Source organism: Bos grunniens, chromosome X, assembly GCF_055505025.1.
Source record: "Bos grunniens cultivar Pamir isolate PY7600 chromosome X, Bosgru_T2T1.0, whole genome shotgun sequence".
Taxonomy (NCBI): domain Eukaryota; kingdom Metazoa; phylum Chordata; class Mammalia; order Artiodactyla; family Bovidae; genus Bos; species Bos grunniens.
The window spans coordinates 85,309,566-85,538,044 of NC_141194.1; the positions used below are offsets into that span (position 1 = coordinate 85,309,566).

The 228,479-nt window shown below is 39.9% G+C and overlaps 1 protein-coding gene and 2 long non-coding RNA genes across 6 annotated transcripts; 2 read left to right on the plus strand and 1 right to left on the minus strand.

Annotated features, from left to right (window-relative positions):
* Positions 1 to 20,942: 20,942 nt before the first annotated feature.
* Positions 20,943 to 24,376, plus strand: LOC147340805 (uncharacterized). The gene is made up of 3 exons (XR_015158438.1): positions 20,943 to 21,493; positions 21,822 to 21,971; positions 23,930 to 24,376. It is a non-coding gene; the product is annotated as an uncharacterized LOC147340805 (long non-coding RNA).
* A 33,991-nt stretch (positions 24,377 to 58,367) lies between these two features.
* Positions 58,368 to 111,965, minus strand: LOC147340806 (uncharacterized). The gene is made up of 2 exons (XR_015158451.1): positions 111,704 to 111,965; positions 58,368 to 58,546 (listed from the first exon to the last, which is right to left on the minus strand). It is a non-coding gene; the product is annotated as an uncharacterized LOC147340806 (long non-coding RNA).
* Positions 111,966 to 112,070: 105 nt separating this feature from the next.
* On the plus strand, positions 112,071 to 226,675 carry AMMECR1 (AMMECR nuclear protein 1). 4 transcript variants are annotated; one of them, XR_015158440.1, is made up of 8 exons: positions 112,081 to 112,610; positions 169,668 to 169,778; positions 204,466 to 204,580; positions 218,030 to 218,120; positions 219,518 to 219,614; positions 222,280 to 222,559; positions 223,910 to 224,024; positions 224,422 to 226,675. XR_015158440.1 is itself a non-coding variant. In XM_086386589.1 (6 exons), exons 1-6 carry the CDS (start codon positions 112,138 to 112,140, stop codon positions 222,392 to 222,394), a joined length of 1,002 nt encoding a protein of 333 aa, XP_086242715.1. In that variant the 5' UTR covers positions 112,081 to 112,137; the 3' UTR covers positions 222,395 to 226,675. The 4 variants fall into 4 exon arrangements, 2 of the variants coding, with proteins under 2 accessions (XP_086242716.1, XP_086242715.1); XR_015158439.1 differs by having other exon boundaries at positions 222,280 to 224,024; XM_086386589.1 differs by having other exon boundaries at positions 222,280 to 226,675.
* The last annotated feature ends 1,804 nt before the right edge of the window (positions 226,676 to 228,479 follow it).

The following is a 228,479-nucleotide window of genomic DNA, read 5'->3' on the forward strand; positions in this document are numbered from 1 at the left end:
TGCTGCTTTTTCTGGTGTGCATATCTTGACTCTCCAACCATACAGGGTCCCTCAGCACACATTGGAGCAACCACGTTGCTTTCTTCAGTCTTCTTCTCTGCTCTCAGCCCAGGAGTATATACACAGTGAGAGTCTCCTGTGCTTTTGCTCATTGGTTACATGATAGTATCATTTGAAAAGCCTTTTGGGTAGAGGAGCTGCTCTTAATTGAAAAACAAGAACTTCAACTTGACAAAATTTGAACACCCTCAAGGGTATTCAGTTTCCTTCCCACTGCTCCCCTATACCCAGGGTACGCTGCCCACGAACTGGATGAACCTGCAGCCTTCATGATCAAAATGCCCCACAGTTCATCTCTTTGTTCATAATATCCCTCTGACCATGAGGCGCTCTCTCCCAATCCTACCTTTCAAAACCCCAACTCACCCTTCAAGGTCAAATCTAAATGCCATCCCTGCCTCGTCCCTGAGCCCCCATGACAGCCTGTGTCTACCTCTTTCAGGCTATAGGTTGGCAGACTGGAAATAACCTAGGTTCAAAGCCCAACTCCATCACTTCCCTAAGAACCTATTTTCTCTTATGGAAAAGGGGTTAACAACCCGCCTCAATGGGATATTGGAAGGTGCCAATAAAATAATATCTGCAGCCCAGTCAGTACACGATTTGGTCAAGGGAGCTCAGTGAGAGCTACGCGTCATCATCTTCATCATCTCTGGGAAGCAGAGTGAAATCATGGTTAAGAGTGTGTGAGCTTCGGAACCAGATTCATCTAAGTTCCAGGCCCGGTTCCATCACTTTCTAACTGTGTGACCTTTGGCCAGTCACTTCCTTTCTGAGGCCCAGTTTCCTTATGTGTACAACAAAGTAAGCACAGTTTCTCTGCCCATCACAGAACCTGTTGGGGAGGTTCAAAGATGTGCTGTATGCAGGTAAACCCCTCAGTACAGGACCCATCACATAAACATGGCTCATTCAGGTCTGTGCTCTGCTACAACCTAGAAAATTCCTTTAAGGGCACAGATAATATTTGACTTATCTTTGCATCTCTCCCTGCCTAGCCTAGCCCAGAACCTCTGCAGCTGGCAGGCCCACAATAAATCATTGTTGAATTGAATTGAAAACCCAAACCAGATGTGCCTCCTCCCCTGTCAAATGAAGCTTTCAAGCTGGTGGGTTGGGCTTGCTGCCTCTTCGACTCCCCCTCCCTTCAAGCCGAGCTGCCGCCATTGTCTCGAAGGGCTCTGGGGACTGAATCAGGGTGGCTGGGTGGGAAGTGGGACGAGCCTGGCAGAACAAGTCAGGTAGGGAAGAGCCCACTGTCTGCTCTCTGAGCAAACTGCCTTGGAAAGATGCTCTCCTGAAGTCTCTGCTGAATGAGAAGAGATGGCTTGGACTCCTGAGGGGACACCTCAAAAGTCCCTCACCCATCCAGGGTCTAACAGTTGAGGAAACCCCCTTCTTCCCCTGAGACACTGAAAAATTGACAGAAGTGAAGGTGTCAGGAAAAAGTTTCCTTCCCCTTTCGCAGAGATGGTGAAACTGAGGTTCAAAGAGGTTAGCTTCTGAAATCACAAGAGTGGGCTTCAAAGCAGAGTTTAACTGGTGTCACAGAAAAACTCTAACCATTTCGCAACCTTGCCACTAGGTGAGTCTTGCTCCAAAAGGACAGAGGTATGTATTTATCCCTCCCACCTCAAGATCCCTGGGAAGAAAACACAGCTTTACTGAGGAAAAATACTGCAAAAAAATGAATAAATACAAATCTTCTTTCAAACTACAAGAGGCCCATATCTTCAGTGTTTCTGAGCCAAAGCTTTGTAGACAGGGCCCAGGGAATAGCATGCTGCCCAGCACAGGGTCAAAGTGAAACCAGAACATGGCTGCCCACACTGTATCTCTGACCCTAGGCAAGTGATTTAACCTCCCAGTGTTTCTGTTTTCTCATCTATCTCAAGGTGCCAGTAATAGTACCTCCTCACAGAGCTGTCAACAAAAGTCAAATGAGCTAATCTTTGTAAGTTGTGTTAGTTGCTCAGTCATGTCCAATTCTTTGTGACCCTATGGACTGTAGCCCACCAGGGTCCTCTGTCCATGAGATTCTCTAGGCAGGAATACCGGAGTGGGTTGCTATTTCCTTCTCCAGGGGATCTTTCTGACACAGGGGTCAAACCCTGCATTGCAGGCATTTCAGGCAGATTCTTTACCATCTGAGCCACCAAGGAAACCCAATCTTTGTAAAGCACTTGCCATGTGCCCTGTATATGGAAACACCATACAACTATTTGTTAAATAAAAATGAATGGGTATCTCTGTATCTCTGTAGCAAGATCAGCCCAGAGGGAGGGTGTTCAAGTGTTAGAGCCTACCTGTGGAACTAGCTGAACCCAGCTTCCAAGCCCAGTCTCATGACTGACTCTCTTTGAACCTCAGTTTCATCACCTCTAACGTGGGGATACTAATAGTCCCCACCCCAAAGGCTGCTTCTACTTTTAAATGAGATAGTACCAAAGTCCTGAACACCCGGCATGACCCAGAAGAGTGAGTTAGCACCCAACAAAGGTAGAGTGCTCATCATCTGAATCTTGGAGAGTGCTACTTCCTAATTATTTTTTTGCCTCTTCTGGGTTAACACACAATATGTAGTTTTGGAAATCCTGCCGCAGTAAAGGAACAATTTCATCATTTTGCCAATGAAACCCCTAAACATTTTCTTTCAAGAGCCAGAAAAGGGAAACATTTTTGGTCATTTCCAAACCACAAACATGGGCGATTTGTTTCCCCATTCAGTAAACCTCACCCAAAGTTGCAGAAGTCACCTTGCAGGACAAAAAAAATAATTGAAGGAATGAGTATTTTACTGCAAACAAACACCATCTTTGTTTGCTGCCCAGCTTTGGGAGGAAAAATACCTTAACCCAGAAGCTTGGAAAATTCTTGAAAGTTCTCATTTTATTCCAACAAATCCAACCAATCTGGCAAGACCCCTGGCCATGTGAACCGGAATCAGAATGAATCAAAACTCACCGAAAGCACCACTAAAGAACATTTTGAAAACAGGAGGGAAAAAAAAAAAAAAAAGCATCCATCAACTCACCACTCTAACACAACTCTTAATTTTGGAAAGTTCTCTTCCAGTCTTTATCCACGTGCAGACATATTTTTACAGCACTGTAGTCATAGGGAAAAACTGCAGTAGCTTCAGCCAAGAACCAGATACCACACAGCTCATGTCACTAAACTTTCCAAGTGAGGGCTTTTGCCTCCCTCATGCACTCCATTCATTCTGTCAGTCAGCCATTCGACAAACCTGGATTGAACCAGGCTCTGGTGCTACGCCCTGGGGATCGCGAGACCGAGATGACTAAATCACAGTCCCCGCCCTCAAGCAGCTCCCAGTTTAGCGGGAGAAACAGACCAGACAGCAGGAAATTAGAGTGCACCGTGATCAATGCATAAATGCTGTGAACTGCACAGAAGAGAAGCATTAAAGGTGGGCAGGAAGGGGAGGGGGAGTGGGGATGGGAGAGATCAGACAGAGCATATGCAAAGACATGAAGTTAGGAGAAAACAAAGTGTCATCAGGTAGCCAAAAATAGTACAGAATGACTGGCTCCTAGGCAGATGGCAGTGGACACAGGAAAGGAAAGGGGTGGGGGGGCAACTCATTAAGAGTCAAGGTTTCGGTTTCATTGTGAAAACCGTGGGGAAAGCTTGGGAAAGATTGAATTTAAACACAGTAGTAGCACAGTCGGATACACAACTGAGGAAGAATGTCCCAGCAACAGAATGGAGGCTAGATGGAAGGATATGAGCTAAGGAAGAACAGGGGGACAGGTTAGCAGGCTATCAGAGTCATCGATCAAGATAAGGAGGGTCTAAATGACTGAGATGGCTTCTCCACTTACACTTCTGAGTCACCTTAGTAGGTGACTTAACCTCTCTGTGCCTTAGGCTCTATTGTAAAGCAAGGATAAAAAATAGTATCTCCCTTGTGGAGCTGCTGGGAGGACTAGATGAGATACTGCATGCAAAGCACCTGGCGCAGTGCCTGGCACCCAGAAGACACTCAAGACATGTTTCTTCCCCTTCCCCTCATTCCCTTGTCTTCCACCTCACCCTTCCTTAAAGGCTGGCACGGTATGGAGCATGAAAGTGGCTGAAACAGGATTCTAACCCAGATCAGTCTGACTCCAAAGGGCAGTGGAGAAAGTTTGAAAGTGCCGTTGTCAGGACAGTTACTTAGAAGGATTGTTTAGCCAAGTCGAGGGCCCAGCTGAGGTTGGAAACTATGAGTTTTGAGTGGGACTAATCAACAAAGTGATGGGATTTTCTCCAGCAGTGCTCCTCCATCTGGGTGTAAGCACAGAGGAGGAGGCTGTCAGTTAAATTTATCCAGGCTTGGGTTTTTGCCTAGTGGATGTGTCAGAAAGACACAGGGCAAGGGAGTTCAGGATATAGGCAAGATCCTGAAGTCTACATTCCAGGAGTTAGGCAAACAGAGTTGGCTTCAAATCTCATCTCTGTCCTGAACTAGCTGGGGGACTTTGGGAAAGTCACTCAACCTCTCTGAGCCCCAGTCACCTCATTAAAAAAAAATAATAATAACAACAGTCTCTGTCTCATAAAGTTACTGTGAGAATTACATGAGGTTATTGAAATGATGTAAGATGCCTAGTATGTGCCTGCCACATACATATTCAATTATTATTTTTAACATCATCATCATTTTCAAGGATGGAGAGAGGAGGAAGAAAAGCTAGAAGGGCTAATGGGGTGGGGGAGTGAAGTGACTCAAGAACCTGGAGATCCTCTTGAGGCAAAGGATGAGCTTTGAGGTCGGTGGGCAGGAGATGGATGGTGGGGGCTCTGAGATGGAGCAATTCTGACGGATGATGAAGGATGAAACATGGTATGGCTATAATGGAGGTGTGTCCTGCACATGGATCATGGATGTCAACTCACCCAGGATGATGTCAGGACTTGGGGTGGAGAAGAAGACAGTGAGCCAGATGTCGAACTCTTCCTTGAAGGGGTGAGGGGGATGGGTGGCTAAAAAAGAAGAGTCGATGAGGAGAGGAGAAAAAAGAAGAGGGTGCTGTAGCCAGATGGCTTCAGAAGGAGGAGTTCTTGGCAGAAGCGGAGGAGTAACGATCTGGACGCAAACAGGGGAAGCCAGAGCACAGACCCCACCTCCCAGCCCTAGGGTGTCTGTGGTAGAGGAGTGTGAGAAGTGTCCACCAGAGGGCGCTGCAGGCAAAGCCGTGAGCCCCTCCGTGGAGACTCAGGTTTCAGCACTTGCAGGCGCAGAGGTAGAGAACAGTGTTCTGCGGAGCTTATTTGGAGTGAAGAGGGAATTGTTTCCCGTGGGGGCGGGGTGGGGGGGGGGGGCTTTCCAGAGGGTACAGAGAAGAGTAGGAAAGGGCAGTGGTAGTGAGATGGAGGAGTCAGTGGTTGCGGGGAACGGGAGTGCAGAGCAGTATGGGGACGGTGTGGGAGAGGACAAATGATGGGCAGGGAGACTCACGTTTGGGCTGTAGCCAAGGAAGGGGGGATGTGAGGCTTGGTGGGATTAACTGTCCTCAGACTTCCAAATGAAGCTCTTTTCCCTTTACATCTTTTGTTTATTATAAAAGTAACACATGCTTGTTTCAGGCAATTCTAATCATTACTGAAGTGAAAATCCACCTCCCCATTCCTTTCCCCAGAGGTAACCACTGTTAACAATCTGTCTATCCTTCCAGATTTTTTCCTATGAATAACAAATAATATCCTTAACGAAAATCAGATCCTATTATACTGATTTTCCTGCAACTTGCTTTTATCACAATATTATATTGGAGACATCAATCATATATAAATTATATCTGTATATAAAGATCTAGCTATGGATATCAATATATAAAGATCTCACTTGTCCTTATTTATGGCTACATTGTCACTGTCATCATTACAGTAGTAGTAGGGATAATGCTATGCTATGCTATGCTAAGTCGCTTCAGTCATGTCCGACTCTGTGTGACCGCATAGACGGTAGCCCACCAGGCTCCCCATCCCTGGGATTCTCCAGGCAAGAACACTGGAGTGGGTTGCCATTTCCTTCTCCAATGCATGAAAGTGAAAAGTGAAAGTGAAGTCGCTCAGTCGTGTCTGACTCTTAGGGACCCCATGGATTGCAGCCTAACAGGCTCCTCCGTCCATGGGATTTTCCAAGCAAGAGTAGGGATAATAATAGGTAGTAGTTATTGAATGCTCTGTGCCAGGTACTAAATATTTCATAAGCCATCATAGGGGTTGTCTCATTTACTCTTCACAATGTTATGAAGGAGGTAATGTTTTTATTATTATCATTTCCATGCTATAGATGAGACCATTGAGGCACAGAGAAGTTTAGGAACTTGGGCAAGGTCACACAGCTCACAAGGGCTAGAGGAGGAAGTCAGACCTAGGTCATCTGACCACAGAGCCCAAATTCTTAATCATTAGCATAATGAAGCTTGGTCTGCCACTATTTGGACATGCTATAAATTATTTACAAATGATAAATTATGACACCAGCCCTCCACAGACATCATTTGGGTTATTTCCAAATTTTCACTATTTACAAATAATGTTTAAATGAAGATCCTATTCATGGAGTATTTCAAACGGCTAAACTCCTAAAAGAACTCTTGCTGGGTCAAATAATATTTCAAGCCGCTCCCCAGGAATTGTGCTAATTTAGATGTACACCAAGAATGAATACATGTGCCCATTTCACCATAGCCCCACAAACGCTGGATTTTAGCAAGCTTTTAAATTTCTGCCAATCTGAAAGGTGAGAAACACTTCAGCTCTCTCAACACTTCTGTGATTTGCATTATTATTACTTAATTATTACTGAGGTTGGGAACCTTTTCATAGGGCATAAACCATTTGTGTTTCCTCTGGGATTCCCTGTTCATTATTCTTTGACTATTTTTTTAGTGGACTGTTCATCATGTTCTCATTGATCTATAGAAGCTCCCTCCTTCAATCTGTCAATGAGTATTTATTGAGCACCTTCTGTGTGCCAGATACTAGAACTAGGAATACAGCGGTGAATAAGCAAAGCTTCCAGCTTTCATGAAGCAAACACATAGGTAGAGGAAACAGATAACAAGCAAATCATTAAATAATGTAATTGCAGGTCATGGTGAGTGATGTAAAGAAGAGCACACATCCTATAACGGAGCTCTTGAAACATTATGAATAATAAACCTCTGTCTGCCTTTGACTTTATCCTGGTTTGTCCTTTGTCTTTCAACTTTGCATGAGATATCTTTTGCCATAGCAAAGCTGTTCATTTTTTTTTTTCCAGGCAAACCTGTCATTCTTTTTCTTTATAGCTCCTAGGGATTTTTTGTTACTTTCCAAAGACTTCCCACCTCCATTTTTTTTTTAATTTTCCTATGCTTTCTTCCAATCTTTCAATGGTGTCTCTTTTGAAAATCGACAGCTTTGACTAAGATGCGATCTATTTAGAAATAAAGAGGGAGGCAGAAATTCAGCTTGATTTTTTTTCCAGTGGCAGGCCACTTGTCACAGTAAATGGCCCCATGGGTTAAACTGTGTGTCCTCTTCCCCAGGAGGGTCCAGCGAGGTCCACAGAAAGGAATAGCCTTGCTCAGGGTCACATAGCAAATTAGCAGTGCCAGAATCGAGCAGGACTGTGAGGTCCGAAGGGTGGCTGACTCCCATGGCAGCAATGTGGGATAGAGCTCACCACAGCTCCATCTATCACTGCACTGGATCCACCCTCCCTGACCGGGGCCGGGACTCACTGTCTGCTGCCAAGGGCGCTTTCCCTTTCTAGTAAGCCCCCTGCCCCCTGGCTCAGAGATAGGCATGCAGCAGCGGTCCGAAGTGGCTCTGCGACTTATCAACAGGCAAACACCTGCTGATCTGTACTAGCTACCTGACATAAGGCAGTTTGGGCTGCAGAGGACAGATAGATTTGCCACTTTAAGAATCAAAATAGAAAGTGTCTGTTCTAAATAAAGAAATCTGGCTTTGTTTCCATTCGGCGGCTGACAGAGCAGCTGCTGTCCTGGAGCCTTCTGAGGGGGCTGCCTCAAATTGGGCCAAAGCTGGTGGTTTGGAGACTTCTGGGATTTGTTCTGAGGCCCTGGCTAGAACAGCTCTAGAATCTAAAAGGTCATCTTCCAAGGACAAGGAGCACATCTCCATGGCACTTGGCCTAATATTCCATTTCACGGGTTGTCTCCTATACAGGGTTTGCCTTCTCCGTCCACATTTCCTGGGGCTGTGCACGTGGTCTCACCACGAGCAGGCAGGCATGCAGGAAGGGGTCTCCAGGGAAACAGACATGTGAAGTGGGAGTTATGTCATTCTGGCTACATGAGGCAACATTTTTCGTTTAAATCATATTTTCCCTCAGTTCCCAGGAGCTTTTTGGTCAAAGTGTTTGAACAAAATAGGTGGATAATTGTCACCATTATTTCGCTCGGCTTTCCGTGGATAGACACAGCCAAACACATTAGCACATTCTTATCATCCTACTAACCTTGATGGGTATTTTGTTGCTTCTCTCCAAAACTCAGCAGTGAATTTACTGCTTGCGATAATGCAAGGCAACCTGGTGGCCTCGGATCTGTCCCCCAGCTATAGGCAGGGTGGGCAGCTGGCCTCTACAGTGAGATTTAAAGCGGTTCTTCCCATGCCAAGGATCACTCCAACCCGTCACACTGACTCCAGATATTCCCACCGCCAACACAGTGGAAAGAGACCCGATTTTTAGCTCCAACTCTGCCACGACTTGCTGTGTGACCTAGGGTAAATCACTGCCCCTCTCTGAGACTCGGGTACTTTCCAGCAAAATGAGATCAGTCTGAGTGGACTCCCTCACCAAGCTCCTCATCAGAATCACCAGTGATACTTACTGATGTGCAAATTTCAAGCCCTAACTCAGACATCCTGAGTCAGATTATCTCAGTTTTAGGGGTCACTATATCTGTATGTCAACAGAACTCCCGGTGATGCCACTGTACCGGCAGGTTTCTGATCCAGTGAATCAGATGACCCCAAGGCCACTTCAACCTCTGACGCTAGCTGGTTTGATACCTCCCTCAGCATTTCTGTATTTTTTTATCTCTAAGAGGGATGCTCCCTTCGCCTCCCCAACCCCATGCAGAGTCAGGGATACTTGCTCATCAAGAGCCCTGAAGCATTCCACCACCCACTGGTTAGACTTTGAGCACAGAAGCCAAGAGGAAAAGGTACACACCTTATTGTTGGAGAAGGGGACTAGGAAAGAGAAAAGCAACAGTAGCAACAACAGGAAAATGGGGAACTAGATCTGTGTGAAGTTCAAGGCAGCCTGACACCCCTACCGAGGACACAGATGTATTTTAGGGACCTCACTTGAGGCTCCCATACCCTGGAGTCCTCTCCACCTCAGCCCAGGTCACACAGTGCAGAGAGGTACAGCCATGCTAGGGAATAGCCTTCTTTAATTGGTGAGGTCTTATGGCTTTTGAGGTTGGTACCAAAAGTAAGAGCGTAAACACTTCTCTCTCCACCACTGGTACCATCTGAGCCAAGTCCCTGGACCCAAGCATGATTCAGGCCCAGAGACCTGTAAGAAGCACTGGGCCTTGCATGCACCACAACTGCTGAGCCTGTGTTCTCGAGCCCAGGAGCCAAAACTACTGAAGCCCATACGCCTAGAGCCTGTGTTCAGCAACAAGAGAAGCCACTGCAGTGAGAAGCCAGCACACCACGACTAGAGAGTAGCCCCCAGTCTCCACAACTAGAGAAAAGCTCATATAGCAATGAAGACGCAGCACAGCCAAAACCAAATAAATAGATAAAATGGAAAGACGCACTGCTCGTCGACATCAGGACACTAGCTTTGGGGAAAGCTCTGAATTAGAGTCCTCCTTTCATAGCGGACACCTGCCCTCTTTCAGTGATCAAGAGCCCCCATCTACTGCCACTGTTATCCCCCAACTCTGCTGCCCTAGATCCCTGACTCTCTGGCTCTAGGTTTGAGTCCACATTTATTACTCATTCTTCAGTTGCCCATTATTTACTAAGCACCTACTCTGACCTGGCACTAGGTTAATTAGGCCAAATCGAAGCAAAACAGACATGGTCTTGGCCCCCGGGAAGCCAAGAGGCTAGCACAGTAAATATCAATCTTATCAGAATCGAAACTTCTCTTTTTATCATAAATGTATCTTGTTGTACCCCTTTGTGGTCTGTTCACTCACTTCAGTCGTGTTGACTCTTTACAACCCCATGGACCGTAGCCCATGAGGCTCCTCTGTCCATGGGATTTTCCTAGCAAGAATACTGGAGTGGGTTGCCATGCCCTCCTCCAGGGGATTTTCCCAACCCAGGGATCGAACCCGTGTCTCCTGTGTTGCAGGCAGGAACCTGCTGAGACACTGGGGAAGCCCGTCATACCCTTTTATTATCCTGAAATTAAAATCATAGCTATAATAACCTGCATACACACATAAGTTCCAAAAGATCAAGAAGTGTCCTTCCACACAAAGAAGAAATGAAAATAATCCATAATCAACGACAATGTATTTAAATATGTAAATACTTACATAGGATGACAGTGAAAGACTAAATGAAGTAGGCAGAGACTTGCGCCTTCATCGAGAAGCCCCACGAAATGCAACAGCTACAGGCACAAACTGATAAGGGATGTTGCACAGACGACTCTAATTCCAAAAGCAACATCACTACTGTTACCACGTGATTTTTGAAATGGTGAACGACTGTGGATAAACCTCTGGGAGGAGAAAACAAAGTTCCATCTTCCCTCTATTTACACAAGATTCATTAAAACTGTGTGTGGAGGCAGGAAGCCAAACTTTTTGTACATATATGTAAAATATTTACAGTACACGTTCTGATCATTATAAGAAGAATTTCCACCTCCACGGAAGTCCAACAGGACATTTGAAAATCATATAGGATGTTGGACTAGTCTTCATTTTGCAAGACTGTCCTGGGTAAAGAATCCGTCTGTCCAGACAGGAGATGCAAGAGACACAGGTTCAATCCCTGGGTCATTGGGAAGATATCTGGAGAAGGGCATAGCAACCCACTCCAGTATTCTTGCTGGAGAATCCAATGGACAGAGGAGCCTGGCGGGCCACAGTCCATGGGGTTGCAAAGAGTCAGACACGACTGAGCACACACACAGCACAGCATCTGGGCAGTCCAGGACGTGAGGCATCTCCATTTCTTGTCCACTAAATGACCTCACACATTTCCCCAAAGTCCCCCTAGGGGGCAGTATTGGCTCAGTTTCGCGTCATCAGGCTAAGTGTCTCCGTTTCCATAGAACTAGAGCTTTGTCTGATTCTCCCCAAATCCTCATCCCCTTCACCCTTGCACCCAAGGAATGGAGTCCAATCCTTGCTACCACTGTCTGACGGGACTCATAAGCTTCAAGCCCTCTTGATCAGTTCAGCTAGTTTGCTTCCACCGGAGGCGACTGCTTGTCTGGATTACAACCTGTTGCTCCCACTCCTTTCAGGTGCCCCCGCTGAACTCTGCACCCGCAGCAGAGCCTCCTTTGCCATGCCAAGAGTGCCACTACTTGCAGATGGCCGCCCTTCAGCTCTGCAGCTCAGCCCTGCCCCCACTCCCTCAGCTCCCAGTTCCCCTCCATCCCCACTCTGGGCGACTTGAGAAGCTTCACTTAGACTCTCTGAGCGGCAGTTTGTTCATTTGGAAAAACGGCGATAATAATAGTACCTACCTCCACAGTGTCCTTGAGAGATGAAATGAAATGAATGCTTATAAGATGTTTAGTAGCCTGCCTGGCACACAGCAATCCACCCGAAAATGATAGTTTTTGTTCCTATTCTGGGAATCACATGGAGTGCACTGCACACTGGCTTCTGCTGACTCTACTTCTCCCATTCTGCATGTTTCCACTTTATCTTCCAGACCAAGTTAGAAGTTTATATGAGGCTGAGCAGGATGGGTCTGCATCTGGCTTGAAGTTCCATTTGCTGAGAAGTAATAAGCTGGGAAAATCTTCAGCGCTCTTTTCACCCAGGCCAAAAGAATGCTTTTTAAGTATTTTTTTTTTTCCTATCCTGTTTCATCTCACAAACACTATCTGAGAAGGAGTCATTGAGCAGACCAGAACTGGGGAGCGGGATTAATTAGGAACTATCGTTAAAATACGGCACCCACTTTCTTGTCTGAATCAGTGTCTGGCGAAGTTGGCTGCATGGTTAATCACCTAAGCTGTGTCTGCACGGTGCCAGAGGTTTTGGAGGAAAAGGGAAAAACACAATCAATCATCCATGTGTCAAATAGTACATTCAGCTCCTGTACATAGATGATACTAAAAAGTCATCTCAGTACAAGCAGTTAGATCAGGGCAACAGACATCTTGAAGGTTCTAACTGTTTGCTTAGCATTAACAAAGGATCTTGAAGAACCCAGAAACCACTGAAGGGAATGTCCAGACATTTGTTTATTGATCAATATTTATTGAGCACGTACTATGTGTGTGGCACTGTGCAGGCTATAGAAAGCAGAGGAATCAGTCTAGAACCTTCCCTTCGTGGTTGCTATCCAATAGGAGAGTTGTGGCAGGATGGGGAGAACCAGTTCCTGATAAAGCAATAGAAAGCCCGTCAGCTAGGTCTTTCAGAGTAGGTGAACATCCTTCAGTTGCTGTAATCATTGTTGTTTAGTTGCTAAGTTGTGTCTGACTCTTTTCCGACTCCAGAGACTGTAGCCCACCAGACCATGGGATTTCCCAAAAAAGAATACTGGAATGGGTTGCCATTTCCTTCTCCAAGGGATCTTCCTGACCCAGGGATCGAACCCATGTCTCCTGCTTGGCAGGCAGATTCTTTACCACTGAGTCACCTGGGAAGCCAGTTGCTGTAAATTACATTCTCACAAAATCAAGCAACCCAAATATTCTGCTATTTGGTGGTGGGGGTGGGGGGTGGAGACAGTTGAGCTTATTGAGATGGCTATTTGGCTTTACAAGTGAAGTGAAAGTGAAAGTGAAATCGCTCAGTCATGTCTGACTCTTTGCAACCCCATGGACAGTAGCCTACCAGGCTCCACAGTCCATGGATTTTCCAGGCAAGAATACTGGAGTGGGCTGCCATTTCCTTCTCCAGGGGATCTTCCCAACCCAGGAATCGAACCCCAGTCTCCTGCATTGCAGACAGACGCTTTACCGTCTGAGCCAGACTTAGACTGAATGCTTCAGGACTAGATCTTGTGTCCAGCAGATCTGGGTTTAAGTTCTGGCTGTGCCACTTTACAAGCTGTGTGACCTTGCCCAAGTTGCCTAACCTCTCTGAGCCAGTTTCCCCCTGTGGAAATTGAAGGTAATGACAGTATCATCTTTGAAGGATTGATTATTGTGAGGATTAGAAGAGATATCTTACATAAAGCACTCGGCATCAAGCCTCCATCATAGTCAATGTTCCTGAAAAAGGCAGCTTACTATAATCATTAAAAGAGAGAGAATGGCTATCACATGCATTTGTCCAAGATATCTCGAAACTCTGGATAAAATTCTAGCCACTGGCATTAGCAGTGAAGGCAGGTTCTCCTCTCCTCCCTGGAGCTCTAGTATTCTCAGGGATGAGCCAGCCAGGTCTGGTAATATCTTGAGGAGGTAGAAAAAGCATTCCCATGACAGCTCCTCCCCTCCCCTCCCCCCGCCACCTCTCCCCACACCCCAGGCTAATCTGGCTTTTAAGGTGCCACCTACTGGCCCAGAAGGATCTCCCTTCCCCCGCTGAGGCCCCTGTCGGAGAGCCCTTGGTCATCCAATTTCAATATTCCTCTCTACAATCTCCCTTTGCAACTTGGCATCCTACATCTTCCCTGAGGTATAACAACATGAGAATGGATAGACACATTGTAATGTGACCTTTTAAAAAAGAATGACCTGTATGTAAAAATCCATCAGCGCCTCCTAAAAAATGCAAAACCCCACAAAAGGCTCTGACTCATGGTTGGGAGCAGCAACGGGCACACCTGAATAGATTTTTCTAATTTGACTGGCAAAAAATTTCTCTCTGAATCTCCCCTCATAGTATGTAGTTTCTACCACCATCCCCCCCAAAAAACCCACTTTGCATTATTAGGAGAGATCATAATGGCTGTTCCAACAGAATGTGGATGACAGAATCTGCTTCTGAAAATGCTACCATGTGTAGTATTTTGTTGTTTCCTGCTTATTAATACAATACATTTTGCCTCTGAGTCAAATGTTTTTCCTTCTGCCAAGAAAAATCGTGAGTTACAGGAAATCTAACAGGCTTAATTAGTGAGGAGTTTAACTTAAGCCAGTGGTTTTGCAATCACCCCAGCCCAAGTCAGGCTCACTCCCTGCATTTAGTGGGAAATAAGTGGTAGGAAATGGCCTTCAGCAACCTTGTTAGAGAAAAGGCACTGTACCAGCAAGGCTGGTTCTCCCAAGGTAAAAAATGGCAGGTTGAGGTCACTGTAATTATCAACAGTGCTTTTTGCATGCAGGTTCCTATTACATATGTCACCTGTTACTTTCAACTTTCTGTAATTACAGTTTCTTCTGGTGAGATTGCGCTGCTTTCCCTGCTTTTTACCAACCAGCACACTTGGGAGAAAATCATTCATGGCCCCTTGAGTTTGCCCTGTAAGTGTATTTTAAAAGGCAAAGCTTCTTAGACCAGCCAAATGAAACTGATTGGAAATGTTCACCATAGAAACGGGAGACCTATTACATATAATGGCCGAGCTCTTTGCAGCCAAGTCCTAAGTGCTAGGCCACAATTTCAGAATGAAAGAACCTGTAAAGGCTTTGGAAGATAGCCGTGAAGATGATTAAGGGATTGGAAAAGAGGATCTAGGGGAAAAGGTGAAAGGAATTAGGATTAGAAGGACGATTTAGTCCCAAGAGAAAAAAAAAAAATGAAGGCGTTAACCAGCTGTTTCTTCCTTGCTATCAATGGCATGCAGTACATGAATGGCAGCATGAGATACTTTAGGTTAGATGTAAGAAAGAACTTCCCAACAATGCATCTCCTTCAACACTAAAGGCCATTTATTCTTAAGTCCTAAAAGCACATGTTGGACCATGTGCTGGGTCCTGGAGAAGTTCACAGGCCAATGTTGTTGTTGTTGTTTAGGGACATTAAATAGATCATTACAAGACAGTGGGGTGCGTTCTATAATAGAAGGAATTTGGAATGCTTTGAATTTTAAGAAAGCCAGAGGGGACCTATAGCAGAATATTATATGTCACTTCCAGTGGGGTCTGAGACAGCATCCAGCAATCAAGTACATTGATATTTCAGGAGCAAAAACACATGAATATTCACACAGGGTGTGATAGAAAAAGACTATAAATAGCCTCATACCAGCGCAGGTTTGGCTGCCAAATGGATTTACCTTAAACTTACAAAAGGCCCTCAGTTTTCAGAGCTTTGGGGCTTGGGAAGGATGGATATGGGAATGTGTATCTGTGTGCACCGAGTCGGGTCTAGCAGCAGGACTTGGGAAAAACAGGACTTTTGACTGCAGGCAGAGAATGTGTCTCTAACGTGCTCTGTGGCCTCAGGACTGTGGACATGTTTTCGAGGAACTTGACTCTGTGTGTGTGTGTTTGTGTGGGCATGTGCATGCATGCATGTGTGCGTGCATGTGTGTGTGTGTGTGTGTGTGCGTGAAGCAGTGGGAAAACCTCATTATCCCTCAGGTCAAGCCCACATTCAGGGCCTATATATAAAGTAGCCCCTGGTAAGGCATCCCAAATGGTCAGCCAATGGTGTTTGTTATGGTTATGATGATTTCAAATATTTGGCCCCTTGGTCCCTACGGTCAAGGCCACAAAATTTCAGAATCGGCATCCTTCAGTGGGGTCCACAGGGTGTGGTAGAACCACTGAAGGGGGTTGAGGGGACATCTTTGACCTTCCTTTTTAAGCTGTGTTCATACCTGCTGTGGTAGATGGCGGTGCACGTCAAGAGACAAAGTGAAAAGCCTACAGGGAGGAGCACTGGAGCTCCTTCTTCTGTGGGGTGAGGAACACCTAGTTACCCTCTACCAGCCAAGCACCCTCACTTAGGGGGTAACCTCCCTTGAGGGGGAACACCCAGTGAACCCTGCCACACCCTCAGAAGTTGTTTCCTTTCCAAAGGAAAGGGGGCAGTCCTTCAGCTAAGTCTCCTCTTAGCAGTCAGAAAAAGGAGACCCCCACCCTTCAGGGGGCATTTTCTACTACGACCCACCTATCCACAGGTGTCACTTACACGTAGAGATGAAAGACACCAAGACTCTCTTTCTGTCTTTAGATACCCCCAAAGTAGGACCTCCTCCCTGGTCCTCCTCTCTGCCCTCCAGGAATTCAAGCCCACATCATTTCAGGATGAGCTCAGCCTCCAACCACTCCCTCTGAGGCCTGGCTTCCCAACCTTGGTGATTCCAAAGTTCACATCTGTTGCAATACACAGGGCCCACCCTAGGCAAAACTGTGCCGGAGACACAGCCTTCTATCAGCTGATTCCCCACACCCCCACGCCCCACCCCTGCCTGCCTGGCTTTCCTCTTCCCTGGGGAGTCAGCTCCCTCTAACCTTTTCCTCCCCTCCCCCTGACAGGAAAGGCTCTGATCAAAAAATCTGCACTCACATACACAAAGCAACCCTACCTGGCCCAGCCATCCCCCCCAGACCACCCAGGGCAGTTGGACTCAAAGGGATCGTCCACTGATGGTAGAGAGAGTGGCATTACTCACAGGCCAGAAGGAAGTCCCTGGGTCCGAGGGGGGAGGCCTTCTCAACACCCATCAGATAACGACGTGGGGCCATCAAGTCAGCCTTCACCATTTGAATGTAAGATGGACTGTGGTGACACTCCTCGCAGGAATGAACTCTGCTTTCTGAATTCAAATCAGCTCGTGCACTCAAGACAGCAGGAGAGAATATCCAGAAACGGGATCAGCCCCAGGAACTCTGACGGCTAGTTGTTCCAAAGGTTGAGGATGCCAGAGGGAGCCACTGGGAAAGGAAGGGAAGAGTTTCCAAAAGGATACCTGTTGGTGAGGCAAGGAAAGAAGCAACGGGGGAAGGGAAACCTAGATGGCAGGGGCGGGGGTGGGGGAGCCAGTAGAAACAGATTTCAGGAAAGATTTCACATTTTTCAAGTGATTATTTTGTACTACAGGCTTCCCTGGTGGCTCAGTGGTAAAGAACTGCCTACAGTACAGTAGGTGTGGGTTCGATCCCTGGGTCAGGAAGATCCCCTGGAGAAGGAAATGGCAACCCACTCCAGTATTCTTGCCTGTAGCATCCCATGGACAGAGGAGCCTGGCGGGCTACAGAGGTCGCCCATAGGGTCACAAAGAGTCAGACAAAACTGAGCGACTAAACAACAACAACAACATTTTGTACTACACACAGTTGCTGTGTTGTCTCATGTCATCCTCACAACCTCCCCAGGAGATGAGAAGTATTATGAGATCCATGTGACAAAAGGGGAATGGGAGGCTCAATGAGGTTATTTGTGACCAATGACACAATTCATCCTGGAATGGTGAAGCCAGATTGAAACACCTGTTGGTCTGACTCCAGAGCTCTCAGCCCTCCGAGGTAGGCACCAAGCACCTTGAGAATGTGGGAGGGGCCCCCACATGTCTGTTGAAAGAGATGCCCAGAGCAACCTGTACCCCCACTCCCCATAAGCAGAGCCCGCCCGCCCCCCGCCCCCCCCCCCCCACAGCTTACAGAAGGGCCGCTTGCTCCTGGGTTAAAGATTGCATTAACATGTAAACATGTGCTCTGGAAAAGTTTAGCACAGCCCAGAAGTCAAAGTCTCAGAGGAGTTGCAAAGGACAAAGCTCCCAATGGGATGGGCTACCTGGTAGGCCCCATAGTAGTGGCTGCAGGGGTGGGTAACACTGTGGCACAGAGTCCCTGAGACACCTTACAAGCCTGAAGACATCAAAGACAAGCTTGACTTATGTCACCATCACTGTATTACCCAGAAGAGGCCCCACCCTCCATACACAAAAAGGAGAGAAGGCACTGGAGACCAACAGCCTAGGTTCAAATCATGGCTTTGCAACTTCCCAGCAACATGACCCTGGGCAAGTCACTACTCTGAATTTACATTTCCTCATCATGAAGGACTGCGAAGTGTGGCATGCTGTAGTCCATGGGGTCGCAAAGAGTGGGACATGACTTAGTGACTGAACAACAACATTTGTGAAGTACAGATGGACATTAAAAACATCTCTTTCAGACATGAGATCGTGCATGTAAAATGTTCAGCACAATGCCTGGTACTTAATAGAAACTGCTGCTGCTGCTGCTAAGTCACTTCTGCTGCTGCTGCTGCTAAGTTACTTCAGTCGTGTCCGACTCTGTGCAACCCCATAGACCGCAGCCCACCAGGCTCCCCCGTCCCTGGGATTCTCCAGGCAAGAACACTGGAGTGGGTTGCCATTTCCTTCTCCAATGCATGAAAGTGAAAAGGGAAAGTGAAGTCGCTCAGTCATGTCCGACTCTCAGCGACCCCATGGACTGCAGCCCACCAGGATCCTCTGTCCATGGGATTATCCAGGCAAGAGTACTGGAGTGGGGTGCCATTCGCTTCAGTCGTGTCCAACTCTGTGTGACCCCATAGACGGCAGCCCACCAGGCTCCCCCATCCCTGGGATTCTCCAGGCAAGAACACTGGAGTGGGGTGCCATTGCCTTCTCCAATGCATGAAAGTGAAAGTGAAGTCACTCAGTCATGTCTGACTCTTCGAGAACCCATGGACTGCAGCCTACCAGGCTCCTCCGCCCATGGGATTTTCCAGGCAAGAGTATTGGAGTGGGGTGCCATTGCCTTCTCCGAGTAGAAACTCATTAAGTATCAAATCCATCTGGCCAGTTCTTACCACCTCTTGGCAGAAAAGGGAGACCCAATTTGAAAGCCCTGGAAATAGCTTCTGAAGATAATTGGGACTTTCATTAATTCATTCAACATGCAAGCCCTGAACCTCTCCTTCTATCCTGGAGAGTCAGACATGAAAAAATAAATAAATAAATAACAGTCCTTGTTCTCAAGGGACTCATATTCTAGTGGGCAAAGCTGCAACATACTCCAGCCACTTAATGGAACACATTATAAAAGTGGTAGATCCAAGAGGGCGGGGAAGACTCCTGAGGGTACTGAGAAACCTTCCCAAAGAAGAAAGCTGAGGTAGAACTTGAAGGACAAGTAGAAGTTGTCAGGCAGACAGAAAAAGAAAGTATATTCCAAGGGAAGAGAATAGCATATGTTGAGTAACAGAACAGGGCAGGTTTAGATGGAGCTGGAACAGGGAGGATCAGTGAGAAATTACCCTGGAGGAGGAGTCAGATGGGGTAGAGGACTCTTGAGTGACACCTCTGAGCCAAGAGAGATGACATTCAAGATTTATAACAACCAGTGTGGCATGGGCATGAAACATTTTGAAAAGACCCCGGAGCCATAAAAAATAAGGTCACGATGGGGTCTTTAGGAAGGGACTCCTCATATTTAGAATAATTTTGGCCACTGAAGTGACTGTAGGTGGATAATTGATGTATTTGCTATTACAGAGACTTCCATGCTATTTGAAAATTTAGCCTGACATTGACAGTAATATATGGCATACAAGATACATATACATTGGCACATAATACTGTTTCACAGAAGCGTTTTTCTAACGTGTATCCATATCTATAGAGAAGAAATTCTCCACTATCCTGCTAAAACTTGGGTGTATAGTATTGTCATAGCTGCCCTAAGTGTGTAGGCCACAGCCACACGTCATCTATCCCTAATCACTGTTGAGTTGCTGTAACATCGTCAGTTGAATTGAATGTATTCCCTTTGAAATTTGATCCCTGTCAATTTCTTTAAAATGTCTTAGCGAATCACTTGAATGAATCCACCTTTTCCCCCTCTCCTATTCATTGCCTTTGCTATATAATCTCAGATAGTCAGGGTAGAGAAGGAACGTTTTTTAAATTCTCTTTGGACTCCATAGAGCTCCCTCTTTGTTAATTATCTTCTGAACCCCCTGACTCATCCATGGTCATCCCACACTATCATCTGATGCTAGCATGGATATTATTGTCTGACCTGTTGTTTTTCTAAGCCTCCCGAGAGAATCAGTAATACAGTCTCGCCACACAATGAGGTTATATTAATCATTTATTTGCAAGGGAACCAGGTCACCTTTCACGTCAGCTCTCCTAACATGTCAATTTTTAACACATCTAACATGAAACAGCCCAAACAAATCAGTTCCATCTAGCTAAGGGCCTGCAAGCAAATGTTCTTAGAAAATTAGTAAGAACAAAAATGATGGGGTTTTTTTTTAGTGTAGTTTAATGCTAACCAAGTCAATGTGACCAGGGTCATCTCCACCTGCTGTAGGTTGTGAGGGCAAATGCAACCTTGTGTCTGTAGGAAGTCGGAACCCAGGTTTTACACTTTTGGAGCCAGACTGGTCTCTGTTTAAATTTCAGCTTTAGTACTTGCTTGCTGTGGGCCTTAGGCAAGTTTTTTTAACTTCCCCAAGTCTAGGTACATTGGAGATAAATATACCGCCCTCACTGGAGAAGGAAACGGCTTCTCCAGTACTCTTCTCCAGTACTCTTGCCTAGAGAATTCCATGGACAGAGGAGCCTGGTGGGCTGCTGTCCATGGGGTCACACAGAGTCGGACACAACTGAAGCGACTTAGCATTCATGCATGCATTGGAGAAGGAAATGGCAACCCACTCCAGTATTCTTGCCTGGAGAATCCCAGAAACAGAGGAGCCTGGTGGGTTGCTGTCTATGGAGTTGCCCAGAGTCGGACACGACTGAAATGACTTAGCAGCAGCAGCAGCAGCAGCATACCGCCCTCACAGGGTTGTTGTGAGGATTGAAGGTAAGGAATGGAAATTGGAAGGTGCTTTGTGCCTGGCAATGAGCAGACACTCATCAAGTGGTAGTTATTATTATTGTTACTGCGGGTCCATTGTAAAGCAGAAAGAACCCAAGAGTCTGAGTCGGGAGCCTAGGTTATGTTCTGAGCTGCACTACTAATGAGGCAAAGACACTGTCTCATCTCTTGACCTCAGACACTCTGTAAAATGAGGAGATTTGCTGAAGGGTGGCTAGTACATCACATGACTTCCTCCAGTCTTCTAATCAACATTCAAGACAGGCATCAATAATCAATCACAGCACTTGTTCCTGAGGAGCAAACAGAATCATTCTCAATGCCGGATCCCAAATAGCCTCTACTGCTCAATTAAATTTGGCAACTGAAATGAAGTTTATTTGCCTTCCCTGTATTAAACAGCCTCAGACATACGTTTTAGTGCTACCATTCTGTGGCTCTGTGGAAGAAGTGCTTTCTGATAAAGTTTGCAAGTCAACTCCAAGGTGAAGTGAAGGGCTCCGGGATCAGAGAGTGACTTCCCACCTAATGAGATGGAAACAAATAATTCAACCCAAAGAGGTAAGGCAATAAGAGCGACCTGGATTTATGTCTGTTTCTTCTGCTGTGTCCTTGCTCTGTGACCTTGGACAAATCACTTAACCTCTCTGAGCCCCCGTTTTCTCATTTGTAAAAACAGACCTGAGATGGTTATGTAAGGTGTTAACATCGGGGGAAACTGAGTTATCCTTGCAACTGTTGTGTAAATCTAGAATTATTCCAAAGTTTAAATTTTTCTTATTTAAAAAAAATAGGCAGAAGGGCAATTACCTTGGGAGACTGTGAAGATAAAATGAGATAAAGAGGTGTGGAAAGCATGTAGTTCGGTGCTTTTCTTTTGCCCCCCCAGGCATCTCCCTTCACCTACACCTTCAAACTCGCTGAACACCTGGAGAATCAGGAGGTATGTTTTCTGGACTGCGATGCCAGCAGGTTCACCAGCCTGACAGCACTGTAATTCAGAGCCTTGCTGCCAAGCCAAAACCCTCCCAGCAAGAAGGTTGGTTTTACATGGTCCTAGGATCTAATAAATGTGTCACACGTTGCCAGAAAGCAAAGTGACCTATCTTTGTTGGACTCTGAGTGTGTGTGGGGCGGAGGAGGGCAGAAGGGTGCGTGCAGGGGGAGGCGAAATAAGAGAACCAGCTAGAATCTGGATAAGACTTGCAGGTCAAGGAAGCTAGTCAAGGAAGCAGGTTCAAGCTCCACTCCCACCCTCCAACTTACAACCCACTTTCTTGTTGGCTTTGGGTAAAAGCACTTTTTCCAGATAGACCCTGTTAGATCCAAATACGTTGGAGGTGGGGGGCGGAAGGAGGAGTATATAACCAATCAGTAGTTTCTTGCTGCTCCCAGGCCTGTTTGCCCACAATCCATCCCTTCCTCTTCCCTTCTCTGCTGACATTGTAGCAGGAGAGGACAGAGAGGGGAGGGGGATGAGTGGACCCCTGAAGGCTGTTTCCCAGGTTCTGGTGGGTTTGGCCAATGGAAGGCACTGGTAGGACTTGGAAAACAGAAGGGAGAACAAAGCTGGGCTATTTCTCTCCTTCCCTCTCTGCCTCATGTGATGTCCCCCACAGTGACTGTGTCTCTCTTGTGGCTCCAGTTTCCACCGAGCAACCTAGCTCCCTCACTTCTGGTGTAGGAGCTTCTTGCTGTGGCTGATCTCTGGGTAGCCTCATTGTCCTTGGCTTGGCACTGAAGCTCTCTCATCAGCTGGGTAACCAATTCCCTGCACTGAATTCCTTCTCCCTTAAATACTCAGTGATTCATTCCTGTTGTCCCAGTTGGACCAGACTGATCAACCCTCTACCGGCCCAGAGCCAGGATTCTTGCTCTGCACTAGTCAATTTTCATTTTGGAATGCAATGCTCTGAGAGACTTATCTGGGAAATCTGGGTGGGAGATTAAGGGGAGTGGAAGAGGTTTGAGGAATTAGAAATGGAGGTCAAGCTCAGGAGAGCCTGGTGACCTAAGTAAAGTCTGAAAAAAGAAGGGAGCAAGAACAGAAAAGCAGCGGAGCTAGTTTTACTGCTTCTCGAATTTGCACTGTCTTGACCTGTGGTGCTCTGAGCCCTCTGCTTTGGCAGAAAGCAAGTCAAAGCCTAGAAAGAGAAGAAAGATGAGCACCCCGCCCTCCTCTGAATCAGCTCTAGAACAGGGAAAGAAGAGGAGAGAAGTTCCAGGTTGTGGCAGGCCTGGCTGTAGGCGGCGGACACATTCCAATCAGATGAAGTAGAACAGCCCTAGGAGCCCCACGGAGCCCCTCAATCAGGCAGTCCTGAACAGTCATGATCAAACTGTTCCAGACGAAGGACTTGCTTGATGCTGAGTGGCAGGATTTCAACAGAAACAATGCAGGACTGTCCCTAGGACTGAGGTCCCTTTGCTTCATCTCATTGCAAACTGTGTTTGGGGCTGTATAGACCCAGCTGCTGTGCTTGAGTCTCATTCATCAGCTACTAACTGACTGCGTGACCTTGGAGAAAACAGACAGAGGGCAGTTAGGCCCCCTGCTTACCTAAGAGGACACATTGTGAGTACCCAATACACATCAAACTGTAATTCCAGCTTCAAGGAGGAACAGAGCAGATGCCTGAGAAATGCTTCCTGCTGGAGGCTGGGAAAGCAGAATGGAGAAGCTAGCCTGTAGTGCTCAAGAGCATGGTTTTAAAGTTGTTGTTAGTTTGGTTAGGGGCAATGGTAATACTGTCACTGGATATGAAAATATCCCTAATTTTTTTAGATGTGTCATGAAGTATGTAGAGGTAAATGATATAACACCTGGGATTTCCTTCCAAATATTAAGGCAAGGCCTTAAAGAAAAGAGAAAAAGAAAAAGATAAATAAAGCTAACGTGAAAATAATCTTGATAGCTATTGAATCTGGTAATGAGTACACAGGGATTTTACACTATTCTAATTTTTTTTTCTTTCTCCAATTTTTTTTAAATTAAAGTAGCTTCCCAGGTGACTCAGCAATAAAGAATCCACCTACAGTGCAGGAGACGAAGGTTCAATCCCTGGGTTGGGATGATCCCCTGAAGAAGGAAATGGCAATCCACTCCAGTAAATTCTTGCATGGGAAATCCCATGAACAGAGGAGCCTGGCAGGCTACAGTCCATGGTGTTGCAAAAGAGTCCGACACGACTGAGTGACTAAACAACAATAACAAAGAGTAATTTACAATGTTGTGTTAGTTTCAAGAGTACAGCAAAATGATCAGTTACATGTACATACATACATTCTTTTACAGATTCTCTTCCATTATAGGGTAAGATACTGAATATAGTTCCCTATGCTATTGCAGCAGGTCCTTGTTGTTTACCTATTTTATATATAGTAGTATTATACTATTCTACTTCTGTCTGTATGAAAATTTTCATAATAAATTTTTAAAGCATGTGTTTTAGAGTCAGACCTGAGTTTGACCCCAGTTATTTAAGCAATAAATGTGTAATGGAGTAATACTGGCTACCAGGCCCTGTGTTTTGACTCAACAGTGGTAGGTACAAGAGGCACAAAACAGACCAGGTCAGGGGTCCCAAACAGAGGAAAGGCTTTCAATATTAGATGGCCAGAAAAAAGTGACAAATGTCCACCTCATCTATCTAGGTTCTTTCTAAATTGCCTCTGATGTCTCTGATGCCTCTGATGCCACTTTCTGCTTGAAAGGCCAGAGTGCTTTCCGATGAATTCTTCCATGATCCCTAAAAGGGCACTGAAGCTCTCTTTTGTGACCTGTGCTGCTGTAGCCAATGGCTAGGGAGGACCACTGCAAGCTGGGGTGGGCTCCCTTTCCAGTGCCCTGAGCAACTCACAAAGTCCCACCCAATCCTAACTCCAAGGAGATTCTGAGCTTCCATGGGACACTCTGAAGTCTCAAGTAAATTGCCCTTTCCCCCCCTTGCCTGTCCCTCTCCCTCACACTTGTCCAGGATTGTGTCATTGAAATCACATGAGCAATGAGGCATTTCAAAAGTTAGACAGACCTGTATTTGAATCCAGACTCCACAAACTGACTACCAATGTGACCTTTGAGCACGTCACCTCAATGCTCTGAGCTTCCATTGCCTCTTCTGTAAAATCATGACAAAATGGCACTTCCCTCACAGGGTCACGTGAGGGTTAGTGAAGAAAGTGCTTACATGGTTCCAGGTTCAAGGTAAGCTCTCCCAAACCCAGGCACTGCTCTTGCTGAGGGACAGGAGAATAAAGAGTTTATTCTCTGCCTGGGTAGGAGGTGCGGAGAAGGAACAGGAGTTGAAGTACCTCTGAGTCATAGCCTCATCATCCAGAGCTCAGGGCTCCCCTTGAGCATGGGCCCTGAGGCAAAACACCCCGTGCACGTTTTCACCAGGGAGAATCCAGGGGCCCCCGGTGAGGTGGAAACACTTTGGCCTGAGGGGCACTAGGATTTTACAGGACACTCAAGAAAGAAACCCAGTTCTGAGCTCACACCAGAGGTTTCAGGCTAATTCCAATAAAGCACCCCTGAAGCAACCCAACACATTCTCTGCCTGACCACATACTTTGCCCAGATCCCAGTAGTTATCTAGAAGTTGCACCTGACTGGAGCAGGCTCTTTGGTCCTGAACTGTTCCAGATCCAGAAACCCCAGCCAATAACTCAGCATCTGGGACTATGAGCCTGGGATAGTGGGCCCCCGCCAGCTGAATGAATCACAGGCAGGCCCCAGCTGCTCAGCATATGCTGACTGGACATACTGAGGGATGGCCCGCTCTCCCTGAAGGCCAAGCAAAATGTCCCAGAGGCAACCTTGACCTACAGTTTGCAGATTCCACTTTCCATGTGAAGGGATACAAGCTCGGAGAGCTTAAGTGTATCACCCACTGTGGTCCAACTCACATGCAAGAGCTAGCCTGCAGGTGTCCCCATCCTCCCACCAGCATTCTTGCCCTTGACTCCCACTGTCTCCAAGGGTAGCTTTGTGGTAAACCCCTCTCAGGCCAAGGTAGGCCATTGGCTGGATGAGCAGAGAACAGGGATGATTCCTAGAAGAGGAATCCCCCTTTTCAAGAGCCATGTGACTTGGCCCTGGTTTGTTTGTATTGATTATTATTATTATTTTAGCCACCACAGAGAAGGCAATGGCACTCCACTTCAGTACTCTTGCCTGGAAAATCCCATGGACGGAGGAGCCTGGTGCGCTCCAGTCCATGGGGTCACTAAGAGTCGGACACGACTGAGCGACTTCACTTTCATGCATCGGAGAAGGAAATGGCAACCCACTCCAGTGTTCTTGCCTGGAGAATCCCAGGGACAGAGGAGCCTGGTGGGCTGCCATCTGTGGGGTCGCACAGAGTCAGACACGACTGAAGCAACTTAGCAGTAGCAGCAGCCACCATGCATCTTGTGGGATCTTAGTTCCCCGACCAGAAATCAAATCCTGGCTCTCAGCAGTGAAAGCAGAGAGTCAGAACCACTGGACCACCTGAGAATTCCCTGTATGTTTGTTTTAAATAAACACATGTTTAAAGTTTGGTTTAAGTCATTCATGAGGAAATCAGAAAGACATCACAATTGGTGCAAAGGAGAACTCAACACACATTTATAGTCAGGGAAGGAATGCTAAAATGAATTTACAAATGAAAGTAAAACAGGAAAAGCTGGTCAATATTCATGGCAATAATCAATTGTATTCCATGAGACACTGGACCTACACAATCCCCAAAGCCTCCAGAATTGCACTGAGAGGATATCCAGTCATTTCCTTTGCACATTTCAAAATCTTCTACCATTTTCTATATACCTGGAAACTGTAGAGATGCTGGAGTAGGGTGGGTCTTGACCTGGCTGGTGCTTTTAATGAGGCAGAGGAAATTTTTGAAGTGTGGGTGTAGGGATCATCATTGGAAGACCACGGGCTCTGGGAATCAGGGAGGGAGGGGCTTGAAGCCTGGTTTCTGTTCTGCCTTGGGGCAGGGGGCCTTTATCTCACTTAGCTTCAGCCTCCTCACCTGCAAGATGGAAATAAAGACTGGTAGTATCTGCCTCATCTAGTTGTGGTACTTGAGGATGTAAATAAAACACTTACTACAAAGTCATTGGTCATGAGAGCCAACAGTGAACGTGGGCCTGCTCTAGATCAGTTTAGTTCAGTTCAGTCACTCAGTCATGTCTGAATATTTGCGACCCCATGAACCACAGCACGCCAGGCCTCCCTGTCCATCACCAACTCCTGGAGTTTACCCAAACTCATGTCCATCGAGTCAGTGATACCATCCAACCATTTCATCCTCTGTTGTCCCCTTCTCCTGCCTTCAATCTTGCCCAGCATCAGGGTCTCTTCAGATGAGTCAGCTCTTTGCAGCAGGTGGCCAAAGTATTGGCGTTTCAGCTTCAGCATCAATCCTTTCAATGAACACTCAGGACTGATTTCCTTTAGGGATGGACTGATTGGATCTCCTTGAAGTCCAAGGGATTCTCAAGAGTCTTCTCCAACACCACAGTTCAAAAGCATCAATTCTTCGGTGCTCAGCTTTCTTTATAGTCCAACTCTCGCATCCATACATGACTACTGGAAAAACCACAGCCTTAACTAGATGGACCTTTGTTGGCAAAGTAATGTCCCTGCTTTCTAATATGCTGTCTAGGTTGGTCATAACTTTCCTTCCAAGGAGTAAGCGTCTTTTAATTTCATGGCTGCAGTCACTATCTGCAGTGATTTTGGAGCCCAAAAAATAAAGTCAGCCACTGTTTCCCCATCTATTTGCCATGAAGTGATGGGACCGGATGCCATGATCTTCGTTTTCTGAATGTTGAGCTTTAAGCCAACTTTTTCATTCTCCTCTTTCACTTTCATCAAGAGACTCTTTAGTTCTTCACTTTCTGCCATAAGGGTGGTGTCATCTGCATATCTGAGGTTATTGATATTTCTTCCAGAAATCTAGATCAGGCACTGTATCAAGCACTGGGATAAGCAGTTTACATGCCTTTATTCATTTATTCCTCACCACAACTATGAAGTATGTACTGTTTTAGCCCTTTTTATTGGCAAGGAAGTAAGGTTCAAGGAAGTTAACCGGCCCAAGATGATCCAGCTAGTAAGTGATGGTACCACTGTTTGAACCCAGGCAGTGGACTTCAGGCCAAGCTTTTAGGCTCTCTACTGTCTCCCTGTTTCCATGGGAGATGTGGTCTCTTGTCAGAGGCAGGCCCAAAAATTAGAGGGGCAATGTGCAAATAGCACAAATGTGGTCTTAATCCAGGAAGCAAGTTTCCTGCGAACACAGGCCCCCGTAAAGAAGCTGCAGAAGGTAGACCAAGGCCTGGGCTCTCCAAGGCACGCATAACCCCCACCCCAGCTCACACACACACTCAGGTACACACATCACATCACATCTTTTTGACTGTTCCTCCTCATTGCTTCCCAGCCTCTTTAATTTCATGGAAAACAAAGGAGACTATATTTTTAAGGTGCCAGGGTTCTCAGGCCCCTCCTAGTCTCTCTGAGGGTCACAGAAATCAAGAGCTTGGTACATCAATCAGGTCGCTTTGCTGTAACTCACAGATACCTTCTGTCTACTCCAAGCAAAATGATCTGATTATATATTTCCAATCAAACGCAGATTAAAACATTTGTAGGAAGCTGAACACTTAAATCTTCCACTACAATTTCAGGTTTTAGACCCCATTTCCTTCCACTCACGTTCAGAGTTAGTAGACGAATAACTGCCTGATATTTAATGTGATGCTGTACATTTTTAGACATGTTATTTTAAATGAATAAACAATATGAATTCATTTGTCATTCTTTCCTACTAGTATGGATCATAATAAACTCATCTATGATTCACAAGAATGTAAAAACATACTCCCATGGGAACTTCATCTTAATTCAGCATTATTGGTCTTTCTAAGTGAAACATTATCTGTCGCTCTTCTGAACAGAGAGTTCATTGATAATTGTTCATCAGAGGAGAAGCATAATATTTTCCATATTTTTTTTCAGTCTCTGACAAAATCACGGGTAAAAATTGGCTGGGTATGCATGATGTCAACAGATATGGATGAATAAAAATGGAGGAGGTGATATTGTTCAATGACTAGTCTGTTTGGTCCATATACTACTTGCCAACATCTGGGTGTTTGGCCTGAAAGGGTTCAGAGTATTTTCTTTCCATTCACATGTTATGGCTTTGTGTATATAGATGGCTTCTCACTAAACAACTTGGATGCCTCTGTTACGAAAGAATATATGGAAACAATGAGAAGTTGAAAAAGGAAGGGGTAGGACAAAGGAGAAGATGTGGCAGAAGACATTCCTAAAATGGTTCTGCCACTGCCATGGAGTTGGAGCCCAAGCTGCCATAATGATGTAGGAAAATGTGGCTACTATAACACAAAACAGCAAAGGTGGAGGAGAAATCATCAGTATTACACCACTTATCAGAAAAATACTGAGTCTAAGTCAGCACTGATTAACCCATGTTTGCCATAGACTGGGAGGGTGCCCCTGAACATGGTGGTTAGGGGAAACAATGACTTGCCCATGAATTCAGCAGACCAGGGCCCATGAGGCCGTCACATGGACACTTAATACACTATTCAATTGTAGCTCTGAATTGAGTTAGTGGACATTCACAGCCTCAGTGTGAATGTGTGGAAAACCAAACAACGTGATTTCATTCTACAAAAACAAACCCAGAAAAGCCCGGCAGAAACAGTGAAAAGTAGCCCAGAAGAGCAAAGCTTTCAGCACACATTTTAGAACTGCAGATCAATAGAAAGTAACTTAAGATTATAGAAGGCAAGAGGCGAAGGGAAAGAGCTTCATGGGGATTCTCTGCACTTCCCACTTGAGAGTGAACCAATCTTCTTTTGAAGTTGAGACTACTCAGAATAACTCAGTTCCAGTTGACAAATGTGGAGAGAAGAGAGTGGCGGCCATCTGCTGTTCATGACTGAGGCTGGCTCAAGAGTAAATAACTTTCAACAGCCATGGGAAAGAAAGGCCCATAAAAAGGATTTATAAGAGAGACTTATGAAGCTTCTATCTTGAATAAAGATCAAAATCTAAATGAAAAGCCAAGTTCACCTTCTTGTCTTGACTGATAAGGTAGTTTGACTGCTAGGTTAGAGGGACCAATTTAGTCCATACAGCTCAACCTCTCCAGCATCTAGACAATGATCCAAGAACTCAACAGAGACATTTCTATTGTGCTGTATGGTAGCCTCTACTACTTCTTTTCAGCCCTGTGCTTTGGGGGGTCTATAGCAGTAGGGAATCTCCTGAGACATTTTGGCCATATTCAGTTCACCCAATTGCAAGATAAACAGGAGATTTAATTTCAAGAGAAAATATATGTAAGCTACTTCTGAGTTGTTACTTCTCAAATATTTTATTTATTTATTTACTTGAGGTTGGGATTGCTTTTGGGGTGAGTGCGGCAGGCCCACCGTGGTGGAGTTAGTGTTCTGCCCTTGGAGGCAACCGAAGCTGGGCGCCTCCACCCGCCACCTACCTGGGTTAGTAGAACATGCTTAGTTGGAGGGTGAAGGTGAGGCAGAGCCACCAGGGCCCCGGGTGATGGAACAGGAACAGGTGGCACTGGCTGGGTTGCCTCGGTCAGCACAGACCACCCAGGCAGTGAGGGGAACAGGGGTTGAGGCTCCTGGGAGAGGCAGGCAGGCAGCACCCCAGGGGAGACCCACAGGCCTGGGGAGGTGGGCACCGGGCCCACGGTGGGCAGAGGCCTGTAGGAGCTCAGCCGTACCTGGCTGGCATGCCTGAGAGCTGAGCAGTGACGAGCCTTTCACCAGGAGGGTCTGTCTCCCATCCAAGGGACTTTATAGTGAGCTGAGGCTGGAAGGCTGAAGCCAGAGGCCTGGGGTCTGAGGGGCCTGGCCTGGGCCAGCTGGGTCTGCTAGGGAATCTCATCATCTTCTCATGGGGAATGGGCTTTCTGAGCAGCCTAGGAGAGGCGGCTGCCGCCCCCGCACGGCCAGCAGAGCCAGTGGATCCATCCCGGAGACCGGAGAAGCTCTGGTCCTGATGGCCCTGCTGCTGGGGGCCACACCTGCTGCCCGCGCAGGTCGGACTGGGGTTGGGGGTTGGGTGGGGCTGGTCTACGGGGCTGGGGGAACTTCGTGCAGGCGGAATCCCCTGGGGAGATGGGAGGGCTGAGTTGGGGGCCCATCTCTGGATGAGTGGCAGGTAAAGAGGAGTAGGGAGACCTGGGGGATGAGGTGGTCAGTATTTCAAATACTTTAGTTAAAAGGAGTGCTGATGTTTTTTGTCATTCTTCTATGCAATCAAATAGGTCATCTTATATTAGAATATATATTGTATGCTATTAAATAGTATTTGCACTTTGAAATAAAAATGCAACAGAAAACTTATAAACATTCTATTTTTAACCTGAACTGACTCTTTTTTTTTTTTTAATTTTCACAGAGATGTATAAGGGACCCCATTTTGGATATTTATGTACCTTGTAGAAATTCAGCAAATATTAATTGAATCTTGTGGGCTTTCCAGGTGGTGCTAGTGGTAAAGAATCTCCCTGCCAATGCAGGAGGTGCAAGAAAAGCCAGTTCCATCCCTGGGTCAGGAAGATCCCCTGGAGAAGGAAATGGCAACCCACTCCAGTATCCTTGCCTGGATAAGCCCGTGGACAGTGGAGCCTCTTGGGCTACAGTCCACGGGGTCTCAAAGAGTCGGACATGACTGAGCACACAGCACACATTGGTTGAATCTTAAATCCCATCATTTTCTTTTCAAATGATTGTTTAATGTGGGCACGTGATTTTTATATATATATATCAATGTAAAAATGCAGTATCCTGCCACATCCAACTTGCAGTGTTTCTCCATTGGGTTAAGTTTGTGTTTTGTTCAAGTGGAAAAAAAACACAACAAAGAATGATTAATTGGGGGACAGACACACTTCCAATGCTCTATGGTAAACAAACAAGCTGACTCAGTGTCCTTGGTGAAACAAAACTTTCCCTAAGAGCCAGGAATCAAATAAACACAGGATGTGCCTACATTTCTCAGCCTGTTCATTCCAGTTGGAATCATGGCCTGCAATGGCCTGTCTTTTCCTTCCTTCCTATCAAACTCTCAGCATAAGGTTTCTTACCCTTCTGGCTTTGAAGATTGAATATTCTTCAGGGCATGTTGAATTCCAGATAAAAAGAAAAAAAATGTGTGTGCATGTGTGTGTGTGTGAATGTCTGTTCTGGCTGGGGCCACTGGCTTCCCCCATTTGCAAGAGAATGATAAATTTCAGTCACACCCATCATCGTGGGAACAAGTCAACTTGTGGCAGAGTGAAGTGGCAGAAACAGGACAAAATCCCAGACATTTTGACTCCCACTCCAATGCTGTGTTCATTGTTACAAGCAGCCTCATTCGTTGATAAGATGTTTTGGCATTTGGATGTAAACCAATGAATGTTTCTCAAGCCATATTCTCCAGGAAAAAAAAAAAAACAGGTATTAGTAAAGGATCCTTAGTTTGTAAAGTTTGAGAGATCCAGCATATTCTATCTTCCCTTGGAGATCTTTGCTTAGCATTTGAAAGGCTCTGAGAGGACTTGGTGTAAAGAACCCTGTTCAATTTTATTTTACACAAAAATTTCCAGCCTTATTTAACTATGGATCTTTTTTATCCCATTGAATGCCTATTAACATCTTGTAGGGCTCCATAGTGTGTAATTTGAAAAACACTTGTAAAATAAATCAGGAACGTGTAAATGAAATTGTACTTACTATGTTTGGACACTGCTTAAGAAAGTATTGCTGGTACTGGAAGCCAGCCATTCTGATTTCCTGGCCAGTTCACATTCTCCCCACTGCATCTATCACATGCTTTACCCATGGTCTTTTTTTTCCTTCTGGTTTCTTTTACTCGGATTTTTCTAGTTAGCTGCTCTCTTGAGACAACTACCTTGTTAATCTAAGGCAATGGTTCTTAAAATGTGGGCCCTGGGTCAGTGGCATCACCATCACCTGGGAACTTGTCAGAAATGCATATTTGGGGGCCTCACTTACTTCAGAACTATTGAGTCAGAAATTCTGGGGCAGGCTCAATGATCTGTGTTTTAACAAGCCCTCCAGGGGATTCTGAGACCCACTGATCTTCTAAGGCAAGGCTATAAACCATTTCCCTATATCTGCTATCATTTCATTTTTTCTCTTGTCACTCAGAAAACAGCCAAGACAAAATAAGGTACATGCCAGGGACATGTGCCTACATAAAATCTCCTCCCTACCCCTCCCTCTGATAAAAAAAAAAGTAGTTCCTTTGACAAACAAATTACTCATTCCTTCCTTCAATATTGAATATATTCAGTTTAGGATGAAAAGTTTTAAGTGAAATATAAAAAGATTACCCTGAGCAGCCTATCCATGGCAAGCAGCTTGCCCCACCAAGTCATAGCAAAGCTGAAACTTCTTAAAGGTAACAGACATATTTGTCTCTAAACAGTAAGCACATTTTAACACACCCAAGTTTTGAAGGGAGGTTACACAGTGAATTCTTCACAATCCTATTGATCAGTAAACTGACAAATATCTTGTTGTTGTTTCTCAAAGTTGCATCCGACTCTTTGCGATGCCATGGCTCCTCTGTCCATGGGATTTCCCAGGCAAGAATACTGGATTGGGTTGTCATTTCCTTCTCCAGGGGATCTTCCCGACCCAGGGATCAAACCCGTGTCTCTAGTGTCTCCTGCATTGGCAGGAGGATTCTTTACCACTGAACCACGGTGGCACTAGTGGTAAAGAACACACCTGCCAATGCTGGAGACACAAGAGACAAATATCTACTGAGCACCTATTAAATGGGCTTCCCTGGTGGCTCAGATGGCAAAGAATCCACCTGCAATGCAGGAGACCTGGGTTCAATCCCTAGGTTGGGAAGATCCCCCAGAGAAGGGCATGGCAACCCACTCCAGTATTCTTGCCTGGAGAATCCCTATGGACAGAGGAGCCTGGTGGGCTACAGTCCATGGAGTTGCAAAGAATTGGACACGACTGAGTGACTAAGAACAATGTGAAGCACCTGCTCCATGCTCTCATAGAACATAATGTGGGCCCCTTGCACTCTGCGATGTCACAGTGTAGTTTAAGAGAAACATTTATCATATTAAAAACTGTCCAACAGAACAAAGTAGTGATCAGAAAGTCCCAGAAGACTGCAACTAAGCAATAGGCATATAGACTGGAAAAAAATATGTTGTTGAAAGAACATTGAAAACAGCTATGAGCCGAACATCCAAAGAGCAGAAAATGTGGGTTATAGTTCTCTCTCTTTCACTTAATATTTCTGTGATCTTGGGCAAGTCTCAACCTCTATGGGTTTTAATTGACACTCTGTAAATTAAGGGTAATGGTACCATACATGCCCAAAGGCAGGGAACAAAAAGCAGATGCACTCTTAAGGTAGCTTTCAGTCTAAGTCCTCTGAATCTAGGAGATCTCAAACTAAAAAGTCCACAGGTGCACATGGGAGTGAAATTAACCATGTTCCTAGAGCATACATGCTCCGACCGAGGGTTGCCAAGTCTTCCAATTTTTCCAAACAAAGAGAAATCCATATTTTATGTGAAACTTGCCCATTACAACTTTTTGCAGCTAATTGTACAGTTTTTTTTTTTTTTAAACTGGACCAAACAAAATGTATCTGTGAGCCAGATGCAGCTTGTTATATTGCTAATTGGTAACCTCAGGACTATACAGAGGCCATGTAAGTCTTCATAGGGAAGATGAAATTGCGGAGAATTTTGCTGAGGTTGAAATTAAGTGATGGTATCAGTTTAATCATTAAGATGCCTCCCTTCAAACAGAGTCAATATTTTTTTTTCTCCCCAAGTCTTTGTTTAGTATTACACAGCCATGGCTGCAGTTAATTATAGAGCGCTTACATCCCTCCTCCTTGAAGCTTTCCCTGACCACTGCAGCCCCAAGTGCTCTCACTCCCTCCCCTTTGAGTTCCCATAGCAATTATTTTCCATGCAATTCATTTGGCAATTAATCACACCGTGCCTTGTGGCATCTTTTCTATTGTGGTCTTGAACTGCTATTTAAACATGTTATAATTATTTAAGTTTCCACAAGTTTGCATCTCCTCTTCCCTCTAAGTTAGTAAGCTCTTTGAGGATAGAGTCCAGATTTTATTCCTTACAGTGCCTAGAACAGAGTAGAAGCTTAATATGCTTTGAATTTAATTTCAAAGGAGCACAGTAGGGAAGGGTAAGGTACTTAAGGGCATCTCTCAGCTGGCTTTTAGATCTCATCTTCCCCTCTGCAGTCTGAGCTCTTTATCATATGTGAACTTGTAAATGTCTATTTAATAACAATAGCTTCAAGAAAGTGAAAAGATATCATGCTTTTCATTTTCTTGAGAGGAAATATATGCAAACCTACATATAACAAAGGACTTGTATATAAAGAACTATTAAAGCTCAATAAGGGGGGAGGTGATATATGTATAATTATGGCTGAATTGTGTGGTTGTATAGCAGAAACCAACACAACATTGCAAAGCAATTTTCCTCCAATTAAAGAATAAATTTTTAAAAATAGATAAAAAATCAGAAGACAACTTAATCTTAAATGTGCAAAGGAGTTGAATAGACATTTCTCCAAAGAAGATGTAAGAATGACAAATGGAAACTAAAACTTTGATGGTGAGTACCCTGTAGTGTATACAGAAGTGAAAGTATAATATTGTACACGTAAAACTTAAATGACTTTGTAAGCCAACAAAAAGTATATTTTTAAAAAGAATGGCCAATAAGCAACTGAAGAGATAATATGATTAGCCATCAGGGAACTGAAAATCAAATCACAATGAGATACCACTTCATACCTTTTAGGATGGCTTTAATAGATAGACAGCTAATAACAAGTGGTGATGAAGATGTGGAGAAATTGGAAGTCTCATTCCCACCTCTAGCTGGAATGTAAAATGGTATAGCTGCTATGGGATACAGTTTGGCAATTCCTCATACCATATGACCCAGCAATTCCACTCCTAGGGATACAGTGAAGAGAACTGAAAACATAGCATCACACAAAAACTTGTAAATGAAAGTTGATAGCAGCATTATTCATAATAACAAAAAGAGTGGAAAACAACCCAAATGTCAATCGAATGATGAATGGATAAATAAAATATGGTATATCCATACAATGAAATATTATTTGGCAAAAAAACAATGAAGTACTGATACATGCTATAACCTAGATGAACCTCAAAAATATGCTAAGTGAAATAATTTAGCCACAAAAAATCACCTATTATATGAGCCCATTTATATAAAATGTCCAGAAGAGGCAAAGCTACAGAAAGTAAACTAGCGATTGCTTGAGGCTGAGGAAGGGAATCAGGGATGAGAATGACTGCTAATGGGTACAGGGTTCTTTTTGGGGTGATGAAAAGGTTACAAAGTTAGATTGTGATAATGGTTACACAGCTTTGTAACTATATGAAAATCACAGAACTGTACACTTTCAGTGGGTGAATTAATGGTTTTATAGTGAATTTTTGTCTCAAAGTTGTTAAAATTATGATAATAGCTGATATTTATATAGCACCTATTGTGTGACACTCTTCTAAGTGTCCTAGATGTACTAACCCATTTAATCCTCACAAGACCCTAGGAGGAAGGTATTTTCATTGTCCCTATTTGACAGATGGGGAACTGGAGTTACACAAACATTAAGTGATTAGCCTGAGCTCTCACACTAAGTGGTGGAGGTGGGTCTCTGATTCAGGCCATCTCAGTCTAGATAGAGTGTCACATTCTTCAATGCAGTGCTATATTGGACCCAAATAGTCAATGCTTGTTATCTCTCCATTTATTCTGCTGGAGCCATGATGAAGAGAGTCTGCACAGGCATGGGCTACACTGGAAGAGAGTGGAGGGAAAGTTAATTAGCAAATAAAAGGGAAAAGCCTACGCAAGCCTAAGAAAGCACAAGTGGAGTGGATTTATAGACTGGCTCTGCTGTGGTTTTTAACTCTTTCTTCTGCCCATCATAGGAAGAGTACGTAACCTGTACATAGCACGGGAGAGACTGTGTCCAATGAGGGACAGAAGGAGTGTTTTAGGGTAATCTTATAGAAAGGACTTTACTGTGAATCAGTTGGCCATGTCTGTTGCTGTCTGGGAGATGGTGCCCCAGTTCAGTGACCCAGGAAGCAGAATGGATGACTCACATTTTCCTCTTGATTCCTACGAGGATATGGAATAATCCTATCTGGAAGATAGCTAGGTCTGTTTATCAAGCACAAGTATTTATTAAGCCAAATGCAGGGGAACTCTGCTCAATGTTATATAGCAGCCTGCATGAGAGAGGCATTTGGGAGAGAATGGATATATGTATATGTATGGCTGAGTCCCTTTGCTATTCACCTGAAACTATCATAGTGTTAATTGCCTGTGCTCCAGTATAAAATAAAAAGTTTTAAAAAAAATAAATGCAAGGAAATACAAAGTTGATAATAACAACCATTTAGTGAATGTTTACCATGTACTATGCTGACTTATTGAATCCTTAAAGCATCCCTATGCAGTAGGTGAGCTTCCTTGGTGGCTCAGTAGTGAAGAATCCGCCTGCCAATGCAGGAGATGTGGTTCGATCCCTGGGCGAGGAAGATCCCCTGCAGAAGGAAACGGCAACCCACTCTAGTATTTTTGCCTGGGAAATCCCATGGACAGAGCCTGGTAGGCTACTGTCCATAGGGTCACAAAGAATCAGACATAACTTGGTGACTAAACAACAGTAACAATGGGGTAGGTACACTTATTATCATCCTCATTTTACAGATGAGGAAACTGAGGCTCAGGGAGATTGAGATCATACAATAACTAAGAACAGAGTCAAGATTCTAATGCTTTTCCCACTACAACATACTGCCTTCAACAAATATTTAATGAGCTTATACTTACACGAGGTACTATGTGGGAGAAGGTAATACAAGTCTTCTCTCCTCAAAATACTTATAAACTGGTTGAGTGTCAAGATATAAACACATAAAAGGTTTTAAATGCTATGAGAATAATAGAATAATAATTAAAATATACTGTGTATACAAGTATGCTATATATATAGGAATAATACAACATTACAAGAGATGATGATGTCAACTGGGGCTTCCCAGGTGGTGCTAGTGGTAAAGAACCCTCCTGCCAATGCAGGAGACACAAGAGATGTGGGTTTGATCCCTTGGAGGAGAGGGCATGGCAACCCACTCCAGTATTCTTGCCTGGAGAATCCCATGGACAGAGGAGCCTGGTGGGTTACAGTCCATAAGGCTGCAAAGAGTCAGATGAGACTGAAGCAATGTAGCACACACACTCACACATGATGTCAACTACCAACATTTACAATTTGACAGGTTCTGTTCTCAGGGCTTTATAAGTATTATCTCCTTTATTCCAGTTTATAGGCGAGGAAACTGAGACAAAAGGAGGTGAAATAATTGGCCCAACATCACATAGCATCATATGTAGCACCATCAGGACTCAAAGCCAGGCAGTATGCCTCCAGAGCCTAGCCTTCTACTCATTACATTGCATTTCCATGATAAGTATGGTGCTATAATAAGAGTTGGAAAAAATGCTATGGGAACCCAAAGGAGAAGGTCATGAATTCTATCTGGGGCAGTCGGGAGAGGTTTCCCACAGGATGAAATAGTTGTGCAGGGTCTTAAAGGAGGGAAGGAATTTACTGGTGAGATAAGAGGAGTAAGGGTGTTCTGGGCAGAGGGAACAACATGTGCATGAACTTCTGTTGAAGGCCTAGTTTATCTGAGGAATGTTGAAAAGTTCAGCATGACTAGTATCTAGAATATGTCAGGATTATGAAAGGGTGGGAGCAGCAGCGAAAGTGGAAGATGAGACTGGAGGAGTGAGCTAAGTAATCAGAGTGGGAGGGGCCTTGTGCACAGTAGAATTGATACCAAAAAATGAGCTCCAATATGATGTCTACTGGGAGATTCTCCCCCTTTTGAATTCACCCCTGATTTTTTGAAGAGTCCTTTCCTTTCTCTAAGCTTGGGAAATGAGTTTTTCTAAGCAAGGATAAGAATTCTTGGGGGCAGGAAGGTTGGAAGAGTATACTCTCTGGAAAGGACATGGGCCCTGGTGGGAAAGAGACTGTAACAAGGATATCTGCCTCAGATTCATTTGAGAGAGACAGACAGATACCCTTCTCCAACCTACCATTAAGTTGAGTGCAAGCAGAAGTTACTCAATGCACACTCACCCTATACACACATACTAGAAAGAAAGATGGTCTGATATCTGGAGGGAAAAGCTACTAGATGGCTTGTTTTAAGAGTTTCTCACCCCAGACATAGTTCCTTAGTTGTCCCTTCATCTATTAGTCTGGGGGAATCCTTTGGTTCTTTACCAAGTCATTGTGCGAAACTGAGGGAATTCTGCTATGTCCCATAGGCAATGGTCCACCACAGAAAGTTGATAAGCAGGGAAGTATTAGAAAGCTCACTCTTGAGACAGATTGAAGCCTGAACTAGAGGGAGGAAGAGACTAATGGCCCAGATCAGAGAGGATATGGAATTTAATTAACACAGTGGCCCTGTGAGCGGGAGTCAGGAGAAGGGCTTTGAGTCAGGACAGCCTTCTGAGGTAGACATATAACATCTTGGTGACCAAATGAATATAGAGGAGCGAGGACTCTAGGAGACAGCTGACTAATTTGACAAACTAATTACCAGCAGGACATTTGTTTATGACACTTATCTACTTTCAATATGGCTGTCTAATGCCAGTGAGCTTGCGTTGGTTGTCTGAGTGGGCTGACATACCAAACTAGCTACAGGTTATATCCTTCCTTCTTATTTCTTTTCTATTTTTCTCATTTAGTCTAGCGCGCAACTCCATGGTTCTCCCTTGCCTTCTTTGTAGTTTCTTTTCTGCTCTTTTAAGAAAAGGAATCAGAAAGTCTAAAAGTGCCATTTCTGCCACCCTCATCCCTGTCTCCCAGACCCCGGTGGCCTTTGTTTCTTGTTGTCGATGGTGGTGTTTTGGTTGCTGTTTATTTCTTTTATGATTGGTACACTGCTTACTCACTCTGTTCCATAAAGTTCGTCATGACCCACTGTGCTCTTTCTTCCCAGACTTGTGTGTAATTATCTTGTGTTTGCATGTGGTTCGTTTCTTCTGTCTCTGTTTTTTCCACATAGCCTTCTGAATTTTTGCTACAGTATTTAAAAACAAAGAGAGAATTCTAACCAAAGCACAGGTATGGAATACATAATTCTTAGCAAAGAATTTTTCTAAAAAAAATACTATCAACAGCATAGAGGAGGCGTGAATTCAGACCTGAATCAGATTAATCTTCCTAAAGGACCTCTCTGATTATACTATTGTCTGACTCCAAAATCTGTCATTGCTTCATAAGGTTGGTGGAAAGAAGTTCAAATTTCTAAAGCTTGTATGTTCTGTCCCCAACATAATTTGACGACCTCAACTCTTACTACTCTTGTACATGCAGCTACACTTTCCCATGTTTGTTTCAATACTTCTAGTCATATTATTCATTCTAGCTTTCTTACTTTGCCCCATTCTCGTCTTTTGAAACATCAACTGCTATCGACTGCTCCTTTGTGCCTGGAAGCTGATGATGGTAAGGAATCAACCTGGCTTTCCAACTCAGATTTACTACTTTCTGATTGCATGATCTTGGTGCCTTCTTTTCTTTTTTCCCCTTGGCCAGATGGCATGTGGGATCTTAGTTTCCTGACCAGCGATCGAACCCACACCCCTTCCATTGGAATCATGGCGTCTAAATCACTGGATCACCAGGGAAGTCCTGATTGCATGATCGTGGGCCAGTCATTTTCCATCACTGAGAAAAAAGTCTTCATCAGTAAGTGGATGATAATAATCTATTCTCAAACTTACAGTGAGGAATATATTATATATGTTTACCAACATCTACCACAATATCTATCATATAGTAGATGCTCAATAAATTATCAAATGGCTATGTTTCATGGGCTTCACAGACCACCCAAAGCCATCCATGCATTTTGCATTAGAAATTCTTGAATTTTAATTCATCAATATCAGACAGTCTATTTAAAAGAAGAATAGTACGTCAAGAGTGTGTCTGTATGTGCCCATGTTCAAACATGTGCACATGCATGTGTGTGACAGAGACAGTATATATGTGTTGTGGGGCAGCGGGGTGGGGTTATTTACTTCAACAATTACATTTCAGAGGGAGTTGAGGAAACAAGACTTATTTTCAAAATAAGTCAATCGGATGTCAGGGAAGTTGGGTCACTCAAAGGGAGGCCCAGAGTGGACCCAAAGGAGCAAAAGAGGACTATGCAGAAAGCCGTGGTGGGCTACAGTGTTCTCTAGTTCTCAAGTCACAAGTTATCACTAAGAGAAAGTGAAGAATCTCTTGAAAGAAAGGCGGTAACCTGACAGAAGACTTCCATGACTTATAATTTAAAAGAACAGCTGAAAGCAGATCCTCTTTTTGGCTTTGTCTTTCAACTGAGAATTAACATCAGATGAAAATCAGAATCTCACTAAACCATTTACTAAGAAAGTAGACCATGGAAAGTGTCTCCCTGAAAGCTATCAGAGAAATGGAAAGCAATCAAGAATCAACACTAGAGAACAATTCAAAGGTGCAGTGAAAAGTGGATGGGGGTGGTGTGATACAGAGTACTGTGAAAGAGCAGTCCTATTGTTAAGAGAAAACCAGTGAGGGGCTCAAAATGTCATCTGAGTGGTGAGCAAAGTGACAGGAACAGAAAGCCAGAGTGAGCAGGGGATGCGAAGAAGCTGTGCTTGCTCTTAAGAAAAGTGATGCTCTGGCAGATTGGCAGAGCCAGCCGTGGGAGGCACCCAGCCACCGAGCCAGTGTCTCTAAGGACCACTCCAATGTGTCTTCCTGGAGAACAATTCACAGAAGGGAACTGGACAGGCTCCAGGGCACACCCAACTGGCAGCTGACGGGCAGTTGTGGACATAATCATCTCCACCCTGGGGTCTTCACAAGCAGTTATTGATGGAAATGAAATTGTTCCAATCAGTACTACTATTCAATTCAATAAATTTAGCATAATATTGAGCCACCTGCTATGTATTCTGTGCTGTGCTGACTCAGACAGAACCATCCATTCATTTATTGAGCACCTACTGTGGACCAGGCACGGTTGTGAGCTCTGGCAATATAGCAGTGACCAAAACAGACAAAAATCCCTGCCTTCCTGGAGGTTACATACTAGTGAGATCCAAAGAAGAATAAAGCAAGCTAACTGCTACTTACCATCTATTATGTATCAGGTGCTTTACATCCATTATCACATTTAATCCATATAGCAACCTATGAGAAAGTTTATTATCACCATACAGAAGACAAAACTGAGGTTAAAATAGATTAAAAACCAGACTAAGATAACACAGCTAGGCAGTGAGAGAACTGATGCTGGAAACCATCCATGTCTGTCTTATTCCAAAGTGCATGGATTTCTCCTCTAACTTTCTGACCTTCCATAGATCCTCAGGGTGAGTTTCAACACCCTCAAGATTTAACTTTTAGAGACTGCTTTCCAACAGCCATTCAAAAATGCCAGGATTACTCAAGGTTCAGTGGATCAGAATCAGATCTTGCGGATATAGACATGAAAACACATCACCTTTGCCCTGAACCCTTTCACTCAGTAGGTGAAGAGGCAGTCTGGGAAAGTGCTTAAGAGCCCAGGTGCTGAGGAAAGACTTAGTGACCTCAAGTCTCAGTTCTGCCTCTGCCTGTGTAACCTTGGGGAAGTTGTTTAACTTCTCTATGCCTTGGTTTTCCCACCTGCAAAATGGGGATAATAAAACCTACCTCACGTTGGGGGAGGACTGCAAGGATCAGGAAGATAATAATAGCAAACACTTATATACTGCTTATTATGTGTCAGGCACTATTCTAACCACTTCATATATGTTAGCTCTTTAATGACAACAAACAGTTCTCAAAGGTCAGGAACTCCTGGAGATCTGTGAGGTCAAAACTATTTTCATAAAAATACTCAGTCGCATGTTACTTTTGGCATTCTCATCTTCTCACAAGTGTACAGTGGAGTTTTCCAGAGACTATATGATGTGTAATATGATCTGTTGATTGAATACAAAAGCAGATATGAGAATCCAGCTAGCTTCTATTGATCCAAGTGTTTAAAAGATTTGTAAAATGAAAAATAATGCTATTTTCTCACTGAATTTGTTTTGTTTTTGAAAATGTAGTCATTTCTCATTAAAAAGATTTGTATATTAACATAAGCAATGGGTTTACTACTTTTTTAACATACTGATAAACAATTTTTCAAAATTTCTCAGTTTCAATTTCTAATGAGGTAAATATTGACAAATATAAGCCAAATAAACACTCTTTGAGGTCCTCAATAATTGTTAACCATCTAGAGGTCCTGCAGCCAAAAAATTTAAGAACCTGTAATATATATAAGAAGGGCTCAATAAAGGACAGAAATGGCAGGGACCTAACAGAAGCAGAAGATATTAAGAAGAGGTGGCAAGAATACACAGAAGAACTGTACAAAAAAGATCTTCATGACCCAGATAATCACGATGGTGTGATCACTCCATCTAGAGCCAGACATCCTGGAATGTGAAGTCAAGTGGGCCTTAGAAAGCATCACTACAAACAAAACTAGTGGAGGTGATGGAATTCCAGTTGAGCTATTCCAAATCCTGAAAGATGATGCTGTGAAAGTGCTGCACTCAATATGCCAGCAAATATGGAAAACTCAGCAGTGGCCACAGGACTGGAAAAGGTCAGTTTTCATTCCAATCCCAAAGAAAGGCAATGCCAAAGAATGCTCAAACTACCGCACAATTGCAATCATCTCACACGCTAGTAAAGTAATGCTCAAAATTCTCCAAGCCAGGCTTCAGCAGTACATGAACCATGAACTTCCAGATGTTCAAGCTGGTTTTAGAAAAGGCAGAGGAAGCAGAGATCAAATTGCCAACATCCGCTGGATCATGGAAAAAGCAAGAGAGTTCCAGAAAAACATCTATTTCTGCTTTATTGACTATGCCAAAGCCTTTGACTGTGTGGATCACAATAAACTGTGGAAAATTCTGAAAGAGATGGGAATACCAGACCACCTGACCTGCCTCTTGAGAAACCTATATGCAGGTCAGGAAGCAACAGTTAGAACTGGACATGGAACAACAGACTGGTTCCAAATAGGAAAAGGAGTACGTCAAGGCTGTATATTGTCACCCTGCTTATTTAACTTATATGCAGAGTACATCATGAGAAACGCTGGGCTGGAAGAAGCACAAGCTGGAATCAAGATTGCCAGGAGAAATATCAATAACCTCAGATATGCAGATGACACCACCCTTACAGCAGAAAGTGAAGAAGAACTAAAGAGTCTCTTGATGAAAGTGAAAGAGGAGAGTGAAAAAGTTGGCTTAAAGCTCAACATTCAGAAAACGAAGATCATGGCATCCAGTCCCATCACTTCATGGCAAATAGATGGGGAAACAGTGGAAACAGTGGCTGACTTTATTTTTTGGAGCTCCAAAGTCACTGCAGATAGTGACTGCAGCCATGAAATTAAAAGATGCTTACTCCTTGGAAGGAAAGTTATGACCAACCTAGACAGCATATTAGAAAGCAGAGACATTACTTTGCCAACAAAAGTCCATCTAGTCAAAGCTATGGTTTTTCCAGTGGTCGGGTACGGATGTGAGAGTTGGACTATAAAGAAAGCTGAACACAAAAGAATTGATGCTTTTGAACTGTGGTGTTGGAGAAGACTCTTGAGAGTTCCTTGGTCTGTAAGGAGATCCAGCCAGTCCATCCTAAAGAAGATCAGTCCTGGGTGTTCATTGGAAGGACTGATGTTGAAGCTGAAACTCCAATATTTTGGCCACCTGATGCGAAGAGCTGACTCATTTGAAAAGACCCTGATGCTGGGAGGGATTGAGGGCAGGAGGAGAAGGGGACGACAGAGGATGAGATGGTTGGACGGCATCACCAACTCAATGGACATGGGTTTGGGTGGACTCTGGGAGTTGGTGATGGACAGGGAGGCCTGGCTGCTGTGGTTCATGGCATTGCAAAGAGTTGGACATGACTGAGCAACTGAACTGAACTGAATATATATACTGGACTTCCCAGGTGGCACAGTGGTAAAGAATCCACCTGCCGATACAGGAGACGTTGGTTCAATCCCTAGTTTGGGAAGATTCCCTGGAGGATGAAAAGGCAACCCATTCCAATATTCTTGCCTGGGAAATCCCATGGACAAAGGAGCCTAGTGGGCTATAGTCCATGGAGTTGCAAAGTGTTGGACACAACTTAGCAACTGAACAACAACAATATATATAATACCTAAAATATAATGCCTACAGTATCTGTCACATAGTAAGCACTCAAAACGCTAAGTAATTATTTTAATACCTACAACCATAATAGGCATCATATGATGAGTGTCTTAAAAGAAATTCTAAATGCTGTAGAAGTCCACAGAAAAGAAAGTTCACATCCAGCTGAAGGATCCTGGAAAGGCTTCATAAAGTAGGAGACATTTGACATGGACACTAAAGAATGAATAAGATTGTGAATAGAGAATTTGGTGGAGGGGAGTTAATTCCAGGTGGGAGAAACACTGAAGTGGGAGAGCAGAGGGTGTGCTCTGGAAACAAGAAGTGGTCAGGTTTGGCTGAAACCAAAGCTGTGTGCAAAAGAGGAAAGGCAGAGAAGGCTGGAAAGGAAGATCGGTGAGCACATATTCTGTGGAGAGCCTTGAGTGCCAGGATGAGGAGTTTGCACATTACCCAGCAGGTAAAGGGGTGGCCACTAAAGGTCATTAGCCAAAGGCTGAGGCTTATAGAGATGACTGGCAGCTATGCTTAGGATTATTTGAAAAGGATGAAGCTGGACCTGGAGGACCTGGTTAGAAGGCTACCACCACCGTCCAGGAGAAAGGGAAAAAGAACTGAGCTAAGGTAGTCCAGGGAATGGGAGGCAGGGAAGGGATGTGAAAGAGTAGGGCCATCAGTTAAATAAACATTCAGTGAACTTCCACAATCTACTCTGTTTCTCTCTCCAACATTAAGGACTTCCCCCATTACCCAAAGGTAAGTCATAATGGACATATTTCATATTTATGGCCACCGAACTGTGCCACACCATGGCAGAAGAAACTGAACAGGATAAGTATGTCAGATTTCAAAATGAATGTCCACAAGGAAACCAGGCTCCTAAACTAAAGGACAAAAATGGAGAGATACTAGAGGTGAGGGTAGATATTAAAATCCAGACTCCCTGTACAAATCAAAATTGATGATGATATATGACTTATGTAATCTAGTGGAAAGGGAAGTTATCCAATGAGCCCAAGGCCAAATGAAAAGAATTTTTTTCAAACAGAAGCAAAAGAAATGTTCCACCTGTCCTGAGTAAGAAAATACTCTGCAGCACATGGACATAGAGGGGTGGGGATTAGTATATAATAGTTCCAGCCTTTTGCCCAGTTGATTAATGGTTTGCTTTTGGGTGTTGTTTAAAAGAAAAACAAAAAAGAAGCCAAGCTATTCAGTGACTTACTGCAATGTTCCCTTAGTTTTCATTCCGTTCTTTCTGTACCACGTAAGGCTCAATGAAGTTCCTAGAAATCTCTGGGCATTTGTGCTCTGCTATGCTGGCTATTTCACAGAATTATGAAGAAGTAGACAGAGGTCTTACAGGCAAATAGAGAGGTATTAAGGTTCTTCCTCTCCCAAGTGGTTAACACATATAGTTTGCCTGGCAGGAGTGAATTTTATTCTTTCTGATCCTGTAAAAAGTCGGCGTAGGTGAAACATTCTCCTGGCAGGATTTCAAGATTGGATTTAAATAGCTGTCTTCTGTAATGGAATATCTTCAGAGTGAGGGAAAACCTTGAGAGTGTTATTTCCCTTGAAGGTTCATTAATACTGTCCACTAGCAGCTCTGTTCTACATTCACCCACAGCCCACTGCCAGTATCGGGTTGTGATTAGGAAGACCCAAGTGGGAAGGAGTTTCTGTGTCCTGAGGTGGGATCTGAAAGACTTATCTACTGAGCTCAACGAGAAGCTCAAGAAGTGCTCAAGGAGAAGCAAATGACCAAATGTCATACCTCCTTCAGTAACAGAAAGAAATAATGACTAATATTCATTGAGGACTTATCAAGTGCCAGATGCACTTGACTTGAATCATCTCAATGGAATCTCACCACAACCCAGCAAGGAAGGCACTATGGTCATATTGTAGGTGAGAGAACAGTGTCAGAGTTTTAAGTGACTGTCGAAAAGCATACACTAGCTAGGAAGAGGCAGAGCGAGAATTTGAACCCACATCTGATCCTTTCTATGATGCTTCACCACCACTAAAAGAGGTTTGTTTGTTTTCAATTGAAGTATTGTTGATGTATACTATTATCTTAGTTTCAGGTGTACTACACAGTGATTTGATATTTGCATTCATTATGAAATGATCACCACAATAAGTATAGTAGCCATCTGTCTCTGTACCAAGTTACTGCAATATTATTGCCCATTACCTTATGCTGTATGTTACGTCCCCAGGGCTTATTTATTTTGTGACTCCAGGTTTGTGCCTCTTAATCCCCTTAAAGGGTTTCTTTTTTGGTTTCTCCTGAATGTTCGTGCTTCCTGACAGGGCAGACCATGTTTTTTGGTACTCCAGATGATTACAGCACCATGGATCTCTGCATTGCCCTGTAGAATTCTCCCTCATCTGAAGGCCTTTGAGGTATCATGTCAGCCAACCACCTCAGGAAGCTCCCCTAATCCATTTGGGAAAATAGAATCTCAGATTAAGGTCATCTTTTCCAGTGCCTCAGCTCCTGTCGACTCTTCTCTCTAACATCCCTGTCTAGAGGCTCTCACTCGTGCTTGAAGATTTCCAGTCAGAGCTTGCTTCATGGGCATATGGCTATTTCATTTTGTGCTGGGCCCAGCAAATTAGGTGCTAATTCTGCTTCCAATGAAGAGAAACTCATTAGCTCAGGAGGCAGTCCATTCCATCACTGGACTCCTCTGTCTCCTAGCGAGGACATCCTTATGGTATGAAGAAATCTGTTTACTCTCAGCTTCTTCCCACTGGCTTCAGAGACAGACAGACTAACTCTTCAGCCTCCTCATTATGGCTCTAAGCAAGTCATTTCACCTCTCTAAACCTCAGTTTCCTCATCTCTAAAATGGGGAGGGGGTAAAGGGATGGATGAAATAGGTGAAACGGACTAAGGGGTACAAACTACCAGTTATAAAGAAATAAGTCACAGGGACACAATGTACAACACACAACATATTCTATTATAATGTAATAACTGTCAACAATATTATAATAGCTTTGTATGGTATGTAATCTATAAAAATATCAAATCACTATGTTGTACGCTTGAAACTAATACAATGTTGTAAGTCAACTGTACTTCAATAAAATGTATAGGATGGAAATATTATCATTAGAACTTTTGTACCAACCTAATACCTTCTTTGCAGGGGTTTTTTTTTTTAAGGACCGATAGGACATAGCACATTGTACGTAGTCAAAGAATGTTAACTGTAATTAACACCATTATTACCCCTACCATGAACACATTGAGTGCAAAGGACAGAACACGGTACAGAACACAGATCCTGATGTGCTCTTTACCTAAATTGAGAAAATCACTTGAAGTGTCTTGCATTTTTGCTATTCTTCTTACTTTCCATGCTAAGAAAACTTGATATCCTTAGCCCACCATTCATTTTACCTTTAATGTACTCTAACCAGTCTTCTAATTTAATTTTAAAAAATAAACTTCTCAGTAGTAGCTATAGTATTTTACCATAGGATTGTTTAGTGTTTTAATTTCATGTAGTAACTTCCCATCCCTGATCTCATCTGAATTTTACAATAACTCCATGAAGCAGGCAGGGCAGGCATTAGTTCATTCATTCATTCCTTTGTTCATTCATTCATTCCTTTGTTCATTCATTCATCTATTCAACCACTATCTAGTGAGGCTCTACTATCTGCCAGGCCCTATACTAGGGGTTAGGGTGAATAAAGCAGAACTGGTTACAACTCTCTAGACTCCCGAGTCTAGAACTTATATTCCAGTAGATTTGCAGATGAGGAAACGAACCTCAATGTTTAAATAATCTGCATGTGATGAGCAGGAGGTAGAGCCAGCACTAGAATAAGAATTTCTAATAATGCTTATTCTTATAGATATGCCACTCTTCACTTCTGTCTCTTGCTCTCCTGCATCCAGCTATAAAGCATGTTGTTTGCTATTAAGACTGTTCTTTCTAAACACCAGTTTCAGCCTTGCTGATAGTTTGGTTAACATAGTTTCCACTAGTCTGTTGGTTCAACATCAAGTCACCCCAGTGTCTCTGACCTGTTTCATGAGCTTGACTACTTGTCTGGATAACCTGTTAGCAATGATTTCACCCAGTCTCCTTACTCCTTCCACGATGAGTTCATGTTTCTTTGGCTGGCCAGATAATATAATTTCCTTTCTAAAACGCTGAAGTGGCTCCCAATTGATATCAAGTCCAAACGTACCACCTGGCTTTCCAGGCCCTCCATAATCTATTCCCACCTTGCCTTTGAACTCTCTTTACTCCCCTCACTTTCACACATTCACCCCAAGCTCATTTCCTAGCCTATGGCTTATTCATGCACCTCATCACTCCTGTTAGCTCCATCCCACAAACCTGGAAGCTCTCTTGTATCCCTTCTATCTAAAATAAATCCTACTTATGGAACTTCTCTGCTGGTCCAGTGGCTAACACTCTGTGCTCCCAATGCAGGAGTCCTGGGTTTGCTCCGTGGTCAGACAGCTAGATCCCAAATGCTGCAACTAAAAAAGCCCACATGCTGCAACTAAGACCTGGCACAGCCAAATAAATAAATAATTAAAAATAAAATAAATCCTGCTTAGCTGAAGTCTTACTTCCTATAAGAAGCCTGCTTTAATGGCTCCAGCTCTCGATGATCTCACCAGCAACCAAATAGTTCTACATCCGAGTTTTAAAAATTAATTGCCTAAGTACATGCTAGAGAAGGACGCATTTGACAGCCCTTCATTTGAAAAAGTCCTGGGGGTTTTAATTGGCCTCCTGCTCAATATGAATCAATAGTAGTGATGCAGTTGCAAATGTATAAATAGATGGATAGCTGGGAGATACAATCTCAGGCTATTTTAAAGGAAATATCATGCCTAGATTGAGAGAAATAATGCCTCCACTGGCTCATTAATTCACTCACTCATTCATTTCAAACACATCCATCTCTTTTCAAAGTGCTTATCCTCTGTTCCAGAAATTCCACCTTTAAGAATTTATCCCACAGAAATACCATGCAGTAGTATTTGTCTCTAGTAAGTTTTGAGATTTTCCTTTTATCCTTGATGTCCTGAAGTTCCATCATGATGCATCTAGAAGTTATCCATTTGTCTTCATTTATTCTGTTTAGGATTAGGTACAGGATTTTAACCTGAGGACTCGTGTCTTATGAATTCTGAGAAATTCACAGCCATTTCTCTTCAAACATTACTTTTTCCTGTTTTTTTCTCTTCTGGAATTTCTGCTATATGTATGTGGAGCTTCTTATTCTATCTATCATCTGTATCTTCTAATTTCTCTTTCATGTTTAGCATTTTTATAGTGTTGTTCTATATTTTATGAATATCTCAGCTTTATTTATTTCACTAATTCTTCCCTCATCCATGCCTTATTTGTAGCTTAACCTGTCAGTTGAATTTGTAATGTTTAAATGGGATGAGAACTAATGTCTTCCAATGATCATCCCATATTTTCTATAGTCTTCATTTCTAGAACTTTTCTTTCATAAGTGTTAGTCGCTCAGTCGTGTCTAACTCTTTGCCACCACATGGATGGTAACCTGCCAGGCTCCTCTATCCATGGAATTCTCCAGGCAAGGATACTGGAGTGGGTAGCCATTTCCTTCTCCAGGGGATCTTCCCGCCCCAGGGATCGAATCCAGGTCTCCTACATCGTGGGCAGATTCTTTACTGTCTGAGCCACCAAGGAATCCCATATATATATATATATATATATATATATATATATATATGAAATATATATATTCCATCCATTCTTTGATGGAATACACACACACACACACACACACACACACATATATACATATAGTCTTCCTAACTCAGGGATCTGACCCAGGTCTCCCACATTGCAAGCAGATTCTTTACCATCTGAGCCACCAGGAAGTCCATATATAACATATACCATATTATATATGATGTACATATATATATATATATATATGTATTCTGGAGTTTTTTCCTCTTTAAACCTTTAAATATACAATATTTTGAAGTATTTTTGGATTGCTGTATTGTCCATAATTCCTTGGACTGAATTCTCCCATTTCTTGTGTATACTGACTAAATTTTATTGTAACGGGCTTCTTCATGTGCTTTATAATTTTCTATGTGAGCTTATCTTCTACAGGAGTTACATTCTGTGAGGATTTTACTCTGAGTTAAAGAGGTGGCCCTGTGGGCAGTTTTTAATTTGCCCCTACCAGAGTTCTATGGCATTCCCAGTTCTGGAAAAGTTTTTATGTAAAGGTCTCAGCTCAGGATTTCTGAAATACATGGGCATTATGAATTTGGGTCTCATACCAGTGTGTAGCTCAGGTTTAAACATTTTAAACTTCTTAGAGATGAGTTTATTTTCACCCCTGTCCTACGGAAGATGGCCTACATCTTATTTGTAGTGACGTAGTATAGTATAATCGGAGAAGGCAATGGCACCCCACTCCAGCACTCTTGCCTGGAAAATCCCATGGATGGAAGAGCCTGGCGGACTGCAGTCCATGGGGTCGCTAAGAGTCGGACAAGGCTCAGCGACTTCACCTTCACTTTTCACTTTCATGCTTTGGAGAAGGAAATTGCAACCCACTCCAGTGTTCTTGCCTGGATAATCCCAGGGACGGGGGAGCCTCGTGGGCCACCGTCTATGGGGTCGCACAGAGTCGGACATGACTGAAGCGACGATACTGGAATCAGGATACCTGGGTCTGAATCTTATACCTACTACTTCCTAGCAGTGTAACCTTAAGCAATTTATTAATACTTAAACATTTTCTCCCTTATTTGTAAAATGGGGGTTATAACAGTACCTCCCTTAATGGGGTTTTGTGAAGATTAAAGAAATTAACACATGCAAAATATATAGAACAGTACCTGGCACATTGTGTGTACTGATCAAGATTTGTTATTATTGTGCATCTGCCTAATTGACGAAGGTGGTTTCAATTCATAAATGAGGCAGGTCTCCACTGCTCCTTGTTTTGTGCAGGAAGCACAGGTCTAAGTCAATTCCAAGCCCTTTGGAGGACCCCAAACCTCAGTCTCCAAGGTGCTTATCTGGTTCCATTATCCCTGTGAGTTGTGACACTTCAATTTGTGTTCTTTGCTAGGGTTTTGAGTTCTACTTTTGTTTCTGGTATCTGGAAGTTTTCCTTTCTTGCTTCTTGAGTTCAGCTATATATTTTGTGGTTAAATTTTATGCAGTGTGTCCCTGTGTTTTGAGAATCATTGCTTCTAATATGGACCAATATTAGATAACTAACTGTCCAATAATAGGGGATTTGTTAAATAAATTATGATAAATTTTTCAAATGGAATACAATTCAGCTATAAAAATAATGAAGTAGGTCTGCATACCTATATGAGCTGACATAGAATACAGACTGTTGCATTGTTAAGTGAAAAAAAGCAAGAAACAGAGATGGGTGTCTATATTGTGTATATATAAATATGTACATTTTTGTACACAGAAAAGGTACTGGGAGGATGCCCACCACAGACCATTACTATGACTAATTCTAGCATGCATATGAGGGATAGACTTTTACTTCACTCTTTTCCCTTTAGTTATAATTTAAAAAATAATAGGTAGGCATTTCTTCTAAAAATACATAATTTGAATAAAGAGAAAAACAAACACTCCCTCTCCAACTTCATCCCCTTTCTCTCCAAAAGAAAAGATAACCAGCATGTACCAAGTATGCGCTTGGCCAGGAGCTGAGACAATAATGATGAATAAGCTTCATTCCCTGCCATAAGAAGCTCAAGATCTAATGGGAGAGACATGCATAAATAATCAGAGTGCTGTAAGAAATGTTCTCAAGGAGCTGGGGAAATATCTAACTTTCTCAGAAGGAAGGACACTCAGGGAAGCCTCACAGGGGAGCTGGGACCTGAACAAAGTGGAGTTCACCGAATAGACACCAGGGCATGGTGGCAGTCAAGGGTCTAGTAGGAAACAAACAGCATACTGAAACAGGATACATGAGGGGAGTTTAATGATGGGACTGTTTACAACCATGTGAGCAGAGTTAAGGGAAATCAAGAAAGGATGGTGAGACAGCCCAGGGAGCCTTTACCATCTTTATACCTGAAAGGCCAAGAGGAAGGAACAGTTATCAGAACCCAGAAAGAGTAGCTGTAGCTATAAAAGATGGCTACCAAAAAAAGTCTGTGGCCTATGTTAGATTCTTTTAGAAGGACTCAACCAAACTGCTACCACTCCACAGAGAGGGGGATAGGAGAATAAATATTCAGATTTTAATCTGCTTCTGGTCTCCCTTGGGTTTATTTATTTATTTTTTTTTGCCATGCCTTGTATCCTGTGGGGTCTTAGTTCCTTGACCAGGGATCAAACCCATGCCCCTTGCAGTGGAAATGCGGAGTCTTAACCACTGGACTGCCAGGAAATTCCTTCCAATCCCTTGTTAATGATTCCCATTGGCCATATCCGTGAGAATTCAGAGAAGAAACTCAGTTAATACAGTCCACAAAGGTCAGCCTCTAGAGGTACAGGGAAAGAGTGGAAAAGGGTGAAAAGTGGATCCACTGAGGGTATCCGGAAACTCTCTATATGTTCCTCTCAATTTTTCTGTGAGCCTAGAACTTCTCTAAAAAATAAAAACTATTTTTAAAAAGTGGATCTGGAGAGACAAATAGGGACTATTCCGAATAGGCGTTTTATGCAGAGAGCGCCATATGGGTAAAGGAATAAGAGCAAGAGATCACAAGGGGTATTTGAGAAGCAGAGCATAGTTTTGTGTGACTAAATAGTTGGGCTTATGGGGGAGGACAAAGGTGAGGTCATGGAGTGAGGAAAATGTGAAAGGAGTGTTGCCAAACTGTATGAGTTCCAAATAGATTTGCAAACTGTCAGCTCACGGGACAAAATGGACCTGTAAATATATTTTGTCTCGAGTTTGAATGTGAATATCTTTAGACAACTACATGGACTCCACAGGTCCCACTACTTGCCATTGTCTCACAACTGGTCTACCTCAGTTTTTAAAAAGTATCTACTTTCCACTGAGGACATGTGGAGGAGAACATCCATATCAGGGCTTGTCCCGGGGAGAGCAAAGCAGGTGGGTTTGGAAACCATGACAAATTAAGAGTTTTTGCCTTGCAGAAGAGATGATTTAGAAGGACATAATGACTTTCTCCAAGCCAACCAAAAGCTAGCACAGAGAAGAGGGAGTAGACTTATTTTGTCTTATACTTTCACTCACTTGGCAAACATGTGTAGCCTGTCCCATTCGTATCAGGCTCCAAATAGCTGAACTAGGCTTAATGGGTATACGTTTCAGGAAGGCAGATTCAGACTCGGGATAGTGATTATTGGGGCTTCCCTGGTGGCTCAGATGATAAAGAATCTGCCTGTAATGCAGGAGACCTAGGTTGGATCCCTGGGTTGGGAAGATCCCCTGGAGAAGGGAATGGCTACCCACGCCAGTATTCTTGCCTGGAGAATCCCACGGACAGAGGTGGGCTACAGCCCATGGATTGCAAAGAGTCAGACATGACTGAGCAACTAACACATAGTGATTGATTATTAACCATTTTGGGTCTCAGGCCCCTTTTAATCTGATAAAAGGTATGGGTCTTCTCCATTGAAATATATACATTCTTTTTTGTTTCACAGATACTTATTGAGCATCTATCATGTGCCAGGCACTGGGGTAGGTACTGGGGATAGAGCTGCTGCTGCTGCTGCTAAGTCGCTTCAGTCGTGTCCAACTCTGTGTGACCCCATAGACGGCAGCCCACCAGGGTCCCCCGTCCCTGGGATTCTCCAGGCAAGAACACTGGAGTGGGTTGTCATTTCCTTCTCCCATGCATTAAAGTAAAAAGTGAAAGTGAAGTCGCTGAGTCTTGTCCGACTCTTCGCGACCCCATGGACTGCAGCCCACCAGGCTCCTCCGCCCATGGGATTTTCCAGGCAAGAGTACTGGAGTGGGTTGCCATTGCCTTCTCTGGGGGATAGAGCAGTGACAAATAAAATCCCTGTATTCCTGAAGTTTACATTCTAGTGGTGGAGAGAGATAATGAACAAGCAAGCAAATATTAATATATCAGAAAATAAGTGCTGTGGAGAAAAATAGAGCAATGGGAAGTGATAGAAAAACATGCAGAAAATGGCAATTTTTAAATGAGATAGTCGAGGAAATGTCACTGGTAGTATCATTTGCACAGAGGCCTGAGGGAAGCAAGTGAGTAAGCCTCTGTGGGAAAAGAACATTCCAGTTAGAGGGAACAGCAAAGGCCCTCTGGGAGTTATCTTGGCATGTCTGAGAAATAGCAAGCAGGCCATATGGCTGAAGCTGAGTAATCAAGGGAGAGAATGGTAGGGCTGAGTTCAGAGAGGTAACAGGGAAGAAGCCAGTTCCTGTAGAATCTTCTAAGTGATTCTAAAGAGTTTGCTTTTACCTCGAACAATATAAAAAGCCATGGGCAGGCTTCAAGCAGATGCATGACCTGATCTGATTTACACATTTAATGGATTTGGGGCTTCCACAGTGGCTCAAACAGTAAAGAATTTGCCTGCAGTGCAGGAGACCCAGGTTCAATCCCTGGGTCGGGAAGATCCCCTGGAGAAGAAAAAGGAAATGGCAACCCACTCCTATTCTTGCCTAGAAAATCCCATGAACAGAGGAGCATGGCGGGCTACTGTCACAAAGGGTCACGAGGTCACAAAGAGTCAGATACGACTGACCAACTCAAACACACACACACACACACACACACACACAGAATTTTGTGATGGTCCAGATAAGAAGTGATGCTGGCTGAGACTAAGGCAATAGCAGCAGAAATAGCAAGAAGTGATCAAGTTCTAAATATGTTTTGAAAGACTCAACCCACAGTATCACTGATTGATACTGTGAGGTGTGAGAAAATGGGAGGTGTCGAGGAAGGCTCTAAGTTTGGCCTGAAATTCTAGAAACATGGTAAAGAAGACTGTGGGATAAACAGGTCTGAGGAAAATAGTCATTTTGGTTTTGGAGAATTTTGAGTTGAGTGGCCAATTAGACAGCCTAATGGTTAGAAAGATGAGGAGAACCCAGCAAAGGATACTGAGAAAGAGTAGCTAGCAAAGAAGGAGGAGAACCAATACAGAGTGGTGTCTCAGAAGCCAAGTGAACAAATTGTTTCAAGAAGGGAGTGATCAACTGTGTCAAATGCTGCTGTTGAGTCAAATAAAATGAGAACAGAAAAAGGATCATTGTATTTAACACTGAGGAGATACTATTGACCTTGACATGAATCATTCTGGTGGAGTGCTGGGGGCAAAAGCCTGATTGGAGAGGGTTCAAGAGAGACTAGTAGGAGAAAATATGTTTTGCTTTAAGGAGAGAGAAAAAAAATGGGGCTGTAGCGGAGGCAAAGAAAAGTTTTGTTTTGTTTCTTAACATTGGAGATGTTGGTTTGGTGAGAGAAGAATTGCTGATGTCATAGAGGGAGAGAAAAATGACTAGAGTCATGACCTTGGTAAGTTCAAAAGGGGAAAGATCTAGCAGACAAGTGAAGGAGTCAGCCATTGGTGGGATTACAGACAGTTCATTCCTAGTGACAAGCAGGAAGGCAAGGTTGACAAGCAGGAAGCAGGGTATGTGGATAGAGATACAAGTAGGTTTGCAGATACCATGGTAAGAGTCTGCACTTGTTCTCTTCTGACATTTTTTATTTTCTCAGTGAAATGAGAAGCAGAGTCAGCAGCTGAGAATGAGGATAGGGGAAGGGGTTTGGGAGGAGGATAGGGAAGGTGTAAAACAGCCACTGGGCTTCCCCAGTGGCTCAGTGGTAAAGAATCTATCTGCCAATGCAGGAAATGCAAGAGATGAGGATTCGATCCCTGGGGCAGTAAGATCCCCTAGAGAAGGAAATGGCAACCCACTCCAGTGTTCTTGCCTGGAGAATCCTATGGACAGAGGAGCCTGGAAGGCTACAATCTATGAGGTCACAAAGAGTTGGACACAACTGAGTGAGCACGCACATACAGATGCAAAACAGCCATCAGAGAGAGTTCAAGAACGGTTGAATGAAGAAAATGTAGGAAAATTGGAGGGTAGCATGAAGGGCCCACTTGAGGTTAATGGTCATGAATTGAAAGTGAGACTAGTTAGCATGGTTTTAAGAATTTTCTAATCTTGTTCAGCTGCTGGGGCAGGTTTGGAATAGATAGAGAGTTGGATTTAACCAGGATTAGGTGTCTGTTGCTCAACTAAGATGGGGGTGGAGAGAGGCAAGGGAGATATAGGGTGTGTGCCAAACAGTGAATATAATGGTGCACATAGGATCTAAGCTGTACAAAGAAGACAATGATGACACTAGGGGACTGAGAACAGTTCAGCACATAAGTGTTCTCTTGTTAACTTTTGTCATGAAAGGGCTAAAAAGCAGCCATTCCTGTTACCAAGTAGGAGGGCACCAGTGGCCTTGAGCAGTGTTCTCACGATTGTTTCTCAAAACCACATCATCACCCCTGTAAGTGAAGTCACAAAACCTTGAAAACCCTGTGTTCCCCAACCTTCTCATAGGAATCCACATTGCCTGTTAACGTATCAAGGATTCTGAATATTCCTGTAGTTGGGAAATCCAATTTGACTAATCCAGCAGTTCACAACTTTGCCTGTTCATAGGGCTCTTTCTTGTGTAACATCTTATTCATAAGATGAATATGAATTAGTCCATCCCCAAGGACTAATATTCTGTGGAACAACTTTGAGAAATACTAAGTTAGGAATCATGTTGCAGATTAGAACCTGAGTTTTAGGCCAAAACCTCACTCACTGCAGCCTTTCTCCAAGGTGGTGTGTGTTGCAGGAACTCACACCCTCCCCAAGCCATCTCACTGTCTGCAGCTGATCTTGCCCTTGGAGACTGGGGTTCTAGCCAGTTCCCTGACAGCCCCTCAAAACCCTGATATTGTCAGTACAGCTGATTCCCTCATTTTCATTCATCTGCAGCTCTCCCATGTTATCTCGTCAATAATTTAAGAGATATTATTGTGTCAGTGCACTGAAGGTGATATGAACATTTATTAACCACTTTCTTGAGTCAGGCACTCTGCTTGGCGTTTCACATATATTTTCTCACTCACTCTTCACAATAACATGGTGAGAAGGTAGCTGTTATTAAAAAAAAAAAAAAAAATTCAGGAAAATCACCAGTAACCAGTGTTCATCAGAAACTTGTTGCCTGGAAGAAGAGAAATAAGTTTAGTCAGTAATGAGTGATGTGTTTGTGACAAACAGATTTGAAGCCCTAGGAACTTCATAGAATTGAATGTTGAGCTGAAAGGGACATTTAGAGATCAAGTTAAGATAGTAGAGGTTATTGTATTCTCCTCAAAATTTATTACATAAATTGTCTCAGGAGAGCAGGATTAATAAATTTTGCCATAACTGTTTTGATTTAAATCAAGCCATATAAAATGATACTGTCACACAAATTAAAGTCTACAGATCATGCTGTAAGAATGCAATATTGTAATTGGTTATTGGCTGGAATTGTAAATGAACATTTAGAGTTGAATCTGTGTTTCACTGCTGTGGAAGCCCAATTTCACCAGAATGCCATGGTCCTTAAACCTAAGTGTATCTCAGAATTATTCCAGTTACCTGTTTTAAAAGGTAGGTTCCTGTACTCTATCTTCAGAAATACTAACTCAGTAAGCCCGGTGGGTGTGTGTGTGAGTGCGCGTGTGTGTGTTAGTCACTCAGTCTGTCCGACTCTGCGACCCCATGGACTGTAGCCCGCCAGGCTCCTCTGTCCTTGGAATTCTCCAGGCAAGAATACTGGAGTGGGTAGCCATTCCCTTTTCAAACTGTTTATGGGGTTCTCAAGGCAAGAATATTGAAGTGGTTTGCCATTCCCTTCTCCAGTGGACCACATTTTGTCAGAACTCTCCACTTACTGTTTATTTAACTTATATGCAGAGTCAGTTCAGTTCCATTCAGTTCAGTCGCTCAGTCATATCTGACTCTTTGTGACCCCACGGACTGCAACATGCCAGGCTTCCCTATCCATTACCAACTCCCAGAACCTACTCAAACTCAAGTCCATTGCATCGGTGATGCCATCCAACCATCTCATCTTCTGTACTCTCCTTCTCTTCCCACCTTCAATCTTTCCCAGCATCAGGGTCTTTTCCAGTGATATGCAGAGTACATGATGTGAAATGCTGGACTAGATAAGGCACAAGCTGGAATCAAGATTTCTGAGAGAAATACCAATAATTTCAGGTACACAGATGACACCACCCTTATAGCAGAAAGTGAAGAAGAATTAAACAGCCTCTCAATGAAAGTGAAAGAGGAGAGTGAAAAAAATGGCTTAAAACTCAACATTCAAAAAACTCAGAGCATGGCATCTGGTCCCATCACGTCATGGCAAATAGATGGAGAAACAATGGAAACAGTGATAGACTTTATTTTCTTGGGCTTCAAAATCACTGCAGACGGTGACTGCAGCCATGAAATTAAAAGATGCTTGCTCCTTGGAAGAAAAGCTATGACCAACCTAGACAACATGTTAAAAAACAGAGACATTCCTTTGCCAACAAATGTCCATCTAGTCAAAGCTATGGTTTTCCCAGTAGTCATGTATGGATGTGAGAGTTGGACCATAAAGAAAGCTGAGTGCCGAAGAACTGATGCTTTTGAACTGTGGTGTTGGAGAAGACTCTTGAGACTCCCTTGGACTGCAAGGAGATCCAACCAGTCTATCCTAAAGGAAATAAGTCCTGAATATTCATTGGAAGGACTGATGCTGAAGCTGAAACTGCAATACTTTGGCCACCTGATGCGAAGAACTGACTCATTAGAAAAGACCTTGATGCTAGGAAAGAGGAGGAGAAGGGGATGACAGAGGATGAGATGGTTGGATGGCATCACCGACTCGATGGACGTGAGTTTGAGCAAGCTCTGGGAGTTGGTGAGGGACAGGGAAGCCTGGCATGCTGCAGTCCATGGGGTCACAAGGAGTCAGACACGACTGAGTGACTGAACTGAACTGAACTGAGCCATTCCCTTCTCCAGGGGATCTTCCCAACCCAGTCATTGAACCCAGGTCTCCTGCATTGCAGGCAGATTCTTTACTAGCTGAGCCACCAGGGCCAGGAAGTTTGCACTTTTAACAAGCTCCCTTGGTTATACTCAGTGGTCCATCACTATGGGTGGTCCACCGACTGATCACAACCTGATAAACACATTGCAAAGGTTATTCTCTTCCTAATCAAGGTGTTAGCAGGGCTGGGGGCAGTTGTTCTGCAGAGATCAAAAAACTGTTTCTATGTTTCTACTGTCATCATAGCCCTCACCATCATCCCTGTGAGTGAAGTCAAAAAACTTTGAAAACCCTGTGTCCCCCATCCCTCTCTTTGAGACTCACATTGCCTATTAACTTAGCAAGGACTCTGAATATGTCTGTACTTGGGAATCCATATTTGATAAACCAGTGGTTCACAACTTGATTGTTCATGGGGCTGTTTCTTATGTAATACTATCAACGTCCATCCCCAGGGACTAATACTCCCTGGAACATACTTTGAGAAATACTAATTTAGGAAGCAGGTTGGGGGTTCGAAACTGAGTTTCTACTGTTTCTGGATCCCTATTTTTTCTACTGAATCTCATCTTAATATGATAAAGAACTCTTAAAGGCATCTCCTTCCCTATGTTTGGATGATGGGGGCCAAGGCTCGGGAGCAAACATAGAAGGCTCTTATGAGGAACCTTTCTGGGACATCACATTGAGGTAGAATCCAAATTCCTCCTAGAAGCTTTTAAGTAATTAGAAATTCTTCTGTATACTCATAAATTTATGGCATTTCATTAGTGTGGTCTCTTACATGGTAAACAAATGGACATGGATTGTAGGCTGTGAGATGCTTCTATCCTGAAGGGATCTTGCCAAGATACAATCCTCAGTTTCACAGGTTCTAAAACTCAATTTTTTCAGTTTTAACCAGGGAATGATTAAGCTCTGGGGGACACATTTCACACAATCTAAAGTTACAAAGAAATGTTTTGGAAACCAAAATGTCAATTTATTAATTCATCTTGATAATTAATTACAAAGCAAACCTATGTCAACAAGTGTGTCCTCTTCCCAGTAGGAAATCTACTTAGGAAACCAAATAAAAGGCAAAGCAAACACCTTTTGGTGGAGGCAGCCTGGTTTAGTGAAAAGAGCCAAGATTTTAGAGTCATCCAGATCTAGGTTAGAATCCCAGCTAGGCTACCTGTAGTGAGTTGAATGCTGTTCTACAAAAAGATATGTCCAATTGGAACCTCAGAATATGTGATCTGATTTGGGATAAGGGTCTTTGCAGATGTAATTAAGGTAAGGATCTCTATATGAGGTCAGCTGGATTAGGGTGGGCTCTAAATCCAATGATGAAAGTCCTTAAAATAGAAAGAGACATAGGGGAGAAGGTCACGTGAAGATAGAGGCAGAGGTGGGAATAATGCAGCTAGTAAGTCAAGCTAAGTCTGCAGCCACCAGAAACTAAGAAGAAACAAGGAATGCAATCTCCCCTAGAGACTTTGGAGGAAGCATGGCCCTGCCAATGCCTTGATCTCAGATTTTTGGCCTCCAGAACTGTGAGAGAATGCATTTCTGTTGTTTCAAGCCACTAAATTCGTGGTAATTTGTACAGTAGCCATGGGAAATTAGTATTGCTCATTTAGTTTTATGGACTTGTGTAAGCCACATTACCTCTGTGAGCCTCAGTTCCCTCATCTGAAAACAGGGCTAACTAGAGAAACCTATGAGGTCATAGGGTTACTGTGGGAGAAGTCAGTTCATTTATATAAAGTGCTCGGTTTAGAGTAGGTGCTTATTATTTAGTACAAGGTGGCTGTTGTTACTGGTGAGTGAAGAAGTCAGTAGAGTGTGGGATGTTTTGAAAAGATGGAGTCGTATAGTTTATACAGCCTGATGCAACCATCCATTCCCTATCAGAAAGACAGTAAATACATCACCAGGTCAAGCACGGCATGAGAGAAACAACTTCTTTCTAATTATTTTTATTTGTTTTGATAATGGTTAAATAGCTTACTTAGCCATATCATATCATAAATCCCTTCTTAGCTTTGATGGGCCTTCCAGCCATAGCATTCGAAAGGCTACAGTAGGGTTTTTCCACTGTTTACACTTTAGAGCATTGCCTCTTAATGACATATAGGGAGGTCACTTATCTAATCAGTACATGGTTGTTTTTTTTTTTTTTTTTTTTTTTTTGTGAGCAACCAATCCCATTTCTGCAGTGGGCAACTTTCCTATCAGTTTAACTCCTCCAGCGTGGTATTTTTCTTATTGGTTGTCCTGAGCTCTAGAGTTGGGGGCCCTCTTCCCTTTTAATCTGTATCCCTCTGTCTCCATTTTCAGAGACCTGTGAATTCATAGAGCTATGTCTACGTTCTCACCAACCTGTTTATAAACAGAAAATTCTTTCATCTCTGTTCCTGATATCCTACATTCCCACCCACACAGCCCCAGCCAGTATTAGGTCTGGGAGACAAAGGAGATTGTGCCCTATTCATCCTTATAGATTCTGTTTTGTGTACTTTATGGCATATGGTAAATAGGCTTCCTAGGTGGCACACTGGTAAAGAATTCACTTGCCAATGCAGGAGATGCAAGAGATATGGGTTCGATTCCTGAGTTGGGAAGATCCCTTGGAGTAAGAAATGGCAAACTACTCCAATATTCTTGCCTGGAAAATCCCATGGACAGAGGAGCCTATGGGCTACAGTCCACGGGGTCAGGACTGATTCTGAAGCTGAAGCTCCAATACTTTGGCCACCTGATGTGAAGGGCCTACTCATTGGAAAAGACCCTGATGCTTTTTCATTAGGAGGAAAAGGGGCAAGAGAGGATGAAATGGTTGGATAGTGTCACCGACTCAATGGACATGAGTTTGAGCAAACACTGGGAAAGAGTGAAGGACAGGTAAGTCTGGCATGCTGCAGTCCATGGGGTCACAATGAGTTGGACAGGACTTAGCCACTGAACAACAACAAAAAAAGATGAGGAAAGACAGTAAATCTTGACCCTGGAGTCAGGCAGACCTGGATTTAAATCCTAGCTCCCCTTTTTGCTAGCTGTGGGGCCTTGAGAAAATTACTGCAGCTCTTGGGACCTCAATTCCCTCATCTATAAAACAATGGTAATAGTGGTACCTAGCTCCTAGATGTTTTATAAGGATTAAATGAGTTAATATGAATAAAGCCCTTAGGACAGTACCATATACATAAGTGAATGCTCAGTAAATGTTTGCAATGACTGAAGGACTATATGAAATAATAAATAAGTGAACGTACATTTTCAACAGGAAGACATATAACTCCAGGAAATCTTTAGTGCCTATAAGAAATTCAGGGAAGGATGGGAGAAGAGTCAGTAAGGACGGGTGAATACTTCATTTACCATGTCTCTTATCATGTGATTCCTACTGTTGGGAGTACTTGAAAACTGAAGTTTATCAGAACAAACCAGTCAAGCCGAATGCATGGATGGAAAATAACATTTCATATCATAACAGTAACAGTTGCTCAGCTTCAGAGAGTACTCCAAAACATGATAAAGTGTTGAAAAGTGTAGCATTGTCAACAGAAGCTATTCCTAGCAGTTGTCTTAAATTAATTAAAAATACTGATTCTGGCGTTCTGGTTTTAGTACAGAGCACTTGAGTTATTATTGTTATTAGAGTGTCTGAGTCAGGAGGATCACATAGACAAATGATAACATTAAAGGAAGTCAGATGAAATTTCACACATCAGGGGCGCTGCACAGGCAATGGATGTAACTTTCACATCATATGACATTCTTTAAGTAGTAGTGTAGGGATGACAGGGGAAGGGAGGAAGGAGAATTGGTATGCTGGAAACTTAGCCAGAATCAGTTGTTGCTAAACATTCTGCACCATCAATGGGTCTATGATATCTATCCCAACCTCCCAGTCTCCTATCCCCCACTGATACTTTCCTTCAACAAAAATATATTGGGTGCCTATAACATGCCAGGCACTGTTCTGGGTGTCGGGAATATAAAAGTAAACAAAAATCCTTGCCTCCCTGGAACTTACATTCTAGTAGGAGTCAACAGTATGGCTCATGGACAAATTCTGGCCCATCACTTGTTTTGGTAAATAGCATTACTGAGACACAGCCATACATCTCTTGATGTATCATCTATGACTATTTCTGCGTAACAACAGAGTTGGGTATTTGTGTTGGAAACTCACTGGCCCACAAAGCCTAAAATATTTACTATCTATTCCTTTAGAGAAAAAGTTTGCTGGCCTTTATTCTAGCAAGACCAGGAGCTGACTGTGGCTCAGATCATGAACTCCTTATTGTCAAATTCAGACTGAAATTGAAGAAAGTGGAGAAAACCACTAGACCATTCAGTTGAGTTCAGTTCAGTTCAGTCGCTCAGTCATGTCTCTTTGCGACCCCATGAATTGCAGCATGCCAGGCTTCCCTGTCCATCACCAACTCCCAGAGTTCACCCAGACTCATATCCATTGAGTCGGTAATGCCATCCAACCATCTCATCCTCTGTCGTCCCCTTTTCCTCCTGTCCCCAATCCCTCCCAGCATCAGAGTCTTTTCCAATGAGTCGGCTCTTTGCATGAGGTTGCCAAAGTACTGGAGTTTCAGCTTTAGCATCATTCTTTCCAAAGAATACCCAGAGCTGATCTCTTTTAGAATAGACTGGTTGGATCTCCTTGCAGTCCAAGGGACTCTCAAGAGTCTTCTCCAACACCACACTTCAAAAGCATCAATTCTTCGGCACTCAGCTTTCTTCACAGTCCAACTCTCACATCCATACATGACCGCTGGAAAAGCCATAGCCTTGACTAGACAGACCTTTGTTGGCAAAGTAATGTCTCTGCTTTTTAATATGCTGTCTAGGTTGGTCATAACTTTCCTTCCAAGGAGTAAGCGTCTTTTAATTTCATGGCTGCAGTCACCATCTGCAGTGATTTTGGAGCCCCAAAAAATAAAGTCAGCCACCGTTCCCACTGTTTCCCCATCTATTTCCCATGAAGTGATGGGACCAGACGCCATGATCTTGGTTTTCTGAATGTTGAGCTTTAAGCCAATTTTTTCACTCTCCTCTTTCACTTTCATCGAGAGGCTCTTTCCTTCTTCTTTGCTTTCTGCCATGAGGGTGGTGTCATCTGCATACCTACGGTTACTGATATTTCTCCCAGCAATCTTGATTCCAGCTTGTGCTTCCTCCAGCCCAGCGTTTCTCATGATGTACTCTGCATATAAGTTAAATAAGCAGGGTGACAATATACAGCCTTGACGTACTCCTTTTCCTATTTGGAACCAGTCTGTTGTCCCATGTCCAGTTCTAACTGTTGCTTCCTGACCTGCATACAGGTTTCTCAAGAGGCAGGTCAGGTGGTCTGGTATGCCCATCTCTTTCAGAATTTTCCATAGTTTATTGTGATCCACACAGTCAAAGGCTTTGGCATAGTCAATAAAGCAGAAATAGATGTTTTTCTGGAACTGTCTTGCTTTTCTGATGATCCAGCGGATGTTGGCAATTTGATCTCTGCTTCCTCTGCCTTTTCTAAAACCAGCATAAACATCTGGAAGTTCACGGTTCACGTATTGCTGAAGCCTGGCTTGTATGACCTAAATCAAATCCCTTATGACTATACAGTGGAAGTGAGGAATAGATTTAAGGGAATAGATCTGATAGACAGAGTGCCTGATGAACTGTGGATGAAGGTTCGTGACATTGTACAGGAGACAGGGATCAAGACCATTTCCAAGCAAAAGAAATGCAAAAAAGAAAAATGGCTGTCTGAGGAGGCCTTACAAATAGCTGTGAAAAGAAGGGAAGAAAGCAAAGGAGAAAAGGAAAGATATAAGCATCTGAATGCAGAGTTCCAAAGAATAGCAAGGACAGAGGAGAAAGCTTTCCTCAGCAATCAATGCAAAGAAGTAGAGGAAAACAATAGAATGGGAAAGACTAGAGATCTCTTCAAGAAAATTAGAGATACCAAGAGTAACATTTTATGCAAAGATGGGCTCAATATAGGAAAGAAATGGTAGGGACCTAACAGAAGCAGAAGATATTAAGAAGAGGTGGCAAGAATACACAGAACTGTACAAAAAAGATCTTCACGACCCAGATAATCACGATGGTGTGATCACTGACCTAGAGCCAGACATCCTGGAATGTGAAGTCAAGTGGGCCTTAGGAAGCATCACTATGAACAAAGCTAGTGGAGGGGATGGAATTCCAGTTGAGCTATTCCAAATCCTGAAAGACAATGCTGTGAAACTGGTGCACCCAATATGCCAGCAAATTTGGAAAACTCAGCAGTGGCCACAGGACTGGAAAAGGTCAGTTTTCATTCCAATCCCAAAGAAAGGCAATGCCACAGAATGCTCAAACTACCACACAATTGCACTCATCTCACACGCTAGTAGAGTAATGCTCAAAATTCTCCTAGCCAGGCTTCAGCAATATGTGAACCGTGAACTTCCAAATGTTCAAGATGGTTTTAGAAAGGGCAGAGGAATCAGAGATCAAATTGCCAACATCTGCTGGATCATAGAAAAGGCAAGAGAGTTCCAGAAAAGCATCTATTTCTGCTTTATTGACTATGCCAAAGCCTTTGACTGTGTGGATCACAATAAACTGTGGAAAATTCTGAAAGAGATGGGCATACCAGACCACCTGACCTGCCTCTTGAGAAACCTGTATGCAGGTCAGGAAGCAACAGTTAGAACTGGACATGGGACAACAGACTGGTTCCAAATAGGAAAAGGAGTACGTCAAGGCTGTATATTGTTACCCTGCTTATTTAACTTATATGCAGAGTACATCATGAGAAACGCTGGGCTGGAAGAAGCACAAGCTGGAATCAAGATTGCCAGGAGAAATATCAGTAACCGTAGGTATGCAGATGACACCACCCTCATGGCAGAAAGCAAAGAAGAAGGAAAGAGCCTCTTGATGAAAGTGAAAGAGGAGAGTGAAAAAGTTGGCTTAAAGCTCAACATTCAGAAAACTAAGGTCATGGCATCTGGTCCCATCACTTTATGGCAAATAGATGGGGAAACAGTGGGAACAGTGTCAGACTTTATTTTTTGGGGCTCCAAAATCACTGCAGATGGTGACTGCAGCCATGAAATTAAAAGACGCTTACTCCTTGGAAGGAAAGTTATGACCAACCTAGACAGCATATTAAAAAGCAGAGACATTACTTTGCCAACAAAGGTCCGTCTAGTCAAGACTCTGGTTTTTCCAGTGGTCATGTATGGATATAAGAGTTGGACTATAAAGAAAGCTGAGTGCAGAAGAATTGATGCTTTGTGAACTATGGTGTTGGAGAAGACTCTTGAGAGTCCCTTGGACTGCAAGGAGATCCAGCCAGTCCATCCTAAGGATATCAGTCCTGGGTGTTCATTGGAAGGACTGATGTTGAAGCTGAAACTCCAATACTTGGGCTACCTGATGCGAAGAGCTGACTCATCTGAAAAGACCCTGATGCTGGGAAAGATTGAGGGCAGGAGGAAAAGGGACAATAGAGGATGAGATGGTTGGACGGCATCACCGACTCAATGGACATGGGTTTGGGTGGACTCCGGGAGTTGATGATGGACAGGGAGGCCTGGCATGCTGCCGTTCATGGGGTTGCAAAGAGTCGGACACAACTGAGCGACTGAACTGAACTGAAACATAAAATGTCAAGTAGTGTTCTCAGTATAAAGAAAAAGAAAGCCAGAAAGGCAGATGGAGAATGTGGAGGGGGAAATTACAACTTTAACCAGGGCTGTCAGAGAAGATCTCACCAAGTATGGGATGTTTGATCCACCACTTGAAGGAGGTGAGTGAGTGAGTTATATTGATATTTGGGTTGTATACAGCATGGTGGGCCATTGTAAGGAGTTTTACTATTATTATGTGTGAGACAGGATGTCACTGGGGTTTTGAGTAGAGGAGTGACATAGTCTGACTTTCATATTAATAAGAGTAGTGTAGCCCTCAAATTAAGATGGGAATAATAGACTTGGATGAGGGCAGCAAGGCCAGGAGCAAGGAGAAGGGTTGGGAGATATAATTCTGAATATGGATCATTGTGACTTAAACCAGGTGATGAAAGTAGTCGAATTCTAGGCATATTTCAAAGATGGACCAACAAGATTTGATGGTAGAATAAATGTGCGATGTGAAAGAAAGTAAAGAATCAAGAATGATCCTAAGGTCTTCAGCCCAAGTGACTGGAAGAATGAAGTTACCATTTACCCATGAGATGGGGAAGACAGTGAGGAGCAGATTTGATAAGTGGAGCAAGTTTAGGTGGGAGTGTCCAGGGTAGGGGTGGAGGCAGGGGGAATTAAGAGCTCAGTTTTGGATGTGTTAAGTTTAAGATGCCTACTAGGCATCCAAGGTGACATGTCAAGCAGGCAATTGGTTATGAAATATGGAGGGTTCAGGCTGGAGATAGTACATTTAGGAGTCATCCGCTTATAGACGGTATTTTGAGCCATGAGAAATAGAAGCATCACCAAGGAGAGAGAAGAGATCCAAGGCTTAAAGTCTTCCTCTACCTATCAATTCTAGATTTAGTGCATGTCGAAATCCTATCAATTCTTCCTTTATGTTTCTCAATCCAACATTTACTTTCCATTCCCACTGCTACTGTCCTAACCCAGGATCTCGTTCTGTCTCACTTGACCTTTTACAATGGCCACTTAATTGGCTTCCTTGACTCTAAATGTCAAGTTGAAACTCATCATCTCATCTGTCCTTCCCCTCCAAAAAATCCCTCCATTTCTCCTGGGGTTGCCATCATAAAGAATAACATCACCATTCATACTTATTTGTTCAAGTTTGAAACCTGAAAATTATCCTTATCTTCTCCATTTCTCCTACTTTCCATATGCAATCCATTATCAAGCCTTGTCACTTTTAGCTCCTAAATATAACTCAATTCTGCCCCTTTTCTCAGTCTCTGTTACCACCATCATCCTCCATATGAACAACAGTAATAGTCTTCTAACTACCTTCCATTCCTCTACTCTGTCTTCCATACTGATATCAGCGGGCTCTTTTAAAAACACTTTTCACCTTTAGTAGGTCCACAGAATAAAATTCAAAAACCTTTCATCACTTGGCCACAACCTTCTTTCCAATGGTATCTGCCATGGTTATTCTGTGAAGTCCCTCCATTTTATCTCTGTGGCCTTGTCAGCAGTCTTTACACCCACCATGACCATAGCTTGTCCCGATAACTTAGTGTAGACCTTCCCAAGAGTGTTACAGGTGTCTCAGGTGCAGTATAGTTGAAACTTTTGGTCACTTGCCTCTGGGCTGAAACTGCTTCCTCCATCCACTTTACAAATACTATGCTTTTCTTACAAATACTATGTGTGCTACAATAAAAGTTAGGAAGCGCTGCCTTAGTGCACACAACTCCCTCATCCTGGGAAGTTCTGTTCCATCCTTTTCTTTAAGTGCACTTCTATGCCAAGTTCAAGACCCACTTTTGCATGGCTTTATTGTGGGATCTTATTTCCATGGCCAAGGATCGAACCTGTGAGACACGGCAGTGAAAGTGTGGAGTCCTAACCATTGGACTACCAGGGAATTCCCAAGACCCATCTTCTTGATAAAGCTGTCTTTGTTGCTACATTCCCAGCCTCAAAATTCCCATATGACCTAAGTAGATCACCCATTTGGCACTTAGCATATGTACCTGTGTGTTGTCATTCAACTTTCAATGGTGAGATTTTATCTCAGTTGTGTTGTCAGGTCCTTAAGAGCAAGGATTTTTTTTTAAATTTTTAATTGAAGGATAATTGCTTTACAATATTGTGTTAGTTTCTGCCATACATCAAGATGAATCTGTCATAGGTATACATATGTCCCCTCCCTCTAGATCCTCCCTCTCACCTCCTTCCTCATCCCACCCCCTAGGTAGTCACAGAGCACTGGGTTTGAGCTTCCTGCATCATACAGCGAATTTCCACTGGCTATTTATTTTACATATGGTGATGTATATGTTTCTATGTTACTTTTTCAATTCGTCCCTCCCTCTCTTTTCCCCTCTGTGTCCACAAGTCTGTTTCCTATGTCTGTGTTTCCACTGCTCTGCAAATAGGTTCATCAGTATCATCTTTCTAGATTCCATATATATGTGTTAATATATGATATGTTTTTCTCTTTCTGACTTACTTAACTCTTCATAATAGGCTCTAGGTTCATCCACCTCTTTAGCCTGACTCAAGTGCATTCCTTTTTATGACTGAGTAATAGTCCATTGTGGGCTTCCCTGTTGGCTTAGCAGTAAAGAATCTGCCTGTAATGCAGGAACCACAGGTTTGATCCCTGGTTGGGAAGATCCCCTGGAGGAGTGCATGGCAACCCACTCCAGTATTCTTGCCTGGAGAATCCCATGGACAAAGGAGCCTGGACGTCTACAGTCCATAGGGTCTCAAAGAGTCAGACATGACTGAAGTTACTTGGCATCCATGCATGCAATATTCCATTGTATGTATTTACCACAACTCTATCATTCATCCATCAGTGGACATCTAGGTTGCTTCCATGTCCTAGCTATTGTAAATAGTGCTGCTTTGAACATTGGGGTACATGTGTCTTTTTCAATTATGGTTTCCTCAGGGTATATGCACAGTAATGGGATTGTTGAGTCATACTGTTGTTTTATCCCTAGTTTTTTAAGGAATCTCCATACTGTTCTCCACTGTGGCTTTATCAATTTACATTCCTACCAAGTGCAAGAGGGTTCTGTTTTCTCCACACCCTCTCAAGCATTATTGTTTGTAGATTTTTTTGATGATGGCCATTCTGACCAGTGCGAGGTGATACCTCATTGCAGTTTTGAGTTGCATTTCTCTAATAATGAGCAATGTTGAACATCTATTCCTGTGTTTATTAGCCATTTGTATGTTAAGAGCAAGAATTTTTATATCTACCTTCCTTCCCATCTAGTGCCTTTGCATACAGTAGGTACTTAATTCATTGTTATAATATGAATAAGTGGAGGAATAGATGAATAAATGAATGGATATGTGAAACCCATTTGATGGTACAAAAGAAAAGATCACTGGATTAAGAGTCAGAGAACCTGGATTCTCTAGTTCACTTTGCCACTAGATAATTGTAAGAGATATTAGGCAATTTGCTTTCCTTGGTTCCGTCATTCACAAAATAGGAGCAACACTTTACATCCTCACTTCCAAGATGAAATGGGACCATTTATGAAACAATTATTTGGCGGGTGACAAGAGCATGTTGTTCAAGAATAATGCCAAAGGAGGTAGTGTAAAAGATGAAAAAGGACACTGCAGAAAGTCATGGTTGGTGGAAAAGCCAGTAGGGTAAGGGAAATTCACCAGCAAAGTAGACTTGTCCAGGAGTTGTTGAAAAAGGATGTCAAGCACAAGAGGCAGAAAAATCAAATATTTCTACTGAGAAGCAATATAACACAGCCATTAGATCTAGACTGCCTAGGTTCAAAGCCTGGCACTTACCAGCTGTGTGATTTTGGACAAGTTACTCAATGTAATTTCTAAATTGAACTTCAGTTTACTCATCTATCATATGGGGATAATAATAGTACTAATTTCCATGGAGTTGCTATAAGACTTAAGTGAGTTCATGTTTGTAAAGTACTAAGCCATGGAGACCAGTGTCTGGCATAAAGAGCATTACAGAAGAGTGTGTTAGGTAAAACAATGGCCTTGCCAAGCAGAACTTCAACGCCCATGGTTGTGACTTCTTCCTTGGGCCTAAAGCAGGGTTCAGAGAAGCCCTTAGTTGTTCCCCAGTGGGCACTTCTGCCATCCAGTTTCCCAAGCCCTGTCCTCTAAGCTTGGTCTACCTCATTGTTCACAGGACACTGGCTGCTTTTACTAGCTTTCTGACTCACAAAGTTTCTTCCCGACTCTTCAGCTTCTTTCAAAGCCCAATAAGAGTTTATTATGAGGACAGATTGGAGTAGACTCCATGAAATCCCCAAAGCAGATAGAGTCAGAAGAGTCTGATCTTTAATAATAATGGCTTTGCCATCAAGCAAAATTGAGTATGAATCTAGCTTCTGCAAATGACCAACTAGATAACCTTGAACAAATCAATCTCTCTGAGCCTCAGTTTGCTAATCTGTCAAATGAGGCCTCACAGGCGGTTTTTCAGGAACAAATGAGAAAATGGACATGAAGCGTTCAGTACAGGGCCTGGCCCATGGTAAATGCTCTAAAAGTATTGATTCTTATCATTAAAAATCCTAGGATTACCGGTCTTGATTTTAGAATGTAATTTAGCAGCATTATGGCCTCCAGTCACTACTGCTCTGCCATCCCAATGTGTCCCTTTCAAACCTAAAAAGTGCAAAAAAAGAAAAAAGTTATATTTGCCTATAAATTGAAATCGTTCCATTTGAGGTTTATGCTCAGTTCAAAAGAATTACAGAGTGGAACTTCCCTGGTGGTCCAGTGGTTAAGACTCTGCACTGCCAATGCATGGGGCTTGGGTTCAATCCCTGGTCAGGGACCCAAGATCTCCTGTGCCTTGTGACGTGGCCAAAAAATTAAAAAGAAAGAGAGAGTCACAAAAGAATTACAAAGAAAGAACTAGCAAATCTAAGCACACCAGATTTCAATATGTCTGAGAATACTCTCAGCCTCCATAAAATCAACAATCTTTTTTTTTAATTTATGAGGTATATACTATTAATATCCCCATTGTAGAGATGGGGATACAGAGGCAAATGGAGATTGACCAACTTGCCATGTCCACCCAGTTAATATATAGCAAAGTCAAAATTTGAATCCAGATAATCCAACCCCAAATCCCTTAGTCTTTTTTAAAATGTATTTTTAAATGGGGGAAAATTGCTTTACAATGTTGTGTTGGTTTCTGCTGTACAACAATGCAAATTAGCCATAATTACACATATGTCCCCTGGACAAGGGCATGGCAACCCACTCTAGTATTCTTGCCTGGAGAATCTGCATAGACAGAGGAGCCTGGTGGGCTACAGTCCATAGGATTGCAAAAAGTCAGACACGGCTGAAGCACGCATACACACGTATGTTACTTCCCTCTTGAGCCTCCCTCCTTTCCCTCCATCCCACTCCTCTAAGTCATCACAGGGAGCCCATCCTGGAGGTTTCTCACCAGCTATCTGCTTTCCACATGGTAGTGTATGTATGTTGATGCTACTTTCTCCATTCGTCCCACTCTCTCCCTCCTGCACTGTGTCCACAAGTCCTCCATTCTCTATACCTGAGTCTCCATTCCTTCCCTGAAAATAGGTTCATCAATACCTTAATTTTATGAAATACATTCTTCTTACAAAATGGTGAATAGTTTTGGCAATGCTCATACTTGCATTTAGCCTAGAAACAATTCTCTTGTTGAAACAAATCTCCAGTGAGGACACAAGTGGCCAGGCCAGAATGTTTAATGTTGTCCAAGTGACTCTGGGAAACACTTCTGCTGTGAGTGAGGGGCTGAAAAGTGAGTTTGGGGCAAGAGGTCAGGACCTCTCTTTGAGAAGAAATTCAAGAAGGGCAAGGATAAGCACTCTGCCTCCCACACGAAGTGGATATGTAGAAACATGCCTTAAACCACTGAGGGAAAGCACCATATTTTGTCCTTTATATATTAATCATGAAAGATTTTCTTCCTATAGTTTATCCAAGCATTATCCTTGACACACCAACTGGAGAATTGTGTCAGTGAGAATACAAAATTTATCCCATGCTTCAGAAATGCAACTCTATTTAATGACTGGATTAAATATATGCTATGTCTAAAGATCAAATACTATTTAATGTCTGAAGCAAAGAATGATTACCAAATAATATAATTATTTGGGGCTTACACAACTGTTCTCAAAGCTAATTATTAGCTGGCAAAAACTGGCCTTGATTATGAACATTAGTAAGTGAGCTTGCATTTCAAATCAAGAAATCAAACTCTCAAATGGCTTTAATCAAATAAAATAAAAACAAATAATTCTCAAAATAAAAGCATAAAACAAAAGAAAGTGTAAAAAAATCATAGCTGATGAAGTTGTTATTTTTTATTCCCTTATATACATATATGTATATATATAAACAACTTCATAAGTTATGATTTATAGTTCAAAAATTCTTGAATTTTTAAAAAATATATTTTAGAGCAGTTTTAAGTTTACTATCTAATATATTTTATAGCAATTATTGATATATATTATATAAATATATATTATATTGGGGCTTCCCAGGTAGTACAATGGTATATGATATGCAAATATATACATTATATATACACACATACATAAATATATTTTATATAATATTAATATGTATTAATATATGACATATGTCACATATAGATATATGTTAGGTTCATCTATGTTACTTTGGAGGTCCACCAAAAACCTAGATGTTTCCTATAAAACATCTGAAAAATTTAAAGTAAATTTTCATTTAAATTTTTCAAAAATAAATAGAATGTCAAATTTCATATACATATGTGATCTATAGTAACAGATCTATACTTGGTTCTCATTTTCCTAGTACCAGAATTCTCAATAATGAAGGACACTTGACCCTCCGCATCCTTGAATTCAACTGCAGATCGTGTAGTACTATTGTATTTACTACTGAAAAAAAATATCCACATATAAGTAGACTTGTGTTAATCAAGGATCAACTGTATAGTCATAGAAATACTTTTTAAAAATAATACTTCAAGAAGAAATGCTAAGTCCATTGAGCTATAGATGTCAATATTTCAATACAAGGATGTAAAATTTGTAATGTAGTTAGGCATAAAACTCAAAAACCAGGTAAAACTGATTCTCATTCACTTCTGATCTCTTGTTAACTATGTGAGCTTGGTCAAGTTACTTTTTTTCTCTGAGCTTCAATTTTCTTATCAGCAAAATAAGGATAATGATAGCTCCTATGTCAGAGAGTTGATGGGAAGATTAAGTGAGCTAATTCACTTACAAAATTTTTAAACTGTCTGACACGTGGTTGGTGTTTAATGATTGTTTTGAGATTTTGTTATTATTTCTTCTAGAATGTAAATGGCAGTTTCCTTCTCATTGTCTTCTTTGTTGGATTCCCAGTGCCTAACATAGGGAGTGCTCAATAAATATTTGTTTGGTGGATTAATTTATGTGACAGCTATCTGAAGGTCTAGGGGAGCTCTTTATTGATTGTGTCACTGCTTCTAACCACACTTGGCAGCTGCACAAGTAACTCAAGGTGAATTTTTTATAACAGCTTTATTGAGTTATAATTCCCCCATTTAAAGTGTACCATTAAATAGTTTTTAGTGTATTCATGGAGATGAACAACCATCACAGTCAATTTCAGAACATTATCACTCCAAAAAGAAACTCCATACTCATTTAGTCACTCCCCATGAACTCACAGCCCTTCCACCACTGCCTCCCCCTCAGCCTGAAGGTAACACCAATCTGCTTTCTGCCCTTATTAATTTGCCTGTTCTGCACATTTCTTAAGGGCTTCCCTGGTGGCTCAGTCATAAAGAGTCTGTCTGCAATGTAGGAGAGCTGGGTTCCATCCCTGGGTCAGGAAGATCCCCTAGAGAAGGAAATGGCAACCCACACTCCAGCACATTTCTTAAAAATAGACTCATACAACAAGTAGTCCTTTGTGACTGGCTTCTCTCATTTAGCACAATGGATTTTCAAGGTTCACCCATGTTTTAGTATATATTAGTGCTTCATTAATTTTCATGGCTGAATAATATTCCATTGTATGGTTATGCCATTTTTATTTATCCATTCATTAGTTGATAGACATTGTGGTTGTTTCTACTTTTTTGCTATTATGAATAATGTTGTTATGAACACTTACATACAAGTTTTTGTGGGGACATGTTTTTATTTCTCTTGCGTACATACCTAGGAGTGGAACTGCTGGGTCATATGGCAATTCTATGTTTAACATTTGAGGAAATGCTAGAATATTTTCTACAGCAGCTGTACCATTTTACATTCCACCAACAGTGTATGAGAGTTCCAATTTGTTTACATCCTTGCCAACACATGTTATTATTATCTGTCTTTTGATTATAGCCATTCTAATGGAAGTAGTATCTCATTGTGGTTTTGATTTGCATTTCCCTAATGATTAATTGGAGAAGACAATGGCACCCAACTCCAGTACTCTTGCCTGGAGAGTCCCACGGACAGAGGAGCCTGGTGGGCTGCAGTCCATGGGGTCACACAGAGTCGGACACGACTGAAGTGACTTAGCAGCAGCAGCAATGATTAATTATGTTGACCGTCTTTTTATGTACTTATTGGCCATTTGTATACCTTTTTTGTAGAAATGTGTATTCAGATCTTCTGCCCTGCCCTTTTTAATTGGGCTACTTGTCTTTTTATTATTGAGTTGTAAGAGTTGTTTAGATATTCTGGATGTAAGTCCCTTATCAGATACATGGTTTGCAAACATTTCCTCCTACTCCATTCTGTGAGTTGTCTTTTCATTTCCTTTGATTCACAAAAATTTGTAATTTTGACGTAGTCAACGTACCAGTTTTTTTCCCTTTGGTTGTTTGTATATCTGGTGTTATATTTCAGAAATATTGCCTGATTCAAGACCATAAAGTTGTACATCTTTCCTAAGAGTTCTATTGATCAGCTCTTAAATTTGGGTCTTTGATCTCTTTTTATTTTTTGGCTCCATCCCTTCATTCTTTCTGGAGTTATTTCTCCACTGATCTCCAGTAGCATATTAGGCACCTACTGACCTGGGGAGTTTCTCTTTCAGTATCCTATCATTTTGCCTTTTCATACTGTTCATGGGGTTCTCAAGGCAAGAATACTGAAGTGGTTTGCCATTCCCTTCTCCAGTGGACCACATTCTGTCAGATCTCTCCACTATGACCCGCCCATCTTGGGTTGCCCCACGGGCATGGCTTAGTTTCACTGAGTTAGACAAGGCTGTGGTCCTAGTGTGATTAGATTGACTAGTTTTCTGTGAGTATGGTTTCAGTGTGTTTGCCCTCTGATGACCTCTTGCAACACCTACCATCTTACTTGGGTTTCTCTTACCTTGGGTGTGATCAGTGGAGAAATAACTCCAGAAAGAATGAAGGGATGGAGCCAAAACAAAAAAATACCCAGCTGTGGATGTGACTGGTGATAGAAGCAAGGGCCGATGCTATAAAGAGCAATATTGCATAGGAACCTGGAATGTCAGGTCCATGAATCAAGGCAAATTGGAAGTGCTCAAACAAGAGATGGCAAGAGTGAATGTCGACATTCTAAGAATCAGCAAACTGAAATGGACTGGAATGGGTGAATTTAACTCAGATGACCATTATATCTACTACTGCGGGCAGGAATCCCTCAGAAGAAATGGAGTAGCCATCATGGTCAACAAAAGAGTCTGAAATGCAGTACTTGGATGCAATTTCAAAAACAACAGAATGATCTCTGTTCGTTTCCAAGGCAAACCATTCAATATCACAGTAATCCAAGTCTATGCCCCAACCAGTAATGCTGAAGAAGCTGAAGTTGAATGGTTCTATGAAGACTTACAAGACCTTTTAGAACTAACACCCAAAAAAGATGTCCTTTTCATTATAGGGGACTTGAATGCAAAAGTAGGAAGTCAAGAAACACCTGGAGTAACAGGCAAATTTGGCCTTGGAATACGGAATGAAGCAGGGTAAAGACTAATAGAGTTTTGCCAAGAAAATGCACTGGTCATAACAAACACCCTCTTCCAACAACACAAGAGAAGACTCTATACATGGACGTCACCAGATGGTCAACAATGAAATCAGATTAATTATATTCTTTGCAGCCAAAGATGGAGAAGCTCTATACAGTCAACAAAAACAAGACCAGGAGCTGACTGTGGCTCAGACCATGAACTCCTTATTGCCAAATTCAGACTTAAATTGAAGAAAGTAGGGAAAATCACTAGACCATTCAGGTATGACCTAAATCAAATCCCTTATGATTATACAGTGGAAATGAGAAATAGATTTAAGGGCCTAGATCTGATAGATAGAGTGCCTGATGAACTATGGAATGAGGTTCGTGACACTGTACAGGAGACAGGGATCAAGACCATCCCCATGGAAAAGAAATGCAAAAAAGCAAAACGGCTGTCTGGGGAGCCCTTGCAAATAGCTGTGAAAGGAAGAGAAGTGAAAAGCAAGGGAGAAAAGGAAAGATATAAACATCTGAATGCAGAGTTCCAAAGAATAGCAAGAAGAGATAAGAAAGCCTTCCTCAGCGATCAATGCAAAGAAAGAGAGGAAAACAACAGAATGGGAAAGACTAGAGATCTTTTCAAGAAAATCAGAGATACCAAAGGAACATTTCATGCAAAGATGGGCTCTATAAAGGACAGAAATGGTATGGACCTAACAGAAGCAGAAGATACTAAGAAGAGATGGCAAGAATACACAGAAGAACTTTACAAAAAGATCTTCACGACCCAGATAATCATGATGGTGTGATCACTGACCTAGAGCCAGACACCCTGGAATGTGAAGTCAAGTGGGCCTTAGAAAGCATCACTACAAACAAAACTAGTGGAGGTGATGGAATTCCAGTTGAACTATTCCAAATCCTGAAAGATGATGCTGTGAAAGTGCTGTACTCAATATGCCAGCAAATTTGGAAAACTCAGCAGTGGCCACAGGACTGGAAAAGGTCAGTTTTCATTCCAATCCCAAAGAAAGGCAATGCCAAAGAATGCTCAAACTACCGCACAATTGCACTCATCTCACACGCTAGTAAAGTAATGCTCAAAATTCTCCAAGCCAGGCTTCAGCAGTACATGAACCGTGAACTTCCAGATGTTCAAGCTGGTTTTAGAAAAGGCAGAGGAAGCAGAGATCAAATTGCCAACATCCGCTGGATCATGGAAAAAGCAAGAGAGTTCCAGAAAAACATCTATTTCTGCTCTATTGACTATGCCAAAGCCTTTGACTGTGTGGATCACAATACTCTGTGGAAAATTCTGTAAGAGATGGGAATACCAGAACACCTGACCTGCCTCTTGAGAAACCTATATGCAGGTCAGGAAGCAACAGTTAGAACTGGACATGGAACAACAAACTGGTTCCAAATAGGAAAAGGAGTACGTCAAGGCTGTATATTGTCACCCTGCTTATTGAACTTATATGAAGAGTACATCATGAGAAACGCTTGGCTGGAAGAAGCACAAGCTGGAATCAAGATTGCCAGGAGAAATATCAATAACCTCAGATATGCAGATGACACCACCCTTATGGCAGAATGTGAAGAGGAACTAAAAAGCCTCTTGATGAAAGTGAAAGAGGAGAGTGAAAAAGTTGGCTTAAAGCTCAACATTCAGAAAATGAAGATCATGGCATCTGGTCCCATCACTTCATGGGAAATAGATGGGGAAACAGTGTCAGACTTTATTTTTGGGGGCTCCAAAATCACTGCAGATGGTGACTGCAGCCATGAAATTAAAAGACGCTTACTCCTTGGAAGGAAAGTTATGACCAACCTAGATAGCATATTCAAAAGCAGAGACATTACTTTGCCAACAAAGGTCCGTCTAGTCAAGGCTATGGTTTTTCCAGTGGTCATGTATGGATGTGAGAGTTGGACTGTGAAGAAGGCTGAGCACCGAAGAATTGATGCTTTTGAACTGTGGTGTTGGAGAAGACTCTTGAGAGTCCCTTGGACTGCAAGGAGATCCAACCAATCCATTCTGAAGGAGATCAGCCCTGGGATTTCTTTGGAAGGAATGATGCTGAGGCTGAAACTCCAGTACTTTGGCCACCTCATTCGAAGAGTTGACTCATTGGAAAAGACTCTGATGCTGGGAGGGATTGAGGGCAAGAGGAGAAGGGGACGACAGCGGATGAGATGGCTGGATGGCATCACTGACTCGATGGACGTGAGTCTCAGTGAACTCCGGGAGTTGGTGATGGACAGGGAGGCCTGGCGTGCTGCGATTCATGGAGTCGCAAAGAGTCGGACACGACTGAGCGACTGATCTGATCTGATCTCTTCTTGTTTGTTTGTTTTGTTTTGGCTGCACTACATGGCATGTGGGATCTCAGTTTCCTGACCAGGGATTGAACCTGTACCCCCTGCAGTGGAAGCATGGAGTTCTAACCACTGGACCACCAGAGAATTCCCATGTTTGATCTATTTTCAGTTCATTTTGTATATAGTGTGAGGTAAGCATCCAAATTCATTCTTTTGAATGTGGATAACCAATTGTTTGGACACCATTTATTGAAAATACTCCTCCTTCTTTATTGAAATGTCTTGGCACATTTATTGAAGATCAAACATAAACTTTTATTTTTATATTCTAAATTGTATTCCATTGATCTACATGTCTATACTTGTGCCAATACCACATTGATCACTGTAGCTTTGTAGCAAGTTTTGAAACTGAGAAATGTGCATCCTCTTCGTTCTTTTTCAAGATTTTTTTTTTAAATTATTGAGTTATAACTTATATACCATATAATTCACTTGCTTTATTTGCATAATTCAATGTGTTTTGGTATATTTACAGTTGTGTTACTATCACCACTGGCACAGAATTTTTTTGTTTTGTTTTTCGGCTATCCGACATGTGGGATCTTAATTCCACAAGCAGGGATCGAACCTGCACCCCCTACATTGGAAGCGCAGAGTCTCAATTGCTGGACTCCCAGGGCACTCCCTCAAGATTGCTTTGACTATTCTGGGTCTCTTGCATTTCCATATGAATTTTAGGATCATGATGTCAATTTCTGCAAAGAAGCCAGCTGGGACTTTGCTAGGAATTATGTTGACTCTATAGATCAGTTAGAGTAGCACTGCTATCTTAACAATATTGTCTTCTGAGTCATGAATATAGGATTTCTTTCTGTTTACTTATGTTTTCTTTGATTTATTTCAATAATGTTTTGTAGTTTTCAGTGTACAAGTCATGTACTTCTTTGGATTAAATTTATTCCTAACTATTCTTTTTTATGCTAGTGCGATCAATGGAATTGTTTTGTTAATTTCATCTTTAGATTGTTCACTGCTAGTGTATTGAAACACAACTGATTTTTGTATGTTGATCAGGCAACTTTGCTGAAATCTTTTACTAGCTCTAATAGTTATTTTGTAAATTCTTTAGGGTTTTCTGTATATAATATCAAGCCATCTGCAAATAAAGTTTTACTTCTTCCTTTTCAACCTGGATGCCTTTTCTTTTTTTTTGCCTAATTGCCCTGGAAAGATCTTCTAGAACAACGTCGAATAGGAGTGGTGAGAATAGACATCTTGGACCTGTTCCTGATTTTTTTTTTAATTTTTTTTTATTTATAATATCATATATGAAATGAGTCGCCAGTCCAAGTTCGATGCACGTGTATACCTGTTTCTGATTTTAGGTGGAAAGCTTTCAGTATTTTACTATCAAGTATAATGTTAGCTGTAGGGTTTTTGTATATGCTGTTTATCAGGTTGAGGGATAAGGTGAAATTTACTTGAAACTGGAAGACCATCACCAATAAAGGAACTCTCAGGCCCAGTTGTATTTTCTCTCTTCTAGTTTGGCATAATTCTTCTGTTTCATATTATTCAAACAGGGGGAGAATGCCTTACAGGACAGGCCTATACCTTATTCTGGGTTTCAGTTTCAGAGGAATGTTTCTGGATTGTTTCATTTCCCAGGGAAATGTTTTAAAAATACAGCCTACTGAGAACTGTACATATACTTAATAATTAATTTATAAAACATAAGATAGCAGGCTTTGTTTGAGCTATGACTTTGTTATTAATAGTTTGGTGAAGTTTGGGTTCTGTCAGTATATCTCATCTTTTCCTTAATCTCCCTGATGGGAGCATGAGAATAGGCGGGGAACATGGAGGACTCTCTTATATATGATATCTGGAAAAGTAGTGGTATGTGTGACAGGACTTCCTGGGTTCAAATCCTTGCTCTGTCACTTATGAATTTGGCAAGTTATGCAATCTGTATGTGTCTCAGTTTCCTCATTTGAAAAATGGGTGTGATAAAAACAATGATGATGGTGATAATAATAAAACCTACCTTGTACAGTTGTTGTGAAGAATAAATGAGTTATTGTGTATAAATGTACTTAGAACAGTTCCTGGAATTATGGTGAACTCTATTTATGTACTTGCAATTAGGCTGTGGTGTTCAGAAACAAAAACATAGGTTTAGGAGCCAGATAAATCCAAGTTGTAATCCTTGCTCAACTGCTTTTGCCAACTATGTGGCCTCTGACAAATTACTTCATCTCCCCGAGCCTTGGTTTTCTCATTTCTGAGGCAGAAACAGAGCTTACTTTACATGGTTATTAGAAGGAACAAATTAGATAATTCCTGTGAAACACCTAGCACAAAATAATTGTTGAACAAGTGGCAACTGACTATGATGCTTTACTTATATTTTCCTATTTGAAGGCCAGTGAGGTACTATCACAGAACTTCTCACACTTATTTTATAGTTCAGGTCTGGGGATGGCAAAAGCAAATCCCATAGGGAACTTTAGTTTAAAAAATTATTTCTAAAATTACAAAAGTAGCATATACTTATAAAAAATTCAAACTTTCAAAAGTATATAGTGAAAAGTAAAAATCTTTTTATACCCATTCACCCACCCACTTCACTTCCCCTCTCAGAAATAACAGTGCCAACAGTTTGGTGTATATCCATCCAGGCCTTCTTCTATGTATATACATACATAGGAACACATACATAAGAATATATGCATGCACATGTATGGTGGTTGTGGTGGTTCAGTAGTTAAGTTGTGTCCAACTCTTGAGACCCCATGGACTGCAACCTGCCAGGCTCCTCTGTCCATGGGATTCTCTGGGCAAGAATACTGGAGTGGGTTGCCATTTCCTTCTCCAGGGGATCTTCCCAATGCAGGGATCGAACCTGGGTCTCCTGCATTGCAGGCAGATTCTTTACCAACTAAGTTACGAGAGAAGCCCCCACCCCCCACCCCCACTATATATATATATACATATATATATATATATATTATTCTGTGACTTTCTAGTTTTCCTCATCAGTATGCCTTTTACATCTTTCCATTTGAGTATGTAAATATCTACCTCATTCTTTTTAATGGCTATTCAGTCATCTATAAGATGGATGTGTCAGAGGTTTACTTTTAAAAATCCTCAGTCATTGCTCTCAGGACAGCATCGTGAGTATCCAATGGCAGTGTGTTTTTTCTCAAAGCCTGTATTTAACAATGTAGTGTGTAAATGTGCAGTTTAAGGCAAATTCATAGTTTGCCTAGATGATGAATGCCTTCTTGAATTCTCAGCTGTAGGGACAGAATGGAAAGCTAAGTATGTGGGCAGAAAGGAAGTTCTTTAGATAAGTCAGAAGGAAAAACAAGTCATTCAAACTATTACCAGCTTTTGAATTTTTTTTCCTGATGGGTTCTAATATTGAGAGACTAAATGAAAAAGAAGTGGAAAACCAGTAAGTCCAAAAAAGACCTTGGGATGCTTACTAAATACAAAAGTAACTGTTGATCTGGTGGATGAAATAACTATAATAATTAACCTTTTGCGTTGAGAAGTTACCATAATTACTCTTTTGAATAAGAAAGTGAAAGTGAAGTCGCTCAGTCGTGTCCGACTCTTTGAGACCCATGGACCGCAGCCCACCAAGCTCCTCCGTCCATGGGATTCTCCAGGCAAGAATACTGGAGTGGGTTGCCATTTCCTTCTCCAGGGAAGAACCTAGCACAAATAATTGAGAAATGACAAAAAGTGATAACCCTGTATTCAAAATAATTACATTTATATAAATAAGCCCACAAAGGAGAAATTAAAATTAATGCTTCCAGAACAAGCAAAATACACTGTGTCAATTTCCAACAGTCCCAATCTGTCTATGTGCTACTGATGGAGGTGTCAGAATTCTGGGCAAGTATTCACAAAGTTCAAAAGAGTCATAACGCTGAAAAAATGTGCTTATAAGAGAAGAATATGTGCATAGATGGAATCATGGAAATCATGGAAATATCGCTCACTGTAATATCTGAGCAGGAGGTTGCAATCAAAGCAGTCAACAATTAGAAAGTACAAGGCCTTAACTCCCACAGAATTTTTGGTATAAGCAGCTCTGACGGCACACAGAACTGTTGTAAGATACTTTGTAAGAAAGCTTTGTCAATGGTAACGCCTTCCTTAATGACATCTGGAAACAGCTGTTTTGCTCCCAAAGACAGCAATATGTTGAAGCCTGCCAAATACAGATAATAAGAGGTACTTACCTATCATTAACAAAATTATGCTTTCTTTATTGACAGAAAAGATCTGTTCACATTGTGAGAGGAGTACATTACAGAACTAGTGAAAAGCTATTGAAAAGTATCATACGGATGGCTGCAAAGCAGTGATTCCCAGCCCTAAATCTGCCACCCTCTAGGATCATCATGAGCTTTCAGAAAACATCTCAAAACAAAATTAAATATGAGGCACTTTAATTTTAAAACATGATATGCCATACAGCATTTTAAGGAAAAGGGGGAGATGCTACAAAATCAAGCTAACAATAGCAGTGTGTTATAAATTCCCATGAGATTGGGAGCCAATGATAGTCAGACTGGTGTATAATATAGATTCAGCAGTAGTTCTTTTGAATTCAGAACACTCTACCAAGGCACACCATCAAAACAGTTATAAGCAAATGCATGAGTTTTCTATGTTTTTCACACAAATAGTAATCTGTGAATTCTGTCTCCAAGTTTTGGGCAATTTTTGTAGTTAAACATTTCCTGAATGTCTAAAAACATATTCCAATGCTAGCAACGAAATCATTCATTCATTAAAGAAATATTTATTGAGAGCATGCTATAGGCCAGGTACTGATATACACATTGCTGGATAGAAAGTTTGTATCAATCATGTATAGGAGTGTCTGTTTTCTTAAGCTCTTGCGATAGCATATTAGAAAATATCTGTAGCAATAGATTAGTAAAAATAGTAACTCATTGTCATTTACCATTTCTTTGAATACCAACCAGTAAGATTGGACACTTTTTCATATGACAGTTTGTATGGTCATTTGACATTTTGAATAATCTGCTCACATCCTATGTCCATTTTCTACTGGTCTTTTTTTAATTCTTTTTTTTAAACTTCTTTTTTAATTGGAGGAAAATTGCTTTACAATGTTATGTTGGTCTCTGCTGTACAACAACGCAAATCTGCCATAATTATACATATATCCCTTCCCTCTTGAGCCTCCCTCCCCTACCCCCATCCCACCCCTCTAGGTCATCACAGAGTGTCAGGCTGACTCCCTGTGTTATATAGCAACATCTCACCAGCTATCTGTTTTACACATGGTAGTGTATATATGTCGATGCTACTTTCTCCATTCGTCCCTCTCTCTCCTTCCCCCACTGTGTCCACAAGTCCATTCCACCTGCGTATCCTTTACTTCCCTGCAAATAGGTTCATTTATACCATTTGTGAAGGCTCTTTACATATTACCATGCCATCTATCTGACCTTACTGTCTTTGAGTAGGAGTTTCCAGAGACAGCCAAATTCGCTCCATAACTATCAGATTGAAGTCAGTTAATGTTGTCAAATATTTTTATAAGGTCTTTGAGTATCCTGGAGTCATTGTATTTCTGTTCACTTCTCCTATTTCTGCACGTAATCTAATTTTATGTACACTAAATCAGGTTATGCCATAGCTAAACGGAGTGTCCAATAGGCCATATTGTTCAATAGTCAATAAGGAGGAAATTGGACTATAATCTTGCCAGTGATTTAAAACAAAACAAAAAACTGAAAAATCTTACTATGGTTGCCACCATCAACTGGCTCATCATTCTTGAAGTTGGCATTAATGGCAGCATCTTTGGAATATTTCAACACATTTTTAGTACTGTGTATATTTAGAAAGGACTTCATTGCCATCTAAGGCACACTCCATCACCCTGCTTAAAAACAATCTTAGCAGGCATACACAATTAGGTCCTAGAGATTTGCGGATTTGAGAGCAATACTGACCTTTTCACTGGAAACAGCAGAAGCTAATTTAAGGTGATATCAGTGTGGCCCAGTAACTTGAGCCATCATCCTCAATGACAGATAGGTATTAAAATTTCCATAGAATTCTTTTCTCTCTGTGATTCAGACTCAATAAACATTTGCTGATCTTAATAGGTGCCAGGTGCTTTTACATACACTCTTCTGATCCTCACCACCAATCTATTATTTATATATTGGCATCTTGATGTTCATATGAGGAAATTTTAACTCAGAGAGGTTCTATGATTTGTTCATGGTCATATTAAGTGGCAGAGATGGAACTTGAAACCAGATTTTCCAAGTCTAAGTCTAGTGTTCTGATGATGACACAACTGCCCTCCTCAGCAAGACTGGCCAGGACATGTATTAAATGCCCCAGGCAGCCTCACGTTCTGGTGCCTCTTCAGTGTATTAAAAATATATGCCCAAAATTTATTTAATGAGAGTAGGGACTGAGATCCTCTTAATAAAAGTGTAAACCTTTTGCATTATGTTCAAAATAAAGAATTTACCACATATACTTGCCACAATAACAGCTGCCATTTATTGAGCAATTACCATCATCAGGTATGAACCACTCCACATGAACTATCTCCTTTAATCCTAAGAGATTGGCATCATCATCATCACCATCACATACTGATCCCCATTCAGTATGTGAGGCCCAAGGTTAAGTGACTTAGCCAAGGTCATACAGTTAGTAGGGAAGCCAGGATTTAAGCTCAAGGCAGTCTGACACCTGAGCCTTTGAGTTTAACCACTATGATTTACCGACTTTAACTACAGTAAAATCCTAAATTAGCATTTTAACCTACTCATTTCTTTCATTTGTTTTGTTTTGTTATTCAAAACTGAATACAGTAGAGGTAATTTACATGGATATAGTTACAAAATCATATGTAAAAGATTTAGAATCCCCCCACCACCTTTATTGTTTGTTTGCTTTTGTTTTCTTGATAACAGACCATTTCCTATTTTCCTTTAGTTTTTGTTTTGTCTTAAGTTTCCTTTTGCAATTTTCAAACCAGGCAACTTTCAGGGAAGTGTATTAGAGGATTTAAAACTCAGATAAGAAAATAAATCCCTCATTCTTGATAAACAGCACTGTGGCAAGCATTATGGTATTTCACAATCTCCACTCACGGTGGAGCATTGCCCATTTAAGCAACTCCCAGCTTGCTAATCTCACAGTTGGTGGCACACCCTTTAACTTGCATGTGCTCATCACAAAAATTATATGGTTGGCACCAGTGAGAACTGCTGGCTCTTTTTGCTTTTGACTTTTTTTTTTTTCCACTCAAGGACCCAACAAACTTAGCAAGAGAGATGGCTAATTTCCATCTCACAAATTATTTTGGAAAGAACTGGAAGAAACCCAAAGTGGTTGGCACCAAATTTATAATTTATCCCAGAGGTTTTCTAACACCTCTTTCAAATTGGCACCCCAGGCAGTTGCCTGGCTGGCCCTTTGCTTAATCGCCATTCCTGTTTCTGGAAGCTGCAAAGGAATTGATGGGTCTAATCAAATTTTCACGATTATGCAGAATTCAAGAGTTGAAGAAGAAGGAAGGTATAGTTGGATACATGCATATTGATTCATATATAAAAAACAATTTTCTATGAGTTTTGGCTGAACCTAATGGACATATAGATTCCAGCAAAACCCATTTGGTGCGTTTCCTCACCTTACTATTTGTAAACAGGTAAAACCTGATTATAATTAATGTCATAGGGCAGTTGTAGCCTGCAGGTTGAATACTGATGCTGACAGCTGTGTAATTACAATGCAGTTTTATTACAGGCATTGCATATATATAATTATAATGAAGTTTGGATAATTTAGAAAAATGACTGATCATTAGCAATGTCAGGCCATCTACCATCTGAACTTCCCCTTTGTGTTAGAGCAAAACCTTCAAACAGAACTGGAAATGAAGGATCATGCCCGGCAGAAAGACTCCCCTACCTGGCTTCTAGTTTGTCCAGTAATTGTATGTACTTCTATGGAAAGCTACAGACTTTACAGACTGAGTACTTCTGGGATCCAGATCATGCCACTTCCCCTGCCCCCGGTCCCACTTGGCCAGTTTTTCATGGGCACAAGTCTGCTTTGGATCTTAATTAGCTGTCTCTGACTAGAACTGAGGGTTTCAAACCATGTGTAGGGAGTGGAGGCAGTTTTATGTCTTGGTGCCTGAGAAAACAAAGCCTCCCTCTTATGCTGACGAGAAATGCACAGTGATCACAGTTTGGAATTTCAAATGGGAACACATAGTCTGAAAATGTAACAGAGCATCTGAAATCAGAACTGTCCCAGAAAACTTGGATAATTATAGGCATCATGTATTTTGAGTACTTACTATCTGCCAGGCACTGGGTAAAGTCCTTCCCAGGCATATTATCTCATTTAATTCTTTCAACAAACCCTAAGAAGTAGGTCTTAGAATCCTCATCTCTGCATATGAGGAAACTAAGGCACAGTGAGGTTTAGACAACTTGCCCAAGGTCATACAGCAATTATGTGGCAGAACTGAGATTCAAATCCAGTTCTGACTAACTGCGAAGGTATTCTCATGATTACCAAGGGGCCCTGACAGCCTCTGAGATGTTTGTACTGTGCTGTGCTTAGTCGTTCAGTTGTGTCCAACTCTTTGCTACCCTACGGACTATAGCGAGCCAGGCTCCCTTGTCCATGCGGATTCACCAGGCAAGAATACTGGAGTGGTTTGCCACGCCCTTCTCTGGGGTCTCTAAGATGTTTAGGGTCTAAATAATTTCTTTGCAGAAAGTATTCAAGGTAGAAGCCAAATAAATATTCCATTTGTATATAATCTGCACAGTTTTCATCCAAAGACTACATAAATTACAGGCAGGGTGTTCAGACATGCTATGCTCTCTCTCGTTCCCTGAACATAGGGGTGGCAGGCTTTCCCACCTTAGCCTCATCCCCATAAGCCTACCCAGGATCTATTCCTGGCCAGCCAATTTGGTCTCTAGAAAGTGAACTGCCTTGGCTCAACCTCCTTTAATCTCATTTTAAGCAACAGTAACTATGAACTCAGAGATTGGATGTTTAGATATATTTTTTAATGCACATCAAAATAAATAATGTTCATCTGTGATCATCCCAAATCATCTTGTGCCACCTGGGAGACATTTAGCCACATACAGGACAGCACTGATCTGGGTAATCTCTAAGTGACCTCCCAACCTTTACATACCATGAAACAACCTCTAAAAATAGTTCAAAAGGGATGAGACAAATTTGAGTAAGATGGCAATTTGCCCATCCTTGCTCATTTTCCTCTCTTAAAATCTCCAATCTCTGCTTTACTGTCCTCCATTTGCTGAGAATTTTGTTTTCATAGCTCTTCAGGAAAAAATGAGCACTTCCCAGGGAGCAAGCTGCTTCTATTTCCACAACTGCTGATCTTCAACCTCTAGCTAAGGTTTCATGTCCTTAGAGAAGCTTTCTCTGACGACTTAATCTGAAGTAACCCCTTATAACGTTACCCTGTCTTATTTTTCCCTTAACGCTTATCACTGATTGAAACCGTCTTGCCTATTCGTCTCCTATGAAATAATAAGTTGCCTGGCATGTAGTAAGTGCTCAAGGGGTATTTCTCAAATGAATGAAGTAGGGAATCTAAAGTTAAAGTAGGCCTGTGGAATTGATGAAACAGAGAAAACATAAGGAAAGCTGAACTTTGGGTGATGTAATTTATCCAACAAGGCAAAATGAGCAATGACTTGGGAAGGTGTAAAACTGTCTCAGGTACTTACACAACTCATTGCATCTTGAGTGCTTACTACTATTTGTGCTATCAGAGCATTATGCTAAGGTATCCCCTGTGAACTGGCTACTGTTAAGCTCTGGGGCTTATGCCATTGGTAAGTCTCAGTTGCATTCTATAACTTCTGATTATTGAGTGGCTACTACAAGTCAAGCATTGCTCTATGCTAGGATACAACAATAAAGAGGACAAAATTCCAGCCCTCGGTGAGGGTCAAATTAGGATCAGGCATGCATCTTTATGGTCTTCCCTGGTTGCTCTTGCCATCTCCTATTTGACCACTTCCAACGTACCTTGACTCATGGACCTAACATTCCCAGGTTCCTATGCAATATTGTTCTTTACAGCATCAGACTTTACTTCCATCACCAGTCACATCCACAAGCGGACATTGTTTTCACTTTGGCTCTGTCTCTTTATTCTTCATGCCAAACAGGAGATGACAAGAGTGAACATCAACATTTTAGGAATAGGTGAACTAAAATTGATTGGAATGAGTGAATTTAATTCAGATGACCATTATATCTACTACTGTGGGCAAGAATCCCTTAGAAGAAATGGAGTAGCCCTCATAGTCAACAAAAGAGTCCAAAATGCAGTACTGGGGTGTAATCTCAAGAATGACAGAATGATCTTTGTTCATCTACAAGGCAAACCATTGAATATCACAGTAATCCAAGTCTATTCCCCAACCACTAATTCGAAGAAGCTGAAGTTGAATGATTCTATGAGGACCTACAAGACCCTCTAGAACTAACACAAAAAAAGATGTCCTTTTCATCATAGGGTACTGGAATACAAAAGTAGGAAGTCAAGAGATACCTGGAGTAACAGGCAAGTTTGGCCTTGGAGTACAAAATGAAGTAGGGCAAAGGGTAACAGAGTTTTGCCAAGAGAACGCACTGGTCATAGCACATACCCTCTTCCAACAACACAAGAGATGACTCTGCATATGGACATCACCAGAGAGTCAATACCAAAATCAGACTGATTCTATTCTTTGCAGCTGAAGATGGAGAAGCTCTATAAAGTCAACAAAAGAAAAAAGACCGGGAGCTGACTGTGGCTCAGATCATGAACTCCTTATTGCCAAATTCAGACTTAAGTTGAAGAAAGTAGGGAAAACCACTAGACCATTCAGGTAAGATCTAAATCAAATCCCTTACAATTATACACTGGAAGTGACAAATAGATTCAAGGGATTAGATCTGATAGACAGAGTGCCTGAAGAACTATGGACAGAGGCTTGTGACATTGTATAGGGGGCAGTGATCAAGACCATCCTGAAGAAAAAGAAATGCAAAAAGGCAAAATGGTTGTCTGATGAGGCCTTACAAATAGCTGAGAAGAGAAGCTAAAGGCAAAGGAGAAAAGGAAAGACATATCCATCTGAATGCCGAGTTCCAAAGAATAGCAAGGAGAGATAAGAAAGCCTTCCTCAGTGATCAATGCAAAGAAATAGAGGAAAGCAATAGAATGGGAAAGACTAGAGATCTCTCCAAGAAAATTAGAGATACCAAGGGAACATTTCATGCAAATGAGCACAATAAAGGACAGAAATGGTATGGACCTAACAGAAGCAGGAGATCTTAAGAAGAGGTGGCAAGAACACACTAAAGAACTATACAAAAAAGATCTTCATGACCCAGATAACCACGATGGTGTGATCACTCACGTAGAGCCAGACATCCTGGAATGTGAAGTCAAGTGGGCCTTAGGAAGCATCACTATGAACAAAGCTAGTAGAGGTGATGGAATTCCAGTTGAATTATTTTGAAACCCTAGAAGATGATGCTGTGAAAGTGCTGCATTCAATATGCCAGCAAATTTGGAAAACTCAGCCGTGGTCACAGGACTGGAAAAAGTCAGTTTTCATTCCAATCCCAAAGAAAGGCAATGCCAAAGAATGTTCAAACTACCACACAATTGCACTCATCTCACATGCTAGCAAAGTAATGCTCAAAATGCTCCAAGTCAGGCTTCAATGGTACGTGAACTGAGACCTTCCAGATGTTCAAGCTGGATTTAGAAAAGGCAGAGGAATCAGAGATCAAATTGCCAACATCTGTTGGATCATAGAAAAAGCAGGAGAGTTCCAGAAAAACATCTACTTCTCCTTTATTGACTATGCCAAAGCCTTTGACTGTGTGGATCACAACAACCTGTGGAAAATTCTTAAAGAGATGGGAATACCAGACCACCTGACCTGCCTCCTGAGAAATCTGTATGCAGGTCAAGAAGGAATGGTTAGAACTGGACGTGGAACAACAGACTGGTTTCAAATTGGGAAAGGAGTACGTGAAGGCTGTATATTGTCACCCTGCTTATTTAACTTATATGGAGAGTACATCAGGCAAAATGCCTGGCTTGATGAAGCACAAGCTGGAATCAAGATTGTCGGGAGAAATATCAATAACCTCAGATATACAGATGACACCACCCTTATGGCAGAAAGTGAAGAAGAACTAAAAAGCCTCTTGATGAAAGTGAAAGAGGAGAGTTGAAAAGAAAAAGTTGGCTTAAAGCTCAATATTCAGAAAACAAAGATCATGGCATCTGGTCCCATCACTTCATGGCAAATAAATGGGAAAACAATGGGAACAGTGAAAGACTTTATTTTTTGGGACTCCAAAATCACTGCAGATGGTGACTGGAGCCAGGAAATTAAACGATGCTTACTCCTTGGAAGAAAAGCTATAACCAACCCAGACAGCATATTAGAAAGTAGAGACATTACTTTACCAACAAAGGTCCATCTAGTCAAAGCTATGGTTTTTCCTGTAGTCATGTATGGATGTGAGTTGGACTATAAAGAAAGCTGAGTGCTGAAGAATTGATGCTTTCAAATTGTGGTGTTGGAGAAGACTCTTGAGAGTCCCTTGGACTGCAAGGAGATTCAACCAGTCAATCCTAAGGAAATAAGTCCTGAATATTCATTGGAAGGACTGATGCTGAAGCTGAAACTCCAATAATTTGGCCGCCTGATGTGAAGAACTGACTCACTGGAAAAGACCCTGATGCTGGAAAGATTGAAGGCGGGAGGAGAAGGGGACGACAGAGGATGAGATGGCTGGATAGCATCACCGATGCAATGGACATGAGTTTGAACAGGCTCTGGGCATTGTTGATGGACAGGGAAGCCTAGTGTGCTGCAGTCCATAGGGTCACAAAGAGTCAGACACGACTGAGCGACTGAACCGACTGGCTGACTGATGGAGAATATCTTCTTTTGTTTCTCTTTTCCTCCTTGCATTCACTCAAGAAACATTATATGCTAGTCATGGGGCCAAGGGACCTAGAGAGGTGGCCGTTGCCCTCAAGAAGTAGAAACTAAGTAGAGGAAGACAATAGAGCTACAATATCAGAGTGGCCTGAAAGAGGAGGCAATATTTAATTCAGGACTTAAAGGATAAGTTGAAGTTTACTAGAAAAGAAGTAGGGAGGGAAATTCCAAAAAGAACTAATAACATGGGTAAAGAAGGGAACAGAATTCCGTAAAATAAAAATAGGGAAGTGATAGAGCATAGCATGCTGAGGGAACTATCAATAATCTGACTGATATAAAAAGTTAGTGGGGAATAATGGTGAGAGACAAGGCAAGGGAGTTAGTCTGGGGTGTGATTGAAAATGTTCCTTTCTGCAATGTTAAAGAATTTGGGATTCTTCTTAAAGGCAATGAGATTCTAACAAAAGGTTCAAGTAGGGATGTGACAACAGCAGGACAGCATTTTTTTTTTTTTAATGCTCCTTCTGATAATGCTGCCAAGAATGGACTAGAGTGGGGGCGGGTAAAACTGGATACAGAGAGAATAATCAAGTGGCTCTTGGTTAGCATGGATGACATGAGGCTATAGAAATGAAAAGAGATTTGAGGTAACATTGGTGGACTAAGTGTAAGAGGTGAGACATAAGTAGGAGTTACAAATGATTCACAGGCCTAGGTAATTGAGTAGATGGAGACAACATTAACTAAAATAGGAAATACCCAAGAGGGCCATGTTGTATACAATGAGTTATGTTTTGGATATGTTGAATTTCAGGTGTCTTTGGGACACCAGGTGAAACAATTTAATAAGTCAACTGAAATATCAGCCTGCAGCTTGGTTAGAGAAGTCAATGATGGAGTTAGTGATTTGGGAGTCATCAGACTACAGGTGTTGAACAGACTGATGACAATAATAAACGTAGAGCAAGAGGAAAGGCTGTTGTCAGGGGCCTGAGGTGCAGATAGCTGGAGTAGGAGAAATACCCCAAAAGAGACTGAGAGAAGCAGTAATCTGTCATGGAAGACACAGAAGAAAGGTCCTGGAAGGAAGGGATGGTCATGAGTCACAAATGCAGAGCAGAGGTCATACAGAATAAGGACAGGAAGGGCCACTATGAATTGGGCAATAGATGCCACTAGTGGCTTTTGTTGGAACAGTAGTGAGGGCATAAACCCGACTGCTGTGATTTGAGGACTTAAGAGGAGATAAGGAAGAAGGAAACAGTATATAAGAGGTTTATCTGTCAAGAAGGCTGGCAGTAAGTGAAAAGTGAAAAATAAGATGGCACCACAGTAGGCAAAGTTCAAAGAAAGATCGTTTAATGTAAGACTGACAATGTGAGTGATAGTGGAGCTCTGAGAGAGGAGAGGGCTGATTCAAAGTTGAGTCTCAGACAAGTCAGGGGAAGATAAGTTCTAGCCCAATACTTTTCAAGATAGGTTCTAGCTGACGATGTTCCAAACTCTCTGTGGTGGAGGACCAGTTTTTTAAACTTCCAATCTGTCGCATATTGGTACTTTTGTAAAATATAATACAAATAATTTACTAGAAAGATGCATTGAAAAACACAGATACTCAAAATATAAGCCCTAATTTCTCATTATTAGATCGAATGAATATACAATTACTTTATCAAATTGCTAAAAAATTTCTAAATTCTTACTCTCAGTTTCAATGCTTACGTAGTTGTAGATCAATATCAAACAGTTTGAGGATTGGAAGGGGTCTACCACCTTCTTTGGGTCCAGTACTTACTTTGGATACCACTATTCTAGACCATAGGACCTGGAAAGGAGAAAGGAAAGAACACTCCTTCTTCCAAGAGAGAGGAAGGAAGCAGGAAAGGATGGGAGAATAGTGAGAACACTTACAAATGGAATGAAGGAGAGTTGAGGGGATTCCCATTTGAAAATCTTTTTTTTTTTTTTTTTTTTGTAGTGAAGTAGGATGTCTTCACCTTATGGAATGAGTAAAGGATAAAGGGCATGGTGGGGGGGATTGGAAGAGTATAATAATGAGTTGAAACAATTGCAGACTGATGAAGTTTCTTCTTTGAGAATATTCACTGAACTTTAACTTCAGGGAACAAGTCATAAGTGATATTAAAGACACAAAGCCAAAAGCCTACCCAAGGCAGGACATGTAATGAGGTTCCTTGCCAGATAAAATTGGAATGACAAGGAGCTAAAGCCTCAGTGTACAAGTGAACCAGAAATAAGCTGCCACACACACACACATACATAAACACACACATAAGGGGACTTTGAGGAAAGCAGCCTTGGCATTAAGTGGAGAGGCTGTAAGCACAATCTTGTCTAATAAAGATTTGCAGCCTAAATTCACATTACCCAGGTGCTGCAAAATACCTCAAGCTCTGAATTTAAAGTAGACCCAGATTGGTAGTGCCACAAAGTACCTGGCAGAATGCAAATCCTCTTTGCAGGAACTCATCCTCATCCTAAACTTCAAAATACTCCCACAGATGATTTTCCAAAAAATGAGGAAATCGTGATTAAAAATCATTAAGCACACAACAAAACAAGATACCATGCATAAGATAAATAGGAAGTTCAAATAAGATAGATTTGAAATAAAATATATAAGTAGTTTTATGTAAATATAATGAACTAAATGCTTGTGTTTAAAAGAAACTAAATTTTAAAAATCCAACGTATACTTTTTATAAGGGTTACATTAAAACATAAAGATACAGAGAGACTGACAGTAAAAGGATGGAAAAAGACATTTCACACAAATGCTGCTGCTGCTGCTGCTGCTGAGTCGCTTCAGTCGTGTCCGACTCTGTTTGACCTCATAGACGGCAGCCCACCAGGCTCCGCCGTCCCTGGGATTCTCCAGGCAAGAACACTGGAGTGGGTTGCCATTTCCTTCTCCAAATACTAACCCCCAAAAAGCTGGTACTGCTACATCAGTATCAGGCAAAATAGATTTTAAGGCAAGAGAGCACTACTACAGATTTAGAGGGTCATTTTTATAAAAAATACACTCCAAGGGGAAGATATATAAATGTTAAATTTAAATGAACCTAACAATAGCCTTAAAATAAAGTAAAAATCAATGTATTAGACAAGTTCACAGTCATAACTTTTAACACAACTCTCTTAGTGTAGGACAAATAGAACAAAAAATCAGTAAGTATCCAGAAGATTTTAATAACACAATTAACAAAATTAATCTAATAGTGTATAGAACACTCAACCTAACAATTTCAGAATACACATTCTCTTCAAGCACACATAGAAGACTCACCAAAAAAAAAAAAAGACTCACCAAAACTGATCATGTACTGGGTCACAAAACAAAGGATTAAAATAATACAAATGACATTCAATGATCATAATGCAATTAAGCCAGAAATCAACAACAAAATAATAAATAGAAAAACCACATATGTTTTGAAAATTTTAAAACATACTTTTAAATAAACCATGGGTCAAAGAAGAGATAATATTAAAAATTGTAAAATACTTCAATTTCAACTAAAATGAAAATACTACCTACCAAAGTTTGTGGGATGCAATCAAAGCAATACTTAGAGGGAAAGCTATAGCCTGAAATGTTTATATTTGAAAAGAAATAAAACCTGAAAATGAAAAAACTAGACATTCATTTGAAAAATCTAGAAAAAGAACAACAAAATAAACACAAAGAAAGTAGAAGTAAAGAAAACATATGATAAAGTTCATCCAAGATTAGGGTTTGGCAGAGCAGATGTGGTTGAAGGTAATAAGAGGGAATTGAGGAAGCTAGTGAAAGTGTGGGCAGCAAAAGGGGTGAAGTGGATGTGGTAAAGGAGGGTATAGCAGGAAGACTGGAGAATAGGGATGGGTCTAGAGACCTGAGGTCACAAAGACATGAGATCACAGAGTAATTTAACGGGAGTAGGAGATCCAACCAGTCCATTCTGAAGGAGATCAGCCCTGGGATTTCTTTGGAGGGAATGATGCTGAAGCTGAAACTCCAGTACTTTGGCCACCTCATGAGAAGAGTTGACTCATTGGAAAAGACTCTGATGCTGGGAGGGATTGGGGGCAGGAGGAAGAGGGGATGACAGAGGATGAGATGGCTGGATGGCATCACTGACTCAATGGATGTGAGTCTGAGTGAACTCTGGGAGTTAGTGATGGACAGGGAAGCCTGGTGTGCTGCGATTCATGGGGTCACAAAGAGTCGGACATGACTGAGTGACTGAACTGAACTGAAGGGAGTTAGTTAGAGGTAAATACATAGGAGTTTTTGGTTAGTGTGGAATTTTAAGGTTAAGGGTTTCATATGTGAAACAGTTCTAAATGAAGAAAATATGTCAAATGTAGCCATGTAAGTGGGTTGCTGGAATGAGGTGGGGTACTTTTACTTCTCTGTTTAGAAGTCTTTCTCTGACTCTACATTGGATTGTAAGACCTCATAGGATTAGAAACACCTTATTCATTTCTACATCCCTGTTATGGGGTCTGTTACATAGTAAATGCTCAACAAGTGCTTGTCTACCCTAACTAATATAGGCACTATGCTAAGCACTTTACACACATTTTTAAAATTTAATCCTTACAACAAGTCTATGAAATACCTTCAGTTCAGTTCAGTTGCTCAGTCGTGTCTGACTCTTTGCGACCCCATGAATCGCAGCATGCCAGGCCTCCCTGTCCATCACCAACTCCCGGAGTTCACTTAAACTCATGTCCATCAAGTCGGTGATGCCATCCAGCCATCTCATCCTCTGTTGTCCCCTTCTCCTCCTGCCCCCAATCCCTCCCAGCATCAGAGTCTTTTCCAATGAGCCAATGCTTCGCATGAGGTGGCCAGAGTATTGGAGTTTCAGCTTCAACATCAGTCCTTCCAATGAACACCCAGGACTGATCTCCTTTAGGATGGACTGGTTGGATCTCCTTGCAGTCCAAGGGACTTTCAAGAGTCTTCTCCAACACCACAGTTCAAAGCATCAATTCTTTGGTGCTCAGCTTTCTTCACAGTCCAACTCTCACATCCATACATGACCACTGGAAAAACCATAGCCTTGACTAGACGGACCTTTGTTGGCAAAGTAATGTCTCTGCTTTTGAATATGCTATCTAGGTTGGTCATAACTTTCCTTCCAAGGAGTAAGCATCTTTTAATTTCATGGCTGCAGTCACCATCTGCAGTGATTTTGGAGCCCAAAAAAATAAAGTCTGCCACTGTTTCCACTGTTTCCCCATCTGTTTGCCATGAAGTGATGGGACCAGATGCTATGATCTTTGTTTTCTGAATGTTGAGCTTTAAGCCAACTTTTTCACTCTCCTCTTTCACTTTCATCAAGAGGCTTTTTAGTTCCTCTTCACTTTCTGCCATAAGGGTGGTGTCATCTGCATATCTGAGGTTATTGATATTTCTACTAATACACAATTTAAGAGAGAAGGAAAGTGAGGTTAAGTAACTTGCTCAAAACTGAACAATGAATGAACAGCTACTTGTGCTAAAGGCTTGAGAGTAGATGTTTACTACAGTCCTAGTAGACAAGCTATGCCCAAAGCAATCACTAGGCTCTGTTGTGATTCTGAAGAGCAAAATTTTGCTGAAGTAGTAAAAACATCATGCTATCAACATTTTCACTGGAATCCTCAAGCTGGTTTATAAAATGTATATCCTTCCTCGTTGCCTCTCAACTGTCTACTTCTCTCACCCCATCACACTTCAACCACTACCCAAATCCAAGCATTTTACTGCCTGCCTTCTTTAAGTGTTCATCATTTTCATACAGCTGAATCCCCCTTCTTTCCTGGCTGATTCTATCTTATCCATCTCCCTATTTATGAAACTAGAATAAAATAATAATTAATGCTTTGAGATCTCAGTACTTTTGCTGTTCAGAAGTGTTTCAGAATTAAATCATCAGTCCAAAAATTACTTGTAGGTATCACCCCACTCCAACACTCCGGCCTGGAAAATCCCATCGATGGAGGAGCCTGGAAGGCTACAGTCCATGGGGTGGCTGAGAGTCGGACACGACTGAGCGACTTCACTTTCACTTTTCACTTTCATGCATTGGAGAAGGAAATGGCAACCCACTCCAGTGTTCTTGCCTGAAGAATCCCAGGGACGGGGAAGCCTGGTGGGCTGCCGTCTATGGGCTCACACAGAGTCGGACACAACTGAAGTGACTTAGCAGCAGCGGCAGCATACTCCACTGAAGAATTTGTAATAATAACAACTACTTATAAGAACTCTAGAAACTATCCGTAATTAAAGAAAAGCCCTCTTTCAACCCAATATTCCTCTCTAGTTATTCCCTCATTTCTCTGCACTTCAGAGTCAAATGTTTCAACAGAGTTATCTGTATACACACTATGAGAAGTTCCTTGCCTCCCTATTCACTTTTCAACCCATGCTAATCTGGCTTCAGGCCTCTCCACGCCAATGAAATCACTGCTGTTATTTCAACAAGCCACCTCCATCTTGCCAAATACAGTAGAAACTTTATCCTTATCTTACTTGAACTCTCTGAAACATTTTACATTGTTCACTTTTCCCTCCAAGTTAAAACATTTTCTTCTTTGGATATTGTGACATGACACTGCTGAATTTCCCCCTACCTCACTGGATGCTCTTCTTTAGTCTCCTTTGCAGATTTCTCCTAACATTGTGGTACCTCAGGACTCACTGCTGGGTTTTCTTCTCTTTTCTCTTTATACAGTCAACCCTTGATATCCAGAGTGGATTGGTTCCAGAAGGCCCCCACACATACCAAAATCTGCAAATGTGCAAGTCTTACATAAAATGGTGTAGGACAGGAATATAGCCAGTCCTCCTTATCCTAGGGTTTCACATCTGTGGATTCAACTAGTTGAAGATCAAAATCTGAGGTTGGCTGAATCTGCAGATGCAAAAGGCATGGAAACAGAGGGCCACTGTATTCTTTCTCTATGTTATCTTATCCAGACCATGGCTTCAAATACCACAAATATGCTGATAACTCTCAAGTGTATTTCAAGACTCTACTCTGAGTATATAACATGTATATTTGACTATCTACTTGACATCTTCATTTGGATATCTGGCAGATACCTTAAACTTATTATGTCAAGAACTTTTGCTATTTTTCCCAAATAGCTCGTGTTCCTATCTTTCCCATCTCAGTCACCACTGTTTATCCAGTTACTTAAAAAATCTAGGCATTATTCTTAATTGCTTCTTTTTCCTCACCTCAACAACATATCTATCAGTAAATCTTCTTGAATTTATCTCCAAAATTTATGTAGAATATATCCATTCATTTCATAATAACTGCCACCACCTACATCCAGGCATACCCTGGATTGTGGAAGTTTCTTGCTTGGTCTCATTTCTTCCTCTCTGTTCTCTTTGAGTACAATTCTCCACATAGCAGCAAAATTTATCTTACTGAACCCTTCAATGACTCCCCATTTGGCTCTTTGAATATCTTTTTTATGGTTATATGTGAGCCACTCTTGTTTTTTAATAAGTAAATAGAAGACTTGGACAACACTATACACCAGCTAACCCTAAACGTGCATCTATAGAGCATTCTTTACCTCATGCGAAGAGCTGACTCATTGGAAAAGACTCTGATGCTGGGAGGGGTTGGGGGCAGGAGGAGAAGGGGACGACAGAGGATGAGATGGCTGGATGGCATCACTGACTTGATGGACGTGAGTCTAAGTGAACTCTGGGAGTTGGTGATGGACAGGGAGGCCTGGCATGCTGCGATTCATGGGGTCACAAAGAGTCGGACACAACTGAGCAACTGAACTGAACTGAACCCAGTAACAGCAGAATATATAATCTTCTTAAGTGAACATGGAATATTCTCCAGAAAAGACTATATGCTAGGCCATAAAATAAGCTTAGAAGCATTTAAAATGATTGAAATTTTACAACAGTAGTCTCTACCACAAAGGAATAAAATTGGAACTAAATAACAGAAACTTGAGAAATTCACAAATAAGTGGAAATTAAATAAAACACTCCCAAATGACTACTGTGTCAAAGAAAAAAATCACAAAAGAAATTTAAAAATAGTTTGAGATTTAAAAAAAAAAGCAAAACTACAATATGCCAAAGATTATGGGATATAGCTGAAGCAGTGCTTAGGGGGAAATTTATAGCTGTAAGACCTTTACTTAAAAAGCAGAAATATCTCAAATCAATACCCTAGCCTCTTACCTGAAGAAACTAGAACAAAAGGTAAAGTACACACAAGGCAAATATAGGGAAGGAAATAGTAAAAATTAGAACAGAGATAGATGAATTGGAAGGTAGAAAAGCAATAGAGGAAATCAAAGAAACAAAAGTTGGTTTGAGAAAAACAGCAAAACTGACAAGCCTCGATGGATATGTGTTTGAGCTAACTCCAGGAGATAGTGAAGGACAGGGAAGCCTGGTATGCTGCAGTCCATGGGGTCACAAAGAGTCGGACATGACTTAGTGACTGAGCAACAGCAGCGATGACCAGGAACAAGACAGGTATGTCTTCTCTTGCCAGTTTTATTTAACATTGTCCTGGATGTTTCAGCCAGGACAATTAGGCAAGAAAAAGAAATAAAAGGCATCTAGATTGGAAAGGAAGAGGTAAAAATATCTATTTGCAGATGACTTGATCTTGTATACAGAAAACACTAAGAAATCAAATTAAAATATTACTATAAACAGTTCTGCTAGGTTTTAGGAGACAAGATCTATATATAAAAGTCAGTTATGTTTCTATACAATGTACAATTCAAAAACTAAAATTAATAAAACAATTCCAACTACGATAACTTCAAAAGCATAAAATACTTAGAAATACGGTTAACAATAGAAATGCAACATTATACTCTGAAAACTACAAAGCATTGGTGAAGGAAATTAAAGCAGATCTTGATAAATGGAGAGAAATCCCATGTTGATGGATTAGAAGACCAAATATTGTTAAGATGTCAATACACCTCAAAGTGATCTACATTCAATGCAATGCCTATCAAAATCCCAATTGGCTGCATTTCAGAAATTGACAAGATGATCACAAAATTAACATGGAAATGCAAGGGTCCCAGAAGAGCCAAAATAATCTTGAAAAAGAATAACAAATTTAGAAGATCCACAGTTCCTCTTTTCAAAACTTTCCACAAAGCTACAGTAATTAAGACAGTGTAGTGCTGACCCAAGGACAGGCATGTCCATCAGTGGAACAGAATACTGAGGGCCCAGAAATAAACCTTATATATTATTTTTGATTGTTTTCAATGGAGAACAAAGACTCTCTTCAACAAATATTGGCTGGGACAACTAGATATCTGTATGCCAAAGAATCAACTTGGACCCCTCCTCACACCATATACAAAAAGTAAATCATAATGAATCAAAGATGAAATATAAGAACTAAAACTATGAAACTTTTAAAAGTAAACATAGATGTAAATCTCCATGACCTTGTATTTGGAAATGCTTTCTTAGATATAATATCAAAAGTACAAGCAACAAATAAATTGGACACCACTGAGAAAGTGAAAAAAAAAACACAACACACAGAGTGGAGGAAAATATTTGAAAATGATATATCCTGATATCTCAAATTTATAAAAAATTCTTACAACCTAATAATAAGAAGACAAATAGCTCCATTTAAAAATGGGCAGAGGAAAGATACTCTATGACCCACCTCCTAGGGTAATGGAAATAAAAACAAAAGTAAACAAGTGGGACCTAATTAAACTTAAAAGCTTCTGCACAGCAAAAGAAGCTATAAACAAGGTGAAAAGACAACCCTCAGAATGGGAGAAAATAATAGCAAATGAAACAACTGACAAAGGATTCATTTCTAAAATATACAAGCAGCTCATACAACTCAATGCCAGAAAAATAAACAACCCAATCAAAAAGTGGGGAGAAGACCTAAAAAGACATTTCTCCAAAGAAGACATACAGATGACTAACAAACACATGAAAAGATGCTCAACATCATTCATTATCAGAGAAATGCAAATCAGAACTACAATGAGCTATCACCTCATACCAATCAGAATGGCCAAATCAAAAAGTCTACAAACAATAAATGCTGGAGAGGGTGTGGAGAAAAGGGAACCTCTTGCACTGCTGATGGGAATGTAAATTGATACAGCCACTATGGAAGACGGTATGGAGATTCCTTAAAAAGCTAGGAATAAAACCACCATATGACCCAGCAATCCCACTCCTAGGCATATACCCTGAGGAAACCAAAATTGAAAGAGACACATGTATCCCATTGTTCATTGCAGCACTATTTACAATAGCTAGAACATGGAAGTAACCTAGATGTCCATCGACAGATGAATGAATAAAGAAGCTGTGGTACATATACATGAGGGAATATTACTCAGCCATAAAAAGGAACGCATTTGAGTCTAATGAGGTGGATGAACCTAGAGCCTATTATACAGAGTGAAGTAAGTCAGAAAGAGAAATATAAATATCATATACTAATGCACATATATGGAATCTAGAAAGATGGTACCAAAGAATTTATCTGCAGGGCAGCAATGGAGAAACAGAATATAGAGAACAGACTTATGGACACAGGGAGAGGGGAGGAGAGGGTGAGATAAATGGAAAAAGTAACATGAAAACTTACATTACCACATGTAAAATAGATAGCCAATGGGAATTTGCTGTATGTCTCAGGGAACTCAAACAAGGGCTCTATATCAACCTAGAGGGGTGGGATGAGGAGGGAGATGGGAGGGAGGTTCAAGAGGGAGGGGATATATGAATACCTACGGCTGATTCATGTTGAGGTTTGACAGAAAACAACAAAATTCTGTAAAGCAATTAACATTCAATTAAAAAATAAATAAATTTTAATTTAAAAAGTAAATAAATAAATATGTTAGGTTAAATATATTAAATAGAAAAAAAATGGGCTGGGGAACTTCCTAGTGGTCCAGTGGTTAGAACTCTATGCTCCCATTACAGGGGGCACAGGTTTGATCCCTGGTCAGGGAACTGAGGTCCCCAAAGCTGTGCAGTGTGGCCAAAAATAAATTAACTAAATAAATATAAGTAGAGGATTTGAAAAAACATTTCTCTAAATAAGATATATAAATGGGTGATAAGCACATGTTAGTCCTTACAGAAGTGCAAATGAAAACTACAATGAAATACTACCTCTCACCCACTAGCATGGCTACAATAATAATTTTTTAAAATAAAAAAGTGTATAAGAGTACATGAATTTTTGTTTTGATTACATTGAAATTATTATTTTAAATAAAATGTCATTAAGTAAAAAAAATAAAAACAAGCATTGGCAAGAATATGGAAAAATAGGAATCCTCACATATTGCAGATGGAATTTGAAAATGGTGCAGCCAGTTTGGAAAACAGTCTGGCCATTCCTCAAAAGGTTACAATATGGAGTTACCATATGGTATATAGTATATAATTTCATCACTAGGTATATACCCCTCAAATGAAAACATACATCCACATAAAAGCTTGTACATGAATATTCATTGCAGCATTATTTATAATAATCAAAAAGTGGAAACAACCCAAATGTCAATCAATTGATGAATGGATAAACTAGAGTATAGCCATATAATGGAATATTATTCTGCCATTAAAAAGAATAAAGTACTGATAGATGCTATGGCATGGAGGAACCTTGAAAACATGATGCTAAGTGAAATAAGGCAAACACAAAAGGACAAATATTGTATGATTCCATTTATATGAAATGTACAGAACAGGCAAATCTATAGAAACAAAAAATAGGTTTTTGCTTGACAGGGGCTTGGGGGTGAATGGCAGTGGAGAGAATGGAGAATGAATGCTAATGGGTATGGGGATTAGAAAAGTGTTCCAAAATTATGTTGCTGATTGCACAACTCCATGAATATATGAAAAATCATTGAATTTAAATGGGTGGGCTGCATGCTTTGTGAATTATATCTTAATATAAAAAAAGGAAAGAAGAATCAGAGATGTTTGAGGGACTCACAGAGCAAGTGAAGCATGGGAAATTTCAAGCCCCTTAGAAAAGTCATAAGCCATCACGAATCATCTGCAGTAGAAGTGGCAACATGGGGAGGGGGTTAGTTAGAGAGAAGCCTGTCAAGTGGTATGGAAGAAATCCATAATTCCTTGTGGGGACCTGTGGAGAATGCTGAAGGCAGCTGAGAATTAAGAGGCAGCACAGTTGCCAGGCAGTCGCTGTGGCATGAGTGAACAGACCAATGAGTTTTCTGACCAAATCATTGTGCATTGCCAATAGTGAGAGACTAAGCCATAAATTACTGACATTTAAACAGTGAAGAGGGTGAGGCAAAATGAGCTAGACTTCAACTAGGATCCAGCAGAGATTATGGGACTCACTCACTGCCATGAACTTTAAATCAAATGTTCGCACAAAAGAGAGTTTTAATTCAGAACACAGTTTTACATTTTAATTGACAACCTTAATCTGTCCAACCTGTGCCCAAACTGTGCCTCCAGGCAACTGGAGTAGGTGCTCCAGAACCTGATGAGATTAATTATAGGAAAACAACTATATGTTTAAATTAAATTTGGAGGTGGGGCACACTTGCAGTATATACATTTTTTCACCCCATTAAATGCATAGAGGATAGTAGATGAAGTCTTTAAGGAAAAAAGAAAAGAGTGAAATAGTCAAGTAAATACACCTTTGCATTTTGGTTGCTCACAACTCCTGTTCAGTTCAGTTCAATTCAGTTCAGTCACTTAGTCGTGTCCAACTCTTGGAGACCCCATGAACTGCAGCACACCAGGCCTCCCTGTCCATCACCAACTCCCAGAGTTTACTCAAACTCATGTCCATTGAGTCGGTGATGCCATCCAACCATCTCATCCTCTGTTGTCCCTTTCTCCTCCTGCCTTCAATCTTTCCCAGCATTGGGGTCTTTTCAAATAAGTCTGTTCTTTGCATCAGGTGGCCAAAGTATTGGAGTTTCAGCTTCAACATCAGTCCTTCCAAGGAACACTCAGGACTGATCTCCTTTAGGATGGACTGGTTGGATCTCCTTGCAGTTTAAGGGGCTCTCAAGCCTTCTCCCACACCACAGTTCGAAAGCATCAATTCTTCAGTGCTCAGCTTTCTTTATAGACCAACTCTTACATCCATACATGACTACTGGAAAAACCATAGCCTTAACAAAGGTCCATCTAGTCAAGGCTATGGTTTTTCCTGTGGTCATGTATGGATGTGAGAGTTGGACTGTGAAGAAGGCTGAGTGCCGAAGAATTGATGCTTTTGAAGTGTGGTGTTGGAGAAGACTCTTGAGAGTCCCTTGGACTGCAAGGAGATCCAACCAGTCCATTCTGAAGGAGATCAGCCCTGGGATTTCTTTGGAAGGAATGATGCTAAAGCTGAAACTCCAGTACTTTGGCAACCTCATGCAAAGAGTTGACTCATTGGAAAAGACTCTGATGCTGGGAGGGATTGGGGGCAAGAGGAGAAGGGGACGACAGAGGATGAGATGGCTGGATGGCATCACTGACTTGATGGACATGAGTCTGAGTGAACTCCAGGAGTTGGTGATGGACAGGGAGGTCTGGCGTGCTGCGATTCATAGGGTCGCAAAGAGTCGGACACGACTGAGCGACTGAACTGAACTGAACTAACCAGACGGACCTTTGTTGGCAAAATAATGTCTCTGCTTTTTAATATGCTGTCTGGGTTGGTCATAACTTTTCTTCCAAGGTGTAAGGGTCTTTTAATTGCATGGCTGCAGTCACCATCTGCAGTGATTTTGGAGCCCCCCAAAATAAAGTCTCCCACTGTTTCCACTGTTTCCCCATCTATTTGCCATGAACTGATGGGACCAGATGCCATGATCTTAGTTTTCTGAATGTTGAGTTTTAAGCCAACTTTTTCACTCTCCTCTTTCATTTTCATCAAGAGGCTCTTTAGTTCCTCCTCACTTTCTGCCATAAGGGTGGTATCATCTGTATATCTGAGATCATTGATATTTCTCAGTATATTACAACTCCCATAACTGCCCAAAATAACACTCATTTTGATCATCTCTTCTCTAAAAACTTTCCTTGCCAACCCACAACTAGCTAGTTTTGTGAATTCTTCCACATTCAGTATAGATATTCACATACCTAAATCTTATTGAAGAGTTGATATAACTTTGTCTCAAGGAAATAGGTAGTGAAACAACATTCGATTAGCTTGCTTGACAATAGAAGATATAAATGAAACAACTAGAAAACAGTCAAAAGTAGACCATGGTCCTTTGTCTCATTAATGTGTTCATTAGATAAAGACCGGTTTCAGGAGGGAAGGATCTGATTTGTAATCAAGAAAACAAAAGCTGATTTATCCATTTGAACTGTAAAGCAGGTAAAGAATTTCAGTATTTATTCACATATTCATTCAAATATAAAAGGGAACTGATCACCACCTCCGCCACCACAACCATGTGTCATATGTGTACAAGGTTAGATCAAAGTGGTAGCTAATAATACTACATTCTGCAGTTGTTCAAGGATGACAGTTGAGAAAGTTTGATGACAGAGGATAAAAATAACACTTGTTTGGGCATAAATGGAAGTTTTTTCATTGAACTATGTGAATGTTCCTCATGCCATCCACACTGCCAGAAACCTAAGAAAACAATTTTGCAACATTTTTATGTGTTCACTACTCATCAAATTACAATTATTCTTTTTTTTCTGAAATGAAGAATAACTATTGTAAGCATGAGAATAAATTGAGGTAATGATAAAATAATCAGCAACTATTAGGTATAATTCAATTTCCAGTTTTACTGCAGTTACTAATGTGCATAACCTTTGTTCAAATAGTTTGTCACAGTTGTGTAAAAAAAGCATTTGACAAGAGTTAGTTAACAGCAATTTACAGGCAGATACAGAAGCAGAAATGCTTAAAGTTTGAATGTACTTTGTCAACAAAGAAACTGTGGCCTATTTACTTCTTTTTCATTTAAAAGAAACATGGAATCTTTTGCTCCCAGCTTGACAGTCAGTTACAAAAAGCAGAAGGCACCTTAACGTTTCCTCTGGAGGATATTATCACTTCACTCCAGTATCAGCAGCGGGTAGAAACATGTGCTTTATCATACTTTGACCTTTATACTTCAAGTCAAGGGAATCCTAAGCAAGGTCAGTTTCCTCATCCAGCATGCACTTTGTGCAGATGTAAAAAAAAAGTTTTTTTCCCACAGAATTTGATCTGTGGATTTTGTGTTTGAATGAAATATGTTTATTTCTATGGTGGTGACTTTGCAAGAAAACAAGTGCAGAAGTATTTCCTCAAAGGCTAAAAGGAGGCATTACCACCACCACCACCACTTGCCAAGGGATTTGCAAAGCATCTTGAGGCTCATGGTTAGTATGGGAGACAAGCCAGAATCAGGAGAAGTTAGCACAGAGAAAAAAGTTGGAGTGTTTTTCCCCTTTTAGCCAGCCAATTCAACAAAGTCCTTCAGATAGTAACACCTAGTGGTCAGATAATGATGTCTTTTCTGCAAGGATTGTGTTTGGGTTTGTCTATTTCCTTTATGTTTGGAAGATTTGGGGTTGGCATTTAAAATCCTTGGGGGGAAAGCTATTTTTGTAACTCAACTGGGATGTCCTTGTCTTAGGGTTTCCCATTGCATCAGTCCCCTAGCCTGGATGATAACCATGATAGTGCTTTGTCTTTCAGATGAAATGCAGAACTAAGGACATGACTACTGGTGCTTATTAAAGATTCCTTGCTATTTTCACAAGAGTAGGGGTGTTAGACTCTTGTCTACTGGCCAAATTCTAAATTGGGAGATTACATTCTGCTTTCCTGAATTCCCCTAGCAGAAGCAGCCATCCATGGTATCCTACTTTGCTTCCTGTGCTACACTGTTGTGTGATGTCATTAAATGGCTCTGCTTTTCTACTCTAGAAGTGACCACTTCTTAGTGGAGTGCTGAATAAATTGGTACCTATTGTCTGATATTGTATTTGTCCTAGTTTCAAACAAATTAAAAGGTAGGCTCTGATAGTTAAGGATAAAGAACAAAACAAAACACTCTAACGGTACTGGTTGTTGTGAAGCAGTAAAAAAAAAAAAAAAGAAAGAAAGAAAGAAAATCTGCTTTCTCTTCTGCAACACAGACAAATTAATACATTTTTTAAAAACTACACCAGTGGTTGACAACAAATTGTTATTTTCCCTCAAACAGGAGGATAGTTCTAACAGCAATGATGAGGTTTGAGAGGATGTGATCACATATCACAAACCAGTTAAACCATCTCTTTCGCCTTTAGGTTGCATCTAACTATCCTAGACAATTGATCTGTCTGTTTCATAAAATCTCTCTTTTAGGAGAGTCTTCATCTTTCCTTCTTAACATATTTCAGTGTTTTCTAATCTTTCCATAAAAACGATGTTCTTGTTTTTATTTAACCTCCAGTCCACCTACTGTAGCTTAATGTCACCATCTTTTATCCGTCTCTAGCCTTTTATCCTACACAAGTACTGAGAGGCAGTGTAGCACAACAGCATGGTTTTTGGAGTCAGACATGTTCACATTAAAATCCATCACTTTATAGGTGTGTGATGTTGGGCAAGTTACTACTGAGGTTCAATTTCCTCATCTGTAAATGAGCAACCTCTTCAACCTCATGTGAAGATCAAATGACATAATATATTATTTGTAGGGTTATGGGGTAAGATGATGGAGAAGGCAATGGCACCCCACTCCAGTACTCTTGCCTGGAAAATCCCATGGACGGAGGAGCCTGGAAGGCTGCAGTCCATGGGGTCACCTAGGGTCGGACACGACTGAGCGACTTCACTTTCACTTTTCATTTTCATGCATTGGAGAGGGAAATGGCAGCCCACTCCAGTGTTCTTGCCTGGAGAATCCCAGGGATGGCGGAGCCTGGTGGGCTGCCGTCTCTGAGGTCGCACAGAGTCGGACACAACTGAAGCGACTTAGCAGCAGCAGCAGCAGGGGTAAGATGAGGCATGGCATTTGGCACCCAAAAAGTGCTCAATAAATAGTAGTTATTTATCTGATTAGGTGCACAGATCTGACTCAATTCATAAACTTTTAGAGTGGGGAAGAATAGTTCCTGGATTTCAACACAAGTCCCCTGGTAGCTCAGTGGTAAAGAATCTGCCTGCCAATGCAGGAGACACAAGAGATGTGGGTTTGATCCCTGGGTCGGAAAGATCCCCTGGAGAAGGGAATGGCAACCCATTCCAGTATTCTTGCCTGGGAAATCCCAAGGACAGAGGAGCCTGGTGGGCTACAGTTCACGGGGTTACAGAAGAATTGGACATCACTTAGTGACTAAATAATAACAGTGTCATAAACATACTAGACACAGAGGCTCAAAATTTGTTGACTTATTTTTCCCCTGGAGTGAAATGAACAGCCCTCACCTATCTGCAAGATATCACATATTTAGCTCAAAGGTGACAAAATCAATCAATCCTCTGATGCCTCCAAATATGCAGATAGATACCTCACTTTGTCTAGATGTTTTGGCAAGGCATAGACACAACACAAAAAGCTTAGACTTTGTTTCTATGAGGTTTCGTTTCTATGAATATTTTACATTTGATTATTGTCTTGGGCGCCCAGAATGGGAGTGACTCAATCAAACGCCTCCTCATCCATCCAAGCATTCTTTGAGAAAATTTTAAAAGAATACTAACAACTCATCATATACCTGAACAAAATCTTTCAACTTGTGACTAAGTATACTACCTGCCCTGTTTATCTGTAAGATCTGTGCTAACTACAGATATATTTCTAATCTGCTTTGTTCCCAAGCCAATCCCCTCTCCCAATAACCCACCAGTGCAAGTTCCAGACCACAATGAACATTTGTGAACCAGTGAGGTGTTGGTTAGGATTTTATTTTTTGCTTTTAAAGGTCTTTACGAGGCTAGGAAGGAAAGTTGAGGAACACGCATGGGGATATATAGAGTCGATTGGGCTGGAATGTCTGTCAATAAGGACAGAGTGTGTCTCTTTTACCATAATCTTGGAAAAAAGATTATATGCGTGTTCAGATGGAGTCACTGCAGTATGGCCCGTTCCCCGACTGATTCATAAGGGGCGATCTCAGGTGTGGAGTTCCAAGCACCTGCTTGATCACACTCCGGCAGTTCAGAACCTAGCGTATTTGAGGCCGGTGGCTCAGGTTCCATTTAATTTGGCTCAGGTGTCACTAACACTATGTGCAGTGCCCGTCACTGAGTCGTACTTTGGGACTTGGATACTTACTTCGGACTTTCTTGTTTCTCCCCGCTTCCTTCCCATTAGTTTCCCTTTCGCTCCTCCGTCTCCGGGGTGCCCACTTCCTCCCTTTGCTCCCATTCTCCGCTTTCTTCTCTTTCCTTCCTACTGGGCTTCCCGTCTCTCATCCTCGTAGGGCCGCGGGGCTCGAGGCTGAGGCTCGGCTCCGAGGAGGAGGAGGCGCGAGGCCGGCGGGACAGGCGAGAGGTGCCGAGCCGCGAAAGCGCGGGGCGCGCGCCGGGGCGGGGGCGCGCGCGGGCTGGCCGCGTGGCCGGGCGGCCGGACCAGGGAGCGGCGCGCGCGCGCGTGGCCCGCGAGCCCCTGGCGCGCCCCCGGCGGCCGGGGCCGCAGCGTGCTCGCCCCCGCCGCCAGCTCGCCTCACTTATGGGTCGGAAGCGCTGCGTGGGGGAGACCGTTCCAAGATGGCGGCGGGTTGCTGCGGGGTGAAGAAGCAGAAACTGTCCAGTTCGCCCCCCTCTGGCTCGGGTGGCGGTGGTGGCGCCTCCTCCTCCTCCCACTGCAGTGGAGAGAGCCAGTGCCGAGCAGGGGAGCTGGGACTAGGAGGCGCCGGTACGCGGCTCAACGGGCTAGGAGGTCTAGCCGGAGGAGGTAGCGGCAGCGGCTGTACCCTCTCTCCCCCCCAGGGCTGCGGCGGCGGCGGCGGGGGGATTTCCTTGTCGCCCCCTCCGAGCTGCGGAGTGGGGACCCTACTTTCTACCCCGGCCGCCGCCACCTCTCCCTCGCCCTCCTTGTCGTCCGCCTCCTCGTCCTCATCGCCCGGCTCCCGGAAGATGGTGGTGTCAGCGGAGATGTGCTGCTTTTGCTTCGATGTGCTCTACTGTCACCTGTACGGATACCAGCAGCCCCGGACCCCCCGGTTCACCAACGAGCCCTAGTGAGTACCGTGCCCTCCGCCGCCCTCTCCCTTGCGCTCGGGATGGGGCTCAGAGTTGAGGCAAAGTACGAGTCCGCCTCCCCGCCGGCCGCTGCCCCTGCCCCTCTGGCTGCCCCGGGTCCCTGGAGCCACTCTCCCTGAGTAAGGGCACCCCGCACTTTCTGCCCTCTGAGGCAAGCGCCCCACACTTGGAGAGGGGTGCTGCTGCGAGAGATGGCTCGCTGACTCCCAGAGGTGTTCGCTTTCTCTTTGAGATAACTTCGAGGAGTTTTGACCCTCTCCTTCGCCACCCCGGCTCCCCATCTCCCGGGTTTGGGAGCTCTGGGTCCCTCACGGTGTTGACCTCTCCTGTATTGGGTTTCCTTGACCCCCAGTGGAAGTCCCGCCGGTGTTCCCGCCCCGCGTACCATGCACATGGAGCGTTACTATCCCATTGCAACGTAAAAAATAGCAACTATCCAACTTCTGTTCTGCCAGTGATGGAACTTAGCTCCGGAGCCTATGAGCTTACCCATCTTTTTCCTTCGGGTTTCCTTGTGTCCTGGGGAGGGAAGAGGTTTTTTGTCAAAACACATGTTCCCTTAGGACCTATTTTTACCCGAACTTACCCATTAAAATGTGTTTCTAGTGAAGCGCACCGCCGGCTCTCTCACATTTAAAGAGTGAGATTTTTTTTTTTTTAATTCCACCGTCTGGGTAATAGCTCATTCAAAGAGAGCTGTCCCCATAGAGCCACTGTCAATTTGTACATTACGCGTGCACTCGCTTTTGTGTCGATTTCACTTTTAAGAAACCCATGTTAGGTTTGACGATTCGGGAACTATTTAAACAGCAAGTGTGTAGGAATTTTATGGTTTCCTCCGGTTTTGTACTTTTATTTTACCCTTCAAATGTGTGGTTGAAATTGTTTAGAATAAAACTGTTACAGCTAAAAGCCAGGTTAATTCTAATCCCTGTCCATTTGGATGTGTGGGAGATAGGGCATGTGTTGTTTTTTTAATGTGTACACTTGAGTGTAAACTGACTTTTTGAGTTAAATGCTCAAGACAGAATGTAAAGCCCAAGGAAGGGCAGAATGACAAAAAGGGTGATTGTTTTACTTATGAGTACTTAGCATCAATGGGAAAAATAATAGAGAAAAATTTCAGTGAAACTTATACTGAAAAGCATCAACCCTTTTTCTGGCTAAGACAAGTGCCCCTTGTCCCCATACCGTAAGTACCTAAATTGATGTTCTTTTAAAACTGCTTCTTTTCATTTTGTGAGATTAGGGGATTAACTGCGACTGGATAGTATAAACACTCTGCCTAGTCTAAAAATATTCATTTAATATGTAAAGTGGAAATTGCAATAAAGTATCCTGGAAATTGTAAATTCGTTTTGTTTTTCTTTGGCTTTGATACTTGAAATGTATTTCATTTTGTATTTTTGCCACTTTTCTGTGGCCTGTGCATTTTCTTTCAGACCTGGTCCCTCTTTGGGCATTGGTTCATAAGAAATGCGTGAAAGAGCAGAGACTGACACTTTGTCAAATTACATATCTTGATAACTTTCATAGTTTCAATTCTAAAAGCTTAAATCCTAAACCCACACCTGTACTTAGCCAATTTGCTTTTTGGTTAAGAAGTAGAATTCATTTTGAAAAAGACTGCCATGTAAAAAAAAGTCTATGAAATATTTATTAGGTTGAGTCACTTATTTGTGACTTTTCTGCCTTCTCTTGGATGTCTATGATGTATTAAAGCCAGTCCTGGGATGATACATACGTTGGCTCAGCAAAGTCATGGGACTGCAAAAATTCACTCCTGTTTAGTTATATGAGTTTGGCAAAGGCTGTTTTACTATTCACGCTCCATTGCTCCAAAGCATATGCGAACACGCTTTCAGGAGGTGCTATTTTCACACATTTTAAAGTGAGTTTGGGTTAACTGAATGACTGTAACAAGAATTTTAAAAGGAAAGTGAGCTTGACCAGCTCATACAGAAACTGCTTTTGAAAGTGTCATTTAAGAGTGGCTACTTTGCACACATATTTAAATATTATTTCTCTAATACCCCACCCACTGGATTTCTTTCTCTTGGAATTAAACAGAAAAAATAAGACACCCTTTGACCACTGTGGATATGTTGCGACAATGGTGAAAGAATAATAACTATTATCATTTAGCAGGCCTTGACTGTGTCATGTATTCCACCAAACAACAAATTTAGAAGAGACACTGAACATGAGCAAGAGGAGAATGGAAGTTCACTTAAGTGGCAAGAGGAGTGTATCTTTATTTTCTTTTATCTTAAAGTCATTTTGGAGGTGGACTGTGGAAAAATTTAGGAAAACTTCTTCAAAGCAGGGTTTGATCATGGGAGTAAAAGAACTAGAATCACTTGACAGTGCCTTAGTAACCAGCGCCTATTTTCTTTCTGTTTTACATATTTAATAGCATTGTGTACTTGTTAGTGTGGCTTGGTGCTGGGGGCCATAAGACATAAATAGATACATTGCTTCCCCCCCACAGTTATTAGTATCATGGTGTCATGAGCAGTGCTGTTTAGGTCCTGTCTCTGTCCACCGGAAGACTTGCTTTCAACAGTGGCACATCCTCCTATAGGAAAGCACACCGTTTTCATCCTTTCCCAGGATCTTTCTGCCAAAATGTCTGTCACTGGTGAAATCTGCCTTTTATGGGCTTAGAAGTTCTGGTTTCATCAGTGACCCTTCCACTCCAGTAGGTTATTAGAAATTTCCACGATCTATCAGTTTCAGGTTTGGCTGGGAGGATGTCACCATAGGAGCAGGCTGTATGGATACAGTGTATCTGCTGTTTCAACTGTATCAACACAACACTGTTGCTGCTGTTTCCTTGAGTACCTACCTCATTGCTAAGAAGTAGCCATAGCTGGGGCTTGGGAGGAGAATGGAAATCTGTTCAGTGGAGGAAAGGTAACATTTGTGTTCAGAGTGAGGAATGAATGACTGAATCCTTGGTCTCAGTTGTACAGCCACATGTGCCCACAGAACTAAGGTTCAAAACATGATTTAAAGAAAACACGACTTTAGGTGCATTTTACAACTCACAGAGCTTTGCATTTATGGATGGGAACGTTATAAGGGATCCACTGTGCCAGGTGTTGAGCCAGTTCTACTCCAGAACTGTCCTTCTCAACTTTGGCTGCACATTGGAATCACTGAAGAATTACTAAAAAGACAGATGCCTGGGTCCCAACCCCAGAGATTCTGATTTAATTGGTCTTGGATAGGGCCTGGGCATCAGGATTTTTAGAATCTCTCCAGGTAGCTGAGGCGGAGGACCAGTATGTTGTATTCGACTAGGCCTTTCTCCTGACATTGTGATTAATTTGATGTGGGGTGGTTCCTGGGTACTCGAATTTTATGAGCCTTCTGAGTGATTTTTGGTAAACAGCCGGTTTGGGAAAACACTTGCAGTGTGGTCTGCAGACACATCACCTGGAACTTGTTCAAAATGTAGGCTCACATACCCCAGCTCAGACCTGCCGAATTTGAATCTGCATTTTAACAAGTTTCCCCAGGTGACTCTTAGGCACATGGAAAAGTTTGGGGAGGTGTGGTTCTCAAACTTTACTTCATAAGCTCCTGTAGTGCTTGTTAAAACACAAATTGCTGGGCCCCATTCCCAGAGTTTCTGATTCAGTTGGTCTGGGGTGGGGCCGTGAATTTGCATTTCAACCAAGCTCCCTGGTGATGCTGCTGCTACAGTTCCCAGGACCACACGTTGAGCCCCGCTGGTTCCGACAGCAGAAGACCTGAATAAAGTACTTGAGCAACTGTAAGGGAATGGCACTTTTCACTGTCAGCTTCCAATATAAAACTTCCTGCTTCCATGCCAATATCCTTTATCATGTTCTTTCTAACTTACACCAGGGAGACTGAATGCTGCCAAGATACTAATAAGAGTCTGAGGTTCTTGGGATGGTTTCAGTCCGAGGTGAGATTGAGGGGAGGAAACCCTTAACTGGAAACCTGCTGTATGATTTTAGGTTTTTTTTCCCCAGAAATTGTTAAATGTGAGGAGCACATTTTAGGAATAAAAGCAGCTCAGATATGATATCTTTAAGTGAGTTTTATTGATTTTAGTAACTAAAGCCCCCTAAAAAAAATGCTTTGATGATTAGCTCACTAAATAACATGTTGTAATAAGATTTTAAAAGCTTTTTACTCACACTTATGCTTGCTGGATTGCATTTTAAGAATTTCCCTCATTAACAAAGAAACATAAAAGGATCCTGCTAAGGCACTGGGATTGCTCAGTCTTATATCTTTAATACTGTGTTGCATGTCACATCCCATGAACTTTTATTTTAATCTTCTTACCACCTTTGAAGTTAATGCAGTACTATATTTTGTATAAACCAGAGCACATAAAAGATACTTTACTATTAAACATCAATAAGTGTGTTTCCCCCCATTGCAGTGAACAACATGTATTTAAAAAAAATCAACTCTTGGACATGCAGATTTTCAGATACCCTCATCAGGTGTTTGAACAATTACCTTTTTCTTGTCTTGTCACAGTAGTCAAATTACTATTTGTTGGTGTGCTTGGGACGAATTGGGTTGCTGTAGGGAGATGAGAGGTAGGCACTTTGTTTCATTAGAACAGTAACAATCCTATCCCATGTTAGTAAGATGATTTGATAATACAGCTCAGGTCAAAATGATATTAAATCAGCATTTTAAGCACAGACTATTTCTGTTAAGTCCCTTTTGGATGAAGACTGACCAAAATAGCCAGAAGGTGTGTGTGTCTCCTAGATGATGCTACTAAGCCATTACAGATTTCCTTATCTATGCTAGCATAATGATCGTAATGTATAGTTCTTTTAAAATAATAGTCTGAAAAATTGTTGAGCATTTTGGGAGGTATTATATGGGTTGTTTTTCAACAAGGTCTATTTCCATTGGAAGGCAATCTGGTGTCCTATCTTATAGAAAAGAAAGCAGGGCATGCCCCCAGTTGTCATTTATGCTGTAAAAACCTTCGGTGACTGAAATGGTAGGATATAGAAATATAAATTACAAAATTATTTTTACATCCATGCATGAAGGTGTATGTAGGGCAAGGTATATTTAGTTACAAAGGAAAACTCGATGCTTATTTTACCTTCTCCCCCATATGGCCAAAGGGAGTGATAAGCTAGCTCATAATTTTTTGTGCTTATGAATTGTGTTTGTGCTGCATTCAGGTCCCAGTTAGTCGATAGCAACCGAGAAGGATCTCTAAGTCCAGTGGGAAGAAAGACCACTACTGAGAAAGAGAAAACTGCTCTGTTAGCCCACGCATATATTGTTTTTTTCTCTAAGTATGTGTTTCTCAGAAACAGACTAACATTCACATTGTTGTCTTTAAAAGATTGTACACTTTTTGAAATTGTGTTAAAACACTATATCCTATTATTGCAGTTTATTATAATTTTGAAGTCAGTTGTGTTTCCCATTAACAGACCATCTTTTTGAGAATGTATATGTGCGAAACACTAAAACTTGTGCAATGAAATTAGTCAGTTCCCTATTTCAATAGGCGTTTTTCTGTTCTCTCCATGTCACACATGCTTGCCTGTTTTAAAGCAGCACAATGACCAGGGCTCTTACATTTAAATTTTCTTAAATAGTCTTTTTACCCCCCCAACTTGTGTAATAATGTCTTTTTGATACTGTTCTGAATCAATTAAGCTAAGTGCATGAGGACCAGCAGTAAAACCCAGGGGCTGCCAAGAATGGACCTTCAGTGTGTAAGCTGTCTTTCCACAATCAGTAATTGGGCAGTTGCTCAGAAGACACTGGAGACAGTGTGGGAAGCCAGTGGTTGTGTAGGTGGGAAGAGTAGATTCCCAACAGTGAACTTATTTAGAGTTGAGCTTCTGTAGTTACAGTGTTGCTAAGAACAAAAATGAGCCACAGGCTTATGTAGCAGAAAGAAAAGTGCCCAAAGGAAAAAGTATGGTGTAATAATTTAGTTGGTTGGGTGGGGCATATTTTATGTTTGGTCCAACCATAAGTGGCATCTTTTCTATCAAGTGTGGGTGTATTTTCTACAGCTCTTAGTGTACCATACTTTCAAACTTGCTCACCTGTAAAAATGTTAGTGTTGAATAGCTGAGTGGAAATTATATGTCACTGGGGGAGGAAACCTGGTATTTTTTTTTCTTATTAGCATATACACTTGGCTGAGTTCCGTGGTTGGAAACTAGAGAAATAGAAGAATAGTTCTATCCTCACAGAGCTCACAGTGTCGTTTAAGATATGATACTTAACATGCTTGCAGAGCAATATATAGATGATTATAGGTGAATTAGACGCATGAAAAATGCGGTACATGAGCATGGTAATGACATGGGGTAAAGGAGTGGCCAAGAAGAAGGCTGTGGGGAGAGGACAACTTTTGAGCCAGGTTTTTAAATGGCAGAAGTACAGAGATTATTGGTAAGAGCCTGTGAACAGTAGATCTAGAAGTCTTACTTGGTTGTTCTCAAACCGGTTGCTGTCACCGCCACACCCCTTGCCACAGCACTTGGGGATTCCCAGCAGCTGTCTTCAGTCAGCAACTTAAACACTCAGCATTTGCCATACCACTCCCCTTGCTCTGGTCTCTAAGATCATAAAACTTCAAGGAAATGGAAAGTAGCCTTTTGGCTTGGGAACCCTCTGAGAATGCTGCATAAGAAATATTGGATCTGATTATAGTTTTTCATATTAGGAAGGGAACAGAATTTGTAGACGAGTCCTCTAGAATGTAGGATGAATTGGAAGAGGAGCCTAAAGGTAGGAGAGAACAGCTAGACTTAAGGTGATGAGGGCACAAGGAATGGACCCCAGGGACATAGTTTGTGAATCTAGGAAGGTTGGAAAATCAAGAAGTGGAAGGAGTTATCAGTGTATGCAGGGACTCGCACTCTAGGGCCAGGTTTTGTGTAGGAGTGGAAAGATTGCAGCTCACCTGCTTTTTGGCTTCCATCATTGGCTCTTCTTTTCTTGGCTCTGTGCCTAGCTATTCTTGTGCTCAGGAAAAGTTTGTTCAACAGCTCTGTTGGAATTGCTGTGAAATTTGATCTCAAGTGTAAGGACCTTCCTTCCACCTTTCACCTATTCCCAACTGTATCTAATTTGAGAGAAAGGAGTAGAAGACATGTTGGTTTGATTGAATTTGGATTGAGTATGAAGATAGCTGAGATAGCTTTTAGACAAGGACCTGAAATTAGGTGATTGCATGTGAGTAAAGAGGCATTATGGGGGGAAAATCTACCAAATTCCCATTGCTGGGGCAGGTGAATATAAGAGAGGCTTTGAACATAATTCAGAATTCATACATCTGAGGAACCAAGAGAATGGTGGTGCCACTAAAAAACATGGTGGGGGAGGGGAGCAGTTCAGTTGCTCAGTAGTGTCCGACTCTGTGACCCCGTGGACTGCAGCATGCCAGGCTTCCCTGTCGATCACCAACTCCTGGAGCTTGCTCAGACTCATGTCCATTGAGTTGGTGATGCCATCCAACCATCTCATTCTCTTTCGTCCCCTTCTCCTCCTGGCTTCAATCTTTCCCAGCATCAGGGTATTTGCCAGTGAGTCAGCTCTTTGCATCAGGTGGCCAAAGTATTGGAGCTTCAGCATCAGTCCTTCCAATGAATATTCAAGACTGATTTTCTTTAGGATAGACTGGTTTGATCTCCTTGCAGTCCAAGGGACTCTCAGGAGTCTTCTAGAAATAAATAATTGGTCAGGTGAAATCAGATTTTTAATATGTATATTTCAGGTGTTGGCAGTTATCAAATGTCATTTCTTTTTTAATTAACAGCCACAGAGCAGCAAAGAGCTATTGTGAGGATTTGGTTGGTCTCTTGGGATCTCTTCAACCTCCCTTTCTCCCCCTCTGCAGCTTTGAGCTGCTGAAATGGGTAGAGATCAGTGATAGTTTTCAGCTTTGTCAGTGGAAATACTGATAGAATGTTGGGTTTCCCTACTGTAGGTTTATATATTTTCTCAGTCTTCAGGCTTATCAGTTTGAAAGCAGTCAGTGATTTTTTAATTTCCTTATGTGTATATCATAGCATAACTTTCAACAAAATAGAGCCTTGTGGAGGACCATCTCAGGAACTTGTAATTTTAGGTCTTGGATGAAAGGAAATTTCTGAAGGATAGAAAGTACTATCTGGTACTAGATTCTAGGTCCTGTGTCCTCAAGCTTAGAAAGTAAAGAATCAAACTGGATCTGTTTTGCATCCTTGCTTATTGATCAAAGAGAGTTATTATCAATGGAAAGGATCAGCCATATTGGTTTGTGATCTTTGCAGTCTTCAGTGGATGGGCAAATGTGAAAAATTCTGCTTGAGTACAGGCCTACTAATTCTAGTTTTTAAAATAAGGTCTGTGATAGTCTTGATGATTCTTGCCTTTCCCCTATCTGTTTCATTTTACAGATAATCCACACTGTGACCCAAAGCCACATGCAATGCTGGGAGAGCACAGTTGACTGTATTATGCAATATCCTGCCGGAAGATGCTGACCAGCTCTCTAGTAATGGAAAGTAGTGAGATTGACCTAACTGCCTATGTAGCTCGCCTTGCCATTCCATAAACTTTCTGTAAGCATGTTACACACGATTCTAGTAACATATCTTATAGTGAGATCTTAGATTGCTGCAAGGTAGTGACACCAGATTCTCAGCTTTGCTTCAGGCACTGGTGGATCTTTGAGTCATTCTCATAGTATAGAATTTATGAAAAATCAGCTTTGGTGTTGTCAGCCTGAAGGCCACCGCACTGTGTCTGCCTCAAAGAAATGCTCCCGTGCTAGTCACGTTGATGTGCTTCTTCTCTGTGACATTAGTATTGCTTATGTAGCCTAAAAATCACATGGTTAAGTGTAGGTAGTTTGGGGTGCAAATAAGTTATATAACTGGTAAAACTTAGACTTCAAGCGCATACCTTATTGTAGTAAGACAAATACCCTCTGCGTCCTGATTTTGAACAGCAGTGAGGTAAGTGTTTAGATGATGGGTGCTTTTTTCACTTTTTTCAAAAAAAGATGGTAAATGGAAGACAGTGTTGCTGATTTATTCACTAAAGAAGAATTTAATGAAGTCTTCTGGCCTTTTTTCCATGTTAGATTATTGTTCTCAATACATTTTGTCAAATTCCCCATGATTAAAACAAACAAACTCTCATGCTTCTTTTGTATTAAGAACAAAATCTTCCCAATAGCTTGGCCAGGTACTTGAATTTGTGGAATAGCTCTTTGATGGTAGGAGTAGGGGGCCAGGCAGTCAGTGATTAAAAATTTTTGTTCAATTCATGGATCCATCTGCCCCACACCCTTGTCAATTCAATGCCCTCCCCCCACCCATGAGAACAAATGGGAATGATACTGCTTTCTATTTCTCTGACACTAATGAGGTGATACGTGATTTGTGGTATATTTCACTCCACAAACTGCTCTAACCATTGCCCTGTTCAGCAAGTTGTTTTGCAGAAATCCACCCTTTCACACTGAAAGCATGGCTCTGTGGAGAAAGAGAGTCACATAGAGCTGGAGGTAGGAGTAGAGGGCATGTGGGAATCAGGGAAGGAGAAAAAATAAGATTGTTGTCAAATGAGATGACACCTGGATTGAGGGCAGATAAAGGGACCGAGTGCCGAGTCTGGAGCAGGACTGCTACAAGAGGCGTATTTTACATGATACAAACCTAGGTGTTCCTCCTTTAGGACCAAGGGTTGGTGGCACTCTGGTTAGAAAGAAATGATGGCTACCAGCCACAGATGCATATCATGACGTTTAACAACATAAGAGAGCTTGTGTATGGCTCCCCCCGAGTGCTCCCTAGAGACCACATTGATAATCATTCACATTGTGTCCTCACATTGAGGCCTCTGGGTGAGTTTGGGAGCCATGGGACAAGTAGCTTAAGTGTTTTGTTTAGTCGCTCAGTTGTGTCCGACTCTTTGCTTAAGTATAGCCCAAGTGGATAAATGTAGCCGCTCTCTGGTCATTAATCCTTTTTTTTTTCCTTGCTGTGTCAATGAGAATAGTTATAAATCCTCAGGTATTCAGATGTGTCTTATTTTTAGGCCTATGTATTTAGGTATTAATAGCCTCTCCTTAGATGTAGGAAGTTTCTTTTATATAGCTTGCTCACAGATATTCTCCATCACAAAGATTATGGAACAGATACTATGAAAGGAGAGACCCAGCTGTAATTTCTAAATGCAGAATGCAGTCATATGAAGGCATCCTACTTAGCATGCTCAGCTCACTGTACCTTGTCTCCAGTGTCTCTTTAACAGGACCCACTATGGTCGGTTTAGTTTGTACATTACATTCTTAGAGATAACTGAAGCACCAGCTGTTTTTGGTTAATGACTTCCTCTTCTATCATATAGATGTATATCAATTTTAGCAAGTATTTTTTATTGTGATAAAAAACACATAACATGATCAATCCTGTCAACACATTTTTAAGTGTATAGTACTGTTAACTATAAGCACCATGTTTAGCTCATTTTTAAAGGTATGTAATAGTGTCTCTATACCTCGAGCAACTAAGTTTTCATAGGAATGTTGGAATCTTTTAAAATGTCATCTTACCAACCCATATTAGAGATGCATGAAGCTTATATGCAGGAGAGCCTAATTTAAGCTTTGAAGTATTATTTATTTTTCCATACTTATTGAAAATTATGAAAACTAGATTCAAGGCGTTATAGGCAGAAACAACCATTAAAAAAAAGTTAAATTTCAAGCTAGTAGCATTTCAGTTAGTATTTGACCTGGCATTTATCATTTCTTTTACTAGTACACAGAAAAATTATACAAAACCGATCTTAATGATCCAGATAACCACGATGGTGTGATCACTCACTTAGAGCCTTGGAGTACGAAGTCACGTGGGCCTTAGGAAGCATGACTATGAACAAAGCTAATGGAAGTGATGAGCTTCCAGCTGAGCTATTTCAAATCCTAAAAGTGCAGCTGTTAAAGTGCTGCACTCAATATGCCAGCATATTTGGAAAACTAAGCAGTGGCCATAGGACTGGAAAAGGTCAGTTTTCATTCCAGTCCCAAAGAAGGGTAATGTCAAAGAATGTTCAAACTGTTGCACAATTGCATTCACTACACACGTGAGCAAAGTAATGCTCAAAATTCTCCAAGCCAGGCTTCAACAGTATGTGAATTGAAAACTTGCAGATGTTCAAGCTGGATTTAGAAAGGGCAGAGGAACCAGAGATCAAATTGCCAACATCTGTTGGATCATAGCAAAAGCAAGAGAATTCCAGAAAAATGTCTACTTCTGCTTCATTGACTATGCCAAAGCTTTTGACTGTGTGGATCACAACAAAAATGTGGAAAATTCTTAAAGAGATGGGACTCCCAGATCACCTTACCTGCCTCCTGAGAAACATGTATGCAGGTCAAGAAGCGACAGTTACAATTGGACATGGAGCAGTGGACTGGTTCCAAATTGGGAAAGGAGTATGTCAAGGCTATATATTGTCACTTGGTTTATTTTACTTACATGCAGAGTACATCATGTGAAATGCCTGGCGGGATGAAGCACAAGCTGGAATCAAGATTGTCGGGAGAAATATCAGTAACCTCAGATATGCAGATGATACCACCCTAATGGTAGAAAGCAAAGAACTAAAGAGCCTCTTGATGAAAGTGAAAGAGGAGAGTGAAAAAGCTAGCTTAAAACTGAACATTCAAGAAACTAAGATCATGGTATCCAGTCCCATAACTTCATGGCAAATAGATGGGGATACAAAGGAAACAGTGAGAGGCTTTATTTTCTTGGACTCCAAAATCACTACCGGTGGTGACTGTAGCCATGAAATTGAAAGATGCTTGCTCCTTGGAAGAATGGTATGACCAACCTAGACAGCATATTAAAAAGCAGAGATATTACTTTGCCAACAAAGGTCCATCTAGTCAAAGCTATGGTTTTTCCAGCAGTCATGTACAGTTGTGAGAGTTGGACTCTAAAGAAGGCTGAATGCTGAAGAATTGATGCTTTTGAACTGTGGTGTTGGAGAAGACTCTTGAGAGTCCCTTGGACTGCAAGGAGATCCAACCAGTCCATCCTAAAGGAAATCAGTCCTGAATATTCATTGGAAGGACTGATGCTGAAGCTCCAGTACTTTGGCCACCTGATGGGAAGAGCTGATTCAATAGAAAAGACCCCAATGCAGGGAAAGATTGAACGCAGGAGAAGAAGGGGACAACAGAGGACGAGATGGTTGGATGGCTTCACCGACTCAATTGACATGAGTTTGAGCAAACTCCGGGAGATGGTGAAGGACAGGGAAGCCTGGCATGCTGCAGTCCATGGGGTCACAGAGAGTTGGCCATGAGTGAGCAACTGAACAAGAACAAATACTGACTCCGTGTGTTCAAACAGAGCTTGATTTTCTAGCTTTCCTCTTGGGTTATTATCTCATCTTCTATTTTTTTAGGGCTTTCTAATGAATTTCCTAATAATAATATAAAGAAACATCTGTGACAGGTAGGAGTTTGGCCCTTGTTCACCCACTTTTAAAGGTGGAGGGTGGGACCAAGGCATTAAAGAAGAACATTAGTTTTGACGGTTAATCCTGATGTTTCTTAGAAAATGTGTTTTCTAGAGAGACTGAAAATTGGAAGACACCTTGCCTCATAGGCTATTATAAGTAAGGCATTTCAGTCCATATGTTTGTGTATAAACTATTTAAGCACTTCTTGAAATGGCTTCTTATAGTGTACATACTTGTTTCTAATGGAAAGCTCACTTCTTAATGTGTTAATAGCATCTATGAAATAATGGATATGGTCAAGTCAGGGGTTTTCAAAGTTGTTTATTTGCTCTGTTGTCTACACAACCATATGAGGTTCTTTGTCATTAGCAGAGGTGCAGACATTTTTAATAGCATCACTGAATTATAATGCATTAATTTGTATTTTGGAGAAGTTTCTAGCTTCTTTCATTTAGAGATGCCTTTGCACTTCTAAAAGAGAAAATAGAATTTTCATGATTATCCCTTATAGATATTTAAAAATGAATATTTGTTTACGCTTCAATATTTATTTGCCAGCATTATCTTAAGACAGTATGTTTTACATCAAAACTTATCTCTTATTCTAAGCTAGTACTACTCTTCATATTATGGTTAATTCTAATATTTCCATTCAACAAGTGATATAAGCGTTGTGGGCAGAACACTGTGGTAGCCTCCTTTTTGGGTGCAGGTGGGTGATCTATAAGATAGGCATAAGCCATACTTCCTGCCTTTAAAAGGCTTGCAGTCATATTGAGAAGACAAGATTCAAGAAACAAATAAGTCATATATGACTTAATGGCCAAGTGAATGATGGAAACAATGAGGTCTGGAGGAGTTTGGACAAAGATGAATGTGAGCTGGGGTTATGTAGGAGGGCTTCATGGACAAAGTAGCATTCGGGCTGGGTAGAGCTTTTTCGTAGATAGATCAAGCATTCTAGACAGAGAATCAATTTAAAGGTACAGAGGTCAGAATGAGCACTAGACAATAGTCAATGGATGCCGCAAAGGTAGATTAAAGTGGGGGAGATCCTAGCAAGAAAGGAGATGCATTAGGATACTGTTGCTATAATTCAAACATTTGGAAATGAAAGTCTGCCAGTTGACAATTTTAAACTATTAATGGCTTGTGAATTGCCTCTTTCTTGGTAAAGTTTCCCTTTTGTCCAGTTAATTATGCCTCAGCAGCTTCTTTAATGTCTTGAATGTCATGAAGCCTGGACAAGAGACTAGGAAATAACACACGTAGGAGTCTGCTGTGTACGCAAAGTGCTTTCATTCATCAATAGACATTCAGCATAAGTCAGTTAGATTAACATTGGTTATATCTTCCTTTGCCCAAGTGTCTTTTATGTTCAGTGTTCTTTTTTTCTTCCAAACTTCAGTGTCTTAAACATGAAGCTGGGAAAACTGAATAGCTACAAATATTATGTAATTGAAAAAATAAACTACTTTAATTATTATGGAATTAAATGGCTGTAAGCCATTTTTTTCCTCCCTAAATTAATAAAGAAAATTTAACTTGGATGTTGCAAATGTAACTCACATAAGGTAGGTACTGGGAATTATAATAATTACAGGGGGATTGTGTACTAACTCTTGAATGATGTCATTTGTTAAATTAGCTTTAGATTAGTCTAGTGGGTGTATTCCTTATGGTTCTTAACATGCCCTACTCAAGAATGTTACAACTGTTAAGACACAAGCTATATAAGCAAAATCATTAAAGGGTTTATAGTATTACTTAGAAACAAAGTTCTAAAATAGTTTCCTGAATTATAATAGAACAGCATATTTTTATTTTATGCTGAACAATTGCCCTTTGAAGACAAAAGAGCAAAATTCTCAGTCTTTTATTGATAGTTTGTCTTTAATTACACTAGGTTACAGGTTTAGAATCCCCAAATTCTTCTTCAGTGATCATTGTAAAATTTTATTTTAGTAACTCACTTTTTTTTATTCTCTAGAATATATTTCAGAATATAAGGAGATTATTTTGAAACTATGAGACTGTCTCTGACAGGTTTTAGCCACATAAACATGAACATTGTGCCAGCATACCCAGGAAGTAAAGGGAAAAAAAAAACATGAGCACAATGCTCATGAACAGCGTTCTCCACGTAGTCAGTTTATGTTTATAAGTAAATGAGCTCTCCCTTACGTCATAGCCTTGAATTATGAATAATCTGTAACTTGAATTATCTATTACTATAGCGAGGTGAAGAAACACCAGATGTGAAACGAAAATAGTGGTAGTGAAATGTTTTTGAAGAAGGATGGATTTTGGCCTACGTAGGTGATCACAGATCCCTGCCACACAGTTAGGGTAGGAGGCCAAATGGAATCCAGTGATTTCTTTGGACAGATCACACAAAGGTCCTTGATCACCCTCAGTATGCTTAAAATCTTTATTAACAAAGGTGCATGCCCTTCCTTGTCAGGGGAAGGAGAGGTGATTTTGTTTATACAGGGCTGAACGACTTAGATGCCAGTTTCATTTTTTACAGGCTTCAAACAATAGGCATGTTAAATAGGCAGTGGCCTCCATGGTTTAGAGCACAACCAAGGCTCCATTTTGATGTGGCAAGAGAACAAGCAAATTCCAATTTTAAAGTGAACCTTTGCTGTATTTTATTTGGTTCAACCTAGAGAAATTCAGGTTAGTTTTTACAGAAAAGGAGTGTTTTAGTCTTGAAGCTTTCTTTCACTTTTTCATGAAGAGTTATAATTATTCGCTACCCCATAATAACCATTCATTAACCCTTTATTACCTTAAATAACCTGCACCAACCCAGCAGGGTCAATGGTGCTTTCCTGTTCTCAGAATTGTTGTTGTATTTATCTGAATGCTTTTAATTCTCAGTCTCTCATTCCCCAAAATTGAAGCCCAAATCCAGGAAGATCCTTCTTTTCCCCTTCCTCAATATAGTATTTCTGTGGAGCTTCATCATTTTTTAAAGCAGTAGTCTTGAATATCTGAAGGCTTGGTAGCAACTGCATAATAGAATTTTGACCACTTAAATCCTAACAGTGTTGAACCATTTTGCATTATCTAGAAAACTATTTGCTGGTCCTGCTAGTTTTGCATTTTGGGGAGGTGGTGGAGTAATGGTGGTAGATAGGTTGTGAATTTATGACTTTCAGGCTTTTTCAAACTGGTTAACTAAAGGAGTACTTAAACATTGTTTAATTGGACTGATGAATTCCGAGCAGTGATAGATCTCAAAGATTTCTAGTTTTTCTAGGCAGTTTAAAAGCAGAGAATAAGTGAGATATTCCATTGTGCTCCTTCCTGTGTTTTACCTTAAAGTGGGTATCTTTTTCTCTATGTGTATAACTGACACCATAAGATCTTTGTGGATTTATTTGATATTGTTTGTTATTTTGGGGACTGACATGTAGCTGTATGCAGGAGGGTAAGAACATGTATTTATGGTTCTCAAGGAGTTATGGCACAGACTTTAGTCACCTGCTTATCTTTTACCTGATGATGGGCTTCGCTGGTGGCTCAGAGGTTAAAGTGTCTGCCTTCAATGCAGGAGACCTGGGTTTGATCCCTGGGTTGGGAAGATCCCCTGGAGAAGGAAATGGCAACCCACTCCAGTATTCTTGCCTGGAGAATCCCATGGACGGAGGAGCTTGGTGGGCTACAGTCCATGGGGTCGCAAAGAGTCAGACACGACTGAGCAAGTTCAGTTCACTTCACTTCCATTCTCATAGGAGATTGGAGTAAGGGGGAAAAGTACTGGATGGGATGAATTGGGAGATTGAAACTGACATATGTACACTATTGATACTATGTATAAACTAGATAACTAATGAAAAGCTAACTGTGTATCAAGGGGAACTCTACTCAGTGCTCTGTGGTGACCTAAATTGCAAGGAAATCCAAAAGAGAGGGGATATATGTATACAAATAGCAGAATCACTTTGATATACAGTAGAAACTAATACCGCATTTTAAAGCAATTATACTCCAGTAAAAAATTTTAAGACATCAATATGAAAATTTAAAAAAAGATTAGAGTGCTTGGAAGGCTATTTGGTACTATTTGCTTATTTTTTCTACTGTTTTGTTTTACACTCTAGGTTTCCATATGTTTACATAAACGTGTCTTTCTTTCCTAATATTTCTGCAGTCAAGAGTGTTTAATCTGTTGCCTAAGAATGTATTTTGGGAGAGTCAGGAAACACACTGAATATCCTACATTTGATGAACCAAAGGAATATCTTTGTTTGTTTTATGAAAATTCTTGATGTTTCTGTTCTCACATTAATAAAATTTAGATGAAGAGAGGCAGATTTGAAGAAGCCTGACCCAAGGGATTATGAATTATCCTGAAAGCACAAATAATATTTTAGCATGTAATTTCCCTCATAAAATGTTTTATGGCAGACTTGTTTATGTCATAGATCTGAGTCAAAGCTGAATTGAAGACATTAGTCTTTAACTTATCCAGAATTAATATCTTCTGGCTAACAACCAACACTGCTTTATGACTCTTAAACCATTTCCTTATATTAATCATCAACAGTAGAAATTTGCTTTATTTCAGGGGCCATTTTTTTAAAAAACAATTTTTTAATAACTTCCTGATTTATTTTGTAGTTTACAATGCAAAGAAAACATCCAAAGCATAATTGGATGATAGGATAGACTTACTAACTTAGCAACTCATTCACACATATTAGCCTTAAAGTACACAAGATTCAAATTCTTTAATGTGTTGGCAAAATGAAAAATTATTTAATCAAGGACTATAAGGTTGCTCATAAATTCCTAAAGTTGCAGATTCTAAGTCCATGAATTCTGAAGATACATAGTGAAAACTTACCATGTTATATACCTTTGTCATATGTTCATGATGGTTTATAAAAATATGTATAGACTAGAACAGTGAAACTGGATGATAGCATCATAAATAGCACTGAGACTACTTATCATTGTTGATTTTTATGAGTGAATTCCTCTATATTGAGGATTTGGTCAATTTAAATTGCTTTTCTTGGAGACGATTTTAATGACTTTGTAGTCACTGTTACTGTGTTTCAGAAATTGTCAGTGATACTCGACATTTTTCTTTTAGCAATGCGACTCTCTGCCCTTGAAGCATGACCCTGAAGCCCAAAGTCCCATGTACAATTTTGGGTGCTACTTTAAGGGGGGCAAGGAAGTTATGTGGAAAGATTTATGTGTTCATTCAAATTTTCTATACCATACCCCCCACGACATAGACACACAAGGTATGTGCAGGTTGTTTTCATATCATACATGCAACTAAACTCATTCAGGACCCTCAGAACTCTCCAAATGAACCACTTATATATGTTTGACATTTTCTAATTTAGTATTGTGTTAGTCGCTTAGTCGTGTCCGACACTGTGACCCCATAGACTGTAACCCACTGTAGAATTCTCCAGGCAAGAATACTAGAGTGGATAGCCATTATCTTCTCCAGGGGATCTTCCCAACACAGGAATTGAACTTGGGTCTCTTAAATTGCAGGCAGATTCTTTGTCTGACTCTGTCTGAGCCACCAGGGAAGCCCATGGACAAAGGAGCCTGGCAGGGGGTCCATGGAGTCGCAAAAGAGTTAGACATGACTTAGCAACTAAATAACAACAATTTTGTATAAGGATAATGCTACCATTGGGCTTCCTGGGTACCTCAGCTGGTAAAGAATCTGCCTGCAATGCAGGAGACCCTAGTTTGATTCCTGGGTCCGGAAGATCTACTGGAAAAGAGATAGGCTACCCACTCTAGTATTCTTGGGCTTCCTTGGTGACTCAGATGGTAAAGAATCCACCTGCAATGTGGGAGACCTGGGTTTGATCTCTGGGTTGGGAAGATCCCCTGGAGGAGGGAATGGCAACCCACTCCAGTGTTCTTGCCTGGAGAATCCCATGGACAGAGGAGCCTGGCAGGCTACAGTCCATAGGGTGGCAAAAAGTTGGACACGACTGAACAGTTAAGCACGGCGCCACAATGTTACCATTGTTGTCAGACACTTTCATTACTTGTAATTTGGTTTGGTAACATTATAATAAATAGTCAGTTGTACCAAATAGCAAACATTCTATTAAAATGAGTTTTTAAAGTATTTATGATTCTTTATAAAAGTCAAGATTTAAAGCTTATAATTACTATCTTCCTCATTTCATATAAGAGATACATTGAGACCTTTCCTTAGTAAACTTTCATCTGTTATGACTCTAGCCATTGAATTAGGTGCTGTGCCTTTAGTCTTACCATGACTTGGATAAATCAGTCTCTCATGTTCTATAATGTAAAATTAAAATTTGTGAATCTTTAAAAAGAAACAATATTTTAAAAATACTTAAGTGTAGCCAAATGTTGATAAGAGTAAATGCTTGTTTTCATGTCTGTTATCAAAAAACATATTTCCTTATAGTCTCCAAAGGTAAAATGGAATGTAAATCTAGGTTGATCATATTTTCTCTCTTCTAATTTTATAGGTGTTCATGAATACTTTAACCTAGAAATGTACATGTAGATATCACTGCTGCTGCTGCTGCTGCTGCTGCTGCTGCTGCTGCTAAGTTGCTTCAGTCATGTCTAACTCTGTGCGACGGCACAGACGGCAGCCCACCAGGCTCCGCCGTCCCTGGGATTCTCCAGGCAAGAACACTGGAGTGGGTTGCCATTTCCTTCTCCAGTGCATGAAAGTGAAAAGTGAAAGTGAAGTCACTCAGTCGTGTCCGACCCTCAGCAAACCCATGGACTGCAGCCTTCCAGGCTCCTCCGTCCATGGGATTTTCCAGGCAAGACTACTGGAGTGGGGTGCCATTGCCTTCTCCGTAGATATCACTAGGGATGCCATATTCTTTGCTGAGCCTTTTAGGAGCTGAAAGTTACAGTCTTTTGGGGAACCACCAGTTCCAGAAAGATTTTCAAACTCAAAGAATGGATTTTGGAATATTGGAGTAAGGACCTCAGAAAATCTACTTATATGAAAAAGCAGCATGAACACTGGCAAAAATTTTCAAAATCAACTTGTTTTGGAATTCTGGAAATTAACCAGAGGCTTCTAATAACCTGAGGAGTATTTATTTTTTCATTAAAAACAGCTGATTTTCAGCAAGAATAGTGAACTTTGTTGTATTTTAACTTGCTCTAATATCCCTATTCCCATAGAACTGTAACTGTTTGACCCATCTGGCAGCTCCATGGAAAGGCCCCATTCACAAGGCTTGTCTTGACTCGACCTGACTCATCCTTTCTCAGTGGAAAAGTCTTATCCTCAGGGCATTTGTTTAAAACATTCAGGGAAATTGTTTAACATTGCATCTGCCTGAGGTAGTGATACCAGGAGGCACAAAGAAGGGGCTGGTCAAAAAATTCTAAAGAAGGATCTAGAGATGAGATAGGAAGCTTTAAAAAATTCTGATGTATTCCTGGGTATCTACAAGGCCATTCACATGTGCAGGGCTGGGTGTATGCCTAGGAAAAACCTGTGGAAGCCTTGTGTGCTCACCTCTGGCTGACCTTAAAATCTTCAGAAGCAGAAAATGAAGACTAAGGCAGAGTTGTAAACTGCCAGATCAATTGAAGGCCTGTCCCAACACACGCATGGGGTCCCTTTGCAAAGGGTGAAAGATCTGTTGGTACAAGGCATTTTAGAAAAATCTCTCTCCAATCATTAGCTGACCCCTAAGCTATTAATAACTGAGCAGAGACTTCAAGTGGCCACAGACTGGGAATACAGACTTAACAAAATTCTTCCAGGAATGTCACTAAACAAACAAATAGCAGCAATAACAATAAAACAAGAAAAACTTGGAGGGGGGATCAGATTTCTAAAGTTGTTACATTTTTTAAAATGTCCAATTTTCAACAGAGAAACAGGGAAGTATGGCACATATACAGGGAGATAGCATTTGATAGAAACTGTCCCTGAGGAAGCCCAGATGTGCTTATAAACAAAACTTTAAATGAACTACTATAGATAAAGTCAAAGGAAATAATATCTAAATTAAAGGGAACTTGTGAATATCTTGTCAAATAAAGAATATCAATAAAGAGATAGAAATTACTTTTAAAAGAGCCATGTGGAATATTTGTAGTTGAAAGTTTTAATAACTGAAATTTTAAAAATTTACTAAAGAGTTTCAACAGCAGATATGAGCTGGCAGAATTAAGAATCAGTAAACTTGAAGATAGGTTAATTGAGATTATACTGTTTGAGAAAAAAGTGAAAGTGAAAGTTACTCAGTCGTGTCTGACTCTTTGTGACCCTGTGGACTACACAGTCCATGGAATTCTCCAGGCCAGAATACTGGACTGGGTAGCCTTTTCCTTCTCCAGGGGATCTTCCCAACCCAGGGATCGAACCCAGGTCTCCTGCATTGCAGGCGGATTCTTTACCAGCTGAGCTATCAGGGAAGCCCAAAGAGAAAAATAAAAGGGTGGGGGGAAAAATGAGCAGATGCTGATGCCTGTGAGACACCATCAGGTGTACCAACATACATATAATAGGAGTCCCAAGATGAGAAGTAGGGGAGCAGAAGGAGTATTTAAGGAACAATGGCTGAAAACCTCCCAAATTTGATGAAAACATTAATGTACAATATCCAAGAAGCTCAACGAACTCAAAGTAAGATGAAATTAAAGTAGGATAAATTCAGAAAGATCCACACCTAGACACATGATGGTTAAATTGTTGAAAGAAACTGAGAGAATCTTAGAAGGGGCAAGAAGGAACCTATTACATACAAGGAAACCTCAATAAGATTGTTGTCATTGTTCAGTTGCTCAGTCATGTCCGACTCTTTGCAACCCCATGGACTGCAGCACGGCAGGCTTCCATGTCCTTTACCATCTCCCAGAGCTTGCGCAAATGTATGTCCATTGAGTTGGTGATCGCATCCAACCATCCTGTCCTCTGTCATTCCCTTCTCCTCCTGCCTTTACTCTTTCCCAGCATCAGGGGCTTTTCTAATGAGTTGGTTCTTCCCATCAGATGGCCAAAGTATTGGAGCTTCAGCTTCAGCATCAGTCCTTCCAATGAATACTCAGGACTAATTTCCTTTAGGATTGACTGGTTTGATCTCCTTGCAGTCCAAGGGACTGTCAAGAGTCATCTCCAACATCACAGTTCAAAAGCATCAATTCTTCGGCAGTCAGCCTTCTTTATGGTCCAACTCTCAAATCCACACATGACTACTAGAAAAACCATAACTTTGACTATACAGATGTTTGTTGGCAAAGTAATGTCTCTGCTTTTCAATACATTGTCTAGGCTTGTCATAACTTTTCTTCCAAGGAGCAAGTGTCTTTTAAGTTCATGGCTGCAGTCACCGTCTGCAGTGATTTTGGAGTCCAAGAAAATAAAGTCTGTCACTGTTGCCATTGTTTTCCCAACTACTTGCCATGAAGTAATGGGACTGGATACCATGATCTTAGTTTTTTGAATGTTGAGTTTTAAGCCAGGTTTTTCACTCTCCTTTTTCACCTTCATCAAGAGGCTCCTTAGTTCCTCTTCACCTTCTGACATAAGGGTGGTATCCTCTGCATATTTGAGGTTATTAATATTTCTCCCAGCAATCTTGATTCCATTTTGTGCTTCATCCAGCCTGGCATTTTGCATGATGTATTTTGCATATCAGTTAAATAAGCAGGGTGACAATATACAGCCTTGACATACTCCTTTCCCAATTTGGAACCAGTCCGTTGTTCCATGTCCAGTTCTAACTCTTGCTTCTTGACCTGCATACAGGTTTCACAGGATGCAGTTGAGATGATCTAACTCCTGTGTCTTTAAGAATTTTCCACACGTTGTTGTGATCCACACAGTCAGAGGCAGAAATAGATGTTTTTAGATGTCAATAAAGCAGAAATAGATGTTTTTCTAGAACTCTCTTGCTTTTTCTATGATCCATCAGATGTTGGCAATTTGACCTCTGGTTCCTTTGCCTTTTCTGAATCCAGCTTGAATATCTGCAAGTTCTTAGTTCACGTACTGTTGAAGCCTGGCTTGGAGAATTTTGAACATTACTTTGCTCACATGTGAAATGAGTGCAATTATGCAGTAGTTTGAACATTCTTTGGCACTGCCTTTCTTTGGGATTGGAATGAAAACTTCTTTTTCCAGTCCTGTGGCCACTGATGAGTTTTCCTGATTTGCTGGCATATTGAGTGCAGCACTTGCACAGCATCATCTTTTAGGATTTGAAATAGCTCAACTGGAATTCCATCACCTCCACCAGCTTTGTTCATCATGATGCTTCCTAAGGCCCACTTGACTTCACACTCCAGGATGTCTGGCTTCAGGTGAGTGATCACACCATCGTGGTTATCTGGGTCATGAAGATCTTTTTTGTACAGTTCTTCAGTGTATTCTTGCCATCTCTTCTTAATATCTGCTTCTGTTAGGTCCATACAATTTCTGTCCTTAATTGTGCCCATCTTTGCATGAAATTTTCCCTTGGTATCTCTAATTTTCTTGAAGAGATTTCTAGTCTTTTCCATGCTATAGTTTCCCTCTATTTCTTTGCATTGATCACTGAAGAAGGCTTCCTTATCTCTCTTTGCTATTCTTTGGAACTTTGCATTCAGATGGGTATATCTTTCCTTTTCTCCTTTGCCTTTAGTTTCTCTTCTTTTCTCAGCTATTTGTAAGGCCTCCTCAGACAATGAATACGATTAATTAGCTGATTTATCATCACATACCATGGTGGCCAGAATAGAGTGGGATCAAGAATTTAAAGTGCTGAAAAAATGGATTGTCAACCAAGAATCCTGTGTCTAGCAAAACTATCCAACGTAAATGAAGGAAAAATTAGGAAAATGAAGGAAAAATAAACAGAAACAGAATTTGTTGGTATAGGTCTGCTCTTCAAGGAATACCAAAAGGAGTCCTTCAGGCTGAACTGAAAGGACACTAGATAGTAAGTTGAATGCTTATTAAAAAAACAGTATTGGTAAAGGTAACTGCATAGATAAACATAAAAGTCAGCGTAAAGTTATTTTTGTAACTCTTCTCCTGTTTGATTTAAAAGAACTGCATGAAGCAGTAATTCTAAAACTGTTAATGTGCTTATCATGTATAAAGAAGTAATTTGAATGACAGTAATAGCTTAATGGAAAAGGGGAGGGACAGAGATTTTGTATACTATTGACATTGGTTGGTATTAATGCAACTAGATTTTTTAAGTTAAGATGTTAATTCCTGGGCAGCCATTAAGAAAATGACTTAAACTGGAGCAAGGAATTGATAGTTTCAGAAATCTCAGTGCTTTGACATGCAGGTTAGATGATGGGAGTGCGATTACAGATTATTTTTGAAGTAAGTTCTATTTGACAATTTCTTTTATATACTGTAAGCAAGTACAAGTATATTGTCTATGTACAATATTTTGGGTTCCTTCTAGATAGACCTTACTAAAATACCAAAAAAAAACCCCTTCATAATCATCAATGCTCAGAACATTCCCATGAACTATGGGTTTATTCTTATTCCAGTTTTTAAAATGAGAAAACTGTACCACAATGTTTAAGCTTTGCCTATTTCTTCTATGTATGATTTTTGACATTGTGAGAGTTGTAATACTCAAGCATTGGTTTTATAACATATCCCTCCTCTCCTAAAAGTACTTAATGGCATATGTTTATTTTTTGATATTAAAATGAGTACATTTAATAATTTTATGACAGCCCTCAGGGAGCTGTAGACAGTTAAAAATCTCTCTCTGAGCTTGCTTACCTTTCTTCCAGAACTAATTCCCAGAGACCTTCAGTGGGCTGTGCTACATCTATCACAAAATGTGAATATCTATTGCCCAGAAAGTTGATTTTAGCTCAGGTAGAGTCTCTTAAGAGACTTGAGAAAAATTTCTTTTTTTTAAGTAAGTATGGCACATCAATAAAAAAGTTGAATCATTTCTAATAGAAATGTCTGAATTTTAAAAGTGAATTATCTGTCAATGTGCATATTCAATGCATCCTTGAAAAAGTAAATTCAAATAAATATTCTTAAGAATTTACAATGTTCAAGGCACTGTGAGAGATTCAATGATAGGTAAAATGTGGTTCCTGCCCTCTTCATGGCTCACTATTAAGGACAAGTGTGAAGGATTGTAATATGATTTTTTTAAAGTTGCCTTTTATATTAATGCTTGCTTTAAACTAAATAAAAATTACAGTAGGGTTTTAATATAGCCTAACCTTTTGAAACTTACATAACTTAACTAACCAAATGAACTACAGAATAGACTAATGAAGTTCCAGATAATAAAATCCGGTATAACTTAAAATATCAGTGATTTGTTTCTATGGGGAGAAAATCGGCTCAAATTTTGACTTACTTTCAGTTCTGTTTATTTGAGGAGGAGGTATTGTGGCAGACAAAATGACTAAAGGTTCTGAGCAGTTTTGCATGAATCTTGACTCAGCTGCAAATAGCAGAAAACAAGGACTTCACTGCTTCTGGGGACTGGCTGTCAGGATCAGTGAGGTCCAGCAGGCAAAGCAGGATTCCTTGTAAAGTAGGAAGCTAGTGAATGGGTGCTCTCAGAAGGGACTACATCTTCTTCTCTCTCCCCCTAGGGATCTTAGTCTCCTTATTTAGCAATTGTTTACCAAGTTTAAAGAGCAAGTAGCTTAGCAATTTCATAGTAATGTTTCAGCTTAGAAGCAAACTATACATGACTGAGAAAGGGAGAAAGGATATGTTTCTAGTATACAGATCAAGAAAGTGTTGGATTCACCTCCATGAAGTCAGACCATTCTCAAGGATGTTATGATAGCATAATTTCTTTCTAGATACACTTGTAAAAGTCTTTTATTTGCCCTTACAACAAACCCTGTATGCTATCTTAAGCAAATTTATTCAGTAATACATTAAATGATATTTTTTAAGTTATTTTTAAATTATGAAAAGTTAATTAAATGAACTGTCTTCAAAGATGACTGACCTAGATATTAGTTACTGTGGGAATAATGAGATTGATAAGGCTTCTCTGCCCTTAAGAGGTTTATACTCTAGTAAGAGAGCTATTGAGCTTCCGAGGTGGCTCAGATTGTAAAGAATCCACAGGCAGTGCGGGAGACCCAGGTTCAATCCCTGGGTTGGGAAGATCCCCTGGAGAAGGGAACAGCAATCCTCTCCAGCATTCCTGCCTGGAGAATCCCATGGACAGAGGAACCTGGCAGGCTGCAGTTTATGGGGTTGCACAGAGTCAGACACGACTGAGTGACTAACACTTTCACTTTCAAGAGAGCTAAGTTATACACTTAGATAACTGTACTACAAATACGTCTTACCTTATAGAGGGACAAATAAAACCTATAGAAGTTAGGGGGTGATGAGCCTGGATAGTAGGTTTTAGCTGGGATGACTGTGAAGAGTCATCTTGTTGATAGACATATAGATGTTAAAGTAAAAATGAAAGTTATAAATTACCCATGTTTCCATAAAGACTCTGGCCTTCACTGGAATAAGCCTGCACCTTTTTGAGCATTTGGTGTCAGTAGTTGCTGATCTGGGAATGACTTACGCTAATAAGAAGTTAATTTTTTTAGCATTGCTTCTGGGGCAGAATTGGTAGTAAAGAATCCTTCAAGGTTTTAAGAGTAGGTCAAAAGGAAGGGCCAGGGTAAAAGGTCAGATTAATTCAAGAAAATCTGTGTCACAAGATATGCGAGACTTTGTGCCAGAGACGGCTGATGCGGCCCTTCTCCCTGGAGAGCCTAGTTCACTGTCTAGCAGGTGGATACAGAGTGCCAGGTCAGTGGAAGAACCTATCCCTAAATCCCATCCTGTAACCCTTGGGCCTTCTAAACTGAGTGTAGGGGAATACATCAGATGGAAGATACTACTTTAAAATCTTGTGACAGGAAGACTGTGCCCCTGGAGTGAACTTTTTTTTTTTTTGAAGAGGTAGTATGTGTACATGGTGGGGCTTCCCAGGTGGCTCAGTGGTAAAGAATCCATCTGCCAATGCAGGAAATGCAGGAGACACAAGTTCGCTCTCTGGCTCAGGAAGATCCCCTCGAGGAGGAAATGGCAACCCACTCCAGCATTCTTGCTTGGGAAATCCCATGAACAGAGGAGCCTGGCGGGCTACGGTCTACAGGGTTGCATAGAGTCAGATACAACTGAGCACACATATATCTGATGTGTCCATAGTATGAAATTCAGACATCACAAGAGGACAATAAGATGTAGATCTCCCTCCTACCCCTGTCTCCCAGCTACCCAGTTCCCCTCCCCTGCTGCCGCCAGTTTCTTGCATATCTTTCCATAGATAATCTATGCATATACTAGCATTTGTATACATATACATACCCTTTGTTTTGCATATAAAGTAGCATACTATGCATATTCTTCTACACCTTTTTTTTTTTTTCAGTTAAGTGCCAGTTTTGGAGATCCTTCTACATCAGCACACTGAGAAATGCCTAGTTCTATTTTTTTCTTTTAGCTTTTTTATTATGAAGTTATTATGAACTCACAGGATATTACAAAAATAGTACAGAGAGCTCCCGTGCACCCATCACCCAGCTTCTCCTGCAGGTGATATCTTCCATAACTACAGTGTATTACCAACACCAAGAAATTTGAGCACCACTGTATAATTAACTAGACTCCCAGTGCCTGTTTCTGTTTAATGCCTGCAAGATATCCTGTTGTATGGATGTACCATGATTTATTTAACCAGTCCTTTATCGATGAACATTTAGATTGAAGCATTACTAGCAGAGGGAAAGACAGGAAGCAAAATTATGTATTCAGGGCCACTGCTAGCAGTACATTGTGTGAATTTGAAAAACAGTGCCCTCTCTGGGTGGATGCAGGACCTGTAGGTGCATGGTTTGGAAAGCAAAATACAACCTGAGTGACTGCATTTAGCATTGCTACATGTATATCTCTTTGCACATAAGTGGGAATCCATATGTAAGATAACAGAGTGTAATTTAAAATCTACAGCATGGCATCAGTGCTCCAATTTCAAACTTTGAAGCTGTCTTCTTTCTGACTTGGCATGTCCCCACACCCCTCCCTAATGCCTCAGTCACTGAATATTTTCTATTTGTATGCATGTGCTTCTCCCACATTAGATGGTAAACTCATTTGATAGCAGAGACCTAATGTCTTCGTCTTTGTATCTTCTTTCTTTTCCTCTTCTCACTCCATTTTCACCTATACAGATAGAATATTGCTTTATATAAAAGGACTGACTACATTTTTGTTTGTATTTGTTCCTAAGGCAGAAAATTAAGAGCAGTGAGTTTTTAAATCTGCCTCTCAATTCTTCAAGAGGTGTCACGAAGTTTTAAAATCAAAATTATTTTGAATGAAAATGCCCACACATGCCACATTTGTAGGAGAGAAAGAGTGTATCATGAGGTCAATCAACTAATAATAAAGTGAAGTCGCTCAGTCGTGTCTGACTCTTTGCGACCCCATAGACTGTAGCCTAGCAGGCTTCTCCATCCATGGGATATTCCAGGCAAGAATACTGGAGTGGGTTGCCATTTCCTTCTCCAGGAGATCTTCCCGACCCAGGGACTGAACCTGGGCCTCCCGCATTATAGGCAGACGCTTTACCATCTGGGCCACCAGGGAAGATAGCCCAACTAATAATCTCAGAAGTCAGTCAGTCATGTCCGACTCTTTGCGACCCCATGGACTGTAGCCCACCAAGCTCCTCCCTCCATGGAATTCTCCAGGCGAGAATACTGGAGTGGGTTGCCATTTCCTTCTCCTGGGATCTTCCCGACCCAGGGATCGAACCCAGGTCTCCCACATTGCAGGCAGACGCTTTAACCTCTGAGCCACCAGGGAAGCACCCCCCCCAAAAAAAAGTGAAAATGAAGTTGCTCAGTCGTGTCTGACTCTTTGCGACCCCATGAACACCAGGCTCCTCCATCCATGGGATTTTCTAGACAAGAGTACTGGAGTGGGTTGCCATTTCCTTCTCCAGGGAACTTCCTGACCCAGGGATTGAACCCAGGTCTCCCATGTTGTAGACAGACGCTTTACTGTCTGAGCCACTGGGCGCTGCAATTTCAAAAATATTAAGCATTAAAGTACTGAAAGGAACAAAATCAAACAGCTGAACTTCTTGTAAAATTGTAAGCAGGTTATTGGGTTTTGGTTCCACTGAATATTGAAATGTGGGAATAAGAATAATCCTTCATAAGGGCATTTTAAGAACTCATATACTAAAGAAATATATACTCTTACAGATAAAGCATTTTAAAGCTCTATTCACAAAGAACCTGAATGTATTATATATAATATATGTATTACATGCTTATGTTCATATGTACCATTCTGAGAAGTTGCATAAATCTTGTGCCCTAAAAATACCCAGTTTCATCAGGTTTTAACTTTGTATGCCATTGATTTAGGGTGAAAATTGTCCATTTTTACCACTGGCCTTTTTGTTCCTGTTAAGGTAGAAATATTCTATGAAATTTTAATTGCATTAAGTATTTCATTAAAACTTACATCATTAGGACCATATGCAGTACGTATCAGTACTATTATAAACACACAAAGAAACATGGAAATGTATTGTTTTTTTAAACCACCTTCTATTGTGTAGATGGAGAAGGCAATGGCAACCCACTCCAGTACTCTTGCCTGGAAGATCCCATGGACGGAGGAGCCTGGTGGGCTGCAGTCCATGGGGTTCCTAAGAGTCAGACACGACTGAGCGACTTCACTCTCACTTTTCACTTTCATGCATTGGAGAAGGAAATGGCAACCCACTCCCGTGTTCTTGCCTGGAGAATCCCAGGGACGGGGGAGCCTCGTGGGCTGACGTCTATGGGGTCACACAGAGTCGGACACGACTGAAGTGACTTAGCAGCAGCAGCTATTGTATAGAATTTGTATTTCCAGTGTATCAATACTTAAATACAGTTTAGTAGGTTAACCATATAGCCTGATTGGCATAAATCTTACACAAGTAACAAGTTAAAATAGATAATAGTTGCAGAATAACTTGATTTTTTTCTTGTTGTTTTTGAGGCAAGGAATATGGCTTTATCTGGAAAGCCAGCTGACTGAGAAGATGGCAGACTAATGTCTCATAGTAACCATCTTGTTGGGGTCTGGATGCTAGGTTCTTCTATAGAAGCAAAGAGAGAAGCAATGAGGAACTAAAGTCAAAAGGCAGACTAGAGAGGGAGAGGCAGTGGTGAAGTAAAGTAAAAATGGTCTTCAGTCTTGTAAAACATCTCCAGGAATGGCCAGCCTTTGGAAGGGGTGTGTTAATCTATTTGTAGCCATTCACAGGTAGGTTTCCCTGGTGACTCAGTCAGTATAGAGTCTGCCTGCAATGTGGGAGAGCCAGGTTCGATCCCTGGTTTGGGAAGATCCCCTGGAAAAGGAAATGGCAACCCACTCCAGTATTCTTGCTTGGAGAATTCATGGACAGAGGAGCCTGGTGGGCTACAGTCCATGGGGTCACAAAGAGTCAGACATGACTGAGCGACTAACACTTTCTCTTTCACAGGTGGGCAGGGTCAAATTATCTCTCTATGAGCAGAATAACTTGATTTTGAAGATTAAGTCTATAGCATAGGCAGTGAATGGATTTGACATCCATTTTAGGTAGTTACGTATGCTTATGTACAATATTTAAGCAGGTAAGGGTTGAGGAAGTTGTATTGAATAAAACTGGGGGAAAATGTTCACAGTGAATTAACAAGTGAGGATTGCTTTGCCAGCAGCACATAAATATTTTTTCATTACAGGGAGTGACTGTTTCTAGAAGAGAATTGAAGAAAACATTTGTTTTCCTTGATTGTTTGCTGTAAATAATTTTTTGTATCAAATCAACAAACTACTGTGGGTTCATTTTGAGACAGAACATTGTTATCTTGAGGCTTTGTCATCCTGATGTTAACTATAATGAGTTTTTACCTGTATTCCAGGAAATAAAGCAAGTTGGATTGATTCCAGTAGGTTTTATTTTTCAGCTTTCGTGCTAAAGTCAGATTGTGTGCGACTCTGAATCATGGTTCTATAAATTCTTGGCTATACTAAGTAAATTACAGTATATCTTCCAGTACAATTATAAGAATGCTGTAACATGCAAGATTCTTTTTTAGAGTGTTTTTATGATTAAAGATTCATTTCCTCCTGAACTTGGCTGGATAGGTTTTCATTCAGCTAGTATTGAAGATCATTGTCAACTACCACTTGAATGCCCTCTATGTACTTGACAGTTTACTGTGGACAAATAGGAGTTTAAAGATTGATTTGGCAAGCTCTTTTATAAGGGACGAATAGGATGGGCACATTTACTTTGTAAGCATGTGTGTTTACACACACACACATTTCATGTTAATCTTACTCTGGAGACTTTCACTATACAGTTCATAGAATAATTTACCAGCTTGCTCTTGTACTGGGACATAAGTAAACATCTTTTCTATTTAACTAACCAGGTGGCTATGGCTATGATGTATGTCTCAAATTATAACTTGATGTAATGAAATTTTACATGTATATATGTAATCACCTCTCATTATCCCTGCCTCTGTAAGGGACCTTAAGGCAAATAGTGCAAAACAGTAATTTCCTTGCCTTCTTTTCTTGACTTTTCCCCTCATTCTGTGAGCTGTTTATATATACTTCCCTTACCATGCTCCAGTACCTTTACTGGAGTGGCCATACCCCAGGCCAATAACTGAAAGAGGGGAAACGGCCACACGTGGGTGATGGGGAGTTGGGTATTCATTTTTATACATGAAAATGGGGGATAGTCATGTTTACATTAATGGACTTATTTGTTGGAGAAGCATTAATGGGAGATTTTGAATTATGTTTCAAATGATAAGAATTTAGAATTTGATTTGGGGGGAGAGCATTAGACATTCCAACCAGTAAGGATCACAGGGTTGATTTAGTTTTATTTAGGGAACTATCAAGAAATGAGGATATTTGAGAAGTATAGAATCAGGAGAGGGAAGAGTAGAGAAGCTTGAAATGGAAGCATTTGTTCATTCATTTTGACTTGATTTTCTGACCTATTAGGAAATATTGGTGTAGGAGTTATACGGTTGAATCAGAGTGAGAGATTCAGTTTAGTTCAGTTTCTCAGTCATGTCCGACTCTTTGTGACCCCATGGACTACAGCACACCAGGCTTCCCTGTCCATCACCAACTCCCAGAGCTTGCTCAAACTCATGTTCATTGAGTTGGTGATGCCATCCAACCATCTCATTCTTTGTCATCCCCTTCTCCTCCTGCCTTCATTCTTTTCCAGCATCAGGGTCTTTTCTAATGAGTCAGTTCTTTGCATCAGGTAGCCAAAGTATTAGAGTTTCAGCTTCAGCATCAGTCCTTCCAGTGACTATTCAGCACTGATTTCCTTTAGGATTGACTGGTTTGATATCCTTGCAGTCCAAGGGACTCTCACGAGTTTTCTCCAACACCATAGTTCAGAAGCATCAATTCACAGGTAAAACAGAGTCATTGTTGAAGAGAACATTGGAATAGTTTAGCCCAGAGAGGACTCTTCTGTGTAAGGATTAGCTGTGAAGTTAAATTCATGAGGAAAGAAGAGGTACAGGGCTTCCCCAGTGGCTCAGCAGTAAAGAATCTGCCTGCAATGCAGGAGTCAGAGGAGACCTGGGTTCGATCCCTGGCTTGGGACAATCCCTTGAAGGAGGGCATGGCAACCCAATCCGGTATTCTTGGCTGGAGAATCCCATAGATAGAAGAGCCTGGTGGGCTACAGTCCATAGGGTCGCAAAGAGTCAGACCCGACTAAAGTGATGGAGTATGCACACACACAATAGGTACAGATAATAGTACAAGAAATGGTATAGTTTAGCACTTTACTGAATGATATGGGTAGTGATCTAGAGGTCATGCTACGCTTCCAGTATTCATCCAAAGAGAAGGACTGTGCCATTTCCCAGTGGATTTAGAGAGCTCTGTCAGCCACACCGATGAAACGCTGCTGAGTAATGTCTATATTTTTGCTTCCAAGTATACTTTGGTGATCTCTGTTTTTTTTCTCATCTTCTGAGTGCAAAATCTAACTCTTGAAATTCTGGTAGAATTTGTGGGGAGAAGCCAAGAACAGTACTATTTGCCAAGAACTTAGGTGTCATGTACTCTTTTGGATGTTTTACACACTTACTCCCCCGCCCTGTCCCTGTTTCTCCACCAAAGTAAATCTTCTGTAAGGGTATATGCAGGTGAGTGAGAAGGCATTCTGCTGAGAGAGAATTCTCCACCCTGCCAAAGCCTCTGTCCCCTAAAAATGTCCAAAAACAATGGTGCTCCTTCAGCTCTTTGGCTGGGAACTTTTCTAGCCTTCCTCCTTGCTTTTTTCTATCTTCAATTTATTCTGCCTGGTGGCTCCAAGCCACAGATCTTGAGCTACTTTCCCCAGTCATGATCCACTTCTTGCCTGCTTGCCTGAGCTCCCATACCAAGTGTTTTTATTCTGCCCCCTCACTCCTCATTCACAGCTATTTTAGCATTTACTGTTTATGTTAAATTTTATTTATGTGATTTTTCTTCTTCTCTTACTAGACCATGAGCTCCTGATGAGGAAGGGTGATCTTTGTCATTCCTGATCCCTAGTGGATAGCACAGAGTAGGGAAGCTGCTTCACAATGATTTGTTATCTTAAATTCACCCTCTCAACTGCAGTTTAATCTTGTTTATCCTTGTGGGGTGATGACCCTCCAACCCATTCTTTCTGTTGAGAAAGAATGAGGCCAGGAACACCTCTTAGCTTTCTTTGTAGTCTCTCTTAATCCAGACAACTGCATGCCCTCCAGATAATAGTCTGAGTCCTCCAACAGCTGAGTATTCCCCACTCTAACCTGTTCTGTGTGGTGCCATGTATACCAGTAACTTCAAAGATTGAGATACAAGAAATGGTTGAAGTGAGGAATTCTGAGCACTCGTTATACACACTAATTTCTTCCCTAGAATGATGATACCTGGGAAAACAGGGAGCCCTTGGCTACTGGAGGAGCTGTCAACCACTCCAGATTGAAATTAGATCAAGTGACGCTAATTGCTGTCACTCTGACTGATCAGATGCATTCTCTCCAAGTACAATGACAAGGTGGCCTCTCTTTTCCAGGGTTGGAAAGGAAACCAGAACAATTTGAAAGTTGTTACTCAACTAGGTCTGGAGGGCCAGCCATTTCCGTAAAGTGAAAGATCCTCTGAAAAACAATGCCTGCTCAGTCTTAGTCACGCTAGATGACTGCACCAGTCAGAGTGTCTCTGCATTTTGATTTCTATTTGGGAAAAGCATCTCGGGAAGGAAAATTGACACAGTAGTAGTAAGAAATGGTTTATCCTTCATTCTACTCTTTTGGTATCCTACTCTTAAATTCTAGTAGGTAGAATTATTTTCTGTCTCTCAAACCTGGTACTTGCACAGGAAGGTAAATTGTTCAAATTCACCTACTTGTGACTGACTTGGTAGTAGCAGGTCTCATAATTGACAAAATCACTGGCAGTAAGGCCATTAATTCTCTAACCAGTCCAGTTTTTATAACCATTGGTTATAAAGTTCTGCTTAACTGTCTACTGGATCTTAAAAAAACTATGAATTCCTGACCACGATTTAGTATTGAAGGACCTTTTGTCCCTCCTTACCATCAAGGGCAGTGAAGTAGTCCAAAAGTACCCTTGAGCTGGTATTAAAAAAAAAAAAAAAAACAGTAGCTAATATAAGATATTTGGGATAAGCCTGACGATCTTTTACTAAGGTCTTCAGATTTGGCCAGTGAATTTATAAAACCCAAAGGGTCTGGTAAAAAAGGAAGAAAGAGAAGATGGCCCTAAGTAACTTCTCATAAATGCTCTAAGTTTTTAGGGGTCATGTGCCCATACAGCCTTCATTACTCAGGGTGAGTCATAACCAGAGCCTGTATGGAGGTATTGTGAAACTTTGTGCAGTTCTTTAGCCATACTGGTGTTGGTTTCTTTTAAAAATAGACCATTTCCAGACAGTAACCATATATTCTGAAATTCCCAGGACAGCCCTGGTTTTGGTGTGTCCCATTGTGTCCCTAAGTATACTCATATTCATCAGACACTGTACCAATTTTTGGTTTGGAAAATATAGACACCAGACATATAAGGACTTCTTGCTTTCTGAGAAGAGTCCATCATGGCCTAGCCTTGCTCGTCTAACCTGCTATTTTCACTGCCAGCAGTTCTCTCACCTGTGACAAGAAACCTCTTTTCCATTCCCATCTTGCTTCCTCTCTTTAACCCTTCATGAGTTAACTTCTCTTTTTTCTTAGGCATCTCTTTGCTCAGGAGTCTAGCAAGCAGTGTATCTTTACACTCTCACAAAGCTACTTGTATCCTAGCATGTAGGTGATACCCTTTATTTTCCCAGGGCCTTCTTGGAGGTTGAGAACTGTTTCTGTGAGATCCTCATCTTCACAGGCCTCCACAACAGATTTACTAAGAAGAAGCTGCCACTATCATTTATGGAGTGTTTCATATATTTTAGAACTTACATAAATTTTTTTAAAAAATCTCATTCAATCCTTCCAAACTGTGAGGTTGGTATTATTCCTTTCTCACAGATAAGGAAGCATGCTTAAGTTAAGTAAGTTGTGCAAGATCCTTCCTTAATAGCCTGCATTTGGAAATCCTTACTCCATTCCAGGTAAAATGTTAGTTGTGTGCATACCAGGCTCAGAATCGCGGATAACCTGGCCAAACATTTCAATGCCATACTAGAAAAGAACCTTTACCTTTATACTTCCCTGAAGCAGGAAATGTATATTTCTGTTCTCTTGTTACATCCCAGCGTCCTAAAACTTGAGCATGCATGGAAATCCCCTGGAGAGCTTGTGAAAATGCAGGTGGCTGACTCTACTCCCGGAGTGTCTGATTCAGTAGGTCTGAGGTAGGACCTGAGAATTGAATTTCTAACAAGTTCTCAAATGATCCCAATGCTGCTGGTCCAGGGACCACACTTTGAGAATCATTGTTATACAGATCATTATTCAGCATTTGTTGTGGTCTGGGCCTTATGCTAAGCACTGGGGATATAAAAGTGAAAAGGGCAGATAGGGCCTTTGTTCTCCTAGAGCTTATAGTCTAGTGGGAGAAATAGACGACTGAACTAATTTTATTTGTGTTAAGTAAACAGCATCAACATGAAGAATAAGAAAGTTGCTGTCCTCTACTTTGGGCTTTCCAGGTGGCTCAGTGGTAAAGAATCCGTGTTCCAATGCAGGAGACATGGGTTTGATCCCTGGATTGGGAAGATCCCCTGGAGGAGGGCATGACAAGCCACTCCAGTATTCTTGCTTGGAGAATCAAGAGCCTGGCGAGCTATGGGGTCACAGAAGAGTCATCCATGATTTAGTAACTGAACAACAACATCCTCTACTTTAGATAGGTTGAGAGAAAGTCTCTTGGAGGAGGTGCTGTTTAGTCTAAGACTTAAAGGACGTGAATAGTTCATTAAAGCTTTCAGCATTGGCCTTTTTCAGCTCCAACTTGTGTTTCCATCACTGGTGAAGACTACCTTGGGAGAACTCCATGAATTTCAGAGTGACCTCTGGGCAATTCATTCCTTGGCACTTTCTGTGGCCTTGGCCAAGTTTGATTGCATACTTCCTTCATGACTATTTCCCTCCCCTATACTTAACCCTTGCACGGGGGTCAGAGGAATTTGAAGGGTAGAATTTTGTCTTCTGGCTCCTTCTAGATCACATTCCTTGGTATCTTATGGCTTAGGAAGAATATATATCTAGGATAGGGCCTGTGAACTTACCATTCATGACCACTGCCTTCACTTTATAACTAGTTATCAGTGACATCTTAAGATTCTGTTTTATTTGCCACTTGGCAAATTTGCCCCGGAGAAGGCAATGGCACCCCATTCCAGTACTCTTGCCTGGAAAATCCCATGGATGGAGGAGCCTGGTAGGCTGTAGTCCATGGGGTCGCGAAGAGTCGGACATGACTGAGCGACTTCCCTTTCACTTTTCACTTTCATGTACTGGAGAAGGAAATGGCAACCCACTCCAGTGTTCTTGCCTGGAGAAGCCCAGGGACGGGGGGAGCCTGGTGGGCTTCCGTCTATGGGGTCACACAGAGTTGGACACGACTAAAGCAACTTAGCAGCAGTAGCAGCCTCAGCAAATTTGCCTGGAAAGAGGTGTCAGCATAGGAATCCACATGACTCCCTAGCTACTTGATGTTGGGTTTCTTTAAAGAAGATTTCCCGATTCCTGTGTTCTAAGAGGATGCTTTCTGCTTTCCCAAAGCCCACCAGAGCAACACAAACCAAACCTGCTTTCTAGTTATATTGACCAAACCTGGAAAAAATTCTAGGTGTTTGAAGATGACTTTGGTCCCATCGGCCCTTATCTCTAGCCCTCTGATTTTTAGTTCTGATTTTAACTCTGACTTTTAGTTTGATAATGTATTCTTTTTTGCTCTGGATCTTCCCTGCCCTGAGTTAACTAGCTTTTGCTTAGAACACTTCCACCTATAGAACCATTTCCTTAATGTTCACTTTTATTGTGTTTTGACGAAACATTTCCGCTGGTATTCTGTTCCTGTAGAGGTGAAGGGACTCTTACTAGATATTTCTCTGGGTGTTTTCAGGGAGGGCATTTCTTTTGACCTAGGTATACTTTTTTGAGATAATGGATTTCCTTAGTCACCCCTCTATAAATCCCTGAACCCCAGGATGTTTATCACATGGGAAATACTGGAAACTGACTTTTCTGGTTGCCAAGGATATCCTAAGTTTACTTAAGTCTTTTAAACAGTCATCCAGTGCTTGCTTCATGGGCTCTGATGTCTCTTCTACCCACCTAAGTAGGAGTCATATTTAACTACTTCACCTAGGTTAAGAATCACCTTTTCCCTATGGATTCAGAATCTTACTGTTAATCTGTGTCCTGACGGTATAGAGTGGATCAGCAATTTTTGTAAACCCTTATATCAACCACAAGAATGACTGAAATAATAAAAAAGGAAATGGGGAAATGGTATGCAAGCTCATTCATATCTGGAGATGATAAATTTTTTGTGTGGCTTTGGAGTCAGATAACCATGGGTGATAATGTCAGGTCTTCCTCATACTAGTAAGCAACTTCTCAGCCTCAGTTTTCTCATCTGTAAATGGGGAAAATAACACCTTTTTAAAAAGAGTTACTGTGGAGAGTAAAATGCATTATGAAAACACTTAATCATATTTGACTCATACTTTGCTCTCACTGAGGGCTTCCCGGGTGGCGCTAATGGTAAAGAACCCGCCTGCCGATGCAGGAGACATAAGAGATGCAGGTTCAATCCCTGGGTTGGGAACATCACCTGGAGGAGAGCATGGCAACTCAGTCCAGTGTTCTTGCCTGGAGAAACCCATGGACAGAGGAGCCTGGTGGCTACAGTCCATAGGGTCGCAAAGAGTCAGACACCACTGAAATGACTTAGCATTCATGCTCTCATTGAATGTTAACGCTCAGTTTCCTCCTTAGTATTCTTAACGTCCTGAACCACTTAACTGAGCATGGCACAGTCTCTCATGGTGCACCTATCAGCACCAGAATCTTACCTTTCCCCGGACATGAAATCCATTCAAGAACCACCTATGAAATTATAATACTTATTAGAAGAAATTATAATACTAAATTATAATACTCAAGTATCCCTACTTCTTGCAGGTATGCCAGGAAGGAAATGAAATGTTATTGAGGGGCTACTTATTAGAGGTTTCATGAGCCAAAAATGATAATATTAATAATTGTACCTTTACTGATACAGCATTGTAATAGTTGGCAGTTTCAGAATCTTCTAAACGGCTAGTGTTCTTGGATCCTTATAGCACCCTATCAAGCAGACAGTGCACTTGCCTACATCTTGCATATCGGTGTCTGAAGATGAAGGGAATGGAATGAAGTCATGGCCTTCTGGCTTGAATGGTGGGGTGGAGCCTTGGGCCTGTGTCTTCAGATGCCTCATCCTGATTTCTGTCCCCTTCCCACTCTGCCTGTGCACTTTTATCCTGCTGTAGCACATTGATCTGACCTCTGTCTGAGGTTCAGATACATGACTGACTCTGTGACTAGAATTCTAAGAACCAAATGTCTCATAGTTTTCCCCCTGATTTTATCCCTGAGACATTTATCTCCCTAAAGGGTATCTCTAAAGTGTGAAAGTTTTGCACTGTTCCTAAGGGCCTGAGAAAGGTGTTTATGCTTTTGATATAAATTCTGTGTGCCACAGTTAGACATCCACTACACATTAAAAAATAGTATTTCTTGGGCCTAGACCCACAACAAAGCTCTTTTAGTGTGATTCTCAGTCTTTTAGATTAAATTATTTTATTCATTCTACAAACATATACTTAACCCTTGCTGTGTGCCTGGGGCTAGGAATACAGCAATGCAAAAGGCATGTATGCTCTTGGAGCTTACCATCTGGTGGGTAGACAATAAAAAAAATAGGTAGTGATATGTGCTATGAAGAAAAATAAAGCACTTAAATTTCTTTTCTCCAACCATGAGATTACTAAATTGCAATAGCTATCAGTGACCCCTGTAAGACTTTATAAGTCAGAAAACAAATGTTGCCACTGACAGCTCTTAGCAATTCCTGCCTTCCTTTCCATTCTTTGGACTAAAACCTTGCTTTCTTAATGGTTGTGAGAAACCCTGATCAAATTGGATTGTAAGGACACAGCCAAGCACTTAAGACAGACTGAAGAGGAGAAATATAATCTTGCAACAAATACATTTAGGGTTGTGTTTATCTTTTATTCTTTGAGTGTAATGCCTTGCTTTATAGTATGTTACATGAGGAACATTGGAAATAGATGGATTTTTAAGTATTGATTCAACTATGCTATGTGTAACAAAACACAACATAAAAAGCAGCCTCCTCAGATGCTTCTAGTTTTATGATGTAAGGCTGTAGAAGTTCTTTCTGACATAAGTGTTTTAAAAGTTTTGAAGAACAGGGAGTCTAAAAGTTGGAAAGAAGCCAAATATACTTGAGTTTAATTTTTAAACTATAACTGCCGTTTGACCTTAAATTAAGACAGTCTGTTTCCATTGTGGTGTTTTACCGGTTTAACAATGAGAACATTTAAAGCAGCTGCCACCAATTAAAATGATTCAGAAATGCTGGTTGTAAATAAATATTCCTGAAGTTTTAACTCAATGAAGTCAGTCTTTTTTTTTTTTTTCCTTTAGTGGGCACTGTCTTTCTGGAAAGCAGTTTTGTAGAATGCATCAAGAGCTCAAAAATGTTCATACACTTTGAACTGTAATTATGTTTCTAAAAAAATCTATCCTTAGAAAATAAATCTGAGCTCTGGATAAACTTTAATGCACAGAGATGTTCCCCACAGTTTTCATAAGAGAGAAATGATTACCTAAATTATGGTACACCCATATGATGGAATATCATAGAGCTATTAAAATATTTTTGAAGAATCTTAACCATGTAGGAAAATATTTATGCAATTTAGTTGAAAAATAAACTATGCAGTTTGACCATGCAGTATGATCTTAACCATGTGAAAATATTTTCACAGAAAAAGGCTGTCAGGAAACATTGTAATTTTTCATTTTCTTTGGGTTGTGAGATTATGTGTGGTTCTTATTTTCTTTCTACTTTTCTGTATTTTCTTAAAAATTTTTTACAGTGAACATATATTACATTTATAATGAATCAAAATAATATATAAGTGTTTTGATCCTTTCAGTGTGATGCTTTTTATTAATACCCAGTCCATTTATACTTACTATGACATTTTTTTCCAGCTTTTCACTTGTAGAGCATTTCTTCCTTCTAGTGAAGTTTTATGTTTTTAATATTCTGTTTAGTTTTTATGATATACATAGTCAGTGTCAATTTTATTTATGCTTGCTCTAATTTCTAGGTGTTCTTTAGAGCCAATAATCCAGTTCCACATTGGAATACTAATTTTTAGGTGGTTTATATCAAACAATGCACATACATTCATGCATGCTTAGTCACTCAGTTGTATCCGACTCTTTGCAACCCCATGGACTGTAGACGGCCAGATTCCTCTGTCTATGGGATATTCCAGGCAAGAATACTGAAGGGGGTTGCCAGTTCCTTCTCCAGGGGATCTTCCTGATCCAGGGATCAAACCTGCATCTCCTGTGGCTCCTGCGTTGGCAGGTGGATTCTTTACCCACTGAGCCACCTGGGAAGCCCCATATATAGTCATGGTATGTGGTGAAGAGAGTTGGCCTGAAGCCACAATGCCTGGGTCCAAATTGTGGTCCTATCACTTAGTAGCAGTGTGACCACTGACAGGTTAACTGTTCTCTCTGCTTCTCAGTTTCCCTATGAGTAAAATGGGGGATAATAATAATATCTACCTCATAAGGTTGTGGTCGGGATTTAAAGAGTAATTACATATAAACACTTGTGCCAGAAAGTCCTGGCACATAGAAAACAGTAAAAGTTAGTTTTTTTTTAATAGTATATATATACAAACATATATTATGTTTAAATATATTATGTTAAAATATTATGATCATTTCTAAAATGATCTTTTTTATCTTATTCTTTTTTACAGTTGGTAATCAGTCAGTTTTCTTTTCATGCTTTGAAATTATTTTTTAAAGTTGCCATATTTTCAGCAGTAGAAACCTTATTGATTAGTTTTCCAATCATATTTTCTTTTTCCATATTTGGAAGTGATCATCATTCATATGAGATGGAATGATGGAGGTTGGTTTTATTTTAGGTATAAAAAACTTCTATTTATATACAAATAGTTAATGTATTCATTACCAGTTATTCTCATCTATTAAATTATTCATTTATTAAAGTGCTAGAAATGCTATTTAGTAGAGAAGGAAGAGGATGGGCAGGTAAGTGAGAGTGTATCTGCAAGTAATAAAACTATATTTGTCTCATTTTAAACTCTATAATTCAGACTTCTCTAATTCAAAATGATCTTCCCAGACAGATTTGGGGTGAAAAGATAGCTACGTTTTAGTAAATCATGCACTGGGCTTACATATATATGCATATGTAAAATACATAATATGTTATATATAATATATATAAAATACATTGTTATGTATATTACATATATATTACACTTATGTATATTATGTAATTTTGTAGTCCACATGAGAACTATTTTATTATACGTAAAATAATCATTTGCCAATTGTTCTGTCTTATATTACAGAATATATTCCTATGGAAAACAATTTGAATTTAACTGATTAACTGCTCTTCATAGCTAATAATTTTGCCATTGCTCAGTTTCACTTCCTTTAAGAAGAGGTGCTTTTGTGTTATGTTTACATTGTCAGAATGAGGAAAGACACTGGGCAAGTTTGAAAACATGAAGCTGGTTACTGAAAGACTCTAATAAAAAGATTTTTCATCAATTTAGCAGTATACGGCTGAGACCAATAGAGTCCAGACATCTGCGTCTTTAACTGGAAATTTGTATAGTGTGTGTGTGTTTATATAGTGTTTAATGCCAAGAAAATGTTGGAGAAGTAGGCCTGATGAGAAATAACAGTTTCCCTGGTCTTTGGTTCTATAGCTATATAGAAACCCTGGACTGAGTATTAAGTTCCATATGTGCATTTCAGATCTGTAAGTAGAACACTCTGTGTGTGCATGTGTGCATGCTCAGTCGTGTCCAACTCTTTGTGACCCCATGGACTATAGCCCTCCAGGCTCCTCTGTCCATGAGATTCTCCAGGCAAAAATACTGGAGTGGGTTGCCATTTCCTCCTCCAGGGGATCTTCTCGACTCGGGGATGAAACCTGCATCTCTCGTGTCTCCTGCATTGGAAGATGGATTCTTTACCACTGCACCACCTGGTTTAAAATAAAGTATTGTTTTTTATCTGTGGGATTTATCTAAAAAGCAAAGGTGTGGGAACTGTTCTTTCTGGTTTTAAAGAAGAGGACTAGGTGGACTCTAGGGGAAAAAATTAGCTTTCAGGGATGAGTGTGTATAATAGCTTAGGTGACAAAGCTTGCTTTCTTGTATTGACATGATGAAGCTGAGTAGATCACTCTCATTTCCAGACCCTATACACCACCATTAGCTAGTTTGTAGTCGGCTGTGTACCTAGCAGTTCAGCTGGAGGCTTTTTAAACCTGAACCTTTAAATATACAGAGGAAGTTGTTGTACTGGTGCCTGTTGGTAGGGCTGCTGTGTTCTTTCTTATCTTCCCAGGGAATTTGGTCCCTTTGTTTAGCTTCTGTTTCATTTGTTTATAAAGTTATAGACTTTGAAGTAGGCAGTTATATAGGACTGCCTAAAGAGAAGTGTACAGCAAGAAGGTAAGCAATTTTCCTTCTTACTTCACTACCTCGTTACCTTGGTCAATGTCATTCAGGGATTTTGCTTTTTTCTCTGGCTTACTTCCTGCTATCTTAATTTTCTTTGGAAACTTCCGTTGTTCTGTGCCTCCCAGGTTAGTGGTTCAGTTTACTTTTTGAACATTGAACTTTCATGGCGTTGCCTGATGTGTTGGTGGGAAATTTTTAAAAATAATTTTGGATATGATAATTTAATGGCACATATCGCAGAATTTTTTTCTGGTTTATTCCATTATAAGAGATTTTTTATGTATCTGATTTCTTTAATGTGGAGTTCCTGTGTTTAAGCGACTGCCTTTCTATAGATGTGGCATTGTGATTGCAAGATTTATGCTAAGACCGATAACCTCAGTTTTATCTTGCAGTGAGGTAAATAACTGAGACCTAAGATTGTTTAGTCATCATAGCTGAAAAAAACAACCCTTTAAAAATAGTAATAACAAAACATACATACATCAGACATCATTCATAATTATTGATGACTTCCTCAAGATTTTTTTTAAGTGTTGTAAATAAGGTTCAAGGGATTGCATTTTTTGTTGTTGTTTTAACTTGTATGAAAGAATAAGAGGAGAGAGCTATTTTTGGCATGGGCTTAAAGAAATATCAGAGTGACTGGTAACTGACACTTTTGTCAAGTTCAGTTTATACTTGACTGCTTTGATTTTTTTATTTCATTACTTTGGATTTTAGAGTTCTTGATTTGATATTCTTAAGAGTGACATCTCTAACCTTTTGGTTCTGAGTAGTACATTGCCTCTGAAATTGGTTGAGTCACTTCATATTCTTCTAAAAGTGCACCAGCTGTCAAAGCTGAAGAGATGTGTCCCTTTGCTTTCTGCTTCCTGAACTATTTTCCTGCTTACTGTGGTCGTCTACTATTTGTGGTAGGCTTTTTCCACATTTAGTATGTGAAACCTACCACAGAGTTTGACCCTTAAGTGACTCAGTGTTAAAAGGCTTTGAGACTTCCACTGTGGTCCACGAAGGAGTAACTGGCATAAAACATGTTCCCTTCTGCCTCATATACCCCATAAACAACTTGAAACTGGACAAAAATATATGAAACAGTGTTTTCAGACATTGGGCAACAGGTAGCACAGGACTGTGATCCCTGAGAAAAACGGAACAAAGAAAACGAGTCCTGCAGTCACCCTGGCTTTCTGTCTGTAGGTAGTTTCTGGACCATAGCATTGTGAGAGGGAACTCAATCAGAACCTGCAGTCTTGTTGAATTGATGAGACTGAATTAGGAACTCAGGGAAGTCTACCTAGGTGGCAGGAATTTGTGGAGTAGAGTACTGAAAGGGGAGGGAGGACTAGTCAGAGAAATAACTCCAGAAATCTGCATAAATGTCCCCTTTATCTTTGGCTGAATTATGAATCTGTGAATGTCTTGAGAGAAACACCATGGCGCTGGATAAAAAACTATTTCTCAGGAGCTATGAGCTGAAAATTTACCAGAGCTCATACAGGACTGAGAAAGATTTCAGTTCCCACAGCAAGAACTGAGAGACCTTGTTGAACACCCAGAACATTCAATAGAGACCACGTAAGAGTTATTCCTTAGTAGTAGCATTAATGTAGTTGTAGAATAAAACATACTTTTAACCCAAAGTAACAAAACTTAAAAATTAAGCCTTGAAAAATAATTATTCACAAAACATTTAGATGCACAACAAAACAAGCTTCAATAATCTTTAAAGGAAGACAGTAAAATAAAGAGCTTCCCTGGTGGCTCAGAAATAAAAGCACTCAAAAATACAATGATTATAATAGCTGATATCCAGAAAATTACTTGACATTCCAAGAAGCACTAAAATGTGACCCATAAGCAAGAAGTCAATTCAGTAGAAACTGAATGAGAAATAAGTTACAGAATTAGTAGACAAGGACTTCAAAGCAACTTGTGCTGAACAATTGAAAGATAAACATCGATGGAATGAGGAAAGAAATTTAACACAGAAGCAAATAGAACTCCTGGAACCAAAAAGTACACTATATAAAGTGACAGATTCACTGGATGAGATTAATAGATTAAATTGCAAAAGAAAGGATTAATGCATTTGAAGACACAACAAAAGTATCCAATCTGAAACAGAGAATGTAAAATAACTGAAGAAAGAGAAAGCCTCAGTGGTTGATAATGTGGGACAATATCAATCAGACTAACATGCATGTAATTGGAGTCCCAGAAGGAAAGGAGAGACTGGAATAGGCAGAAAAATAGTTGAAAAAATAATGACAAAAATTCCAGTTATTATGAAAAATATAAATTAACAAATCCAAAAAGCTCAATGAACCCTAAGTAGGATAACCCCAAAGAAAACCACTCTAAGACAATCAAATTGCTGAAAACCAGTGAATAGAGGGAGCATTGAAAAGAATCTAGAGGAGGGGAAAAAAGAAACAGTACATATGGAAGAACAAAGATAAGAAATCATACACATCTCATCAGAAACAGTGCAAGTGAGAAGACAATGGCATGACATCTTTAAAGTGCTAACGAAAAAAAAGTACTGTCAACCTCAAATCCTATCTCCAGTGAAAATCTTTTTAAAAATGAAAGCCAAAATAAATGAAGGAGAAATATATTTTTTCAGACAAAAAATTGTCACCAGCAGACCTGAAATATTAAAAATTTCTTCAGGCTGAAGGAAAATGATACCAGATGGATACCTGAATCTCTAGAGGTAATGAAGAGTTCCAGATAAGTATGGTAAGTGGGGGATGAATATGAAAGACTTTTGTTCATTTAAAAAATTTTTAAAAAGTTAACTGATTGTTTAAGGCAAAATTAATAATCTGTTTAGAGATTATAATGTGTATTTATAATGTATATAGATGTAAAAGGTGTGACAGTAGCCCCAAGGCATGGAAGGAATGAAATGAAAGTATACCGCTCAGGTTCTTATAGTGATGTCATACTACTTGAAGGTTGATAACGATAAATTAAAGATGCACAACTTGCAACCTGGAATAACCAACAAAAAAGTATAATAAGTTAATAATGGCAATAAAAATGAATATTAAACTATACTCATTTAATCCAAAAGAAAATAGAAAAAGAGGAGCAGAGAAGGGATGAGAAACAACAAATACCAAATATAAAGAATACAACAATATTAAGGCTACATTAAATATAAGTAGTTTTCCAATTAAAAGACCATAAAAATCTAAGACCCAACTGTGTACTATTGCCTGTAAGAAACCCACTTTAAGAATAAAGACACAGAGAGGTTCTAAATAAAAAGATGGGAAAAGATATATCATGCAAGCACTAATCATAAGAAAGCTGGAGTATCTGTGTTAATATGAGATTATACTTCAGGATGGGCTCACATTTCATAACGATGAAGTGTTAAATTCATTAAGAAAGCAACAATCCTAAAAGGGTATGCTCTTAATAGAGCCTCAAAATACATGGACAAAATCAAAATAGATTCAACTGAATGGATAAATAGACAAAACCACATTTAGAGTTGGATATTTCAACACTCTTCACTCAGTAACTTATAGAAAAATAGAAATGTCAGTGAGGGGATAGAAAATCTGACCAATACTACCAACCAAATTTACCTAACTGGTATTTATAAAACACCAGACCTAACACTACCAGAATATATCGTCTTTACAAAGTCACATGGTACATTCACTAAGACCACATTCTGGGCCATAAAACAAATCTCAATATATTATAAATAATTGAAATAATACAAAGTATGTTCTCTGATCAAAATGGAATTAAATCAGAAATCAGTAACAGAAAGCTATCAGGAAAATCCTCAAATATTAGGAAATTACACAGTATACCTCTAAATAAATTATAGTCAAAGAAGAAGTTACGAGGAAATTAGAAAATTTTTGAACAGAATGGTAATGAAAACACAACATATTAAAACTTGTAGGATGCAACAGTGCTTAGAGGGAAATGTATAGTCTTAAGGAAGATCTAAAAATCAATAACCTAAGATTCTGACCTAAGAAGCAAGAAAATGAAGAGCAAATTAAACCCCAAGAAAGATCAATAAAATGTTAGAGTAGAAATCAGTAAAATAGAAAACCAACATAGAGAAAAATCAGTGAAACCAATAGCCAGCTCTTTGAAGAGATCAATAAAATTGATAAGCTGATAGCTAGATTGATACAAAAAAGAGAGAAAGATATAAAGTAATGCAAATTACCAATATCAGGAAAGATAGAATGGATATCACTACAGATCCTAGAGACATTAAAAAGATAATAAGGGAACATTAAGAATAATTTTATGCCAGTAAATTCTACAACTTAGATGAAATGGAAGAATTCCATGAAAGACAGATTACCAAAACTGACTCAAAAAGAACTTGAAAAGTCTGAACAACTTTATATCTATTAAAGAAATTAAAATTGTAATTTAAAATCATCCCATAATTAAAATCTAGGCTCCAGTAACTTTAACGGTGAATTTAATCAAATATTTAAGGAACAAATAAACCAAACTTGTAGGAAAGAGAGGATAAAATTCTTGCCAACTCATTCTGTGAGGCTGGCATTGCCATGGTGCCAAAAACCAACAGATATTAGAAGAAAAAAATCACAGACCAATGTTCTTTATGTACATAGACATAAAAATCCATCACCAAAATTAAAAAATATTCAATATTCACCTTACAATATATACAAAAGTAACTCATAATGAATTATAAACCTAAATGTGGAAGCTAAAATTATAAAACCCCTGGAAGAGAATAGGAGAAAATCATCATAACTTTTGGATAAAGAGTTCTTTTATTGAACACAAAAATATAAACCAGAAGAGAAAAATTGATAAATTTCATTAAGAACATATACTCTTCAAAAGATATTATTAAGAAAATGAAAAGGCAAACCACTGACTAGAAAACTGTATTTGCAATCCATATATGTGATATAGATTGGTTTCCAGAATATATTTTTAAAGCCTGAAACTCAATAAAAAGAAGAAAAACAATCCAATTAAAAATGAGCAAATGAGTTGAACATACACCTTCCAAGAGAGGATACGTGAATGAATATTAAACACTTAAAGAGCTGCTCAGTATCCTTAGTTATCAGAGAGCTGCAAATTAAAACCACAGTGAGATATTCTTACACATTAACTTAAATTATTATTTTTTTAAAGACAATACCAAGTATTGGTGAGGCCATGGAGTCACTGCACACTTATGCAAAACCGGTAGGAAAGTAACTGGTACAGCCACTGGAAATTGGTACAGCCAATTGGAAATAGTCTGGCAGTTTCTTACAAAGTTAAGCATATACCTACTCATGCTCAGCAGTTATCTTTGTAGGTAGTTACCTGAAAGGAATGAAAAGTTATGTTCACACAAAAACGTAAATCCAAGTATTATCATAGCAGCTTTATTTATAATAGCCCTAAACTGGAAGCAACCCAAATATCCATCAGCGAGTGAGGAGATAAACAAAACCACTCAGTGGAATATTATTTAAAAAGGGCCAAACAACATGAGTGAACATCAAATGCATTGTTCTAAGTGAAAGAAGCTGCACATGAAAGACTGCATACTAGATGATTCCATTTACTTGAAATTCTAGAAAAGGTAAAGCTGTAGTGACCAAAAGCAGGTCAGTATTTGCCAAGGTCCAGGAGTGTGGAGAGGGGATTGATTGCAAAGAGACTTAGAGGAACTCTTTGGGGTGATGGGAATGTTCTATACCTTAATTATGGTTTAGGTTACCTGTATATATACATTTGTCAAAATTCTTTGAATTTTACACTTCAAAAGGCTGATTTTATTATCTGCAGAATATACTTTAATAAAGTTGATTTTTTAAAAGAAGCACTTCGGAGGTGAGAATGTCAATTCCATGTAAAAAAAATCATAATCCCTTAGATATTTCATGATAGAGGTTCTTAAGAGGTTGAAGTATTTTCTGAAAGTTAAAGAGAAGGGGAAAGAAAGAAAGCAAAGGCAGCATAAGTTGCCCTGATACAAAATATGGTCTCAGTTGAGTACTTTGTCCCTAAATCCTGCCTTTCTTCTTCCTCCTAAACTGAGAAAGGCTTGCCGAATTCCTGCCATAAATCTATCTAGCTCCTTTCTCCCAAAGGAGCAAGTAATCCAATACAAGGACCTTAAAATCAACAGTTACCTTTCTAAACTCAGAAAACATGTGAAAAAGAAATACATCATAGTTTTATTGCTGGTCTTACTTACTAAGCTGGGCTTCCCAGGTGGCTCAGTGGTAAAGAATTTGCCTGTCGATGCAGGAGACTCAGGAGATGCAGGTTCAATCCCTGGGTTGGGAAGATCCTCTGGAGGAGTAAATGGCAACCCAGCCCAGTATTCTTGCCTGGAAAATTCCATGGACAGAGGAGCCTGGCGGGTTACAGTCCTTGGGGTCGCAAAGAGTTGGACAGGACTGAGCACACTTACTAAGCTCGTACATTACATGAGACCTCCTTGGAATGGGAAATAAGATAAAAATCTAGAATGAAGAAGCTGAAAAACTTTCCAGCTTTTTTTATACTAGTGTTTAAATCAGTCAGCATATTTATTTCCTATGACAGGATTGCAGAACATAGGTCATTAGCTGGGGAGGTAAGATGTAGGGACAGACCTAAATCGCAACAACAAAAAAAACCTTAGTTGTTTTCATTGTTTTAAGTGTTAATGAATTCCCTGAGCATCCGGCTGAGCATCTGACGTACAAATGGACAAATGGAAGTATCAAAACATAGTTCCATAGAAGTTTTTATTGGCATTTTAAAACGTTTACTATATCAATCAATATTCATTCTAAAACTCCTGGATCTAGTTCTAGTTCTCTTAGTTTTCCTTGTATTGAGTTTAGAAATCTTCGGACTTCAGTACGTCATTTTTTTGACCTGGTCTGTTTTATATTAAAATAATTAATTCTTTTCATAGTTAAGGCTGAGTCTCAAACCTTAAGCTCTTTGAACAAATGGTTTCAGAATAGGAATTCCAAATAGAAATTATTTTATTTTTATAATCTTTAGCAATTTGTCATTTAAAATTTATGAGTTAGATTTTCAGATAGTAAAGATTTATGGTTGGTTCCTGTTATGAGAAAAAATACAAGCTATTTTCTTCCTTCAAATGCTACCGTATATTAAATTTAGTTCCCACTGCAGTGTAAACTAATAAGAGAGAATATGTGCAAATGTAGTATTGTTTTCCAGTGCAGATAGCATTCTCATCTAATTTGGGACTTTAAAAATGAAAATAATAATGAGACTACCTCAATTTATTAAGCCTGAAACTGAGTTTTTTTAGTTTACTGAAAATTGTTGATTTGGTCTTGCTAAAAGGAAAAAATAGTTCTTTCAGTTCAAAAATTGGCAGAATCAAGCTAATCCTTTAAAGTATGCTTGTGATTTGGCTGATTGTGTGTTGGTGGTGATTACCCTTGATTTGTAAGACACACGCACATACTCAACCTTCCCAATCATCTGTAAGACTTTAGACTGCCTCTTCTCCTCTGACATTTGCCAGTTAGATGAGTATTATGAATATAATGCTGCTATGATAGAATTTCTGGGAATACTAGGCAGAGAAAAGTAGTGAAATATTGGTCATTCCTGATTCCCACTTTTAGGGTTTGAGGGTCTTCTACACTATCCCGTGCTGTCTGTTTAAGCAGTGTCTCCTTATTTTCCTGAGCCCTGTGGGATACAGGAAGTATCCTGGAGGGAGGAGTGTGGTATAAGGCTGTAATGATGGTTTAGTGTATTTTCCTTATCTGCAGTAAAGGATTGGTGTGGATGAGAAAGTATAAAATGCTGTATAACCTTACCTTCTCTCCCTACCCCTCAACCGTGTACTTCCTCCTATTCCTCTTCTTTCAGGGAGTCCTATCAATTTGAATTTCGAATTATCTGAAAGAGTTAAGCTTCATTCACTAATTAATGATTCATTCATTCAGAAGCCTCATTAAGTAGTACGAATTACTTAAATAATCAGATTAGTACCTAACTAAACAGTTGTTAACCAATGGTATACGGGAATTTTGATTTGGTGGAAATTTGTAGATATTAGATAGAACACCTGAGTTTTGAGTTTAATGAAAGCTGGCTAGGCAATAGGAGATAATGAAGGTTTCAAGGGAGTGAGAAAGGGTGTTGGTAGGCTATCAAAGGTAAAATGACAGATTTTGCTATGGCTTCTAATGGGATTAGTATAGAAGCTTGCAAATTGGGTCCAGTGTTTCTAGGCTGATCCAACATTTCCAGTTTGTCCCGGTATCTTCTCAACTAATTTCTCTTGTTCCTTCTGAGAGGAGAGGGAGAAAAGGAGATTTGTGCTTATGTTCACCTATGTGGTACTGTGTAGTAGTTTTGGGGTTTTCCTGTTTTCTGGTATTTTAGAAGACATCTAGGTTTGCTACTCACAATTTTAAATTTAATTAAAATTTTAAATCAGTAATAAGAAAATCTGCAGAAGTAGCCAGGTTCTAACACTAACTAGTTGACCCTACATTATGCCTAGATAGCTTTTTGCTTTTCACCTGTAAAATGAAGAGGGAATAGATAATCTCTTCAAAGCTCTTTCACCTAATAACCTTAGATAACTTATTACATAAACTTTGAAATATGTGCTAACGTTTTTGTTAGTGATTTGCTATGTGTCCCCACAAAATCCATATGTTGAAACCCTAACCCCCCAAGACTACATTTGAAACATATAGTTGAAACCCTAGCCCCCCAGGACTGTATTTGGAGTTAGAGCCTATAATGAGATAATTAAGGTTAAATGAGGTCATAAGGATGGGGCCATGATAAAATAGGATTAGTGTCCTTTCAAGAGATACTAAACAGCTCACGTGGATACTCATTCTCATTTTGAAGTTCAGAGGAAAGGCCATGCAAAGACTAAGCAGCCATCTACAAGCCAGGAAGAGAGCTCTCAGAAACAACCCTACAGGAACCTTTATCTTGGACTTCGTATCCTCTAGAATTTGAGGAAATTAATTTCTGTTGTTTAAACCACTCAGTTTATGGTATTTTGTTATGGTGACTTGAGCAGACTAATATGAGATTTAATGATAATTGAGTACATTTTAACAAATTGAATCTGTTGTTTATACATTTTGGAAATGAAATATATAGCTTCTTTGTGTTGAAATAGGATATGAAAGGTTTTAATCTGGTTGTGGAAGGAAGACTGCCATTTCTGTGGTTCTCTGAGCTTCTAGGTACTGTGGAATTACAATGTTGAGTTGGATGTTATGAGTAATACAGTGGACTAAGTTGGTGAGGAGCCTGAGTTCAGTTGAAAAGCAATCGTTGTTTGATGGCAGAAGAACCAAGCTAGAGGAACTTATCACTTTTCCTGTATCTACCTATAATATAAATAACCTTGTTGAAGACTCCTATAGCAGTCATTCATTAGTATATTGATGGGGATTGACATTGTATTGTTAATGTTACCACCTACAAATCTCATTCTAAAAGAAGAGTAAATTGCCAGAGTAGGGGCTTGCTAATGTCCAAAGATATTTTTAACCCTTGTTTTTGCCTTGGTATGGCAGAGGAAATATTATGGTAAATATATTAAGTAAATATGCCTTTTTCATGGTTGTACCCCTCTCCCACAAACATATTTCTAATCTATCCTGATCTACATCAATATAATAGTCTTAGAAGAGAGGCATAGGAAGTGGCATGTAACTTGGGAGTATCCTGCTCAGATTTACATTGCTATTCTGGACTTTTGCTGATTCCACGCAACTGCATTTCCCCTAAGAGCTACTATTGACCTGATAGTACTGTCTGTCAGTTGGCAGGGAGGATTTACCTAGATTAGGTGGTTACTTCCACTTCCTCTACAGACTTGGAAAAATGGAGAGCGTTTACTTTCCCCAAAACATTTCTCAGAACATAGTGGCACAAACTGTTCAGGAGTGGGAAAATTCCTTGAAAAGTTATGTCTGGTTACTTTCAAATAAACATTTCCATTAATATTTCATTTCATTTTGAACCCCTTTTTAGTTTGTAGCATTTTTTTTCAATGTATGTTGATGGCCTCAAACCATATAGTGAAAGTATTTAAAATCATATAGTGAAAGTATTTTCAAAAAACATTCACTCTTTGTCTTACTATGACTATGAACTGTTTTTTTTTTTTTTTTAATTTCCCTGTCATTGAGTAAGCAGCTCCTCTCAACAGGCTCAAGTCCCTTTTTCTGCTTTGATCTGTCTCTGATTATGCTGATGTTTTATATGCTTTTGGGAACTCATATGTTTTAATAACATTTAAGAATGAAATTGCCTATTTCTTCCCTCTGTGTGTTAGGAAAAGAAAAACTTTTGTTGCTATTTTTAGACAATATGTATTGAATGTTCCCATAGCCATTGCCCTGTACAAAGTAGTTGTCCATATACAAGATACAATCTCTTGTGCTCCATCGTGTTTATTCTGTTTCAGTCTACTTTATTCTGTTTCAGTCTACTTTAAAATGCTTAACTTCCCAAGTTATTTTCCCCATTAAATAAATATTGCTTTTAGATGTTTGGGTTTTTTTAATTTCCACATAACATGTTCTTTATAAAAGACTTTGAGCATTTGCAAATGAGAAATTTGAGTCCCAGATTTTGAAGGAGTAGTTTCATTCTGTCTACTAAAGGTCTGGTTTCTTCCATCTTCAGGCTTCTGTCCTAAATACAGTGGGGTTGTCAAGTAGCAGTCCCTCCCATCTTTGACACAGATACTTCCCTGCAATACCACCCCCACCAAAGAGGATGTTGCCTGGGGCAGGTAAGCAACAGGGAGAGTACAGGCGGTCCTGCATCTGCTCTACCTCTATGAGGGCTCTTGAGAACATATACTCAACAGTGCCTACAATTCATAGAGTGTTAAATATGGAAGAGACCATAATGAGTTATCAGGATTGTCAGACTACTTCTTGGTCTCTGAAAGTGTTGTGTGCTTTTACTTCTCTGTGCCCTTGCTTATTATGGAGCACCTGTTCTCCCAGGCCAGGGGAGCCTGGCAAAATGCAGCTTATCCTCTAGCACTCTACCCTCTGAGTGAATCATTCCTTCATCAGTCATAGCATAGCCTAATAAGAAACTGTGAGAGTTGGCCCATAAAGAAGGCTGAGTGCGAAGAATTGATGCTTTTGAGCTGTGGTGTTGGAGAAGACTCTTGAGAGTCCCTTGGACTGCAAAGAGATCAACCAGTCAATCCTAAGGGAAATCAGTCCTGAATAATCATTGGAAGGACTGATGATGAAGCTCCAATACTTTGGCCACCTGATGTGAAGAGCCAACTCATTGGAAAAGACCCTGATGTTGGGAAAGACTGAAGACAGGAGGAGAAGGGGTCGACAGAGAATGAGATGGTTAGATGGCATTCCTGACTCAATGGACATGAGTTTGAGAAAGCTCTGGGAGATGGTGAAGGATAGGGAAGCCTGGCATGCTGCAGTTCATGGGGTCGCAAAGAGTCGGACACGACTGAACAACTGAACAACAACAACAAATAAGAAAGTATATAATTTCTCCCACTATGTGCTTGAATACCCTCCAACACATTGCATAATATAGCGTTTAATGGTGTTGTTTTTAAATTTACTCTGCAAATTTCGAACGTTTGCTTGAATAGACAGGATTACAGCAAAAATTGTATGCTTATCTATTTTAGTGGGGTAAATAAGAGGATTGAAGGAAAAGTACTTTTAAATGACTTTCATGTTTTTGACAGCAAATAAATTCATTCCTACTTTTAGGTTTCCCACTTAAGTCACTGAGGAAGAGAATATACAACTTAGTTCTGTGTTATTGAGAAGCCATCATGGAATTTTAAAGACATATTGTTATATATGGTAAAGAATGATTCACTTTGTTCTGAATCTCCCAAGGGATCTTACATACAGATCTTTTGTATAGGCATTGTTATGGGAGAGGATTGACATCTTACTGTTCATTTAATGATTACTGACATTGACCCCAAGTTAGAAGGTGAAAAATGAAGAGACAAAATTCATCTTTAAAGACACTATGTGTGCATTTTAGGATACTAGTATTTGTACAAGTAATAGAAGAATTGGTGAGAAAGTGATCCCATCTAATACTTATCTTCCTGATCAACTAGTAATCAAGAGCAATTAGAGAAAAATTTCAGCTGGAGCATTAGAACCCTGTATCAAGTTATAATATAGTACATATGATATAGAAAACAAACCAAAAGAAAAAACCCTAGAATTTACCTTTTGCTTTTTATTTTAGTACCTTTAGTATAGGTCATCCAGCATGTGAATAATAACTGACAAAACTTGGCCTTACACTTAGTCATCTTTTTCAATCCCTCTGGGCATTTGGCTCTTAGAAGGAGGTAATTTTTAGTACTGCTCCCTGGTTTCGATTATTTATTTGGGAATCTCTCTGCCATTGTGGTTACTTGTTGGAACACAGCATAATTTAAATGTTTGAGATGGGTGACTGAAGTGTTTGAATAGGGTATCTTTTCCCCCAACTGCTGATGACTGATTAGAGAGTACATTAAATAAAGAATGTGTTCTTCAGTGTATTAATATAAACTTATAAATATATTAATATAAAAATATAAATATATTATACATAATTATATAAGAAATATATGACATATGTTATATCCCATAAAATTTTAGTTTTTAGAAAGCTGAAGTATATTATGTTATACCAAATTCTGTGAATACTCATATTAACAGGGGCCATCCCCAACTATAGAGTGTTAATCTTTTTACAAAATGTTCTAAAATGTATGAATTTATTTCATAAAACCTGACAAAGTTGCTTCTATTTATAAAAGGATTGTTTTTAAAATTAACCACTAATTGAGGCTGTGAGTGCTTTGCCGCAGAATCCAAACATCTACTGTATTAAATTTCATTTTAAACTGTATTATTGCGTGTTATACCATCAACTCGTGTTGATGTATGGCAGAAATAAACACAACATTGTAAGGCAATTATCCTCCAATTAAAAATAAATGAATTTTTAAAAAGAATATATAAAAAATAAAGTCTGCAGACCATGAACTCAAACAAGAAAAAACTATATTACCCTTCTTAAAACAACAATCCAAACAACTAAATTATTTTCTTGTTGCCATTCTAATTGACATTTTGATATTTAATGCTTGAAAGATTTTATTTATTGGCAGTAATTTTATCTAAAAATTGAAATAAACTTTCTGGTTTCAGAGTATTACTTTGTTAATATTTGCTGTTGTCCTTTACCTCTCCAAACCCTACTCATTCTTCTAGGCCAAGCTGAAGATGATCACACTTGATGAAATTTTCTCCTATCAGTAGCTTAATTTGTGGCATTTTGGACAGGGCTTCTAGTGCTTAGTTCCTTTTGCCTTGTGTTAGTTAGCTGTGAACAAGCCCTCCTCCTATACTGGCTCTCAGAGAGCAAAGACTGTGTCTTAGGCAACTACAATAGCACCATCTCCAATAGCACGTATCTCCAATAGCACCTTTCACAGTGCTTTGCACCCCCCACCCTGTACATTCAGTAAGTATTTATTGAATCTGTTGCTTTTTACCTGGGTTTTCTAGACTAGACTTAGGACTCAATCAGTGACTTGAGTTTTAAATGAGGAATCAGGCAGTAATGGCTCTGTAGTCAAGACTGGCCAGGTTTGAGTTCCTACTTCATGATGTATTAACTGTGGTACTGCTTCATCTGTAAAATTGGAAATGTTAATAATAGTATCAGGCCTCTAGAGTTGTTGATGAGGATTAACATAATCTGTTAAAACCACTTATTGGACTTTCTAACATATAGAGATTCCCAGGTGGTTCAGATGATAAAGAATCCACCTGCAGTGCAGGAGATGTGGGTTCAATACCTGGATCAGGAATATTCCGTGAAGGAGGAAATGGCAACCCACTCCAGTATTCTTGCCTGGGACATCGCATGGGCCAAGGAGCCTGGTGGGCTACATACAGTCCATGGAGTCTCAGAAGAGCCAGACACTTAGTGACTAACATCACCAACATATGGAATACATTTAATACAGTGTAGCTATAATTGTTTCTAAATGCAGCTAAGCCCCTGAGGGCCTGTCATCTAGTCTCTGTATTTCAGGCACCTAACCTTGGTATAGTAAATATTCAACAAATATTTCTTTGAATTGAATTGATTGATTTACCCTATTTTTATGTTCCATTACAGCCCACTGTTTGTAACATGGAAGATTGGTCGAGACAAAAGATTGCGTGGATGCATAGGTACTTTTTCTGCCATGAATTTGCATTCAGGACTCAGGGAGTACACACTTACCAGGTGAAGACCAATTTTTGTTACCTCTACTTCTACATTAAAAAAAAAAACCTTATGAAACTTAAACTTGATTCTTAACTCCTTTTCCTTTCCTGAATTGTCAACATTCTTGACTCTTTTCATGTCAGACTTTTTTCTCCTCGACCATTTGCCATATCTCTGATAAAATGTTATTGATATATATTATCATAATATAGAATACTGTGATTACATGTATTCTGCCATAAATGTCTTTAAGTGTTTTTTTTTTCTTTCAATGATCAGCTTCTTTTGTATAACTTGAAAATCAATGACCAAATATCCATGGATTTACTTACATGTATTATTTCCATAATAACATTGTGTCTTCTTTGTTAGGCTTTTAAAAAATTGTTGATGTCTATTCCGCCTCACCCATTCTGTTACACTTTTATGTACTTCTGGAATTGAAGGGAGAACCTAAGAAGAAAGTGATGCAACAGCCTGACAGCATAATCATTCACATTCTCGCTTTACCCAGAATTAACTGTAGCTTACTTATTTTGTTTCATCCAACACAAGGACAAAGTAATGAATGGCTCATTACAGTTGTTAAAACTTTGTTCTTAATTTCTGAACTCACAAAAAAGCTATCTAGCATGCCATCAGATTTTTTTGGTTCAAGTTTAGATTTCAAGCAAATTGTGTTCTAAAATTATTTCAAAAGAAGAAATTCCTTAAATAATAAGCTATTAGTAAAGGAATTTCCTGTTTTGTTCATATTTCAGGGTGATTATCTGATGCAGTTTCTATAGTTGTAAAATGCACGGTGTCTGTCCAACAGGAAATTGGTCCCTGTTGACTCTTGGTACTTGGGGCAAGCTGCTCAATCTCCAGTAGATAAAGCAGTGTTTACAGTACTTTATATAGTTTATAGGAATGTTAGGGAGATGTCAGGGGAATGAAGTATCAATAATAATCAGTCACTGTGTTGCTTCAGGATTAATGTTGTAGAAGCTCTATTATTTTACTATATAATTGCATCAATGCAGCTCATATCACCAGTTACTAAAATGCTGGTAACTGAGATTAGTATTCTTATATTTGAAGATGTAACTCATAGCTACAGGGTAGTCTTAGCTTACGCCAAAGCCCAGAAAGAAAGGAAAAGGCTTAGAGAGTCACATAGATTCTTAGATTTTCACAGGTATTAGAAATGGGGTGTTTGGACTTGATTAAATAATAAATAAATAACAGGCAGAATAGGGGTTAAAACACACATTCTGGAAATAACTACAAGATAGTACAAATATAAATCTAGGCATGTTAGATTTTCTTCCCTGACATGAAATATCATGGACTCATTTTGGGACTTTAGCAAATTCTGCAAGTGACTATCTTTTTGGGACAGGTGCATAAAATTACCTTTTAAATAGCTAATGAAAGGCAATTTATTATATATTTCCTAAAATAAGTTGTTATGAGGAATACTGGTTCCTTGGTATTGCTTGAAAAAAGAATTCTATGGCCAAATAAATTTTGGGAACACTAGCTAAACAACTTTAAACAGCTCTGCTCACTGCAGGGTTTCTCAGAACCCTTTTATCCTCCCACCCTCTTATGTTATGCCATTAGTGCTCCAAGGAACACATTTTCAGAAACAGAAGTATGTTATAAAATTTCCATTTTTCTTTAAAGTTGGTGTGTCCAAGTAGATAGTATACAAAACCCTTGTACTTTCAAATGAAACCGTGGCAGAAATCCCAGTATCAAATATTGTATACTTTAGAAATCCTTAGTAGCAGTAACTGTAGTAACAGTTTGTTTTTACTTTAAAAAAAAAAAAAAAAAAGAAATTCTCTTGTGTACGTTGATAAAACTTGTGGATCTGTCTCCTAGGGCAATTACCAGAAGAATTACAGTATATTTTTTCTGAACTTAGAAATTTGCCTATATTTGTATTCGTACGTATACAAATGCAGTCTATTACTCTTCCTGTTTACTTTTCAACTTTTCCCCCATGTTTCTGTACAACTTGCTGAAATCATATACAGCACATTAGAGAGAGATGTGTGTTTGTGTATGTGTATACACACATACGTACCTGGTCTTATTTTGGTTGGACTTAATTTCTTTTTTTGCTTAATATGACAATAAGAATGAAGTTATTTGGAAGAGAGGAACAAAGAAAACAAGTCTCAAAATACACAGTTGTTCTTTTTTCTGGATTCATATTAGAGTCAAAACTGTGGTGTCATTTTTAAAAGTGGCATAGGGCACTTATTTCTACATGCTGTTGTTATTAGTGATATTAATAGCTCCTGTTTTTTAAGAACTTTCTACATGTCAGATACTGCAGAGGAGCTTTATATGCATGGTGCTCACAACAACTCTTAGGTATTAATATCCACATTTTAAAAACAAGGAAACTGAGATTTAGAGAATTTAAATAATGTGCCCAATCACACATCTAGTAAGTGGTAGAAGCAGGATTCAAACCCAGGCTATCTGACTGCAAAGTGCAAGCTCTTAATCTTAACTACTACATTTAAGATAAGATAAAATAAAATTTTCTGAGAATGTATGTTTTGCAGCTTCCTGGTGAAAATAATGAACTTGAAAGCAGGTTCCTATAAGTTGTTTAATCATGGGTCAATAATTCTTCAAAAATTCTAGTTAGCAGTTAAGATGAAGTATAGAATATTATTTTAAATTTCAGAAAATCCATAGATGGGGTTATAAAAAGTATATAACTCATGGTTGCATAGACTAGTCAGAAGAAAATTGACTTGGATTAATATTGTATAAAAGAATAATGCTTTTTACAAAAATATACTATCATATGAAATGAAATCATGTTCTTTGCCTGAATGTAAATTGTGGGTTAGACTCCAAGAAGAATACGATTCTTTTGAACATAACAGTTGGTGATTCTTGGAGTCTGGTCTTTCAGTCTTAAAACCTATATATAAATCATAAAACTTATAAATGGAATCAAATAAACTTAGTAGGTTTGGAATAAAAGAGAAGGAGAGAACAAAACCAAAAATAATGAAATTAAAGACTCGTCAGATATAGGTGTCCTTTAAAAAAAAATAGGATATCTGGTAACTCACTGTTTTCATCTGTGACTAGATATTATTCGGTTTTCTTCATGTTACTCAGCTGTACTCTTTTTTTATTGTAAAATATACATAGCATAAAATTTACTACTTTAAGTATATAGTTCTATGGCCTTAAGTACATTCACATTGATGATGCAACCATCCACCATTCATCTCCAGAACTTTTTTTATCTTCCCTACCTGAAACTCTGTACTCACTAAAGTCTAACTCCCCATTTCTCCCTTCCTAAGCCCCTGACAACCATCATTCTAATACTTTCTGTCTCTATGACTCTGACTCTTCTAGGTACCTCACATAAGTGGAAGCATACCATATTTGTCTTTCTGGCTTATTTCATTTGGCATGGTTTCATGATTCACCCATGTGTTAGAATTTACTTCCTTTTTAAGGCTAAATAACATTCCATTATATGTATCTTCTATATATTCATCCATGCATGAAAACTTGGATGGCTTCCACTTTTTGACTATTGCACATAATGCTACCATGAACATGGGCATGCAAAAATCTGTATGAGTGCCCTTTCTTCTTTTAAAAAGCTAACCGTTATACAGAAGATAGTGATCTAGTTTGTTTGTGGTCCCTTAATCTCTAAAACCTAAGTGTAGGGGAGGGAGGTGAGAAGGGGGTTCAGGATGGGGAACACGTGTACACCCGTGGCAGATTCATGTTGATGTATGGCAAAACCAATACAATATTGTAAAGTAATTAACCTCCAATTAAAATAAATAAATTTATATAAAAAGGTACAATTCTGAAAGCAAATGAAATAAAATTAAATGAAAAATAAATAAAACCTAAGTGTAAGAAAAATGACCAGGTACTTTGTAAATGAATGCCTAATCTGCATTAAGTTTTTATGTATAAATATACTGCTTTAAAATTAAAATACTTGACATAGCCCAGTTTTACGTTCTCCTAATTAAAATTTTGATTTATTGTAGACTGAAATAAGACCTTATATATAGGCCGAGGATTTCTCCCAGTTGTAAAAATACATAGTTCCTATGTAGGTAGCAGGAAAACTTTGTGAGAATTACAACATGGAACTATTAAGTAGACTATTATTTCCTTGACCTGGGTAAAAGCAGGAAAGATTATAGCAAGTAAGAAGCAAGACTGAGAGCTCAGAATTATTGATAAAAGTTTATCCATGGTGAAATTAAGGTTCACAAATTAGTATATATATTAGTGGTCTAAATGTCAAGGTAGAAGTATTCTTTATCCCTATTGAAAATGAATAATTTCTAGCATTTATCAAGCTAGTTGCATTAGTGGCTTTTACATGTTAGAAAGCAAAGACAAATTTATTTCCTCTTTTTCAGTACTTAGATTATATAGTTTTATAGAAAGGAGAATTACAATTAGTATAGATGAACATAAACATCTCAGTCGAAGAAAATTCCTTAAGATCTTGGTTAATAAATTGTCCAGCAAAGTGTAGGTCTATTTCTTTATGTAAATTCAAGTTGATAGTAATTTTTCTAGAATATATAAGTGATTAATAGATGTGGCCTTATTTCGTAAAACAGGAATATGGCCTATTGTCACACTTAAAAGGCTATCTTTCTTTTCTTCTGCTTTACTTGGTTGTACTTAAGATGGCTTGGCAATGAAATAATTATGCAGGTGCAGGCAGTATCTGGAACTTGATTCAGAACTATACTACTTTGTTGCACTGCTTAATTCTGAGAAAATGGCAAGCGAGGTGTATTCTTTCTAGGGAATAGGGTGCTCGTATGAAAGGTGATGTGTTTTGCTTTGTGTGAGAGAGTGTGTTTGTGGGGGGGTGGGGGGATGAGAGAGAAAGGATGATTTTTTCATTTACATGTTATAAACGTTCACTTACTATTAGGCTTTTTGAGATACTGCAAATAGCTAACAACCTAGTTTATTACTTTCAAAGGTCCTGGCTAGATTGGGTACTTTTGGGTAAGTAGATTCATTGTAAACCAAATTTGCTTTTATATTTTGGTGTTGTAATCTGGCATTTTTCTAAAGCAGTATGAGTTTAAAAGCATTGTAAGCAGCATAATTATATTTTCCCCCTCAGCGGGGCAGACTCTTTTGTGATCGTTCTTATTCTTGATTATTTTAGGTAACTACACTTGGCTCATTGTGAATAATTAGTTTAAACAAGCTCCCCAACTCCTCATGGTAGCATCACCGGGATTGATTTTTCTTATGGAAAAAAAAAAAATAGTTGTACATGAGTCACTTCTGACTATACCCTATTGTCAGTGAAGCTCATTCTGGAGATGTTAAGGCCAGACTATTTTTGGCAAGTGTCTGTGGCAAGGCTCTTTGCTAAAATATGTTTTTTTGAGACAGAAATTAGATCTATCAAAAACACTATGCAAAATTAATTATCTTAATTTATGATCTACATTTTGTTACCTTTTACAAATGGTAGCATGGCTTGAGTCCTAAAATTTATGCCTCATTTGTTAGTTTCAGTTTTGTCACATTTTATAAGCATTTAATTTGAGGTGTAGTTTGGAACCTAGGTTGCTATATGCCCTTTACTCAAAATTATCCATAGAATAACACAGCTAAATATAGTATGTCTGAATCTGGAATCTTCACTTTAGCCACTAGTTTAATGCACGCCTTCATTATTCCATGGTTGTGCTAATGTGCAGAGATGTGGCCAAAAACTGGGCAAGAGAATGTGGCAGGAGAAACCAAACAGCAAGAACCATTCCCAATATGGGTGATGACTCCTGAGTTGTAGAGACTTGTTGGAGTTCATATACCACCTACTGCCACAGAAATTAAGTGTATCGAGTATATAAGATTCTAATTCCTTATCACATCTTCCAGATCTTCAGAGTCTCCAGTTGGAATCTCTGCTTCTTTGAGACCCAGGCACAATGCCTTTGGGTCAAAATTCAGTAAGAAGGTGAAGATGTGAGAGAAGCTGAAAATTGGTGAAGGTGTGGGAGAAACTGAAAATGGTGTTTTGCTCTGTCAGAGCTCTTAGTTTTTGTGTTTCATAAGGAGAGGGTAAACTAGAAGAAATTAAACCTATTCTTACATCTATCTCTAAACTTTACCCCTTTGCTCTTAAAAAGTTGCTTTTTCTTCCTTTAATTATGTTTAAACAGTTCATCCTGTAAATCTAGTCTAAACTTTGCCTTAGGAGTTTATAGTATAGTAGGAGAGATAAGTTATATAAATAATTATAGTCCTAGGTACAAAGTGATTTTTGCCAAAGCGTCAGGGGAAGTTATACTGGATAAACAGACATTCTACATCTGTAATAAAAGAAGAAATGTATTTAAAGCAATTTATGAGATTCTTTAGTCCACTCCCAGTTCACTCTGAGTAAAAGCAAAACACTATACCACTTTTTGGTTTCTGTTTTCCTATGTGGACAAAAGTCCAGGTTATAGGGATGTGTGTAAATTGCTATTATCAAAGTGACCATATACAAGGTATTGGGTATTCTGAGAGATTTTACTAATAAATATTTTAAAGGGAAAGGGAATGAACTTGCTATGGAAAAAAATAAAACCTCAGAAACAGAGTATGTACACACACACACACACACACACACACATATACACGCTCTTCACCAAAGAGTGTCTAGAACCAGTTGGAATATAGCCCTGATGCTTGGCAAATGAAGAAAACTAAAAGTTAATAGTTTAGATTTCACTTTCCTTTTGTCCCATTAAAGTAAATTCATGTTTTGTTCCAGTCCAGTAAACTGATATCTACATCCTTTCCTGAGACTCACTGCTTGAAATATTCTTCATTTTTTGGGGGGTGAAAGACTGAAGTGGTAAAGATAAATTAGAACACAAATATTGTATGATATTAGTATCATATTAGATGTGGTCTAAAATCATACCATAGGCATTTAACAATATATTTACTTTTGTCTGAACATTTTAAAAACTAAATATTGGGTCTACTTATAAATGTCTGAAGTATTTGAGTCATTAGGGCATGAATGAACAAGAGAATGGATTTGTAACTTAGTGTTCTGGAAGAAGAAGATGCTAACACCAATGTATGCTCAAGGTGATTATTCAGGTCTAGAATATCATGCAAATAATATACACTTACCTCTCTAAGGGACAATGTTACTAGTTATTTGAGTGCTCTAAAATAATTGAATGTTTAAGTTTGGGGGTAGCAATTTCATATTAAATTTTCAGCTATTATTTTATGAGCATGAGCAAATACTTGTTAAAAGACTTCCTTAATAGGCAAAAGAAACCGCCCTCTTCAGTGATCTTTGCCCTTCCCCCAAACTTTCAACTACCTCAGATGTGGATATCCGAAGTAGTAGCCTTTGGAAAACATTTTCCTTTTCATTATTGATAACAATTTGGTGTTCCTTAACACCTAAACACTTAATTGTTAGCCCTTTATCTTACATTATAAATATATTTGTCTTAGAAACAATTTCCAGATTTTTTTTTATATTCTCTCTCACTTTTTAAATAAAAAGCAAGCATTCAATATGTCTTATGACAGCTACATTTACTGAGCTGCTTCTTGTTAATGAAATTAATTAAAACACCCATAGTTATATAATAAATAAAGTAGACATCAACAAATGATAACAAAAAAAATCTGGAATAAGAATTTCATAGGTGCTAAGGATTTTTAAAGGTGAAAACTAGTATTTAATAACTTCTATTGAGAATGTACGTCTAATCATTGTTAATATCAAATGTACCTTTTCAGCATGTTTAAAATTTAAAAGTGAAGAAAATTCATTAGATTCATAAAGTATAGATTTATAGTTGGTCTCATGTTCAGAAAAATTTTAGTTTCACAATTTTACTTCAGCCCATGAAGCTACTTTGTAAATAAATATATGAAAACTATAGGCTTCATCATTCAAATCAGGTTTAGCAGGTTTTCTTCTGTTTTTAAGCCTCATTTTAAAAATTTATACATTGAAGTACTAACTCTTGTGTCCTTTCTAGTGGTGAAAGAGAAGATTAGAAAAAGCCATAAAATAAATCCTTCAGAAGCTTTAATTAAAGGGATTGCCCAGAACTCAACTTCCTGTTCCTAGACCTGACTACTTTTAGGACTGCTTTATATGTTCCACAAAACTGATTTAAAAGGCTGCCATTTCACTAAGGATGGGAGGAAAGAGAATCTCTCTTAAATTCTTCAGGCTACTTTAAATCTAAATCATTCTTCAAAATGCCCTTCTGCTGTTCCTTGGCTAAGGAGGGTGGATTGATTTGCTTACCTAAGTAGGGAGAAGGCTGCTAAGCCTTGGAAATAAGTGGAGCTGCGTTGCAATATTATGAAGAGCAATAAATAACCCATACACTGTGGCTAGACTGACATTGCTAATGAGGTCACAGGTTCAATCCCCATTTGGGCCACTTGGCTTTGTTTTGCTCTGATTGACAGCCTGCACCCTAGACCCTGGGCAGTGGATTGATTCCAAGGGGCTTCAGACAAGAACATGTGGCTGATTCAGTACCACACCCCAAACCTCAGCATTGTCTCAGCATATGAAACACGCCATACTTGGAGTACCCCAAACTGAATATCTAAGAAATAGGTGTGTGTGCTTATTCGCTTAGTTGTGTCCGAATCTTTGTGACCCCATTGATTATAGGCTGCTAGGCTCCTCTGCCCATGGAAATTCTCCAGGCAAGTATACTGGAGTGAGTAGCCATACCCTCTTCCAGGGGATCTTCCCAACCCAGAGATCGAACCCAGGGTCTCCCACATTGCAGGCTGATTCTTTACTGTCTGAGCCACCAGGGTAGCCCAAGAATACTGGAGTGGGTAGCCTATCCCTTCTCCATGGGAATGTCCAGGAGTCAAACTGGGGTCTCCTGCATTGCAGGCAGATTCTTTACCAGCTGAGAAGCCCAGAAATAAGTTAATACTAAGTCCAATAATAATTGCTTTGACTCTCAAAAAAAAGAATGTTCAAAATGTTAGTTTCTTTTCAAAAGCCCTTTGAAGGGAGCCAGTGTGAAACTGGAAAAAAGAGGTTTTAGGAGTAGTGGTGGGACTGAGAACACAGTTTGGATTTCAACAGGCCTGAAAATGCTGCGGACAAAAGGGGAGATCTCTGGTTTGATCCCTCGCCTCAGAGAAGTTTGGAGAAATTATGTCTTAATTCCTCTTTCCTGTAGTGGCTGGGAGTGGGAGCCATCTCAGATAATAGTAGATTTCAGCTGAAGCAACTCTTAAGCACTTCAGTGGTGAATGGATGACTATGTTAAATTCACAAGGTTATAAAGACATGTTATAAATGTAATTGCTCCTTTTTAAAAGACAGTTTTTGAAAAGACTGCCTTTTAAGGTTGTCATCTCTGGTGTATTAAGATATTCCCATGCTTCATGCATCAGCTCACTAAGGTGTACGTCTGCTGTCTAAGCATCTGTGCCCTCCCATGCTGTTGCATCGTCCTTGTCATAGCTTTTGTTACTGCTTAGAACAGCACACTTACCCCATCAGACAGAATGGACACAGACTTACCCATTGGCATGATTAAACTCTCCTCGTTTACTGTTAGTGGCTCAGATGGTAAAAAATCTGCCTGGAATACAGGAGATGATCCCAGGTTCGATCTCTAGGTTGGGAAGATTCCCTGGAGAAGGGAATGGCTACCCACTGCAGTATTCTTGCTTGGAGAATCCCGTGGACAGAGGAGCCTGGTGGGCTACAGTCCATGGGGTTGCAAAGAGTTGGACATGACTGAGTGACTAAGATACACTATACCTGCGACACGAATGCCCTTTCTGCCTACCCATCTTTTCTAGAGTAAAATCAGTCATTCCAAAGCCTGTATTTCACTCAGAATTAAGTTCACGTTCTAAAGTGCCACCGTTCTTTGTCTGCCCCTGCCTCTCCCCCCAGTTCCTATTCCCATCCTCCTTCAAAAGCACAGCATCCGAGACCTTAACCTCACACTCCAGCCATGCACACTCCCACTTCTCAAATGTACTCTTCGTGTCTCTGTGGCTTTTGAACATTTTTTTTTTCTCTGCCAACCACACCTCTCTCCATTTCCAGCCAGTCAACTCCTACTCATCCTTCAAGACTCAGCTTGCTCATTACTTCCTCTGTAAGATTTCCTAGACACTCCCCAGTAAAGTTGGTCCATCTCTGTATTCCTATAGCACTTTGTTCAGGCCTCTATTAGAACACTGAACACATTGACTTGCAGTGATTAGCTTTACATCTTTGTCTCTCCGTTTTGAAATCGCTCTCAGTAGTAGTTTAGCAAGCCACATCAAAGCAGATCAACAGAAACCAGGCTCATGACTTTGGAGCAACTTCCCTTGATCCTAAGAACCATTTTTACTCTCTTCCCTTTCTGTCTGCTTCTGTTAGCTTAGGTTTGTCACCTTCTCTTGCTGCCAGTGTACTTGAGTTGGCAGGAGTTGCCAACGCTGATTGGTAGTGAGAGGGATAGTTTAAGGCCACTTGGAGCTAGACTGAGCCGGAAGACAGGGATCCTTACCCAGTACACTTTAGAAAGCAGGTTAACATCAAGTCAGTCTCTTGTTGTAAGTGCTATAAGTGACTAAACTGATGCTCACCATGGAACCATAGAGTGGGAAGGCATCCTTAGAAGTCATCTAGTCCAACCCCCATCAGGTACTTTTATCTCTCTTAAAGTCTTCCAAGAAATGGGCATGTAGCTTCTATATGAACCTCTCCATTGACTTGGAACTCGCTCCAAGTAGTCATTTCATTCTCAAACACCTCTAAACCCACCACCACAGCTCCAGTTACCACATAGCTTGGGTTGAAGTACTAGAAGTCAAAGATTGCCTGTATTTAGCACTTTATACTTTATAGAAAGCCACATTAACCAGCAGTGGTTAAACGTGCCCCCTGAGTAATGGCTGAATCTTTAGAAGTTTAGGAGTGGTTAAGATACACAGCTTTACAACTGACTCCCACCAACCCACTCATAACAATTTTCATTGGCTCCTTATTGAAACCTTTGAAGCTGTTACCACTGCATCTTCTCTCACTGCCTATGTTAGACTTCTGAAATTGGCTGGGCCAGACAGTCCACAGATTCCAAGATAGAACTGGCACTAGAATTTTTAGTACCCCCAACAGTTTATCACAGAAAATTCTGTGAGAGTTAGAACACAAGTCTTATGACATCACCAGAGACTGTCACTACAATTTTCACAATAGAAGGTATCCATAACAGCATGTAAATTTATTTATTTTAGTTTTATGTTAAGCATACTGTCTCAAGGCACCCTGTTATAATCATTTTGTAATATAATGTCTCACTCTCAAGTTATCTGCCTTGGGTCAAGTTTTTGGCATAAAATGAAGAATGCCTTTGCAGTGATTGAACCAAAACTACAGGTGTAACAGGATATCAGTATTGAGAAGCCTGGAGGAAATGCATATATATATATATATAGAGAGAGAGAGAGAGAGAGAGAGAGAGAGATTATAGTTTACTGTTAGATTTCCCTTTATGTTCAAACATACCTCTAACATACTACTAGTTATATTTCCTAAGCACAATAATAATTTCTATCTTTGTAGGTGTGCTGGACCTGTCCTAAGTATTTTATATAAGTCACCTCATTTAATCTTTTCAACAACTGCATGAGATTGAAGGTATTTCACTTATGTTACAGTTAGGGAAAACCAAGGCTTAGAGAGGTTGAGTGACTTGCTGAATGACAGCTACTACATGACAGTACCTGAATTTGAACCTGATTCTGTCAAAGTCTGTTCCCAACCACTGTGCTATACTGCTCCCCTCCAGGGACACTGCTCCTTCTTCTCCCATGAAAACTTCTTAAAGCTATTTGTTCTGCTAACTCAGCTAGTACCCCCTGGTCTCAGCTAACAGGAAAAAACACTGAATAATTTTACATTCAGGGACTCAGTTTCTTAACTCAGTATCCCCCAAATCTCCCTTACACCCTCAGCCTGTTCATTGCAGTCTTACTCAACTTCTCCTGGGTTCTCTTTGCTTTTAGAATCCTGTGGTGCAATGTCTCCCTCATGTGCTCTTTTTCTTCACAACCATCCTCTCAGTTCAGTTTGTGTTCTGAACTCCTCCCATCAGAATGGATCATTCTCTCAGGGATACACACTTCCCAAGCTTTGATTTCTCTCTGTGCAATATTTGCATTTAACATCAGCCAGTTTCCATGGAACGCTGGTTCAGCCTGCAGGTTTCTACCCAGGCATAACCCACTGGAATCTACTGTGACTTTTGAAGGGTTTGGGGAAGGCTTCACCATCAGGGACTGAAGATGAAAAGCCCTGGTTTTGCTCTTCTCCACACTCCATCAAAAGGGAGACATTTTGGAAGGAAGAAATTAGTCTGTTCCTTGGAAATTAAAATTAAGGAAACAAATTCCAAATTTCTAGGTGATTTGGGCCAAATTTACTGCCGTAGTTTTCATTTTTCTAATTTGAAGTTCCTTAGGGCAACTTATAAAACAAGAAACAGCTATATAAATAAAGGACAAATATATCCATGACTGACATTTTTCTTATATTAATAAGAAAGGAATTTCAAAAAGGAATTGTATGTATTTGGTCATGGACTCTATCAGTTTTACCAGACTTAGATTTCTTACGATCATAGGGTTTAAAAATATAAAATGATCCAGATTGTGTCTCTTTTTTAGTGCAGCTGAATTCAGGGATCTAAGTATTTGGAAGACAGGGGTGCATAACCTTTTTAAAATTTTGAGGTAAATGGTAATAAAAGCTTTAGAATCATAGGCTTTGTGCATATCTTCTGTTTTTGCTCCTAATACGCTCAAATTTTTTTCTTTTTCTGAAACAAATAATACATTGTTGGAAATCTGTTTTCAGAAGGGGTTTTTAAAAAAATATTAAATTTTTCTTCTGTAAAGGAAGATACTTTTCAAAATGTATATTCATATACTGCCTGTTAATTCTAAGCTTACTATCAGTGTTGGTTGTTACATTGTCCATGTCACATGTTTCTTAATAAGCTTTCAAGAATTTTGCAAATATAAGAAGTTGTCATTTCACATATTCAAGACCCCCCATACCAGAGATTCTTCATGGCAGGCAACATGGCAAATTAATGATGCAGTGGAAGAGAAACCAGTAAATGGCTTGGGGATGCCAGGCCAGAAATCAGTAGTGTATTTTGTCTTTCGGATGTCAGTGAGGCTAAACAAGACATTTAAGTGTCATTTGTAGGCTTACTTCATAGGCCAAAGAGGTGGGAGGAAAGGGTGATAGGGGGCCTGGTAGAGCAGAAATTCTGAGGAATTGTTCAATGTCAGAGTTGATTGCTGCTGTTCTGTCTCTTGCCTTAGGTGTATTCCATTTTAAGTTCAAGACTAAGAAAACCTTTCAGCAGGAAAATTGAAACATTTCAAAGCAAATAAATTAGTAAACACTCATGGCTCTCCAGTTTCCCGTGGCAGATTCTGTCTTCTGTTTCCTAAAGGATTCACCCAGGGTTTTTCCCAAACCCTCCTAGTTACTGCTGCTGCACTTGTGTGCTCATTACACACTGCTTGGTGCCTCGGTTACAGGCCTTGCTTTATCTTGCCTTGCAGTGTCCTTAGTTTCTTGCTTGTCTTCCCTACCTAGATGGGTAGTTCCTTGAGGATGTGGGGTAAATTTTTCACATGTTTGCATCTCTTAAGTAGCTATGGGGAATTAGGCATAGATCAAAATAAATGTTTGAATAAAAGCATTCAGTTCCCTTAGTATAGTGAAGTGATTGTTTACTTAGGTGGATAAGGTAATTAAAGAAAATGTTAGAAGCCTATGCAAGGGAAGCGAGAAATGAAGATTAAAGCATCTCTGAACATGTAAACCATAGGACAACAAAATTATTTTGTAAAGGTAATTTACTTTCATGTTTAGGAACAAACCTAGATACAACCTAAGGTGAGGCATATCAGTATTTTGTTTTCTATTTATAATTTTAAATCAAGGAGTTTTTTATACATTACGTGCTTTATAATTGCATCAGTTGTCATTTAATAAAGGATGGGAACACAGTTCTTATGGGAGACTTTTTAGGTTGATACAATATTTCAATATCCTAGTTGCAGCTATTAAGTTTTGCTATTATAAAGTGAAACAACTGAAATAAAAAGTTTACAATATGCTCTATGGCAAAACCTATATATACTAATTCTAAAAATAAGATGATTGAGAAACAGAAATAGCCTGAAGAAAGGCCACGGGAGTGATATTTAACATCCTATATATTACCTGTAGTGCACAATTGCAACTTATAAGCATGGTGCCACAAGGCTGCTTACTAGAATTGTTTCATGAGGGACATTTTATTCACAGTGGCATTGCTATCCATGTATTTTTTTTTAAAAATCCTCAGAAACGGCCGTTTCTGTGAAGTTTTACTTGTAGCTTCTAGTCATAAAAAGATTTCAGTGAGCAGATGATGGTTTGTCAGAAATGATCTTTTTGTGACAGCTGGACACTTTGGAGGGATGAAAGTTTGAGGTGAGCAATCCTAGGTCATGTCTTCACACTGTGCCATTTTTTTTGTATCTAGTTAACTATGTTTGAATCTGTTAATGGATGAAACCACACAGAAAGTCTTTGTTGACATAGAAATAAAACTTGAATTCAACAGACAAAACTGTATCCCACCCCCTCTTTCCCAAAGAAGATGACTTGGGCTAGGGATTGCGACAACATTTTTATATTGTGTTCGGCAAGTTCAAAAAAGTCCTCTTGAGGGATATGACCTAGAGGGCTCCCATCTGTGATTTGTCTGTGGGAATATTTGCTCCGGAGTGGATCCCACCCTACTATGAGCCCGACTTTCCTTGTCATTCCCCCTACAATAAATACTATGCAATATTTGTCTGTGTAACAGATAAACAGTTTGGGGATTAAATAGAATGCAGTGGGGAAAAAAGAAGTCTTTTTGACATGCATTTGATAGGAATGTGTTAATTTCAACAAAACATCTGGTATTTAAAAAAAAAAAAGCTGTGAATGCAGGACATTTGAGGGGGTTATGGAAGGAGAAGGGATTTACTGTGCTTAACAATTGCCAGTAGTCATACCACTTCCAAGTTGTGATTTTGTCAGACTTGGAAATTAAGTGGGATGAAGTCTACTCAGCCCTTCAGTGGGAGAAGATCCAAATCCAGCTGCAGGAAGGACCAGTTACTGATTAAGAACTCAGCCTCTACCCAGTGTCTCCTTGCTAGTTTTAATTAATTTGCTTCTTATTGCCCTTTTTAATTTCTGGGTAAAAAAAAAAAGACTGCCTTTGTGGCTTACTGGTTGAACTTATACAGCTGAATCTACAGTAAAAGGTCTTTCTTCATTGGCATTATTTTACTTCAGATTTCAGTGTTCTTACTGTTCTACTTATTTTCTTAATAAGGTAATTCAAACTTAGAATAGTTACTATAGTTTCAAAGCTTGATTGAAAGATGCATTCACTATTTTCTCTAAATAAGCAGCAATTATAACAGCAGAGCTATAGTTAAAGATAGAATTTATTATAAATCCTGATAGTCTTGCTTCTTAATTACATCAGGCAGAAAGAAGGTTTATTCAGTTCAATTCCACATTTATTGAGCACTTAACTCAGCATGATACTGTACCAGGTACTGTGGGGCTACAAAGGTGAACAATATGTGATATCTACCTGCCATGAACTTGTAATCTTATAAGAAAGATGGTTGGTGATGGACAGGGAATCCTGGTGTGCTGCAGTCCATAGGATCGCAAAGAGTTGGATATGACTGAACAACTGAAATGAAACTGAAAAAAAAGAGAGATGGACAGGTACACAACAGAACGATAAGGAAGAAAGTGTAAGTTCTATTTAGATGTATAAACAACACTACTGGAAGTAAGAGGAAATAGTTATGGCTGGACAGACTGGAGAAGGTTTTACAGAAGAATAGCAACCCACTCCAGTGTTCTTGCCTGGAGAATCCCAGGGACGGGGGAGCCTGGTGGGCTGCTGCCTATGGGGTCGCACAGGTTCGGACACGACTGAAGCGACTTAGCAGCAGTAGCAGTCTGCTGACATTTAAGACTCCATTTCAACATTCAAAAGTGAGGATGTGGAGAACATATGCATTATGTGTCCAAAAAAACTTGCTGAGCCAAATGCAAGGAGGCAGAATAGTATGTATGTCATTTGGGGGAGAACAGTAAAGTAACACTGTGTGGCTTGAGCTCCAGTGAGGACAATGGGAGAGAAAATGATAGACTGGGGCTGGATTTTTTTTCTAAAGGCATTAAATTTCCATTGAAAAGTTTTCAGCAGAGTAAGAGGGTCATTAGGGATGACTTGGCTGCTTGTACATATGATGGAGTAAAAAGATAGAGATGAAAGACAAAATAGTGCAAAGGCTAATTTTAAATATTCTAAATGAGAGATGTTACAGGCCTGAACTAGATTAGTAGCCTAAAGGATGTAAAGAGACATATAACAGAAGCATGGTAGTGGTAGAACAGATGAGACTGTGTGTGGGGAATAAGGTAAAGGGAAGAGTTGACGATGGCTCTAAAGGTTCTTTCTAACGTGATGGGGAGATGGCACAAGTGATAAGCAATGCAGGAAAAGGTACACGTTTGACACATTGCTTATAGAAGAGTTATTTTTAATGTCATTGTAATTTTGACTTTAATCTTAGGTTATCTTTTTTCCTGAATTTGAGCATTGAAGACTTTAAATTAAAATTTTATTGAAAATTATTTCAAGATATGGTAGTGAGAGTGAAAAATACTATTTAATATATTCTTATATCATTGTCTTATTTCTTTTTTCTTCTGGTTCTTCTGGAGATATAATCACCACACAGCACTTTTTAAGATTAAGGTGTGCAGCATCATCATGACTTGACTTACAGACATACATCATGAATGATGACCACAGTAAGTTTAGTAAACATCCATCATCTCATATAGATACAAAAGAAAAATTTTTTTTAATTTTTTCCTTGTGATGAGAACTCTTAAGATTTACTTTCTTAACAACTTACATATACAACAAACAGAAATGTTAATTATCTTTGTCATGTTGCACATTATATCCCTGGTCCTTATTTATCTTATAACTGGAAGCTCGTGCCTTTGACTGCCTTCATCCAATTCTCCCTCCTACCCCTCACCTCTGGCAACCACAAATCTCATCTCATTTTCTATCAGTTTGTTTTTGAAGTATAGTTAACAAACAGTATGTTAGTTCCTGCTGCACAACATAGTGATTGGATATTTTATACATTTCAAAATGATCACCACAAAAAGTCTAGTTTCTGTCCATCACCATACAAAGATACTACATAATTATTGACTGTATTCCTCACATTGTACTTTTTATTCCCATGAGTCATTTATTTTGCAACTGGAAGTTTATACTTTTTAATCTCCTTTGCTTTAGAAAATATATGCATTATTATATTAGATAGTAGTATTTAATATATAATTCTATGTAAAGGCATAATAAAGAAAATAGAGGAACAGGATCCTTGATAACATTATTTTCTTTTAGCTCATGCCACAAAGTGAAGTTTAGAAAATAAAAGATAATTTTTATAGGCTACGCTTGCTTGAAAAAAACATTGATGTTGTAACATTTGTTAAAGTACAGCTAAACCCTCAAAATTCCTTTTCTAACCAAATATACATTTTGTGGATGGGAAATCTATAAAGAAATAAATGTTTGTAAACACTGAATGGTTGTTATGGAATTTAAATATCTGTACTTATTACCTAAGAATGTCTGGGTTTCAGGGCTGAATTAAAATGTATTCCAGGCTTCCTTAAATGTAAACAGCGTGTCTTTTGATTTGTCTAGGACAATGGAAACTGACTGAATTTTGTACTATGATAAAAGTCAGCATCTTCTCTTCCATCTATTTAGCAATACTTCTTGGTAATCTTTTCTCCTTTGGGGAACTTCCCAGATGTTTTGTGAATATGATTCCAATTTAGAAGAATTGTTTTTATATTGTAGCTGACTGATGTCCTAACTGAAACTCTTAGACTAGTGTAACTCTATCCAAGGGGTCTTCTCCAACGCATGTAGGAGTGCTCTGTGACACTTTGGCTTCCTTGACTGGCCTAGACCCTCAAAGCTGCCTGTGGGGCAGTTTCCTGGAGTCAATGAATCCATCCCCTATTGCAGTAATTTCCATTAACAAAGAAAATAACATTTCCAGGTATCCGGGATCACTGAGTTTGAGCAGTGTTCATATAGTGCAATAAAAATGAACAGCTAGTCCCACAAGATTATTTAGATGATTCTTTAGAAACAATGTCGACTTGTTCTGAAAGGAAAAGAAGCCCTGAAATTTAGTGAAAATGACAGGGTGGTTGCTGTTGTACACATTGTTAAAAGAATCATTTTCAAATAAAAGATTGTGAACATTTATTTTTATGCTAATATGTTGTAATAGTCTAGCATGAAGCAGTGAAACAACCTCAGACAAGTGTCCAATCTGTATTATGACTACATTTATTTCTTAATTTTTCTTTAGAGAATTAATCACCAATGGTTAGTTTTATCTGAGTATGGATTATGCCTTTTATGATCTCCCATGGAAAAACCCTCCTAAATCAGAACTTTCAGCTACCTTACTTGGGCCTAGTAGTTGACTTGTGTCTTGTGTTTGCTGACCACCTTAAATATTTGCCTGTTCTTCAGTTCAGTCACTCAGTCATGTCTGACTCTTTGCAAACCCATGGACTGCAGCATACCAGGCCTCCCTGTCCATCACCAACTCCCGGAGCCTACTCAAACTCACGTCCATCGCGTTGGTGATGCCATCCAACCATCTCATCCTCTGTCATCCCCTTCTCCTCCTGCCTTCAGTCCTTCCCAGCATCAGGGTCTTTTCCAGTGAGTTGGTTCTTTGCATCAGGTGGCCAAAGTATTGGAGTTTCAGCTTCAGCATCAGTCCTTCCAGTGAATATTCAGGACTGATTTCCTTTAGGATTGACTGGTCAGATCTCCTTGCAGTCCAAAGGACTCTCAAGTGTCTTCTCCAACACCACAGTTCAAAAGCATTAATTCTTCGGCACTCAGCTTTCTTTATTGTCCAACTCTCACATCCATACATGGCTACTGGGCATAATTTAAAAAGTAAAAGTCTCATTTAAAAAGAGTCACAAGTTTATGGTGTCTGATTATAGATGCTTTTGAAACTGTGGACCCTCTTTTTCCTCTCATTTTGGCACTGATATAGAGACTGACACAAATGATCAACCCAGTAGATAAGGAGACCTATGTTTTTTTGTTATTTCATTGAAATATTGTTGATTTACAACACTGTGTTAGTTTCTGGCGTGCAGCAGAGTGTTTCACTTATCCACACACACACATATTCTTGTGTATTGTGGTTTATTACAGGATATTGAATGTAGCTCCCCGTGCTGTACAGTAGGACCTTGTTGTTTATTTAAGATTCCACATATAAGTGATATCATATGATATTTATCTTCCTCTGTCTAACTTTTCTTAGTATGATACTCTCTAGGTCCATCCATGTTGCTGCAAATGGCATGTCATTCTTTTTAAGGCTTAGTAGTATTCCATATATGAAAGTGAAAGTGAAGTCGCTCAGTCGTGTCTGACTCTTTGTGACCCCATGGGCTGTAGCCTGTCAGGCTCAATGAAGTATCACTCTCTCTAGTCAGAATGACCATCATTAAAAAAGTCTACAAATAACACATGCTGGAGAGGTGTGAGGAAAATAATTTTAAAAATAGAGTATAGATATTCTTGCCGAAAACCATTTCAAAGAATCTTTTCCCTATAAAATGTACTGGCTAGCACTCACTTTAATTGGAACACTGACCTATGATTATTTTATTCACTATTCTTGTGGGACACCTATCAATTTTAGTGTCCCAGATTTTCTTAAGCAAACATGTTTCATGGTTCTGGTATTTTCAAAGTTTCTATAGAAACTAGAAATTTGGGAACCTTTTTTTTTTTTTTAATCCTAGTGCTCTGATTTACAGTTCTGTGTATGAAAAGAGGAAGTCTTATCACCTCAACCCAAGTGAAATTAGTAGAGTACCCTTCCATGATATGCTAGTTCTGCATTTCTTGTGCTTAAGGGAAACCAGTAGGAATCCAGGAGCTTACAGTATCATTAGAGTGGTCAGAGCTAAACTTGTGACAAGGTAACCTGGCCTCTCAAGCAGTGAGCCATGATCACCGAGGGAGCTGGCAGACTGCCCTGTGCTAGTGAAGTGAGAGCCAGTATGGAGGTGTGAGGAGTAACAGCCTCAGGAGTACTTCCTTTGGACAGTGATGCTACTGTGTTGTGCTTTCATTTGACGGTTGTTTCACAATGACTGAATACATAGGTTTCCCCAGGACTTTGTTGCTTTGCATTTGATTTTGTTTGTTCTGGTGTGTAGGTCTCTAACCTAAGGGATGTATGCTTTCTTTTTGTTGTTGTTCTCTCCCCCCAGTTTTACAGCTAGATGTAACCTGAGGTATTAAAAGTCTGTGACTTCTTTAGATCAGACAGTAAGTGACTGAACTCAGTGGGGGACTTGGGCCATATTTCTGACTCAGTTATTAGTGATCTCCCATAGGACTTGTACTCAGAGGTCTTTGAGGGTGACCACGACTGGAGGCAAGTAGCCTAGCAACACCAAAGTGGAAGTCAGAGCTCCCAAATTCAAAATAATTGCAGGAAGTCCAGTATAATCAATAAAAATGAATATGATTTTCTTTTAAAATAGTTTGCTTGTTTTAATGACATAGGTAACCCCAAGTGGGCTGAGTATTATTAAATAAAAGTCTTCAAGAGATCTGCTTTTTCATATACACAAAAAATGTGTAGTTATGGTGTTACAGTGTTTGTAGATGGTTAATTCTACAGTTCTGAAAATAGTTTCTCTTTCAGCAAGTCCTGTACTTCTCTTCCAACCTTAATTACAAAGTTGATTTACTTAGAGGAGCAGACCCTTCTTTTCCTGTCAGCATAGGTCTGTTTGAATTAGCACAGATTTTTGAATTAGTGGAGCTCAAATTAATGACGTTTTATTCTGTTACAAAGAGTTTGTTTTCCATCACTGATAATTATTTCCAGGAAAGTTAAGTCCACAGAAATATTCTCTCAGTTTTGTTCACATTGTTTACCAAAGTCTAAGAAGTGGCTTTTTAGTTACATGGGGGAGGGAGAGGCTGTGGCAGTAGCAAGGGAAAAAGAGGTGCTACAATCTGGTCTCTCAGATTTGTAAAGCAGGCTCTGAGCAGCATTCTAAACCAATATTATTTTTGTAAAAGGCAAACCAGACCTGGGGATGTGAAAGTCTAATGTGATTGAGGGAATGTGTGCTGATGCATACTAATTCTTTAACCCCCATCAGCCCAGTGGGTTGTTAGAACGTCTCAGTTGAGCATTCTGACAGCCCCACAAGTGGGGCATCAGCAGTCCATCCATCTTCTCCAGAGTCAGCTTCTTTCCCTTTAGATCATTCTCATTACCTGTGAGAGTTGATTTCCAACAAGTCCCCTTTTCCCTTTAGACACTTACTTACCTGAAATCTCACAGAGAACTGGAAGAGTAGGCAGAGGATTTTTTTTTTTTTAAGGAAAATTTTTTTTATTTGTGAACTGATATCTGATTTCTTTCAGACCCTTGTTCATTTAGAGAGACTGTTATCTTGTGCTTCTTTCTTCTGTGCCTGCCCTGGCTGACTTGTGATTCATCCAGTTCATAAGATGTTCCTTTATAAGAAGGTGTGAAAGGCCTAAAGAAAGATGAGTAATATGGGCCCCTATATGTTCCAAACTACAGAAAAATAGTAGTAATAATCACCACACAAACCTAAGAGGCCACTGAGCTCCTCAAGGTTACAAGGCATCTGTGTTTTCCTCAAAGCAGGGAGAGGTCACTGAGATCAAAGTAACTCTGTAACTCTGTCATGGGAGTAGATTATTATCTATTTATAGCAGTCTATGAGTTTTAGATTGAAAAATGTTGCCAAACTGTGCTGCACTGTGAATGCACAGTAATCCAACTAAAGACTCAAAACACCAGTTACCACCTTCTGAATGAGCAGCATTTAATAGATTTAATGGATACTAAACCAAGGAAAACATACTTCAGTGGACAGTTTTTCAGTTGATGGATAAAAGGCTATTTAGAGTATAGGGGAATGTTGACTGTTTAATAAAGCACAATCAGTGGGGCCATTTAATATTTATTATATTGCCAATAAATATTATTAAATACACAGTGAAATGAGACTACCTTCCTGTATTCTTTCTTTCACTATCATTGACTCACTAGCTACTGAATGCCAGTCACTGGGTATACAATGGTGAGCAGAAGTGGACACGGTCGCCGCACTCAAGGAGCTGATGGTCCAATGAAATTAGACATAGAACACATGCAGAGGTGTAAATAGTCAAAAACTAAGTTTTTAATTTGAGTTTCTATAGGGTTTTGCTTAGTCTTGTAGATTTTCTTGACATAGCCTAGTATCCATAAAGTTAAAAGTAGTAAGGCCCTGTGAGTTTAAGTACCTCTCTCTCTTTTTTTATGTCTCTAAAACATGACTTACTTTGAAACTTGTACTTATCATTAGGTACTCTGAGTTGCTTATATAAACACCAGTTGTACCATAGTGAAACTTCAGTGAAGCAAAGTGTTCCACAGGACTGCAGCTGAACATACTATGCCCCTATAGGTAAAGTTGTACTCAGCACATAGCAAGCATTCAGTAAATATTTACTGCATTAATTAGTTCATGATCATAGGTATCTCTTCCATCAGTAATCATTAAGACCACCACTTACTCATGGCAAGTTTTGCTGCTGTGGGGGACAGAGCTATTGTCACATGACTGTAATTTAAACTGCATGGCTTTTATCCATTGCATTTTTTCCATCCCCAAATGATGCAGTTTCCTTTTAACATCTATTGTGGTTTTCCTAATATGTACTGCAGTACAGAATCAGCAGTTGTTGTTATTTCAGCAGCATATTGCAAAGCGTTTCCAACATATTTCATTACCCCATGTGCTTGTCTCATGGAAACAAAAATCAGAGTGGACCTTTTCAATGAGAGAATTAAGTAATTTTTAATGGTAATAGAACGGGAAACTATACAAGTAAAATTTTGATTAGCCTTTGAAAATTAGATTTATCAAGATATAAACCAAACAAGAGATGAAGAGTTAAAAAATACCCTTTTCTGTTTGACCAGGCCTACTGTAAACATATTTGTTGAAAGGAATAAAGTAAAATCTGTTCCAAGTTAAGACACTGGAAGATAGGTTGGATTAAAGTCCAAGGGCTTTAGCAGTACACGAAGAACCACATATTTTTCCCATGCTGGATCCACGCATGGTGTTGTGCTGTTTACTGGAAAATGGGTGTTCAGGTTATCTTGCCCTGACCAGCTTTATAGTCTGACATATTTATAGACACACCACCAGAACATAGTGTGGCATTTACAAGGACAGATTCTCTAGTTGCGAGAGCTTGAGAAAAGGGAATGAAATACCTTATTTTAAAAATGTATAACTCTTCTGCTGAGCAATCCTATGTAGCTCAGCAGCTAGAGAGAAGTGACAGGCCGGAATGGATGGCCTGGACTTGCACTGGGGAGAGAGAAAGGGAAAAGCACACTGGGGAGAGAGAACCACTAACTAGGAGTGAATAAGAATAAAGAGAGGTGAGGAAGGAGTGGACTGGAAATGCAGAGGAGGGCAGTGATAAAGACCGCGTTGCTCTGCTGCTCCCCCACCCTTATCTGCTCAGTTTCTAGACTCTGCGTGACTTCAGCATGCTGACAAGTCTCAGGGGCCTGGCACTTGGGAAGCTCACTGTTTCACTGTTGTAGCTATTCCCCAGTGTCTTTGGCAGCACTTTCTTCTTCCTCCTCCATACATCCCTGCTGGAATATTAGTGGATTAGGCCAGAGCTGGTCAACAAATGTGTGAAAGAATACTGGAAAGATGAATGGATGGGGGACAAGGGATGTCTGAAGATGCAGCAGGCTAAGCCCTGACTCCACTACTCAGTAGCTGTGTGACTTTGGGCACATTACTTTCTGCTCCAGTTCCCCCAGATGTCAAGTGAACGGTGTGGACGTCTAGACGGTCTCTAAGTGCTTGTGGCTCTGGCATTTTGTGACTCTGTGACTACAGGGGGTCTTGTTCTCAGAGGAACATCTATTGTGCTTTCTAACATAATGTAGCATTAGCTTGTCAACTTCATGAGGCTGTTTTGAGTGTCAGGATAAAAGATGTGAAGACCCTTTGGAAATTCTATGAAGAATCATATAAAACAAAGATGATATGAATGGTTTAAAGGAAACTTTCCCCCAAAGATATCAGATAGTGATAAAAACGAGAGTTCCATTTAAATGAATGTTAAGGAAAGTTACAGAGGCCTTAAAAACAGGCTTTGTTGTTGAGATATATGCCTCGAGAAAGTACGCAAATCAAAGAAAGTGATTCTGTAAACGTGTGGCTAAGCAGCTAGGCTGCTAGGGTTGAGGTCCTTGACTTTTCTTCCCAACCCCCAACCCCTTGGCAAGGGTACCTTAAAACCCCAGAGAAAAAGAGGCAGTGGACTGGGTTGTACCTTTATCTGTCACCATCACGCATCTACTCCCTGAAGGCTGAAACAGAACATTAAAACCAGTATGGAAGGGAATGGGTCATCCTGACCCAATAGCCGCTGCCTTGCACGCTGGTCTGTACACTTGTCCAGTAGAAGCAGCAGCTATATGTGTTTGTCTTAATGTTCTCCTCTCTCCCCCCACCCCCATTCTTCTCTTTCATCTCCTTGCAACATTTTACAGTTTTTCCTTCCTTACCAAAGTAGAGGAAGAAGAGGAAGAAAAAGAGGAAAACATCCAGAAGCTGGGAGAGGGTGAGAAGAGAAGGAAAAGAAAGATGAAAAACATATCGCTTGAGTCAGTGGAGAGGGCTGGAGTCTTTCACTCCCTCTTCCTCAGCAGGACTGAGTTAAGTTGATCAGTTGATTTTGTACCTCATCTTCAAGACTGACTTAATTCTTTTATCCTTTGTTACCCTTCGTTGCCTGTCAGTGACATCTGAAAAAATCATAGACAGGCCATCCAATAAGAACCAGCATGTTAGCTCTCAGCAGACCTGCACCAGCTAGCACTGACAAGAGTTTAAGAAAGGACAGTAATCTCTTACCATAGGTAAGACTGAACCACCTCACACAGCACATCAGTGAGAGTGACACCATATGTTTCGCAGTTTACAGAGTTCAACTTATAGATTTGATTACCATGGAGAGAAGGAAGGGAAAAAAATTGCATGACTCTTGTGGTGAGTATGAGGGAGCTTATTCATTCATGTTGGAAAAGCAAAGTTAAAAAATCAGAAACAGGCCTGCCAGTCTAGATATGTCCAAGACTAGTACTTTGGTAACGCTATTATGACTTTCAGTAGATTAAATTTCAAATTGTGGAAAGGCTTCAGAATAAGGGAAGGCTTAGTGTCCCACTAATAGGCCTTATTAAATGTAGATAAAACAGATGTTTTTCAGTGACAGCAGCTCTGAATCACCAAGATCAAAATTAAGAAAGAGCAAAAACAAGCCAAAACTTTCACTAAAAAAGTACTATTTGTCTTCGTTGCAGAACCTGCCCACACTTATAACCTACAACATCCAGTTAAACCCCAAGAGAAGCCTCATTAATTGGGGGAAAATTCCTTAGAACTGATTGAATGTGCATATACCGAAGTTGATTCACTAACATTCTAGAGGCGGTGCTGTGAAAACAGAATGGAGCCGTAGAGGCAGGCTGTCCAGAATTCAACTCTTACCTGCTTTAATGACCTTGGGCAAGTTGCTTCATCTCACTGAACTCAGTGAACCTCAGTTTCCTCATCTACAAAATGGAGTTGTTTTGAGGACTCAACAAGATAACACATGTCTAGCACTTAGCACACAGCAGGCACTCTGTAGGTATTAGCTCTTTTGTATTGAAAGCTCTTTTTGCTCATAGTGTCTAAGTATATCAGAACCAATTTCTTAGAATTTGATTAAGAGCTTTAGATTAGCAGTCTCCTAAGAGCAGTACGTCCAGACCATCCATTGTGGAGTGGGACGAAAAGATTAGAAATTCTATTTATGATCTTTTACATAAAATATAAGAAAGTACTGACACTCCATTCATATTTAATGTATGCATTGACCCTGGTGCTCCCATTTGGTCTATGTCAGTGGGTCATTGTCGCATACTCTAAATTGAGGGATCTTGAGGAAAGTCTGAGAACCACGATTTGCTGGGAGTTGATGGTGGCGCACTACTTCTTTCAGTCACTTTTGCAGTATGTTGCAGCGTATTTCAGTTTACGAGCCTGGTTAAGTAGATGCGTGGTTCTTAGTATTATCTTCAATTTGTGGTTTCTTTGCAGGAATCTTCTTAAGCCATTTGACTATTATGCATAGGTTGGCTAAAGCTAGTTAAAGCCACTCAGGGTAGACAAATGGCTTAAGAACATTCCTGCAAAGGAACAGTGGAGTGATGATAATAGTCATAATATAAGCACAAAGCAAGGACAAGAAAAAGGTGGAGCTAGCTGCCACTTCTGCAAGTCACCTTGTAAATTGGTTGGCCAAGTCATCAAGTGAAAATGAATATAATCTAATTGGACCTGACAAGATGTCAGCCCCCCAAAGAAGGAAATTATCAAGAACATTATTTGAAATATGTATTTATACCCACTATGTTCAACAGCAAACTTATTCTAAGTCTGTACTGTGCTTTGGATATATTCACTGTACGTGACTGTGATACATACTTTGTAAATAAATATACATATTGAGGATGTATGCTCAGACTTCTTTTACTGATAAGAATGCTCAATCAAAACAGTTTGGAGACCACTGGGTGAGATGAGGAAAGCATGGAGCTTCTCATCTCTCATCCTGTGTCTGCTGCTTAGAGAGTGTTTACATTTTTTTCCTAAGGATTTTGCTGGAGCATAACCAGTAAGATAGAGAATAGCATATCTAAATCCATTGAAGATAAATTGAGCACAGTTCAGGGAATTGCATCTCTTGGTAAACATTTTTTTTTATATGGAAGTAAAAAGCCAATCCCTGCCCTGGAGATTTTTTAAAACCTAGCTCAGGAAAACTAAGAGTTACATTACAAAGCAACATATGAATGCATGGCTGCAGGATAATGGAAATTCTTGATAAAGAAGTATGTTGCTTGATGTAATAGACGTCTTACTAGAAAACAAAAATGTGTATACATTTAATTTCTGTGAATTTACCTGCAATTCTGGGTCATTTGGTAACCAGTAAACCAGTAGCAGAGAGTGTAAACAGATCCTTCCAGAAAAGACATTAACCTTGCCTAACCTTGCCTCTCAGCCTTCCTATCAAACTCTTTTACATGTGTTCATGTATTATTTTGTAATCTACTATTCTTAAATCCTCTGTGGCTCTTCACATAATAAAAGGCATACCGCAGATGCTTAATAAATATTTTGAAAGTGAAAGAAAATGAAGGGTTCTCAAAAACACCAGAACCTGAAAGCATAGCCATTATTCTGTTTCAATGGTCCCAGCAGTTCCTAGAGCAGATAATTTGCTTTGATCTTCTCGTAAGTTTGAAGGGTCAATCTTAGTCCTGAGGCTCCATTCCTGTCACCAGAAACATGACATGGAGGCAGCCCTGTGGGTATAAACTTAACAAATAAAACCTTGATGATGGCGGGGGAGGGGCACTACTTACTGAGCCCCTGGTGTATGTAAGGCACTTGTGCGGGTATTATTATTTTGTTCACTTGTCACAGTAGTTCTGTGAGGTAGGTACTATTAGTATCCGCATTTTATAGAAGAGGAAATGGAGGCTGGCACAAGTTAAGAGACTTAACCAAATGTCACAACTAGCATGCAGTGGAGCCACAATCCACATGTAGTCGTTTCTGATTCCAGAATCCAAGCTTTTGACGATTCTCCTGTGCTGTGTTCTATAGGACTGTGAAATAGGGCTCATATGTTAACGATGACTTCAATTTTGCATTTTTCAGAGCTATTTTTATCAGTGGTAAGTCACAGGGAACTGTTGTTACACCTTGGAGAAATGCTTCTGATGACCTTGGGAAAGTGATGCTTGTTCAGGGTTGTAGAGGTTTTTCTAGATTCTCCAAGAAAGGCAATAAAATTGACATTTGATTCAATTTAGGTAGCTGAATTGAAAACTGAGAGGTAGTTCAGTTTTATAGTATACAAACTTAGAGAACACAGGGGTCAGATCCCCTGAAACTTTGAAAGTCTATGTCAGGTTATTTTTGTGTTACATTCTCTTCAAAGTAGAGATAATCTCATGTTTTCAAATTCCCCAAGATGGAATCTGTTGGTGGTCATAGTGTAATCTGTTTTCCATACCTACAGATTTTTTTTTTTATTGCCAAGACTATATTGAGAGTACTGTTCCAATACTGTATAGTAATGAATGGCCTAAGTCATATTGAGTCTTAACGATGAACCTGAGTCATGCAGAGAAAATTATGTCCGTTATACTCTGGTAGAATATATTTTAGAAGATTTCCATCAGAAAAATAATTAAAAACCAGTTTCTAGCCCTTCATTTCTAAAAACAGGATCAAGTAAACCCAGAAACTCTGCAGGGAAAGCATCATGTGGACGCTACATGGAGAGAGAGGAGGAATACCTGCCACATACACCAAACATTTAGCCATCTGTTTCTTCACATGAAGAAATATCTTTTATTGATATTTTCCAGTTGTAGTTCTGCTCCACTAAATCAAATTTACAACCTTGTCTCATAATTTACAGGTGAGGAACTTGTGCTAGGAGGCAGATTCTTGACAATATTGCTCTGATCATCACAGCATGTAGCCCAGAGAGTATTTTTCCTTCCTGGTGGGCAGCTGTGGCCATCTCAGAAAGTAGAGCCTTTTAAGAATTCCAGATTAGAGCATAGAGCAATTCAAGGGCTTTAAGCCATTCAGAGGACAGTAGGTGATAACAGACTAAAGCCTCTGAATCCTATAGGATAGGAGCCAAATAACTTACCTGAAAACCTTGAGCACCCACCACTCTAGATCTCCCTCTGCCTCCTACCCTTCCATTCTTCCATCCTTGCGTTCTCTCTCTGCCCCTCTGTGTGTGTTTTTTTAACTTTCTTTGCTGCCCACTTCCTTTTTCTGCTTCTAGTTTTCTCTTCCTCTCCATTTTTATTTCTTTCTATATATTTTAATTTTCTTTTCCTCCTCCATATTTTCTCTTTCTTTTGTTCCATGCCCTAGTTCTTTCCTCCACTCCCTGCTAAGTACCCATCCTATCATGCTTAGAAATACATATTACAATTAATAAATTATAGTGTTAATGCTCATTAAGCAGCAAGTAGATTGTACTCATTACTCTAAAAGGGAAAAACATGTCCCAATTAAGTAAGCATTTACATGTGGCTTACAATTAAAATTTTCCTTTCTTATGGGTCTCAAGTCTCACCAAAATGAGGTTCCCTTCCTCACTCCTTAAGCATGACCATGTCCTTTGTTGTTCCTCTCTACATTTAGGTTTGATGAATGATCACTTACTTTTTTGCATTCTGCTTTGTGCCTATTTATTTATTTTTGGACCACAGGAAGCTAAAATTGATACTTAATGTGGAAGAGAGGATATAGATAACTTTTCAGATTTGGGCTTAGGATTCTAATATTCTCAGCTCCTGGAGTTTAGACACGTCACATGTCCATTCTGTTCTAGAAGCTCTGATGAGGAATGGCAGAATTTCCAGATAATTGAAACCCCTTGTGTAAAAAGCTGTTTTTTAAAAAATTTTTTTTAATTAATGTATACTTGATTTGCTTTTCTTCACCTGTCCAAACAAGGATTTTAAATTTTGGTTATTACTTCCTTGTCTTGGAAAATGATTGCTTGTAATATGAAGCCTTTCTCAGTTTGGTATCTTTCCACTGGTTAACTGATTATGGTCATCAGTGTTTTAGAAAGCAAAAGAATGAATGAATGAGTGAATGGCTAGCTATCTAGACTCACAAATAATTTCTGTTGCATGCTCTGTTGTTTGTGATGAGCCTTGCCATATCTAAGGCTTTGTCTCTTTTCAGCTGTTTTTTTCCCCCCTCATAGTTTCCAGGTACTGTCACAAACCATGTGATTCTTTGATAGCTAAGCTCCTAATACTTTTTTTTTTAATGTTCATTTTCATTAAAGTGCTATTTAACATTAGATATTAACTTTGACAGATGTTATTGCTGCTTCTCAATTAGGTGGAATATATTCTTGGGAAGATGCCAATTTGAATTGAATATATTTGAATTTGGTATTGAATCAAACTGTTGTTTAAACCTTAGCCATCCATCATATGGGTGATGGAGCAGCCAACAGATTTTTGTACATAAGTGTTTTTTTTTTTTTCCCTAGCAATATTTAAACATTAGAAAATGGCTTCCTATTGTAACAAAGAGAACTTCATACAAATTTACTACAAGATCTCTTTCTTTGTCAGTTCTTTAAATTGGCACATACTACTTTGGTATAAAATGCTTTCCATGGACAGTATTAATATTTAAAAATCTTTTTTGTTCCTGCAGATTTCCAGTAGACAGGACATCTAGCTCTATTTACCCTTTGGCTACTAGTGAATGCTGTTAAATTATTATTTATCTTTTTTAGGCAGAGGCACTGCAGGTATGAGATCAGAATTGCCTAGTAAGGCAAGCATTTTGTTTTAAAATAAAAAAAAACCTCATAATCCTGTCAAAAGTAGCAACTAAGGAGTGGATCCTAGAAAGAATTGTGAACTTGCATCAGAGAATCTGGGTTGTCCACCTACTTGTGTCACTAACCAGCTGGGTCAACCTCGAGTAAGTCACTGCCTGACTCCCCATAGCATACTGTCTCTAAAGGCTCAGCTTCCGCATCGCATATTCTATATACAAAAGGGAGCAGGGCCAAGAGAAGCTGAACCTCTTGTTTATCAGCCATCTACCCCAGTCTAGCAGCTCTGAGGTAGTCTCCAGCCGCATTTTTTCATCTTTTTAATAATCCCTTAAATCCTCGCTAGGCTTTCATCGCTTGTTCTTTTCCCTAGGAATTTGCATTTAGAGATACTGAGGGCTTCCTGCCGTTTGGAATTTGTCTATGCACATGAATTTAATGAAAAGTTACCAATGAAAAATGCAAGAATTAAAAGTCTTGTTTGAATGAGTGTTTTTGTAAAATCAGACTGTTTACATCATGATTAACATACCTTTATTAGTTCAGTGTTTTGAAATTAATACATTTGAGTGTCGTATAGCAAGGCATGATTGTTATTTTATCTTATTAGCCATGCTGGCATTCTCCCTGGAGAAGGAAATGATAACCCACTCCAGTACTCTTGCCTGGAGAATCCCATGGACGGAGGAGCCTGGTAGGCTACAGTTCATGGGGTCGCAAAGAGTCGGACACGACTGAGCGACTTCACAGAACAGACCAGCATTCTCCCACTCACTCTTTGATCTAAACATTTTTTTTTAAGTCCCTGGTGAGTAAGCAATAGACTCCATATCACAAGGAAAGCTTCCTAGCCTGGTCCTCAGTTGCACTTGAAAATTTTGTTGATTTGAAATAGTTTGAATTGTACTGAGCTAAAATATACCTTTCACTGGTTTGCTAGGAAATAAAATAATAACCTGCCTCAGAGTGTTGAGAAATTAACTGTATGGCAACTTCAACATGTGTATTTTTTAAATATATATGAAAGCTAGAGCTAGATACAAAAATCTCTTCATTAAAGGAGACCTAGTACTATAATGAAAAAGGCAGACAGTAGAAGTGTTGGCGAGAATGTAGGGATATTGGAACCCTTGTACATTGCTGGTGGGAATGTAGGATGGTACAGCCACTATGGGAAACTATTTGTTGGTTCCTCAAAAAGTTACACAGAATTACCACGTGACCCAGCAATTCGACTCCTAAGTATCTACCCAAGAAAAATGAAAGCATTACTTTCCACAAAAACTCATACATGAATATTCATAGCAGCATTATTCACAGTAGCCCCAAAGCAGAAATAACCCAAATGTCCTTCAACAGATCAGTGGAAAACAAAAATGTGATATATCTATAGGATTGAATATTATTGTTCAGTTAAAAGGATGATGTGCTTTTACAAAAGGTATTAAGCTGGCACTAGTGGTAAAGAACCCGCCTGCCAATTCAGGAGACATGAGACCAGGGTTTGATCCCTGGGTTGCGAAGACCCTCTGGAGGAGGGCATGGCAATCCACTCTAGTATTCTTGCCTGGAGAATCCCATGGACAGAGGAGCCTGGCGGGCTACAGTCAATGGGGTTGCAAAGAATAAGACAGGACTGAGCAACTAGCACATACCGATACATGCTGCAACATGGATAAAACCTCAAAAACATTATCCCAAGTGAAAGAAGCCAGACACAAATGGTCACATAGTGTATGATTCCACTTATATAAAATGTCCAGAACAGGCAAATCCATAGAGGCAGAAAGTAGATTAGTGCTTGCCAAGAGCTGGGGGGAGGGAAGAATATGGACTGACTCCTAATGGGTATAGGGTTTCTTTGTGGTGTGATGAAATATTTTAAAATTGGATGGGGTAATGATTGTACAATTCTGAATATACTAAAAATCATTGAATTGTGTACATTGAAAGGGTGAATTTTATGGTATGTGAATTGTATGTCAATAAAGCTGTTTTATAGGAAAAACATTAGCAACTATATTACTATAATTATTTGAAATTATAAAAGTGTATTAAAATTACATTTCTCCCGGGGCTGGGAGGAAGGAGGAATGGGGAGTTAGTGTTTATTGGGTACCTTGTTTCAACTGGGCAAAATGAAAAAAGTTCTGGATATGGATAGATGGATGGTGGTGGTGGTTGTACAATAAGTGAATGTATTTAAGCCCAGAGAAATATACACTTAAAAGTGGTTAAAATGGTAATTTTTATGTTTTGTATATTTCATCACAATAAAATCTATAACCCTAAATATAATATTTTATGTTATTCTAATGTATGAGGCTTTTTACCCTCTCTTTTTCTTTTTCTTTTCAAAAGGAAAACTGAAAGTGTGTAAGTTTGGATTTTTATGCATGGGATTCTTCTGTTTTTTACAACTCCTCTCCTGGGTGGGGTTGGGGGGGGTGTTATACACATATCATATATGTCTTTATGTTGGCTTTGAATAAGAACTTGAAAATATTTCTTAAAACTTTATTTGCCAGTTGGAAAATAAAAGAAGCCAACCATAGGAAATTTATGTTGTTAAATTATGAAATAGTGAAATGCTATTCTTAGAGTATGAATTATCACAGATTTCCTGATTTTCTTGGTTAATCTTGGCTCCTTGAATGGGGAAAACATGTATGCTCTCTGTATAACATCTCTGTCTTTCTGTAAGCATTTTCCTCTGTATGGCAGGACAGAACGAGCACCACAATGTATCGAAAATACTTAACAAACATAGGGTATATTTGTACAGTACAGTGAGTGAGTTTCTGAATGCAAAGGAAGGAATGGAAAAAAAGAAAATCCAGCAATGAGGAAGTCACTGAAAAAGGAATTAAATTATTTCCAAAGGTCATGGAACTTTGTTATGACCCAAGCAGTTTGTAGGCTCTAAGTTTGTAACCTCTAAGGATTAATCTGTGAAAACATTTTCTAAGCCTGGCTGTGCTATACAGGACATTTGAAAATCGACAGCACAAATGCCATTAATACAGTGGGTAATCAGAGGTGTGTTTGTTTTCTTGACCAGGAAGTGGTTTCTTTTAAAAGTACAGGAACACACAGTGCCTCTGTGTGTGTGTCTTTGTCTTTTCTGTCTATTCTACTGTTGCAGGAAGAATTATGATCTTCCAACATTTTTGTCCTTTACAGTGAGGTTTTTCTAGAATTTGGCACTGTGGTATACTATCCTTGATTACAGGATTCAATCAGAGTTGATGTACTCAGAAATCCATTGATGTGATTAATGGTCTCCTAATCATAATTTTATTTCCGAAGATTAGCCCTATTTTCTGAAGTTTCACAATTTTTGAGTAGAATCTTGAATTCTCCTTTAGAGGGGGCCTGAAATCTTTGTACTTCTAGTCCATAATTTGCATGATAATTTTCATTTTCTTTGATTTCTTTTGCTTGAAGAAAATAACATTTTTACCTTTTTTTCAACTTTTTATACGTTGTTCTATGGTAACTGTCCAACCTAGTGTGAACCTTTTTTTTTTTTAACATGAAATATATATATATATTTTTTTTCCTACCAGTGCTAGATACAGAATTCTTCCCCTAAGTTTCCACTGCTCTGGTTTTTATTCTCCTGAAAAATCAAATAAAACATTGTCAAATTCTACAAGTAACAGGGAAGTATACAAGGAAATGACTATACAGGAAATGTAATTGATCATTCACTCTTTACAATTGAATCGGTTACAGGATTGGCTAGTAAACATAATCTGCTGAATGAACAAAAATAACTTCTAAAATCTTTGGAGTGCTTGAATGCATTTGGAGATTTTGGCACCTTTCTCACCTTACTGATTTTTTAAGAAATTCTTACCTTTTTCAAATGATTGCATTTGAAACTAGGAACTCGTATCTAGTGACTGTTTTAATATTCGCTTTGTTTTCAACAGTGCCCTTAAAGATAGCCGTTTTCCCCCAATGACAAGGGATGAGCTGCCACGGCTGTTCTGCTCAGTGTCTCTGCTCACTAACTTCGAAGACGTCTGTGATTATTTGGACTGGGAGGTAAGACAACAGAGAATTTTTAAAGAAAAAGGAAGGTAACTCCTGAGTAATTGTTTAAAAATTAGGCCCAAGATAACTCTTTTGTAATGGAGATGGAGATAACATGGATAAATAAACCTCACAGCTGATCAATGAAATGTGAGTGAAGGAGTTTTTCTTTTCTTTTTTTTTTTTTTTGAAGGCAAAGTACCTTATGTTGTTTAAATACCCCAAACTAAATTTGCTCTTCATTTTTATCCTATTAACTTCACTACAGCACCTCATAAAAGCTGTTAACAAGTAGTAAGCAGGATTGATTAGAATTTATTTCTCCTCTCTGGTATGACTGCCACCAAACAGTTAGGTAGTCAGAGGATATATCACAGTAACAAGCAGCAAAAGGGTTAGGATAATACACCAGTGGGGAAATCAGCTCATGGTAACAGTGGGGTATTGGTTAACTACAGGTAAATCATGCTAATTCATTCTTGGCTACCTTAATCTATGTACTTGCACACACTAACAAGTAAGAGTATATCTAGGGTATCTCTGTGCATTACAATTATCATAGTAGCCTATATTGATCATCTTTTTGTTCTTCTTTAGTATGTGGGGTTGAGTTGTTAAGAAACTTCAGATTCTCACCATGATTTGTTTTGGTGGTTGGGTGGTGTTAGTTGAGTGTATATCTATGAAATTTTATACGTGAACATACCCATGTTACCTGACTGCTTACTGTATTCCAGGCATGTGCCTCATGCATGCAAGTCCTGAGATTTGGTCCCTGCCATAAACATCTTATAGTCTAATAGCAGAGAAAAGAATTATATACAAGCACAAAGAAATTAAGTGGTATAAGAATGAAGCAATGGGAATTCAGTGATACACAGAGCATTCATGTGCATACAGATACTCATAAATGACTTGACTGTATCATCATGATATGTTTAATTCTACTGCCTTGTTAGAATGACTATCCCCCATGGTAACTGAGATATTTTTCTCTGTGGACAGGCCACTTTCTTGACAGTTAATTTTATTTTTGTCCCCCCCTCACTTCTTGTGATACCCTGGACAATTTACTCCACTGTGTTTCAGTTGTCCACATACAGAAAAAAAGACATTTAGAAAGTTCTTAATCTTCATTGAAAAAAATCTCCGTGATATAAATATTGTTGTTATGTGAGAGCTATTTTAAAAATTCTTCAGAGAGTAGCATGAAACAGTTCCTTTCTGGGGTTTGTGGTAGGGTTTTCTTTGAGGATTATTAGAATATGAAAGCATCTTAAGATTTTTTTGTAAAGGAAAAAGTAAAATTTGTTGATAGTGTTGATCCTGGCAAAGTTGGAATGTGAAAAACCTTTTATAGAATTAAAATATTCCAGTTGATCCTTTTCTCTAAGTTTTATTGTTCCTATTTGAATTTTTCTTAAAGAGATATCTACCGGTATTACAGAAATATCTCAGTACTTTATTTTTAAGTGATCCCAAATCATATTCCTTACTTATTAACAAATATTACAATTTGGGTCATTCTTATTGTTTTAAGAGTACTGCTTCCTCTTCTCTAGCTAGACTTATATTTCTGCTTTCTGAATCACAGGGCGCTATGTGTGTATTGGTAGGGATGGGAGTGATAATAGCAGAAAGAACCTGAGATCTAGGGGGTGACCGGGCTACAAAAACATTCCTACCTTTACTTACAGCCACTGAGTTGGAAGTACAGTTCAGAAAGGGTGCATTTGTATATGCAGAAGTGTGCACGTGTGATATGTACATGAATGTTTATTGCATAAATGTGTGTGCATATGTTCTCGGGGAAGGAAAAATGGGAAAAGCCAACAGTTGCTAAATAGGTATGGGTAAGCACACCATCATCTTCTTTAGTCCACATCGAGTAGTGTCTACAGCTAAAATGAACCTAGATATTATTGGGCTTGTATGTTCATAAGATATATTATCTTTCTGTTGGGAGGGTGAGAGGTAAAGCACTTAAGAATTGGTACTGTGTACTCTCTTAGGGTGTATTCATCCTCTCTGATCACCATCTGCCAGTTTGAATTTCTAGAAGATTCTATATGCTTCTACTTGGCATTATATATTTAATACAGCCCTTAAAGTTTAAATATTGATGTCTATTTGGTGATGCTTTTCTGTTAAAGAAGCAACAAAAAATATACATATATTTTTGTACTTTTAATATATAAGCATTTGAAAGTGACTTAAGTACTGTTAGAATAGCTATGCTAAGAGGAAGACTGTCATTTTTCAGTTACTTCATCATAGTTTAAAGTATTTAGCATAAGAGAAATTTGTTCCCAAAGAATAAGGATGAAAATTACATTTTTAAAAAGAATGTGATTTGGCCTTTAAAAAAATGTACCATAATCAGTATTATAAAGATTATCCTTAACAATTCTGAAAAAAGCATTGCTACTTTAAACGCAGAATGCCAAAGTAGAATTAAAGAAAATTTTTAAAAAGCATATGTCAGTAACCTTCCTCTGCTAAGTATATACTCCAAAGAAATGAAAACAGATGTTGAAACAAAAACTTGTACATGAATGTTCATAGCAGCACTATTCACAATAGCCAAAAGGTGGAAAACAACTCAAACATCTCTCAACAGATGACTGGATAAAATGCAATATAGCCATAGAATTGAATATTATTCAGCCATAAAGCAAATGAAGGACTGATACATGCTCCAATAGGAATGAGCCTTGGAAACATTATGCTAAGTGAAAAGAGCCAGGCACAAAGGCCACATCCTGTATGATTCTGTTTATAAGAAATATCCAGAATGGGCAAATCCATAGACAGCATATTAGTGGTTGCCAGGGGTTTGGGGGGAGGGTATGAATGGGAAGTGACTACCTAATGGGTACAAGGTTTCCATTGGAGGTGATGAAAAGCTTCTGAAACTGGATAGTAGTGATTGTTGTATAACATTGTAAACGTACTTAATGCCACCTATTTTGTACACTTTCAAGTGGATAAAATGGTAAATTTTATGTGATTTTAGCAAATAAAAAGGTACATGTGCATATGCATATATATGTATATATTTTAAACTACTGTCCATAATAATATAGTAATTCTAAAAAGAATAAAACTTTTAAAATTCAAAAAATATAAAGAAAGAGCTGCAAGCCCTTTGGAATTACACCATTCTGAGATAACTGTTAATATTTTGGAATTCTTTCTCTTAATTCTTTTTGTGTCTTTGTATCAATAAATCTACATATTTGTTTATGTAACTGAGATTATATTAAATTTACAGTCACTATTAAAAAGATTATAGGGAAGTCTGTTATGATTTATCTTTGTATATATGTTAATTATTGTTTGTGGAGTTCCTTTATGAGGAGTCAGTCTATATTAGGAAGGTATACATTTCACTTTGAGAAATTTCACACTGTCAAATAAGTATTAACTTTTCTTCTAGGAATGAAATATCCTATTCACCATAAGTATCTAATTTTAACATATAATACAAAGTACTGTGTATGTCTATACCAGAGGGGGAGACAGGAGTTGATTACGGAATTTCAATGGAAATTTTTTAAGTCAGGGATCGATCGGTAATGAGTATGTTTTATATAAGCAGAAGCCTCGAACATAGGGCTTTTCTGGTGGAAGTACAGTTTGAGAGTTGACCCCCGCTGGTGAAGCATGTTACTGCAGTAGAATTCCTAATTAAAAGGACGAAAATGCCCAGATCAAAGCAGGAAGAGGGCAAAGTCTGGAAGTCCCCAGGGATAGAGTTAGGTAACTTCAACAACAAGAAAGACATCCCTGTGATCGTGAGGATGAGGGACGTGACCCGCGGTAATAGACACCTAATTTTCAAAGGATCAGGAACAAGTAAACTGCCACAGGGCTGGCAGTTACTCTCTTCTTTAGCCAAGGTTTTCAACTCAGCCTATTTGGGATCTCTCTTTTGGTAACATGTCTCTAATTTTATGAGACATTTAGTAGGAAAATAGGACTTGCATCAGACTTTTAGAGGCTAGAATGCTTCTATCTGATAATGTGAAGAATGCATGATAAGTGGTTTCACAAGTGGATGTAACTAATTTTCAAGTCACTGTTGAATTGACAAAATGATCAGTAATGCTTCCATCTGTTATATTTCCTCAAAATAGTTATTATACACTTAAAATGAAAGTGTCTACAGGTAGCCTCTCAAGGAATCTGTATAGTCATTAAAAACAACAAAACCAGCCACCAAAGGCTTGAAAGACAAATTGGAATAGTGTTCCCTCCCTTCTGAGAATTGCTGATCACTGCCCACATCATGATCTACTTACTACCCTGATAGGTATGAGAAGTGAGGAGTGATTGATCTGGGCGGGGGTGGGGGTGGCTGGGTGGGTAATAATTAACTGGTAAGTTGAAATACCTACCTGCAAGGGTAACATGGTTGTTAAATGAGGAAAATTATATCTCTAGGGAGATATCTGAAGTGATCTGCCTCGTGTTTGAACACAAAAACTTACCGTCATTGTTCTATATTCTTCAATTGACAACACTCTTAGAATTCTGAGTGGCAGGATGGCTGACAGACATGGCGCTTTAGAAAGGGGAAAAAAAAGAGCTCATGCAGCATGTTGGAGTCCTCTGAAATGATAGGGAGTCTAGAACTTGTGTAGTTACACTGTTTGGGAGCCATGTTTCCTTTTAAAGATCTGGAAGAAGATAAAACTAGTGACATCATACTCCCTGGAGTTTGACTCAAGGGGTGATTTTAGGTGTGTCATCTACTAGCTGCCCATTTTCAGGACTATATAAATGAATAAGCCTTTTGTTTGTAGAAGAACTTGTATAGCAAGTATGTTACCAGTGATCCTGTGGGGAACTGATGCAGCAATTTGATGACAGATGTCAAAATATTTTATAAATTGTAGTCAGCCATCTTTTATCTCTGCTTTAGAGACAAGATCATTTTGAAGGCATGAGGAAGACATGTTTTCTGTATTCTGAAGTAGACCCGTATATCATATTTCAATAGATTACTGATACTGTCACAAACCATAAGGCACTTTTTGCTATATGCAGCTTCCTGAATCACTGACATCTCATGGGTGTATACAGTTGTCACTTGTGGCCCTAAGGCAGACTGCTTACATGGAATCAACTGGGCTTGGGTGGGGCTGGCCAGCATGATTCTTACGTGGTGCCAAAAATCTGTCCCCAGACTATAAAGGTAGACCTCAAGTCCCTCCTAGTCTTACTCTGTCCCCAAAGCACCCAAGCTTGTTGAACTCTTAGTACCCAGAGAACAGTACTTCACTTTAAAAAGCAAGCTCCAAAGCACACCTCTTAAATGATCACAACTCCATTTCTGACGTGTTCAGTTACAGTTAATAATGGGGAACTTTTGTAGCAGCCTTCATGAGAGTAAACAGATGAGATGAATAAATCAGCTACCGTCATTATCTCGCATATATATTTTTTAGAAGTTCATGTTCTTCTTTTCACCCTGTCTCCCCACTTAAAGGTTTTACATTTTTCTGGCTCCTATTAATGTTCCACTGAAAACAGTGTTTCCATTCATATACAGATGATTGGCATGACTCACGAAGTCACCAAGTGGAATGACTTCTAGTGGTACATGTTCTGTCAACCCCAGACCCTTATTTTTCCCAACTCTGATAGACACTGTGTTTTGCTTCTCTTCTAACCTAAGATTTCTGCCTTTTAAAAAAATACATAGGCTTCATCTATCTAAGAAAATGTTTTTCACTGTATTTTCTCAGGGACCTTGATGTGGTTGTGTAAGATGTCACTGTCGTTAGGATGATTTAGTCTCCATCCTGATGCTCTGCTTTGAATGTTTTTTCAAGTGCTGTAGAACATTGGGAAAGGAATGCTTCACACTTCTGGCCATCTAGAAAGAATTTGCTGTGAGTCAACAATTCAACGTATCAGAAGCCTAGTGAGGAAGCAAGCCGAACAAAGTAAAGTAACCTCTAGAAGGTGATTTAATGCATAAAATTTTCTATTAGCTGTTGATGCTGTTAGTGAGATGGGCTGCCGTAGTCTATTGTCAGGCCTCCTCCATTCACTTCCAGCTTCTCTCCCAGGGCGTTGTTTGGTGGGGGAATTTTTTCCTTCTTCCTCCCTTAAATCCATAAACTCTTCCAGCCCTTTTCTTGTAGTAGTTCCATTCAACTACTCTTTCCTGTACAGGTTGCCTCTGTGTGTGTATCCCTAGCATTTGATAAAAAGAGAGTGCTGAATTGTGGAAATGAGGGGACTTGGGTTCTCTTCTTAACTGCCACTACCCAGGTTGCTGCCCTTTCTGGACCTCTGTTTTCTCACCAGGAAGTTGGAAGAGTTGGACTAGATAATTCCTAAGGTCTCTGTGGATGCTGACAGAGTGTGACGCTGTGACACCAGTTTTAAAAATGGCTGTTTTGTTTTACATCCAGGGAATGAATGAATGCTAGCCATTTAGAAGTCATAAAAGGTCCCTAACTTTTAAAATGGCCATTGCCAACTTAAAGTAGGCAAGAAAGTGAAAGATTGTCCATTTTCTAAAATTTTGCATTCTAAATTTATTTTTCACAAAAGAATTCTCTTTAGGAAGAATACTCAATTCTAAACCATAAATGCTTCTACTTTATTATTGCATCATACTCTAAGTCAGCATTATAGGTGTAAATCTAAATTAAGCAAATATATTAGGGACTGATTATTCACTTTACAAATAGATAATTTCATTTGCAGAAGAACACCCTATAGGGTTTCTTTACTGTCTTCCTCATGACTTTAAGATTAATTTATTTACATAAGTTCAAGCCATATGTAACTTTTTAGGAACAAATCTCTTTTGTAGAAACTGAGTAAAACCATATTGAGTCAGGTACTCAGTGTACATTTCTAATGTGTATAAGATTTTTCTCAGTTTCTTACCAGGCAAACAACATTTTTATATTGGGTACATTTTCAAGAGGTGTTTTTCCCCTCAGCCTTTGAAAAGCAAACTAAAGCAGATCTCTAGATTTTTTAAAAAATGTATAACTTTAGTTTCCTTGTCTGTAAATTCACTCCCTTCCTCATCTCCTTTTAAAAAATGGTAGGAATGCATTTTTCCAACTTTTGACGAAAAGCAGGCTTTTTATTTAAAGGTCACCTGTGTTGCCTGAGCTTTCCTTGGAAAGCTTCAGGATGTTCAATTTTTAAGGAATGCTCATTATAATTAATCATTACAGAGAATGGGCTTTTTCCCCCTTAATTGCACTCTGAGCTGTCACTTGTTCCCTGCAAAACCTTAGAGTAAGAACAGTTTCTTTCATTGCAAATGATGTATAAACATGTTAGGCTTTATAGCTTTTCAAAGCACCTCTTCATTAACTATGCTTTATTTTAAAATTTTAGCTAATTATTTAAAAGTTCATGGAGATGATTATTAGCTAGTCCAGGTATTTTCCAGGCAAGAGTACTGGAGTGGGTTGCCATTTCCTTCTCCAGGGGATCTTCCCCACCCAGGGATCAAACCCAGGTCTCCTGTATTGCAGGCAGACGCTTTACCCTCTGAGCCACCAGGGAAGCCCCAGGTATTTTAGAGCTATGCATTTGCTGTGTGTTTGCCATTAGTTAAAATAAATGTTATCAGATTGTTGTTCAGTGGCCTTTGTGAAATAAATTGGCAGCTTTGTGTTCCTGATAGACAAGATGTCTAAGTCTCCTACATGAATCAAAATTGGCAGTAATTGGTCTTTTGGTAAGCTCTGCAAAAGCCAAGAATTGGTCCATGGAGGCTGAACATTTTTAAGCTAAAGATTTCTAATTTGCAGGGATTTTAGAAAAGAACAATACATACGTATTTTGATCAAGGAGACCTTTGCAGGTGTTTTCACAAAATAACAACAGGGGAAAAAAAACATCTCAGCTGAGGTGGAGGGTGCAGTAGAGTTTTTAAGGTAGAATATACTAAAAGGTTACCTGTGCCTAAGTGAAGGCTTTGCAATCAATTACCCTTTTTGTTTATTTTTGTAATATTTTTTACAAAGACAACTAAGGGAACTGGTCAGATAATGGATAAAAACAGCCTGATAACAGTCCTTGGTGACATCTCAGTTGGTTCAAGAGAAGGTTATTTTTTAAGTCTCATGAAGGCAAGAGCTGTCCCTAGATAGTACGAGGAGTACACATCATCTTTAGTTTCTCCTGTATAATTTTCAAAAGGGATGATTTTTATAATACGCATGTACTATTCTTATAAATTTTTAAAAATCCATATTTATAATTTTTAAAGTTCACAGAAGTAAAAATTAATGAGAAGAAAAACCCTGAATTGTAGCAACACTGTTTTTAAAATTTATTATTTGGCCAGATTCTGAAGTGTTCATTGTTAACCATTGTTAAGTGTTAACTATCAATCAGATGGGCATCTTCAAAGCTTCAGACTTAACTTCTGAAGTTGATGGGTAGAGTAAAGTGATGTGGAATCACAGCTTTGGGAATTTGACGGGCAGGTTTGGACAATATGTAGTTGACTTTTTTTTTGTAGTCAACATTATCAGGGTTGGGGGAAATGATTCATTAGGATCAGTACAAATTGTCATCAGCCCTTATGATGAAAATGCTGATTTTTCTTGCCCAAATAAGAATTATTCTTGGTGGACAACCAAGTTTGGTGAATTTGCCTCTTTTATGTGGAATTTGCTTTCATTGGGGAGAGTAAGAGTCAGTGTGAAGAAGGGCTGAGCTGGGGATGGGGTAAAAGGTACTGTCAGGCTATGAGTTGAATGAGTTGAAGGTGCTGCGTTGTGGATTTTGTGCTTTCAGGCAAAATATCACTTGTGGCTTTATCCTAAAAATAGCAGAAACACCAGACTCTGGGTCAGACCCGTAGTTTGTCCAGTGCACTGTTTGTTTCTGTCCGTGGTGCCATGGGTTGTTTTGTGAGAGAGCCTCATGTATGTCTCCTATGATGCCAGCCTCTAAAGCTTAGGGGGTATGCCAAACATCCTGAGCTCCTCTCTTTAGAACATAGTCCTTTCATTCAGTTTAATGGAACTGGCACACTGAGCCTGGCAGGTCAGTCTTATGTGAATGACCAGCGACTGGCTGCTTTGTTAATTGCACAGCCTATTTTGCCAAATGATATTGGCAATGAAGCTGTGTCAGACAACCTCTGATTCTTTGACCTCCTGACATTTTTTATTTTATTCAAGGTGAACCTACTGAAAATCAGTGGAGTGAAGCTATGGCCATACCATTCATTACAGGGAGAACCCAACATTTGGTTCTGAAAATGGGGAAGAGTGGGACTAACAGGGACATTTGCTAAGACAGGATGAACCTGAGGAAGTAAATTGGTTTTGTTGGCCAGGATGTGATCAGGGGCAGATTTAGCTTTGAGGGTCAGGATGCGTAGGTAATTGTGGACCCAAATGGTCCAAGGCTTGCATGGAGCCTACACCACTTAGCCAGATCACATTTTATACTCACTGATGCTTTTAGCCAGATAACTCTTTGTTGTGTTTCAGCATATCTGGATTGTTGGCTCGCTGATTAGGCTCACAAGTAAAAGCGAGACCCTTTTGTAGTGCTGCTAGTGGATTATAGGATATTTTAGACTTTGACTATGCAATTGTACAGGGCATAATATGGACCATGTATTATAATGAGGAGGGGAGAGGGCACTTTTTTTTTTTAATGCTCCTGTGTTGAGAGTCACTGCATTAGGGGGTAATAGTTTTAAATGAAGCCACATTTCTAACAAGGGGTGAGATAACAAGGATAAATGAAATCTGCAGTCTAGAAGGTTCATTTTAGCCATTATTTATAATCTCTTCTCCTACCAAACCATTTTACTATGTAGCAAAATTGATTAATTTGCATGTATCTCTTTTCCCTGTGCCCACATGCTCTCTGATAGAGGAATGAACAAATAAGAGAAATATACAAGAGAGGAAAGAGGATGAGGCCGAGGCCAGGGGGAGTTGGGGATGCATAATCCCCACACTGAATAATCAACTCCAGAATAATCAAGATATATTTTAGGGTCCTAACACTCATCTTGATATTTAATCATTCTGGGCCATATTGAAAACAAAAGATTGTATAATAGCATTAATAAAAATCACTTGCTGTGGAAAGGTTCAGAATAAATATGGCTTTCTTTTTAACATGAAATAGGAATCTGTTGAACTGCTCTTCATGTTCTGTCACAGCACACACAGATACAGCTCTGTTTAATTCCATATCCTCTTATCTATAAGTCCTACATTTAATTTACTACCATTCCAGTTGATTTATAGCTTTGCTTAGTAAAAGTACAGCCTTGATTAAAAGGATATTATCACAGCTGATGGACCTTGAAAGCATTTTTCTCCCCAGACCTTCTAATAGTTTTGAAAATGACCTGAAGACTCCAATAAGGCTAGATTTTGCGTGTCTCCAGTTTTTGCTCACCTGGCTGTACTTTTGGGCGGTGGTGATAAAGGGTGTTGAGTGACATAGTTTTCCCATATGCTGACTCCCTATACATCCTAAGAAATGGAAAGTTACTGCGATAGTGTTTTCAAGCAAGTTTGCTTCAAGGACTCCAAGACCCCTAAGTCAGTTGCCCTCTTATCTAGCTGATCACTGCAGCTAGAGCCTTTGTCTCCTGGGATGCTGCTGGTCTAAAGGATTCTCCAGTCTGTCGAAGGGAGGAAGAATTCAATTGTTGTACATGACGGTTACATTTTGGAGTTAAAGCTGTGACAGATGCCTCCCTCCAACAATGCAGAATTAGTTTTGGTGCTCATTTCAGTGGAGATGACTTAATTTGCAAGGCCATTGATTTTCCCAGGTTAGCCAGATTTGGTCATTCTCCACAGCAGGCCATTTTCCACTCTCCTGTTTTGATTGTGCAGTGTGACTATTTGGTGGTGTCTGTGGTTCTGGGAGCAAGGAAAATGCTGTTGCTCAACAGGTGGAAAAAGGCTATTATACTATGATTCTGTTCAGAACATTATTAGCATTCTCCTGATTCTACTAGTCAGAAAAAAAAAATGAGTCACTCTGGCTTTGGCTTTATATCTCTGTGGAGTATAATATTTTTGACATATGAAATAAGTTATTTCTCACAAAGGAATCACTTGAAAATCACCATACCTACAGTTCAATTTACAGGGGCTTTCGATTGTTCAGAATCATAGGAACACAAAAAAGAGTTAAAAATTGTAAATGTGGTACTGATTCAAAATGGGAGAATTTTGATAATTTTTTATATCTAATTTGATGGTGGGGCCTCCTCGAAATACAAAAGTAAATCAGTTTTATTCATGAATAATTTTTATTTTGGTCAACATGCCCTTCCAGTTTGGTCTTAGTGTCTTCATATCTTTATATCTATCTATATATATATATATCTTTATTAAGATATTATTCATGTACCATACAATTGGTCTTACCTCTTTTCATTTTTAAATTACTAGGTTTTAAAATCTCTGTAATTTTTTTTGAAAAGCACAGAATGTACTCTATGAAGAAAAGATTTATGTGTAAATCACCTCCAATTTGCCTGAATCGTTTTTGTTTTTCAATACTTAGCCACAGTTTGTCGGCACTAGACTGATTATTAGAGGTTATCTAGTTAACCCAGAATAAAAATCACCTGGGCAGTTATTCTTTTTACAAACTGTACCTACGAACCTGCTTGAAATTCTGATAAACTTTGCAGCCCCCAGCCCCACCCCAGACCAATTAAACAGTACTGATTGAATCTAACATTCTCATCTAACAGATAGGGAAACATTCTTCCTCTCACAGTTTTGATGAGACACCTTAATAAACACCAAAATTCTTTTCAATTTTAACATGACAGGTTTTTGATAAATTGAGTTGAAGATGCAGAATTCACCTCAGTGAATGATAGCAGCATAAATTATTTATACAGTATGTTTTTAAAAACAAATTATGAAGGATCTGATATTGTTGAAGGAAAAAATTTCAAAGTCACTGATCAGAAAGTCAGTATACAGAAACTGTTGCAAATTTGTCATTGTCTCAATATTTTGTCAGGCCCTTGGGAGATTAGTAGATGTCCTTTATCCTGGAAATGCCTGATAGCTAAGCACTCATATGTCTTCTCAGCTGTCCATGGTCATTTCCCACAGGGGATGGGAGGCCTTATTGTGTTAGTTTTTAAACAGCTGCCTTGATTGCATTTTCAGCAGAAGGATATTCATAAGAATACTGATATTAGATAGAAAAGATATCCACAGAGATAGGCTTTAATAAAAAACATAAACTTCTCAGATCTGACTGGCTCTAATGGATGGATGTGTGAAGACCTGGGGGAAAAAATAAAATGGCTTTTCCAGAGGACTTCTTATTCCTGAAAAACTAAGAAATTTCAGGCTAAGTGCAGAAGAAGCAAAAGGCCTTTACATCCATACAGATTAATGGATGTAACCAGCTGCTCTGCAAAGAAGCCTCTTTCTCTGGTAAAAATGTTTACCTGGTCTTAACATCTTTCCTCCTCGACAACCTTAAACTCCACCTAGGAACCCTTGATCTATAGCAGCCATACATTTGGGAGAGCAGAATGGAGTTTGTTATACTTTGAAATGTCATTATCAATTTAGCTGTATATACTATTCTATGTGACATATGACCAGAAAGGACGGATTCCTTTTGACTGAATGCTAATCAAACAAAAAGTACATAATGTTCTTAAAACAGTAGCAAGAAATTGCCCTTTGCTTAAGAGACTATCTCTTTTAGGGCATCATCAAAAGTTTGTCTGTTTCACATAATAAAGTTATAGTGGTCTCTGGGTTAGTATATAAGAAACTATGTAAAAATACCCTGCCTCAAGGTCATTTGAAATTTTACTGCTCTTAGATTTGGCAGCAGTGTTGTAGATAAACAGGGTTTGCCACAGGCACACTTCAAGCCAAAATACATTTTTTTAGACATAATGGGTGACGATGCAGGATCTGGTTGTTAGATTTTTTTTGTCTTATCTGTGTTTGTTTATCTGGTTTCAAAGAGACTAGACAGTTTGGGAAGGGAGTCAGCTACCCCACAAGTTCTGGAACTCAGTCTGAAATGGTGTTTGCCCCTGAAAGCAGGTTGGTTGTTTGCTGTCTCTCTGAAGTCGGTTCCCTTGGTCTAGTTCCTTATTGGCATGGGCTACAATTTGGGGGTGGGGGCAGGACGCTTGCCATTGATTGTCTTATTCTACACACAGCCCCAGAGTGGTGGTCCCAGTTCCAAAGAGCATGGCATACATAACCTGGTGCATGTTGGGCACATGTAAATCAACATTTTCAGTCTCCATGGCCATGATACTGGCCTTCAATCTCCAAAGTCAGTGTTTTGGAAAGAGAAGAGATATGCCCTTCCAAAAAGCAAGGGGAAAGGAAAAAAAAACCTGCATTCTCTGAAAGTTAAATTATAACTTTTTCTTTTTTTTTCTATGACGAAGACTGTACTAATAAAACTGCCAATTTCTTTCAGGTGGGTGTACATGGCATTAGAATAGAATTCATCAATGAAAAAGGATCAAAACGCACCGCCACCTATCTACCGGAGGTTGCAAAGGAGCAAGGTCATTGTTGTACTTTATTTTATACCATCTGGTGAAGAATTTAAACAATTATACAAATTAAAATGTGCTATCTGACCTTGCAGTTATATCTGATAATTGATCACTGTCAGATTATAAGAAATGATTCGTCTATCACTGCCACTGCAATGTCTGTCTGAAATTGGTGAATTACACAGAAGTTGAATCTCTGTACTAAAGTTTGACAGCAAAAACATAAAAAAATAAACTTTCAAAAAAGGAAAGATTTGTAAAAGTTGGGCTTTTAGGCAATGGTTTGCTGAAAATTTGATGTGCCACTTTCCCATATTCCACTGTGCTATAGCCTTGTGGCATAATAAACAAGCTTTTGTTTGATGGGCAGCCACACACTTCATTGTCTTTATCAAATGTTTCCTTCTTAGGTGGTTGCCATTACTCATTCTGCTACTATTAAGACTGTTAAGTTTCCCGTGAAGATTAGGAGCACTGAGAATAAAGGAACTATTATGGTGTTTTATTTGTTCCTCATCAACAAATGTTTTTTGACTGTACATACATAGCACAAAGTTTAGGAACTACCAGTGTAACACAAAATACATTTCACTCTGTAGTATCTTGTCCTTTCTAGCCGCTACTAAATTATAATTTCATGTTAGTTGAAATGAATATCTCTTCTTTATCTCATGGAGCTTTTCTTCCCATCAGAAAGCACGGGTAATTTGGTTTCACCATATCTGTTTAATATAAATGTGATATAGAACTGAAAAATGTAATAGTAAACCCCCAAATGAGTTATTAGTCTTTAAAGCAGCTCTCTGAAGATTTATTGGGGTTACTTTTGAAATTTTCATAATTCTGTAGTTCTGTTGACTCTGCAGAGCATACATGAGCTTGAGGCCCTGGGGTATGACTGTACATCCTGTGTCAGAACCCATAAAAATGCCTTTGAATGCTGCACACAGATACAAATGATTGACTCCAGAAGATACCATTAGACATGGCGATTACCATGAGTTAGTGTGGGAATCCTATGTCCTACTGAGTTGGCTCAATGAGTCTTTTCCCTCCCTTTTAAAGATGTCACCGTTAGAGGAGAGTACAGTGTTTATGGTTTGTTGCTGAGACACCCCTGAGAAGTTACTGCTGGCCTCTTAGGCTCTGTGTCTTGGAATGTGGTTGAGATAAAGAAGCTGGTATTGCGAGCCAGCAGGGATAGCTAAAATTGAAGGTGTGCCATGGTATACCTGCTCCTGTACAGGGTGAAATCTTGGCCCTTCTGTGTGCCTGTTTTTAGGACCAAAGTGTTTGATAGCGGTTGGTGACAGTGATAGCTGACCTCTACAAAGTCATTTTGTATTTAACCAAAGGTGCTTATTACATGTGCTTGACTGGTATTTTATCTGGTCTACTCTCCACAGGATGGGACCACATTCAGACCATAGACTCCTTACTGAGAAAAGGAGGATACAAAGCTCCGATTACTAATGAATTCAGGAAAACCATAAAACTGACCAGGTACAGAAAGCACTGCCTAGTGCAGGGCTGACCAATGTATTTTGATGTGCATACCTGTAACCTTGTGTAATCTTTTCTCTAACTATACTTGCTTCTCTTTTCTGAAACAGTGAAATGAATGGCAGGGCCATTCTGAGGGTGAATACAATGGAACTCTGCTCCACAGTAAAGCCTGTATGATGTATGAGCCCATCCTTCCCATCTTAGCTCTGTGTGATTAGTCTGGCTTTGTTAAAGCAAGCCTTTTGAGCCTTTAGACTACGTTACTGAAGAAAGTTACCGGAGTTTATTGGTCAGCTTTTGACATGCCTTAGCAGGACCCCAGGATCCTGATAAGCAGCCCTCAAATTTGAATTTCACTTTAGAATCTTGGCAGTGACAGAAAGGTTGCTGAAAAAAACACAATTGAGCTAGACTCACAGATGCTGAATGAATTTCTGCAAGGGCTCATAGGGGTACTGACTTAAAAAAGGAAAGTATCAAACATTTTAGGAAAATGGCTTGCTGTTTCCATTTCTTTTAATTCTGCAAAACCACACTGAATGCCTGTAGTCTAAAAATGAACTATTCTCAACTCTGAGGAGTTACAGTCTAGGAGAATAGAAGGGCATGTGCAAAAATAATTATTAATAGAAGGCAAAATATGATGGATGGTATGAGATCATAGAGTAGGGAAAGAGGAATTCCAAGAGGGGGTTGTGGATAACAGAAAATTTCAAAGAGGAAGTAGATTGGAGGCTGAGTATAAGAATTCTACTCATTGAAGAATGAATAGAATATTTGACAGGTGGGGAGAGTGGGGGAGGAAAGGGGTTAACTTAAAGAGAACTTTCTGAGGGGCTTCCCAAGTGGTGCAGTGGTAAAGAATCCATCTGCCAATGCAGGAGACGTATTATATGCAGTTCGATCCCTGGGTTGGGAAGATCCCCTGGAGGAGGAAATGGCAACCTACTCTAGTATTCTTGCTGGGATAGTCCCCTGGACAGAGGAGCCTGGCAGGGTACAGTCCATGGGGTTGCAGAGTCAAGACACAACTGAAGGAGTTGAGCGTCAGTGTACATAGAGAAGGAGGTCATCAGGGAGAATAAGGCCAAGAAGGCAGAGAGTAAGAAGTTTAAACTCAACTCTGTAGGCAATAGTAGCCACTGACAGGTTTTGAACAGATGGATTTGAAATATAAAATTAGAATTGGAAAAAAAATTAGAATTGGAAACAGGAAAATTAGGAGACATTTCTATTATCTAAGAATATGTGGCAGCAATCTAAAGAAGGTGAAATGGGAGCCTTAAGAGCTGTGGCCATGCGATGGCATGAAAGGAAGGAAAAGAAAATATTGTGGAAAAAAATAAAAGGACTTAGTCATCATTCAGGAGTAGGGAGGAAGAGCAAGTCAAGGCTTTTATCTAAATAAAAGGGACCAAGGCAGTCCCTTTGACCAAGACATGGACCACATTGAGGAGAGTTCCATTTATGCACTGATTCTGGATTTTAAGTGCTTCCTGGGATATCTGTATAGAAATTTATATTAAAATAAATAAATAAAAATTAAAAAAAAAAGATTAAAGAAAGCTAAAAAAAAAAAAAGAAAGAAAGAAATGTCCAGTAGGTCACTGGATATTTACATGTGTAGAGCTCATGGCTAGAGGTAGTGATTTGGGATCATCTGTAAAGACGACATACCTGAAGCTGTGAGGCAAAGGTTCACTGAGCTGGGACAGAGCATAGGGACAAAGGAACTGAAGGGAGAAATATAGGAAACTCTTAGAAGGCACAAGGGTAGGATGAGTGATCAGAGAGATAAGGAGCAGTCCAAGAGGTAAGTGGAGCACCAGGGGAGTATGAAATTATAGAACGCAAGGCACAGAGAGCTTCCAAAAGGGAGTAGTGAGAAGTATCCTAATGGAGAGGTAGAAAACACATGACTCTTCTGAGAATTGTGGCAATGAAAAGAAGGAGGAAAAAAAAGATGGGGGAAAGAGGATTGCGATACCACAATCAAGACACGTTTTATGTTGCTGCTGTTTTCCCTTAATGGCAAGACCTGAGACCTGTGGACAGAAGGAAAGAAATGGTAAAAGAAAACCAATGGAGAATCCCAGAAGAAAAAGTAGTCAAGTGAATGAAACATATACATGACAGTAATAGACTGGCTTTCCTCTGTTCTTTCCTGTTAGCAAACCAGAGCTGAGAGGGCAATACAATTTCTAGAACAATTTAAACAAGGAGTGAAAGTGTTCATCACTCAGTTGTGTCTGACTCTTTGCGACCCCCTGGCCTATAGCATACCAGGCTCCTCTTTCCATGGGATTTCCCAGGCAAGAATACTAGAGTGGGTTGCCATTTCCTTCTCCAGGGGATCTTCTCAACCCAGGGATTGAATCCAGGTCTCCTGCGTTGCAAGCAGATTCTTTACCATCTGAGCCTCCAAGAAAGCCCTAAACAAGGAGTAGTAAAATGCAGAGTCCTAGACTCAGATTCTGGATTCCTGGGTTGTTCTCACCTTTGCTATGTATTAGCTGTGTGAAAGTGGGCAAGTCACTTCTTCTCTCTAGGTCTCTGTTTCCTGATATAGAAGAATTATCTCTAAGGATCCCTTCTGGCTCTGACATTCACATATCACCTATTTCATGATGTTAACTTTGTCTCTTCCCTGACTTTCTTTCAGGTACCGTAGTGAAAAGATGACCTTGAGCTATGCTGAATACCTTGCTCATCGCCAGCATCATCATTTCCAAAATGGCATTGGGCATCCCCTTCCACCATACAACCATTATTCCTGACACTGAGCCGCACAACCAGTCACTGGGCCTCTCTGCAGACCTCTTCCCAGGAGACCCTACCCCTTCTTGGTCTAGCTATCTGTTTTACTGTACCATTTTATGATGATAGTTTCCGTTGCCATGGTGAAGCTTCGACATCGTCAACTAAGATCATCATGGTAACGGGTAGGAAAGTGGCATTTATTAAGAAGATCCTCCTGTTTTATTATTTTAGATCATTTTTTTTTTTGCAGCATATATGAATTTTGGAGTTTTCTTTCCTTACAATATTATATAGAATTTTGCTTTGCTATTTCAGTCAGGTTTGTCTTTCTGTCCTTCTTGCCCTCCTTCCTGTCTTCTTCTTTCTTTCTTCTCTTCCTTCCTTCTTTTGACTGTGGATGGAAGAAATTGTGCAGTTTTTAAGGATTTCATTAGGTTTTTCCTCCATTTTCCTTAGTAAGATAGATAACTTTTGATAGCCATGTTTGGGAGTAATTCATATCAGATTCAGGTATTTGTATACTTTTGAATTTGTCTAAAATTCATTTTGCTATAAGAGCTTAGTATATGGGTCTTTACTGCTTAAGTATATGTTTTTCCCATGGTAAAAATACATGAACTTTCATTCTAGTGTAGAATATTTGAAGGTCCGTGATAGGACTTGTCACACAGAGTGAGAAATCATTTATGCCTATTGTGCTAGTTATCATAGGAAAAACTGCCTCATCACTTTATAGAACCAACTTACAAATTGAAACACTGTTTTAAGAAAGTGCAAGCTACCTTTGAAATATGCTACAGAAATCATTTTGAAAAGCAGCATATATCAGGAAGAGAGCAGATACAGAATTTAGTGCCTTTGAGAAGAATATAATGAAGTGGAATTAAGAGGGGTTAAAAAAAGGCAATTTAGAGAAATATTCTTATAAAATTTTATTGTTTATATATGTGAAACAACAGATTAGACAAATTGCTTACTCTTGAGTATTTTTTTAAGCTGAAAAAATTTATTTTGAGCAAATAACCAAAAAGAGACACATTTCTATTATATATTAATTTAAATTTGTTAGCTTTAGGTTTCAATAAGTCATGATTGGCCAGAGACAACTTTAGCTACCATTTAAGGAAATGGTAATGATAATCTAATGAAACAAAAGTTCATACATGTCGTGATTTCAGACATGTTTATCATGGGGACAATACTGGAGTTTTAGAAATACTATAAAATCGCTTAAATCTCTTTCTGCACTACATACTTTTGATAGAAACACATTTACTATATTGAGAAGATGTTATGTTACCCCTGCATAAATGGAGTTGGCATTTAGGTATGATATAGTTGCTAGAGCCCAGCGCATTTGCACGCTAGTTTTCCCGTGATGTATACACAGAGAACTTCCTCGTGTCAATGGGAGGTCTCTATGTATACCCCCAGGAAAAATGACAGATGACTCTAGAGAAAGATTATCTTCATATTTTGGTAGTAAGTATATATAAATATATATGTGTGTGTAAACATTTTTTTTCAAACAGGAAACAAAGATTTCAAGTGATGAACATAAGTACGGTGCAGAACATATAGTCTAAAACCACGCGATGTCACTGAATATCAAGATGGCATAACTTATACATGTAGTTGCTGTGACAGGTAACAGACTGCTAGTTCAGAATTTGAAAACCCTTTTCTAGTTTGTGAGGTGAATTGGCTGAATTTCTTCTGCTGGCCCTTGCAGCAAAGCAAACTGCTTTTGTTTTTGATGAGAGTTCTCAGAAGTTTTTTGGTATTCCTTCATCCACAGCATCCATTGTTGAAATAACCATTTTCAGTTGTGATGCCTTAACTAAGAAGCCAGTTGTTAGCCTGAAATGGAACCTCGGTAGCCAGTTCCATTGAACCTAGAGATTAGTTAGAGAAAGCTAGCTGTTGGCCTTTAGAAAGGGATTTTGAGTCCTTTCATTTCTACTTGGGAGCATTTTGGAGCAGATTAGTCTTTCAGTATAAAAACAAGTGGCTACCTGATGGAAATTTTTTCTTGCCCTTATAGGGAAACTGAGCACAAGCTGAATGATATTGTCTGCTGCAAAAAAAAAAAAAAGTAAATAAAACAAGCAAACTGAAGAGAGACAGAATAGACCAATATTGATCCATCTTATCCATCATCTCATCAGTTCAACAGGCTCCTCATCCTGGGTGAGCTCATGGTTAGTTTTTTTTTTTTTTTTTTAGAGAAAAGATCTATTACATGCATATGTGAGTGTGTATACAATATATACATATGTGTGTATTAATGTATTTAACGGTGCTAATCAATCTTGAGCAGGTCACGTGACTGGTCATGCGGACTCTAAAATCATATCAGATTTTTTAAAATTCTTGATATATGCAGATGTTATACAGATTTTCTTACCAGTGTAATAATGTTATACTGAAGAAATAACCATCCTGCAGGCTTCAGAGGACGAGGTCAGCAATATTTCCCACCGTGGCTTGGGGGAAAAGGATAGTTTTGTCTCCTTTTGTATTCAAATTAATGCACAGTGCATTTTTTGTGTCTAAGTAGCTGTTGACTAAAAGATTTTGTAGTGTAAAAGGTGTTATACAAACCTGTAATGGTGTGCTTCAAACAAATGCTAGACCCTTTCACCTTTGTTGTATATTACAAAGCTGTTAAATATGTGGTTTGAATTAACTTTGAACATGTTGAAATATGTAGCATGTGTTTTTAACTCAGACGAAGATTCTAATTGCACAGGTTGTGTTCTAGCCAGTTGTGGTTTATTTGTTCAGAAACACAAATGTGAATTGCACTCTTATCACCAGAATATTGTATAAGTTCAGCGATCTCTAAACAGCTCAGAAGTAATACTTGAACTTCATTTGAGTAGCACAAAGTTTACATAGCCCCCCTTTTAAATGTTAATTAGTTCCATTTATGTTTTCTGTTTTTCAAATGCAACTGGGTATTTTTTTTCCTCTTGGAAAATAGTACATATTTTACTTTGGTATGTAGCAAAAGGCTTCCATTTCTGGAAGGGTTCTCTTGTTGTTCAACAAGGTCAGCCAGGTACCAGATTCTAAAAGAACAATTGCCCCTCCCCCCTTCTTCCCTTAAGTGGCCTTCTGACGGTAGGAGAATGTGCTACTGCCCTGCCCGTTTCCCCTGTCCTGAGAGGCCGGTGTGATTGATGCAGGAAGTGCAAGGCTTGCTCTTTACCCACCCCACCCCCCAGGCGCTCTTAAAGCAGTTACAAGATTTTCAGTCCACTGCATACAACCCCAGTGCCCAGCACACCGGAAGTTTGTATACTGGCCTCTTTTCATGTCTTCAGATGTGCAGGAAATTCGAAAACTGTCACCTGGAATAGGTCCCATCTCTTCTGTGTGTTAGTTCAAACCAAAGAAGCCCCCAGCCATGCCCAAATGCTGCTCCAAAAGCCTGCCTTCCAGTCCTTACAAAAACCTTGCAGGATTAAATGTGTTAACTTTTTTATTTTTGTACAGTTTCTAAGTGATTTTTGCTAGTGATGTTAAATTGAATTAAGTTTATTTGAGGGGTGTGAGCACCTCCTCCATTGAAATAAACTGGTGACTTTCCTTTTATTTTTTAAGAGCGGAAACCCATTGTGTGCCTCTCGATTTAAGGGTTTCTGATTACATTATTCTTAAGACCAGCATTGATCCTTTATATACAAAGATATGTTTTCCTTGTTTTTTATTACTGTTTCAGAAGAAAATAAACCTTTTATTTTGCTCTGGACCCAGTAACTGCGCTGGTACATAGACGCACTGAGAAAACAAACTTTTGTAACCACCTCTGACTGTTTTTGTATATGAAAGTTGATTACTTTTGAAATATTTGGATCTAGTTTCTAAGTTATTTTAGTGTTTTATATGTTCCCCAAAATTACTTTGAATCAGTCACCAGCATAATGAGTTCTTGGTGATGCAGTGGTGAGACTTGTAATGAGCAAAGCTACCTGGAGTAGCTCTCTCGTCCTCCCTTTCTTAGTACCCTGTTTTTTGATTACAGTAAGACATCACCAATTATCTGTAACCCCTTCAAGTATAACTAGATCCTCCTTCCTTCCACATTTAATTGCTTAATAGTTTGAAGAAACTATTGGAAATGGGCATTTTATATGACATGTATGGCTTTAAAATATTATAAATGAAGAAAAAGAAAAATGAGAAGGTTTATGTGGGTCTGTAAGGTATGGCTGTGGAAAGATATTGTAGTAGTTTTGACACTATTGTTATTACCTTTAAAATCATTTACCCAATAAAATGTTAAAACTGAATTACCATTTGTGGTTTCTTTCTTTAACCTGTCTCACCAGGGCCTCGTGGGTACTCCTTAACTAAAAGCTAACAGTTGAAGCCACTGAAATAATGTGTGTGCAGGCTCAGTTGCTTGCTCAGTCATATCCAACTCTTTGTGACCCCATGGACTGTAACCACCAGGCTCCTCTGTCCATAGAGTTTTCTGGGCAAGAATACTGGAGTGGGTTGCCATTTCCTCCTCCAGGGGATCTGCCCAACTCAGGGATTGAATCTGTGTCTCTTGCGTCTCCTGCATTGGCAGGCAGATTCTTTACCACTGCTCCACCCGGGAAATAATATACTTAGGAACTGATACAGATTTCTTTCCAAACTGGCACTTGGGAAACCTCATCTGCTTACAGCTGTTCCCTACGATATGAGTTACCTATGTCATTCTTGTGCCCAGCTCTAAATCCTGGCCTACTGATATAGTCTACCCTTTATTGGGCAGTCTACCCTGGCCACGGATCTGAGGCAAGCATCAGACTTGAATTCCAGTGGCAACATGGCTGTACTTAAGCCTGTTCCCAATTTCTTCCAGATCAGTGTATTACTGGGTCTTCCCCTTTCGGAGCTGGTAGGGGGTAGTAGCAGTGCCATCCAGCACAATCCTCAGGGTACATCACATATGTAAACTTATTACCAATTTTCCAGTTCCAAAGTGATAAGAGATGAACCCTATTTGCCACTTGAGCCTGGGGAAAACATCTGCATATCAGGCAAGGTAACTAGTGCTACTGCCATCCAAGGGCCAGATAGGAGCCCACATCAAGCAAGGGATCTTTCGGTGTCCTATCTCTATCAGCTGTTGCCTTATCTCTTTCTCTGCAGAAAGGCCATCAAGGACATTGCTGAAATACCTCTGGCTCTTTCTAAATCATTTGCTGTCTCAGTTTCATAATGCATATTTCAGGATTAATTGCTAATGAATATATGCAGGACAATTTTCTGTTTCATTACCCCAAAGCCCCACTCCCTGTGTGAATTTGATGACATGTGCTCATGTCAATCACAGTGGCTAAAAACAGCCATCTTGGCTCTAGAGGACTACTGTGGTTTGGAATAGTGCTCCATTAAGGCAGCCATCTGCTCAGAGCCAGTTTCATCATTCATGTTTAATGGTACACAGGATTTTTTAATGATTTAGATGATATTAATAGGTTCAGGTAGAATGAAGTAATTTAATGAGCCCACAGCATTCTTTTTTAATAGCATTAGTGGTTAACTCAGTGGTCTGGACAGATTTCAACTTCAGTAATCACACTCCACCTACCTAAATTCTTCCCAGAGTTTCAGCACTTCCCCTCTTTAGACTTCATGCCCCACTGGGCACCTTTTAAATTGCTCCACTGCTTCAGAGGGCAAGTGTGAGTGTGTGGAATGCGGCAATTCCTCTCTGTTGATGGAAAATACTATCATATTCAGGAAGTCCCATCACTGTGAGCTGGGAAGAAGTCTGCTGTGGGAAAAAATCACACCTGGATTCAGAGCTGCTACTCAGGAGAGCCCAGTGAATGACAACCGTTTTCAGAGTATGGCTTCTCCCACTTTCTGCAGCTCTTAACCACATGAGCAAGACAAGTGTGGGTTTTGGCCAAGCTCTGATGCCTTCCCATCTGTCTGTCCAGGCTTTTCCCCTGCTGGAGGAATAGCTGAATGGAAGGATGCAACTGAGTCACGCCCTGGATACACTGCTTTGGCTACTACATTCAGAGGACTTCCTTGATCCCTTTAACCCATGACACAATCCCCTGTTCCAAACCTCAAGCCTGTTGGAAGAAA

Coding starts and splice junctions, on each gene's coding strand:
- AMMECR1 (XM_086386589.1), top strand. CDS start 112,138: ATGGCGGCGGGTTGCTGCGGGGTGAAGAAGCAGAAACTGTCCAGTTCG. Junction 204,581..218,029: donor GTGATTATTTGGACTGGGAG/GTAAGACAACAG, acceptor AATTTCTTTCAG/GTGGGTGTACATGGCATTAG. Junction 218,121..219,517: donor GGAGGTTGCAAAGGAGCAAG/GTCATTGTTGTA, acceptor TACTCTCCACAG/GATGGGACCACATTCAGACC.